General features: G+C 44.9%; 6 protein-coding genes, 3 long non-coding RNA genes and 2 other non-coding genes across 15 annotated transcripts; 3 read left to right on the top strand and 8 right to left on the bottom strand.

The window, feature by feature from the left end:
* Positions 1 to 36643: 36643 nt before the first annotated feature.
* Positions 36644 to 40306, top strand: LOC144510510 (uncharacterized). 2 transcript variants are annotated; one of them, XM_078239993.1, is made up of 2 exons: positions 36644 to 36695; positions 38218 to 40306. In XM_078239993.1, the coding sequence occupies exon 2, from the start codon at positions 38571 to 38573 to the stop codon at positions 39327 to 39329; it is 759 nt and encodes a 252-aa protein (XP_078096119.1). In that variant the 5' UTR covers positions 36644 to 36695; positions 38218 to 38570; the 3' UTR covers positions 39330 to 40306. The 2 variants fall into 2 exon arrangements, with proteins under 2 accessions (XP_078096119.1, XP_078096120.1); XM_078239994.1 differs by lacking the exon at positions 36644 to 36695 and adding an exon at positions 36961 to 37049 and having other exon boundaries at positions 38218 to 40300.
* A 914-nt stretch (positions 40307 to 41220) lies between these two features.
* On the bottom strand, positions 41221 to 55663 carry LOC144510524 (uncharacterized). Its single transcript, XR_013500641.1, has 3 exons — positions 55624 to 55663; positions 53917 to 53941; positions 41221 to 42914 (listed from the first exon to the last, which is right to left on the bottom strand). It is a non-coding gene; the product is annotated as an uncharacterized LOC144510524 (long non-coding RNA).
* Positions 55664 to 58477: 2814 nt separating this feature from the next.
* LOC144510507 (uncharacterized) lies at positions 58478 to 61837 on the bottom strand. 2 transcript variants are annotated; one of them, XM_078239987.1, is made up of 2 exons: positions 61785 to 61837; positions 58478 to 59662 (listed from the first exon to the last, which is right to left on the bottom strand). In XM_078239987.1, the coding sequence occupies exon 2, from the start codon at positions 59553 to 59555 to the stop codon at positions 58701 to 58703; it is 855 nt and encodes a 284-aa protein (XP_078096113.1). In that variant the 5' UTR covers positions 59556 to 59662; positions 61785 to 61837; the 3' UTR covers positions 58478 to 58700. The 2 variants fall into 2 exon arrangements, with proteins under 2 accessions (XP_078096113.1, XP_078096114.1); XM_078239988.1 differs by having other exon boundaries at positions 61739 to 61808.
* Positions 61838 to 63370: 1533 nt separating this feature from the next.
* On the bottom strand, positions 63371 to 92860 carry LOC144510518 (uncharacterized). Its single transcript, XM_078240007.1, is given in 4 exon segments — positions 63371 to 64756; positions 66393 to 67098; positions 92319 to 92399; positions 92770 to 92860. Coding segments are annotated over 2 exon segments (1806 nt in total). The 5' UTR covers positions 67019 to 67098; positions 92319 to 92399; positions 92770 to 92860; the 3' UTR covers positions 63371 to 63576.
* Positions 92861 to 94881: 2021 nt separating this feature from the next.
* LOC144510502 (uncharacterized) lies at positions 94882 to 102546 on the bottom strand. Of its 2 annotated transcripts, none has more exons than XM_078239978.1 (2): positions 102460 to 102546; positions 94882 to 99584 (listed from the first exon to the last, which is right to left on the bottom strand). In XM_078239978.1, exon 2 carries the CDS (start codon positions 99500 to 99502, stop codon positions 98282 to 98284), a length of 1221 nt encoding a protein of 406 aa, XP_078096104.1. In that variant the 5' UTR covers positions 99503 to 99584; positions 102460 to 102546; the 3' UTR covers positions 94882 to 98281. The 2 variants fall into 2 exon arrangements, with proteins under 2 accessions (XP_078096104.1, XP_078096105.1); XM_078239979.1 differs by having other exon boundaries at positions 97780 to 99584; positions 102414 to 102532.
* Positions 102547 to 102682: 136 nt separating this feature from the next.
* Positions 102683 to 122158, top strand: LOC144510522 (uncharacterized). The gene is made up of 3 exons (XR_013500640.1): positions 102683 to 102985; positions 115674 to 115972; positions 121327 to 122158. It is a non-coding gene; the product is annotated as an uncharacterized LOC144510522 (long non-coding RNA).
* On the bottom strand, positions 105634 to 133280 carry LOC144510504 (uncharacterized). 2 transcript variants are annotated; one of them, XM_078239982.1, is made up of 4 exons: positions 133229 to 133280; positions 130284 to 130513; positions 111223 to 111314; positions 105634 to 108337 (listed from the first exon to the last, which is right to left on the bottom strand). In XM_078239982.1, the coding sequence occupies exon 4, from the start codon at positions 108226 to 108228 to the stop codon at positions 107032 to 107034; it is 1197 nt and encodes a 398-aa protein (XP_078096108.1). In that variant the 5' UTR covers positions 108229 to 108337; positions 111223 to 111314; positions 130284 to 130513; positions 133229 to 133280; the 3' UTR covers positions 105634 to 107031. The 2 variants fall into 2 exon arrangements, with proteins under 2 accessions (XP_078096108.1, XP_078096109.1); XM_078239983.1 differs by lacking the exons at positions 130284 to 130513; positions 133229 to 133280 and adding an exon at positions 111401 to 111723.
* A 1254-nt stretch (positions 133281 to 134534) lies between these two features.
* Positions 134535 to 138791, bottom strand: LOC144510503 (uncharacterized). The gene is made up of 3 exons (XM_078239981.1): positions 138708 to 138791; positions 138245 to 138333; positions 134535 to 136030 (listed from the first exon to the last, which is right to left on the bottom strand). The coding sequence occupies exon 3, from the start codon at positions 135921 to 135923 to the stop codon at positions 134712 to 134714; it is 1212 nt and encodes a 403-aa protein (XP_078096107.1). The 5' UTR covers positions 135924 to 136030; positions 138245 to 138333; positions 138708 to 138791; the 3' UTR covers positions 134535 to 134711.
* Positions 138544 to 153013, top strand: LOC144510521 (uncharacterized). The gene is made up of 3 exons (XR_013500639.1): positions 138544 to 139095; positions 139315 to 139406; positions 152709 to 153013. It is a non-coding gene; the product is annotated as an uncharacterized LOC144510521 (long non-coding RNA).
* Positions 153014 to 166042: 13029 nt separating this feature from the next.
* Positions 166043 to 166115, bottom strand: trnat-ugu (transfer RNA threonine (anticodon UGU)). The gene has a single exon. It is a non-coding gene; the product is annotated as a tRNA-Thr (tRNA).
* A 96506-nt stretch (positions 166116 to 262621) lies between these two features.
* Positions 262622 to 262703, bottom strand: trnal-aag (transfer RNA leucine (anticodon AAG)). The gene has a single exon. It is a non-coding gene; the product is annotated as a tRNA-Leu (tRNA).
* Between the last annotated feature and the right edge of the window lie 25655 nt (positions 262704 to 288358).

A 288358-nucleotide genomic window follows, 5' to 3' on the forward strand; every position in this document is an offset into this window, starting at 1 on the left:
GCTCACCCTTGCGTGGAGGACCCGCAATCTGTCGGCGTCGGTCTGGACTGCTGTCGAGGCGTCGATGTAATCCTGGAAACACTTCAACCAATGGTCGAAAGTGTTGGACGCTCCCGCGGCACGCGGATCCAAGGTTAGCCGATCGGGTTTCAGCACCTGCTTCATTTTTTTTTCTCTCCGAACAAAATTTCGGTATTTTGTTGCGAATAAAATTGATGCGCGATTAATTCACTCGGGAGGCTAGGACATACCCGGGAATAAAGGCTTTTATTCGCAACAAGAATAGAGCATACTGCTTAACAATACTATCCCAGACTAAGGGCCACTAGGAAGTAGCAGTGACCTTTATACTCCTATAAGAAGGCGGAGCCAAACGGAGTGTACCACAGAACAATGCTAACAGGTGGAACACCCCAACCCTAACCCCAACAGTAACAAGAGTAACATATGTACAAGTATCCATCGTGATAACCATCTATGGTTCACCACACACTGCAATGAAGTTACTGTTAAATTCCCCTAGTCGCCACAGTCCCGCGCCAGTTAGGGTCAATGTACCTAATCAGCACGTCTTTCAGAATGTGGGAGGAAACTGGAGGACCTGGAGGAAACCCACGTAGACACTGGGAGAACATGCAAACTCGACACATAGTCTCCCAAGCCGGAATTGAACGCAGGTCCCTGGCACTGTGAGGCAGCAGTGCTAACGACTGTGCTGCTGTGCCACCCCACGGGTTCAAATGGTGAGAAACTGGAAGAATTTAGAGAGTTTGTGCCACAGGAAAATATCAGATAAAATTTATCACAGAAAAGAATGAGATGATAAATTTCACCAGTCAAAAGTGTTTATAGACTAAATGATGAAGGCTTATAAGTTACAGAAGAACAGAAGAGGAAAGAGATGGAAGATTCTGGTTTACATCTTTATTAATTAGCAGGTTCAAGACTCCAGTCTTGGCAACTTTAAAATTTTTAAAGAAATATAAACTGAGCAGGGAGGATGGTTACGAGGCACTGTCAGAAGCTGTCAGAAAGCAAGGTCATTCAGCCCAGCTGGTCCTCCCCTTGTCCTTTTAAAAGTGGAGAACTGGGACATGCTGTCTCCAAACACATCTCTCCTTCTTCATATTGAGAATCCCAGGGTGGAGAACTCGGACATCCTGTCTCCAAACACATCCCACTCTGTTCACACTGAGAATCCCAAGGTGGAGAACTGGGGCATCCTGTCTCCAAATGCATCCCACCTTCTTCGCACTGAGAATCCAAGGGTGGAGAACTGGGACATCCTGTCTACTCTGTTTACACTGTTCAAGAATCCCAATGTTTGAGAGGTGACAGCACATTGAAACAGTGTGGAGATGAGTGTGAAGTTGGAGAAGGGGCAATAGATTCCAAAGCTGATGGAGTCTAAGATTTATTTTTGAGGGTGGGCAATGACAGCAGATTTCAGGGAGAGAGGAACTGGAAGCCTTTGTAGATCAAAGAATGCAGGGGTGATAGTTTTGGATGATTTTTTTTGCATGTAGGGGCAGGGTGACTAAGCGAGATTGGCCAAAAATGTATTGGAATAATTGTGTTTAATGTTTAATGTTCCCTCCAACCACATTATCTGAACCTTTTAAGACCTGGCTGGCTGTAGAGATTTGCATTCTAATTAGTATTCTGTAACTTGATTTCTGTGTCTGTGCACTGTTGGAGAACAGAGACCACTCCATCTGACGAAGGAGCAGCGCTCCGAAAGCTTATGGTATTTGCTACCAAATAAACCTGTTGGACTTTAACCTGGTGTTGTGAGGCTTCTTACAATAAAAGATAATATCAGGGTAGTAGTGAGGGATGACATAGGCTCTAAGGAACAAAACGTGGAATCGTTATGGGTAGAGATAAGGAATAGTAGGGGGAGAAAGACACTAGTCGGCGTGGTCTATAGGCCCCCAAATAATAATGTTGAGGTGGGGAGGGCTATAAACAAGCAAATAATGGATGCGTGCAAAAACGGAACGGCAATAATCATGGGGGACTTCAACCTGCATATTGATTGGCTGACTCAAGTTGGAAAGGGTGGGATGGCGGAAGAGTTCTTAGAATGCTGTTGGGATAGTTACCTTGAACAGTATGTTACAGAACCGACGAGGGAACGAGTTATCTTAGATCTGGTAATGTGTAACGAGGTAGGTAGAATTAAGGATGTTCTTGTGAAGGACCCTCTTGGGTCAAGTGATCACAATATGGTCGAATTTCTGGTACAAATGGAAGAGGAGAAAGTAGGGTCCCATACCAGTGTCCTCTGTTTGAACAGAGGGAAGTACAATAGGATGAGGGCTGAATTGGCTAAGGTGGACTGGGAGAGCAGACTGATAGGTAGGACAGCTGAAGAACAGTGGAGTGTTTTTAAGGGGATCCTTTTCAGTACTCAGCAACAATATATTCCGATGATAAAGAAGGACTGTAAGAAAAGGGATAACCAGCCGTGGATAATGAAGGAAATTAAGGAGAGTATTAAATTAAAGACCGATACGTACAGAGTGGCCAAAAATAGTGGAGAATCGGAAGATTGGGAAAACTTTAAGAAACAACAAAGAACGACTAAGAAAGCAATAAAGAAAGGAAAGATAGTTATGAAGCTAGGCTAGCTCTAAATATAAAAAATGATAGTAAAAGCTTTTACAAATATATAAAAAGGAATAGAGTGGCAAGAGTGAATGTTGGACCATTGGAGGACGAGAGGGGGGATTTATAGTGGGAAATGAGGAAATGGCTGAAACTTTAAATAAGTTTTTGGTGTTGGTCTTCACAGTGGAAGACACAAATAGTTTACCGAAGATTAATGATAGAGGGTTGGTAGGAGGAGAGGTACTCAATACAATCAATGTTACCAGGGAGGCAGTGCTTGGTAGACTAACGGGACTGAAGGTGGACAAGTCCCCGGGCCCGGATGGAATGCATCCCAGGGTACTGAAAGAAATGTCAGAGGTAATAGCGGATGCGTTAGTGGTTATTTATCAAAATTCGTTGGATTCTGGGGTAGTGCCGGCGGATTGGAAAACGGCTAATGTTACGCCTCTGTTTAAAAAAGGAAATAGACAAAAGGCGGGTAACTACAGGCCGGTTAGCTTAACGTCTGCAGTTGGGAAAATGCTGGAATCCATAGAAATCATAGAAACCCTACAGTGCAGAAGGAGGCCATTCGGCCCATCGAGTCTGCACCGACCACAATCCCACCCAGGCCCTACCCCCACATATTTTACCCACTAATCCCTCTAACCTACACATCCCAGGACTCTAAGGGGCAATTTTTTTTTTTTTAACCTGGCCAATCAACCTAACCCGCACATCTTTGGACTGTGGGAGGAAACCGGAGCACCCGGAGGAAACCCACGCAGACACGAGGAGAATGTGCAAACTCCACACAGACAGTGACCCAAGCCGGGAATCGAACCCGGGACCCTGGAGCTGTGAAGCAGCAGTGCTAACCACTGTGCTACCGTGCCGCCCATTAAAGAAGAAATAGCAGGCCATCTGAATAAGAATGGTTCGATTAAGCAGACGCAGCATGGATTCACGAGGGGAAAGTCGTGCTTGACGAACTTGTTGGATTTTTATGAAGATGTGACTAGTGCGGTTGACGGAGGGGAACCGGTGGATGCGGTGTTTTTGGATTTCCAAAAGGCGTTTGATAAGGTGCCTCACAAAAGGTTGCTGAAGAAGATTGGGTCACATGGAGTTGGGGGTAGGGTGTTAGCGTGGATTGGGGATTGGCTATCTGACATGAAGCAGAGAGTCGGAATAAATGGGTGCTTTTCTGGTTGGCAGATGGTAACTAGTGGCGTGCTGCAGGGATCGGTACTGGGGCCTCAACTATTTACCATTTATATAGACGATCTGGAGGAGGGGACTGAGTGTAGGGTAACAAAGTTTGCAGACGACACAAAGATAAGTGGAAAAGTGAATCGTGTGGAGGGCGTAGAAGGTCTGCAGAGAGATTTGGACAGGCTGAGTGAGTGGGCGAGGATCTGGCAGATGGAGTATAACATTGACAAATGCGAGGTTATTCACTTTGGAGGAAATAATAGCAAATTGGATTATTATCTAAATGGAAAAAAATTACAACATGCTACTCTGCAAAGGGACCTGGGGGTCCTTGTGCATGAGACACAAAAACCTAGTCTGCAGGTGCAACAGGTGATCAAGAAGGCAATTAGATGTTGACCTATGTCGCAAGGGGGATAGAATATAAAAGCAGAGAGGTCTTGCTGCATCTGTACAGGGCATTGATGAGGCCGCAGCTGGAATACTGTGTGCAGTATTGGTCCCCTTATTTGCGGAATGATATATTGGCCTTGGAGGGAGTGCAGAGAAGGTTCACCAGGTTGATACCAGAGATGAGGGGGTGTTGATTATGAGGAGAGACTGAGCAGATTGGGTTTGTACTCGTTAGAATTTAGAAGGCTGAGGGGGGATCTTATAGAGACCTATAAGATAATGAAGGGGCTGGATAGGGTAGAGGTGGAGAGATTCTTTCCACTTAGAAAGGAAACTAGAACTAGAGGGCACAGCCTCAAAATAAAGGGGGGTCAATTTAGGACAGAGTTGAGGAGGAACTTCTTCTCTCAGAGGGTGGTGAATCTCTGGAATTCTCTGCCCACTGAAGTGGTGGAGGCTACCTCGTTGAATATGTTTAAATCACGGATAGATGGATTCCTGATCGGTAAGGGAATTAGGGGTTATAGGGATCAGGCGGGTAAGTGGAACTGATCCACTTCAGATCAGCCATGATCTTATTGAATGGTGGGGCAGGCTCAAGGGGCTAGATGGCCTACTCCTGCTCCTATTTCTTATGTTCTTATGATGATGAACACTGAGTCAATATGCATTCATTGACTCCATCTACATTTCCTGCTGCCTCAGGCAAGCAGCCAACGTAATCAAGGACCCCAGACACCCCGACATACTCTCTTTCACATTCTTCCGTTGGAAAAAGATACAAAAGCGGAGGATGATTGAAATTTTCATTGAACGACAGTTAAATGGATAATGAATTCACTCCATGTGATGGTGGATTCCAGTTCTATATCTACAATCACAGCATCAATTTTTATCAATTACTGTGAATTTTCTAATCGGTTGCAGTGATCCAAGTGTTTGACCTAATTTCGATTATTCTTAATTATCAATGTCAAATTTTAAATCACAGGCTCCAGCAAGGATTGAACTCAGTATCTTTGCGTTTACAAGGCCAGTATACTAACCACTGAACTAGGGAGCCAATGCTAGGCATTACTCAGATTAACTGTATCCTTATCAGTGGAGTGCAGAACAGGCTGGATCTTAAGGTGGATGATATTTGATGGATGTGGAAATCTCTGAGATAATGAGCAGGAAGTTAAGAGATGAAACTTGAAAGCGACACAATGTTACATGTGTGTTTGTTACTTTAAATGAAGAATGTCTGTTGTGTCTGTGTGTGATTCCTCTTCAGAGCTTATTGTTAATGTTACATTTCTAACTTTTCCAGCTCTGCTACAAGTTCGTCTAGCTGGAAGATTAACCTTGTTATGCCCTTCACAGACTCTGTGAGGCATGTTTTCATTAAATGAAGAGTTAAATATAATGTTATCCACTTCATGGCTGGGAATCAAACTTTGAGCTGCACACCGAATCCTGAACACGAGACCCCCAGGGAAGCTGATGTGAGAGATTTGCAATTTGTTGATCATCATCTCTATCCCCATTGCTTCATTTCAGGTAATTTTCACTACAGACATTGTCACACTGTCAGTCTAACATCTTGTAAACAATTGCAGTAAAATTCGTCTTACCCCCTTGTGTTCAGATTCGTTCACCTTCTGGGACTGAGCTAATGCCATCTTCAAAATGCTCTGTTCAGTTAAGCATTTGTCATTGAGCCTGGACCCTGGCATTGAAAGCATTGACTCTGAACAACTAGACCACCCTGGCTCCACGATTACCAGCTCAATTCTGCCTTGTCCATCATTCCTTGTGTCAGTTAATCCACCCTGCCTTGCTCTCTATCACAGACCTTCCCTTTTGTTCTTTCTGAATCGTGACTTTATAATCAGAAAATGCAGGAAATACACAGCTGGTCAGCTAATGTTTAGTGAATAATTCTGAAAGCTGAATCACTTCAAAACAAAAAATATTGGGAAATGCTTCTGTCTGGTTTTGAAGGGGGACCTTTCGCATGTGAGGCAAACATGATAACCACTACACTACAGAAACACAAAGATTGGCAGAGGGGAAGCAGATCCTGTTTACTGGAGGAACAACTAAACTTGTTCCACAAGCCTGTCAGTTACTTAAGTCAATTTATATTTACATTGTCACTGCTGGCTCCTCCTGTCAAAATAAATAATGATACATCCTACTGCTTTCAATTTTAGTGATCACATGTTCGTCCAAATGTAGTTCCTAACGTTTAAAGTCAAATGGATATTTGACAGAGGCAGAGGATATTTGATCCCACTCCTTTACAGATATCGTTCCACTGAATTCAGTGCTTTAAATTTCTCATCAATGCTCACAGTGCAAATAATTGCTGTCATATCTGGTGTTGCTTGTGAACAGAATCAATGGAGTAGGATTGGGTCACAAGTCCCATTGAGCCTCATCCACCACTTACTTAGAAGTTGGCAGATCCCCAGCCTCAATGGTGTTACCATCACTGAATCCCCCACTGTCAACATCCTTGGGGTTACTATTGACCAGAAACTCAACTGGACTCACCACATAAACACAGTGGCGACAAGAGCAGGTCAGAGGCTAGGAATACTGCGGCGAGTAACTCATCTCCTGACTCCCAAATGTCTATCCGCTATCTACAAGGCACAAGTCAGGAGTGTGATGGAATACTCCCCACTTTCCTGGATGGGTGCCATTCCAACAACACTAAGAAGCTTGACACCATCCAGCACAAAGCAGCCCACTTGATTGGCACCACATCTATAAACATTCAATCCCTCCACTGCCGAAGTCCAGTAATAAGCAGTGTGTACCATTTACAAGATGCACTGCAGCAATACACCAAAGATCCTTAGACAGCACCTTCCAAACCCACAACCACTTCCATCTAGAAGGACAAAAGCAGCAGATACATGGGAACACTACCTGCAAGTTCCCCTCCAAGCCACTCACCATCCTGACTTGGAAATATATCACCATTCCTTTGCAGTCGCTGGGCCAAAATCCTGGAACTCCCTCTCTAACGGCATTGTGGGCCAACCCACAGCACATGGACTGCAGCGATTCAAGAAGGCAGCTCACCACACCTTCGCAAGGGCAACTAAGGATTGGCAATAAATGCTGGCCAGCCAGCAACACCCATTTCCCACCAATGAATAATAAAAACAGCAATTCCCCACCCAATCCCGATAGCCTTTAATTCCAATAGCTTCTAAAACTCTCTCCATCTCAGCCTTCAATATCCTCATCGATTGAACATCCACAGACCTCTGGGCTAAAGAATTTCAAAGATTCTCAAGCCTTTGAGTGAAGAAACGTCTCTATCTCAGACCTACATGGCTGGCACATTATCCGGAAATTTGCAGAATCTGATTCAAAACTTGGGAAGTGTAAATAAGACCATAAGACATAGGAGTGGAAGTAAGGCCATTCGGCCCATCGAGTCCACTCCACCATTCAATCATGGTTGATTTCAACTCCATTTACCCGCTCTCTCCCCATAGCCCTTAATTCCTCGAGAAATCAAGAATTTATCAATTTCTGTCTTGAAGACGCTCAACGTCTCGGCCTCCACAGCCCTCTGTGGCAATGAATTCCACAGACCTACCACTCTCTGGCTGAAGAAATTTCTCCTCATCTCTGTTCTAAAGTGACTCCCTTTTATTCTAAGGCTGTGCCCCCGCGTCCTAGTCTCCCCTGCTAATGGAAACAACTTCCCTACGTCCATCCTATCTAAGCAGTTCATTATCTTGTAAGTTTCTATTAGATCTCCCCTCAACCTCCTAAACTCCAATGAATATAATCCCACGATCCTCAGACGTTCATCGTATGTCAGGCCTACCATTCCTGGGATCATGTAGGAAGGCTGTGATATAATGTAATCCTTCAATATTTCAATATTTAACAACAAACGGGAATGAGACAACTTTTCCTCACACTGAGATGTGAGTAAGTTTTAATAATATCTTACCCCTTTCAAACAGGTGAATGCAATAACCACCACACTTCTGAAACAAACAACACGTGAAAGCGGCAGAATTTGATGTGTGTCAGTTACTTTCAGTGATGAATGTTTGCCGTGTGTTATCTTGTAGGTTTCACAGGAGCCGCAGTGATAAGGTTGGGGGGCTTTGGAAATCGGAAGTTACACATGAGTAGCTTGTGAGACTATTTCACTTCACTGCAAATTTCATGTTCCAGCTAACAACAATCGGTGTTTTCATTGGCTGAACAAGTCATTTATTTGCTACCTAAAAATGTCATGCCACGTCTGATGAGAAATCATAGACGGGACAGTCATTCAGCCTGTGTTCCCGCATGTGCTCTCGATCGGAGCAACTCCACTCCTTGCACACACGCGCCTTTACCCCAACAACTGTTTACATTGGTACTCTCTTTCCTCGTGCCAAAAATGACACCACACACACTCCGGCATTCAACATGAGCTGTGAGACTACAGCTGCAAGGGCCCAAACTAATCCTGGCAGTGGTGGGATACGAACGCACGCCTCGAGCCTTAATCCAGTGCCTTAGACTGCTCGGTCACGCTATCACATATGGTACGCCTCTCATTTACTGCTATTGTTAGTGAAATAAATTAGACGTAATGGATAGCTTTTTTTAGCTTTGACAAAGCGTCAATTGGACTCGAAACGTCAGCTCTTTTCTCTCCTTACAGGTGCTGCCACACCTGCTGAGATTTTCCAGCATTTTCTCTTTTAGAAACCCTAGAAACCCTACAGTGCAGAAGGAGGCCATTCGGCCCATCGAGTCTGCACCGACCACAATCCCACCCAGGCCCTATCCCCACATATTTTGCTCACTAATCCCTCTAACCTATGCATCTCAGGACTCTAAGGGGCAATTTCTAACCTGGCCAATCAACCTAACCCGCACATCTTTGGACTGTGGGAGGAAACCGGAGCACCCGGAGGAAACCCACGCAGACACGAGGAGAATGTGCAAACTCCACACAGACAATGACCCGAGCTGGGAACCGAACCCGGGACCTTGGAGCTGTGAAGCAGCAGTGCTAACCACTGTGCTACCGTGCCGCTTCAGATTCCAGCATCCGCAGTAATTTGCTTTTATTTAGAAGCAATGGAACTGGGAGAGACCATCAGGAACCTGGAGCCTGCTCCTTCACTGAATAAATTAATCCTGAACTGTGCAACAAACAGAAATCAGATCCAGTCACACAAGAAGCTGCAGTGAAGGACCGGCACCATTTAAACTGTCCTTAACCTCGTCTGGTTCTGGAGAATTTGCTCAGGGTCTTCACTTCAGAAAAGTCAGGCCGCAAGGCGAGACTGAGATTTCTGTGTTCTACCAGGAAATAACTGACATTGGTTTTCAAGGTTTGGACAGGAGCAATAAATTTTCAAATCTGCAATCTAAACAGCAGTGGAAGTGTCAAACTCCAACACCAGACCAGCAGCTTACAGCGTGTTTTACAATTGGTTTCTTCACGCTGCTTTTGTAACTTCAATTTTCACACCAGATCACTTTCATCACAAACCCTTGCAAAATGGCACCTTTTGGTTCAACATCAGTGATGTGTTCAGCCAATGAGAGCAGACAACACACACTCCACATATAAAGCTTTGACGAGAGCTCTTTTCTCTCCTTACAGATGCTGCCACACCTGCTGAGATTTTTCCCGCATTTTCTCTTTTGGTAACAAACACTCCACGACAGTTATAACTTCCTCTTCCGACGGTTCAAAACTGGACAGAAAAAAAATGAATTATTTTGATTGCAGAGTGAGAGAAAAGTTTCAAAATTCACTGTCAGTGTAAACGGTAAAATGTGACCAATTACCATCCAGATTTTACCTTGCATCACCATCTCTATTGTCAGCGCTTTAGAGCCCATTCTCTTTCTGTGTTTGTTCTTGAACTGTTACTCATGTGAAATTTCCAGCTCTGATGTAAACTTGCAAACCTCACTCAACTGATTCGAATAGATCTGCTTTCGATCAGAGAGTAAAGCAGATTATTTGTCAGGGGGATGGGAAAAGGAGTTGTAGTCCGGAGGTCAGTGAGTGTAGTGAGGTACTGGGAAGGGTATCATGGTCAAAGGTGGGTACCAACAGACAAGAAGGTGGGTTGAAGTGTGTCTACTTCAATGCAAGGAGCATCCGAAATAAGGTAGGTGAACTTGGGGCGTGGATTGGCACTTGGGACTACGATGTTGTGGCCATTATGGAGACATGGGTAGAACAAGGACAGGAATGGTTGTTGGAAGTTCCAGGGTATAGATGTTTCAGTAAGTGTAGGGTAGCTGGTAAAAGAGGTGGAGGAGTGGTACTGTTAATCAAGGAGAGTGTAACGGCTGCAGAAAGGCATTTCGAAGGGGATCTGCCTACAGAGGTAATATGGGCTGAGGTTAGGAATAGGAAAGGAGCGGTCACATTGTTAGGAGTTTACTATAATAGTAATACCAAATAGTAATAGAGATGTGGAGCAAGAAATTGCTAAGCAGATTATGGATAGGTGTGGGGGTCACAGGGTAGTTGTCATGGGGGACTTTAACTTTCCAAATATTGATTGGAGCCTTTATAGGTCAAATAGTTCGGATGGGGCAGTTTTTGTGCAGTGTGTGCAGGAGGGCCAAGTGTTGGATTTGGTTGTGGGAGAGCACTTTGGAGATAGTGACCACAATTCGGTGTCTTTTGTTATTGCAATGGAGAGGGAGAGGGCCATGCGGCAGGGCATAGTTTACAATTGGGGGAGAGGTAATTATGATGCAATCAGGCGGGAATTAGGAAGCATAGGATGGGAACAAAAATTGTCAGGGAAAGGCACTAATGAAAAGTGGAATTTTTTCAAGGAACAAATACTGCGTGTCCTTGATAGGTATATCCCTTCAGAGATATTACCTTGATAGGTATATCCCTGCCAGGCAGAGAGGAAATGGCCGAGTGAGGGAACCATGGTTCACAAAAGAGGTGGAATGTCTTGTCAAGAAGAAGAAGGAAGCATATGTAAGGTTGAGAAAACAAGGTTCAGTTAGCAAGAAATGAGCTGAAAAAGGGGCTTAGGAGAGCTAGGAGGGGGCATGAGAAGTCCTTGGCGGGTCGGATCAAGGAAAACCCCAAGGCTTTTTACTCTTATGTGAGGAATAAAAGAATGACCAGGGTGAGGTTGGGGCCCGTCAAGGATGGCAGTGGGAATTTGTGCATGGAGTCAGAAGAGATAGGAGAGGTGATGAATGAATACTTTTCTTCGGTGTTCACCAAGGAGAGGGGCCATGTTTTTGAGGAAGAGAGGGTGTCACAGGCTGATAGGTTGGAGGAAGTAGATGTTCGGAGGGAAGATGTACTAGCAATTTTGAATAAACTGAAAGTTGATAAGTCCCCTGGGCCTGATGAAATATATCCTAGGAGTTTTTGGGAGGCAAGGGATGAGATAGCAGAGCCTTTGGCATTGATCTTTGCGTCCTCACTGTCCACGGGGGTGGTGCCAGAGGACTGGAGAGTGGCGAATGTGGTTCCTCTGTTTAAGAAAGGGAATAGAAATGACCCTGGTAATTATAGGCCGGTTAGCCTTACTTCGGTGGTCGGTAAGTTGATGGAAAAGGTCCTCAGGGATAGGATTTACGACCATTTAGAAAGATGCAGCTTAATCCGGGATAGTCAGCACGGATTTGTGAAGGGCAAGTCTTGCCTCACAAATTTGATAGAACTTTTTGAGGAGGTAACTAAGTATGTAGATGAAGGTAGTGCAGTTGATGTCATATACATAGATTTTAGTAAGGCATTTGATAAAGTCCCCCATGGTCGGCTTATGAAGAAAGTAAGGATGTGTGGGATAGAGGGAAGTTTGGCCGATTGGATAGGTAACTGGCTATCTAACAGAAGACAGAGGGTGGTGGTGGATGGGAAATTTTCGGACTGGACACCGGTTACCAGCGGAGTGCCACAGGGATCAGTGCTTGGTCCTCTGCTATTTGTCATTTTTATAAATGACTTGGAGGAGGGGGCTGAAGGGTGGATCAGTAAATTTGCTGATGACACCAAGATTGGTGAAGTAGTGGATGAGGTGGAGGGCTGTTGTAGGCTGCAAAGAGATATAGATAGGATGCAGAGCTGGGCTGAAAAATGGCAAATGGAGTTTAACCCTGACAAATGCGAGGTGATTCATTTTGGTAGGACAAATTTAAATGTGGATTACAGGGTCAAAGGTAGGGGGGTTCTGAAGAATGTGGAGGAACAGAGAGATCTTGGGGTTCATATCCATAGATCTCTGAAGGTTGCCACTCAAGTGGATAGGGCCGTGAAGAAGGCCTATAGTGTGTTGGCGTTCCTTAACAGGGGGTTTGAGTTTAAGAGCCGTGGGGTTATGCTGCAACTGTACAGGACCTTGGTGAGACCACATTTGGAATATTGTGTGCAGTTCTGGTCACCTCACTATAAGAAGGATGTGGAGACACTGGAAAGAGTGCAAAGGAGATTTACCAGGATGCTGCCTGGTTTGGACGGTAGGTCTTATGAGGAAAGGTTGAGGGAACTTGGGCTTTTCTCTTTGGAGCGGAGGAGGTTGAGAGAAGACTTGATAGAGGTTTATAAGATGATGAGGGGGATAGATAGAGTGAACGTTCAAAGACTATTTCCTCGGGTGAATGGAGTGGTAACTAGGGGGCATAACTATAGGGTTCATGGTGGGAGATATAGGAAGGATGTCCGAGGTAGGTTTTTTACTCAGAGAGTGGTTGGGGTGTGGAATGGACTTCCTGCAGTGATAGTGGAGTCAGAAACTTTAGGAACATTTAAGAAGCTATTGGATAGGCACATGGAGTACTTCGGGATGATAGGGAGGAAATAGCTTGATCTGGGTTTCAGACAAAGCTCGGCACAACAACGTGGGCCGAAGGGCCTGTTCTGTGCTGTACTGTTCTATGTTCTATCTATGTTCTATTTTTAATTGTTTGCCGAGAGCAATAAATGTTCTTTTCCTATAAGGCCACAACACCGTAAGACATAGGAGCAGAATTGGGCCACTCTGCCCATCGAGTCTGCTCTGCCATTCAATCATGGCTGATATTTTTCTCGTTGCCATTCTCCTTTCACCTTTTCCCCATAAGCCCTGATCCCCTTATTAATCAAGAACCTACCTATCTCTGTCTTTAAGACACTGAATGAGCTGGCCTCCACAGCCTTCTGCGGCAAAGAGTTCCACAGATTCACCACTCTCCGGCTGAAGAAATTCCTCCTCATCTCTGTTTTAAAAGATTATCCCTTTAGCCTGAGGTTGTGCCCTCTGATTCTAGTTTTTCTGACTAATGGGAACATCCTCTCCACGTCCACTCTATCCAGGCCTCGCAGTATCCTATAAGTTTCAATAAGATCCCTCATCCTTCTAAACTCCAACGAGTACAGACCCAAAGTCCTCAACCGTTCCTCATATGACAAGCTCTTCATTCCAGGGATTATTTTTGTGAACATCCTCCGGACTCTTTCCAAAGCAGCACATCCTTCCTATACAGGACCCAAAACTGCTCACAATACTCCAAATGGAGTCTGACCAGAGCCTTATACAGCCTCAGAAGTACATCCCTGCTCCTGTATTCTAGCCCTCTGGACATAAATACTAACATTGCATTTGCCTTCCTAACTGCCGACTGAACCTGCACGTTAATCATAAGAGAATCCTGAACAAGGACTCCCAAGTCCCTTTGTGTTTCTGATTTCCTAAGCATTTTCCCATTTAGAAAATAGTCTATGCCTCCATTCCTCCTTCCAAATGGCATAACCTCACACTTTTCCACATTGTATTCCATCTGCCACTTCTTTGCCCACACTCCTAACCTGTCCAAGTCCTTCTGCAGCCCCCCTGCTTCCTCAATAGTACCTGTCCCTCTATTCAGCTGAACGGTTAAGGTTACAATGGCTCATTGGCCTCGGGGTATGATTCTCACTTTGGATGTTATAATTCACAAGTTTGCAAGAGATCCCAGATGAGTCCTCCTTTTTCAAGCCTTTTGTTTTGTATTGGACAAGTGTTGGATTTTGTTAGTTTATTTGTCGTGCAGACGCAGGATTGGTTTACATGGGGTTTGATTTGAGTACACACTGCAGGATATCTATCAAAATAACACACTCACAGAAAATCAATACATTTAAAATGCTTGCGGACATTCACATTATCCTTTTCACCAATCCATGCTTGTGGGTTCAGACAGCTGTTGTGTGTACATTGGGTTGTGCATGTCTACCCCACTCTCTGTCTCTCTCTGTCTCTGCTTGTCGCTGTAGACCTGCCTCAGCCTCTTTCACTCTCTCAGTCTCTGTGCATCGATCACTGTTCCCTCTTTTGCTCTTTGCTCCCTCTACTCTCTCGCTGTCTCTGTGTAGCCGAGGTTCACTGGATTGATTCCTGTGATTAGGTGGTTGTTCTGGGAGGAGAGATTCAGTGGGATGTGTCTGTTCTCTCGTAGTTTAGAATGATGAGAGGTGATCAGATTGAAAAGTCTGAAATTGGGAGACAGTTTGACAGTGCACATGCTGAGAGGCTGTTTCACCACCTGGTTGGAGTACTTAGATCAAAAATATTAAGATGGCAGATGTAATAGGAGTTTGCAATGTTTGGAAGGAGGTGCAGCTAAGAAATGGAAGATGTGAATGCAGTTATTGATGATTGAGAGGAATGCATTCTAACCTTGGAAATTCTATAGGTCAATTAATTGTAAACTTTGTAATCAGAGCAAGCGTGGAACCGACAATGCTCTGACCTAAGACACTAGGCCTTTCTCCTAAAACACATGCACACACACACACACATTCACTCACACACTTGCTCAATAATTGCCAGTTGTTGGTAATGGTTGTTGTGTGACACCAACTGCTCGTTTCTTTCAACAGAGGAGTTAGAGTAGCAAAAAGATGAAAAAATTGATGTCGCAGGCATCTGTCACCAGAGGCTCAGCAATGTGTATTGTAATGGCAGTTGAACTGGCTGACAAATGGTCCTCTCGATTTGTACTTTGTGAGAAATTGAAATGAAATGTCCTTCAACAAATCAATCCTCAGCAATGACAAAGAAAAGCGAAGTTCCGTCTAAATTTAAACTTGGTTCGCTGGATTCAGAGCCCAGAGTGCTCACCATTAGAGCAGAGAACCTATAACATAGCAGCCAGCTGCAGATGGTCACTCAAAACATTTGACCCGCTTGCGGTTGCTGCCACATTGAATGAAAATGTCAAATAGTTTGAATGACCATTTGCAGTTGGCTTCTGTGTTCTGTGGTGCAATGGTGAGGAATCTGGGCTCTGAATCCAGCGACCCAAGTTTAGATCTCGGTGGGACATTGCTTTTCTTTGCTAAAGCCAAAGATTGGTTTGCTGAAGGGCATTTTATTTTAAATATACAGAAAGAGCTCAGAGGCAGAATCATAGAAACCCTTACAGTGCAGAAGGAAGTCATTCTACCCATCGGGCCTGCACCGACAACAATCCCACCCAGGCCCTATCCCTGTAACCTCACATATTTACCCTGTTAATCCCCCTAATACTATGGGAAATTAAGACGGGCCAATCAAACGAACCCGCAGATCTTTGAATTGTGCGCTGGGTGCTCGGTTTCCTTCCTCACGTGAAGACACGGGGAGAATGTGTAGACTCCACACAGTAAGAAGTCTCACAACACCAGGTTAAAGTCCAACAGGTTTATTTGGTAGCATAGACTTTCAGAGTGTCGCTCCTTCTTCAGGTGAGTGAAGAGTTGTGTTCACAAACAGACCATATATAGACACAAACTCAATTTACAAGATAATGGTTGGAATGTGTGTCTTTACAGGTAATCAAGTCTCAAAGCTACAGACAATGTGAGTGGAGAGAGGGTTAAGCACAGGTGTAGAACATAGAACATAGAACATTACAACGCAGTACAGGCCCTTCGGCCCTCGATGTTGCGCCGACCAGTGAAACCAATCTAAAGCCCATCTAACCTGCACTATTCCAATATCATCCATATGTTTATCCAATGACCATTTAAATGCCCTTAATGTTGGTGAGTCCACTACTGCTGCAGGCAAGGCATTCCACGCCTTCACTACTCTCTGAGTGAAGAACCTACCTCTGGCATCTGTCCTAAGTCTGTCACCCCTCAATTTAAAGCTATGTCCCCTCATGCTAGCTATCACCATCTGAGGAAAAAGGCTCTCACTATCCACCCTATGTAATCCTCTGATCATCTTGTATGCCTCTATTAAGTCACCTCTTAACCTTCTTCTCTCTAACAAAAACAACCTCAAGTCCCTCAGCCTTTCCTCATAAGACCTTCCCACCATACTGGGCACCATCCTAGTAAATCTCCTCTGCACCCTTTCCAATGCTTCCACATCCTTCCTATAATGCAGCGACCAGAACTGTACGCAATACTCCAAGTGCAGCCGCACCAGAGTTTTGTACAGCTGCAACAAGACCTCCTGGCTCCGAAACTCAATCCCTCTACCAATAAAAGCTAACACTCCGTACGTCTTCTTAACAACCCTATCAACCTGGGTGCCAACTTTCAGGGATCTATGCACATGGACACTGAGATCTCACTACCAAGTATCTTACCATTAGCCCAGTACTCTGTAATCCTGTTACTCCTTCCAAAGTGAATCACCTCACACTTTTCCGCATCGAACTCCATTTGCCACATGGTACATACTCTTGCGACTCAGTCAAAGTTGTCTACCTGATACGCTGCAGGAAAGGATGTCATGAGGCATGGTACATTGGGGAGACCATGCAGATGCTACGACAACGGATGAATGAACACTGCTCAACAGTCACCAGGCAGGAGCAGTCATGGGCATTCAACCTCTGATCTTCGGGTAAGCATTCTCAAAGGCGGCCTTCATGACACATGACAACGCAGAATCGCTGAGCAGAAACTGATAGCCAAGTTCCGCACATGTGAGGACGGCCTCAACCCGGATCTTGGGTTCATGTCACACTATCTGTAACCCCCATGACTTGCTTGGGTTTGCAAAATCTCACTAACTGTCCTGGCTGGAGACAATACACACCTCTTTAACCTGTTCTTAACCCTCTCTCCACTCACATTGTCTGTACCTTTAAGACTTGATTACCTGTAAAGACTCACATTCCAACCACGGTATGGTAGCACAGTGGTTAGCACTGCTGCTTCACAGCTCCAGGGACCTGGGTCCTAATCCCAGCTTGGGTCACTGTCTGTGTGGAGTTTGCACATTCTCTCTGTGACTGCGTGGGTTTCCTCCGGGTGCTCCGGTTTCCTCCCACAGTCCAAAGATGTGCGGGCTAGTTTGATTGGCCATTCTAAAAAAATTGCCCCTGGGTGGGATTGTGGTTGGTGCAGACTCGATGGGCTGAATGGCCTCTTTCTGCACTGTAAGATTCTACGATTCTAGTTTGTAAATTGTGTATCTTGTAAATTGAGTTTGGGTCTATATATGCCCTGTTTGTGAACACAACTCCTCACTCACCTGAAGGAGGAGTGACACTCCGAAAGCTTGTGCTACCAAATAAATCTGTTGGACTTTAACCTGGTGCTGCGAGACTTCTTACTGTGCTTACCCCAGTCCAACGCCGGCATCTCCACACAGACAGTGACCAGAATTGAATCCTGGTCCCTGGCAACGTGAGGCAGTCAGTGCCAAAAAAGGCCGCAGAGGGTCCCCCCACCGGTGTCATTCACTGAGTCATCTTTCTCAAATTTACACAAGAGTCGATGAGGAGAATAGTGGTTCCACTGAGATTCAAACTTAGTTTGCTGGAGTCAAAGCCTTGAATGATAACTATTACACCATGGAAGCAACTGTTGTTGTCGCTGTTTTAAGGCAGTAGGCCTTTCTCCCAGCTCTCTCACACACAAACGTACACACACTTGTTCAATAATAGCCAAACTCCAGTCGAATGGCTGTTTTGTGACACCAATTGCCCCTTTCTTGCAACAGAGTTCAAGAGTAGCAAAAATATGAAAAAGCACTAATGTTGCAGGCTTCTGGTGCCAGAGGCTCAGCAATGTGCATTGTAATAGCAGATGAACTGGCTGACAAGTTTTCCTCTCGAGTCATACTTTGTGACAAATTTAAACGAAAAGTCCTTCAGCAAATCAATCATCAGCATTTGCAAAGAAAAGCAAGGTTCCGCTGAGATTTGAACTCGGATCGCTGAACTCAGAGTCTAGAGTGCTCACCATTACACCACAGAACCCAGCCCATAGCAAGGAGCTACGAATGACCTATGAAACATGACTATTTCTACTGCTATCTCCCGATATGGGTTGGGATGTAATGATTTGCTGTAGATTTGGGGTTGGGGGTTGGGGGTTGGGGGTGGGGGAGAGGGGAGGAGTTTATTCTGAGTTTTTCGCATATCAATGGTAGTGCACAACGACACATTGTTTTCACACTTTCTGTTGCTGCCACATTGAATGAAAGAGGTCAAATGCTTTGAGTGACCATTTGGTTTCTGTGGTGTAATGGCGAGGACTCTGAAAGAAGTTTAACAACACCAGGTTAAAGTCCAACAGGTTTATTTGGTAGCAAAAGCCACACAAGCTTTCGGAGCTCCGAAAGCTTGTGTGGCTTTTGCTACCAAATAAACCTGTTGGACTTTAACCTGGTGTTGTTAAACTTCTTACTGTGTTTACCCCAGTCCAACGCCGGCATCTCCACATGAGGACTCTGAAGCCAGCAATCTGAGTTCAAATCTTGGTGAAACCTTGCTTGTCTTTGCTGAAGCCAATGATTGGTTTGCTGAAGGGCGTTTTATATTAAATATTCAAAAAGTGGAATTGTAAACACTGAGGAAATCTCAGTAAATTCCACCGCAATCACATTGCAGACAGTGCAGAGAGTGACTCTCCCGGCGTCATTGCATCAGCCCCAGAGGACGATTACTCAAGAATGCAAATAACTCAGAGGCAGAGAAGCCGCAGTGGGCAGGCGGTGCACTTACAGGTGTCATTCACACACTCATCTGTCCCAATTTAAACGAAAGGTGAGACGAGAATAGTGGCTCAACCGAGATTCTAATTCAGAATTCTGGATTCAACAGGAACCTGGTCAAATGCATGGGGCCTTTCTCCCAAAACACACACGACACACACAAACTTTCTCAACAATTGCCAGACTCCAGTCGAATGATTGTTGTAGTGTGACACCAACTGCTCCTTTCTTTCAACAGAAGAGTTAAAGAATAGCGAAAAGATGAAAAACACTGATGTTGCAAGCGAAAAGAAATGTCCTTCAGCAAATCAATCATTAGCATTCGCAAAGTAAAGCAAGGTATCGCCGAGATTTGAACTCGGATCACTGGATTCCAGAGTGCTTACCATTACATCACAGAAATTCCAAACTGTCGCTCAATACTTGTGCCAGTTTGAACAGTTGGAAGAAAAATCCGTCCCATTCCACAGTCCCATCAATTACCCACACCAATTCACATTTACATTGCCATGCTGATTCCTTCTGTCAAAGTCAGTAAGCTACCTTCTACTGCATTAGATTTCACTGTAGCTCACCATATTCAAAGAGCAATTTTAGCATCGACCTGTTATGAACATTTTTGTGGTCAATCTGCTGAACAACATCAGCTTATCACAGCTCTGTTTTCATCATTCATTTCTGAGCTGCTTCTCTTTCCAAACATTACAAACTTCTCTTCTTTTTTTCTTTCTGATATTTTATTTTACATTTCATAGAAACATAGAAAAACTACAACGCAAACAGGCCCTTCGGCCCACAAGTTGTGCCGAACACATCCCTACCTTCTAGACCTACCTAATAGAAACATGATTAAACTTTTGAACTGATGTGAATACTTTTATTCCGGTAAAAAGCTGTTCATTCCTAAGGGGGAGCTGAAGCACATTGACACACACAGAGAAACCCACACAAACACACACAACCAAAGTGACAGAGGTCTAAGGAGAGACAAACACCCTGAAAGCAAGCCTGGCTCAGTCTCTGTTCCATTTCCCACTGCAAAATCCGTGACTGGAGAATATGTCTCAAGCGAAAGTGATCTGAAATGAAGCAATGAATAAAGCGATTATGATGAATTGATTGCAAATCTCTCACATCAGCTTCCCTGGAAGTCTCGTGGTCAAGATTCAGTACAATGGCCCTCCACCTCATCCACTACTCCACCAATCTTGGTGTCATCAGCAAATTTACTGATCCACCCTTCAGCCCCCTCCTCTAAGTCATTAATAAAGATCACAAAGAGCAGAGGACCAAGCACTGATCCCTGCGGCACACCGCTAGCAACCTGCCTCCAATCCGAAAATTTTCCATTGACCACCACCCTCTGTCTTCGATCAGACAGCCAGTGTAAGGAATAATCATTAAGACAACATATATTGGAAGGAATAATTATTAGGACAAGTAGGAGATAATAATTAACATAGAAGAGATAATCACTACTTAAGAAGCTCTCATATATCATCACATATCTTATTAAGCATACACTTGTACCCTTTTAAGTGCACAATACCTTACCAGGTCAGTACACATGGATACTCACATAAATGAACATAAAGGCTAAAAGAAGTCAAGCAAACACACAGAAGCTGAAAGTAATTTCTTAAATAAACGTGAGAAAGTAAAAAAGACTTGGATGCCCTACAATGGTTGAACAAACAACAACCTTGGGTGATTAGACAATAAACTTCAGATAAGAAGGCAAGATGTAACCACAATGATATCATAGCACATTCATTAGTGACCAATCAGAAAGAAGGCAGATAACGTAGGTCTAGTAAACCATGGTGGCTAACGAAAAGTGGCCTTGGGATCTGCAACAAAAAAAACCTTGACTGTAAGATAAGAATGATGAAATATGAAGCTAAATGTGGATAAAAAGGACTGTGAGAACACTGGTTTTTTGGATTCATCTGGAAATCCCGGCTTTATTGAAATGTATTAGCTAATAAAGCCTTGCTGCCTGGAAGATCAAGACTCAGACTCTCTATTCTGATTGATGAACTCTTCTTGCCGTCCACGGGAACCACGGCACCAGTTACCTATCCAATCGGTCAACTTTCCCTCTATCCCACACCTCCTCACTTTCATCATAAGCCGACCATGGGGGACCTTATCAAAAGCCTTACTAAAATCCATGTATATGACATCAACTGCCCTACCTTCATCAACACACTTAGTTACCTCCTCAAAAAATTCTATCAAATTTGTGAGGCACGACTTGCCCTTCACGAATCCATGCTGACTATCCCGGATTAATCCGCATCTTTCTAAATGGTCGTAAATCCCATCTCTAAGGACCTTTTCCATCAATTTACCAACCACCGAAGTAAGACTAACCGGTCTATAATTACCAGGGTCATTTCTATTCCCTTTCTTAAACAGAGGAACAACATTCGCCATTCTCCAGTCCTCTGGCACCCTCCCCGTGGACAGCGAGGACCCAAAGATCAAAGCCAAAGGCTCTGCAATCTCATCCCTTGCCTCCCAAAGAATCCTAGGATACATTTCATCAGGCCAGGGGACTTATCGACCTTCAGTTTATTCAAAACTGCCAGGACATCCTCCCTCCGAACATCTATTTCCTCCAGCCTATTAGCCTGTAACACCTTCTCTTCCTCAAAAACATGGACCCTCTCCTTGGTGAACACTGAAGAAAAGTATTCATTCATCGCCTCGCCTATCTCTACTGACTCCATACACAAGTTCCCACTACTGTCCTTGACCGGCCCTAACCTCACCCTGGTCATTCTTTTATTCCTCACATAAGAGTAAAAAGCCTTGGGGTTTTCCTTGATCCGACCCGCCAAGGACTTCTCGTGTCCCCTCCTAGCTCTCCTAAGCCCCTTTTTCAGCTCATTCCTTGCTAACTTGTAACCCTCAATCGAGCCATCTGAACCTTGTTTCCTCATCCCTACATAAGCTTCCCTCTTCCTTTTCACAAGACATTCCACCTCTTTTGTGAACCATGGTTCCCTCACTCGGCCATTTCCTCCCTGCCTGACAGGGACATACCTATCAAGGACATCCAGTATTTGTTCCTTGAAAAAGTTCCACTTTTCATTCGTTCCTTTCTCTGACAGTTTCTGTTCCCAACGTATGCCCCCTAATTCTTGCCTAATCACATCATAATTACCTCTCCCCCAATTGTAAACCTTGCCCTGCCGTACGGCCCTCTCCCTCTCCATTGCAATAACAAAAGACACCGAATTGTGGTCACTATCTCCAAAGTGCTCCCCCACAACCAAATCTAACACTTGGCCCGGTTCATTTCCCAGTACCAAATCCAATGTGGCCTCATCTCTTGTCGGCCTATCCACATATTGTGTCAGGAAACCCTCCTGTTCACACTGAACAAAAACTGCCCCATCCGAACTATTTGACCTACAAAGGTTCCAATCAATATTTGGAAAGTTAAAGTCCCCCATGACCCCTACACATATCCATAATCTGCTTAGCAATTTCTTCCTCCACATCTCTATTACTATTTGGGTGCCTATAGTAAACTCCTAACAACGTGACCGCTCCGTTCCTATTTCTAACCTCAGCCCATATTACCTCAGTGTGCAGATCCCCCTCGAAGTGCCTTTCCGCAGCCGTTAAACTATCCTTGATTAACAATGTTATCATGTTATAAACATGTTATCACTTTATCTCTACTTCATAGAATCCTACAGTGCAGAAGGAGGCCATTTGGCCCATCAAGTCTGCACGGACCACAATCCAACCAGGCCCTATCCCCATAACCCCATACATTTACCCCATGCTAGTCCTCCTGATACTAAGGGGCAATTTAGCATGGCCAATTCATTTAACCCGCACATCTTTGCATTGTGGGAGGAAACCGGTGCACCCAGAGGAAACCCATGCAGACATGAGGAGAATGTGCAAATTCCACACGGACAGTGACCCAAGGCTGGGAATTGAACTGGTGTTCCTGGTGCAGTGAAGCAGCAATGCTAACCACTGTTTCACTATTCCTTGTGTTCAGATCCAATTACCCCCACAAAGGGAGCAAATTCAAAATGCTCTGCTTTGTTATCGATTGTTTATCAACCCCGGGCCCTGGCGGTGAAAAAACTGATTCAGCACTATGAGACCACCCAGGCTCCACTATCACCAGTTCAATCTTGCCCTTGTCCATCATTCCTTGTGTCAGTTAATCCATCTTGCCTTTCTCTCTATCACGGACCTTCCCTTTTGTTCTCTTTACCGAGTGATTTCTGACTTAAATGCTGCTAAACCTCAACAGCTCAATTAATGTTTCATGAGAAATGAGAATAATTCTGACATTGAAAAAATTTTGAAATGAAAGGCATTATGGAAATGTTTCTGCCCAGGTTCGAACGGGAGGCCTTTTGCATGTGAGGCAAGCGTGATAACCAGTATACTACAGAAACACGGTAATGATGATGGGGAAGCAGATCTGGTTTACTGATGGAGCAACTAAATTGGTTCCACAAGCCTGTCAGATACTCACTTTACATTGTCTCTGCTGGTTCCTCTAATCAAAATGAATGATGATACATTCTACTGCATTACATTTTAGTGATCACATGTTTGACCAAAGGTGTTCTTAACATTTAAAGTAAATTACCTGAATGTCTGACAGTGGGAGAATTTGTTCACCCTCCTCCACAAATGTTGCTTTCCTAAATTCAGTACCTTAAACTTCTCATCAATGACACCAGCAGAACTAATTGCTATCAGATCTGGTATTGGCAATGAACAGAATCAATGGAGTAGGATATGGTCACATGTCCCATTGAGTCTCCACCACTTAATAAAATTAAAGCCTCAAAAAGTGTCTCATCTCAGGAATCAATTAAATGAAACTTGGTTCCACTCAGGCAGGGAGAGAATAGAAGGAACAAAAAATAAAAGAGGGGAAATGGATAGAGAGACTGAGAGAGGGAAAGACCCAGGCAAGTCTACAGGAAGAAAGATACAGACAGAGTGGGGTAGATATTGAACAGAACAGATATACTTCACCATTCTATATGATTTCAAGAAACAAAAGTTGACTGCATTGGAAACAGCAAATGCGATGGCCCTGAAAAATATTCTGGCAATGGTGCTGAAGAGTTGAGATTCAGAACTTGCCGCAACCCTAGCTAAGCTGTTCCTAAACTACAACACTGGCATCTAACCACCAATGCTACAATTTTCCCAAGTGTGCCCGGTTTACAAAAATCAGGACAAATCCAACGCCGCCAATTACCACCAGTCACCTCTTGATCATCAGTAATGTGATGGAAGGGGTCACAAACAATAGTATCAAGGGGCTCTCCAATGCAAACTGAAGGAACAGCACCTAATCTTCCGATTGGGAACTTTCTGCCATCTGGAATTAATGTTGAATTCAACTTCAGAGCATTACCCTCCTCCATCTTCAGCCCATTTCCATTTATTTTGTTTTATTTCATTTTATCTTATTTATTTATTTTTATTTTTAAATGTTCATTTCTTGCATTGTTCATTTAAAATTTCGCTTTCCATCTTGTTGCCCCCTCTCCCTCCACCCCACTCGGACCATCTGTTACATCTCCTAGGCTGTCCTTTGTTCTGCCATTTCCACATCCTATCAGCTATCAGCACGCTTCTTAGCCATGATCACCAACATTTACATTCCTTTTCTTTTTTTATTTCATAGATAGAATCATAGAAACCCTACAGTGCAGAAGGAGGCCATTCGGCCCATCGAGTCTGCACCGACCACAATCCCACCCAGGCCCTACCCCCACATATTTTACCCGCTAATCCCTCTAACCTACGCATCCCAGGACTCTAAGGGGCAATTTTTAACCTGGCCAATCAACCTAACCCGCACATCTTTGGCCTGTGGGAGGAAACCGGAGCACCCGGAGGAAACCCACGCAGACACGAGGAGAATGTGCAAACTCCACACAGACAGTGACCCAAGCCGGGAATCGAACCCGGGACCCTGGAGCTGTGAAGCAGCAGTGCTAACCACTGTGCTACCGTGCCGCCCCTTTATGACACTTTTGTCACCCACCTCGCATCCATCTCCCTCACCCTTACAGTATAAAAATCTCGTCCAAATTTCTGTCTTCAGCTCTGATGAAGGGTCATCCAGACTTTGAATGTTAGCTCTATTCTCTCCCCACAGATGCTGTCAGACCTGTTGAGATTTCATGCATTTTCCACTCTTGTTTCAGATTCCAGCATCCGCAGTAAATTTGTTTTTATGATGAGGCAATTGTCAGACAGACTTGTCCCTCGTAAACAAAAAAGAACTGAAATGAAAGCAAAGTGCCAAGTTAGCATGGATAGGTCAGTTAAAGTTCGTGTAGGCAGTATCTCTGGTGGACTAGTGGCTAGGATTCGGCGCTTTCACTGCCGTGGCCCAGGTTCGATTCCTGGTCAGGGGTACCTTCTGTGGTACGCCTATTGAGCAGCATCAACTTATCACAGCTCAGCTTTCATCACACAGTGTGGGAATGTAAATAGTTCAACTTAACGACATGCACAAGACTGGAAAGAGAGTGTGACTGTGGCTAACAGAACATTTGGTCTGAGAAATGTGTTTGCTGTATAAGGGACCAAAAGGAAGGCAGTGAACAAACTAATGATTCTTAGCTAATTGGTAAGATCACTGTCAGCTTCCCTGGTGATCTAGTGGTTAGGATTAAGTGCTTTCACTGGCCTTTGATTGTCAGTCATAGCACAATTCTTTCTTGACGCTCTGTGAACTGTTGCAGTGAAGAGGAATTCCTCATTGAATGAAACAAGGTTCAGAGCATTTGTGGAGTGAGATACAGAGTTAATCTTCCATCAACCAGGAGGGAAACAAGTCCATGGCAACACATGCGAAGAGCTTCAGGGCAAAATTTTCAATTCCTGTTCTTTTTTTTATATTCTAACTCAATGCCAACATCACTCAGAGCAATATTGACACTGAGTTTCTATGCGGTAGTGTGATTCAGTGGATTAAAGCGTTGTTTTTTGTGTCCAATTTTTAGGGACGCTTGGTTCGAATCCCAAGGCTGTTGAAAAAATCTTTCATTTTGGTCAGTTCAATAAACACCCCTTGATGGGTTAAAGGCAGTTAATGTTTGCAGCACTGTATTTTGGTAGGAGGAACAGAGACAAGCAGCAGGACTTTACCCCACACTCTCCAATCACCAGCTGCCAGCAGGAAGTGGCGACTGCAGCTTCAATCAGCGGGTTACTGGCCGCCCTTGGGACACAAGATACTCCAACTCGGGTCAAACCCCCCACTCCCCCCCTACCCAGTACACTGAGCACATGCTCAAGGAAACACAGGTAGATTATATCCTGCTCACTAAACCTCCAAGCAGCATTTACACAATACCCGAGTGAGTGAAACTTTCTTTGAGCTTCTTCCCTTGTGTTGAGCTCCTGTGACTCACAACATTGAATAAATTCAGTGAGGAGTTTTGATGTCACTTAGTCCGAGATTTGGACCCAGATCTGGAGATATTTGTGTCAGTGTAAACAGTAAAATCTGATCCATTACCACCCAAATGTTATCTTGCAGCACCATTTCTATCGCTTTGCAGCCTCTCTGTCTCTATTTTTCTCGACCTATTGCACCATGTGACATTTGCAGCACTGATGTAAAATGACACCTCTCACTCCACTGATTGTGGCAGAGCTGTTTTACTCGGGGAGAAATTCAGCTTCATTTAACAGTTTGGTGGATAGCAAAAACAATTTGCTTTTCCTGACCCAGAATCGAACTTAGGCCAAGGAGGTAAAAGCGCCGAACCCTAACCACTAGACGACCAGGGAAACGGGTTTTAACCTCACTTCTCCAGAGGTCTCTTTCAACAGAGACAGGTTTCTCCTACAAAATGTTATGTTTAGGTGGAACACAAATGGCAAAACACCAATTGCTGTTAACTGGATGGACAGTGAGGTGAAATAATCCCACAAGCTGCTCATATGCAACTTTTGATTTCCAAAACTCACCAACCTGATCACTGCGGCTCCTGTGAAACTTACAATGCCACAGCCAACAGATATTCATCATCAAAAGTAACTGATACACATCAAATTTTAAACACATTGACTATTAATCTTTTTCTTTGAATTAAGTTTTATCAATCATTAACCATTTTCATTTTTAAAATGTTTTTCTGATGTGTAATGATTATTGAGCTTGCTGAGAATGTCCGAAGTTGTGTGGGTTAGGTTGATTGGCCATGCTAAATTGATCCTTAGTGTTAAGGGGATTAGCAAGGTAAATACGTGGGGTTACGGGGATGGGGCCTGGGCAGGATTGTTGTCATTGCAGGCTCAATGGGCCAAATGGCCTCTTTCTGCACTGTAAGAATTTATGATTCTATGTGAAAAGTCCCCTCTTTGAAACCAGACATAAACGTTAAAATATATTTATCTTTCAGTGTGAGGAAGGTTCTTCACTCCGTTTGCTGTTAAATATTGAGGGATTATATTATCTCACAGCCACATGACATTTACACTTCCACAAGTTTGGAGTGACATTGTGCAAAATGCACAGTTATGGAGAAAGGTACAATATCTGAGGCAAATGCCATTTTATGATTCTAATGTTAAATCAATTTCACTGCTGCATGGCTAAGGGTTTCAGCTGAATTGTACTTGCACAAAACAAAGTCCTGAATGAAGGTGTTCTCACATCCCGTTGATATGTGAGCAGCTTCCAGGTTCGAAATGTCTCAATCCTCCACCTTGCATGACCTCCAGGGATGAGGAAATTCATTTTTGTGGTGAGATTGTAGAGTCCAAGAGTCTTCTCCTCAGAAGGTTAAACAGAGATTTCATGGAACTGTTCTGAATTATGGGTGTGGGGGCAGGTGTTTAGATAGAGCTGATCAGGAGAAACTGTTTCCACTGACGAGGGTCAGTAACCAGAGGACTGAGACTGAAGTTAAAAATTGAAAAAACACAGATTTGCATTTATATAGCCTTTCCCAACCACCGGGCATCACAAAATGCTTTCTAACCAAGAAAGGCATTCTTGAAATGTTGTCATCATTACGATGTAGGAAACACAGGAGTCGCGTATTGAGATGGATAGAAAACTAGTTTTCAGAGAGGAAACAAAGAGTAGGAATAAACAATCTTTTTCCAAGTGGCAGGCACCACAGGGATCAGTGCTAGGACCCCAGCTCTTCACAATATATATTAGTAATTAGGATGAGGGAAGTAAATGTAAAATCTCCGAATTTGCATGTAAGGGACTGAGGAAAATTTGTGGGGAAGACAGTTACCAGTGTTCTTTGTCCCTGGTGGGCTTCAGTGTCCTGTTTGCTGGGTGGGTGCTGTGAACAGGATGCTGTTGGTTGAGTGATGTGGGCTGGGCCAATGGGATTGCTCTGGGGGCGGGAGGAAAAACAAAAGGCGCCAGGAAGTGAAGAGAGAGAGCTGGAGAGAGAGAGCTTTTTCTAGGCAGGGAGAATTCAGTTTGGAGTGAGAGGCAGCCAGGCATTCCCCTGCCTGTTCTTTTCATTACTGCCGAGGAGGACAGCATTCAGCGCACTCGACCTACGTTGCTGCACGGATAGCTCGCGGCACCTCTGCCTCCTGCGGCATCATCTTCCACACGTGTGTCTCTCCTGGACTGTGTGTGGGTGTCGTGAGTAACTGGTGGGGACTATACAGTCCAACTGGATCAGTATCTACAAATGTGTTATGGAGGATGAGTTTCCCCATATGTGCACCAACGGTTGAAGATCAGAGCTCACTGTTTTATGTCTGTTAATGATATGTGTTATTAAATTTATTTTTGATATTCCGACTTACAGTACTGACATTTATGGGTAAACAGGGAATTAGCCAAATGAACATCAACCGCTAGGAATTCGGGATCCTGTGGATTGAATATTTAAATAGTAGCCCCATATAGTGGTCAGCAGGAGGTTACATGCAGATGACCCAAAGCTGGGTGGAGGGTGAGCTGTGAGGAGAATGCAGAGATGCTTCAGTGTGATTTGATGAGTGAATGAGTGAGTGAGTGAGTGAGTGAGTGAGTGAGTGGGCATATGCAGGGCAGATGCAATTTAATATGTATAAATGTGAGGCTATCCCCTTTGGTAGCAGAAACAGAATGATAGATTTTTATTTCAATGGCTATAGACTGAGATAGATGATGTGCAAGTATATGTGGTTGTCCTTGTACACCAGTCGCTGAAATTAAGCATACAGGTGCAGCAAGGGAAGGAAGGTGAATGGTATGCTGGCCTTCATAGCGAGAGGATTTGAGTTCAAGAGCAGGAATGTTTTGCTGCAATTATACTGGGCTTTGGTAAGGCCACAGCTGGAATAGAGTGCAGTTTCGGTCTCCTTATATAAGGAAAGACGTTCTTGTGATCAGCTTTGCATGGCAATAAAACTATCTATTGGTTAATAGATGGGTGCAGTGGTGGCTTGTTTTTCGAGGGGTACGATCCTTGCTTAGGGCTGTTATACTCAGTGAGTTTGTGTGAGGTCTCGGTTTTAATCCCAGATGAGTCTTTTGGTGTTGTTTCCTATTGGCCAAGTTGTAGATTTCATTCATTTCTTTACCGTGCTCACAGCAGGATTGGTTCACATGGGGTTTGGCTTGAGAACCTGAGCACACACTGCAGGGAATCTATAAGCACAACACATGCGTAAGTAAATCAAAACATTTTTAAATGGGGAGGGGACTATGAACAAAGAACAAAGGCACAGGAACAGGCCCTTCGGCCCTCCAAGCCTGCACCGACCATGCTGCCTGACTTAACTAAAACCCCCTATGCTTCTGGGGACCATATCCCTCTATTCCCATCTCATTCATGTACTTGTCAAGATGCCCCTTAAAAGTCACTACCATATCCGCTTCCACTATCTCCCCCGGCAACGAGTTCCAGGCACCCACCACTCTCTGTGTAAAAAATCTGCCTCGTATATCTCTTTTAAAACTTGCCCCTCGCATCTTAAACCTATGCCCCTAGTAATTGACTCTTCCACCCTGGGAAAAAGCTTCTGACTATCCATTCTGTCCATGCCTCTCATAATCTTGTAGACTTCTATCAGGTCTCCGTCGCTCCAGTGAGAACAAACCAAGTTTCTCCAACCACTCCTCATAGCTAATGCCCTCCATACCAGGCAACATCCTGGTAAATCTTTTCTGTACCCTCTCCAAAGACTCTACATCCTTCTGGTAGTGTGGTGACCAGAATTGAACACTATATTCCAAGTGCGGCCTCACTAAGGTTCTATAAAGCGTCAACATGACTTGCCAATTTTTAAACTCAATACCCTGGCCGATGAAGGCAAGCATGCCGTATGCCTTCTTGACTACCTTCTCCACCTGCACTGCCACTTTCAGTGACCTGTGTACCTGTACACCCCGATCCCTTTGCCTATCAATACTCCCAAGGGTTCTGCCATTTACTGTATATTTCCTATCTGTATTAGACCTTCCAAAATGCATTACCTCACATTTTTCCGGATTAAACTCCATCTGCCATCTCTCCGCCCAAGTCTCCAACTGATCTATATCCTGCTGTATCCTCTGATGGTCCTCATCGCTATCCGCAAATCCACCAACCTTTGTGTAGTCCGCAAACTTACTAATCAATCCAGTTACATTTTCCTCCATGTCATTTATATATATTACAAACAGCAAAGGTCCCAGCACTGATCCCTGAGGAACACCACTTGTCACAGCCCTCCATTCAGAAATGCACCCTTCCACTGCTACCCTCTGTGTTCTTTGATTGAGCCAGTTTTGTATCCACCTTGCCAGCTCACCTCTGATCCCATGCGACTTCACCTTCTGCACCAGTCTGCCATGAGGGACCTTGTCAAAGGCCTTACTGAAGTCCATGTAGACAACATCCACTGCCCTACCCTCATCAATCAACTTCGTCACTTCCTCGAAAAACTCGATCAAGTTCGTGAGACACGACCTCCCCTTCACAAAACCAAGTTGCCTCTCACTAATACGTCCACTTATTTCCAAGTGGGAATAAATCCTGTCTCGAAGAATCCTCTCCAATTATTTCCCTACTACTGATGTAAGGCTCACCGGCCTGTAATTACCTGGATTATTCTTGCTACCCTTCTTAAACAAAGGACAACATTGGCTATTCTCCAATCCTCTGGGACCTCCCCTGTAGCCAGTGAGGATACAAAGATTTCTCTCAAGGCCCCAGCAATTTCCTCTCTTGCCTCTCTCGGTATTCTGGGGTATATCCCATCAGGCCCTGGAGACTTGTCTACCTTGATGTTTCTCAAGAACCCCAATACCTCCTCCTTTTTGATCTCAACATGACTCAAACTATCTACACATCCTTTCCTAGACTCATCATCCACCAAGTCCTTCTTTTTGGTGAATACTGACGCAAAGTACTCATTTAATACCTCGCCCATTTCTTCTGGCTCCACACATAGATTCTCTCCTTTGTCCTTGAGTGGGCCAACCCTCTCCCTGGCTACCCTCTTGCTCTTTATATATGTGTAAAAAGCCTTGGGATTTTCCTTAATCCTGCTGGCCAATGCTTTTTCATGACCCCTTTTAGCTCTTCTTATTCCTTGCTTAAGTCTCTTTCTACTTTCCTTGTATTCCTTGCATACGCATAAATACTGTATCCCTATTCACTAATTCATAGGACCCCATCTTGTGTTTCAGACAGCTAGTTGTGTATATATCGCTACTCATTCATGGGTTGTGGGTGTCTACCCCACTCTCTGTCTATATCTGCCTTTTCTTGTCTCTGCTTATCTGCCTCAGAGTCTTTCACTCTCTCAGTCTGTCTGTGCCTCTATCTCCTTCCCATCTTTTGATCTTTTCTCCCTCTAGTCTCTCGTTGTCTGTGTGTAACCAAGGTTCACTGGATTGATTCCTGCGATGAAGCTGCTGTCCTAGGAGGGGAGATTGAGTGGATGACCCTATTCCCTCTGGAGTTTAGGATAATGAAAGTTGATTGGATTGAAAAGTCTGAAATTGGGAAACAGTTTGACAGTGTATATGCTGAGAGGCTGAGAAGTGGAAGATGTGAATGAGGTTATTGATTATTGAGAGGAATGCATTTTAACTTTGGGGCCTTTATAGGTGGATTAATTGTAAACTTTGAAATCAGAACAAGCTGAGACACCAGATGGAAACCTACATTTGTCTTCAAGTACTTTATGACATGGAGTACAGAATCCTTTATGTGCCCAGCCAGCTCAGTTGGTAATTGCGGAGTTATAGGTTTGAGCCCCACGTTGGGCACCGTTATTTTAAACTTTGCTGTTTTCCTGGGTGAATTCCAGCTCTCCATCCCTCCGAAAATGTCACTGCTCAAACTGAGTCTTCCTCTATCCTGCTTTATTAATATACCAGTCACTGCACTGTGAGTGAAAACTGTCTTCACTTCACTGGAAGTTGGAGAGCTTACTGTTTAATTTAGCCAGAAGTTTTTCTGTCATTTAGCCCGAGATTTGGAGCCAGATCTGGGAAATATTTGTGTTAGTGGAAACAATGAAATCTGACCCAAGACCATTCAGATGTTACCTTGCATCAAAATTTCTATCATCTGCGGTTTGCAGCCTATCACTGTCCTTTTTTTCTGTTCTGCTGCACATGTGACATTTCTATGCAAAAGAGGAAACCACACTGCTACCGAATCCCAGAGGTTGTTTTATAGTGACAAGCTCCGATTTCCTGACTGGGAATCAAATCTGGGCCGCGGTGCTGAAAGTGCAGTAAAAGCGCAGAATCCTGACCACTAGACCACCAGGGAAGCTTGGTGCAGAGTTTTTAAGAATCTCATTTATCCATGAGACGTTTTGTTTCCATGGCAGGCCATTTTTTCAACAGAAACAAGTTTCTCCTTCAAATTGTCATGTTTAAATGGAACACAAGTCCAAAGATATGTGGGTTAGGTTGATTGGCCATGCTAAATTCTCTTTATATATTAACGATCTAGATGACGGGACTGGGGGCATTCTGGCCAAGTTTGCCGATGATACAAAGATAGGTGGAGGGGCAGGTAGTATTGAGGAGGTGGGGAGGCTGCAGAAAGATTTAGACAGTTTAGGAGAGTGGTCCAAGAAGTGGCTGATGAAATTCAACGTGGGCAAGTGCGAGGTCTTGCACTTTGGAAAAAAGAATAGAGGCATGGACTATTTTCTAAACGGTGACAAAATTCATAATGCTAAAGTGCAAAGGGACTTGGGAGTCCTAGTCCAGGATTCTCTAAAGGTAAACTTGCAGGTTGAGTCCGTAATTAAGAAAGCAAATGTAATGTTGTCATTTATCTCAAGAGGCTTGGAATACAAAAGCAGGGATGTACTTCTGAGGCTTTATAAAGCACTGGTTAGGCCCCATTTGGAGTACTGTGAGCAATTTTGGGCCCCACACCTCAGGAAGGACATACTGGCACTGGAGCGGGTCCAGCGGCGATTCACACGGATGATCCCAGGAATGGTAGGCCTGACATACGATGAACGTCTGAGGATCGTGGGATTATATTCATTGGAGTTTAGGAGGTTGAGGGGAGATCTAATAGAAACTTACAAGATAATGAACGGCTTAGATAGGATGGACGTAGGGAAGTTGTTTCCATTAGCAGGGGAGACTAGGACGCAGGGGCACAGCCTTAGAATAAAAGGGAGTCACTTTAGAACAGAGATGAGGAGAAATTTCTTCAGCCAGAGAGTGGTAGGTCTGTGGAATTCATTGTCACAGAGGGCTGTGGAGGCCGAGACGTTGAGCGTCTTCAAGACAGAAATTGATAAATTCTTGATTTCTCGAGGAATTAAGGGCTATGGGGAGAGAGCGGGTAAATGGAGTTGAAATCAACCATGATTGAATGGTGGAGTGGACTCGATGGGCCGAATGGCCTTACTTCCGCTCCTATGTCTTATGGTCTTATGGTCTTAAATTGACCCGAGGGATAAGCAGGGTAAATGTGTGGGGTTACAGGAATAGGGTCTGGGTGGAATTGTGGTCAGGACAGACTCGACGGCTGAATGGTCTCCTTCTGTACTGTAGGGAATCTATGATTCTATTCTATGACAAGTGACTTCTTCAGCCAGTGACAGTACAGATTGCGATTAGCTGGAACACAAAATGGGCAGTGACGTGAATTAATCCCACAAGCTGCTCATGTGTAACTTTCAAATTCCAAAACTCACCCACCTCACCACTGTGGCTCCTGTGAACCTTACAAGGCAACAACTGACACAAATTAAACTCTGAACACTGTCATTTCACATCTCTTTCTGTTTCTGTCGCTGTCTCTCTCCCAGCTCCCAGGGTCAATTAGCTGCTTGATGCAGACACAGACAATTGGTGAACACGAGCTTTACCTGGAAAGCAGGAACAAAGAATTGAGAAGAGATGTAGTTTACAGGCATCAGAGTCCAGGATCTCATCTTCCCGATTCTCCCAGTTATTGATTACAGGAATGTGTCCAGTGCCAATTATCCACAGTCACACTCTCCTTCCAGTCTGGCGCACCTTTCTAAGTTTGTCGCTTTTGAAAACTTGCTGAAGTTTTTCAGGGTTTTGGTGAGGCCACATTTGGAATACAGTGCGCAGTTTGGGTCTCCACATTTAAGAGACAATATACTTATATTGGATATTGTACAGCAAAAGCTCACTAGTTTCTTCTCTGGGAGGATGGGGTTGTAAGAACATAAGTACATAAGAAATAGGAGCAGGAGTAGGCCATCTAGCCCCTCAAGCCTGCCCCGCCATTCAATAAGATCATGGCTGATCTGAAGTAGATCAGTTCCACTTACCCGCCTGATCCCTATAACCCCTAATTCCCTTACCGATCAGGAATCCATCTATCCGTGATTTAAACATATTCAACGAGGTAGCCTCCACCACTTCAGTGGGCAGAGAATTCCAGAGATTCACCACCCTCTGAGAGAAGAAGTTCCTCCTCAACTCTGTCCTAAATTGACCCCCCTTTATTTTGAGGCTGTGCCCTCTAGTTCTAGTTTCCTTTCTAAGTGGAAAGAATCTCTCCACCTCTACCCTATCCAGCCCCTTCATTGTCTTATAGGTCTCTATAAGATCCCCCCCTCAGCCTTCTAAATTCCAACGAGTACAAACCCAATCTGCTCAGTCTCTCCTCATAATCAACACCCCCTCATCTCTGGTATCAACCTGGTGAACCTTCTCAGCACTCCCTCCAAGGCCAATATATCCTTCCGCAAATAAGGGGACCAATACTGCACACAGTATTCTAGCTGCGGCCTCACCAATGCCTGTACAGATGCAGCAAGACAACTCTGCTTTTATATTCTATCCCCCTTGCGATATAGGCCAACATATTGTCCTATAAAGAAAGGCGGGGTGAATTTTCTGGTGTTTAGCAGAATGAGAGGCGATCTCCGAGAAACCTTCACAACACTGAGTTTGATAGAGTGGATGCTGAGATTGTTTCCACTGGTCGAGATTGGACTTCAGAACCACCTTGTCAAATGCGTTTTGGAAATCGAAATACACTAATCACTTCCTGCCAAAACTCAGCAAAGAAGACAGAGGGTCAGGGGCCAGAGCTGGATTACTACAGGGTATAAAATTGAGTGAGGGGAGACTGAAGTAAGGGAGCTGTCGGGACTGGAGACAGCGGAGATCAAACTCAGGGAGCCTGAGGTTCCATCCAGCAGGCTGACCTTGTGTAAATGACCGAGGATACATGGGACTTGCACATTTACTCTGATGGATTAGAGGACAGAGATCTGATCCGCTTATGTTTCTTAATAAAGTTTTTAAAATGCTAACACTGGAGTCTCGAACCTGCTGATTAATAAGACAAGATGTCAGTTAGAATCTCCGATCTCCTTCCTGTGCACCTTTTAAACTTTTACAATTTAGTGTGTATTTTATTTTTTTAACTTACTGCATATTTCTTCACCACAAATTTCTTCCTATCCCATTAAATCTCTAAGCTCTTCAAGTTTGAGTAAACTTGAAACACAGAGTTTGCAGTGGGGATTGAAGCGGGGACTTTCTCCTGTAAAAAGGTACGGTGATAATAAGTGCTCTAGGGAAATGAGTGTGAATCTTCCAGTCCCAGAGGGAACTGACCATCCATCTCTAGCTCTAATTCCCAAACAGAAAATGCTGCCAATAATCAATAATGATGTGGAGATGCCAACATTGGACTGGGGTAAACACAGTAAGAAGTCTCACAACACCAGGTTAAAGTCCAACAGGTTTATTTGGTAGCACAAGCCACTAGCTTTCGGAGCGCTGCTCCTTCATCAGGTAAGTGGGAATTCTGTTCACAAACAGGGCATATGAAGACACAAACTCAATTTACAAAATAATGGTTGGAATGCGAGTCTTTACAGGTAATCAAGTCTTCAAGGTACAGACAATGTGAGTGGAGAGAGGGTTAAGCATAGGTTAAAGAGATGTGTATTGTCTCCATCCAGCAGGCTCTCCACTCACTTTAAGACTTGATTACCTGTAAAGATTACCGAGCTGGAGCGCTTGGCCCCTCAACCAATCGGAGTGAATTAGGGGGTGGGTCTGGGAGTAGAGCATGCGCAGTGTGAGTAATGGCGATCGGGAGTCAGTGACGTTATGTCCAAATGGTAAGTAGGTGGAACGGCAGTTCCGAGGGAGCGATGGATCGGGCGGGTGGCCGGAGAGGCTTCGTAAACATGTGTAAACCAGAAACCCCGAAAAAGAAGTTCCCGGTTCCCCGTTTGCACCGAGCGGAACCCAGTTTTTATTTCCCGTCTGGTCCGAGTTCACGGTCGCCATGTTCCCTGCGGGCAATGTGCCGTTGTGCACATGCGCTGTCGCCTTCTTTCTGACGGGCAATGCGCATGTCCAGTGCCCATGTCCAGTGCCCATGTTTGTTGGGGGAAATGTGAGAATAGCGCTTGACCGGAAGTCAAGGCATGTCAGGACGCTTGAAGGGCGATAGGGGAACTGGTGTCGCTGTGAGTGAAGATACAGACAGCAGACTTTTGGATGATGTCAGGTTTACAGAAAGTAGAATTTGGGAGTATAGCCAGGGTGTGTTGAAATAGTCGAGTCTGGAGATAACAATGGCAGGAATCAGGGTTTCAGCAACAGATGCACTGAGAGACAGGTGAGGTCTGGCGATATTATAGAGTGGAAACGGGATCTTAGTGATAGAACAGATATGAGGTCAGAAACTCATCGAAAGATCAATTGTGAGCAGACTGGCTTCATGTCAGAGTGTTCTCAGGGAGAGGGATAGAGCTGGTCTCTAGTGAATAGAGGATGGGGCAGGGAGTGGAAAACTGTGTCTTCAGCCTGCTCACTGTTTCACTGGAGTTAATTCGTCATCAGTAAGAGAACCAGGAACCAGAAGGGGCCACGTGACTGATCCCAGGTTTAACTTAGTTAGAGAGGGAAAGAAAGAAGGAAGGAAACGATACGGTAGCACAGTGGTTAGCACTGCTGCTTCACAGCTCCAGGGTCCTGGGTTCGATTCCCGGCTCGGGTCACTGTCTGTGTGGAGTTTGCACATTCTCCTCGTGTTTGCGTGGGTTTCCTCCGGGTGCTCCGGTTTCCTCCCACAGTCCAAAGATGTGCGGGTTAGGTTGATTGGCCAGGTTAAAATTGTCCCTGAGATGCGTAGGTTAGAGGGATTAGCGGGTAAATATGTGGGGGTAGGGCCTGGGTGGGATTGTGGTCGGTGCAGACTCGATGGGCCGAATGGCCTCCTTCTGCACTGTAGGGTTTCTATGAACCAGACCAGAAACCTTGAGAGGTTTGGAGAAACCACCTTCACCATCACTCATTAAAACCCCACACAGTAAGTTTTGGACACAAGGTTAATGTCTGCTACTATGTATGATCAGTCAGGGGGTTTCAGATTAATGTTTTGTCATGAGTAATGACTGAAGTGAATGATCCAACATATTGTTATCTCTAGTTGTACAAGTTTGTTAAGATACAGCAAGAATTGTCCAAAACATTGTTTGGATTTAAGCACAGGGAGGAGGGAGCGTACGTGGGACGGATTTACAGCTTATGGAGAACAAGCGAGGAAAAAAACATTCCATAGCAACTAGAATTATTTGTTCTGAATGTATATCCTGTACTGACAGTGATGACATTTCTAAACTTACTTTACAGAGCAGAAGGGGAAGATTTCCAGATGGGAATCTCAAACCAAACATCACATTGAGATCTGACAGTGTCACTCAATTCATCAGGATGTGAATATCATGAGTTTCTGAATCTGAAGAAGTGTGTGTTCTGTATAGGAGAATATTTCAAACATAAGTGTGACTGGAAAAGCACCGACACACACACACTCCTGAGTGAGAGTGTTCCAGTTATCTGAATATGGAAAGAGCTTTAACCAGTTACATAACCTGAAATAAAATCACACCACTCACAGTGGGGAGAAACTGTACACGCGTTGTGTGTGTTGTCAAGTACTCAACTGATCACCTAATCTGGAGAGACACAAGGACAGTGGCACCATGGCAAAACCATGGAAATGTGGCGACTGTGGGAAGGGATTCAATTTTCCATCAGACCTGGAAACTCATCGGCGAACTCATACTGGAGAGAGGCCCTTCATCTGCTCCCAGTGTGGGAAAGGATTCACTCAGTCATCCTACCTGTTGATACACCAGCGGATTCACACTGGCGAGAGACCTTTCTCCTGCCCTGAATGTGGGAAAGGATTCACTGGATCCTCTGACCTACTGAAACACCAGCGAATTCACACTGGGGAGAGGCCATTCAGCTGTACTTTGTGTGGAAAGGGATTCAGGTCTTCACCCAACCTCACTGCTCACCAGCGAATTCACACTGGAGAGAGGCCGTTCACTTGCTCCCAGTGTGGGAAGGGATTCACTCAGTCATCCAACCTGCTGACACACCAGCGAATTCACACTGGGGAAAGACCATTCATCTGCTCTGTATGTGGGAAGGGATTCTCCCGGTCTTTTCACCTACTGACACACCAGCAAATTCACACTGGAGAGAGGCCATTCACCTGCTCCCAATGTGGGAAGGGATTCACTCAATCATCCAATCTGCTGACACACCAGCGGATTCACACTGGAGAGAAAGCGTTCACCTGCTCCCAGTGTGGGAAGGGATTCACTCAATCATCCAACCTGCTGACACACCAGCGAGTTCACACTGGAGAGAGGCCATTCACCTGCTCAGAGTGTGGGAAGGGATTCACTCAGTCATCCCACCTGCAGACACACCAGCGAGTTCACAAGTGACTGTAGGGATTGGATTCTGCTGTTAATCACATGCTGGACTGAACCATATTCATGCTGACAGTTGGAGATTGTTTCTGCCGATGTTATTAATCCCTGTAACTGGGCTGGAGTTTAATATTCTGGATCTATAGCTGTGTTCTCGGGGCTGCAGTGTCCCTTTAAGAGCCGCTGTCTGTGATCTTTCCTCATAATTCAGGAATTCTCATCAGAAATTAGTTTACAACAAGATTCTGAACTTTAACTTCAATCCTAAGTTGATCTTTGGTAAGAACTCTACAATTCAATGTCCGAGACGTTCCACTGATTAATATCTCCCATTAGAAAGTGCTGATTCATCCTTGTTGACGATTCTTACTGACTTGCACATTACACACAGTGACACCTCCATTATCCACCAGAAAGAAGGGGAATTGGAATTGGTGGAGAATTGAACATTTCCGAATGTTACCCCTCCTGCCTGGTACAGAAATCCCCTCGGCTGGGGACGGAGACAAGTTCAATCCAAGTAACAGATTGTCAGAAATCACTGACTAGTACCCTTATAAAATCTTCAGAGATTTATGGGCTATTATAAAAATAGTTCACTCTCTCTCTCTCTCTGTTATGAAGAAAGCTTCTATAGCAGCTTGCTGGCTGACAAACACTGTTACCTCTGTCAAGGACATGTCTCTAGCACAGACCCTGAAATAAGACATAACTCTGATATGATTGGATCTCATGACCCACACGTAACCCAACTGTATGTGCAAAGGTTAAAACAGGCTCTCGAGAGCAAAGAGATTTTGAAGTGATCCGTACTAGCTTCAGCCCAATGTCCACACTCTGCCTCACACCGACTAACCATTCAGAGGAGATTGTCGCCACCAGCCCAGGAGATCAGCATTACCCTCACTGGTGTTCAAATATATGTTCTATTTGCCTATTTAGTTAATGTACTATTTCTAATCTGTTGCTTCTTAATAAAATGTTTGAAAATCACTGTTGAATTGACACCCTTTTTGGATATTCCGAATCCAGGTAGCAATATTTAGCACTGCTGCCCGATTCCTGGCATGGGTCACTGTCTTCCCGTATCTGTGTGGGTTTCCTTTGTGGGAGGGAACAGGTTGCTCCTGTGTATGTTAGAGGGATTAGCAGGGTAAATATGTGGAGTTTCAAGGATAGGGCCTGGGTGGGATTGTTTTCGGTGCAGACTCCATGGGCTGAATGGCCTCCTTCTGCACTGTAGGAACTGATTGTATGTATGTACTTGTCCATGGAGTAACTGAAGGTGTGAGAAGTGCAATAATGATGAGGTGTTAGTTGTGGCTCAGTGGTTACATTCTCATCTCTGGGTCAGGAGGATGTGGGTTCAAATCCACATCCAGAAACATCCGCATCAAATCCAGGCGGATATTCTGATGCAGCGCTGAGGGAGTCCTGACCCGAGAGAGGCCTGCAGCAAGGGTGTCCCATGCCAAAGGTGTGCCGTGTTGGAGCCCCGCCCTGTCCAAGGTCCCACCTTTGAAATCAGGCCTTTAACTATGGCATCATCTGCCCTCTCAGTTGGGTGTAAAAGTTCCCATGATATTCTGAAGAGCAGGGGAGTTCTTCCTGGTTTTACTGTTTAATATCTATCACTCAACAAACATCATTGAACAGATTATCGGCTCAGAATCACACCTCTATTTGTGGGATCTTGCTGTGTACAATTTGGCTACTCCATTTCCAACAGTGCAATAGCGACTCACTTCCAAAGAACTTCATTGTCTGTAAAACATTTTGGGACATGAAGTGGTGAAAGGTGCTAGATAAATACAAACCTTCCATTAACAAAGCTCTGTCTGGATCATCGCAAACTGCTAAGTGAGTGAATTAAATCTTTCTCCACACATCACCAAGACACCAGACTGCAATTCATGTCATAAACATCATTTATTGGTCACAAATCACAACTTAGTGAAATCTGGGCACAGATTCTTTTTCAACATGTATAAATGTAATCAGTTATTAAGCAGTTCAGCACTGATGGGGAGAGATATTTCACTAAGCAAGGAACACAGATTCCACAGACTATTCAGTATTTCATTGTAAATCAGCACTAATGGATACTGATTATTAATTACAGCACCGACCAGAGTCTGAGGTTAGAAATTGGTGAGTTTACTTTCAGAGGAATTCCTTCAATGTCTGACAAGTTAACAGCTTTGAGCAGCACATCTATCAAATAGCTCAAGTCTATTTGTGATTAAACATTGAGCTCATGCAGCCTCATCCTTGAGATGCAGAGCAGACTTTCTCCTGTCAATATAGAGCTGCAGGATTGGACTGTGATCTGTGTTCAACTTTAGTTCAATACAGTTTCTGGATGTATTTACATTTAAAATGAGACCTGTAGACATGGCGATCAATTCTCACATGATTGAGTGACGGTGTGGGGAAAACACTCAATCCAGTTGTGATATTTGACATCAGAAATAAAACCTAACTGTCAGAATGAACACAGGTCAGTCCTTGGTGTGATTAGCAGCAGCAGCAAAAGCAAAATCCAACCGCTGTAATTGTTGGTGAAATCACTGATGAGTTAATCTCTTCCCACAGCAGGCCTCTCCCCGGTGTGAATTTGTTAGTGCCTCAGTAGAACGTGGCTGCTTTATAAATGCTTTCCGCAGTCAGAATACAAACGGTCTACGTGTTGATGTGAAATGAGGTGGGATAAATGGGTGAATCCCTTCCCACACTCGGCGCAGGTGAACAGCCCCTTCCCAATGTGAACTCGCTGGTGTGTGGGGAGGTGGGCAGATCGCCTGAAGCCAGTCCCACACTCAGCGCACCTGCACTGTGAACACTTCGATGAGACATCAGTTCACTGAAACTTTTAAAGCACTTCCCTCAGTCTGGGCATTTAAAAGGCCTCACCAGTGTGAACTCGCTGGTGTCTCAGCAGCATGGTTGAATTAGAGAATCCCTTACACTCAGTGTAGGTGAACGGTCTCTCCCCAGTGTGACTGCATTGATACTTGAACAGGTTGGAGGATGCCCTGAATCGCTTCTCACACATGGAGCAGCTGAAAAGTTGGAACTGCTGTGAATGTGTCAATGCTTCATCAGCAAATGCTCTTTTCATAGACAAGAGCATTTAAACTCACTCTTGTCACTGTGAACCCACTGGTGTGCCAGCAACAAGGATGACTGAGTGAATCCTTTCCCACACTCAGAGCAGGTGAACAGTCTTTCCCCAGAATGAACTCGCTGGTGTGTCAGCAGCTGGGTTAACTGAGTAAATCCCTTCCCACACTTGGACAGCTGAATGGCCTCTCCCCAGTGTGACTATGCCAATGAATTTCCAGTTCAGATGGATAATTGAATCCCTTTCCACAGTTTCTCCCCGTGACTGCACTTGTGTCTTGACAGCCCAGTTGATTGGTTGAATCCTTGTCCACACACACAACAAATATACATTTCTCCCCACTGTCAATGGTGCTTTTTCCTTCCATATTCAAAATTCAATGATATTCAGCTTATGATAAATTGGGAAACTCTGTCAGGCCTTGACGTGATGTTTGGTTTGAGCTTCCTGTCCGAAAATCCTCCCCATCTAATTCTCTGTGAAAAGAGTTTACAAAAGACATCACGATCAGTACAGGGTGAAAATTCTGAACAGACAATTCAAGTTTCTGTGGGACATTTTTCCTCTTTTGTTCCCTCAAAGGTGGAGATCTCGCTCCACACACTCGCCTTCCTCCTTGTGTTGAAATCCAAACAAAGTGTTGGACAATTCCTTCTATACCTATTTAATAAACTTGTACAACTAGAGATAACAATGTGTTTCATCGTTCACTTCAGTCATTACTTGTGACAAAACATTGATCTGAAGCCCCCTGGCCAACCATAAAGAATAGCAGACTTTAACCTTCTGTCCAAAACTTACTGTGCGGACATTTAATGAGCGATGGTGAAGGTGGTTTCTCCAAACGTCCCAGGGTTTCCTTCCTTCTTTCTCTCCCTCTCTAACTAAATTAAACCTGGGTTCACTCTCCTAGCCCATTCTGATTCCTGGTTCTCTTCCTGATGACTAATTAACTGCATTTAAACAGCAAACTGAAGACACAGTTTCCACTCCCTGCTCCAATCTCCATGCACCAGATACCAGCTCCATCCCTCATGCTCGGAATACTCTGAGATGAAGCCAGTCTGCTCACAATCGCAGTGTCACAACTGATCCGAAAATGAGCTTCTCACCTCATATCTGTCTCTTCTCTCAGATCCCGTTTGTGTTGTCCTGATGAGTCAAAGAGCTTTGACAGCCTCTTTTTTTTCCAATGACATTCAGGTTCTGTAATAACTGAGCGACTATTTCAGACTCTCCTTAAAAATCTTTGCCGAGAGCTTTTTGTCAGTTGCCCAACATCTCCTTATGTGTCTGGATGTCAGACTTTGATAATTTTGACTTTTGATAAGTTCACAAGGATGAGTGCTGTTAATAGTAGTTGTTGTTTCTGACTGTAACCCTGACCTCCTGTTTTTATAATAACAACCCACTGATTTCACACCAAACTCTCTCTGATTTATTGTCCCGCTGTGGGATATTCATCCGGGTTTGCAGCCTTTACAAAGATGGCGGCCATGCATGCTGCTTGGAGTTATTGCCGCTATAAAGATGGCTGCCGCAGATGCACTCTCGAGCTCATTGATCTTCACAAAGATGGCGGCCGTTAATTTGAGTCTGTTTCCTCGTGGCCGGAGACGCGGCTCCGAAGCTCATTCCCCATTTGCTGCTGAAGCTGGATCGGTAATTTGATCATCTGGAGTTACAAATCTCAACGGGATGTTTATGAAGTCTCCCTGGCCACTCTGCTGGCTCTATTCCTCTCGCTGCTCACCGGCTCCTTTACTCAACCGCTCTCAGTACTGCGCATGCTCTGCAGGAGAGTGCATGCACATCTGCCATGTTTATTCGGGGCAATGTTCTTCAGTCTTTTCAATCACAATGGGAACAAGTTGTCAGAAGTGGTGGGGGGGGGGGGGGGGGGGGGGTGGGTGGAGGGCGGTCAAAGAAACTGAAGGTCCGGCTACTCCTGGTGGAGGTATTATGCCATGGAATATTCAACTCGATTTTCAAGCTTGCTGATGACACCATTGCAGTGGGTCGGGTCTCAAACAATGATGAGACAGAGTACAGGAATGAGAGAGAATCTGATGAACTGGTGCGGCAACAATAATCTCTCCCTCAATGTCAACAAAATGAAGGAGATTGTCATCGACTTCAGGAAGTGTAAAGGAGAACATGCCCCTGTCTACATCAACGGGGACGAAGTAGAAAGGGTCGAGAGCTTCAAGTTCTTAGGTGTCCAGATCTCCAACAACCTGTCCTGGTTCCCCCCATGCCGACACTATAGTTAAGAAAGCCCACCAACGCCTCTACTTTCTCAGAAGACTAAGGAAATTTGACATGTCAGCTATGACTCTCACCAACTTTTACAGGTGCACCATAGAAAGCATTCTTTCTGGTATCACAGCTTGATAATGGCTCCTGCTCTGCCCAAGACTGCAAGGAACTACAAAAGGTCGTGAATGTAGCCCAATCCATCACGCAAACCAGCCTCCCATCCATTGACTCTGTCTACACTTCCCGCTGCCTCGGCAAAGCAGCCAGCATAATTAAGGACCCCACCACCCCAGACATTCTTTCTGCCACCTCTTCCTTCGGGAAAAACATACAAAGTCTGAGGTCACGTACCAACCGACTCAAGAACAACTTCTTCCCTGCTGCTGTCAGACTTTTAAATGGACTTACCTTGCATTAAGTTGAACTTTCTCTACATCCTTGCTATGACTGTAACACTACATTCTGCACTCTCTCGTTTCCTTCTCTATAAACGGTATGTTTTGTCTGTATAGCACGCAAGAAATAATACTTTTCACTGTGTGTTAATACACATGACAATAAATCAAATCAAATAAAGTGTGAGGTTATGCACTTTGGAAGGAGGAATGGAGGCATAAAGTATTTCTAAATGGGGAAATGCTTACAAAATCAGAAACTCGAAGAGACTTGGGAGTCCTTGTTCAAGATTCTCTTAAGGTTAACGTGCAGGTTCAGTCAGCAGTTAGGAAGGCAAATGCAATGTTAGCATTTATGTCCAGAGGGCTAGAATACAGGAGCAGGGATGTACTTCTGAGGCTGTATAAGGCCCTGGTTAGACTCCATTTGGAGTATTGTGAGCAGTTATGAGCCCCGTATCTAAGGAAGGATGTGCTGGCCTTGGAAAGGGACCAGAGGATGTTCACAAGAATGATCCCTGGAATGAAGAGCTTGTCGTATGAGGAACGGTTGAGGACTTTGGGTCTGTATTCATTGGTGTTTAGAAGGATGAGGGGGGATCTTATTGAATCTTACAGGATACTGCGAGGCCTGGATAGAGTGGACACGGAGAGGGTTTCCACGAGTAGGAAAAACTAGAACCAGAGGGCACAACTTCAGGCTAAAGGGATGCTCCTTTAAAACAGAAATGAGGAAGAATTTCTTCAGCCAGAGTGGTGAATCTGTGGAACTCATTTCCACAGAAGGCTGTGGAGGCCAGGTCATTGAGGTGACTTTAAGACAGAGATAGATAGGTTCTTGATTAATAAGGGAGTCAGGGGTTATGGGGAAAAAGCAGGAGAATGGGGATGAGAAAAATATCAACCATGATTGAATGGCGGAGCAGATTCAATGGGCCGAGTGGCCTAATTCTGCTCCTATGTCTTATGGTTTACAAGTGGCTAGAATTAGATTCCTGCAGGTATCTCAGAGTGCTGTGTGGCTGGACAGAGATGGAGAGGAACTTGGATTTAAAAAAAGAATCAGAAATTTAAAATCAAGTTGCTCCTTCACCGGGAGTCAAGCCAGATCAGGAAGAGGGGGGAAGATAAGGGAATGTGCTTCACTGGAGTGAAGATACAAACAGCAGACATTAGGATGGTGTCAGGTTTAAAGCGGGGACAATGCTGGAGCAGAGCGAGGAGCGTGTTGGAATAGTCGAGTCCGGATGTAACAATTGCAGGAATGAGGGTTTCAGCAGCAGATGCACCGAGACAGGGGTGAGATCCGATGATATTACAGAATAAAAACGAGGGATCTTAATGATGGCACAGATACAAGGTCAAGAACTCATCCCAAGATCAAATATGACACTGAGATTGTGAGCAGTCTGTCTTCATGTCAGTGTTCCCAGAGAACAGAGGGATGGAGCTGGTATCTAATGAATGGAGATTGGAGCAGGGAGTGCAAACTGTTTAGATTTGTGGATGATACTAAAATAGATGGGAAAACAGGCAGTGAAATGGAGATGAAGATTTTACAGACAGATATGGATAGGCTAGGAGAATGGGCCAAAATTTGGCAGACAGAATTTAACGTGGCTAAGTGTGAGGTTGTCCATTTTGGGCATAAAATAAAAAGGTAAATTGTCTAAATGGAAATCAGATTCAAAATGTGTCTGGGCAGAGGGATCTGGGTGTCTTTGTTCATGAATCATAGGATGTCGGTATGCAGTTCTAATGCTCATTTAGTGACCTGGGAGTGTATGTATAGAAACGTTTGACTGTCACAGGGCAAGTTGCTCAAGCTGTTTAAATATAAAACTAATTTAGTCCTCGTTCTCTCTATTTGTTACCCTCCTTCCCTCTGAGGAAACTATATTGGCACAATGTGTTATAATCCCTGATGAGCCCCCTAATTTTTTAATGTCCAAAAACCAGTCTCAACACCTGCCGCACACACAGTCCAGCAGTCATGTCCTTCAGGATTCAGCCAGTAGCACTGCTATTGAGCCCTTTTATATAATGAACACTGAACTACCCCATCCAGTCTAATTTCTATGCTTCTTCCAATTGCTGTTCAAAGAGGAGGAGCATTGATTCATGAGTTGAGGGAGGGTGTAAATTGATAATTAGAAGTTGGTTTCCCCATACATGTTCTCCCGAATACCAGGCAAGTTCGAGTGATATGGAATCATTGCTGAGGACTCCCAAGGTCTCCCACAACGTCCTAGGATACACGTCATTAGGTCTGAGCAATTTACCTACTTTGATGTGCTTTAAGATACCAAACAGACATTATAACTTAGTGTCATTCCCCTGTCATTTCCACATACCCCTGATTTAAAGCTGCAGATTTCGCTGCAAAGATTAAATTGGCATTGTTGTTCAAAGTTAAACTATTTTACTGCAGAAACAACTTCAGCTGGGAGTCAGCGAATGAAGAGAAAAGATCACAGGACAGCGGTGCTTCAAGGTACACTGCAGGCCTGACAGCTCAATCAGCTCCACGCACAGCTCAGGAGAGCTCAATAACTCCGCATACTGTCCATAATAGGGGAGTTCTCCAGTGCTGGGCAACCAACATTCCTGCTTTAACTAGAACATAGAACAGTACAGCACAGAACAGGCCCTTCGGCCCACGATGTTGTGCCGAGCTTTATCTGAAACCAAGATCAAGCTATCCCACTCCCTATCATCCTGGTGTGCTCCATGTGCCTAACTAACTAACTAACTACCAAAAACAGGATTAATCAGTTGTTCTGACTGATGCTTGTGGATTCTTACTGTGCAGACACTGGCTATCATGGAACGATAACAACTTGTATTTATGGAACATATTTCATGTAATAAAACATCCCAAGGGATTTCACAGAATTGTTACAGCAAAGGAGGCCACTTAGCCCATCTTGTCTGCACCACCTCTCCAAAGAGGCATTATAACTTGGTGTCATTCCACTGTATTTTCCACGTACCCCTGCATATTGTTTCTATTCAAATAATCATCCACAGCCCTCTTGAACACCTCAATTGAACATGCCTCCACCACACTTCTAGTCAGTGCATTCCAGAGCCCAAACCAGCTGTGGTGTAGAAGATTTTTCTCACATCACATTTACTTCATTTGTAAGGCACCTTACATGTGTGCTACCTTGCTCCTGATCCTTTCATGGAACCATTCTCGCAAATCTCTTCTGCACTCTCTCCAATGTGTTTACATCATTGCTATAGTGTGGCACCTAGAACTGGACATACAGAAGTTTCATAAATAACACCTAGTCTCATGGGGTGGTATTTGGGTAAATAGACAAAACCTTGATTGGAGAGGCAGACTTTAAGATCTTTAATCAGGAGAGAGAGGTGGAGATGTTTAGGGACAGAATTTCAAATCCTCACACCTAGGCAGAGCCACCAATCATGGAGTAATTAAAATCATGGATATTCAAGTGACCAGACAGAGGACTGCAGCTATCTCAGAGGATTGTGTGACTGGAGATTACAGAGAAAGGGAGGAATGAAATCGTGCTGGGATTTGAAAACAAGTATGTGAATTTTAAAACTGAGGCATTGTTTGACAAGGAGCTGATAAATGTTAGAGAGCACAGGGGTGATGAGTGAATGGGACTTGGTGTGAAAAAGCACATGGATAGCAGAGTTTTGGATGATCTCACGTTTCTGAGTGGGTGTAGGGTGAATGAGAGAGGCTGGCCAGGAATATATTGGAATCGTCGAGTCTAAAGTTAACGGGGGCATAGATGAGGGTTTGAGCAGCAGATGAGCTGGGGGGGGGGGGGGGGGGTTAGGGGGAGGGTTAGGGGGAGACAGGCAACATTATGGAGATATTAGTGTTATTAGTGATGGTGTGAATTGTTTCAGCATGTTAGCAGACTGAGTGAATCCCTTCCCACACTCAGAGCAGATGAATGGTCTCTCCCCAGTGTGGACTCGCTGGTGTGTCTGCAGGTGGGATGACTGAGTGAATCTCTTCCCACAGGTGGTGCAGGTGAACTGCCTTTCCCGTGTGCATGCTTGTGTGTCTGTAAGTGGGAAGACTGAATGAATCCTTTCCCATACTTGAAACAGGTGAACAGTCTCTCTCCCGTGTGAATTCGCTGGTGTGAAGTGAGTTGAGATGATCCCCTGAACCCAGTCCCGAAGTGAGAGCACCTGAAGGATCTCTCATTAGTGTGAACACATTGATGGGAGATCAGCTCCCCTGAACTTTTATAGCATTTCCCACAGTCTGAGCATTTAAAAGGTTTCTCATTCATGTGAATCCATTGGTGTGTCTGACGGTGGGATGACTGAAGGAATCCCTTCCTACACTCGGACCAGATGAACAACTTCTCCCCAGTGTGAATGTGTTGGTGTCTCACAAGGTTGTTTAAATGGGTGAATCTTTCCCACAATCTGTGCAGGTGAATGGCCTCTCCCCTGTGTGAGTGCGTTGGTGCCTCAGCAGGCTGGATAATTGAATGAATCCCACATTCGGAGCAGGTAAACAGTGTCTCGCTGGTGTGAATTCGCTGGTGTCTCAGTAGGCTAGATGTATCAGTGAATCCTTTCCCACACTCTGTACAGGTGAACAGCCCCTCCCCACTGTGAGTGTGCCAGTGAATGGAGAATTCAGAGAAACACCTGAACCCAGTCCCACAGAGAGAGCACCTGAACAGCTTCTCATCAGTGTGAACTCACTGGTGTGCCAGCAGGTTGGATGAATCAGTGAATCCCCTTCCACACACAGAGCAGGTGAATGGTTGGTCCCCAGTGTGAACTCGCTGATGTATCATCAGGCTGGATGACTGACTGAATGAATCCCACCCCACACACAGAGCAGGTGAATGGTCGCTCCCCTGTGTGAATTCTCTGGTGCGTCAGAAGGTTGGATGAATTAATGAATCCCTTCCCACGCACTGCACAAGTGAACGGCCTCTCCCCAGTGTGAATTTGTTGGTGTGTGAGCAGGTTGGGGGAATTAATGAATCCCTTCTCACACTCAGGGCAGGTGAACGGCCTCTCCCCAGTGTGAGCACCCCGATGTGTTTCCAGCTGAATTGGAGTAAGGAATCCCTTTCCTGCAGTCCACATATTTACACAGCTTCTCCCCAGTGTGACTGAATTTGTGCCTCGACAGGCCAGACGTTTGGCTGAAGCCTTGTCCGGACACAAAACACGCGTAGTGTTTCTCCCCACTGTGAATGGTGCTTTTTCCTTCTATGTTCACAACCCAATGATATTCACATTACAATAAGTTGGGCAACTGTCAGATCCTGATATGATGTTTGGTTTCAGTTTCCCAACTGCAAATCCTCCCCTTCTAATACCCGGTGAAATTGATTTAAAACAGAAAAAAGGGAGTGAGACAGAACCCACAAAAACAGGTTGTGAAATTGAGCTGAATGTACCTGGTAATTTATGGGACCGGCACTCAGAAAGAGTGACCATGAAAGATGCTGGATTGTTGTAAAGCCAGACTGGTTCAATAATGTCCTTCAGGGAAGCGAACCTGCCATTCAGTCTAAGCCTATACAAGACTCTGTTGCCTGTAAGAAATGGGGGACTGAAAGAGTTGACAGCAGAATGGATGAAGGCAGGTAGTGGATCCCAAGAAAAGGAATTTGTGGAATGTCTCGGAGATGGTATTTTGGAGCAGCTTGTGACAGAGCCTATAAGGAACAATTCTGGATTTGTTGATGTGTAATGAGGCAGACTTGATTAGAGAACTTAAGGTGAAGGAACCCTTAGGGAGCAGTGACCACAATATGATAGAATTTACCCTGCAGTTTGAGAGGGAGAAGCTGGAATCAGATGTAACATTATTAGAATTAAATAACTACAAAGACATGAGGGAGGAACTGGCCAGAGTTGATTGGAAAGGGAGCCTAGTAACAAAGACAGTGGAACAGCAATGGCAGGAGTTTTTGGGGGTTATTCGGGAGGCACAGAAATTCATCCCAAGGAGGAGAAACATGCTAAGGGGCGGACGAGGCATCCATGGCTGACGAGGGAAGTCAAGGACAGCATAAAAGCAAAAGAGAAAGCATACAAAGTAGCGAGGATTAGTGGGAAGCCAGAGGATTGGGAAGCCTTTAAAAGCGAGCAGAGGACAACTAAAAAAGTAATAAGGGGGGAGAAGATGAAATAGGAATGTAAGCTAGCTAGTAATATAAAAGAAGATAGGAAGAGTTTTTTAAATATATAAAATGTAAGAGAGAGGCAAAAATAGACATTGGCCCACTGGAAAATGAGGCTGGAGAAGTAATAATAGGAAACAAAGAAATGGCAGAGGAACTGAATAATTACTTTGCATCAGTCTTCATGGTGGAAGATGCCAGTGGGATGCCAGAGCTCCAGGAGAATCAGGGGACATATGTGAATGTAGTGGCCATCACTAAGAAGGTTCTGGGGAAACTGAAAGGTCTGAAAGTGGATAAATCACCAGGACTGGATGGATTACACCCCAGGGTTCTAAAAGAGATAGCTGAGGAAATTGTGGAGGCATTGCTGGTGATCTTTCAGGAATCAATGGAGGATGGAGGATCCCAGAGAACTGGAAAGTAGCTAATGTAACACCGCTGTTTAAGAAGGGAGAGAGGCAGCAGATGGGAAATTGTAGGCTGGTTAGCCTGACTTTGGTCATTGGCAAGATTTTCAGTCCATTATTAAAGATGAGATTGTGGAGTACTTGGAAGTGCATGATAAAATAGCATTGAGTCAGCACAGCTTTGTCAAGGGGTGGGTCATGTCTGACAAATCTATTAGAGTTCTTTGGGGAAATAACAAGGAAGTTAGATAAAGCAGAACCAGTGGACATGATTTATTTAGATTTCCAGAAGGCCTTTGATAAGGTACCGCATAGGAGACTTCAAAAAGTTAAGATCCCATGGTGTTAAGAATAAGATCCTGGTATGGATAGAGGATTGGCTGAGTGGCAGAAGGCAGAGAGTGGGGATAAAGGGGTCTTTTTCAGGATGGTAACCGGGGACTAGAGGTGCCTCAGGGGTCAGTGCTGGGACCACAACTTTTCACAATATACATTAACGATTTGAAGGAAGGAACTAAATTTGCTTTTGTTGCTAAATTTGCAAATGATACAAAGATATGTAGAGGGACAGGTAGTATTGAGGAAGCAGAGGGCTGATGAAGGACTTGGACAGGTTAGGAGAGTGGGCAAAGATGTCGCAGATGGAATAATGTGGAATGTGGAAAAGTGTGAGTTATGCACTTTGGAAGGAGGAATGGCGGCATAGACTATTTTCTAAATGGGGAAATGCTCAGGAAGTCAGAGCACAAAGGGACTTGGGAGTCATTGTTCAAGATTCTCTTAAGGTTAACGTGCAGGTTCAGTTGGCAGTTAGAAAGGCAAATGCAATATTAGCATTTATGTCGAGAGGGCTAGAATACAAGAGCAGGAATGTACTTCTGAGGATGCATAAGGCTCTGGTCAGACCCCATTTAGAGTATTGTGAGCAGTTTTGGGCCCCATATCTAAGGAAGGATGTGCTGGCCTTGGAAAGGGTCCAGAGGCGGTTCACAAGAATGATCCCTGGAATGAAGAGCTTGTCATATGAGGAACGGTTGAGGACTCTGAGTTTGTACTCGGAGTTTAGAAGGATCAGGGGGGATCTTATTGAAACTTACAGGATACAGCGAGGCCTGGATAGAGTGGACGTGGAGAGGATGTTTCCACTAGTAGGAAAAACTAGAACCAGAGGGCACAACCTCAGACTAAAGGGACGATCCTTTAAAACAGATGAGAGGAGGAATTTCTTCAGCCAGAGAGTGGTGAATCTGTGGAATGCTTTGCTGCAGAAAGCTGTGGAGGCCAGGTCATTGAGTGTCTTTAAGACAGAGATAGATAGGTTCTTGATTAATAAGGGGAAAGGGGTTATGGGGAAAAGGTAGGAGAATGGCGATGAGAAAAATATCAGCTATGATTGAATGGCAGAACGGACGTGATGGGCCGAATGGCCTAATTCTGCTCCTATGTCTTCTGGTCTTATGGAAGGTGATGCATTGTATTTAGCCAAAACTCATCCAGAACTTGGAAAGAATTTCCCAAACTGTCAAGTTCCATCACCTCGAAAGACATGGGTAGCAGGTATATGCAAACACCATCACCGGAAAGTTCCTCTGCAAGTCACACACCATCCTGATTTGTCTGACACCCAGTATTGGACGAACAGAAATTTCTCTATTTACATATTAGGAAGACTGAAGCCATTATTTTCAGTCCCTGCTACATATTCCACTCCCTCGCCACTGATTCCACCCCTCTCCCTGACAGCTCTCTAAGACTGAACTAGATTGTTCAGGGGTGAAATATTTCACCACCAGCTGAGATTTTGAGTACATATCCGTGCCGTCTCTAAGAACAGCTTTCCATCTCAGTCACATTGTTTAACTTGGTCTGATCTCAGATTTATTAAACTCTGATCCATTCCTTTATTACCTCTAGACTTGATTGACTGGCCACATTCAACCAGTGATAAACTTGAGTTTATTTAAATTCTGATCCCCTGCACTGTATTCCATTCACTCACCCATCAGCCTGTCCTCACTGACCTACACAGGCTCCTGCTTAAAAATCAATTCAATTTCAAATCCCTCCATGACATTGATCCCCCCCTATTTCTGGAGGAAACCTACACAGTCACCCAAGGACAGAATCATACCCGAATCCTTGGTGCTGTGAGGCAGCAGTGCTAACCACTGTGCCACCACTTTTCACAGACTTGCATTCAGGTTCCAATGAATCGGGTGATTCTGTCAGGATTTGCTCTGATGCTTTGTTTGAGTATTTTACCTTCAAATCCTGATCTTCAAATAGCCTGTAAGAAAATCATCACTGTCAGTCTTGGAATACAAATTAAGAAGAGATAAATATTTATGTTTTGTGTGTCTAGATCCTCCCCTTCTTACCTGTGGACTTAACTAACCTAATGCACTCCTGATCTGCCTCCCACATTCAACCTTCCTGTAATTTTGAGGTCATGCAAAACTCTACTGCCCATGTGCTAACTCTCACTGGGTCCTGTTCACCCATCACCTCTGTGCTCACTGACATATAAAGGTTTTCTTCTGAGAAGCAGCAAAATTATTCGCAAGAGCCTCCATGGCCCCTCCCTATCTCTGTAATCTCCAGCCTTACAAGACTCCAGATATTTGTTACTCAAATTTCAGCTAGTTTCGCATTTCTGATTTTTATCATGCTGTCATTGTCATCAAATCAGTCAAATTCAACTTCCAGCTGAGTTTCTGACTACGTATCTATTTAAAGTTCATTTACTGATGTCACAAGTCGGCTTGCATTAACACGGCAATGAAGTTATTGTGAAAATCCCCTAGTCGCCACACTCCAGCACCTGTTCAGGTACACTAGGGAGAATTTAGCATGGCCAATGCACCTAACCAGCATATCTTTCGGACTGTGGGAGGAAACCAGAGCACCCGGAGGAAACCTATGCAGACACAGGGAGAACGTACAGAGTCTGCACAGACAGTGATCCAAATGAGGAATTGAACCCGGGTCGCTGGCACTGTGATGCAGCAGTGCTAAACACTGTGCCACTGTGTGTCATCTCTAAGAGGGGTTTCTATCTCATTCACATCACTCAATGTGGCCCTATCTCATGTTTCTGAAACGTTCATTCATTCCATCATTTCCTCCAGGCTTGACTGGCCAATCTCCACATTCAACCCATGATAAACGTGAGTTCATTTAAATCTTTAGCTGAACACTGAGTTCCATTTCACTCACCTATCACCCTGTCCTCACTGATCTACACTCCATCTGACGAAGGAGCAGCGCTCCGAAAGCTTATGGTATTTGCTACCAAATAAACCTGTTGGACTTTAACCTGGTGTTGTGAGACTTCTTACTGTGTTCACCCCAGTCCAACGCCGGCATCTCCACATCCTCACTGATCTATACAGTTAAAGACCCAGCTAAAGGCCAATTTCAATTTAAAATTTTCATTCCTCTTTCATAATCCCTCCACATTTCTCTTCCCTATTTCCAGTCACACGGATGTTTGACTTTTTTCCCCACCTTCAAATTCTGCTCTTCTAATATCCTGTAAAAAAAAATCCATTTTTTTCAGTCCAAAATAGAAATTAAGAAACAAACACTTCCGTTGGTTTGAGTTTTGTGTGTAAATGCTCCCCTTCTAATCCCCTGTAAAAGGAGTTTCCAAAACCCATCAGTGAGAGTCCAGGACAGATATTCAAAACTTTCTCTTCTCTTGCTGCCTGGAACAAGATGAACGCGCAGGCGCCCAGCTGCTCATTGCCCCTATAAAGATGGCGGCCATTACCCCGGGTCTAGCGAAGGAGAAATCAGAAGGGAGAAATGTCCCGCCCGTTTTCTGCACATATAAGACCGAGACCTAATTCTTTGGGGTGCGCGGCCTGCACTGCGTCTTTCTGAAGCCTCCGTGCCCATTCCGTTGGCTCCATTCCTCCTCGCCCACCCACTAACTCTGTTGGTTTTCTCCACTTGTCTTTCACTCACCCGCTCTGAGCAGCTTCAGTCACGGAGCAATACTGCGCATGCTCATGGCCAAGACCACAATGCGCATGTTCAGGCGGTGCTGTTGTGAGGATAGGGCACATTCTCACCCGCGCTGAATGCTGGGTGACGGCTCCTGTATGGAAGGCAATATTATAGTTTTGAAACCTATGTCCTGTAAATAATAATACAATGGATGCCATAGAAACAATGTATAAAATTATTTAATAAATTAATACAGCAACCAAATAGGCGGCTAAATATAGCACTTGGGGCAAACGGGATCAAAGGTTATGGGGAGTAAGGAGTATTAGGCTATTGAGTTGTACGATCAGCCATGATCCTGATGAATGGTGGAGCAGGCTCGAAGGGCCGAATGGCCTTCTCCTGCTCCTATCTTCGATGTTAAATTGCTCCTGCCTCCAATATTATTCTCTCCTGGACATAATGCAGAGCAGAACAAACCACTATAGTTGGATTAAATATGTTCAGTAGGAAGTCTCACAACACCAGGTTAAAGTCCAACAGGTTTATTTGGTAGCAAAAGCCACTAGCTTTCAGAGCGCTGCTCCTTCGTCAGGTAAGTGGGAGTTCTGTTCACAAACAGGGCATATAAAGACACAAACTCAATTTACAAAATAATGGTTGGAATGCGAGTCTTTACAGGTAATCAAATCTTAAGTTACAGACAATATGAGTGGAGAGAGGGTTAAGCACAGGTTAAAGAGATGTGTATTGTCTCCAGCCGGGACAGAAGGAGCAGCGCTCCGAAAGCTAGTGGCTTTTGCAACCAAATAAATCTGTTGGACTTTAACGTGGTGTTGTGAGACTTCTTACTGTGTTTACCCCAGTCCAACGCTGGCATCTCCACATCATTAAATATATTCCCCATACGCTTAGATCTGCACTCAGTGGAGTTTCAGCAGATGCAGTAAACTAGAGATATTCTTCATTTTTGGGAGATTTAAACTGCGTTTTTCCTATACCAATGCTTTGATTGTGGATCAAATCCTTTGAAGTTGATGAACATATGAGGAACCCTTTGTCCCAGTGTGTGTGTATTGCATTTGAGAAAATGGGATGATAGAGTCAAACAGCCTCCCAGCACAGTAAGACATCCTTCATCCCATTGTGCCTCCACCAGCCGTAAAGAACACATCTAGCTTAAAGAGTGAGTCCCTTTCCGACCGCAGCTGGTTGACAATCTGTTTACAGTGTGAGTTTAAGTCTACATTTTTAGTTTAGACACAGATCTCAAACTCTTCTGGTAATAGCTACTGGATTCCAAGCACTTTACTGCTATATTCCAGTGCTCCATTCCTCTGGCAGTTTCACCGCTGAGTCTTTCTTTTGTTAATATCAGATTCAGAAACTACGAGGAGAGCACTGCCCTGCATGAGGTCAGAAACTGATCCCCCTCCTGTGTTCCAGCAGACACTAGCTGAAGTCAGCCTCAGAACCAGAATGAGAGTCACAGGAGCTGGTGAACTCAACCCAGCCAGTGTAGAGGGAGAAAACTGGGAATAGATGAAAAGAATGGGCGGCACGGTAGCACAGTGGTTAGCACTGCTGCTTCACAGCTCTAGGGTCCCGGGTTCAATTCCCGGCTCAGGTCACTGTCTGTGTGGAGTTTGCACATTCTCCTCGTGTCTGCGTGGGTTTCCTCCGGGTGCTCCGGTTTCCTCCCACAGTCCAAAGATGTGCGGGATAGGTTGATTGGCCAGGTTAAAAAATTGCCCCTTAGAGTCCTGGGATGTGTAGGTTAGAGGGATTAGCGGGTAAAATATGTGGGGGTAGGGCCTGGGTGGGATTGTGGTCGGTGCAGACTCGATGGGCTGAATGGCCTCCTTCTGCACTGTAGGGTTTCTATGATTCTATGAGAATGGCATGCTGGATTTGGATTTTACCCAGGTAGGAGGGACAGTGTGAGAATTGTACAGTTACAACTTTGGAGGAACAAGAGAAAAAATAACATTCCACAGAAATTTGAATGATCAATCCTGAAGTCCTGTTCTATACTGACAGTGATGATTTTTGTAAATTATGTTAATACAAGTTTAGAGGGAGAGCATTTCCAAATGGGAGACTTAACCCAAAAATCCTGGCCTCATTTTACACCAGCTGTTCTCAAAGAGAAGGTTGTAATTCCCAATGAGTTTCAGGGCTGAGGAGTTGGGATGGTGAGCTTCAAGACAGCAATGGATTTCAAGCAGAGTCTCAGCTGGGACAGTCCTGCCATTGGGTTAGAGACTCCAAAACATGCATTTTTAAAAACTTATTTTTGCAATAACCTTGGTTGCCTTACTTGCGACTAATAAATAAACGTATTGATGATTTGGGAGTCGAGAAAATTAGATTTGAGACCTCGTCACTGACTCCATTGAATAAGCTAATGAGGAATTACCCCACCTCCCCCATTCTGGCTGTCACAATTCTTCCCCTCCCACTCTCACCCCTTTCACAACATTTCGTTCCTCAAAACTCTTACACTCTCAGCCTTCCCAGAACTTATCTGGTCTCACTCTGGGGTCTGTGTTGTGTGCAGAAGAGGCTTCAATTTATCATCTACTCTGGGGAAACCAAAGGAAACTCACCCAAGGGAAGACAGCAGAGTAACTGGAAATAGATGCGAGTTCTGGCCAAAGACAGGAGAGCATTAGAGAGTTTTTTCCGGTGGGCTTGTGGAAAGCAGGGAAGCAGCAGAGACAGCTGATCAGATTGTCTCAATGTTAGTGACAACGAAGTTCCTCACCTCCAACTTGTTGTTGGAGGTGAGGATGGAGGAGACAGGGGAGAGGGAGAACCTTCAAAAGGAACTAACTTCTCTAAGGATATGAAGTATATTCAGCACAATATGTTTAACACAAACATGATTTATTTGTCTTTCTCCAGAATAGCGTATTCTATATTGGGGCTGGAGTTTATGAACATCGACAGTGACAGACCACAATGAACACAGTTCAATGCAGGATGCAATTAAGAGCAATATACAATCATTGTAGTTACTTGTGAACTGGCTGGTGCGTCAGCAGTGCATTCTCACACTTTGAGCAGGTGAACAGTCTCTCCCCAGTGTGAATTTACTCATGCACAGTGAGATTAGATGATTGGCTGAACCCAGTCCCACAGTGAGAGCACCCGAATGGTCTCTCATCACTGTGAACACATTGATGCAATATTAATTCCCCAGAACTTTTAAAACACTTCCCACAGTCTGTGCAATTATAAGGTCTCTCATTAGTGTGAACCAGTTGATGTCTCAGCAGGTGGGATGACTGAATGAATCCCTTCCCGCAAATGGTGCAGATGAATGGCCTCTCCCCACTGTGAACTTGCCGGTGTTTCAGCAGGTTGGATGACCGAGTAAATCCCTTCCCACACTCAGAGCAGATGAATGGTCTCTCATCAGTGTGAAATTGCTGATGTTGTAGCAGCCCTGACGATCGTGTGAATCTTTGCCCACACACAGAGCAGATGAACGGCATCTCTCCAGTGTGAACGCGCTGGTGTTGTAGCAGCCCTGATAATCGAGTAAATGCCTGCCCACACTCAGAGCAGAAGAACGGCATCTCTCCAGTGTGAACTCGCTGGTGCCTCAGCAAGTGAGATGAATGATTGAACCCCTTCCCACACTCAGAGCATATAAATGGCCTCTCCCCAGTGTGACTACGCTGGTGTCTGAGCAGGTTAGATGAATGAATAAATCCCTTCCCACATTCAGGGCAGCTGATTGGTCTCTCCCCAGTGTGAACTCGCTGATGCATCAGCAGGTTGGATGAACGAGCAAACCCTTTCCCACATACAGAGCAGGTGAACGGCTTCTCTCCAGTGTGACTGCGCCGATGAATTTCCAGTTCAGATGGGGTTCCGAATCCCTTCCCACAGTCCCCACATTGCCATGGTTTCTCCCCTCTGGGAACGGTGTCTCCATCCATGTTCAGAATTTGATGGTATTCAGGTTACAGTAAATTGGGCAACTGTCAGATCCTGATGTGATGTTTGGTTTCAGTTTCCCGACTGCAAATCCTCCACTACTGATACCCTGTGAAATTTATTTAAAACAGAAAAAAAGGGGAGTGAGAGAGAACACACAACACAAAGGCAGGTTGTGAGATTGAGCTGAATGAATCTGGTCATTTGTATGACCCGCACTAGGAAAAAGAACCATGAAAGCTGCTGGATTGTTGTAAAGAAATCCAACAGGTTCACTGATGTTGTTCAGGGATGGTGACCTGTACTGTCTCACAGGACAGAGAGAGTAAAAGATAGAGAGATACAATGATGGAAAGGGGTTGGAGAGACAGGGGCCATATGACAGGGGCCATATATTCTCAATGTTTCACAGAATTGCCAAAACCCTCAACCTTCATCACCAAGAAGGACCAGGGTATCAAGTGAATGTGAACACAATCACCTCCAGGTTCTCCTGCAAGTCACACACTTGTCTAAAATCAAGTACTGGAGAAAAATAAGTTTCCCCCCCATTGGATATTGGGAAGACTGAAGGTAGACACTGTGGTTGACTCTCAACTGCCCTTGGGCAACTGGGATGGGCAATAAATGCTGACCAGCCAGCAACACTCATGTCCCACGAATGAATAAAAAAAAACTATATCCACTACAGTAACATCGCCCACTTCCACCCCAGTCTCAATTAATCTGCTGCTGAAACTCTCATCCATTCCTTTGTTACCTCTAGACTTAACTATCATAGAATAGAATCATAGAATTCTACATTGCAGAAGGAGGTCATTCAGCCCATCGAGTCTGCACTGACCACAATCCCATCCAGGCCCTATCCCCATAACTCCACGCATTTATCCTGGTTATTCCCCCTGACACTAAGGGGCAATTTAGCATCGCCAATTCACCTAACCCACACATCTTTGTCCTAACACACCTCTCTGTAATACTGAAGTCATGCAAAAGTCTGCTGCCCATGTGCTTACTCGCACCAATTTAGGGTGACATGGTGGCACAGTAGTTAGCACTGCTGCCTCACAGTGCCAGGGACCTGGGTTCAATTCCCAACTTGGGTCACTGTCTGAGTGGAGTTTGAACGTTCTCCCCGTGTCTTCGTGGGTTTCCTCTGGGTGCTCCGGTTTCCTTCCACAGTCCAAAAGACATGCAGTTAAGGTGGATTTGCCATGCTAAATTGCCCCTTAGTGTCAGGGGGACTAGTTAGCGTAAAGGCATGGGGTTATAGGGATAGGGCTTGTGTGGGATCATGGTCGGTGCAGACTCGATGGGTCAAATGGTCTTCTGCACTGTAGGATTCTATGATTTTGTAAGACTTGTTCACCCATCACGCTTACTCACTGATGTACAAATACTTCTGTTTCAGAAGCACCAACATTTTTAAATTCTCATCTTTGTTTCCTCCTTGATGATGACCATCCCAACATCTGTAATCTCCTCCAGCCACCTACCCCTCTGAGCTCGACACATCTAATTCCAAGGTCTTGAACACTCCTGATTTTAATCTCTCCACTATTGGTGACTGCTCTTTCATTTGCCGAGGATATAAGCTGTGGAATTTCCTCCTTAAACCTCTCCACCTCACTTTCTTGCTTTAAGATTCTCCTTAAAACCTCCCTCTTTGACCAAGCTTTTGGTCATCTGCCCTAATATCTCCTTATGTGGCTCAGTGTCAAATATTAGTTTCTCACATTTGTGTGAAATGACTTTGAAATTCTAATTGTGTTAAAGGCACAGTATAAGTACAAATTATTGAGTGACTTGCACATATATCGTTGTTCTGTCTCATCAGTAAGGCATTGTAACTCCGAGTGTGAAGCAGTTTGATTGACAAGTTGTTCCCATTTTGTCATTGAAAAGATTGAAGAACATTGCCCCAACATGTCCACCGCACATGCGTAATACTGTGCATTGCCCCGACAAAGATGGCGGCCGCACATGCGCCCAACTGCACATTGCCCGCGGGAAACATGGTGGCCGTGAAATCAGGTCTACAACCAGAAAAATTCCGCGTCTCCGCTAAGTTCAAATGGGGGACCGAAAAATTATTTTGCGGTTTACATAACATATATAGGGAGCCAAAAGCCGGCATCCGCAGTAATTTGCTTTCATCTAATGTTTAGGAATCCTCTCCACCCACCCATCGGAACCACGGTCTCCTCCCTGCTGTCGTTCCTCCCACTTACCGATTGGATACATATCGTCTTCCCATCGCCATTACTCACACTGCGCATGCTCCACTACCAGCCCCGCCCCTCATTCACTCGGATTGGTTGGAAGACCAGTCCCTCCCCCTCCCCCGGACTGCCGTCAATCAGCCGGGCATTGTGACGGTTTCAAATGGTGGGAGGGGCCACAGACTCAGGCTGACTTGCTGATTACTGGCAGCATTTTCTGTTTGGGAATTAGAGATGGATGGTCAGTTCCCCTCTATCCGGGGCTGGGGGATTCATACTCATTATCACCGCAACTTTACAGGAGAAAGCCCCGCTTCAATCCCGCCTACAAATTTTGTGTTTAAAAATGATCCAAACTGGAAAATTGTCAAAATTTAATGGGAGACAACAGATAAAATTCAATGTGGCAAAAATATGAGATGATGCATTTCATCAGTTAAAAGCTAAAATATGCACTAAATGCTGAAGGGTTTTAAGTTACAAAAGAACAGAAAACGATGGACAATTCTAGTTAACATATTGTCTTATTAATAAGTAGATTCAAGACTACAATCTCAGCAATTTTATAACATTAATATAAACTGAGCACGGAGAGTGATACGAGGCACTGCAGTGCTGTCAGAAAGCAGAGTTATTCAGCCCAGCTGATTTCTTCCTGTCCCTTTAAAGGTGGAGAACAGGGACATCCTGTCTTCAGACACATCTCACCCTGCTCACTCAGAATCCCAGGGTAGAGAACTGGGACATCTTGTCTTCAAATACATCCAACCTGTTCACACTGAGAATGATGTGGAGATGCCGGTGTTGGACTGGGGTAAACACAGTAAGCAGTCTCACAACACCACGTTAAAGTCCAACAGGTTTATTTGGTAGCAAAAGCCACTAGCTTTCGGAACAGGCTGGGGCTCGGAAGGGACAGCCTGTTCCGAAAGCTGGTGGCTTTTGCTACCAAATAAACCTGTTGGACTTTAACCTGGTGTTGTTAGACTTCTTACCACATTGAGAATCCCAGGGTGGAGAACTTAAGACATCTTGTCTTAAAACACATCCATCCTGTTCACACTGGAGCAGGAGGTGGGTCACTTAAACAAGATGAGCACCGAGAGGGCATGAGTGGAGACAGGAGACAAACTGAGAAAGATGTGGTTTCAGGGCTCAGACAATGGGGAACTTCAGAGACAGTTTGTCCTGCTGGGTTAGTGGAAGTGAGGGAAGCAGCAGATGCAGCTGATCAGATTGTCTCAGTTGGGGAGGCAGTGGTGTGGTGGTATTGTCACTGGAGTAGTAATCCAGGCTTTAGGCTTTGGGGGCCAGGTTCAAATCCTACCACAGCAGATGGTGAAATTTGAATTCAATAAAAATCTGGAATTAAACATCTAATAATGACCATGAATCATGTCGATTTTCATTTTAAAAAGCATCTGGTTCACTAATGTCCATTTAGGAAGGGAATCTGTCATCCTCACCTGGTTTAGCCTGTATGTGACTACAGATCCACAACACACACATCACATGAACAAATAAAAAATCAATCTCAGTGATAAAGAAGCTCCATCAGATTCCTAGGTTTCTTTTTGGAGGTGAGGATGGAGGAGACAGGGGAGGGACCTTCAAAAAAAGATAACTTGTGTTAGAGATATTAAAAGTACTCACATTGTGTTTAACATTGTGAATTATTTAACTTCATCCAGTACATTAACATCTATAACTGAGCTTTTGTTTATTAACATCAACAGAAACTGACCCCAGTGAGCATGTTGCAGTCCTGGATGAGATTAAAGAAATGTACAAGTACTTGTAGTTACTTGTGAACTCGCTGGTGTCTCCGCAGGTGAGATGAGGTAATGAATCTCTTCCCACAGTTTGAGCAGGTGAATGGTCTCTCCCCAGTGTGACTGCGCTGGTGTACAGTGAGGTTAGACCATTGTTTGAAACCAGTCCCACAGTATGAGCACTTGAAGAGTTTCTCGTCAGTGTGAACACGTTGATGGGACATCAGTTCCCCAGAACTTTTAAAGCACTTCCCACAGTCTGGGCAGTGAAACGGTCTCTCCCCGGTGTGTATCCGCTGGTGTCTCAGGAGGTGGGATGACTGACTGAATCCCTTCCCACACTTGGAGCAGGTGAATGGCCTCTCCCCAGTGTGACTGCGCTCATGAACAGTGAGATTAAACCTAAGCCTAAACCCAGTCCCACAGTAGGAGCACCTGAACGGTCTCTCGTCAGTGTGAATACGTTGATGAGACATCAGCTCTCCAGAACTTTTAAACCATTTACCACAATCTGAGCATTTAAAAGGTCTCTCATCAGTGTGAGCTCGCTGGTGTCTCAGCAGAGTGGATGACTGAGTGAATCCCTTTCCACACACAGAGCAGCTGAATGGTCTCTCCCCACTGTGAACTCGCTGGTGTAGAGTGAGGTCAGATAATGTCTTGAACCCAGTTCCACAAAGCAAGCAACTGAATGGTTTCTCCTCGGTGTGAACTCGCTGGTGTCTCAGCAAGTGGGTTGACTGGGTGAATCCCTTCCCACACTCGGAGCAGGTGAAAGGTCTCTCCCCAGTGTGAATGCGTTGGTGTCGAGTCAGTTGAGATGATCGCCTGAATGCTGTCCTGCAGTAAGAGCAGCTGAATGGTCTCTCATCAGTGTGAACACGTTGATGGGACATCAGTTCCCCAGAACTTTTAAAGAACTTCCCACAGTCTGGACATTTAAAAGGTCTCTCGTCAGTGTGAACTCGTTGGTGTGTCAGAAGGTGGGATGACTGAATGAATCCCTTCCCACACTCGGAGCAGATGAACGGTCTCTCCCCAGTGTGAATGCGTCGGTGAGCTTCTACCTCACTTTGGTAATGGAATCCCTTCCCACAGTCCCCACATTTCCACAACTTCTCCCCAGGCTGAGTGCAATTATGTTTTGACAGGTCAGATGATTGGCTGAATCCTTGTCCACACACACAACATGTGTACGGTTTCTCCCCACTGTGAATGGTGCTTTTTCCTTCCATGTTCAAAATCCGATGGATATTCAGTTTATGATAAATTAGGCGACTCTGTGAGATGCTGATGTGATGTTTGGTTTCAGTTTCCCGACTGCAAATCCTCCCCTTTTAATACCCTGTGAAATTAATTATAACAGAAAAAAGGGAGTGAGAGAGAACCCACAAAAACACAAAGGCAGGTTGTGAAACTGAGCTGAATGAATCTGGTAATCTGTGGGGCCTACACTAGGAAAAAGTGACCATTAAAGTAGCTGGATTGTCATCAAAACCCAACTATGTTCTTCAGGGAAAGGTGTGAAGGAACAATAGCAAAACAATATGGAAGTAATATTGGAAGATTAGATTAAAAGTAGCGCCACATAAACTCATAGTAAATCATTTTTTAATCAGGGGCAAAACTGCTTGCAAAGGGAGCAAGGCTAACTCCCTTCACAACCGAATGTGAATTTACTGATAAGAAATACACACAACTAAAAAATGGTTTGTACTATAACATTAGCATGTAAGCTAAAATACCAGCTCTGATTAGTAAAACTCCAAAACAGATAAACAGAATACTCAGCCCTGAATTTTATTATTTTACAGGACTCCAATACCATAACTCAACAACTCTGATTACAAGACTGTTGTGGGAAATTCAGTTTTTAGAATAAATCAAAACAATATTTCCTAGAAATTGAATATTATTCATTTGGTTGTTTCACCAAACATGGAAAAGCAATTAGTGGTGGTCTATTATTGATCCAATTAACATCTTCCATGCTACCATTATCTAAACAACCCAAAACCTAATTATAAACATTTTAATCCAAACTCCAATCTTTAGCTTTGTTAGGGGATTCATTCAATTCTCGTAGATTAAATTAACTGTTCTGAATGGAGAATTTTTCACATACCCTGGAATTGATATTTACTGTATTATTTGATAGACATGCTTACTTACTCTTAAAATTCTTATATTTGCAAATGTTTAAATTTTGGATTTTCCTTCAGAAATAAGAAATCGTTATATTTTCATCATAGAATCCCTCGTGTCGAAGGAGGTCATTTGGCCCACCGGGTCTGCAAAAAACTCTGCAACAGAGCATCCCACTCAGACACTATCCCTGTAACCCTACGTTTTTACCCCTCCAATCTCCAGAACCGACACATCTCAAGACACAAAGAGGCAATATAATATGGCCAATCCACGTTAACTGCACACCTTTGGACTGTGGGAGGAAACCGGAACACTCAAAGGAAACCCACACAGACACAGGGAGAATGTGCAAATTCCACAGACAGAAACCCAAAGCTGGGATGGAACCTGCGTCCCTGGAGCTATGAGGCAGCAGTGCTAACCACTCTGCCACAGAAAGCAGACTTTCTCCTGTCAATATGGAGCTGCACGATTCGACTGAAATCTGTGTTCATCCTCTGTTCAATACGGATTCGTGTGGATTTGTATTTATAAAGGACACTTTCTGACAGTCATTTATTCACATCTCAATGAGAGATGTTCTGCAATGCACACAGATCAAGAATGGCAACTGACATCAGGAATAAACTCAGTCCATCAGAATGAACATATGAAGTCCTGGATGTGATTAACAGAAGAATTAACAGCAGAATCCAACCTCTTTTGTCATTGATGAACTCGCTGGTGTCTCTTCAGGTGGGATGAAGAAGCAAATCCCTTTCCACACATGGAGCAGATGAATGGCCTCTCGCCAGTGTGAATTCGCTGATGTACGGTGAAATCAGATGAACGCCTGAACCCAGTCCCACAGTGAGAGCACTTGAATGGTCTCTCATTAGTGTGAACACGTTGATGGTACATCAACTCCCTGGAACTTTTATAGCACTTCCCGCAGTCTGGACATTTAAAAGGTCTCTTATCGGTATGAACCAGCTGATGTTTCAGCAGGTCAGAGGACCCAGTGAATCCCTTACCACACTCAGAACAGATGAATGGCCTTTCCCCAGAGTGAACTCGCTGGTGTGTCAGTAGGTTGAATGACCGATTGAATCCCTTCCCGCACTCAAAGCAGGTGAACAACATCTCCCCAGAGTGAATTTGTTGGTGTGACAGCAGATTGGCCGACCGAGTGAAGCCCTTCCCACATTTGGGGCACGTGAATGGCCTCTCCCCAGTGTGACTGCGCTGATGGATTTTCAGTTGAGATGGGTAATTGAATCCCTTCCCACAGTGCCCACATTTCCGCTGTTTCTCCCGAGGTTGAACGCTGCTTTTTTCTTCCATATTCAAAGCCTGATGATTGTCAGATCCTTTTGCAATAGTTATTTTGAGTTTCCCGACTGCAATTCTTCCTGTTCGAGTACCTTGTGAAATTGGTTCGAACAGAAAAAAGGAAGTGAGAGAGAACTCACAAAAGTACAAAGACAGGAACATTTTGTTCATAGAAAGAAATCATAGAAACCCTACAGTACAGAAAGAGGCCATTCGGCCTATCGAGTCTGCACCGACCACAATCCTACCCAGGCCCTACCCCCATATCCCTACATATTTTACCCACTAATCCCTCTAACCTACGCATCTCAGGACACTAAGGGGCAATTTTAGCATGGCCAATCAACCTAACCTTTATCTGCCTTCATCTGCCTTTAAAGCTCCTTACAAGACTCAGTGTCAAATGTTCCTTCTGTGAAATATGTTGGAAGATCTTATTAAACAAAAGGTGTTATTAAATAGAAATTACTGTTGTTGATTTGGACATATATCACTGCTCCTTCATCATCGCTGGTGAATAACCTGTAACTCCTTCCCTCACAACATTGTGGGAACACCTTCATCACACGGACTGCAGAAATTCAAGACGGTCAAACACCATCTTCTCCACAGATAAATGGGGATTGACAAAATATGCTGGTAAATGATCAGAATAGCATTAATCTGTATTGTCATGATTCAATGATTCTATGACTCAATAATAAAGGACCTACACTGGAAACCAGGGACCAATTTCTGTAACCAACCCCACCCCGATAAAAAAACTGCTCTTAATTGGTTCATCTGAGTTTCTAGATTGGGTTTGTGAGCGATCCCCACAACAAAATAGCAAAATGCTGCAGCTGCTTGAAATCTGGAAATGCTGGAAATACTCAAGGAGGTCAGGCAGTATCTTTGGAGGGTACGCAGAATGAATTAGAGGCTTTAAAAATATTTTAGAATTTGATGGGGCGGCACGGTAACACAGGGGTTGGCACTGCTGTTTCAGTGCCAGGCTCCCAGGTTCAATTCTGGCCTCAGGTCACTGTGTGGAGTTTGCACATTCTCCCCGTGTCTGTGTGGGTTTCCTCCGGGTGCTCCGGTTTCCTCCCACAGTTCAAAGATGTGCAGGTTAGTTTGATTGACCATGCTAAATTGCCCCTTAGTGTAAGGGGGACTAGCTGGGTAAATATGTGGGGTTACGGGGATAGGGTGGGATTGTTGTCAGTGCAGGCTTGTTGGACCGAATGGCCTCCTTCTGCACTGTAGGGATTCTATGATGATGATGAAATTCAGAAGCAGAACTGAATTGGGCCAGAGTACAAGAAACACAATTCCTGATTATTATTCTGTGGGATTTTCCTCCTGTTGTCTAGACCAGGATTTCCACAAATGCACCCTGCCCTTTGTCAGAGCCATCAGTCCCTCGATTTGAGGATAACGTATCCTCAGAGGTCTTCATGTGACTGGAAAAATCCACAAATAGAGTCGTAGAGGTTTACAGTATGGATACAGGCCCTTTGGTCCAACCTGTCCATGCTGCCCAGTTTTTACCATTAAGCTAGTCCCAATCTTACCCATGTAACTACCTAAATGCTTTTTTAAAAGACAAAATTGTACCCGCCCCCACTACTACCTTTGGCAGCTTGTTCCAGATGCCAGCTTCGTGTGAAAAAATTGACTCTCTGGACCCTTTTGTATCTCTCCCCTCTCACCTTAAACCTATGCCCTCTAGTTTTAGACTCCCCTACGTTTGGGAAAAGATGTTGACTATCTCCGTCATCTATGTCCTTCATTCTTTTATAGACCTCTATAAGATGACCCCTAAGTCTTCTATGCTCCAGGGATAAAAGTCCCAGTCTATCCAGTTTCTCCTTATAACTGAAACCATCAAGTCCTGGTAGCATCCTAGTAAAATTCTAGATCTTTGGACAATTGGGAGAGAAGGTTCCGCAAGGCAGTGGGATTTGGCCTCTTTTAAGGTCAAACCAAATAAACAAACTCAAATTAAATCAGGACAAAGTTAAAGGGGCAGCTCCCCAAAAGGAGGGGGAACAGCCCGAACAAAAATCAAAGTACAAAGGAAACTTAAAGACATCAAATCATAATGTGATTATTAGGGTCGATAACGCACCCCAACCCCTGTGGTGCCCAACGGGCGCAGAAGACGTCGACCGTGCCCGTGGACACCGCATGCTCCCCCTCCAGGGACACCTGGCCGCGAACGTAGCCGCGGTAGAGGGACAGACAGTCAGGATGGACGGCCCCCTTGATCACCCGCTGCCTGGACCTGTAAATGGCATGTTTCACCAGGCCCAGGAGCAGGTTCACGAGGAGGTCGCCATCCCGACCCGCCCCTCTCCACACCAGGTGTCCATAGATCAGGAGCGTGGGACTGAAGTGCAAACAGAACATCAATAAAAGGTTTTTGAGGAAAACAAAAAGGGAATGCAACCTAAGACACAAAACATAGACATGGTCCACGGACTCCACAAGGCCACAGAAAGGGCAGTCTTCGGAGCCCGTGAACTAGTGAATCCTACGATTGTGCGGAACTGCTGCATGCATCACCCTCCACCCCAGGTCCCCGATGTAATTGGGGGAGATCCCTCCATAGAGGGCCCTCCACTGGGGACCTCCGCCGCCCGACGGCAACAAGGCCCGCCAAGATGTATCCGGGCAACAGGCGAGGAGGCGGTAGTGGAAGGTGTGCAGCAGCAGCCGTACAGGAAACGCCTCCGCGCGGTAGAAAAAGGCATGGAGGACATTTCCGCGAGGCAGCTTATGCTGTGGGGCACCTGAGCAGTGGGATTTGGGAGCAGGATTTGTTTTCTTTTCTTTCCCTCTCTGCTCCCCCTCGGCCTCATCAATAAGACACTGGGACACAAAGGGTAAACCAGCTTGATGGACAAGTTGTCTCCATTCTGAACAATGGGGAACAAGTTCCTGCCAATTCCCCCGACAAAGATGGCGGCTGCGGATGAGCTATGCTGCTCATTGCCCCAATAAAGATGGCGGCCGTTAACCAGGGCTTTGTCAAGGAAATGGGGACACGTTCCGTGCAAACAGAAGGCCGGGATGTTCTTTTTCCGGATTTATAGTTTTGCACAACATGTTTACGAATCCTCTCGCTGGATCCATCACTACTTCTGAGCCACCATTCCACTGACTTACCGATTGGCCATCAGATCATTGTCTCCCCATCGCCATTACTCATAGTGCGCATGCTCCGCTCCCAGCCCCGCCCCCCTCATTCATTCCTATTGGTTGGAGGACTGACCGCTCCCACACTGTCCTCCAGGCCCGCCCCTTGTCTTCCTATTGGCCCAGAGCCGGGCATTGTGACAGTTTCAAATGATGGGCGGGCCCACAGACTCAGGCTGACTGGCTGATTATTGGCAGCATTTTCTGTTTGGGAATTAGAGTTAGAAATGGATGGTCAGTTCCCCTCTATCCGGGGCTGCGGGTTTCACACTCATTTCCCGAGAGCACTCATTATCACCGCAACTTCACAGGAGAAAGTCCCCGTTTCAATCCCGCCCGAACTGGAAAATTGCCCAAATTTAATGAGAAACACCAGATAAAATTCAATGTGGCAAAAATATGAGATGATGCATTTCATCAGTTAAAAGCTAAAATATACACTAAATGCTGAAGGTTTATAAGTTGCAAAAGAACAGAAAACGATGGAGAATTCTAGTTAACATATTGTCTTATTAATTAAGATTTTTATGAATTATTGTCTTATTAATTGGGTGGCACGGTAGCACAGTGGTTAGCACTGCTGCTTCACAGCTCCAGGGACCTGGGTTCGATTCCCGGCTTGGGTCTTCGTGTCTGCGTGGGTTCCCTCCGGGTGCTCCGGTTTCCCCCCCACAGTCCAAAGATGTGTGGGTTAGGTTGATAGGCCATGTTAAAATTGCCCTTAGTGTCCTGGGATGTGTAGGTTAGAGGGATTAGTGGGTAAATATGTAGGGATATGGGGGTAGGGCCTGGGTGGGATTGTGGTCGGTGCAGACTCGATGGGCCGGATGGCCTCTCTCTGTGCTGTAGGGTTTCTAAGATTCTAAGAATTAGCAGGTTCAATACTGCAGTATCAGCAACTTTAAAACTTTATTACTATAAACTGAGCAGTGAGGATGGTTACTGGACACTGCAGTGGTGTCAGTAAGCAGCGTCATTCAGCCCAGCTGGTCCTCTCCCTGTCCCTTTTCAGATGGAGAACTGGCACATCCTATCTCCAAACACATCCCAATCTGTTCACACTGAGAATACAGTAAGGAGTCTAACAAACCAGGTTAAAATCCAATAGGTTTATTTGGTAGCAAACACCACTAGCTTTCGAAACTGTGTTTACCCCAGTCCAACGCCGACATCTCCACATCACACTGAGAATCCCAGGGTGGGAAACTGGGACATCTGTCTCCAAACACATCCCACTCTGTTCACACTGCGTATTCCAGGATGGGGAACTGGGACATCTGAGTCTAAACACAACCCACCCTGTTTTCAGTGGAGCAGGAGGTGGGTCACATAGACAAGATGAGTACTGAGAGTGCATGAGGGGGGATAGGAGAGAAACTGGAGAAAGATGTGGGTTCAGAGCTCAGACAATGGGGAACTTTAGAGACAGTTTGTCCTGCTGGGTTAGTGGAAGTGAGGGAAGCAGCAGAGACAGCTGATCGGATTGTCTCAATTGGGGAGGTGGTGGTTTGGTAGTATTGTCACGGGACTAGTAATCCAGAGACCCAGGCTTTGGGGACCCAGATTTAAATCCCTCCACAGCAAATTATGAAGTTTGAATTCAATAAAAATCTGGAATTAACCATCTAATAATGACCATGAAACCATGATTGATTTTTGTAAAAAGAAATCTGGTGCACTAATGCCCATTAGGGAAGGACATCTGTCATCCTAACCTGGTTAGCCCACATGTGACTACAGATTCATAGCAATGTGGTTGATTCTTAAATGCCCCCAGGGATGGACAATGAATACTGGCCTAGCGACGCACACATCATGTGAACAAATAAAAAATCAATCTCAGTGATAAAGAAGCTCCATGAGCTCCCCAGATTCTTGTTGGAGGTGGGGATGGATGAGATGGGGAGAGAGAGAGTCCTTCAAAAAGCTGTTACAGATTGTGAATTATTTCACTAAATCTAATCTATAACTGAGCTTTTGTTTATTAACATCAACAGAAACTGACCCCAGTGAGCATGTTGCAGTCCTGGTTGTGATTAAAGAAATGTACAAGTACTTGTGAACTCGCTAGTGCCTCCGCAGGTGAGATGAGGTAATCAATGTCTTCCCACAGTTTGAGCAGGTGAATGGTCTCTTCCCAGTGTGACTGCACTGGTGTACAATGAGTTAGGCCATTGTCTGAAACCAGGCCCACAGTATGAGCACTTGAAGAGTTTCTAGTCAGTGTGAACACGTTGATGGGACATCAGTTCCGCAGAACTTTTAATGCACTTCCCACAGTCTGGACAATTAAAAAGTCTCTCGTCTGTGTGAATTCGTTGGTGTGTCAAAAGATGGGATGACTGAATGAATCTCTTCCCACACTCAGAGCAGATGAACAGTCTCTCCCCAGTGTGACTGGGTCGGTGAGCTTCTACCTCACTTTGGTAATGGAATCCCTTCCCACAGTCCCAACATTTCCACAACTTCTCCCCAGTCTGAGTACATTTATGTTCTGACAGGTCAGATGATTGGATGAAGCCTCATCCACACACACAACACGTGTACGGTTTCTCCCCACTGTGAACGATGCTTTTTCCTTTCACGTTCACAATCTAATGATATTCAGTTTATGATAAATTGGGTGACTCTGTCAGATGCTGATGTGATGTTTGGTTTCAGTTTCCTGACTGCAAATCCTCCCCTTTTAATACCCTGTGAAATTAATCATAACAGAAAAAAGGGAGTGAGAGAACACCCACAATAACACAAAGTCAAGTTGTGAAATTGAGCTGAATGCATGCATCTGGTAATTTGTGGGGCCAGCACTTGGAAAAAGTGACCATGAAAGTTGCTGGCTTGTCATCAAAACCCAACTATGTTCTTCACAGTGGCACAGTGGTTAGCACTGCTACCTTACAGCGCCAGGGGCCCAGGTTCGATTCCCAGCTAGGGTCACTGTCTATGTGGAGTTTGCACATTCGCCCCGTGCCTGCGTACGTTTCCTCCTGGTGCTCTGGTTTCCTCCCACAGTCCGGAAGACATGCTGGTTAGGTGCATTGGCCATGCTAAATTCTCCCTCAGTGTACCTGAACAGCCACTGGCATATGGCTACTCGGAGATTTTCACAGTAACTTCATTGCAATGTTAATGTAAACCTACTTGTGACACTAATAAACTCCAACTTTAAACTTTTCAGCGAAAGGCATGTAGGAACAAAGGCCAAACAATATGGAAATAATATTGGAAGATTAAACTAAAAATAACTACCTAAACTCACAGTAAATCATTTTTTATCAGGGCAAAACTGCTTGCAAAGGGAGCAAGGCTAACTCCCTTCACAACCGATGCGAGTTTACTAATACAAAATACACACAACTAAAAAATGGTTTGTGCTATAACATTAGCATGTAAGCTAAAATATCAGCTTTGATTAGTAAAACCCCAAAACCGATAAACAGAATACTCAGCCCCAAGTTTTATTATTTTACTGGACTCCAATACCTTAACTCAGCAACACTGTTCACAAGACTGTTGTGGGAAATTCAGTTTTTAGAATAAATCAAAATAGCATTTCCTAGAAATTGAACATTATTCATTTGGTTGTTTCACCAAACACGGAAAAGCAATTCGTGGTGGACTATTATTGATCCAATTAACATCTTCCATGCTACCATTATCTAAACAACCCAAAACTTCATTATAAATATCTTAATCCAAACTCCAATCTTTAGCTTTGTTAGGGGATTCATTCAGTTCTCGCAGATTAACTGAACTGTTCTGAATGAAGTATTTTTCACATACTCCGGGATTAATATTTACTTTAATATTTGATGGATATGCTTACTACTCTTATAATTCTTATATTTGCAAAGGTTTAAATTTTGGATTCACCTTTAGAAATAAGAAATAGTTGTTTTTCATCATAGAATCACTCGTGTAGAAGGAGGCCATTCAGCCCATCGAGTCTGTAACAGAGCATCCCACTCAGACGCTATCCCTGTAACCCTACGTAATAACCCCACTAATCTCCCTAACCTACACATCTCGAGACACGAAGAGACAATTTAGTATGGCCAATCCACCTAAACTGCACACTATTGGATTGTGGGAGGAAACTGGAGCACCTGGAGGAAACCCATACAGACACGGGGAGAGGGTGCAAACTCCACACAGTCATCCCACGTCTGAATTTATTGATCGTAGCAAATTATACTCTTTGCATAACCACCAGATCTCAAGATTTCTTATAAATTATTTTAAAAATATATTCTTAAAACTTAAATTGTCTCACCTGATCGGTATCAAATACTCAACTGAAACAAAACCCTCTTCTCCTGATGGTGGGGAATATTTCCTGAGGCATTTAACCCAGACATTTCCAATATTCAGGAAACTTACAATGGAGCGAAAACGATACTGAAATTCGTCAGGAGGAGGGTGAAACTCTTGACTGGTTTTCTTCCTTTTGCTGGTGGCTAGTTGGATTCACTGGACCCAATTACAGTACAGACAAAGTGAGATGGACAATGAGGGAGAGTGCAGACAGAGTGAGAGTGCAGCAGAGGGAGTACAGTGTGTTAGTGTGAACACATTGATGGACAATCAGGTCCCTGGAGCTTTTACAGTCCTTCCCACAAGCTGGGTATTTTAATGGTCTGCCCACAGTATGAACTCGCTGGTGGGCAGTGAGATTTGATGATGTCTTGTACCCAGTCCCACAATGACAGCATCTGAACGGTCTTTCATCAGTGTGAACATATTGATGGGACATCAGTTCACTTGAACTTTTATAGCACTTCCCACATTCTGGACAGTTAAAAGGTCTCTTCCTCGTGTGAACTCGCTGGTGTGTCAACAAGTTGATGACTGAGTGAATCCCTTTCCACAGTCAGAGCAAATGAAGGGCCTCTCCCTCGTGTGAATTCGCTGGTGTACCGTGAGCTCAGATGTTGTCTTGAACCCAGGCCCACAATGAGAGCAGTTGAATGGTCTCTTACCAGTGTGAACACGTTGATGGCATATCAGTTCCCCAGGACTTTTATAACATTTCCCACAATCTGGGCATTTAAAAGGTTTCTCGTCAGTGTAAACCCGCTGGTGTGACAGTAGGTGGGATGACTGATTGAATCCTTTTCCACACTGGAAGCAGGTGAATGGCCTCTCTTCAGTGTGAACTCGTTGGTGTGTCATCCAGGAGAATGACTGAGTGAATCTCTTCCCACATGTTGGGCAGGTGAAAGGTCTCTCCCCAGTGTGACTGCGTTGATGCTTTTTCAGGTCACATGGGTATTTACATCCCTTCCCACAGTCTCCACATTTGCACCTCTTCTCCCCAATATGACTGCATTTGTATTTTGAAGATTGGCTGAATCCTCGTCCACACACAGAACATGTGTAAGGTTTCTGTGAATTGTGCTTTCTCCTTCCATGTTCAATATTCAATGTTATTCTGGCTACGATAAATTGGGTGACTCTGCCAACTCCTGATGTGATGTTTTGTTTCAGTTTCCTGACTGAAAATTCTCCTCTTCTAACACCGTGTGAAATTGATTTAAAATAGAAAAAACTGGAGTGAGAGAGAACCCACAAAAACACAAAGGCAGCTTTGAGGATATGAGGCATGAGTTGACTTTGATAGATTGGGGAGAGTTACTTAAAGGGATGACAGTGGATTGACAATGGCAAACATTCAAGGAACGCATGGGGGAACTGAAGCAACTGTTTATTCCTGTCTGGCACAAAAGCAAAATGGGCAAGAGGGCCAATCCATGGCTTACAAAGGAAATTAGAGATAGTATCCAATCCAAGGAAGAAGCATACAGGTTGCCCAAGAAAACTAATAGGTCTGAGGATTGGGAGCAGTTCAGAATTCAGCAAAGTAGGACCAAGGGATTGATTAAGAAGGGGAAAATACAGTACGAATGTAAGCTTGCAGAGAACATAAAGACTGACACTAAGAGCTTCTATCAATGCGTGAAGAGAAAGAGGTTGGTGAAGATAAATGTAGGTCCCCTGCAGACAGAAATGGGGGAATGTATAATGAGGGACAAAGAAATGGCTAAGCAACTGAATACATACTTTGGTTCTGTCTTCACAAAAGAGGACACAAATCAGATGCCAGAAATGTTGGAGAATGCAAGATTTAGCGAAAGGGAAGAACTGAGGGAGATCAAAATTAGCAGAAAAATCGTGCTCGGAAAATTGATGGGATTGAAGCCGGATAAATTCCCAGGGCCTGATAATCTACATCCCAGAATACTCAAGGAAGTGGCTCTGGAAACAGTGGATGCATTGGTGGTCATCTTCCAGAACTCCATACACTCAGGAACAGTCCCTGCAGATTGGAGGGTAGCTAATGTCACTCCAATATTTAAAAAGGGAGGTAGAGGGAAAACAGGGAATTATAGACCAGTAAGCTTAACATCAGTAGTGGGAAAAATTCTCGAATTTATAGCGGAGCCTTGAGAAAGCAATGGCAGGATCAGACAGAGTCAGCATGGATTTATGAAGGGGAAATCATGTTTGACAAATCTGTTGGAGTTCTTTGAAGATGTAACTAGTAGAGTTGACAAGGGGGAGTCAGTCGATGTAGTATATTTGGACTTTCAGAAAGCGTTTGACAACATCCCGCATAAGACATTATCGTGCAAGGTTAAAGCGCATGAGATTGGGGGAAGTATACTGAGGTGGATTGGCAGAGAGGAAACAAAGGGTAGGAATTAAGGGTGCTTTTCAAATTGGCAGGCAGTAACTAGTGGGGTGCCACAGGGATCGGTGCTGGGACCCCAGCTATTCACAATATATATTAATGATTTGGATGAGGGAACAAAATGTAACATCTCAAAGTTTGCAGATGTTGGGTGGGAGGGTGAACTGTGACGAGGATGCAGAGATCGTTCAGAATGATCTGGACAGGTTGGGTGAGTGGGCAAATCAATGGCAGATGTAGTATAATTTAGATAAATGTGAGGTTATTCACTTTTGAAGCAAAAACAAGAAGGCAGATTACTACCTGAATGGCTGTAAATTGGGAGAAGGGAGTGTGCAACGGGACCTGGGTGTCCTTGTGCACCAGTCATTGGAGATAAGCATGCAGATGCAGCAGGCAGTAAAGAAGGCAAATGGTATGTTGGCCTTCATTGTGAGAGGTTTTGAGTACAGGAGCAGAGATGTGTTGTTGCAATTATATAGGGCCTTGGTGAGGCCACACCTAGAGTATTGTGTGCCGTTTTGGTCTCCTTTTCTGAGGAAGGATGTTCTTGCTTTCGAGGGAATGCAGCGAAGGTTTACCAGGCTGATTCCGGGGGAGGCTTATATTAACACTGCAATGAAGTTACTGTGATGACGAGACTGATGTATGAAGAGAGATTGACTAGGTTCGGATGATTTTCACTGGAGTTCAGAAGAATGAGATCTCATAGAGACTGATAAAATTCTAACAGGACTAGACAAGGTAGATGCAGGCAGGATGTTCCCGATGGTGGGGGTGTCCAGAACCAGGGGTCACAACTGAAGATTCAGGGTAGACAATTTAAGATGGAGATTAGCAGACATTTCTTCACCCAAGGAGTGGTGAACCTGCAGAATTCATTACCACAGGAATTAGTTGATGCCAAAACATTGAATGTATTCAAGAGACGGCTAGATATAGCACTTGGGGCGAATGGGATCAAAGGTTATGGGGAAAAAGCAGGATGAGGCTATTGAGTTGGACGATCAGCCATGATCATAATGAATGGTGGAGCAGGCTCAAAAGGCCAAATAAGACCATAAGACATAGGAGCAGGATTAGGCCACTCGGCCCATCGCGTCTGCTCCACCATTTAATCATGGCTGATTTTTATCTTATCCCCATTCTCCTGCCTTTTCCCCATAACCTGATCCCCTTATTAATCAAGAACTTATCTATCTCTGTCTTAAAGACACTCAGTGACCTGGCCTCCACAGCCTTCTGTGGCAAGGAGTTCCACAGATTCACCACTCTGGCTGAAGAAATTCCTCCTTATCACTGTTTTAAAGGATCGTCCCTTTAGCCTGAGGTTGTGCCCTCTGGTTCTAGTTTTTCCTACTAGTGGAAACATCCTCTCCACGTCCACTCTATCCAGGCCTCGCAGTATCCTGTAAGTTTCAATAAGATTCCCCCTCATCCTTCTAATTTCCAACGAATACAGACTCAGAGTACTCAACCGTTCCTCATACAATAAGCTCTTCATTCCAGGGATCATTCTTGTGAACCTCCTCTGGACCCTTTCCAAGGCCACCACATCCTTCCTTAGATATGGGGCCCAAAACTGCTCACAATACTCCAAATGGCGTCTGAACAGAGCTTTATACAGCCTCAGAAGTACATCCCTGCCCTTGTATTCTAGCCCTCTCGACATGAATGCTAACATTGCATTTGCCTTCCGAACTGCCGACTAAACCTGCACATAAACAAAGAACAAAGAACAGTACAGCACAGGAAACAGGCCCTTCGGCCCTCCAAGCCTGTGCCGCTCCTTGGTCCAACTAGACCAATCGTTTGTATCCCTCCATTCCCAGACTGCTCATGTGACTATCCAGGTAAATCTTAAACGATGTCAGCGTGCCTGCCTCCACCACCCTACTTGGCAGCGCATTCCAGGCCCCCACCACCCTCTGTGTAAAAAACGTCCCTCTGATATCTGAGTTATACTTCGCCCCTCTCACCTTGAGCCCGTGACCTCTCGTGATCGTCACCTCCGACCTGGGAAAAAGCTTCCCACTGTTCACCCTATCTATACCCTTCATAATCTTGTACACCTCTATTAGATCTCCCCTCATTCTCCGTCTTTCCAAGGAGAACAACCCCAGTCTACCCAATCTCTACCCAATCTCTCCTCATAGCTAAGAACAGGCAACATCCTGGTAAAGCTTCTCTGCACTCTCTCTAACGCCTCCATGTCCTTCTGGTAGTGCGGTGACCAGAACTGGATGCAGTACTCCAAATGTGGCCTAACCAGCGTTCTATACAGCTGCATCATCAGACTCCAGCTTTTATACTCTATACCCCGTCCTATAAAGGCAAGCATACCATATGCCTTCTTCACCACCTTCTCCACCTGTGTTGCCACCTTCAAGGATTTGTGGACTTGCACACCTAGGTCCCTCTGTGTTTCTATACTCCTGATGACTCTGCCATTTATTGTATAACTCCTCCCTACATTATTTCTTCCAAAATGCATCACTTCGCATTTATCCGGATTAAACTCCATCTGCCACCTCTCCGCCTAATTTTCCAGCCTATCTATATCCTGCTGTATTGCCCGACAATGCTCTTCGCTATCCGCAAGTCCAGCCATCTTCGTGTCATCCACAAACTTGCTGATTACACCAGTTACACCTTCTTCCAAATCATTTATATATATCACAAATAGCAGAGGTCCCAGTACAGAGCCCTGCGGAACACCACTGGTCACAGACCTCCAGCCGGAAAAAGACCCTTCGACCACTACCCTCTGTCTCCTATGGACCTTAAGAGAATCTTGAACAATGACTCCCAAGTACCTTTGTGTTTCTGATTTCCTAAGCATTTTCCCATTTAGAAAATAGTCTATGCCTCCATTCTTTGATTTGATTTGATTTATTATTGTCACATGTATTAACATACAGTGAAAAATATTGTTTCCTGCGGGCTATACTGGCAAAACATACCGTTCATAGAGAAGGAAATGAGAGAGTGCAGAATGTAGTATTACAGTCATAGCTAGGTTGCAGAGAAAGATCAACTTAATGTAAGGTAAGTCCATTCAAATGTCTGACAGCAGCAGGGAAGAAGCTGTTCTCTGACCTCAGACTTTTGTATCTTTTTCCCGAAGGAAGAAGGTGGAAGAGAGAATGTCCGGGGTGCTGGCTGCTTTGCCGAGGCAGCGGGAAGTGTGGACAGAGTCAATGGATGGGTAGCTGGTTCACGTGATGGATTGGGCTACATTCACGACCTTTTGTAGTTCCTTGCAGTCTTGGGCAGAGCAGGAGCCATACCAAGCTGTGATACAACCAGAAAGAATACTTTCTATGGTGCATCTGTAAACATTGGTGAGAGTCGTAGCTGACATGCCAAATTTCGTTAGTCTTCTGAGAAAGTAGAGGCGTTGGTGGGCTTTCTTAACTATAGTGAGGGCATGGGGGGACCAGGACAGGTTGGTGGTGATCTGGACACCAAAACCGTGAAGCTCTCGACCCTTTCTACTTCGTCCCCGTTGATGTAGACAGCGGCATGTTCGTCTTTACGTTTCCTGAAGTCGATGACAATCTCCTTTGTTTTGTTGACATTGAGGGAGAGATTATTGTTGCCGCTCCAGTTCACCAGATTCTCTATCTCATTCCTGTACTCTGTCTCGTCACTGTTTGAGATCTGACCCACTGCGGTGGTGTTATCAGCAAACTTGAAAATTGAATTGGAGGGGAATCTGGCCACACAGTCATAGGTGTATAAGGAGTATAATAGGGGGCTGAGAACACAGCCTTGTGGGGCACCGGTGTTGAGGATGATCGTGGAGGTGGTGTTGTTGTCTATCCTTACTGATTGTGGTCTGTGAGTTACGAAGTTCAGGATCCAGTCTAAGAGGGAAGTGCCGAGGCCCAGCCCACGGAGTTTGGAGATGAGTTTCGTGGGAATAATAGTGTTGAAGGCTGAGCTGTAGTCAATAAATAGGAGTCTGACATAGTGTCCTTGTTATCTAGGTGTTCCGGGGTTGTGTGCAGGGCCAGGGAAATGGCGTCTGTGGTGGACCTGTTGCAGTGGTAGGCAAACTGTAGTGGATCCAGGTAGTCCGGGAGGCTGGAATTGATTCGTGCCATGACTAACCTTTTGAAGCACTTCATAATGATGGATGTCAGAGCCACCGGCCGATAGTCATTAAGGCATGCTGCTTGGTTTTTCTTAGGTACCAGGATGATGGTTGTCTTCTTGAAGCAGATAAGGACCTCAGATTGTTGTAAAGAGAGGTTGAAGATGTCTGTGAATACCCCCGCCAGCTGGTCTGCGCAGCATCTGATTTCATTTCCCGGTACCCCATCCGGGCCAGTTGCTTTCCATGGGTTGACCTTCAAGAAAGCTGCTCTGACATCCGCAATGGTGACCCCACAGGTTCATCCAGGGCTTCCAGGGTGGAGGGCATGCTCTCGCTGACCTCTTGCTCAAAACGGGCATGGAATGCATTGAGCTCATCAGGGAGGGGTGTGTTGGAGCCGGCAATTTTACATGCCTTCACCTGTTAGGTCTTGCAGACCTTGCCATAGTCGTTGGGGGTCGGCGTGGTTAGCCTGGGACTCTAGCTTGGTCCGGTACTGTCTTTTGGCATCTTTGATGGATCTCCTTAGATTGTATCTGGCTTTCTTGTATAGGTCAGTGTCACCTGACTTGAACGCCTCATACCTGGACTTCAGCAAGCAATGGATATCCCTGTTCATCCATGGTTTCCAGTTGGGGAACACATGGATTTGCTTCTTTGGCACACAGTCTTCTACACACTTACTAATGAAGTCAGTTACTGTAGTGGCATACTCGTTCAGGCTGGTCGCAGAGTTTTTAAAACTGACCAGTCCACTGACTCCAAGCAGCCCCGTAGGAGGTCATCCGATTCCACAGACCAACATTGCACGACTTTCTTTGATGGATTCTCCCGCTTCAGTTTTTGCTTGTAAGCCGGAGCAGGACCACAGCCTTGTAGTCTGATTTGCCAAAGTGTGGGCAGACGATAGAATGGTAGGCATGTTTGATATTTGTGTAGCAGTGGTCTAGGATGTTTGGGCCTCTGGTGGAGCAGGAGACGTGTTGGTGGTAACTTGGTAGTACGCTCTTGAGCTTGGCCTGATTGAAGTTCCCGGTCACGATGAACAAGGCCTCGGGATGTTTCATCTCAAGGCTATTCTTATTGGTGTATATTTCATCCAGCACGATCTTCATGTCCGCAGGGGATGTAAACTGCCATCAGGATAACGGAGGTGAACTCCCGTGGAAGGTAGTAGGGGCGGCATTTTAGCATCAGGTATTCCAGGTCTGGGGAGCCGAAAGTTCAGTAAGAAGTCTCCAACACCAGCTTAAAGTCCAACAGGATTATTTGGTAGCACAAGCCACGAGCTTTCGGTGCGCTGCTCCTTCATCAGGTAAGTGGGAGTTGAGGGCAGAAAGTTGCCAGTGTTGCTATGTCTAGGCACCAGGTTGATTAGGAAGCAGACCCCACCTCCCCTAGTCTTGCCTGAGGCCGCAGTATGGTCCATTCGATGAATTGAGAAGCCCTTTGTTTGTAGGGCACTGTCCGATGAAGCAGGAGTAAGCCACGTCTCCGTGAAACAGAGTACACATTCCTCCTTCCAAAGTATATAATCTCACATTTTTCTACTTTGTATTCCATCTGCCACTTCTTTGCCCACTCTCCTAACCTGTCCAAGTCCGTCTGCAGCCCCCCTGCTTCCTCAATACTATCTGTCCCTCTACATATCTTTGTATCACGTGCAAACTTAGCAAAAGTGCTTTCAGTTCCTTCCTCCAAATTATTAATGTATATTGTGAAAAGTTGAGGTCCCAGAGATTGGGAAGCTTTTAAAAGCGAGCAAAGGACAACTAAAAAAGCAATAAGGGGGGAGAAGATGAAATATGAGTGTAAGCTAGCTAGTAATATAAAAGACCCCTGAGGCACACCACTAGTCACTGGCTGCCATCCTGAGAAAGACTCCTTTATCCCCACTCTCTGCCTTCTGCCAGTCAACCAATCCTCTATTCATGCCAGGAACTTACCCTTAAGCCCATGGGCATTTAACTTATTTAACAGTCTCCTATGCGGCAACTTGTCAAAGGCCTTCTGGAAATCTAAATAAATCATGTCCACTGGTTCTCCTTCATCTAACTTCCTTGTTAGCTCCTCAAAGAACTCTAACAGATTTGTCAGACAGATTTGGCTTCCCAATCCTCCCCTTGATAAAGCCGTGCTGACTCAGTCCTACTTTATCATGCACTTGCAAGTACTCTGCGATCTCATCTTTAATAATCGACTCGAATATCTGGCCAATGACCGAAGTCAGGCTATAATTTCCAATCTGCTACCTCTTTCCTTTCTTAAACAATGGTGTCACATTCGCTACTTTCCAGTCCTCTGGTACCCTCTCTGCCATGATGTGGAGATGCCGGCGTTGGACTGGGGTGAACACAGTAAGAGTTTTAACAACACCAGGTTAAAGTCCAAAAGGTTTATTTGGTAGCAAATACCATTAGCTTTCGGAGCGCTGCTCCTTCGTCAGATGGAGTGGAAATGTGCTCTCAAACAGGGCACAGATGCAAAATCAAGTTACAGAGTACTGATTAGAATGGTTGCTTTTTTAGTTGTCCTTTGCTCGCTTTTAAAGGCTTCCCAATTTCTGGGACCTCAACTTTTCACAATATACATTAACAATTTGGAGGAAGGAACTGAAAGCACTTTTGCTAAGTTTGCACGTGATACAAAGATATGTAGAGGGACAAGTAGTATTGAGGAAGCAGGGGGGCTGCAGAACATAGAACATAGACATAGAACAGTACAGCACAGAACAGGCCCTTCGGCCCACGATGTTGTGCCGACCTTCATCTGAAACCAAGATCAAGCTATCCCACTCCCTACCATCCTGGTGTGCTCCATGTGCCTATCCAATAACCGCTTAAATGTTCCTAAAGTGTCTGACTCCACTATCACTGCAGGCAGTCCATTCCACACCCCAACCACTCTCTGCGTGAAGAACCTACCTCTGATATCCTTCCTATATCTCCCACCATGAACCAGTTATGCCCCCTTGTAATAGCTCCATCCACCCGAGGAAATAGTCTTTGAACGTTCACTCGATCTATCCCCTTCATTATTTTATAAACCTCTATTAAGTCTCCCCTCAATCTCCTCCGCTCCAGAGAGAACAGCCCCAGCTCCCTCAACCTTTCCTCATAAGACCGACACTCCAAACCAGGCAGCATCCTGGTAAATCTCCTCTGCACTCTCTCCAGCGCTTCCACATCCTTCTTATAGTGAGGTGACCAGAACTGCACGCAATATTCCTTTGGCGTCAGATGTAACAGTATTACAATTAAATAAAGAAGCTACAAAGACAGGAGGGAGGAGCTGGCCAGAGTTGATTGGAAAGGGAGGGAAGGACTTGGACAGGTTAGGAGAGTGGGCAAAGAAGTGGCAGATGGAATACAAAGTAGAAAAATGTGAGATTGTTCCTGTGGGGGAGCACTTCAGCGGTCACGGGCATTCAGCCTCTGAGCTTCAGGTAAGCGTTCTCCAAGGCGGCCTTCACGACACACGACAGCGCAGAGTCGCTGAGCAGAAACTGATAGCCAAGTTCCGCACACATGAGGACGGCCTAAACCGGGATGTAGGATTTATGTCACATTATCAGTAACCCCCACATCTTGCCTCCTGGACTTGCAGGCTGTCCTGTCTGGAGACAATACACATCTCTTTAACCTGTGCTTAATTCTCCCTCCACCCACATTGTCTGTATCTTTAAATCTGGTTGGCTGTAGGGATTCGCATTCGAATCAGTATTCTGTAACTTACTTTGTGTCTGTGCCCTTTTTGAGAGCACATTTCCACTCTATCTGACGAAGGAGCAGCGCTCCGAAAGCTAATGGTATTTGCTACCAAATAAACCTGTTGGACTTTAACCTGGTGTTGTTAAAACTCTTACTGTGTTCACCCTCTCTGCCTCCAGTGATTCATGAAAGATCATCAATGCCTCCACAATTTCCTCAGCTATCTCTTCTCCCCCCCTCCCTTATTGCTTTTTTAGTTGTCCTCTGCTTGCTTTTAAAGGCTTCCCAATCCTCTGGCTTCCCACTAATTCTCGCCACTTTGTATGCTTTTTCTTTTGCTTTTACGCTGTCCTTGACTTCCCTTGTCAGCCATGGATGCCTGGTCCTCCCCTTAGCATGTTTCCTCCTCCTTGGGATAAGTTTCCGTTGTGCTTCCCGAATAACTCTCAAAAACTCCTGCCATTGCTGTTCCACTGTCTTCCCTGCTAGGCTCCCTTTCCAATCAACTCTGGCCAGCTCCTCCCTCCTGTCTTTGTAGCTTCTTTATTTAATTGTAATACCGTTACATCTGACGCCAGCTTCTCCTCTCAAACTGCAGGGTAAATTCTATCATATTGTGGTCACTGCTCTCTAAGGGTTCCTTCACCTGAAGTTGCCTAATCAAGTCTGCCTCATTACACATCACCAAATCCAGAATTGCCTGTTCCCTAGTAGGCTCTGTCACAAGCTGCTCCAAAAAAACATCTTAGACATTCCACAAATTTATTTTCTTGGGATCTACTACCTACCTGATTTTCCCAGTCCACCTGCATATTAAAGTCCCCCATGATTATTGTAATAATGCCTTTTTTATATGTCTTTTCTATCTCCTTATTTATTTTCTGCCCCACATCCTGATAACTGCTAGAGGCCTGTACATAACTCCCATCAGGGTCTTTTTACCTTTGCGATTCCTCAACTCTAGCACAGAGATTCTATGCCTTCTGATGCTATATCACTTCTTGCTATCGATTTAACTTCATTCCTTACTAACAATGCAACTCCACCCTCTGCCCTCTGCCTGTCCTTCCGATAGGACACATATCCTTGGATATTTAGATTCCAGCCCTGATCCCCTTGCAGTCATGTCTCTATGATGCCCACATCGTAGCGGCCAATTTCAATGTGCGCAACGAGCTCATTTACTTTGTTCCGTATACTGCGCACATATAGGTACAACACCCTCAGTCCTGCATTGACCAACTCCCTTCTCATACTTGTCATCTTTTTTGCTCTGCCTGAGGTTAGATTCCTGCCACCTTCTATACTCTCTGTTCTATTACGTGGTCTGGAAACTTTACGAACCTCTCCTGAGCCCTCAGCTCCATTAACCTGCACTTCTACCCTCTCCGTTAACTTTGATTTTCTAATTCCCAATACAACTGAACCCTCCCCCCCACAATTTAGTTTAAAGCCCTAATTATACGATTCGCCAGGACTCTGGTTCCAGCATGATTCAGATGAAGACCTTCCCATCGCAACAGGTCCCCTCTTCCCCAATACTTCTGCCAATGTCCCATGAATGGCATCCTCCTGTTCCTATCTTCTATGTTTCAATTTCTGATCTGAACTCTGACGAAAAGCGCTGTTAATTCCAAAATCCATCAGTGTGATTCCAAGATAGAAATTCACAGCATCCTCTCCTCCTGCTGCCTGGAGCAGGGTGAGCGCGCATGCACCCTGCTGCCCATTGCCCCTATAAAGATAGCTGCCATTAACCCGGATCTGGCGAGGGGAGAAATCCAGACATTTCCCGCCCGCTCCCTGCAAACACAAGACGGAGACCTTGTTCTTTGGGGTGTGCGGCCTGCGAACAAGTCTCGGCGCCCACTCTGCTGGCTCCATTCCTCCTCAGTAAGTAATCTCACAACACCAGGTTAAAGTCTAACAGGTTTATTTGGTAGCACGAGCTTTCAGAGCATTGCTCCTTCATCAGGTGAGTGCAGGATTTGTCTCACAAACGGGGCATATATAGACACAAACTCAATTACAAGATAATGGTTGGAATGTGAGTCTTAACAGGTAATCAAGTCTTCTGTAGTTTGTACAACATTTTTGTGTAGTTTGTGTCTATATATGCCCTGTTCGGGCCAAATCTCCCAATACACTGAGCACAGGCTCAGGAAAATGCAGGTAGATTATATCCCGCTAACTAAACCTCGGAGCAGCATTTGCACAATACCTAAGTGAGTGAAACTTTCTTTGAATGTCAAATGAGAAACCTTGGCTCACACAACTTGTGGGAACTTGCTCTTTATTAACATTTCTTCTTGTGTGAAAGGTACTAAAATCCTTTTAATTTTGGTAATGGCTGCAGCAGATTCTTCATGTCCTTAGAACATGTATAAACAAACTTTTAAACACTCCGCAAAATGAGAAGTGTGAAAAGTTCATGACACAGAGCAAATAGTGATGAAAGTGTTGACTGTCACTGGGCAGACGTATAAACATTTCTTACAAACTGTAATAAAATTGAATGTGTATATTGAAGCAGATTAACATTATTCACTGTGTGACATAACCATGGTTCAGACGTGAATGTCTTCAGTAACAAACTCCAACTCCTGCAGTTACTAGTGAATTTGATGGTGTCTCAGCAGGTGGCATGACCGAGTGAATCCCTTCCCACACTCGGAGCAGGTGAATGATCTCTCCCCAGTGTGAACACGCTGGTGTTTCCTTAGGGTGAAAGAATCAGCAAAGCCCTTCCTACACTCAGAACAGGTGAACGGCCTCTCCCCTGTGTGAACTCACTGGTGTATCTGCAGTTGGTGTAACTGAGTGAATCCCTTCCCACACTTTGAGCAGATGAACGGTCTTTTCCCAGTATGAATTTGCTGGTGTCTCAGCAGGTTACATAAATGAGTGAATCCCTTCCCACACTCAGAGCAAATGAACGGCCTTTCGCCAGTGTGAATTCGCTGGTGTGCGAGTAGGTGAGATGATCGAGTGAATCCCTTCCCACACTCAGAGCAAATGAATGGCCTTTCGCCAGTGTGAATTCGCTGGTGTGCGAGTAGGTGAGATGATCAAGTGAATCCCTTCCCACACTCAGAGCAAATGAATGGTGCCTCTCCGGTGTGAATGTGTTGGTGCTTCCGTAGTGTGGAAGAATTAGAAAATCCCTCTTTACACACCGAACATGTGAACGGCCTCTCCCCAGTGTGAATGCATCGATGTGTTTCCAGTTCAGGTGGATAATTGAATCCCTTCCCACAGTCCCCACATTTCCACGGTTTCTCCTCAGTGTGACTGCATTTGCGTTTCAAGGGCTCAGGTGATGGGCTCAAGCCTCGTTCACGCTCAGAGGATATGGAAGGTTTCTGTTCATTGTGAACAATGCTTTTAACTTCCATGTTCAAAATCTAATGATAGTCAGTTTACAATAAATTGGGCAACTCTGTCAGATTCTGGCAAAATGCTGGGTTTGAGTTTCTCAACCTGGAAAAATTGTTTAAAACAGACAAAGGTGAATGCGAGAGAACCAAGAAAAACACAAAGGCAGTTTGTGAAATTGAACTGAATGAATCTGGTAACTTGTGAGGCTGGCACGAGGAAAAAGTGACCACGAAAGCTGCTGGATTCTTGTAAAAATCCAACTGGTTCATTAATTCCACCAGTCTGCGCCTACACAAGAATCAGAAGGAGAGAGAAAGAAGAGAGAGAGTGGAAGCAGAGGGAGGAAGGTGCGGGATGCAGGGAGGAATGTAAGGAATTTTATATATCTACAACAGGAGGAGATCTCTGATAGAATTTTCCAAACTCACAACCTCCAGCAGCTAGAAGGACCAGGGCAGCAGGTTTATGTCAACACCATCACCTCCCTCCAAGTCACAAACCATCCTGACTTATCTGATATCCAGTACTGGATGAAAAGACATTTCCAGTATTTGAATATTGGGAAGACCCCATCTTCCTCCCTGGCAAAAGCCTGAGGCAGAACCAGACTGTTCAAAAATTTGGGATTATAAGACCATAAGACATAGGAGCAGAATTGGGCCACTCAGCCTATCGAGTCTGCTCCGCCATTCAATCATGGCTGATATTTTTCTCATCCCCATTCTCCTGCCTTTTCCCCATAATCCCTGGTCCCCTTATTAATCAAGAACCTATCTATCTCTGTCTTAAAGACACTCAATGACCTGGCCTCCACAGCCTTCTGTGGCAAAGAATTCCACAGATTCACTACTCTCTGGCTGAAGAAATTCCTCCTCATCTCTGTTTTAAAGGATTGCCCCTTTATTCTGAGGTTGTGCCCTCTGGTTCTAGTTTTTCCTACTAGTGGAAACATCCTCTCCACGTCCACTCTATCCAGGCCTCACTGTATCCTGTATGTTTCAATAAGATCCCCCCTCATCCTTCTAAACGAGTACAGACCCAGAGTCCTCAACCGTTCCTCATACAACAAGCTCTTCATTCCAGGGATCATTCTTGTGAACCTCCTCTAGACCCTTTCCAAGGCCAGCACATCCTTCCTTAGATACGGGGCCCAAAAGTGCTCACAATACTCTAAATGGGGTCTGACCAGAGCCTTATACATCCTCAGGAGTACAACCCTGCCCTTGTATTCTAGCCCTCTCAACACAAATGCTAACATTGCATTTGCCTTCCTAACTGCCGACTGAACTTGTACATTGATCTTCAGAGAATCTTGAACAAGGACTCCCAAGTCCCTTTGTGCTTCTGAGTTCCTAAGCATTTCCCCATTTAGAAAATAGTCTATGCCTCCATTCCTCCTTCCAAAGTGCATAACCTCACACGTTTCTACATTGTATTCCATCTGCCACTTCTTTGCCCACTCTCCAAGCCTGTCCAAGTGCTTCCTCAACACTACCTGTCCCTCTACGTATCTTTGTATCATTTGCAAACTTAGCAACAGTGCCTTGTTTCTTCTTCCAAATCGTGAATGTATATGGTGAAAAGTTGTGGTCTCAGCACTGACCTCTGAGGCACCCTCTAGTCACCGGCTGCCATCCTGAAAAAGACCCCTTTATACCCACTCTCTGCCTTCTGCAAGTCAGCCAATCCTCTATCCAAGCCAGGATCTTATTCTTAACACCATGGGCTCTTAATGTTTTGAACAGTCTCCCTATGCGGCACCTTGTCAAATCTAAATAAATCATGTCCACTGGTTCTACTTTACCTAACTCCCTTGTTACTTCCCCAAAGAACTCCAACAGATTTGTCAGACATGACCTCCCCTTGACAAAACTGTGCTGACTCAGTACTATTTTATCATGCACTTCCAAGTACTCCACGATCTCATCTTTAATAATGGACTCTAAAATCTTGCCAATGACCAAAGTCAGGCTAATTGGCCTACAATTTCCCGTCTGCTGCCTCCGTCCCTTATTAAACAGCGGAGTTACATTAGCTACTTTCCAGTCCTCTGGGACCCTCCCTGCCTCCAGTGATTCCTGAAAGATCACCACCAATGCCTGCACAATTCCCTCAGCTATCTCTTTTAGAACTCTGGCGTGTAGTCCATCCGGTCCAAGTGATTTATCCATCTTCAGCCCTTTCAGTCTCCCCAGAACCTTCTTCTTAGTGATGGCCACTACACTCACCTGTGCCCCCTGATACTCCTGGAGCTCTGACATCCCACTGGTGTCTTCCACCGTGAAGACTGATGCAAAGTAACTATTCAGTTCTTCTGCCTTTTTTTGTTTCCTATTATTACTTCTCCAGCCTCATTTTCCAGTGGGCCAATGGCTATTTTTGCTTCTCTCTTACCTTTTATATATTTTAAAAAACTCTCCCTATCTTCTTTTATTTTACTAGCTAGCTTACACTCATATTTCATCTTCTCCCCCGTTATTGCTTTTTTAATTGTCCTGTGCTCACTTTTAAAGGCTTCCCAATCCTCCGGCTTCACACTAATCCTCGCCACTTTATATGCTTTTTCTTTTGCTGTCCTTAACTTCCCTCATCAGCCACAGATGCCTTGTCCTCTCCCTAGCATGTTTCTTTCTATTGTGCCTTCCAAATAACCCCCAAAAACTCCTGCCATTGCTGTTTCACTCTCTTCCCTCTTGGGCTCCCTTTCCAATCAACTCTAGCCAGCTCCTTCCTCATGTCTTTGTAGTTACCTTTATTTAATTGTAATACCGTTACATCTGATTCCAGCTTCTCCCTCTCAAACTGCAGGGTAAATTCTATCATATTGTGGTTACTGCTTCCTAAGGGTTCCTTCACCTTAAGTTCCCCAATCAAGTCTGCCTCATTACCTACCACCAAATCCAGAACTGCCTGTTCCCTAGTCGGCTCTGCCACAAGCTGTCCCAAAAAAACCATCTCTTAGACATTCCACAAATTCCTTTATATTTTCTTTATATAAAATTTATATTTTAGAGTTATATTTTACCTCAGCTACCAGGCAGGTTTCTACATCATTAAGTGGTTCACAAGCAGTGAGAGAGACCTCATCCTGAGTGAGACACAGTTGCAGTGAATATATTTGGGAATTTGAATCAAAGTGGGGATTCAATACATAGGAGAAAGAGGTGCTCTTTTGATTTCCATAATTTTTTCTCCCTTCAGAAAGTGGTGTTGCCCTGCAGCAGGGGAAGAGACTGGTTATTTGGTGAGTTTTTCAGCTGCGCTGAGGCTGCAGTGGGCAAAAGAAAATAATTAGGACATCACAGGAAACTAGTAAGTTGAGAGACTGGCAAGTGCTCAGTGTAAGGAATAGTGTGTGAAAAATTAGCATCTGGAATAAGGGAAAGTTGAGGCCTACATAGTAAGATAATATAATTAATTGAAAATAGAATAGTTGAGACAAGACAAGTAAAGTTAAGGCATGGCAGAGCAACTCAGTCTAGTGGGACATGTGTCCCATAAGATGTGCAAAGTCAGACATTATCCATGTCCCAGATGATCATGCGTGCATCAAGTGCTGCCAGCTGCTGAAACATGAGTTTCAGATTTCAAAGATTGAGTGGCGGCTGGAATCCCGGTGACGCATTCACGGGACTGTGGGAAAAGTGGATAGCTCATTCAGAAAGGTGGTCACACTATAGCCTAACGGCCCTATGTCCAGTCACCTAACCCCAATCCAACATCTCTCCATATTATTGTCATCTCTGCTGCCAATATCCTCTTCACTGAGTCCCATTCACTCACCCATCACCCTGTCCTACAGTGGAGCAGTAACTCAAATTTGCCATCTTTCTTTCCAAATCCCTCCATGATATTGATCTTCCTGATTTCCAGTCACACAAATGTTTGAATTTTTATCCGCAGACACACTTAGAATCATAGAATCCAAACATTGCAACAGGAGGCTATTCGGCCCATCAAGTCTGCACCAACAAAGCATTTTACTCAGGCCCTATTCCCACATATTTACCCTGCTAATCCCCCTAAAACTACACACTTTGGACTAAGGGACGATTTTGTCTGGCCAATCAACCTAACCCACGCATCTTTGGACTATGGAAGGAATCTGGAGCACCCGGAGGAAACCCACGCAGACACAGGGAGAATGTGTAAACTCCACACAATCACTCAAGGCCAGAATCGAACCAGGGTTTCTGGTACTATGAAGCAGCAGTGCTAACCACTGTGCCACCATGCTGCTCTACTTACATTCAGGTTCTGATGGATCGAGAGATTGTGTGGCTTTGATCCGATGATTGAGATTTCTACCTTTAAATCTTGATCTTCTTTCTGTAAGAAAATCATCTCTGTCAGTCCAGAGTATAAACTAAGAGAGAAAGAGATTTCTGTTGGTTTGAGTTTTATGTATGTAAATGGTTCTCTTCTAATCCCCTGTAAAAGGAGCTTCCAAAAGCGATCAGTGAAAGTCTAAGACAGAAATTCATAATTTTCTCTCCGGCTGCCTGGAGCACGCTGAGCGCGCATGCGTCCTGCTGCCGATTGCCACTATAAACATAGCAGACGGTAACGGGGGTCTGGCGGCGCAAAGGCGGCCCCGCGATTACTGCCGGGGTTTGATGTAATCCCGGGACTGGGATGTTCTTAGAATCTCCAGTGAATGTTTATGAAGCCTCCCTACCCACTCCGCCGCCTCCATTACCTCCAAAAATCCACAATTTCTCTCCAATTCCGGAGCCTAGTCACGTTCTCCTAACAACAACAGCACCCACATTGCGCATCCTCCAATAAGAGACCGCAATGTGCATGTCCAACTCACAATTCGCCATTGCGCCTGCGCCAGCAGTTTCTCTGCTGAGGATGGAGGACATTCTGCACTGTAACCAATGCTGGGCTGTTTCCTGATTCCATTGTGATTGAAACATCAAAAAACAATATATAACACTGTTAAATGAATTGATATCACAACCAAAGAATACGGGGTCCTCCACCCATATCTCTATCCTGGCTGTATTAACAACAGAAAAGTCCATAAAGTTATGGACTTTATGAGGGACTTTGTTTGACAAAGTCCCTCATGGTAGGCTAGTGAAAAAGGTTGGATCTCATGGGATAAAGGGGGAGGTGGCTAGATGGGTGGAGAACTGGCTTGGTCATAGAAGACAGAGGGTGGTAGTGGAAGGGTCTTTTTCCGGCTGGAGGCCTGTGACTAGTGGTGTTCCGCAGGGCTCTGTATTGGGACCTCTGCTGTTTGTGATTTATATAAATGATCTGGAAGAAGGAGTAACTGGGGTGATCAGTAAGTTTGCGGACGACACAAAACTGGCAGGACTTGCAGATAGTGAGGAACATTGTCAGAGGCTACAGAAGGATATAGATAGGCTGGAAATTTGGGCAAAGAAATGGCAGATGGAGTTCAATCCTGATCAATGCGAAGTGATGCATTTTGGTGGGAATAATGTAGGGAGGAGCTACACGATAAATGGAAGAACCATAAAGGGTGTAGAGACGCAGAGGGACCTGGGTGTGCAAGTCCACAGATCTTTAAAGGTGACATCACAGGTGGAGAAGGTGGTGAAGAAGGCATATGGCATGCTTGCCTTTATAGGACGGGGCATAGAGTATAAAAGTTGGGGTCTGATGTTGCAGATGTATAGAACGTTGGTTCGGCCGCATTTGGAATACTGCGTCCAGTTCTGGTCGCCACACTACCAGAAGGACGTGGAGGCTTTGGAGAGAGTACAGAGGAGGTTTACCAGGATGTTGCCTGGTATGGAGGGGCTTGGTTATGAGGAGAGATTGGGGAAACTGGGGTTGTTCTCCTTGGAAAGACGGACGATGAGGGGAGACTTAATAGAGGTGTATAAAATTATGAAAGGCATAGATAGGGTGAACGGTGGGAAGCTTTTCCCCGGGTCGGCGGTGACGTTCACGAGGGGTCATAGGTTCAAGGTGAAGGGGGGGAGGTTTAACACAGATATCAGAAGGACATATTTTACACAGAGGGTCGTGGGGGCCTGGAATGTGTTGCCGGGCAAGGTGGTGGAGGCGGACACACTGGGAACGTTTAAGACTTATCTAGACAGCTATATGAACGGAGTGGGAATGGAGGGATACAAAAGAGTAGTCTAGTTTGGACCAGGGAGCGGCGCGGGCTAATTGTTCTTTGTTTCTCGTTTCAAGGCTTCATTCTATGATCATCTTGCTGGTGCCAGTTCAGAGCGAGACTGCGGATAGTTGGGAACCTGTCTCAGGGGCAGGGAATTCAGATGGTGTTCGTAAAGCAGAAGTGGAAATGAATAGGGTTGGGAAGCATTTTCTGATCAGGGCCAGTGAGATCTCTTGGACTCGTTTCGATTGCCACAGGGGGTCGGAGAGGAATTTCCCAGATTTTTTTTTCCCCATATTGGCCCTGGGGTTTTCACTCTGGGTTTTCGCCTCTCCCTGGAGATCACATGGTCTGGAATGGGGGGGTGGGGGTGAGTTAATAGGTTGTGATGAACAAAGCATCGTAGCTGTGAGGGACAGCTCGGTGGATAGGATATTAGGATGTAGATAGGCTGGAAAATTGGGCGGGGATCCTGGATTCAGGATTCAATCCTGGACCGGGGAGCGGCGCGGGCTTGGAGGGCCGAAGGGCCTGTTCCTGTGCTGTATTGTTCTTTGTTAGATATGAACTCACTGGATTTGATTTGATTTATTATTGTCACATGTATTAGTGTACAGTGAAAAGTATTGTTTCTTGCACGCTATACAGATAAAGCATATCGTTCATGGGGAAGGAAAGGAGAAGGTGCAGAATGTAGTGTAACTGTCATAGCTATGGTATAGAGAAAGATCAACTTAATGCGAAGTAAGTTCATTCAAAAGTCTGATGGCTGCAGGGAAGAAGCTGTTCTTGAGTTGATTGGTGCATGTTCTCAAACTTTTCTCTTTTATCCGACAGAAGAAGGTGAAAGAGAGTATGTCCAGAGTGCGTGGGCTCCTTGATTATGCTGGCTGCTTTTCCGAGGCAGGGGGATGTGTAGCTGGAGTCAGTGGATGGGGGGCTGCTTTGCGTGATGGACTGGGCTACATTCACAACCCTTTGTAGTTTGCAGTCTTGATCGGAGCCGGAACCATACCAAGCTGTGATACATCCGGAAAGGAAGCTTCCTATGGTGCATCTGTAAAGGCTGGTGAGAGTCATGGCTGGTGAGAGTCATAGCTGACATGTCGAATTTCCTTAGCCTCCTGAGAAATTAGAGGTGTTGGTGGATTTTCTTAACTATAATGTTGGCATGGAGGGACCAAGACAGGTTTTTGTTGATCTGGACCCTGGAAACCTGAAGCTCTCAAACATTTCCACTTCATCCCTATTGATGTAGACAGGGGCATGTCCGTCACTATGCTTCCTGAAGTCGCTGACTATCTCCTTTGTTTTACTGACATTGAGGGAGAGATTATTGTGGTCGCACCAATTCACCAGATTCTCTCTTTCCTGTACTCCATCTCATCATTGTTTGAGATCCGGCCCACTACCGTGATGCCATCAGCAAACTTGAAAATCAAGTTTGTAGGGAATTTGGCCACACAGTCAGAGGTGTATAAGGAGTATAGTAAGGGGCTGAAGGCACAATCATGCTGGGCACTTGTATTTATCCTGTTCCAAGGAAAATGTTATTTTATCCAATTCTTTAATCATCATTTTATCTTCACTTCTTGCCAACATTATTGATGGTAAATCAGTTCCTTGGAACTCACAAAACCACTTTGCACACTCTGGACAGTTAAGATGTCTCTTGTCATTGTGAACACTTTGGTGTGTTTTCAAGTCCAATAACTGAGTGAATCTCTTGCCAGACTCAGAGCAGGTGAGCGGTCTCTAGCTAGTGTGAATTCGCTGATGTTGAATGAGAGTGGATGATTGACTGAAACTTGTCCCACAGCGAGAGCATGGTCTCTCATCAGTGTGAACACATTGGTGGATCATCAGGTTCCTGGAACTCTTAAAGCACTTCCCACAGTCTGAACATATAAAAGATCTCTCGTCAATGTGAACACGTTGATGGGACATCAGCTCACTGGAATGTTTAAAACAATTCTCACGGTCTGGGCATTTAAATGGTTTCTCAGCTGAGTGAACACTTTGATGGGATATCAGATCCCCAGAGGTTTTAAAGCACTTTCCAAAGTTGAGACATTTAAAAGTTCTCATCAGTGTGCACAAGTTGATGGAAAATGTGTTCCCTTGAACTTTTAAAGAACTTCTCACAGTCTGGGCAGTTGAAAGATTTCTCATCTGGGTGAATCAGTTCCCCAGAACTCCTGAAACATTTTCCACAGACTGGGCATTTAAAAGGTCTCTCCTCAATATGAGCATGTTGGTGGGGTATCTGGTTCCTGGAACCTTAAATCACTTCCCACAGTCTGGGCATTTAAAAGGCCTCTCCTCAGTGTGAACTCACATGTGTGTCAGTAAGTTTCATGATTGAGTGAATCCCTTCCCACATTTAGAGCAGGTGAATGGTCTCTCCCTAGTGGGAACTTGCTGATGTTTTGTGAAGTAGTTTGAATGTTTGAAACCAGCATCATAGTGAGAGCACCTGAACGGTCTCTCATCACTGTGAACAATTTGATAGGATATCAGATTGCCAGAATATGTAAAGCACTTCCCACATTTTAGGCATTTAAAAGGTCTCTCCTTTCGCTGATTTTTAGTCAGGTCTGATGATTTCTTGAACCTAGCCCCACTTGAGAGCTCCTGACTGGTTCTCATCAGTGTCGTTGGAGGGATCAAACAAGTGGAGTATTTGATACCGTGTGGAGTTTCAAGAAGGAGTTTATTCAAGCTTGTACTATATATACAGGAAAGCACTCAGAGAACCAACTCAGGGCTATTCTTCTGAGTGACAGTGCTCAGGTGGATTCGAACAGCATTCTTATACTATTTCATGTTACAATCTGCACATTCAATCTTCTGACTGGGCCAATATCTGATAATTCAGCTTTTGTCATTACATAACTATATGTGTGATTGATGATGATGGGATCATAGAATCATAGAAACCCTACAGTGCAGAAGGAGGTTATTCAGTCCATCGAGTCTGCACCAAAAACAATCCCACCTAGGCCTTATCCCCATAACCCCACATATTTACCCTGCTGATCCCTCTAACCTACGCAACCTGGGATACTAAGGGGCAATTTAGCATGGCCAAAGCACCTGACCCGCACATCTTTGGACTGTGGGAGGAAACTGGAGCATCCGAGGAAACCCATGCAGACACGGGGAGAACGTGCAAACTCCGCCCAAGCCAGGAATTGAACCAAGGTCAATGGAGCTGTGAGGCAGTAGTGCTAACCACTGTGTCACCGTGCGACTCTGTGACAGGATCTGTGATCCTGTTTTCCTGATTAGGCAATCTTGCACAATGCTGCTGTTTCAGTTGCCTGGTGATGTTATTTTGTACTGTTTCCCCCCTTTGATTGATTGGTTCTACTTCTGTGTGATATGAAATCATTATAAGCATCTTCAGACATGTAAATTTATTAATTACTGCAACCTCTTCCACCATGTCTTTGGATTTTCTAGGTGGACAAAGACTTTATGCATTCTTCCAAAACATGGTGGAGTCATGATAAACAGTGCCATGGATCTCCATTGTTGTCACTACCTCTGTTACCCACCACCTGGTATCTAGCTGTCTGGTTCTATCTGGAGGGGTGGGGGTGCGGGGGGGGGGGGGGGGGGGGGGGTGCGGTCACGGCAAGGCGGTGGGGGGTGTTATTCACAATTTGTCTTCCTGCAGTAAGCTTTAATATTTTAGCCTGGCTGTGGCTTTAATCCTTTTTGCTAGTTTTGCTGGAGCCTATGTTCTTATAAATCTAATCCTTCCACAATTATTCCCCCCTGTTGGCCCTTAGTAATACCCAAGGTCGCCACTAAATTCCATTCACTTGTGTTTTGTAATCACCTCTCTCTTTTAAATCACTCTTCATCCCAGTTACCAGCTTCGAAACTGCCAAATTGTATAGAAATATCTCATATTACATGCTACATAGAATTCATTCATGACTAGCGTTAAATTTTACATTAAAATATTTTGCGACTTTGCTACATTTTACAAAGAAATCTCAGTTACTCTCTTTGTGCTCCTGCAGTAAGCTTGAATATTTCAGCCTGGCTGCGGCTTTAACCTTTTCTGCTAGTTTTGCTGCAGCCTATGTTCTCATCAATCTAATCCTTCCACAGTGTGAACACATTGGTGGGACTTCAGCTCTTGCCAATATTTATAGCACCTCCCACAGTCTGAGCAAATGAAAGGTCTCTCGTCAGTATGAGCACATTGATGGGCCATCAGGGCACTGGAAGATTTAAAACACTTTTCACAATCTGGGCATTTAAAAGGTCTCTCATCAGTGTGAACTCGCTGGTGTGTCAGTAATTTGGTTGACTGAGTGAAGCTCTTCCCACATCTGATGTGGGTGAACGGTTTCTCTCCGGTGTGACTGCGCTGATGCTTAGTAGGATTGGTTGCATGCTTGAACCCAGTCGCACAATGAGAGCACCTGAAAGGTCTCTTGTCAGTGCGAACACGTTGATGGGATATGAGCTCACTGGGACTTTTACAGCACTTCCCACAGTCTGAGCATTTCAAAGGTCTGTTGTCAGTGTGAAGTTGTTGATGGGACCTCAGTTCACTGGAACGTTTGAAACACCTCCCACAATCTGGGCATTTGAAAGGTCTTTCGTTCGAGTGAACATTTTGATGGGACATCAGATCCCCAGAGGTTTTAAAGCACTTTCCACAGTTGGGACATTTAAAAGGTCTCTCATCAGTGTGGACACGTTGATGGAACTTCAGTTCCCTTGAACTTTTAAAGCACTTCTCACAGTGCGGGCAGTTGAAAGGTCGCTCATCTCTGTGAATTAGTTGATGGGTCATCAGTTTCCCAGAACTCTTAAAACCCTTCCCACAGTGTGGGCAGCAGAAAGGTCTCTCCTCAGTGTGAATCAGTTGATGGGAAATCAGGTTCCCAGGACGTTTAAAACACTTTTCACAATCTGGGCATTTAAAAGGTTTCTCATCAGTGTGAATTCGCTGGTGTGACCGTAAGTTGGACGACTGAGTGAATCCTTTCCCACATGTGGAACAGGTGAATGGTCTCTCTCCAGTGTGAATGTAGCTATGCTTCAACAGGTTAGGCAACCGACCAAATTCCTTCCCGCACTCGGAGCAGGTGAACCGTCTCTCGCCACTCTGACTGTACAGATTAGTTTCAAGCTCAGATGGAGAGTTGGATCCCTTCCCACAATCCCCAGGCTCCAACAGCTTCTTCCCATTGTGACTGCATTTATGTTCTGACAAGTCTGATGATTGGCTGAATCTTCGTCCACACACAGAACACGTGTACGGTTTCTCCCCACTGCGAACGGTGCTTTTTTCTTCCATATTCAAAATCCAATGATATTCAGGTTACCATGAACTGGGCAGTTCTGTTGGATCCTGGTGATTTTTGGCTTCAGTTTCCAGACTGCAATCCAGAAAAAAAAATGAGAGAAAACACAAAGGCAAGTTGGGAAATTGAACTGAATGAATCTGCTAATTTGTCAGGCCAGCATGAGGAAAATATGAGAATGCAACTGCTGGATTGTCATAAACACTGAACTGGTTCATGAATGTCCCTCAGAGAAGTGACCCAGCCTGAACCTACCCAAAAATTTGGCATCTATGAGAGCAGAGAGAATGTGAGAGACAGAGAGAGAGAGAGAGAGCTCGTGGCAGATATGAAGGAGACAGATTGCATATATCTACAACGCAACCAGAAATTTAACAGAACCTCCTGAACCCTCAATCTTCACCACCTAGAAGGTTTATGTGAACATCATCACCTCCAAGGCACACACCATCTCGACTTGTCTGACATTCAAAGAACAAAGAACAATGAAAATACAGCACAGGAACAGGCCCTTCAGCCCTCCAAGCCTGCACCGACCATGCTGCCCGACTGAACTAAAACCCTTCCGGGGACCATATCCTTCTATTCCCATCCTATTCATGTATTTGTCCAGATGACCCTTAAAACTCACTATTATATCTGCTTCCACTACCTCCCCCGGCAGCGCGTTCCAGGCACCCACCACCCTCTGTGCAAAACACTTGCCTCGTACATCTCCTTTAAACCTTGCCCCTCACACCTTAAAACTATGCCCCCTAGTAATTGACTCTTCCACTCTGGGAAAAAGCTTCTGACTATCCACTCTGTCCATGCCCCTCATAATCTTGTAGACCTCTATCAGGTCGCCCCCTCAACATCCGTCTACCAGTGAGAACAAACCAAGTTTCTCGAACCTCTCCTCATAGCTAATGCCCTCCATGTCGGGCAACGTCCTGGTAAATCTTTTCTGTACCCTCTCCAAAGCCTCCACATCCTTCTGGTAGTGTGGCAACCAGAATTGAACACTATATTCCAAGTGTGGCCTAACTAAGCTGCAACATGACTTGCCAATTTTTAAACTCAATGCCCTGGCTGATGAAGGCAAGCATGCCGTATGCCTTCTTGACTACCTTCTCCACCTGCATTGCCACTTTCAGTGACCTGTGTACCTGTACACCAGATCCCTCGGCCTATCAATACTCTTAAGGGTTCTGCCATTTACTGTATATTTCCTATCTGTATTAAACCTTCCAAAATGCATTACCTCACATTTGTCCGGATTAAACTCCATTTGCCATCTGTCCGCCCAAGCCTCCAACTGATCTATATTCTGCTTTATCCTCTGATGGTCCTCATCGCTTTCCGCAAATCCACCAACCTTTGTTCATCCGCAAACTTACTAATCAAACGTTACATTTTCTTCCAAATCATTTATATATATTACGAACAGCAAAGATCCCAGCACTGATCCCTGAGGAACGCCACTTGTCACAGCCCTCCATTCAGAAACGCACCCTTCCACTGCTACCCTCAGTCTTCTATGACCTGTCTTCTATTCAGTAGGGCGTCAGCAGAAAATTCCTCTATTTAAATACTGGGCAGACTGAAGCCTTTGTCACAGCTACAAACTGCACTCCCAAGACAGTGACGCAATCCCTCTAACACTGAACCAGACTGTTTAAAACTTATCATATTTGATTCCAAGATGTGCTTCTATCCACATATCAACATCATCACCAAGACTGCCGATTTCCACCTCGTAACATTGCTCAACTCCACCCCAGTCTCCGCTCATTTGCTGCTGAAACTCTACCCAGTCTTTCGTTACCTTCACGTAATTGGAATGTGGGGTAGCACGGTGACACAGTGGTTAGCACTGCTGCCTCACAGCGCCAGGGACGTGGGTTCAATTCCAGCCTCGGGTCACTATCTGTGTGGAGTTTGCACAGTCTCCCCGTCTCTACGTGGGTTTCCTCCAAGTGCTCTGGTTTCCTCTCACAGTCCAAAGATGTGTGGGTTAGGTTGATTGGCTATGCTAAATTAACCCTAGCATCAGGGGGAGAAGCAAGGATAAATATGAGGGGTTACAGGAATAGGGTCTGGGTGGGATTGTGTTCGGTGCAGACTTGATTGGCTGAATGGCCTCCTTCTGCACTGTAGGGATTCTATGATTCCTTGAACCTCTCCAGCTCATTGTCCTCTTTTACGATTTTCCTTAAAACCTCACTCCTTGGCCTAGGTTTTGATTTCCTTATGAGGCTCAGTGTCAAATGTTACTTTCTCACATTTGTATGAAATGATTTGTGAAGTGTTATGATGTCAATGGCACAATAGAAATGCAGATATAGTTACTAACATGGACATTCAGGGTTGTTCTGCCTCATCAATCAGACATTGTGACTCACGAGCGTGAAGCAGTTTGATGGACCAGCTGTTCCCATTCTGTCATTGAAAAGATTGAAAACATTGGTCCCAATAAACATTCCTGATTTTGATCCCTCCACCGTTGGTAACCGTTCTTTCATTTGCCTGGGTCACAAGCTCCGGAATTTCCTCTTCAAACCTCTCCACCTTTAAGATTTTCCTTAAAACCTGCCTGTTTCATCAAGATTTTGGTCACCTGCCCTGATGTCTCCTTTTGAAATTCAGTGTCAAAAGTTACTTCGTTGTATTCGTGTGAAATACTTAGAAAGTTTTGTTATGGCAAAGGGTCAAAAATGAGACATTGAAAACATTGCCCCAACAAATATAACGCCTGCACACGCTTACCACGCGTACCATGCCCCTCACAAAGATGGCCACTGCGCATGCCTCCTGCTGCTTATTGGCCGCTGGTGACATGGCAGCCGTTAAAAGGAGGCTCTGAAACTGGGAGAAATCCGCGCCCGCGCGCGGTGAAACCGGGAGACCGGAAAGGTTTATTACGTCGCTGGCAGTTTACTCAATACGTTCACGAAGCCTCTCCACCCACCCGCCGGATCATCGGTCCCTCCGATTCGGCTTTTTTCCATTTACACTTTCCATATCCCAGAAAGAAACTTTTCTCGTCGTTGTGGCACGGAATGCGCATGCTCTATTCTGAACCCCGCCTCTCATTCACGCCGATTGGTTGGAGTACTAGCCACTCATGCTCGGCCCTTCATTCCCGCCCCCTCTCCGCCCATTGGTCTGGACGGGCCATCAATCAGCCGGACATTGTGAGGTGTCCACTCTAACCATCCGCCGTTACCGGCTTTTCTCCGGCGACGACCTCAAAGAGCGCAGGAAACCTCGAGCATACGCTGTCCACCCGCCCAACCCGCGGTGGATAGAGCGCTTTCTGAGGGGACACGGCATTGTGCGCATTCCGGCCGTCATCATACCCCCAATCTCAGTTACAGTTTCTCTGAATCTGGAGAAGGGTGATTTAGGGCACAGAACCTCAGCATAGACAATGAAAAGAAAAAAAACCTCCTACCCTTCGCACCAGGTGACAGTCGTTTTTGGCCAAGATGAAGGTAAGAATCATAGAATCCCTACAGTGCAGAAAGAGGCCATTTGGCCCATCGAGTCTGCACCGACCACAATCCCACCCAGGCCCTACCCCCATATCCCTACATATTTACCCACTAATCCACGCATCTCAGGACACTAAGGGACAATTTTAGCATGGCCAATCAACCTAACCCGCACATCTTTGGACTGTGGGAGGAAACCGGAGTACCCAGAGGAAACCCATGCAGACACGAGGAGAATGTGCAAACTCCACACAGACAGTGACCTAAGCGGGGAATCGAACCCAGGTCCCTGGAGCTGTGAAGTAGCAGTGCTAACCACTGTGCTACCGTGCTGCCTATAAGCATGCAGGTTCAGCAGGCAATAAAAAAGGCAAATTGTATTGAATCACTTGATGGGCCAAATAGCCTCCTTCTGCAGACTCTACAACAGAGCATCTTACCCAGGCTCACCACCTACCTTATCATAAAAACATAGAAAACGACAGCACAAAACAGGCCCTTCGGCCCCACAAGTTGTGTCGAACATACCCCTACCTTTTAGGCCTACCTATAACCCTCCATCCTATTAAGTCCCATGTACTCATCCAGGAGTCTCTTAAAAGACCCTATTGAGTTTGCCTCCACCACCACTGATGGCAGCCGATTCCACTCGCCCACCACCCTCTGTGTGAAAAACGTCCCCCTAACATCTCCCCTGTACCTACCCCCCAGCACCTTAAACCTGTGTCCTCTCGTAGCAGCCATTTCCACCCTGGGAAAAAGCCTCTGAGAGTCCACCCCTCATAACCCAACGCATTTAAACATAGAAACATATAAAACTACAGCACAAAACAGGCCCTTCGGCCCCACAAGTTGTGCCAAACATATCCCTACCATTTAGGCCTACCTATGACCCTCCATTTACCCCACTAATCCCCCTAACGTTCACATCTTGGGACACAAAGATCAATTTAGCATGGCCAATCCACCTAATGTGCAAATCTTTGGACTGTGGGAGGAAACCGGAGCCCCTGTTGGTCTTCAGAGTGAGAGGAGTTGAGTGCAGAAGCAGGGATACCTTGATACAATTCTACCGGACCTTGGTGAGGCTATGTCTGGAATATTGTGTGCAGTTTTTTTTATAGAAACCCTACAGTACAGAAAGAGGCCATTCGGCCCATCGAGTCTGCACCGACCACAATCCCACCCAGGCCCTACTCCCATATCCCTACATATTTTACCCGCTAATTCCTCTAATCTACGCATCCCAGGACACTAAGGGGCAATTTTAGCATGGCCAATCAACCTAACCCGCACATCTTTGGACTGTGGGAGGAAACCGGAGCACCCGGAGGAAACCCACGCAGACACGAGGAGAATGTGCAAACTCCACACAGACAGTGACCCGAGCCGGGATTCGAACCCAGGTCCCTGGAGCTGTGAAGCAGCAGTGCTAACCAATGTGCTACCATGCCGCCCCGTCTGGTCCGTTTTGGTCTCGTTATCTGAGCAAGGATGTTCTTGCACAATGATACAGTGGTTAGCACTGCTGCCTCACAGCACCAGGGACCCAGGCTCAATTCTGGCCTTGGGTGCCTGTCAGTGTGAAGTTTGCATGTTCTCCCCATGTCTCTTGGGTTTCCCCTGGGTGCGCCAGTTTCCTTCCACAGTCAAATATGTGCAGGTTAGGTGGATTGGCCGTGATCAATACGCAGAGGTATAGGGATAGGGCAGGGGAGTTAGCCGAGGTAAAGTGCTCTTTCTGAGGGTCAGTGCAGACTTGATTCGCCAAATGGCCTCCTTCTGAACTGTAGCGATTCTATGGTACTGACACCCGGAGAAAGAGAACTGCTGACAGGGCAAACTTCTGTGACGAGCATTTTAGCAGCAATATCGTCAATGGCTGGTTGTTGCAGCACAGATTGAGATTCAGACCTCCATGAATAGCATTTGATGGATAAGATGAGCATTGAGAGTGCATGTTGACTCTGTGGGTTTGATGGCTGAGTGAATTCATCCTCAAATTCAGAGAGGGTGAATTGACTTTCCTCAGTGTGTCCTTCCTGATGTGTCTGCGAGTTTGATGTCTCATTGAACCCCTTCCCAGACTGGCAGTTACTGGACATACTTTCCTCAGTGTGAACTGGCTGCTGATTCTGTCAGCTGGAAGAATGAGTCAATCTCTTCCCACACTTGGAACAGGGGAATGGCTTTTCCCCAGTGTAAACTTACTGGTGATTCAATAAATTGCATAACTGAGTGAATCCCTTCCCACACACACAGCACAGGAATGGTCTCTGCCCAGTGTGATTTTGATTTGATTTGATTTATTATTGTCACATATGGGCGGCACTGTAGCACAATGGTTAACCCTGCTGCTTCACAGTGCCAGGGACCCCGGTTTGATTCCCAACTTGGGTCACTGTCTGTGTGGAGTTTGCACGTTCTCCCCGTGGGTTTCCTCCGGGTGCTCTGGTTTCCTCCCACATTCTGAAAGACATGCTGGTTAGGTGCATTGACCCAAACAGGCACCGGACTGTGGCGACTAGGGGAATTTCACAGTAACTTCATTGCAGTGTTAATGTAAGCCTTACTTGTGACTAATAAATAAACTTTTACTTTACTTTATGTATTAGTATACAGTGAAAAGTATTGTTTCTTGCGCGCTATACAAAGCATACTGTTTATAGAGAAGGAAACGAGAGAGTGCAGAATGTAATGTTACAATCATAGATAGGGTGCAGAGAAAGATCAACTTAATGCAAGGCAGGTCCATTCAAAAGTCTGATGGCAGCAGAGAAGAAACTGTTCTTGAGTTGTTTGGTATGTGACCTCAGACTTTTGTATCTTTTTCCCAATGGAAGAAGGTGGAAGAGAGAATGTCTGGGGTGCGTGGGGTCCTTAATTATGCTGGCTGCTTTGCCGAGGCAGCGGGAAGTGTAGACAGAGTCAATTGATGGGAGATTGCTTTGCGTGATGGATTGGGCTACATTCACGGCCTTTTGTAGTTTCCTGCGGTCTTGGGCAGAGCAGGAGCCATACTAAGCTGTGATACAGCCAGAAAGGATGCTTTCTATGGTGCATCTGTAAAAGTTGGTGAGAGTCGTAGCTGAAATGCCAAATTTCCTTAGTCTTCTGAGAAAGTAGAGGCGTTGGTGGGCTTTCTTAACTATAGTGTCAGCATGGGGTGACCAGGACAGGTTGTTGGTGATCTGGGCACCCAAAAACGTGAAGCTTTCAACCACTTCTACTTCGTCCTCGTTGATATAGACAGGGGCATGTTCTCCTTTACGCTTCCTGAAGTCGATGACAATCTCCTTCGTTCTGTTGACATTGAGGGAGAGATTATTGTTGTCGCACCAGTTCACCAGATTCTCTATCTCATTCCTGTAGTCTGTCTCGTCATTGTTTGAGATCACTAGAGAAGATGATTGCCTGAAGACTGGTGCACATACAGAACATGTGTATGGTTTCTCCCCACTGTGAATGGTGCTTTCTTCTTCCATGTTCAAAATCCAACAATATTCAGGTTACAATAATTTGGATGATTATATATCACTTACAACACTTGGAGTAGCATGCATAGAAATCATAGAAATCATAGAAACCCTACAGTGCAGAAGGAGGCCATTCGGCCCATCGAGTCTGCACCGACCACAATCCCACCCAGGCCCTACCCCCACATATTTACCCACTAATCCCTCTAACCTACGCATCTCAGGACTCTAAGGGGCAATTTTTAACCTGGCCAATCAACCTAACCCGCACATCTTTGGACTGTGGGAGGAAACCGGAGCACCCGGAGGAAACCCACGCAGACACGAGGAGAATGTGCAAACTCCACACAGACAGTGACCCGAGCCGGGAATCGAACCTGGGACCCTGGAGCTGTGAAGCAGCAGTGCTAACCACTGTGCTACCGTGCCGCCTTGGTGTACAGGGAGTTGAAATGATCACCTGAACCTAGTTCCACACTGAAAGCACCCGAAAGGTCACTTGTCAGTGTGAACATGTTGGTGGGACATCAGTTCCTGCAACTGATACAGCACTTCCCACAGTCTGGACAGTTAAAAAGGTCTCTTGTCAAAATGCACATGTTGATGGTACATCAGGTTCCAAGAACTTTTATAACACTTCCCACAGTTTGGGCATTTAAAAGGTCTTTCATCAGTGTGAACTCGCTGGTGTCTCAGCAGCTGGCATAGCTGAGTGAATCCCTTCCCACAACTGGAACAAGTGAATGGCTTCTCCCCGGTGTGACTGCGGCGATGCCTTTCCAGCTCTGATGGGTAATTGAAACCCTTCCCACAGTCCCCACATTTCCACGGTTTCTCTCTAGTTTGACTGCATTTCTGAGTTAGCAAATCCCTTCCCACAATTGGAATACGTCGCTCCCTAGTGTGAATTTGCTGGTGTGCAGTGAGTTCAGATGATCTTTTGAAGCCAGTCCCACAGTGAGAACACCTGAACGGTCTCTCGTCAGTGTGAACACGTTGATGGGACATCAGTTCCCCAGACCGTTTATAACATTTCCCACAATCTGCGCATTTAAATGGTCTCTCGTCAGTGTGAACTCGCTGGTGTGTCAGCAGGGTGGATGAATCAATGAATCCTTTTCCACACTGGGAGCAAGTGAATGGCCTCTCACCAGTGTGAACTGGCTGGTGTCTCAGCAGGCTGAATAATCGATTGAATCCTTTCCCACATTTCGAGCAGGTGAATGGTCGTTCTCCAGTGTGAATCCGCTCGTGTCTCAACAGGTTGGCCAACTGAGTGAATGCCATCTTGCACTTGGAGCAGGTGTATGGCCTCTCGCCAGTGTGAACCCGCTGGTGTGTCATCAGACTGGATGAAGTAGTGAATTCCTTCCCACATTCTGAGCAGGAGAACGGCCTCTCCAGAGTGTGAACTCGCTGGTGTGTCACCAGGTTGGATTCTTCACTGAATCCCTTCCCACATTTGGAGCAGGTGAAAGGTTTCTCTCCAGTGTGAGCTCCCTGGTGTGTCAATAAGTTGGATAATTGAGTAAATGCCATTTCGCACTCGGAGCAGGTGAATGGTCGATCTCCAGTGTGACTTCGTTGATGAATTTCCAGCTCTGACAGGGAATTGAAATCCTTCTCACAATCGCCACACTTCCATGACTTCTTTGCTTTCTGACTGCATTTATGTTCTGACAGGTCAAATAATCGCCTGAATCCTCGTTCACACACAGAACACATGTACTGTTTCTCCCCACTGTGAGCGGTGCTGTTTCTTTCCATGTTCAAAATCCAATGATAGTCAGGTTATGATAAATTGGGAGACTTTGTCAGATCCTGATGTGATGCTTGGTTTTAGTTTCTTGACTGCAAATCTGCCCTTTTTAATACCCTGTGAAATTGATTTAAAACAGGAAAAAGGGAGTGAGAAAACCCACAAAACGTGACCATGAACATTTCTGGATTGTTATAAAAGCACAATTGGTTCATTTATGTCCTGAGAGGAAGGGAGAAGGAGGTTGGAGGAGGGAGGTGCCGGAGGCAGGAGGATAAAGTGTGGAATATTATACATCTACAACTTGAGCAGATCTCTTACAAACCCTCCACCACCAAGAAGGAGCAGGGTAGCAGGGGATTTGTGAACATCATCATCTCCAAGTCACACACCATCCTGAGTAGTCTGACATTTAGTACTGGATGAACAGAAATTTCCTCAATTTAAATATTGGGAAGACTGAAGCTATTGTCTTCTGTCCCCGCTACAAGCTCCACTCCCTGGGCTCTGACTCGATCCCTCTCCCTTGCAACTGTCTGAGGTTGTTCACAAATTTGGTGTCATATTTTACCCCAAGCTGAGTTTCCAGGCATGTGTCTGCATTAGTAAATGGCACACGAGCAGAAGGAGTGACCTCATCCTGAGTGAGACGCAGGCAGAGTGAATATATTCTGGAATTGATTAAAGTGGGGTTCAGTACATAGGCAAAGAGGTGCTCTTTTGCTTTCTATAACCTTTTTATAACCTATAACCTATAACCTTAGAAAGTGGTCTTGCCCTGCTGCAGGGGAAGAGGCTGGTTATTTGATAAGTATTTCAGCTGTTGTGAGGCAGCAGTGAGCAAAAAAGGCAACAGTGTGATCACACTAAACTGGCTACTTGATTGGCCGGTAAGTGCTCAGTGTAAGGAGCAGTGTGGAACAAGGAAAACTTAAGGCCTACTTATAAAGATAATACACATAATCTAAAATAGTTAAAGCAATAGAAGTTGAGACATGGCAGGGCAGCTCAGTTGAATAGAATATGTGCAAAGTCATAGACATTACTGGTGTCCTCTTACCACATGTGCAGAAAGTGCTGTCAGTTGCAGAAACATAAGTTCTGGGTTTCAGAGTTTAATTGGTGCCAGAGTCACTGTGGGTCATGCATGAGGCTGAGAGCTACGTGGATAGCACGTTCAGAGAGGTTGTCTCACCACAGCTTAAGGGCTGTATGCCCAGTCACGGAACCACAGTTCCAACATTGCTCCATATTATTGGCATCTCTGCTGCCAATATTCTCTGCACCGAGTCCCAGTCACTTACCCATCACCCTGTCCTCACTGACCGAGTAAGAAGTTTAACAACACCAGGTTAAAGTCCAACAGGTTTATTTGGTAGCAAAAGCCACAAGCTTTCGGAGCCTTAAGCTCCTTCTTCAGGTGAGTGGGAATTCTGTTCACAAACAGGGCATATAAAGACACAAACTCAATTTACAGAATAATGGTTGGAATGCGAATACTTACAGCTAATCAAGTCTTAAAGGTACAAACAATGTGAGTGGAGAGAGCATTAAGACAGGTTAAAGAGATGTGTATTGTCTCCAGACAGGATAGCCAGTGAGACTCTGCAAGTCCAGACAAGCTGTGGGGATTACAGATAGTGTGACATGAACCCAATATCCTGGTTGAGGCCGTCCTCATGTGTGCGGAACTTGGCTATCAGTTTCTGCTCAGCGACTCTTCGCCATTGTGTGTCGTGAAGGCCGCCTTGGAGAACGCTTACCCGAATATCAGAGGCCGAATGCCCGTGACCGCTGAAGTGCTCCCCAACAGGAAGAGAACAGTCTTGCCTGGTGATTGTCGAGCGGTGTTCATTCATCCGTTGTTGCAGCGTCTGCATGGTTTCCCAAATGTATCGCTGCGACAAGGTTATATAAGGCATTGGTGAGGCCGAATTTGGAGTATTGTGTACAGTTTTGGTCACCTAGTTACAGGAAGGATGTAAATAAGATTGAAAGAGTGCAGAGAAGGTTCACAAGGATGTTGTCGGGACTTGAGAAGCTGAGTTACAGAGAGAGATTGAATAGGTTGGGACTTTATTCCCTGGAGCGTAGAAGATTGAGGGGAGATTTGATAGAGGTGTATAAGATTTTGATGGGTATAGATAGAGTGAATGCAAGCAGGCTTTTTCCGCTGAGGCTAGGGGAGAAAAAAACCAGAGGGCATGGGTTAAGGGTGAAAGGAGAAAAGTTTAAAGGGAATATTAGGGGGGCTTCTTCACGCAGAGAGTGGTGGGAGTGTGGAATGAGCTGCCGGATAAAGTGGTAAATGCAGGGTCACTTTTAACATTTAAGAAAAACTTGGATGGGTTCATGGATGAGAGGGGTGTGGAGGGATATGGTCCAAGTGCAGGTCAGTGGGACTAGGCATAAAATGGTTCGGCACAGACAAGAAGGGCCAAAAGGCCTGTTTCTGAGCTGTTATTTTCTATGGTTCTATGAGGACGACCTCAACCGGGATATTGGGTTCATGTCACACTATCTGTAATCCCCACAGCTTGCCTGGACTTGCAGAGTCTCACTGGCTGTCCTGTCTGGAGACAATACACATCTTTTTAACCTGTCTTAATGCTCTCTCCACTCACATTGTTTGTACCTTTAAGACTTGATTAGCTGTAAGTATTCGCATTCCAACCATTATTCTGTAAATTGAGTTTGTGTCTTTATATGCCGTTTGTGAACAGAATTCCCACTCATCTGAAGAACGAGCTCAAGGCTTCGAAAGCTTGTGGCTTTTGCAACCAAATAAACCTGTTGGACTTTAACCTGGTGTTGTTAAACTTCTTACTGTGTTTACCCCAGTCCAACACCGGCATCTCCACATCCTCACTGACCTATACAGGCTCCTGGTTAAACAACAGCTCAATTTAAAATTCACATCCTTCTTTTCAAATCCCTCCATGACATGGCTCTCCCAATATCCAGTCACAGATGTTTGAATCTTTTTCCACAGATACACTTACATTCAGTTTCTGATGAATGGAGTGATTCTGTCGGGTTTGGATCTGATGTTTGGTTTCAGTTTCCCACTTTCAAATTCTGATCTTCAAATATCCTGTAAGAAGATCATCAGTCAGTCTAGAATAGAATTTAAGATGCAAACATTTATTTTGGTTTGAGTTTCCGTGTGTAAATGGTCACCTTCTCATCCCCTGTAAAAGGAGTTTCCAAAAGCCATCAATGCGGGTCCATGATAGTTGGAGTAGGATGAGCGCGCATGCGCCCTAAAGCCCATTGTCCCTGTAAAAATGCCGGCCGGTGTCTGGAGTCTGGCAGCGGAAAAGCTGCCCCGCAATTATTGCCCGGATTTGATCTAATCCAGGGGCCGGGATGCTCTTATTCTGCGTTCCACTCAGTTCTTATGAAGCCTTCCCACCCACTCCGCCGCCTCCATTACCCTCCAAAAATACACGATTTCTAGTCCGGAGCCGAACGAAACGCCTCCCAAGAGCAGCACCCGCACTGAGCATGTTCCAGTAAGAGATAGTAATGCGCATGTCCAATTCATAATTCATCACTGCGCCTGCGGCAGCCGTTTCTCTGCTGATGATCGAGGACATTCTGCACTGTAACCAATGCTGGGCTGTTTCCTGATTCCATTGTGATTTACATCACAATATAACGCTGTTAAATCAATTGATATCGCAACCAAAGAACACGGGACTCTCCACCCAAAGCTTTATCCTGGGTGTAATTTACAACAGAAAAATCCATAAAGTTAGATATGAACTCACTAGAGTCTCAGAAGGTGGAAGGAACAAGTGACTCCTGCCCAGACACATTTAAACCGTCTTGTCAGTAAGTGTGCGCAGCTTGTGGCTGAAATCCCTGGAACCTGTATAGCTGGGATGTTAACAGGTGGGAAAAATTGAGGAATCCCTTCACAACCATGATGTATCTGAGTGGTTTCTCTCTGGTGTGATTCTGCTATAGTATCAGTAAATGAGATGACCAAGTGAATCCGTTTCCACTTTCAGCTGGTGCTTAGGAGTGAAAGTAATAGGGCAATTGTTATGGGGGATTTTAACTTGACTAATATTGACTGGAATTGTTATAGCTCTAGCTCGTTAGAGGGGTCAGTTTTTGTTCAAAGCGTGCAGGAAGGTTTTTTGACTCAGTATGTAGACAGGCCAACTAGAGGTGAGGCTATATTGGATCTGGTGCTGGGAAATGAGCCAGACCAGGTGCTAGACTTGGAAGTTGGTGTGCATTTTGGTGATAGTGACCACAATTCGGTTACGTTCACCTTAGTGATGGAAAGGGATAGGCATGAACCTCGGGCCAGTGGTTTTAGCTGGGGGAAGGGTAATTATGAGGCTATTAGGAGAGAATTAGGAAACATAGGTTGGACTAGGAGTTTACAGGGACTGGGAACGTCCGACATGTGGAGTTTTTTCAAGGAGCAGCTACTGCGAGTCTGTGATAGGTATGTCCCTGTCAGGCAAGGAGGAATTGGTAGGGCTAGGGAACCGTGGTGCACCAAAAAAGTTTCTTTGTTGGTTAAAAAGAAAAAGGAGGCTTATGTTCGGATGAGACGTGAGCACTCGGGTAGTGCACTAGAAAGCTTTAGATTGGCTAAGAGGGAGTTGAAGAGCGAGCTTAGAAGGGCTAAAAGGGGACATGAGAAGACTTTGGCGGATAGGGTTAAAGAGAATCCTAAGGCGTTCTATAGGTATGTCAAGAACAGAAGGTTGGTTAGGGCAAGTTTAGGGCCAGTTATAGATGGCAGAGGGAAGTTATGTGTGGAACCGGAGGAGATTGGTGAAGCATTGAACCAATATTTCTCTTCGGTGTTCACGCAAGGGGACATGAATATAGCTGAGGAGGACACTGGGTTGCAAGGGAGTAGAATAGACAGTATTACAGTTGATAAGGAGGATGTGCAGGATATTCTGGAGGGTCTGAAAATAGATAAATCCCCTGGTCCGGATGGGATTTATCCAAGGATTCTCTGGGAGGCAAGAGAAGTGATTGCAGAGCCTCTGGCTCTGATCTTCAGGTCGTCGTTGGCCTCTGGTATAGTACCAGAAGATTGGAGGTTAGCGAATGTTGTCCCATTGTTTAAGAAGGGGAACAGAGACTTCCCCGGGAATTATAGACCGGTGAGTCTCACTTCTGTTGTCGGCAAGATGTTGGAAAAAATTATAAGGGATAGGATTTATAGTTATTTGGAGAGTAATGAATTGATAGGTGATAGTCAGCATGGTTTTGTGGCAGGTAGGTCGTGCCTTACTAACCTTATTGAGTTTTTTGAGAAAGTGACCAAGGAGGTGGATGGGGGCAAGGCAGTGGACGTGGTATATATGGATTTTAGTAAGGCGTTTGATAAGGTTCACCATGGTAGGCTTCTGCAGAAAATGCAGATGTATGGGATTGGGGGTGATCTAGGAAATTGGATCAGGAATTGGCTAGCGGATAGGAAACAGAGGGTGGTGGTTGATAGTAAATATTCATCATGGAGTGCGGTTACAAGTGGTGTACCTCAGGGATCTGTTTTGGGGCCACTGCTGTTTGTAATATTTATTAATGATCTGGATGAGGGTATAGTTGGGTGGATTAGCAAATTTGCTGATGACACCAAAGTCGGTGGTGTGGTAGACAGTGAGGAAGGGTGTCGTAGTTTGCAGGAAGACTTAGACAGGTTGCAAAGTTGGGCCGAGAGGTGGCGGATGGAGTTTAATGCGGAGAAGTGTGAGGTAATTCACTTTGGTAGGAATAACAGATGTGTTGAGTATAGGGCTAACGGGAGGACTTTGAATAGTGTGGAGGAGCAGAGGGATCTAGGTGTATGTGTGCATAGATCCCTGAAAGTTGGGAATCAAGTAGATAAGGTTGTTAAGAAGGCATATGGTGTCTTGGCGTTTATTGGTAGGGGGATTGAATTTAGGAGTCGTAGCGTTATGTTGCAACTGTACACAACTCTGGTGCGGCCGCACTTGGAGTACTGTGTGCAGTTCTGGTCCCCACATTACAGGAAGGATGTGGAGGCTTTGGAGAGGGTGCAGAGGAGGTTTACCAGGATGTTGCCTGGTATGGAGGGGAGATCCTATGAGGAGAGGCTGAGGGATTTGGGATTGTTTTCGCTGGAAAGGCGGCGGCTAAGAGGGGATCTTATTGAAACATATAAGATGATTAGAGGTTTAGATAGGGTGGATAGTGATAGCCTTTTTCCTCTGATGGAGAAATCCAGCACGAGGGGGCATGGCTTTAAATTGAGGGGGGGTAGTTATAGAACCGATGTCAGGGGTAGGTTCTTTACCCAGAGGGTGGTGAGGGATTGGAATGCCCTGCCAGCATCAGTTGTAAATGCGCCTAGTTTGGGGGCGTTTAAGAGATCCGTAGATAGGTTCATGGACGAAAAGAAATTGGTTTAGGTTGGAGGGTCACAGTTTTTTTTTTAACTGGTCGGTGCAACATCGTGGGCCGAAGGGCCTGTTCTGCGCTGTAATGTTCTATGTTCTATGGTGATCCTTATTCACATCGTGATTTTCCCATTAGTTTTCGGCTCAAAGTGGATCTCAGAGCTTTCTTGGCATGTCAGCTATGACTTTCACCAACGTTTACAGATGCACCATAGAAAGCATTCTTTCTAGTTGTATCACAGCTTGATATGGCTCCTGTGCTGCCCAAGACCGCAGGAAACTACAAAAGGTCGTGAATGTAGCCCAATCCATCACTCAAACCAGCCTCTCATCCATTGACTCTGTCTACACTTCCCGCTGCCTCAGCAAAGCAGCCAACATAATTAAGGACCCCAGGCATCCTGGACATTCTCTCTTCCACCTTCTTCTGTCGGGATAAAGATACAAAAGTCTGAGGTCACGTACCAACCGCCTCAAGAACAGTTTCTTCCCTGGTGCCATCAGACTTTTGAATGGACCTACCTTGCATTAAGTTGACCTTTCTCTGCACCTCGCTATGACTGTAACACTACATTCTGCATTCTCTCATTTCCTTCTCTATGAACGGTATGCTTGTTCTGTATAGCGCGCAAGAAACAATACTTTTCATTGTATGTTAATACATGTGACAATAATAAATCAAATCAAAACAAACTACTTCCGTATTCTCAGCGCTCCCAACTGAATGAAAACAAGATACTGCAGATGCTTGATATCTGAGATTCAAACAGAAAATGCAACAGATCTAATGATATCTACGAAGACTGTAATATTTTTGCATTTCCAGTCTGTTTGACCTTTGATCGGAACTGCATTGTCTGTGAACTGCACAATTCAAATAGTTTAATTTTCAGGTGGGATTAGCAGCATCTTGTTTTTGGGTCACAGTTGATCAGTTTTCACTGACTTATCATTCCCTTTATAAAAGGTGAAGATGGAGCTTTTAAAGAATGAGACAATAACTGTCACCCCTGTTTGACATGAAACTAAACTCACTGTTAATTCCTCCTCAGGAACAATTTGAAACAAAGTTTGCAGTGGGGATTAAAGCGGTGACTTTCTCCTGGAAAGTTGCGGTGATAATGAGTGCCCTACGGAAATGAGTGTAAATCCCCCAGCCCCGGACAGAGGGGAACTGACCATCCATCTCTACTCTAATTCCCAAACAGAAAATGTTGCCAATAATCAGCAGTGATGTGGAGATGCTGGTGTTGGACTGGGGTAAACACAGTAAGAAGTCTCACAACACCAGGTTAAAGTCCAACAGGTTTATTTGGGAGCACAAGCTTCCGGAGCATTGGCCCTTCATCAGGTGAGTCATAGAGGTTCACAGCATGGAAACAGGCCCTTCGGCCCAACTTGCCTATGCCACCCTTTTTTTTAAACCCCTAAGCTAGTCCCAATTGCCCGCATTTGGCCCATATCCCTCTATACCCATCTTACCCATGTAACTAACTAGACTCTTTTTAAAAGACAAAATTGTACCCACCTCTACTACCACCTCTGGCAGCTTGTTCCAGACACTCATCACTCTGTGAAAAAATTGCCCCTCTGGACCCTTTTGTATCTCTCCCTTTCACCTTAAACCTATGCCCTCTAGTTTTAGACTCCCCTACCTTTGGGAAAATATGTTGATTATCCAGCTTATCTTTGCCCCTCATTATTTTGTAGACCTCTATAAGATCACCACTAAGCCTCCTACGCTCCAGGGAAAAAAGTCCCAGTCTATCCAGGCTCTCCTTATAACTCAAACCGTGAAGTACCGGTAGCATCCGAGTAAATCTTTTCTGCACGCTTTCTAGTTTAATAATATCCTTTCTGTAATAGGGGTGCCACCATGCTGCCCACAGTGGCCTCCTTCTGCACTGTAGGGATTCTCTGTGGGAGTTGTGTTCACAAACGGCATATATAGACACAAACTCAGTTTACAAGATAATGGTTGGAATGCGAGTCTTTACAAGTAATCAAGTCTTAAAGGGACAGACAATGTGAGTGGAGAGAGGGTTAAGCACAGGTTAAAGAGATGTATATTGTCTCCAGCCAGGACAGTTAGTGAGATTTTGCAAGCCCAGACAAGTCGTGGGGGTTACAGATAGTGTGACTTGAACCCAAGACCCCGGTTCCGAGGCATGGTGAACAATCATTGAAACAACTATATGATGACATCAACAAGTTCCATCCCACCATCAGACTCACCATGGACTACTCTCTGGAATCGGTTGCATTCTTAAACACACGCATCTCCATCAAGGATGGTCACCTCAGAACTTTACTGCACTGCAAGCCCATGGATAACCTCACGATGCTCCACCTCTCCAGCTTCCACCCTAAACACATTAAAGAAGCCATCTCCTATGGACAAGCCCTCCGTATACACAGGATCTGCTCAGATGAGGAGGATCGCAACAGACACCTACAGACGCTGAAAGATACCCTCATAATAGAACATAGAACAGTACAGCACAGAACAGGCCCTTCGGCCCACGATGTTGTGCCGAGCTTTATCTGAAACCAAGATCAAGCTATCCCACTCCCTATCATCCTGGTGTGCTCCATGTGCATATCCAATAACCACTTAAATGTTCCTAAAGTGTCTGACTCCACTATCACTGCAGGCAGTCCATTCCACACCCCAACCACTCTCTGTGTAAAGAACCTACCTCTGATATCCTTCCTGTATCTCCCACCACGAACCCTATAGTTATGCCCCCTTGTAATAGCTCCACCCACCCGAGGAAATAGTCTTTGAACGTTCACTCTATCTATCCCTTTCATTATTTTATAAACCTCTATTAAGTCTCCCCTCAGCCTCCTCCGCTCCAGAGAGAACAGCCCTTGCTCCCTCAACCTTTCCTCATAAGACCTACCCTCCAAACCAGGCAGCATTCTGGCAAATCTCCTCTGCATTCTTTCCAGCGCTTCCACATCCTTCTTATAGTGAGGTGACCAGAACTGCACACAATATTCCAAATGTGGTCTCACCAAGGTCCTGTACAGTTGCAGCATAACCCCACGGCTCTTAAACTCCAACCCCCTGTTAATAGAAGCTAACACACTATCGGCCTTCTTCACAGCTCTATCCACTTGAGTGGCAATCTTTAGAGATCTGTGGATATGAACCCCAAGATCTCTCTGTTCCTCCACAGTCTTCAGAACCCTACCTTTGACCCTGTAATCCACATTTAAATTAGTCCTACTAAAATGAATCACCTCACATTTATCAGGGTTAAACTCCATTTGCCATTTTTCAGCCCAGCTTTGCATCCTATCTATGTCTCTTTGCAGCCTACAACAGCCCTCCACCTCATCCACTACTCCACCAATCTTGGTGTCATCAGCAAATTTACTGATCCACCCTTCAGCCCCCTCCTCTAAGTCATTAATAAAAATCACAAAGAGCAGAGGACCAAGCACTGATCCCTGCGGCACTCTGCTAGCAACCTGCCTCCAATCCGAAAATTTTCCATCCACCACCACCCTCTGTCTTCGATCAGACAGCCAGTTACCTATCCAATCGGCCAACTTTCCCTCTATCCCACACCTCCTCACTTTCATCATAAGCCGACCATGGGGGAACTTATCAAACGCCTTACTAAAATCCATGTATATGACATCAACTGCCCTACCTTCATCAACACCCTTAGTTACCTCCTCAAAAAATTCTATCAAATTTGTGAGGCACGACTTGCCCTTCCACGAATCCGTGCTGACTATCCCGGATTAATCCGCATCTTTCTAAATGGTCGTAAATCCCATCTCTAAGGACCTTTTCCATCAATTTACCAACCACCGAAGTAAGACTAACCGGTCTATAATTACCAGGGTCATTTCTATTCCCTTTCTTAAACAGAGGAACAACATTCACCTTTCTCCAGTCCTCTGGCACCATCCCCGTGGACAGCCGAGGACCCAAAGATCAAAGCCAAAGGCTCTGCAATCTCATCCCTTGCCTCCCAAAGAATCCTAGGATACATTTCATCAGGCCCAGGGGACTTATCGACCTTCAGTTTATTCAAAACTGCCAGGACATCCTCCCTCCGAACATCTATTTCCTCCAGCCTATTAGCCTGTAACACCTTCTCTTCCTCAAAAACATGGCCCCTCTCCTTGGTGAACACTGAAGAAAAGTATTCATTCATCACCTCGCCTATCTCTACTGACTCCATACACAAGTTCCCACTACTGTCCTTGACCGGCCCTAACCTCACCCTGGTCATTCTTTTATTCCTCACATAAGAGTAAAAAGCCTTGGGGTTTTCCTTGATCCGACCTGCCAAGGACTTCTCGTGTCGCCTCCTAGCTCTCCTAAGCCCCTTTTTCAGCTCATTCCTTGCTAACTTGTAACCCTCAATCGAGCCATCTGAACCTTGTTTCCTCATCCCTACATAAGCTTCCCTCTTCCTTTTCACAAGACATTCCACCTCTTTCGTGAACCATGGTTCCCTCACTCGGCCATTTCCTCCCTGCCTGACAGGGACATACCTATCAAGGACATCCAGTATTTGTTCCTTGAAAAAGTTCCACTTTTCATTAGTTCCTTTCTCTGACAGTTTCTGTTCCCAACTTATGCCCCCTAATTCTTGCCTAATCGCATCATAATTACCTCTCCCCCCAATTGTAAACCTTGCCCTGCCGTACGGCCCTATCCCTCTCCATTGCAATAACAAAAGACACCAAATTGTGGTCACTATCTCCAAAGTGCTCTCCCACAACCAAATCTAACACTTGGCCCGGTTCATTTCCCAGTACCAAATCCAATGTGGCCTCACCTCTTGTCGGCCTATCCACATATTGTGTCAGGAAACCCTCCTGCACACAGTGCACAAAAACTGCCCCATCCGAACTATTTGACCTACAAAGGTTCCAATCAATATTTGGAAAGTTAAAGTCCCCCATGACAACTACCCTGTGACCCCCATAATCTGCTTAGCAATTACTTCCTCCACATCTTTATTACTATTTGGGGGCCTATAGTAAACTCCTAACAATGTGACCGCTCCTTTCCTATTTCTAACCTCAGCCCATATTACCTCAGTGTGCAGATCCCCCTCGAAGTGCCTTTCCGCAGCCGTTAAACTATCCTTGATTAACAATGCCACTCCTCCACCTCTTTTACCAGCTTCCCTACACTTAGTGAAACATCTATACCCCGGAACGTCCAACAACTGTTCCTGTCCTTGTTCTACCCACGTCTCCGTAATGGCCACAACATCGTAGTCCCAAGTACCAATCCACGCCCCAAGTTCATCTACCTTGTTCCGGATGCTCCTTGCATTGAAGTAGACACACTTCAACCCACCTTCCTGTCTACCGGTACCCACCCTTGACCCTGATACCTTCCCCAATACCTCACCACCCTCACTGACTTCTGGACTACAACTCCTTTTCCCACTCCCCTGACAAATTAGTTTAAACCCCCCTGAAGAGCCGTAACAAATTTCCCTCCTAGGATATTGGTGCCCCTCTGGTTCAGGTGCACCCCGTCCTGTTTGTACAGGTCCCACCTTCCCCAGAATGTGTTCCAATTATCCACGTATCTGAAACCCTCCCTCCTACACCATCCCTGCAACCACATGTTTAACTGCACTCTCTCCCTGTTCCTCAACTCGCTATCACGTGGCACCGGCAACGTACCAGAGATGACCACATGTTTTGTCTTGGCTCTCAGCTTCCAGCCCAGCTCCAGAAATTCCTGCTTTAAATCCCCGTCCCTTCTCTTACCTATGTCATTGGTACCAATGTGTACCACGACTTGTGACTGTTTCCCCATCCCCTTCAGAGTCCGGAAAACACGGTCTGAAACGTCACGGACCTTGGCATCCGGTAGGCAACATACCATCCGAGAGTCTCTTTTCCTGCACAGAACCTCCTATCTATCCCTCTAACTAACGAGTCCCCAATAACTATTGCCCTCCCGCTCTGCCCCTTACCCTCCCGAGCCACAGAGACGGACACAGTGCTGGAGATCCTCTCACTGCGGCTCACCACTGGTATGTCATCCCCCTCAACCGTATCCAAAGCAGAATACTTGTTGCTAAGGGGAACGACCACCGGGGATCCCTGCACGGACTGCTTCCTCCCAGCCCCTCTCACTGTCACCCATCTGTTTTCATTCCTCAGAGTAACTGTATTCCTAAAGCTTCTGTCTCTGGCCACCTCTGCGTCCCTAATGATCCTAAGTTCATCCAACTCCAGCTCCAGTTCCCTAACATGGTTTTGGAGGAGCTGCAGATGGGTGCACTTCCCACAGGTGTAATCAGCAGGGACACTGTCGTCATCCCTCACCTCAAACATAGTGCAAGAGGAACATAGCACTGCCTGCACACCCATCCCCTCTAGATACCTTGCCAGTACCAGGTAGAAACAGCAAAAATGAATTAAACTCACCTAAGCTCGCCCTTTCTGCCTAAGCCCTGTGAGCCAAAGCCTTATAGCTCACACTCTGCTTCCCACTCACTACGCTGCCCGGTCCCGACGCTGCCCGCTGTATACTGCAGCCTACCTTTTATACTTCACGCGCTTAAAAAACCCTTCCCAGACTCCTTAGCAGCCCACTTCCAGTTTTCACTTTAAACTTAAAATCCTACTGCAAAAGTAAAGGCCAAAATAAAACACACACTAGCTGACTAATTAAATAAATAAACAATTCAATTAATCTCTCACCAGCACTGCTGCCTCCAATCACTCCCTCTCAGCTTGCTCCAGTGGAACAATGAACAGAATATGGCGCTCGACTCATCGATCGACAGTTCCAACGTGCCACAGCGAAAAACCGCACCGACCTCCTCAGAAGACAAACATGGGACATGGCAGACAGAGTACCCTTCGTTGTCTAGTACTTCCCCGGAATGGATCATCGACACGGATGCCATCATCTCACGTGAGAACGCGATCCACCAGGTACACAGTACATACTCTTGTGACTCGGCCAACATTGTCTACCTGAAAAAACTGCAGGAAGGGATGTCCTGAGGCATGGTACATTGGGGAGACGATGCAGACGCTATGACAATGAATGAATGAACACCGCTCGACAATCACCAGGCAGGAGTGTTCTCTTCCAGTCGGGAAACACTTCAGCAGTCACAGGCATTCAGCCTCTGATCTTCGGGTAAGTGTTCTCCAAGGCGGCCTTCACGACACATGACAACGCAGAATCGCTGAGCAGAAACTGACAGCCAAGTTCCGCATCAACTGGGATCTTGGGTTCATGTCACACTATCTGTAACCCCCACGACTTGCCTGGGCTTGCAAAATCTCACTAACGGTCCTGTCTGGAGACAATACATATCTCTTTTAACTTGTGCTTGGCCCTCTCTCCACTCACATTGTCTGTACCTTTAAGATTTGATTACCTGTAAAGACTCGCATTCCAACCATTATTTTGTAAATTGAGTTTGTGTCTGTATATGCCCTGTTTGTGAACAGAACTCCTACTCACCTGATGAAGGGGCAGTGCTCTGAAAGCTTGTGCTGCCAAATAAACCTGTCGGACTTTAACCTGGTGTTGAGACTTCTTACAATAATCAGCAAGTCAGCCCGAGTCTGTGGCCCCTCCCACCATTTGAAACCGTCACAATGCCCAGCTGATTGATGGCAACTGAGAAGAAATAGGGAGAGGGGGCGGGACTGGACTGAGCGGCTGGTCTTTCAACCAATCGGAGTGAGTGAGGGGCGGACTGGGAGCATGCGCAGTGTGAGTAATGGCGATGATTTGATATCCAATCGGTAAGTGGATGGAATGGCGGCTCGGAGGGAGCGATGGACCTGGGGTGTGGACGAAGAGGCTGTGGAATACTGTACACACCCAAAATAATTTATTGGCTTTCCGTTTACACCGAGCGGAGCCACGGATTTTCCCCGTTTCTGGTCCCAGTTCACGGCCACCAAGTTTAGAATCAGAATCCCACAGTGCACAAGGAGGCCATTTGATCATAGAGTTTGCACCGACCACAATCCCTTCGAGGCCTTACCCCCTATACTGTGTTAGCTTTTATTAACAGGGGGTTGGAGTTTAAGAGCCGTGGGGTTATGCTGCAACTGTACAGGACCTTGGTGAGACCACATTTGGAATATTGTGTGCAGTTCTGGTCACCTCACTATAAGAAGGATGTGGAAGCGCTGGAAAGTGTGCAGAGGAGATTTACCAGGATGCTGCCTGGTTTGGAGGGTAGGTCTTATGAGGAAAGGTTGAGGGAGCTAGGGCTGTTCTCTCTGGAGCGGAGGAGGCTGAAGGGAGACTTAATAGAGGTTTATAAAATGATGAAGGGGATAGATAGAGTGAACGTTCAAAGACTATTTCCTCAGGTGGATGGAGCTATTACAAGGGGGCATAACTAGGGTTCATGGTGGGAGATACAGGAAGGATATCAGAGGTAGATTCTTTATGCAGAGAGTGGTTGGGGTGTGGAATGGACTGCCTGCAGTGATAGTGGAGTCAGACACTTTAGGAACATTTAAGCAGTTATTGGATAGGCACATGGAGCTCACCAGGATGATAGGGAGTGGGATAGCTTGATCTTGGTTTCAGATAAAGCTCGGCACAACATCGTGGGCCGAAGGGCCTGTTCTGTGCTGTACTGTTCTATGTTTGATTTACCCTAGATAGTCCCCCTGACACTAAAGGGCAATTTAGCATAGCCGCACATCTTTGGACTGTGGGAGGAAACCGGAGCACCCGGAGGAAACCCAGGCAATGTGCAAACTCCACATAGACAGTGACCCAAGCGGAGCATCGAACCCGAGTCCCTGCTGCTGTGAGGCAGCAGTGCTAACCACTGTGCCACTGTGCCGCCCTAAAATTACACTTGATGTGTCATCTTGCCCACTCATCAAAGCTGTCTGTATCTCCTTCCAGTCTCTCTGCATCTTCCCTACAGCTCCCATCAACTAAATGTTACCAGAGGTTCCAGCGAGAATTGAACTCACGACCCCTGGTTTACAAGATCTGTACTCTAACCACTCAGGTATCAAGCCCGCAATATGCAGTTATGCGCCTGCGCCATCACGATCTTTGTTCATGGCAATGCACAGTATCACACATGTTTATTGTGGGCAATGTTCTTCATTCTTTTCAATGACGGAATGGGAACAATTTGTCCACCAAACTGTTTCACTCTCTAAGCAAACTCCACAGGAACGTTATAAACCGAATTTTGTCAGCCAGACACATAGGAGATATTTGCTTGCGAAAATCAGTAAGATTTATGGAAAATTCTTATGGATGAAATTTAGATGGAGAGGTCCACTGAGGGAATTTCAGAATTCGTGTCAAAATAATTGAAGTCATGACTACCAGTGGCGGAGCAATTATAAGAGGAAATGTTATTTCTAACTGTACATATTTGTTTAAAAAAGAGCTGCCCAAAACTTTTTTTCTGATTTCAGCTCATGAAAGAGGGAGAGTGTTTGGGGCTTTTCAGGTTTTGAGAACAGGAGAGGAAGATATGTTCCATACAATTATCTGTTTTAAATTTCTATCCTGTACTGACTGTGATTTTTGTAAACTCTTTTTTACAGAGAATGAAAGGAAGATTTACAGATGAGAAACTTGAACCAATCTTCAAATCAAGATTTGACACAGTCCCTCAATTCAGCAGGACCTGAATATCATCAGCCATCAATGTGGAAAGAGATATATTTGTTTTTTTATGCCTGTAGGAAAACACCTTAAACATTATTGTGACTGGAAAAGTAGCAAGACACACACAAACACACACCAGAGTGATAGTGTTCCAGTGAACTGACTTTGGAAAGATGTTTAACCAGTTACACTGTTCCACCTATTCCTTTACTGCCTTACCAGAAAGAATAATTTCTACTTACCCTCGGTTCCCCTTAATGTGCTTGAAACTGCTATTATTGTCACTGTTAATCACATGTAGAACATGCTGACAATCAGAGTTTATTTCTACTGATGATAATAATCCCCGTAACTGTGCTGCAGTTTAATATCTTGATGTCCATACCCCAGGGTTCCAAAAGAGATAGCTGAGGAAATCGTGGAGGCGTTTGTGGTGATCTTTCAGGAATCACTGGAGGCAGGGAGGGTCCCAGAGGACTGGAAAATAGCGAATGTAACACCACTGTTTAAGAAGGGAGGGAGGCAGCAGATGGGAAATTATAGGCCGGTTAGCCTGACTTTGGTCATTGGCAAGATTTTAAAGTCCATTATTAAAGATGAGATCGCGGATTACTTGGAAGTGCATGACAAAATAGGACTGAGTCAGCACAGCTTCGTCAAGGGAGGTCATGTATGACAAATCTGTTAAGAGTTCTTTGAGGAGCTAACAAGGAAGTTAGATAAAGGAGAACCAGTGGACATGATTTATTTAGATTTCCAGAAGCCCTTTGACAAGGTGCCACATAGGAGACTGTTAAATAAGTTAAGATCCCATGGTATTAAGGGTAAGATCCTGGCATGGATAGAGGATTGGCTGACTGGCAGAAGGCTGAGAGTGGGGATAAAGGGTCTTTTTCAGGATGGCAATTGGTGACTCGTGGTGTGCCTCAGGGGTCGGTACTGGGACCTCAAATTTTCACAATATCCATTAACGATTTGGAAGAAGGAACTGAAGGCACTGTTGCCAAGTTTGCAGATGATACAAAGATATGTAGAGGGACAGGTAGAATTGAGGAAGCAGGGGGGCTGCAAAAGAACTTGGACAGGCTAGGCGAGTGGGCAAAGAAGTGGCAGATAAAGTTAAAGTTTATTTATTAGTCACAAGTAAGGCTTACATTAACACTGCAATGAAGTTACTGTGAAATTCCCCTAGTCGTCACAGTCTGGTGCCTGTTTGGGTCAATGCACCCAACCAGCACATCTTTCAGAATGTGGGAGGAATGTGGGAGGAAATCCACGCAGAACATGCAAACTCCACACTGACAGTGACCCAAGCCGGAAATCGAACCCCGATCCCAGGCGCTATGAAGCAACACTGCTAACCACTGTGCTACCGTGCAAATGTGGAAAAGTGTGAGGTTATTCACTTTGGAAGGAGGAATGGAGGCATAGACTATTTTCTAAATGGGTAAATGTTAAGGAAATCAGAAGCACAAAGTGACTTGGGAGTCCTTGTTCAAGATTCTGTTAAGGTTAACGTGCAGGTTCATTCGGCAGTTAGGAAGGCAAATGCAATGTTAGCATTCATGTCGAGAGGGCTAGAATACAAGAGCAGGGATGTACTTCTGAGGATGTATAAGGCTCTGGTCAGACCCCATTTGGAGTATTGTGAGCACTTTTGGGCCCCATATCTAAGGAAGGATGTGCTGGCCTTGGAAAGGGTCCGGAGGAGGTTCACAAGAATGATCCTTGGAATGAAGAGCTTGTTGTATGAGTAACGATTGAGGACTCTGGGTCTGTACTCGTTGGCGTTTAGAAGGATGAGGTGGGGATCTTATTGAAACTTACAGGATACTGCCAGGTCTGGATAGAGTGGAAGTGGAGAGGATGTATCCACTAGCAGGAAAAACTAGAACCAGAGGGCACAACCTCAGACTAAAGGGATGATCCTTTAAAACAGAGATGAGGAGGAATTTCTTCAGCCAGAGAGTAGTGAATCTGTGGAACTCTTTGCCACAGAAAGCTGTGGAGGCCAAGTCATTGAGTGTCTTTGAGACACAGATAGACAGGTTCTTGATTAATAAGGGAATCAGAGGTTATGGGGAAAAGGCAGGAGAATGGGGATGAGAAAAATATCAGCCATGATTGAATGGTGGAGCAGACTCGATGGGCTGAGTGGCTTAATTCTGCTCCTATATCTTATGATCTTAGGTCTGCTCAATCGATGAGCTTTGTTTCACCACACACAGTCTGTTGCGACTTTGATTTCTCCAGATTAATAGAGACTATTTGATGCCTTGTTACTGACTGCTCCATGTCTGGATTTTATTTCCCTTTTTACCTCCAGATTAATTCAGCTCTCCTAATTTTGGTTCCTCTCATGGTCATGTCCCAGCTTCCCACACCTCCCAGAGAGCCTCTCTTCATCTTGCGATCCAGCTGGAGTCTATTTGGAGCAGCTACACCGACAGGATGTTTAGCGAGGGAGCTCCAGGAGTTCGACTCTAATCAGACTCAAGTTGGAAGGGGTGGGATGGCAGAAGAGTTCTTAGAATGCTGTCGGGATAGTTACCTTGAACAGTATGTTACAGAACCGACGAGGGAACGAGTTATCTTAGATCTGGTAATGTGTAACGAGGTAGGTAGAATTAAGGATGTTCTTGTGAAGGACCCTGTTGGGTCAAGTGATCACAATATGGTCGAATTTCTGATACAAATGGAGGAGGAGCAAGTAGGGTCCCATACCAGTGTCCTCTGTTTGAACAAATCTGTTTTAGTACGATAGGATGAGGGCTGAATTGGCTAAGGTGGACTGGGAGAGCAGACTGGTAGGTAGGACAGCTGAGGAACAGTGGAGGATTTTTAAGGAGATCCTTTTCAGTACTCAGCAACAATATATTCCGGTGATAACGAAGGACTGTAAGAAAAGGGATAACCAGCCGTGGATAACAAAGGAAATTAAGGGGAGTATTAAATTAAAGACCGATGCGTACAGAGTGGCCAAAAATAGTGGAGAATTGAACGATTGGGAAAATTTTAAGAAACAACAAAGAACGACTAAGAAAGCGATAAAGAAAGGAAAGATAGGTTATGAAGTTAGGCTAGCTCTAAATATAAAAAATGATAGTAAAAGCTTTTACAAATATATAAAAAGGAATAGAGTGGCAAGAGTGAATGTTGGACCCTTGGAGGACGAGAGGGGGGATTTAAGAGTGGGAAATGAGGAAATGGCTGAAACTTTAAATAAATTTTTTGTGTCGGTCTTCACGGTGGAAGACACAAATAGTTTACCGAATATTAACGATCGAGTGTTGGTAGGAGGAGACGTACTCAATACAATTAATGTTACCAGGGAGGCAGTGCTTGGTAGACTAACGGGACTGAAGGTGGACAGGTCCCCGGGCCCGGATGGAATGCATCCCAGGGTACTGAAAGAAATGTCAGAGGTAATAGCGGATGCGTTAGTGGTTATTTATCAAAATTTGTTGGATTCTGAGGTAGTGCCGGCGGATTGGAAAACGGCTAATGTTACGCCGCTGTTTAAAAAAGGAAATAGACAAAAGGCGGGTAACTACAGGCCGGTTAGCTTAACGTCTGTAGTTGGGAAAATTCTGGAATCCATCATTAAAGAAGAAATAGCAGGCCATCTGGATAAGAATGGTTCCATTAAGCAGACGCAGCATGGATTCATGAGGGGAAAGTCGTGCTTGACGAACTTGTTGGATTTTTATGAAGATGTGACTAGTGCGGTTGACGGAGGGGAACCGGTGGATGCAGTGTTTTTGGATTTCCAAAAGGCGTTTGATAAGGTGCCTCATAATAGGTTGCTGAAGAAGATTGGGTCACACGGAGTTCGGGGTAGGGTGTTAGCGTGGATTGGGGATTGGCTATCAGGAAGCAGAGAGTTGGAATAAATGGGTGCTTTTCTGGTTGGCGGATGGTAACTAGTGGCATGCCGCAGTGATCGGTACTGGGGCCTCAACTATTTACCATTTATATAGACGATCTGGAGGAGGGGACTGAGTGTAGGGTAACAAAGTTTGCAGACGACACAAAGATAAGTGGAAAAATGAATTGTGTGGAGGGTGTAGAAGGTCTGCAGAGAGATTTGGACAGACTGAGTGAGTGGGCGAGGATCTGGCAGATGGAGTATAACGTTGACAAATGCGAGGTTATTCACGTTGGAGGAAATAATAGCAAATTGGATTATTTAAATGGAAAAAAATTACAACATGATACTGTGCAAAGGGACCTGGGGGTCCTTGTGCATGAGACGCAAAAACCCAGTCTGCAGGTGCAACAGGTGATCAAGAAAGCAAATGGGATGTTGGCCTATATCGCAAGGGGGATAGAATATAAAAGCAGAGATGTCTTGCTGCATCTGTACAGGGCATTGGTGAGGCCGCAGCTAGAATACTGTGTGCAGTATTGGTCCCCTTATTTGCGGAAGGATATATTGGCCTTGGAGGGAGTGCAGAGAAGGTTCACCAGGTTGATACCAGAGATGAGGGGTGTTGATTATGAGGAGAGACTGAGCAGATTGGGTTTGTACTCGTTGGAATTTAGAAGGCTGAGGGGGGGATCTTATAGAGACCTATAAGATAATGAAGGGGCTGGATAGGGTAGAGGTGGAGAGATTCTTTCCACTTAGAAAGGAAACTAGAACTAGAGGGCACAGCCTCAAAATAAAGGGGGGTCAATTTAGGACAGAGTTGAGGAGGAACTTCTTCTCTCAGAGGGTGGTGAATCTCTGGAATTCTCTGCCCACTGAAGTGGTGGAGGCTACCTCGTTGAATATGTTTAAATCACGGATAGATGGATTCCTGATCGGTAAGGGAATTAGGGGTTATAGGGATCAGGCGGGTAAGTGGAACTGATCCACTTCAGATCAGCCATGATCTTATTGAATGGCGGGGCAGGCTCGAGGGGCTAGATGGCCTACTCCTGCTCCTATTTCTTATGTCCTTAGTAGCCAATGTGGTTCAGTGAGCACAGGTTTGGGGAAGAAATGGGGTTTGGTTTGAGTTCTGGGCTACCTGACGTTTACAGAGGGTGGAGTGTGGAAGACCAGCCTGGAGTGAGTTAGAATATTCAAGCGTTGAAGTCGCAAAGTGCGTGGGTTTGAGCAACAGATGAGTTGAGGCTGGGCACAGTCCAATGACATTATAGAGGTGGATATGGGCAGTCTTCGTGGCTTGGACGTGAGGTTGGAATCTCATCTTGGAACTAAACATGACATCGAGTGGGTAAAAAGCCTGGTTTCCTTTCAGACAGTTGCCAGGGAGAGGAATGGAGTTAGCAGATTGGGAATGAAAACAACAGCTTTAGTCTTCAGATTTGGGCGGTGACAATACGTTCAAGGAGTTTGGAGAGGAAAGTGAGGTTCGAAATGGGGCTGGAGTTTGTAAAGATGATGGAGTCAAGGATTTGTTTATTGAGGGAAGGGTGATGATTTGAGGGAGAGACAGACAGTACCTGAAGAGAGAGCAGCATTGACAATGTTGGTGAAGATGGAGAAATTGGGTGACAGTAGTTTTAGTGAAAATAGGGTTGATAGAGCAGGAGCTGGATCTTATGGACAAGAGCACTGAGAGGGCATGAGGGGACATCAGGTCCCCTGAACATTTGAACAGTCTGGATATTTAAAAAGTCTTTGATCAGTGTGAACTCACTGGTGCCTCAGCAGATTGGATGCATTAGTGAATCTCTTCCCACACTCGGAACAGATGAATGGTTTCTCCCCAGTGTGAATGTGCTGTGTACAGTGAGGTGAGATGATCGCCTGAACCCAGTCCCACATTCAGAGCACCTGAACGGTCTCTTGTCAGTGTGAACACGTTGATGGCACTTCAATTCTCTGGAACTTTTATAACACTTTCCAGTCTTCACATTGAAGAGGTCTCTCCCCAGTGTGAACTCGCTGGTGTCGCAGCAGGGTACATGACTGAGTGAATCTCTTCCCACACATGGAGCAGGCAAATGGCATTCATCGACATAGTGTGACTGTGTCGATGAATTTCCAGGCAGAATGGGACACTGAATAACTTCCCACAATTCTCACATTCCCACGGTTTCTCCTTGTTTTGATGGCATTTATGTTGAGACAGGCCGGAAAATTGGCTGAAGCCTCGTCCACACACGTACGATTTCTCCCCATTGTGAATTGTGCTTTTTCCTTCCATGTTCAAATTCTGATGATATTCAGGTTCCGATAGATTGAGCAACCCCATCAGAGCCTGATGTAATGTTTGGTTTCACTTTCCTGACTGCAAATCCTCCGCTTCTAATACTCTGTAAAATTGATTTAAAACAGGAGAAAGGGAATGAGAGAGAATGCACAAAAACACAAGGTAGGGTGGGAAATTGAGCTGAATAAATCTGGTAATTCGTGGGGCTGGCACTCAGAAAAAGTGACCATGAAAAGTGCAGGATTGTTGTAAAACCCAACTGGTTCACTAATGTCCTTCAGGGAAGGGAACCTGTCACCCTGCCTGAGCCTATACAAGACTCTGGTTTTTGTCACATGACAGAGCAGGAATGAAGGAGAGAGAAAGATAGGGAGACAGACACCAATAATGAGAGGTGGGCATGAAAGAGAAATATTTCATCTATCTACAAAGTAATCAAATCTTTGACGCAATCTCCCAAACCCCCCGATATCCACTTCATAGAAGGACCAGGGTAGCAGGTGTATGTGAACACCATTAACTCTAAGTCACACACCGTCCTGACTTGTCTGACATCCGGTACTGGATGAAAATAAATTTCCTCCATTTAAATATTGGGAAGACTGAAATCATTGTCTTCAGTCCTCACTACGAACTCCCCGACCCTGGAACCGACTCCATCCCTCTTCCTAGGAAATGTTTGATACACAACCAGGCTGGTCACAATTTTGGTTACGCAACTGAACCCAAATGAGCTTCCAACCACACATCCACATCATCACCAATACCATATATTTCCACTTGGACTGGGGTGGGCACAGTAAGAAGTCTCACAACACCAGGTTAAAATCCAACAGGTTTATTTGGTAGCACGAGCTTTTGGAGCGCTGCTCCTTCATCAGGTGAGTCCTAAGGTGGAAATCTATTTCCACCTCAGCTACATCGGCTGACTCCACCCCATCCTCAGCTCATCTGCTGCTCAAACTCTCATCCGTTCCTTTGTTACCTCAAGACTTCACTATCCTAACGCACTCCTGGCTGGCCTCCCACATTCAACCTCCCTGTAATCTTGACATTATCCAAAACACTGCTGCCCATGAGTTTACTTGCACAAAGTCTTGTTTAGCCATCTGTGCTCACTGACCTACAGAGATTCCTGGTGAAGATGGATGAAAATATTAAAATTCTCCTCCCATTTTCTTCAATGATTGTGACCAGCCCTAACTCTGAAATCTTCTCCAGCCATACGCCCTTTGAGATCTTTAATCTCATCTAATTCCAGCCTCTTGAACATCCCTGATTTTAATCGCTCCACCATTGGTGACCATTCTTTCATTTACTTGGACCATAAGCTCTGCAATTTCCTCCTTAAATCTATCCACCTCACTTTCCTCATTTAAGATTCTCCGTAACACCTCCCTCTTTGACCAAGCTTTTAGCCACTGTCGCTAAGATTCCTTATGTGGCTGAGTGACAAATGTTACTTTGTCACATTACTTACGTGAAATGACTTATTTAATTATATTAAAAGCATAATATGAATACGAATTATTTGTCAGTCACTGAATGTACATTGTTTTTCTACCTCATAAATAAGGACAGCATGGCGGCACAGTGGTTAGTAATGCTGCCTCACAGTTCCAGGGACCAGGGTTAAAGTTAAATTATTAGTCACAAGGAAGGCTGTGAAATTCCACTCGTCACCACATTTTGGCACCTGTTCGAGTCAATGCACTTAACTAGCGCGTCTTTCAGACTGTAGAGGGAAACCGGAGCACCCGGAGGAAACCCGCACAGACACGGGGAGAACGTGCAAACTCCACACAGACAGTGACCCAAGCCGGGAGTCGAATCCAGGTCCCTGGCACTGTAGGCCATGATGTGGAGATGCCAGTGTTGGACTAGGGTAAACACAGTAAGAAGTCTCACAACACCAGGTTAAAGTCCAACAGGTTTATTTGGTAGCACAAGTCACTAGCTTTCAGAGCGCTGCTCCTTCATCAGGTAAGCGGGAGTTTTGTTCACAAACAGGGCACATAAAGACAAACTCAATTTACAAAATATTATTTATTATATTATTTTGTAAATTGAGTTTGTGTCTTTATATGCCCGGTTTGTGAACAAAACTCCCACTTACCTGATGAAGGAGCAGCGCTCCAAAAGCTAGTGGCTTGTGCTACCAAATAAACTGTTGGACTTTAACCTGGTGTTGTGAGACTTCTTACTGTGAGGCAGCAGTGCTAATCACTGTGCCACCATGCCGTCCCGGTTCAATTTCGGCCTTGGGTCAGAGTATGTGGAGTTTGCACGTTCTCCCCATGTTTGTGTGCATTTCCTCTGGATGCTCTGGTTTCCTCCACAGTCCAGAGATGTGGTTAGGTTGATTGGCTATGCTAAATTGGCTCTCGTGTCAGGGGGGGATTAGCAGGATAAATAAGTGGGGTTACGGGAATAGGATTGTGATCTGTGCAGACTCCATGGGGGGAATCTATGATTCTAAGATATTGTAATTCGGAGTATGAAGAAGTTTGATGGACAAGTTGTTCCCATTCTGTTATTAAAAAGATTTAACATTGCCCCAATAAACATGGGAATTCTGCAAGCGCTGTGCTGAGCAATTGCCCCTCTTAAAATGGTGACCGCGCAAGCGCCCAACTGCACTTTGCCAGCTGGAAACATGGCGGCCGTGAACCCCGGTCTGTAACGGGGATAATTAAGTGTCTCCTCTCGTTGCAAACGGGGAACCGTAAAGTTTCCGGGGTTTGAGGTTAACACAACATGCTTGCGAAGCCACTACCGGATCCATCGCTCCCTCCGTGCCGCCATCCTACTAACTTACCGATTGCATACCAGATAACTATCTCCCCATTGCCATTGATCACATTGCGCATGCTCTATTCCCAGCCCCGCCCCTCCTTTAATTCGATTGGTTAGAGGAGCAACCACTCCTCGTTCGGTCTTCCAGTCCCACCCTCTTTCTTCCTATTGGTCCGGAACTACCAATCAGCCGGGCATTGTGTAGGTTTCAAATGGATCCATGCTTCAATTATCGTGTTCGTGCATCAACCCCTTTATTTATGTTGGGACCCAAAGTAAAATCAGAGCCGAGTCACTGTGTGCTGTAAAATATCCACTAGGCCTATTCAATACAATATTTAAATATTGAAAAAATGAGAATCTAAGCTGAAATGTGCATTGCATTTACACTTGTCTTCTACATATTTTACAATCCCCTTCTGGCCCATTAAACACACAGCCCAGTTTCCAAGTTGCCGTTAGTTTTATATCAGTTTTTTGTGTGTCCTAATTCAAGGAAATACAATGAAAGCTGCATCCTGATTAATTCTGCCTGGTAAATTGCTCTAAGCTAATTTCCCGTGTGTGGTTCATGGCTACTGCAGCCTGGTTGTTTTAGAAGGAGAAACAAAAGATAAGCTTCTCACCTAAATGGAGAGATTGTAGACTTTTGAAGTGCAGAGGGATCTGGGTGTTCTAGTGCATGAATCACATAAGTCTAGCATGCAGGTACAGCAAATAATTAGGAAAGCTAATAGGGTGATCGATTATTGTGAGGAGAATACGAACAGGAGAGGTTTTGCTTCAGTTATATGAGGTGTGAGTGAGACCACATTGGGAAACCATGTTCTGTTTCCTCATTTAAGGAAGGATGTGAATGTGATGGAAGCAGTTCAGAGAAGGTTTACCAAATTAATTCCTGGAATGGGTGGGTTGTTCTATGAGGAATGGCCGGGCAGGTTTGCTTTGTATCCAGTAGAATTTAGGAAAGTAAGAGACAACTTGATTGAAACAAATGAATGCCAGGGTTCACGGCTTAAAATAATGGATCGTTCTTCAAAGACAGAGATGAAAAGGTTTTTTTTTCTCTCAGAAAATGGTGAGTCTTTGGAACTTTCTTCCTCAAAAGACTATGGAAGCAGAGTCTTTAAATATTTTAAGTCAGAGGTGAATAAATTCTTGATAAATAAGATTTTGAAAGATTATTGAGGTTAGATGGGGAAGTGGAATTGGGATTACAATGAGATTAGCCAGGATCTTATTGAATGGCACAACAGGCTTGATGGTCTAATCCTGCTCCTAATTTGTATGTAATTTGTGTTGTAGATATCAAATAGGCTCAGAACACTGTGCTTAAAACAAAGCTCATTTATTTCACTTTAATCCACAATATGAAACCCTTTTACTGGGCTGAAATCTACTAACATCAGATGAACCAGATCCCAATGAAAATAGTTTATAGTCACTGGTGTGCAGACAGCTGAGATGATCACCTGGAGCCAGACACCAGAGAGAGGACTGAACAGTCACGAGTCAGTGTGAACACGTTGATGGGACATCAGGTCCTGTGACTTCTTATAGCACTTGCCACATTCGAGACAGTTGAAGGGTCTCTCATCAGTGTGAACTCTTTGGTGTGTCTTCAAGTTGGATGAGCGATTGAATCCCTTCCCACACAGAGAACAGGTGAATGGTCTCTCGCCAGTGTGAATTCGCTGGTGTGCAGTGAGTTCAGATGATCGCTTGAACCCAGTCCCACAGTCAGAGCACCTGAATGGTCTCTCATCAGTATGAACACGGTGATGGGATGTCAGTTCCTGGTAACTTTTATAGCACTTGCCACAGTCTTGGCATTTAAAGGGTCTCTCCCCAGTGTGAATTCGCTGGTGTATAGTGAGATGAAATGAGTGCCTGAACCCAGTCCCGCAGAGAGAGCAACGGAATGGTCTCTCATCAGTGTGAACACGTTGATGAGACATCAGTTCCCTGGAACATTTGTAGCACTTCCCACAGTCTGGGCATTTAAAAGGTCTCTCATTAGTGTGAACTCGTTGATGGGACATAAGTTCCCTGGAACATTTGTAGGACTTCTCACAGTCTGGGCATTTAAAAGGTCTCTCATCTGTGTGAACACGTTGATGGGATATCAGGTCTTGGGAACTCTTAAAACAATTCCCACATTCATGACATTTAAAAGGTCTCTGATCAGTGTGAACTCGCTGGTGTTTCAGCAGCGTGGATGATCGAGTGAATCCCTTCCCACACTTGGAGCAGGTGAATGGTCTTTCTCCAGTGTGAACGCGCTGGTGTACAGCGAGGTCAGATGAACGTTTGAAACCAGTGCCACAGTGAAAGCACTTGAATGGTCTTTCCCCAGTGTGAACATCTTGGTGTCTCACCAGGGCAGATGAATTAATGAATCCTTTCCCACAATCAGAGCAGGTGAATGGTCTTTCCCCAGTGTGACCTCGCTGGTGTGTCACCAGGTGGGATGACCGAATAAATCCCTTCCCGCAAGTGGAACAGCTGAATGGTCTCTCCCCAGTGTGATTGCGTTGATGAATTTTCAGCTCAGCTGGAGATGTGAACCCTTTCCCACAGTCCCTACATTTCCATGGATTCTTACTGTTGTAACTGCATTTATGCTCTGACAGGTCAGATGATTGGCTGAAGCCTCGTCCACACACAGAACACATGTACGGTTTCTCCTCACTGTGAACGATGCTTTTTCCTTCCATGTTCAAAATCTGATGATATTCAAGCTTCGATTAATTGGCTGACTGTCAGATCCTGATGTAATGTTTGGCTTCAATTTCCCAATTGCAAATCCTCCCCTTCTAATACCCTGTGAAATTGATTTAAAATGGAAAAAAGGAGTGAGAACACAAAGGCAGGTTGTGAAACTGAGCTGAATGAATCTGGTAATTTGTGGGACTGGCACGAGGAAAAAGTAACCATGAAAACTACTGGATTCTTGTAAAGACAAAACTGGTTCACTAATGTCCTTCAGGGACATATGGGAGTACCTGGCGTGGAGGTGAGGGATTAATTACCAGATTTATAATCCTACCAGATCTCTGACAGAATCTCCCAAATGTTCAAACTTCACTACCTAGAGTGACCAGGGTGTATGTGAATACCATCACATCCAATTCCCCTCCAAGATACACATTGTCCTAATTGGTCTGACATGCAGTACTGGATGAACAGAAACTTCCTCCATTTAAATTTTGGGAAGACAGAAGCCATTGTCTTCAGTCTGCGCTACCAACTCCACTCCCTAACCACAGACAAAATCCCTCTCCCTGACAGCTGCCTGAGGCTCAATCAGACTGCTCACAACAATGGTGAAATATTTCACCATCACCTGAGCTTCTAACCAAATAGCTGTGCCAGCTCCAAGAACAGATATATCACTAAACTTGACCTTGAAACTGTTAGCCATACCTTTATTATACCTAGACCCAACGATTCAAACACTCCTGACCAACCTTGGTGTAAAAGTCTCTGTCCCCTTCACTGTGTCCCATTCATTCACCCATCATCCTGTTCTCAATGACCTATGATGTGGAGATGCCGGCGTTGGACTGGGGTGAACACAGTAAGAAGTCTCACAACACCAGCAAATAAACCTGTTGGACTTTAACCTGGTGTTGTGAGACTTCTTACTCAATGACCTATACAGGTTCAACAGGAATTCAATTTTAAATTCTCATCCTTCTTTTCAAATTACTCTATGACATTAAGATAAAGGCAAAGTACTCTGGATGCTGGAATCTGAAACAAAAACAGAAAATGTTGGAAAAACTCAGCAGATTATAAACAGCATCTGTGGAGAGAGAATAGAGCCAATGTTTTGAGTCAGTCCACTCTGACTAAGGGTAATCCTGACTCAAAACGTTGGCTCTATTCTTTTCCTCATAAGAACAGGATATGGTGGTCGATTCTTTGATCGACAGTTCCGATGCGCCACAGCGAAAAACCGCACCGACCTCCTCAGAAGACAAACATGGGACACAACGGACAGAGTACCCTTCGTCGTCCAGTACTTCCCCGGAGCGGAGAAGCTACGACATCTTCTCCGGAGCCTTCAACATGTCATTAATGAAGACGAACATCTTGCCAAGGCCATCCCCACACCCCCACTTCTTGCCTTCAAACAACCACACAACCTCAAACAGACCATTGTCCGCAGCAAACTACCCAGCCTACAGCAGAACAGTGACCACGACACCACACAACCCTGCCACAGCAACCTCTGCAAGACGTGCCGGATCATCGACACGGATGCCATCATCTCACGTGAGAACACCATCCACCAGGTACACGGTACATACACTTGCAACTCGGCCAATGTTGCCTACCTGATACGCTGCAGGAAAGGATATCCCGAGGCATGGTACATTGGGGAGACCATGCAAACGCTGTGACAACGGATAAATGAACACCACTCGACAATCACCAGGCAAGAGTGTTCTCTTCCTGTTGGGGAACACTTCAGCGGTCACGGGCATTCGACCTCTGATCTTCGGGTAAGCATTCTCCAAGGCTGCCTTCATGACACACGACAGCGCACATGAGGACGGCCTCAACCGGGATCTTGGGTTCATGTCACACTATCTGTAACCCCCACGACTTGCCTGGGCTTGCAAAATCTCACTACCTGTCCTGGCTAGGGACAATACACATCTCTTTAACCTGTGTTTAACCCTCTCTCCACTCACATTCTCTGTACCCTTAAGACTTGATTACCTGTAAAGACTCGCATTTCAACCATTATTTTGTAAATTTAGTTTGTGTTTTTTTATGCCCTGTTTGTGAATAGAACTCCCACTCACCTGATGAAGGGGCAGCGCTCCGAAAGCTAGTGGCTTGTGCTACCAAATAAACCTGTTGGACTTTAACCTGGTGTTGTCTTACTGTCTATTCTTTTTCCAAAGATGCTGTCAGACTTCCTGATTTTTCCAGCATTTTCTGTTTTTGTTTTCCCTCCAATACATTGCTCTTCCCTATTTCCAGTCACATAAATGTTTGAATCTTTTTCTATAGACAGACTTACATGAATCGAGTGACTCTGCCAGGTTTTGATCTGATGTTTCAATGGTTTGGTCTGAAATTTCTGCCTTTAAAATCTGATCTTCTAATATCCTGTAATGAAAAGTAATTGTCAGTCAGAAATCGATAAAGAGACAAACATTTCTCTTGATTTGAGTTTGTGTATGTAAATGGTCCCCTTCTAATCCCCTGTAAAAGGAGTTTCCAAAAGCCATCAGTGTGAGTCCAGGATAGAAATTCACAATATTCATTCCTCCTGCTGCCGGGAGCCAGGATGACCGCGCATGCTCCCTGCTGTCTGTTGCCTCGATAAAGATGGCGACCGGTATTCGGGGCCTCCAACTTAGGCAGCTGCTGCCGCGGCTCCGATCAGTGCGAACGCGGCAGTGTGTGGCTCTTGTTCGGGTTTTGCGGCCACCATTGGGTGTTTCTGAAGCCCCCCCCACCCACTCCGCCGCCTCTATTACCCTTCCATAATCGCCTGTTTAACTCCAGTTTTGGAACCGAAACACCACTTCCTGCAGCAAATGCAGCCACACCGCGCATGCGCCACTCGGGAGCACATTTAGCGCATTCCCCGCTTCAGAGCCCCCAGTGCGCATGCGCTGAATCTCAGTGTGCGAACAGGGATCATTCTGATTCACCTGGAATGCTGGGGAAGATATCTATCATTGAAGGATGCTGTTGTCCAATATAAAAATGTGATTTACAGTCTTTGGATCAAAGTATAAAATTATCTAATGCATCAGCCTAAGTACACAGGCACCTTAGTTTTATTCTGGTATAATTAACAGTAGAACAAACCTTTGCAGTGTAATATAAACTCACTGGAGTCTCAGCTGCTGTCATGCACAGGTGATTAATTTTTCTCCTGAGAGGGTAAATTTAAACCCTGTCTTCACAATAAGAATGCACTGACTGTAGATCAATCATTTGAACTTTTAATATTGGAGTGTTGATTGGTGGGGAAGCTGAATAATGCACATGCAAAGGATGACAATGGTCTCTATCTAGTGTGACAGCCCTGTTGTGTCAGTAAATGTGATGACTCAGTGAATCTCTTTCCTCTTTCAGCTGGAGAGCATTGTTGTCACGGTGGGAATTTGTCGCTATTCATGGATCTCAATCCCTCTCATGATGGGCTCCACATTCATAACATTTTCCAGGTAAGTAAAAGTGAAATACTGCAGATCCTAGACATTTGAAATAACAGGAGGAAATACTGTAAATGCTCAGCAGATTGATAGTGTGTGTGGAGATAGAGAAACACAATTTCTTATATTTTTCTCCTCCAGTCACAAGTGGAAATACCTTTCACTTGTTGATCATATCACCCATCTGAAAGACCGCAAACAGATCAGGATTGCCCTCGTTCCCCAGAGAAAACATGTTCAGCCTGTTCAATCGTTCCTTGACGGCCACCCTTATGAGAACAGGTTTTGACAATATTTCTGCCAAGAGTTGGACTGAGGCCTTTCCCTGTATGGGATGACTTTGGTCCTCACTTTGCTACAGACACTGTGCTGCAAAGCGAGCAACTAATTTTCAAGAACAAAAGGGAAAGTTTGAGATAGAAAGCAAGCAGGATTAACTGACACAAGGAATAGCAGACAAGGCAACATTGAGCTGGTGATGGTGGAGCTCGGGTGGTCCAGTAGTGTAGAGTCAATGCTTTCACGACCATGGGCTTGATAGCAGGTGGAATTAAACAGAGACTATTTTATGAGAAATCTGTCTGTTGTGTGATGGACCAGAAGGAAGGCAATGGCTAAAATGATGATGGTCAGTTGATTGGCCAAGTCACTGTCAGCTTCCCTGCTGGAGTAGTGGTTAGGATTCGACGCTTTCATCACTGTGGCTTGGATTCAATCCCTGGCCAGAGAGTAACGCTTTCTTACTGCTGCATGAGCTGACGCAATAAAAATGAATTCCTCATTGAATTAAATCTGATCAGGCAGCGTTTGTGGAATGAGAAATAGAGTGAATCTTCCAGTTGGATGTTGGTTCATCAGCGCTGAATCCTGATCATTTTACCCCAGGGAAGCTGATGTGAGAGATTTGCAAGGAGTTGATCACCTTCTCTGTACCCATTGCTTCATTTCAAATAACTTTCACTAAAGACATAATCACATTGAGAAATGATGGGAAGCGTACATGACTGGATTTGAGCTTCAGTTAGAAAATTCCAGTCCATCACCTTAAACCCTGGGCCGGAAATACGGTCTCAATGTTTGCAATCGTGTTGCTTATATTGGCAGACATTCATTCAGCCTGTGTTCCCGTGTGTGCTCTCAATAGAAGCAACTCCACTCCTTCCACACGCCCCACTCCTTCCACACTCCCCACTTTACCCTAACAACTGTTTCCTCATTGTTCCTGCCAAAAACGACACCGCACACCGTTCTGTATTCAATCTGAGCTGTTAGACTTCAGGTGAAAGGACCAAAACTTAAATCTAGTCTGGCAGCGGTGCAATTCAAACCCATACTTCCGCAGAGGCTGGAACATTAATGCTGCACCTTAGGCCCCTCAACCATGCTACCACTCTGAAAAGTGTGGTAATAATGCAATGTGCTGATTTTGTTACTGAATTACATTTGAAGCAATGGAGTTGGGAAAGGCCAATAGGAGCCTGTTCCTCACTGAATCAATCCTGAACTGTGCAACAAACAGAAATCATCTCCAGTTAGAAACACAATGGGGTGTGTGACCAAATATGTAAGGAGATTACAGATAGCTCCAAGAAAAATAGGGTGGTAATAGTAGGGGATTTTAATTTTCCCAACATTGACTGGGACAGTCATAGTATTAGAAGGTTAGATGGAGAGAAATTTGTTGAGTGTCTTCAGGAGGAATTTCTCATTCAGTATGTGGATGGCCCGACTGGAGAGGGGGCAAAACGTCTTGGGAAATAAGGAAGGGCAGGTGACAGAAGTGTTAGTGAGGGATCACTTTGTGACCAGTAACCACAATTCCATTAGTTTTAAGATAGCTATGGAGAATGATAGCTTGCCCCAATTTAGAAAGTTAAAATTCTAAATTGGGGCAAGGCCAATTTTGATGGTATCAGGCAGGAACTTTCAAAAGTTAATTGGGGGAGTCTGTGGGAAGGCAAAGGGACATCTGGTAAGTGGGAGGCTTTCAAAAGTGTGTGATCCAGGGTTCAGGGTAAGCACATTCCTCTGAGAGTGAAAGGCAAGGCTGGCAGAAGTAAGGAACCCTGGATGACTCGAGATATTGAGAGTATAGAGGGTGTAGAGTTAAGAGAGAAATCAGGAGGGCAAAAAGGGGACACAAGATTGTGTTGGCAGATAAGGCAAAGAAAAATCCGAAGAGCTTCTACAAATACATAAAGGGCAAAAGAGTAACAAGGGAGAGAGCAGGGCCTCTTAAGGATCAACAAGATCATCTATGTGCGGATCCACAAGAGATCCTAAATGAATATTTCTCATCAGTATTTACTGTTGAGAAGAGCATGATGTTAGGGAACCTGGGGAAATAAATAGTGATGCTTGAGGAGTGTACATATTACAGAGAAGGAGGTGCTGGAAGTCTTACAGCGCATCAAGGTAGATAAATCCCCGGGACCTGATGAAGTGTATCCCAGGACATTGTGCGAGGCTGGGGAGGAAATTGCGGGTCCCCTAGCAGAGATATTTGAATCATCGATAGTCATGGGTGAGGTGCCTGAAGATTGGAGGGTGGCAAATGTTGTGCCTTTGTTTAAAAAGGGCTGCAGGGAAAAGCCTGGGAACTACATGCCAGTGAGCCTCACATCTGTGGTAGGTAAGTCATTGGAAAGTATTTTGAGAGACAGGATCTCCAGGCATTTAGAGATGCAAGGACTGATTAGGGACAGTCAGCATGGCTTTGTGAGTGGAAAACCATGTCTCACAAATTTGATTGAGTTTTTTGAAGGGGTAACCAAGAAGGTAGATGAGGGCAGTGCAGTTGATGTTGTCTACATGGACTTTAGCAAGGCCTTTGACAAGGTACCACATGGTAGGTGCTGCATAAGATTAAATCTCACGGGGTCCAGGGTGAGGTATCTAAATGAATACAAAATTGGCTTCTTGACAGAAGTGGTTGTAGAGGGTTGTTTTTCAAACTGGAGGCCTGTGACCAGCGGTGTGCCTCAGGGATCAGTGCTGAGTCCACTGTTATTTGTCATTTATGTTAATGATTTGGATGAGAATATAGGAGGCATGATTAGTAAGTTTGCAGATGACACCAAGATTGGTGACGTAGTGGACAGTGAAGAAAGTTATCTCCGATTGCACCGGAATCTTGATCAATTGGGCCAGTGGGCTGACGAATGGCAGATGGAGTTTAATTTAGATAAATGCAAGGTGATGCATTTTGGTAGATTGAACCAGGGCAGGACTTACTCAGTTAATGCTAGGGCGTTGGGGAGAGTTACAGAACAAAGAGATCTAGGGGTACATGTTCATAGCACCTTGAAAGTGGAGTCACATGTGGACAGAGTGGTGAAGAAGGCATTCAGCATGCTTGGTTTCATCAGTCAGAACATTGAATACAGGAGTTGGGACGTCTTGTTGAAGTTGTACAAGACATTGGTAAGGCCAGACTTGGAGTACTGTGTACAGTTCTGGTCACCCTATTATAGAAAGTATATTATTAAACTAGAAAGAGTACAGAAAAGATTTACTAGGATGCTACCAGGACTTGATGGTTTGAGTTATAAGGAGAGGCTGGATAGATTGGGACTTTTTTCTCTGGAGCGTAGAAGGCTGAGGAGTGATCTTATAGAGGTCTATAAAATAATGAGGGGCATAGATTAGCTAGATAGTCAATATCTTTTCCCAAAGGTAGGGGAGTCAAAAACTAGAGGGCATAGGTTTAAGGTGAGAGGGGAGAGATACAAAAGTGTCCAGAGGGCAATTCTTTCATGCAGAGGGTGGTGAGTGTCTGGAGAAGCTGCCAGAGGTAGTAGTAGAGGCGGGTACAATTTTGTCTTTTAAAAAGCGTTTAGACAGTTACGTGAGTAAGATGGGTATAGAGGGATATGGGCCAAATGCGGGCAATTGGGATTAGCTTAGGAACAATTCCAAATGCTTTTCAATGCAGAGTGAGGGAAAAGTTTCATAATTCACAGTCAGTGTAAACAGCAAAATCTGACCAATTACCATCCAGATTTTACCTTGCATCACCATCCTTAGTGTCAGCGCTTTGCATCACTGCTCTTCTCTTTCTGTTTTTCTTCTTGAATGTTGCACATGTGACATTTCCAGTTCTGATGTAAAATTGCAAACCTCACTCTGCTGATTCTAGTAGATCCGCTTTCGACCAGAGTAAATCAGATTATTTTTATTAGTTTGCCGAGAGCAATGAATCTTCTTTTTCCTGAGCGGAAATTGAAACCAAACATCAGTACAGGAGCAGGGATGTTTTGTTGCAATTATACAGGGCCTTGTTGAGGCCATAACTAGAACATTGTGTGCAGTTTTGGTCTCCTTTTCTGAGCAAGAATGCTTTCGAACGAGGGTAGCAGCGGAAGGGTGCGTTTCTGAATGGAGGGCTGTGACAAGTGGTGTTCCTCAGGGATCAGTGCTGGGTCCTTTGCTGTTTGTAATATATATAAATGATTTGGAGGAAAATGTAACTGGATTGATTAGTAAGTTTGCGGACGACACAAAGGTTGGTGGCTTTTCAGATCGCGATGAGGGCCATCAGAGGATACAGCAGGATATAGATCATTTGGAGACTTGGGCGGAGAGATGGCAGATGGAGTTTAATCTGGACAAATGTGTGGTAATGGATTTTGGAAGGTCTAATACAGATAGGAAATTTACAGTAAATGGCAGAACCCTTAAGAGTATTGATAGGCAAAGGGACCTGGGTGTACAGGTACACAGGTCACTGAAAGTGGCAATGCAGGTGGAGAAGGTAGTCAAGAAGGCATATGGCATGCTTGCTTTCATCGGCCGGGGGTATTGAGTTTAAAAATTGGCAAGTCATGTTGCAGCTTTATAGAACCTTAGTTAGGCCGCACTTAGAATATAGTGTTCAATTCTGGTCACCACACTACCAGAAGGATGTGGAGGCTTTGGAGAGGGTACAGAAAAGATTTACCAGGATGTTGCCTGGTATGGAGAGCATTAGCTATGAGGAGAGGTTGGAGAAACTTGGTTTGTTCTCACTGGAGCAACGGACGTTGAGGGGAGACCTGATAGAAGTCTACAAGATTATGAGAGGCATGGACAGAGTGGATAGTCAGAAACTTTTTCCCAGGGTGGAAGAATCAATTACTAGGGTGCATAGGTTTAAGGTGCGAGGGGTAAGGTTTAAAGGAGATGTACAAGGCAGATTTTTTACACAGAGAGTAGTGGGTGCCTGGAACGCGATGCCGGGGGAGGTAGTGGACACGGATACGTAATGACTTTTAAGGAGGGTCTTGGCAAGTACATGAATAGGGAATAGAGGGATATGGTCCCCGGAAGGGTAGGGGGTTTTAGTTAAGTGGGGCAGCATGGTCAGTGCAGGCTTGGAGGGCCGAAGGACCTCTTCCTGTGCTGTAATTTTCTTTCTTCTTTGTTCTTTGAATGCAGCAATGGTATACCAGGCTGATTCTTGGGATGGTGGGATGTATGAAGAGAGATTGACTAGGTTAGGATTGTTTTCACTGGAATTCAGATGAATAAGGATAGGGGGGGAGGTTTCTTAGAGGCTTATAAAATTCTAACAGGACTAGACAGGGTAGATGCAGGAAGCGTGTTTCTGATGGTGGTGCTGTCCAGAACAAGGGGTCACATTCTGAGAACACAGGGTAGACCATTTAGGACGGAGAAGAGAAGAAATTTCTTCACCCAAAGAGTGTGAGCATGTAGAAATCATTACCATAGGAAGTAGTATGTATTCAAGCGGCAGCTAGATATAGTACTTGGGGTGAACAGGATCAAAGGTTATGGGGAGAAAGCAAGATTAGACTGTTGAGTTGGACAATCAACCATGATCGTGATGAATGGTGGAGCAGGTCGGAGGGCCAAATGGCCGCCTCCTGCTCCTATCTTCTATGTTTCTGTGTTTCTATGTATCACTGGAGGAGTACTGAATACAAATCACTGGACTACCAAGGTCACTAGTGAACTGTGTTTTTCAAACTGACTTACCCTATAACCCTTTGCTTATTATTTTCAGTGCTGATCGTTTTCAGCAGAGACAAGTTTCTCTTTCAAAATATCCTGTTTGGATGGAACATAAGAGCCTCTTTCAGCTAATGACAACTCTGATTGAGTTCCCTGGGTCATGAAATGTAAGCTTAAATAATCCCACAAGATGCTGAAATGATCGAGGTATATATAATTCTAAAAGGGATTGATCGAGTGAACTTAGACCAAATGTTTCTTCTTATTGGGCAATCCAGAACAAGTGGTCACACATATATAAAATAGAATGCTGCAGATGCTGGAATCTGAAAGAAAAACAGAAATCTGGGAAAATCTCAGCAGGACTGACAGCATCTGTGGGGAGAGAATAGAGCCAACAAATGAACTGACCATTCATCGGAGCTATGATCACATGTATAGGCGGTAGGCTTAAAACTGAGATGAGGAGGAACTACTTCTCGCAGAGGGCCATGGACAGGGATAGCGCGGTGGAGTCTGAATTATTAAATGGTTACAAGAAGGAGACAGATGTATTTCTAATTAAAAATGAATAAAGGGATAATGGAACATGTAGGGACTTGGATTTGAGACCAGGAAGAGATCAGCCATGAAATGATTGAATGCTGGAGCAGGTTCGAAGCGCTGCATTTGCCTACTTCTACTCCTAATTTTATGTCACTAAATGTAGCTTTTAATTTTCAAACCCCACCAACAACATCAATGTGCAGATGTGTGATCTATGTCCAGTACATCCAGTGGTCCCTTTTTATTCACAGCACATGCGAATCCTGTAAAGAACTTCGGACTGGCCTCATTCTGTGGTGTAATCACATTGTTATTCTTTGTTTCTCCCATTTATTCTCTCCTGACTTCCACCTCATCAGATGTTGTTATGTTTCCTCCCTCTTGGATATCACTTGTTTAAAACTTCCTATGTTTCTAACCATTTTCATTTAAATGAAACATCATAGAGGTAAAAGATGAACTTTCTTTCTTTCCATGTGCACACTGGTGGCACTTTCACCTTTCACTGCAGATCTATGGTCAGCTTTGGATGGCAATGAAAATGTAATTACTTGAACAGCTTTCCTGATGGTGGCTCAGTCGCTTGGAGTATGATTCTTACTTTGGATATGGAAGTCCAGAAGCTTGCGTGAAGGTGTCAGGTTCAAATCCTGGAAAAGCCCTCACTTAGCTGCTGTTTCCGATCGGCCAAGCTGTTGAGTTTCTTAGTTTATTTCCCGTACACACAGCGGGATTGGTTCACATGGGATTTTGTTTGAAAACCTGAGCACACACTGCAGGGATTGTATCAACACACTCACAAGTAAATCAAGACATTTTCAAACGATGACTACCCTTGCGAATATTCAGTTTATCCCTATTCACCAACTCTGAGGACCCCATGCTTGTGGGTTCAGATAGCTGCTGTGTGTATAGACATGACGTGGAGATGCCGGCGTTGGACTGGGATGGGCACAGTAAGAAGTCTCACAACACCAGGTTAAAGTCAAACATATTTATTTGGAATCACGAGCTTTCAGAGTGCTGCTCCTTCATCAGGTGAGTGGTGTGTATTGGGGTGGCATGGTGGCACAGTGGTTAGCACTGATGCCTCACAGCGCCAGGGACCTGGTTTGGTTCACTGTCTGTGTTAAGTTTGCATGTTCTCCCTGTCCCTGCGTGGGTTATGTCCGGGTGCTTCAGTTTCCTCCCACTGTCCAAAGGGCAGCATGGTGGCACAGTGGTTAGCACTGCTGCCTCACAGTGCCAGGGATCTGGGTTCAATTCTGGCCTTCGGTTACTGTCTGTGTGGAGTTTGCACACTCTCCCCGTGTCTATGTGCATTTCATCTGGGTCCTCCAGTTTTGTTCCTTGGTCCAAAGATGTCCAAAGGGAGGACAATTCAGAGGGGTCGTGTAATGAGTCACTCTGGGTGGAGCTTAGAAACAGGAAGGGCGCAGTCACTATGTTGGGGGTATACTACAGGCCCCCCAACAGCCCAAGGGAAGTGGAAGAACGGATGTGTCAGGAGATACTGGATAGGTGCAGGAAAAATAGGGTTGTTGTAGTGGGAGACTTCAATTTCCCTGGTAGAGACTGGAAATCGCTGAGAGCTGGAACTCTGAATGGGGGGGAATTTGTAAAATGCGTACAGGAGGGTTCTTTGGAACAATATGTAGATAGCCCGACGAGAGAGGGGGCTATACTGGACCTAGTACTGGGGAATGAGCCTGGTCAGGTCTTCAAAGTTTCGGTAGGGGAACATGTGGCAAATAGTGACCACAATTCTGTTAGCTTTAGGATAGTGATGGAAAAGGATGAGTGGTGTCCCAAGGGTAAGGTGTTGGATTGGGGGAAGGCTAACTTTAGTGGGATTAGGCAGAAATTGGCAGCTCTTGATTGGGAGAGGCTGTTTGAGGGTAAATCCACATCTGGCATGTAGGAGTCTTTTAAGGAACTGTTGTTAGGGCTACAGGACAGGCATGTGCCTGTAAAACAGAAGGATAGGAAGGGTAGGATTCGAGAACCGTGGATAACCAGGGAAATTGAGGGACTGGTCAAAAAGAAAAGAGAGGCGTATGTTAGGTCCAGGCAGCTAAAAACTGAGGGAGCTCTGGAGGGGTACAAAGAAAGTAGGAAAGAACTCAAATGGGGAATTAGAAGGGCAAAAAGGGGTCACGAAATGTCCTTGGCAGACAGGATTAAGGAGAATCCCAAGGCATTTTATTCATATGTTAGGAACAAAAGGGTTGTCAGGGAAAAAATCGGACCTCTCAGGGACAAAAGTGGGGAATTATGCTTGGAGCCCAAAGAAGTAGGGGAGATCCTAAATGAATACTTTGCGTCGGTATTCACAAAGGAGAGGGATGTGTTGACTGGGAGTGTCTTGGAGGGGAGTGTTGAACCGTTGGAGAAAATCTCTATTACAAGGGAGGAAGTGTTAGGTTTGTTAGAGAATATAAAGACTGACAAATCCCCAGGGCCTGATGGAATCTATCCAAGGCTGCTCAGGGAGACGAGAGATGAAATCGCTGGGCCTCTGACGCAAATCTTTGTCTCGTCACTGGACGCAGGTGAGGTCCCAGAGGATTGGAGGATAGCTAATGTGGTCCCGTTATTTAAGAAGGGTAGGAAGGATAACCCGGGTAATTATAGGCCGGTGAGCTTGACGTCTGTGGTGGGGAAGTTGTTGGAGAAGATTCTTAGAGATAGGATGTATGCGCATTTAGAAAGGAATAAACTCATTAACGCTAGTCAGCATGGTTTTGTGAGAGGGAGGTCATGCCTCACTAACCTGGTGGAGTTTTTAGAAGAAGTGACCAGAATGGTTGACGAGGGAAGGACCGTGGATGTGGTCTATATGGACTTTAGTAAAGCGTTTGACAAAGTCCCTCATGGTAGGCTGGTGAAAAAGGTTGGATCTCATGGGATAAAGGGGGAGGTGGCTAGATGGGTGGAGAACTGGCTTGGTCACAGAAGACAGAGGGTGGTAGTGGAAGGGTCTTTTTCCGGCTGGAGGCCTGTGACTAGTGGTGTTCCGCAGGGCTCTGTATTGGGACCTCTGCTGTTTGTGATTTATATAAATGATCTGGAAGAAGGTGTAGCTGGGGTGATCAGTGAGTTTGCGGACGACACAAAATTGGCAGGACTTGCAGATAGTGAGGAGCATTGTCAGAGGCTACAGAAGGATATAGATAGGCTGGAAATTTGGGCAAAGAAATGGCAGATGGAGTTCAATCCTGATCAATGCGAAGTGATGCATTTTGGTAGAAATAATGTAGGGAGGAGCTATACGATAAATGGCAGAACCATAAAGGGTGTAGATACGCAGAGGGACCTGGGTGTGCAAGTCCACAGATCCTTGAAAGTGATGTCACAGGTGGAGAAGGTGGTGAAGAAGGCATATGGCATGCTTGCCTTTATAGGACGGGGCATAGAGTATAAAAGTTGGGGTCTGATGTTGCAGATGTATAGAAAGTTGGTTCGGCCGCATTTGGAATACTGCGTCCAGTTCTGGTTGCCACACTACCAGAAGGATCTGGAGGCTTTGGAGAGAGTACAGAGGAGGTTTACCAGGATGTTGCCTGGTATGGAGGGGCTTAGTTATGAGGAGAGATTGGGTAAACTGGGGTTGTTCTCCCTGGAAAGACGGAGGATGAGCGGAGACTTAATAGATGTGTATAAAATTATGAAAGGCATAGATAGGGTGAACGGTGGGAAGCTTTTCCCCAGGTCGGTGGTGACGTTCACGAGGGGTCATAGGTTCAAGGTGAAGGGGGGGAGGTTTAACACAGATATCAGAAGGACATATTTTACACAGAGGGTGGTGGGGGCCTGGAATGCGCTGCCAGGCAAGGTGGTGGAGGCGGACACACTGGGAACGTTTAAGACTTATCTAGACAGCCATATGAACGGAGTGGGAATGGAGGGATACAAAAGAATGGTCTAGTTTGGACCAGGGAGCGGCACGGGCTTGGAGGGCTGAAGGGCCTGTTCCTGTGCTGTATTGTTTTTTGTTCTTTGTGTGGGTTAGGTGGATTGACAATGCTAAATTGCCCCTTAGTATTCGGGGGAACTAGCTAGGGTAAATGCATGCAGTTATGGGAATAGGACCTGGGTGGGATTGTGGTCGGTGCAGACTCGATGGGCCGAATGGCCCCCTTTTGCTCTGCAGGATTCTATGGATCCTATGAAAGATGTACGGGTTAGGTGGGTTGACCATGTTAAATTGCCTATTAGTATCAAGTGGACTAGCTAGGGTAAATACATGGGTTTATGGGGATAGGGCCAGAGTGGGGTTGTGGTCGGTGCACACTTGATGGGCTTGCACTGTCTAGATTCTATGATTCTATAGTGTTACCCATGCATTGTTACGTGTCTGCCCCACACTTTGCTGCTGTATACCTCAGACTCTTTCAGTTTCTGTTTGTGCATCAATCACTGTTTGATTTTTGCTTCCTCTATTCTCTCGCTGTCCGTATGTAACGAAGGTTCACTTGATTGATTTCTGTGATCCTGGGAGGAGAGATTCAGTTGGATGAGTCTGTTCTTTCTATGGTTTAGATGCGATCCTATTTAAATGGCTGAAATTGGGAGAAAGTATGACCGCGTACATGCTGAGAGGCTTCACCCCCGCCCTGGCTGGAGTATTTAGAACAAAAATATTAAGGTGAAAAATGTAAGAGGAGTTTGCAATGTTTGGAAGGAGATAAAGGTAAGAAGTGGAAGATGTGAATGAAGTTAGTGATGATTGAGAATGCATTCTAACCTTGGGGATTCTGTAGGTCAATTCATTTTAAACTTTGTAATCAAAACAAGCTGAGGCACCAGAGAGAAAAAACATATTTGTCTCCATGCATTTTACAATACGGAATGCCACTTACTCCATGTGCCTTGCTAGCTCAGTCGGTAGAGAATGGAACTCTTAATCTGAGGGTCTTGTGTTTGAGCCCCATGCTGGGTGGGTGTTATTTTTAAACTTTGCTGCTTTCCTGGGTGAACTCCATCTCTCCATTCCTATGGCAGTCGCACTGCTCAAACTGATTCTTTCTCTACATCGCTTTGTTAATCTCACATAACATTGGTGTGGATCTGGACTCTCATGTAGACCAGATTCACTAAGGATGGCAGATTTCCTTCTGTAAGGGACCAGATAAGTTTTCATGATGATAAAAAAAAGCTACATTAGTGAGACTAGGTTTCACTTCAGTTTCAACTCGAGGTTGTGGTGGGATCTGGACCTGTGTTCCTAGGCCGCGGGATTCATGCATCACCGGTGACAAGTGGTGTCCCGCAGGGTTCAGTGTTGGGGCCACAGCTGTTCTCTTTATATATTAACGATCTAGATGACGGGACTGGGGGCATTCTGGCCAAGTTTGCCGATGATACAAAGATAGGTGGAGGGGCAGGTAGTATTGAGGAGGTGGGGAGGCTGCAGAAAGATTTAGACAGTTTAGGAGAGTGGTCCAAGAAGTGGCTGATGAAATTCAACGTGGGCAAGTGCGAGGTTGTACACTTTGGAAAAAAGAATAGAGGCATGGACTATTTTCTAAACGGTGACAAAATTCATAATGCTAAAGTGCAAAGGGACTTGGGAGTCCTAGTCCAGGATTCTCTAAAGGTAAACTTGCAGGTTGAGTCCGTAATTAAGAAAGCAAATGTAATGTTGTCATTTATCTCAAGAGGCTTGGAATACAAAAGCAGGGATGTACTTCTGAGGCTTTATAAAGCACTGGTTAGGCCCCATTTGGAGTACTGTGAGCAATTTTGGGCCCCACACCTCAGGAAGGACATACTGGCACTGGAGCGGGTCCAGCGGAGATTCACACGGATGATCCCAGGAATGGTAGGCCTGACATACGATGAACGTCTGAGGATCGTGGGATTATATTCATTGGAGTTTAGGAGGTTGAGGGGAGATCTGATAGAAACTTACAAGATAATGAACGGCTTAGATAGGATGGACGTAGGGAAGTTGTTTCCATTAACAGGGGAGACTAGGACGCGGGGGCACAGCCTTAGAATAAAAGGGAGTCACTTTAGAACAGAGATGAGGAGAAATTTCTTCAGCCAGAGAGTGGTGGGTCTGTGGAATTCATTGCCACAGAGGGCTGTGGAGGCCGAGACGTTGAGCGTCTTCAAGACAGAAATTGATAAATTCTTGATTTCTCGAGGAATTAAGGGCTATGGGGAGAGAGCGGGTAAATGGAGTTGAAATCAACCATGATTGAATGGTGGAGTGGACTCGATGGGCCGAATGGCCTTACTTCCGCTCCTATGTCTTATGGTCTTATGGTCTTATATTACCACTATCTTCCAGGTAGAATATAAGTGTAAATCCTCCACGTGGAATCAAACCGGAAAATTTCAAATTGAAACAAACATTCTGACTAGTGCACTGTGAAAATCAGTGTCAGACATCCTTGATAGAGGGAAATTGACTGGACATCTCTTGCTCTCATTCAAATACAGAAAGGATATGGTGAATGCTCAGCGGGTGAGACCCAATCTGTGGCGGGAGAAACAGTGAATGATTCAAGTCACTGAAATTTCATCATAATTGGGAAGAAGTTAGAGATGTTACAGATTTCAATAAGGTTCACAGACATGGAAAGGAGGAGTGGTACGAAAGGGAAAAAAGGTTTCTGATCATGTGGAATCTTTTCTGCACTGTCGGGGTTCTATGGAAGGCAGGACTGATTTAATAATAATAGGGATGAGGATGGAAGGGGAAATTGATGGGAATTGGAGAAATTAAGAAACTAAAGGTGAGTCAATCCTATCTGCTACCTGTTTCTGCTCTGATTGGAAATGTGTTGTTCTGTTGACTCATTTCAGTTCTATCCTACACCAAAAACAGAAATGTTGGAAATCTGTTGAAAACATCAGCTTATCACAACTCTGCTTTAGTCACACTGGAAGCTAGCCTCTCATCCCAGGAGAATTCTCTCATCCCAGGGACCAATCGAGTGGACCTTTACTGTGCCATCGCCAATGCAAGGATATCCTTTTTTAAATAAATGTCGATGTCAAAACTGCACAGAATATTCCACACGTGATCCCAACCCTGTACAAATGTAGAAGGCGTTTTATTCTTGTACTCCAATCTGCTGGCAATAAAGACCAAAATGCCATTTGCCTTCATATTGTTTTCTGCACTTCTCTGCTAATATCCTGTGTTCCTTGTACAAACACACCCAAAATCTTTTTCAACATCAATGCTTACAACTAGGGAAGGCGATGGCCTCGCAGCATTATTGCAAGACTATTAATCCAGAAACTCACCCATACACTGAGGCCCTGGTTTTGAATCCTGCCACGGCAGGTGGTGGAATTTGTATTCAATAAAAAATATCTGTAATGAGGAACATACTGATGACCATGAAACGATTGTCTGTTGTCAGAAAAAAATCCTATTGGGTTCAATAATGTCCTTCAGGGAAGGGAATCTGCCCTCTTTCCCTGGATAAAAGAAAATTACTGCAGAAGCTGGATTCTGCAACCAAAAGAGAAAATGCTGAAAAATCTCAGCAGGTTTGGCAGCATCTGTGAGGAGAGAAAAGAGCTGACGTTTCGAGTCCAAATGACCCTTTGTCAAAGCTCTTTTCTCTCCTTACAAGTGCCCTCCTTACCTGGTCTGGCATAGATGTGACTCCAGAACTACAGCAAAGTGACTCTCAACTGCCCTTGGGCAACCATGGATGGGCAATAAATGCTAGCCAGTCAGCAATGCCCATGTCCAATGAATTAAAAGAGCAGTGTTATGAAGCAAAGGTGGATCCCCCCTCTGAGAACTAACACCTAACCACTCAAAGGGGTTTAACTCACCTGATAACCTGTAAAAGAGAGTGTGATATGTTACATAAGAACATAAGAAATAGGAGCAGGAGTAGGCCATCTAGCCCCTCGAGCCTGCCCCGCCATTCAATAAGATCATGGCTGATCTGACGTGGATCAGTACCACTTACCCGCCTGATCCCCATAACCCTTAATTCCCTTACCGATCAGGAATCCATCCATCCGCGCTTTAAACATATTCAGCGAGGTAGCCTCCACCACCTCAGTGGGCAGAGAATTCCAGAGATTCACCACCCCCTGGGAGAAGAAGTTCCTCCTCAACTCTGTCTTAAACCGACCCCCCTTTATTTTGAGGCTGTGTCCTCTAGTTTTAACTTCCTTACTAAGTGGAAAGAATCTCTCCGCCTCCACCCTATCCAGCCCCCGCATTATCTTATAAGTCTCCATAAGATCCCCCCTCATCCTTCTAAACTCCAACGAGTACAAACCCAATCTCCTCAGCCTCTCCTCATAATCCAAACCCCTCATCTCCGGTATCAACCTGGTGAACCTTCTCTGCACTCCCTCCAATGCCAATATATCCTTCCTCATATAAGGGGACCAATACTGCACACAGTATTCCAGCTGCGGCCTCACCAATGCCCTGTACAGGTGCATCAAGACATCCCTTCTTTTATATTCTATCCCCCTCGCGATATAGGCCAACATCCCATTTGCCTTCTTGATCACCTGTTGTACCTGCAGACTGGGCTTTTGCGTCTCATGCACAAGGACCCCCAGGTCCCTTTGCACGGTAGCATGTTTTAATTTTAATTTGTTTCCACTTCAGCAACATTTAGTGGTTAAATCAAAAAACAATCTGACACTCTGTCTAAAGTCAACAAGTAACAATTTGTTTAACTAATAGCAAAAAAGTTAACTAACTTATTAAGAAACCAAATAAAACACAATCCTAATGGAATGCTGTTCAAATAAATACAATTCCCACGCATTAACAAAAAAATAGAATTTTAGTTACTGTCTAAATTACATCAAGCTTTGTCATGTTCCAGACTATTCTGGGCTTTCTCTGTTGACTCTTCTGTCTGGAACTTCTGTCTTCTTTGGTACCTTTGCTGTTGAGATCAGGCTTGGTCTTAAGACATGGATAAGGCTGTTACTCTGGCAAATGGCAATTGCTTTCTCTGCTTATTGAATGACTGTCTCCTCCCTTTTATACCTGTGATGACATACCAACATCCCCTACAATTTGATTGGTCCAAGTTTCCAAAACCATCAAATTTAAATCTAATAGGTTGCTGGTATCCAAGTGCCTGATTTAAACTGATTGGCTGAACTTAAAAAAAAATCAAAAACCTGTCTGCTGTCTTGGCAACACTGCTGCTTGGCCTTTAGATACAAATGTTTCATTTTGGGCACTATATGTACTTACATTTTTTAAACTTTCTAAGCACAGAAAAAAAAGACCAAATTTTTAACAGAACCATACAATTTTACAAACACCAACTTCTCAAAAACTGCTCAACTTTTCAAACATTTTCTACCCTTTCTGCATTCATGAACAAGAGAATGTCTTCTCGGGCAACCCGATGGCACTGCTGCTTCACAGCGTGAGGGACCCGGGTTTGATTCGTGGCTTGGGTCATTGTCTGTATGGAGTCTACATGTTTTCCTGTGTCTACATGGGTTTCCTTCAATAGTCGGAAAGATGTGCTGGTTAGGTGCGCTGTTCATGCTAAATTCTCTCTCAGTGTACCTGAACAGGTGTCAGAGTGTGGCGACTAGGGGATTTTCACAGTAAATTCATTGCAGTGTCAATGTAAGCCTAATTGTGGCACTAATAAATAAACTTTAAACTGTCCAACACTATGTCCGATCTGCTCTAACCACTGAGCAATGGAGTCATATGCTGTGTCCAGCGCGGAGTTAGTGTATCATTATCAGTGGAGCTAGGAACAACCTGAATTTTCAGGTGGGTGATATTTGACGGATGTGGAAACATCTGAGATAGAGAACAAGGAGTTAATCGATGCGACGAGAAAGGGACAGAATTTGTGTCAGTTCCTTTTGTGATAAATGTCTGCTGTGTGTTTGCGGTGTGATTCTTCTTCAGAGCTTATTGTTATTGTTACATCTCTGGTTTTCCAGTTCTGATACAAGTTCATCCAGCTGAAGATTAATTTTGTTACTCCCCCCCACAGACACTGTGAGCCGTGTTTTCATTTAACGAATAATTAAATAATACGTTATTCACTCCTTGGCTGGGACTGCAATGCAGGCCACGGCACCGAATCCTAACCACGAGTCTCCAAGGGAAGCTAATATCAGAGACTTGTAATTCGTTGAGCACCATCTTTGTCTCCACTGCTTCATTTCAGGTCACTTTCGCTACAGAGTCACGCAGTCATTCTATCATTGTATAACCAACTGCAGCAACTTACGTCTTCTTCCTTTCAGATACATTCACCTCCAGAAACTGAGTACGTGCTGAGTAAAATGCTCTATTTAGGTAACAGTTTATCATTAATATCGGGCCCTGGAAAGGAAAACATTGACTCAGAACCATTCGACCACCCGAGCTCCACCATCATTACCTCAATGTTGCCTGTCCATCATTCCTTGTGTCAGTTAATCCATCCTGCCGTGCTCTCTTTCAAAAGACCTTCCTTTTGTTATTTCTACTGAGTGATTCCTGACTTTACAAACAAAAAATGCTGGGAATACTCAGCAAGTTAGTTAATGTTCAGCGGTAAATGCGCAAATATTGCTAAAGCAGAATCGCTCTGAAATTAATAACATTTGGAAATGTTTCTGTAAAGGCCAAATGCTGCGAATGCTGGAATCTGAAATAGAGAAGTGCTGGACATCTCAGCAGGTCTGGCAGCATCTGTGGAGAGAGAATATAGCTAATATTTCGAATCAGGAGCTTTGATGTCGGGTCATCCAGATTGAAACGTTGGCTCTATTCTCGCTCCACACATGCGGTTGAGATTTTTCAGCATTTTCTGTTTTTGTTGTTGTATCGAACCAGGGACCTTTTGAGTGTCAGGCGAATGTGGTAACCACTACACTACAGAAGCACCGCGATGCAATGATGCAAGGAAACTGATTCCACAAATCCGTCAATTGCCCACAGCAATTTATATTTACGTTGTCTCTGCTGGTACCTCCTGTTAAAATGTTTAACGATATATTCTACTGCATGGAATTCGGGTAATAACATACTCGACTAAAGGCACTCCATAAATTAGTTAATTGAACATTTAGTAGTGATGGGCTTCATCACACACCTCAACTAATGCTTCTACCCTGAATTTTGTGCCTGGGACAAGTCATCAATGGTGCCCGATCTGGTGTTGCCAGTGAACAGAATCAATGGAGTCAGTGATGAATATCTGCTGTGTGTCACCTTGTAAGTTTCACAAGATCAGCAGTGATGAGATTGGTGGGTTTTGGAAATTTAAAGATACACATGAACAGCTGGCGGGACTTTGAAACCTCACTGTCAACTTTATGTTCCAGATAACAGCAATTAGAATTTCGTTGGCTGAAGGATTCACTCGTGTTCGATCTAAACATGATTTTTGTCCGACAAACAGTTCTCGGGTATTTAAAAAATGCTGAAGTGGATAGGTCAGGTTAAACTTTATGTGGGCATCTTCGCTGATGGCCCACTGGTCAGTATTTGATGCTCTCGCGGTCGCGGCCCGGGTTCTATTCTCAGTCAGGGAATGAACATTTATTGCTCTCGCGCAGCACATGAATTAAGGGGAGCTGTAATTACTTCCTGATTGAAAACAGGCGTGATAGTTGTGCCAGTCTGAACAGCAGGGACAAAAGTTCGGTCATTTCCACAATGCCGTCAATTGTCCCCAGCAATTTATATTCACGTTGCCTCTGCTGGTTGCTCCTGTCAAAATGAATACCATACATTCTGCTGCATTAAATCTGAAATAAAAAATGTTCGACCAAAGATACTTCGTGCAGGTTAAACTGAATCAAAGCATGTAATAAACGTTCCCACGTCTATACAGTAGCTGCCAACCTGAAGTTATTGCTTTGTATCACTGGACAACGGTACTTACAAATTCGAATAAAATCGAATAAAACTCTATTTCTTGTCACCCAAATCTCTTTGGCATCAACACTTAGAAGTTGTTCACATTTGAAACCTCATTAGAGTATCTATATAGAGACAAGGCATCCAGAGCCTCATGTGATAGAGAACTCCACAGGTTCATCACCATCTAACTAAAGATATTTCACTGTATCGCAGCCCTAAATGGTGACCCGTATCCCGCAACTAGGAACCTCTGTTCCAGAACACTCTCCGCAGTCCCCCGCGAGCCAGAGCAAATCACATCCCTGTATGGAGTCCCTCAAGCCCTGTCAAAGCTGCATACGTTTCAATGAGATCCCCTCACATTCCTCTATTCTCCATATTTTCTAGCAGGAGATTTGGAATGAGTCTAGATCCCTCATTGATCACATTTCAGGCTGGGACAGACAGATTACTGAATTATCCGGGACTGAAGGGGTGGGAAGATTAAATTGAAATTTAAGATTAGCCAGGAGTTAAAGTTTCGCGTTTAGTTATTAATTTTAATAGTATTTGAAACATATAAATTATTGCAAATATGTTTGAGATAACTATTTAATTAATTAATAATGTCGGTAGTATCGGTTAACAGCAGAGCTAGAAACACATGAGAAATATTTTCATTGTTGCCCATGGACTAAATGACAAAGAAAAACTGTGTGACAATGAATGCTGATGGGGGAAAAAGGGAGCAAAAGCTTCGCCCCCGGATGGTCTCGAACCATTAGCCTTCGATTAACTCCAGAACGTGCTGACAAATTGAGACACAGAGACTAACAGCTGAAGCCCACATGGCATCCCAAATCAGATGTCAGCGTTTCCTCTGAAAATTCGATTCCAATTCTATTGCACCAAGCCTGATCCAGAAAGACCACATGATGATGTAGCTTACAAATCGAATCTAGTCCCTTAGACTATTTTACCCCTCCGTTTTTTCTGAACTAATGGTTAAACCCTTCTGCTAAAATGGAAAAATGGAAAAAGGGCCGTATGATAGAAAAGATAGGGACAAACTGTTTCCACTAACTGAGGTCAGTAACCAGAGGACTGGGAATGAAGATCGTTAAAGACAGACAGACTTGCGTTCATATAGCACCTCTTCACAAATAACTTTCCAGCCAATGAAGGACAGTTATATATTTTTTTAAATCCAATTAAACACCAAACGTTACACCCCAATTTAATCGAATCCCTACAGTGCAGAAGGAGGCTATTCGGCCCATCGAGTCTGCACTGGTCACAATCCCACCCAGGCTCAATACTTGTAACCCCATGTAATCCCCCGACACTGAAGAGAAATTCCACCAAGACCTGTTCCCCGTAACCCCAAGTATTTACCCCGAATATCACCCTAACCCATCTTGGGACACAAAGGGGCAATTTAGCATGGCTTTATCTGACCTGCACACTGCGCTACCATGCCACCCATAATTTGAACCAGGGAACCTCTAGATTTGCAGTCAAATGCTCACTGATCCTCCTTACGGTCAACCTTCATCATTGCCATTCCTCAAGAGTCTGTCACGCTCAGTGTCTATGTTTGTGTTTACTCCTCTGTTGTGCCTCACTGTGGTTATGTATCATGAGGGTTTGAACACATTTTTATCATCACAAACTCTATTCACTTACTTTATTAATCTTCATGGTGAATGCTACAAAAAAGAAAAAAAGGTTTGAAGTTGCAAGAGGAAATTGACACTTTCTGGGATTTTGTGAATGGACATTGCTTAGTGACTCAGTTTCTGTATGTTCCATAGCGGAAAATAATTAAAATTTCACTGATCAACATTTAAACAAAAAGTTGATTCACTCGGTGTCATGGTGCGTTCCAGTTCCATATCTACAATCACAGCATCAATTTCTATCAGTTACTGTGAACCCAATAGTTCTGATAGGTTTGATAGTATGTACAGGAGTGGTACAATTTTTCGAATTTTATTTGAAATCGACATTGCTAAAATTATTCCTATCATAGTGTCCCTGCAGTGCAGAATTAAGCCATGCGGCCCATAAATTCTGAACCAACTCCCTGAAATAGCATCTTACCCAGTTCTAAATCATCAGCCCCACATCCTGAGACTGTGTCCCCTCCCTTAGATTCCACGTCCAATGGAAACAATCCTTCAGCGCCCAAATGGACAACCCCCTTAGACTTTTGTAGGTTTCGATGAGATCGCCTCTCTTCCGTCTGATTCCAGAGAATTAACGTCCAATTTACTCAGCCTCTCATCATAGGACAACTCCTTCACCTCAGGGTCCAACCTATTGAGCCTTCCCTCTACAACCTCCAACGTAAGGCTATCAATTCCCTAAAATGGAGATCCAAATTGCACATAGTGTTCCAGATGTGGTCTCACTGAAACCAGGTTACGATTGTGGCAAACTTCTTTATTCTTACACTTCAATCTCATGGTAACAAAGACCGAAATGCCCATTCACCACTTTGAACATCAACATTTATAACTTTCTCACCTTTTTCAAATTGGTCCTGTTCTTTCTAATTTTACGAACAAGGGCTTTCTCTCTTTCCGTAACGAAATTTTCTTGCCCATTAATCGAATCTGTCTGCCTCCTCCCCACAGTTTACTTTACCATCTAATTTGTTGCCATCAGCGACATTTTAACCTCAGGATCCAGCAAAAATTGAACTCGCGAACACTGATTTAAAAGATCAGTACTATAACCACTGAGCTATGAAGTCAACGGGTTACTTGAGTTCATAGTACGCTTACCGTAATCCGCGGAGCGAGGAATTGCCTTAATTTTTAGTGGATAATATTTGACGGGAGTGGAAATGTCTGAGATGGAGAACAGAGTGTTAAAAGATGTGACTTGAAAGCGGAAGAATTGGAGATGTATCAGATCTTGAGTGATAAATGTTTGCGCTCTGATACAAGATAGCCAGATGGAAGATGAGCCTTGTTTTGCCCTTTACAGACACTGATTTAAAGCAGAAAATGCTGGGAATACTCAACAGTTCAGCTGATGTTGAGTGACGAATGTGAGTCATTCTGAAATCGGAATCATTCTGAAATTAAAAACACTTGGAAATGCTCCTGCCCGATTTCCAACCGGGGACTTTTCGCGTATGAGGCAAATGTGATAACCACTACACTGCAGAAACACGATGATGGTCTTTGAGCAAGCAGATTTGCTTTTCCGGAGGAGGAACTGAACTGGTTCCACAAGACTGTCAATTGCCCACAGAAATTTCTATTTGCATTACCTCTGCTGGTTCCTCCTATGAAAACGTACGATCTAGTGCATATAAATTTCGTGATAACATGTTCGAGCCAAGGTATTACTGACCTTTAAAGTAAACTAACTGAACACCTGACAGTATCGGGATTCGGTGCCATTCCTCCACAAATGCTGTTATCTAGAATTGAGTGCCTCAGAATACTCATCAACGTTTTCAACAGAAGCAATTGATATCAGAGCCGGTATTGCCAGTGAAGCGAACTAATGGAGTAGGATTGGGTCACATGTCCCATGGAGCCTCTTCCAAAACCTAAGGAGATCATGGCGAATCACCAGACTCAACATAAATTTTCAACCCTATTCTGAAGACCCTTCATTTCCTTAGACACCAAAACAAAATTCCTCTCAGTCTTCAATATCCTAACCAACTGAGGATCCACAGACCTCTGGGCTACGGAATTGAAAAGATTCACAAGCCTCTGGATGAAGAAATTTCTTCTCACCTCAGTCCTAAATGGCTGACACACTATGCAGAGAATGTGAGTATAATTCCAAACACTCCATCCGGGAGAAGCAATCTGTCAGCCTGTAAGCTGTCAAACTGTCTCCCAATTTCAGACTTTTCAATGAGATCACCTCTCATTATAGTAAACGCCAGAGAGAACAGACTCACCCCACCGAATTTCTCCTCCGAGAACAATCATCGAAGGAATCAATTCAGTAAAAGTTGGTTCCACCCAGACAACGAGAGAAGAGAGGGAACAAATCCAAAAGAGGGGAAAAGAATAGAGACGGAGAGAGGGAAGGACTGAGGCAGATCTACAAACAGAAGAGAGGCAGATGGAGAGAGAATGGGGTAGACATTGGCAGGAACAGATATATTTCACCATTCCATATTATTTCAAGAAAAAACGTTGAAGACATTGGAAACTGCAAAGGCTATGGCCCTAAAAGTATTCTGGCAATGGTGCTGTAGAATTGAGCTGGAGAACCTGCTGCACCTCTAGCTAAGCAGTTCTTAAGCTGCAAAACTGGCCTCTAACTGCCAATGTGACAATTTGAGCAAGTATGCCCGGTTTACAAAAATCAGGACAAATCCACTCAGCCAAACCACCAGTCTACTCTTGATCATCAGTGATGTGACGGAAGGGGTCATAAACAATGGTTTCAAGAGGCACTCCAATGCATATTGGAGGACTATCACCCGATCTTCCGATTAGGCACTTCCTGCCTTCCGGACTTAACATGGAGTTCAACAACTTCAGAGCATCAACTCACACCTCCATCTTCACCCCATTTCCATTTATTGTGTTTTATGTCATTTTATCTTAATTACTTTCATTGCTTTATATATTCTGATATCACTGAATCACAGAGTCACAGAATACTACAGAGCAGAAGAGGCCCTTCGGCCATTGAGTCTGCACCGACGCATAAAAGGCCCTGACCTGCACCTAATCCCACTTGCCAGCACTTGGCCCATCGCCTTGAATGTTATGGCATGCCAAGTACTCATACAGGTACTATTTAAAGGATGTGAGGCATCCCGCCTCCACCACCCTGCCAGACAGTGCATTCCAGACTGTCGCCATCCTCTGGGTAAAAAGGATTTTCTACAAATCCCCGCTAAACCTCCCAACCCTCATTTTAACTTGTGTCCCCTCGTAAATGACCCTTCAACTAAGGGGAACAGCTGCTCCCTATCCACCCTGTCCATGCCCCTCATAATCTTGAACACCTCAATCAGGTCGCCACTCAGTCTTCTCTGCTCCAGAGGGAACAACCCAAGCCTATCCAAATCCTCTTTTTAAATTAAATGTTCCATTCCAAGCAACATCCTGGTGAATCTCCTCTGCAATCCTTCCATTGTGTTCTCACCCTCCCTATAATATGGCGAACAGAACTGCAGCTGTGGCCTCACCAAAGTTCTATACAACTCCATCATGACCTCTCTGCTTTTGTAATCTATGCCCCGAATGATAAAGGCAAGTGTGCCATATGCCTTTTTCACCACCCTATTAACCTGCCTTTCCGCCTTCAGAGATCTATGGACAAAGACGCCAAGGTCGCTTTGCTCTTCGGAACTTCCGAGTGTCAGACCTTTCATACTATACATCCTTGTCAAATTACTCCTTCCAAACTGTATCATCTCACACTTTTCCGGGTTAAATTGCATCTGCTGCTTACCCGCCCATTTGACCATCTCGCCTATATCTTCCTGTTTACCCAAGGCACTCAACCTCACTGTTAACCACCCGGCCAATCTTTGTGTCATCGGCAAACGTACTGATCCTACCCCCACACTGTCATTTACGTCATGTATATAAATGACGAACAATAGGGGGCCGGCACGGATCCCTGTGGTACTCCAATGGTCACTGGCCTCCAGTCACTAAAGCAGCCGTCTGCCATCACCCTCTGAAACAGAAAATGCTGGCAAATCTCAACAGGTCTGTGGAGAGAAAATAGAATAGAATAGAAAATAGAGCCACCGTTTGAAGTCTGGATGACTCTTCGTCACAGCTCCCCGTTCGAAACGTTGGTTCTATTCTGTTTTCGATCAGGAAGTAATTCCAGCACCTCTTAATTCAGTTTGTTTTTGTTTTTATTCCAATTCAATCAGATCAAGTCCAATTCAGAGTCTCAACAAGTTGAGACATTCCCGATCCAAGCTGACAAGACAAAACACTCACCTCCTGTCTTGGGCTTGATCTACATGATCCAAGCTGACTGGAGTAGGCATAGCTCCTCCTCCAAGGCTTAATCTCATTTGCATCTTAGCCAAAAGGCCGAGATGCCGCTTTTAAAAATTGCTTCAAACGAAGCTAAAATGTAACCTAATGACTTCAACCAAGTACAGCATGTCGATACTACACTTGATCTTAGCCAAAAGGCTGTGTGAACTGACACCATGAAAAGGAATTCCTCATTGAATGAAACCAGCTCTGGCCGCGTCCGTGGAGTGAGAAACCGAGTTAATCTTCCAGCTGGATGATCCTTCATCAGAGATGGAAAAGTCAGAGATGTAACAGACGGAAAACAAGTGCTTAGCTATGATTCCAAAATATTGTGAGAGGCTCGAATGACTAAATGTTCTATTCCAAATCCCAATTATATTCTAACTCGGTGCCGATACCACTGCAAGAAACAATTATCACAAAGCTTCTGGTGGTTATGAGGCCGAGTTGTCTGAGGCGCTGGATTTAGGCTGCAGTCTCTGAGGAGGAGTGGCTTCCCCTGCCACCAGATGCAGTTGCTTTGTCTGTTCAGTGAGTGGCATTTTGTTAAGAAGAAAATCGAGAGGGATGAAAGGTGCAGGGTGACCTCCGAGGACCGAATGTTCCCTTCTGTTGCTGTAGCTATTCAATGATCTTATATGAGTAACACTTACACATTAACACCGGCTGTCGTGCTGTCCAAGTGGTTAAGGCGGTGAATTTGAAATTCATTGCTGTTTTCTCACGAAGGCTTGAACCTCACTCACTGCGCTGCTCAGCATTCATCCCTTTAGGTGACGCCAGAATTAAATATTCGTCAATTGAATCAAAACCTTCCAAATATTGCTCTCTGTTTTTCTTGCTTCACTTCTGCTTTCCTTTATTTCTGTTCATCAGCGAGAATTCACAAAAACTCCAGCCAGAAATGGAACAAAACTGAACCCAGTTGGTGACATCCTTGATTTATGGGTGCTTGTGTCTCTTCTTCAGGCCTCTGTCACTCTCGGTGTCTGTACGTGTTCCTCTATGTGCGTCAATGTGATTGAGTTCCCCGAGAGAGTGAACACATTTTACCATCACAAACTGCATTCACTTATTCATATACCTTAATTGTAAATGGTACAGAAAACAACATGTTTGAAAGTTGCGAGACAGATTGACACTTTCTGACTTCTTTTGAGTGGATATTGCTTATTGACTAATTCCGCTATGTTACACAGCAGAAGATGATTGAAATTTTCTCTGAGCAACATTTAAACAGACAGTGGCTTCACTCAGTGAGATGGTAGGATTCCGGTTCTATATCTGCAATCACAGCATCAATTCCTATCAGTTACTGAGAATCCAATATTTCTAATAAGTTGGAAATGTACAGCAGCATGACCTATTTCGTTTAATTTGAAATTAATATTCATGTATGATAACTCACTGAATAACAAGAGTGGCAAATTTTGGACAATATGTTGCAGAAGGGCAAAAAATACATCTATGTCGTGAATATAAGTAGAAGCAGGAATAGAGGGAGTCTATGTGGTTCAGGGTGCTCTCAAACCTCCACCCTTTCAGTTGGCAGCTAACTTTCCTGAACAAGTTTACAACAAAAATACGACAGCAGTTTAAATTCAGGGCTTTCGCTGCCTGGATTCAATTCAATTCCCTGTCTCGATGTTGTGTAAATTGTTATAACTCGCAAGCAGTTACTGGTTTGAAAATAATCTTAACGGACTCGAAACCTTAACTCTGTTTTTCTCTTCACATTTGCTGCCAGACCGCTGAGAATTTCCAGCACTTTCTGTTTTTATTACACCATGAATTACTGGCTTTATCATACATATGAACACAATAAATAGGAGCAGGAGTAGACCACTCGGTCCATCGAGCCTGTTCCGCCATTAAATACCGTCATGGCTGCTCTTGGGCTACAGTTCTTCCAGTCAGTTTTCCCACCAGGTTTACATAATCCCTGAATTCCTCGAGAGACTAGAAACCTGTCTATCCCAATCTTAAATGTGTTCGATGATGGAGCAACCATAACTGTCAGGTACGGAGAATTCCAAAGATTCACAAGCCTTTCGGTGAGGTAATTTTTCTTTATCTCAGTCCTAAATGATCAGCCTCTTATCCTGAGACTGCCGCCGTGGGTTAGATTCCACGACTAGCAGAAAAAAATCTCTCAGCCTGCACCCTATCAAACCCAACCAGAATTGTGTAGGTTTAATGAGATTTGAAGAGAATATCTATTTACTTTCCAAAATTGCACCCGCTCGGTCACCTTGTCAACTCATCAGACCTGTCTGAATTGCCTCCAAGTCTCTCTGCGCTTTCCTAACAGCTCCCATCAACTAAACCTTACCCACAGGCTCCAGCGAGAATTGAACTCACAGCTCCTGGTTTACAAGGCCAGTGCTCTAACCACTGAGCTACGAAGCCAAACGCTGTGCGTGTCCTGGGGTAGGTGTAACATTATCAGTGGAGTGAGGAACAGGTTGAGTTTTCAGATAGATGTTTGATGGATGTGGAAATGTCTGAGATGCAGAGCAGGAATTTAAAAGATGCAACTTGAGTGTGTCATAATTTGACATGTGTGGCGTGTGTATTTGTCATGTGATTCTTCTTCAGAGTCTATCGTTAATATTACATCTCTGACTTTTCCAGTTCTGATACAGTTCATCCAGCTGGATGATTAACCTTCATCGACGCTGCGAGGCTTGTTTTCATTAAATGAAGAATTAAACGAAACGTTATTCACTGCCTGACTGAGAATCGAACTCTGAGCTGAATCCTGATCATGATACCCTCAAGGAAGTTGATGTGAGAGATTTGGAATGAGTTGGTCATCTTTGTATACATTGCTTCATTTAAAATAACTTTCACTCAAGACAGAGTCACATTGACGAATGTTGAGAAGCGTACACGATGGGATTTGAACTGCAGTTAGGAAATTCCAGTTCATCACCTTAACCACTGGGCCGGGAATACAGACTGAATGCTTGTAATCCTGTTGTTTATATCCATGATATGGAGATGCCGGCTTTGGACTGGGGTGGGTATAGTACGAAGGCTCGCAACACCAGGTTAAAATCAAACAGGTTTATTTGGAATCACGAGCTTTCGAAGCGCTGCTCCTTCATCAGGTGACAGTCACCGATGACAGTCACCGATAATAGTCACCAAATAAACCTGCTGGATTTTAACCTGCTGTCGTTTATATTGGCAGACAGTCATTCAGCCTGTGTTCCCGTGTATGCGTTCTATCGGAACAATTCCACTCCTTCCACACATGCTCCTTTGCCCAACAGCTGTTTACATTGGTACTGTTTCCCCTTGTTGTTCCTGCCAAAAAACGACACCGCACACACTCCTGCATTCAATCTGAGGTGCGAGATTTCAGCTGCAAGGACCAAAACTCAAATCTACTCGAGCAGCGTTGGGATGCGAACCCACGCATATCGCAAAGACTAAAGGCTTAATCCAGCGCCTCAGACAGTTCGGCCACACAACCACGATTAGCTCGGTCGTAGCCATGTCATTTGCTGGTATTGCTACTGAAATGCATTCGTGTCACCGGAGCTGTGAAAGGCCATCAGGAGGCTTGGGCTTGCTCGTTCACTGAATCAGGTAATCCTGAACTGTGTAACAAACAGAAGTCATTTCCAGTCAGAAACACAATGCTCTACATGAAGGGCCGGCACCATTTATACTGTCCTTAACCGCCTGGTTCCCAAAGTCCTGCCAGAAACGACAAGAACAGCTCCTGTTGAATTTGCTCAGGATCTTCACTTCAGGACACGAGGCGACGTTGTGTTTTAGATGTTCTACCAGACAATCACTGACATTCCTTCCCATTGTTTGGACGACAGCAATAAATCTTCATTTTTTGACCTGAAATCTAAACAGCAGTGGAAGTGCCAAACTCTAAATGTCAAACCAGACCAACAGGTTACAGCGTGTTTTAGAATTTATTTTATCTATCAACTCTGTTAAATTAATTTTCACGCCAGACCACTTTCAACACTTCCTCCCTTGTAATTGAGATTTTTTCTAACGGGTCAACACATCTCTCTGAGACACTACCAGTGAACATGTTCCTCTCCTTTGTGAATGCTGATGCAAAGTATTCGTTTAGGATCTCACCTACTTCCTTTGGTTCTAAGCATAATTCCTCTCCTTTGTCCCGGAGAGGTCCGATTCTTTCCCTAACAACCCTCTTGTTCCTAACGTATGTATAAAATGCCTTAGGATTCTCCTTAATCCTGTCTGCCAAGGACATTTCGTGACCCCTTTTTGCCCTTCTAACTCCCTGTTTGAGTTCTTTTCTACTTTCTCTGTATTCCTCCAGTGCTCCATCTGTTTTTAGCTGCCTGGACCTCATGTATGCCTCTTTTTTCTTTTTGATTAGACCCACAATTTCACTGGTTATCCACGGCTCTCGAATCCCACCTTTCCTACCCTTCCTCTTTACAGGCACATGCCTGTCCTGCAGTCCTATCAACTGCCCCTTAAAAGACTCCCACATGCCAGATGTGGATTTACCCTCGAACAGCCTCTCCCAATCAACAGCCACCAAATCCTGCCTAATCCAGCTGTAGTTAGCTTTCCCCCAATTCAGTACCTTACCCATAGGACAACACTCATCTTTTTCCATTACTATCCTAAAGTTTACAGAATTGTGGTCACTATTTGCCACATGTTCCCCTACTGCAACTTTGATGACCTGACCGGGCTCATTCCCCAGTACTAGGTCCAGTATAGCCCCCTCTCTAGTTGGACGGTCAACATATTGTTCCAAAGAACCTTCCTGTACGCATTTTATAAATTCTTCCCCACCCAAGCCCCCAGCCCAAAGCGATTTCCAGTCTATACAAGGGAAATTAAAATCTCCCACTACAACAACCCTATTTTTTCTGCACCTGTCCAGAATCTCCTTACATATCCGTTCCTCAACTTCCCGTGGGCTGTTGGGAGGCCTGTAGTATACCCCCAGCATAGTGACTGCGCCCTTCCTGTTTCTGACCTCCACCCACAGTGACTCGTTACCTGACCCTTCCATATTGTCCACCCTCTGTACCGCTGTAATATGCTGCTCCTGCTGAAAACACGACATATTGATAAGGAAGCCAAAATTCTTAGTATGTGAATATTTCGCTGAATACAACGACAATCCCACTTAACTTGCGCCAACTTTGGAATTAGCCACTTGAGAAAATATCTCTCATGAACTCAACACAATGATCCTTGAATCAGGACTGTGACAGGCTTGCCATTCAGGCGAATCATCAGAAGAGATTAAATCTGTGGTTTTCAGGTCTTCAACATGACCCAGGATCTATTTCAATTTAATGTAACCCAGAAGCAAAGTTATTTTACTTTTTAAAGTAAAGGAGAAGGCCAATACATTTCATTCAACTGAATTTGCAAACACATACACACACAGACGCACACACACACCCACACCCACACGCCCACACCCACACACATACACACACACACACACACACACTTCGATGAATTGGAAAAACTAAATCAAGGTTAGTCCCTATTTGATGAAAGCAGATTTTTATTGGAATTTGATACATTTGTAAGGGACTGAGGAAAATTTGTGGGGAAGACAGTTACCACTGTTCTTTGTCCCTGGTGGGCTTCAGTGTCCTGTTTGCCGGGTGGGTGCTATGAACAGGATGCTGTTGGTTGCGTGACGTGGGCTGGGCCAATGGGATTGCTCTGGGGGCGGGAGGAAAAAAAAGGCGCCAGGAAGTGAAGCAGTGCAGAGAGAGAGGCAGAGCTGGAGAGGGAGAGAGCTGAAGGTGCAGAGCTGAAGGTGCAGAGCTGAAGAGAGAGAGGCAGAGCTGGAGAGGCAGAGAGCTGAAGGTGCAGAGCTGAAGGTGCAGAGCTGAAGGTGCAGAGAGCGAGAGAGAGAGAGCTTTTTCCAGGCAGGGAGAATTCGGTTTGGAGTGAGAGGCAGCCAGGCATTCCCCTGCCTGTTCTTTTCATTACTGCCGAGGAGGACAGCATTCAGCGCACTCGACCTACGTTGGTGCACGGATAGCTCACGACACCTCTGCCTCCTGCGGCATCATCTTCCACACGTGTGTCTCTCCTGGACTGTGTGTGTGTGTCATGAGTAACTGGTGGGGACCATACAGTCCAAGAGGAACAGTATCTACAAATGTGTTACTGAGGATGAGTTTCCCCATATGTGCACCAACGGAGGGACCCCAACGGTTATAGATCAGAGCTCACTGTTTTATGTCTGTTAATGATATGTGTTATTAAATTTATTTTTGATATTCCGACTTACAGTACTGACATTTATGGGTAAACAGGGAATTAGCCAAATCAACATCAACCGCTAGGAATTCGGGATCCTGTTGATTGAATATTTAAATAGTAGCCCCATATAGTGGTCAGCAGGGGGTTACATTTTTGGAGGCACTGTTGAGATCATTCCTGTTTACCCATACAGGTCAAATAAATTTTTTTCCCCCGTCAGTCAGTAACAGTTAACCCAGTAATTACAACAGGAAAAGTTTTACAGTGTTAGTAGCTCATTTAAGACAATGGATTTTTCTCAGGCTGCTGACTGGAGCCGCCAAAAGAATATCAGTCTTTCTTGTGGCATATTACTGAGCAATGTGCCAATAGATACTCGTGAGGAGACCATTGCTAGGGTCTTAAACACAGTGAAAGTCTTTGGTCGCACCAAGATTTGTGGTCGCCGTGGGGATTCTACTGGCACACAGTTGTTCATACTAGTGGAGATTAGCATTGATTTAACCCCTGGCACTGTACCTCAGATGTAGGTATTGAAGGAGAAGCTGGGCCATGGGCTGTGCATACGCTAGAAAGCTTGGACACACAGGATGCTGTTCCTGAAGAGGATGCTTTCCATCCAAAGCTGTTGTTACTACTACAACAGGAAGGCAAGTCAATGGAGGATTTTCAGGCCATAGTATCAGAAAATCAAGCTCCCAAAGTGGATGTGAACATGGATTTAGTGACTGCTATTGGCAAACTGGTGGACAAGTGTAACCAAGTGTCTACCGATGGGCCTAGCTACAGAAAGCTGAGACTGTCTTCAGGACTGAAACCTGTACCCCCAGGTGAAGAAGAATACGATGCCTGGATGGAGCAGGCTACCCAGATGATCAATGAGTGGCAATGCACTGATGCTGCCAAGAGACAGCGTATAGTGGAGAGTTTAAAAGGGCCTGCTGCTGACATCGTTCGATGTTTGAAAGTTAGCACTCCCACTGCTACGGTCACCAATTATTTATCTGCTCTGGACACAGCTTATGGCACCACAGAGAGTGGAGCCGACATCTTGGCCAAGTTCAGACACACATACCAGGATGAAGGAGAAAAACTCTCTGCTTTTCTATATCGCCTTGACAAACTTCTCCATCGTGCTCTTCTTAAGGGAGGAATTACAGCTGCAGACATGAATCGAGCTCGGATGGAACAGCTAGTCAAGGGTGCACTCACTCGAGACATGGTTGCTCTGCGTGTAAGGATGAGCCACACCCTGGACAAACCCCCTTCCTTCTTCCAGCTGATGCGGGAGGTAAGAGAGGAAGAAAATTGGATTAGCACCAGAGAAGGGGTAAAAGCTACTGCTACCACAGCCACCGCAACTGTACCGCAGTCCTCAGTTACGTCTGAGTTGAACAGCCTATGAAATGAGGTAAAAGAACTGACTTCTCAGGTGGCCAGACTGTTGAGCGCCGTTCCAGTTACCCCCACATCTGAAAGTACGACAGCAAGGACTGGGTCCGTACAGCAGGCGCCAGAAGCTGCTGTTCGGGACGCGTCGCCCCAAGTGAAAATGTCCAAACCACTGCCAGCAGGAATCTTTTGCTACAGGTGTGGGCAAGATGGGCATACAAGGAGAGAGTGCAAAGAACTCGAGGATCTGAGGAGAGTGAATCAGAAGCTGATCAAAGCAAGCAGACAGCAGGGAAACTTCTCAGGAGCCATGTGAAGGAACGGTGCTTGGTTCCATGTGAAATACGTTCCACCCACTGTCCACCCCCAGCGAAGCAAGGCTCAAAACAGTTACCTGCAGGATTAGTGGGGCCCATCTCTGGTGTGCCTGTGCAAATAGAAGGAGTTTATGCAAGAGCTTTGCTTGACAGTGGCTCCCAAGTAACCATTTTGTATCGCAACTTCTACGACACCTACCTGAAACACTTACCTCTCCAGCCACTTGAAGACCTGGAAATATGGGGTTTAAGCTCTCACCAATACCCATATGATGGCTACCTGTCCATACCTGCCGCTGTAACCGGAGTGCCGCAGACAGTTGACACTTTGGCCTTAGTATGTCCTGACCCTGTGAAAGATAACAACATTGCCGTGCTGGTGGGGACAAATACCCGGCTGGTGAGAGAGTTGGTGGAGTCCTGTAACGAACAGGCGGGAGAACGCTTCTTGGGTACTTTGACCATACACCCCGTCCTCCAAGAAGCTTATGAGACACTCACCCAGTCTGAAACAACAGAAGGGGTAGACAAGCATGGTACTGTGTGGTTTACCCAGCACAAGCCAATCACCTTGCAACCAGGACAAGTGTTTAAAGTCACTGGCCTCCCAAAGTTTCCTGGTGATTTCACAGACCAGCGTGCACTGGTAGATCAGCCTATTGACACTTTTTCCCCTGAAGAGTTGTGGGTGAGGCCTGAGGTTCATCTTGCATCAGTTGTTTCCAGCAGATGCAGTACTGTGACTGTGAAGAACCTGTCATCCAGAGAAATCTCCTTGAAACGTGGGACTCCAGTAGCCCATATTTTTCCAGTAGCCCCTGTTCCTCTGCCGAGGGCACAGTGTGCGGATAAAGCGGCAAGCGAACTGACCCCTTCCTCTTTTGATTTTGGAGCCTCTCCTATGCCAGAGGAGGCAAGGAGGCGTCTCTGTGAGAGAATGATGGAGAGGAAAGAGGTTTTGTCTCAGCACGAGTGGGATGTAGGTTGTTCTAAAAGCACCAGACATGAAATAAGACTGAAGGATGCAAGGCCCTTCCAAGAGAGGTCACGTTGCTTGTCGCCTGCTGACTTTGAGGATGTGCACCAGCACCTACAGGAACTGCAAAGCCATGGCATCATCTCTGAATCGCATGGTCCCTACGCATCGCCAAAAGTAGTCGTACGCAAGAAGTCAGGGAAGGTACGAATGTGCGTGGACTACCGAACCCTTAACCTTCAAACAATACTGGACCAGTACACTGTCCCAAGGATAGAAGCCGCTCTTCATTGCTTGTCTGGGCGTAAATGGTTCACAGTCCTCGACCTGAGGAGCGGGTACTATCAAATACCCATGAGTGAGGCTGACAAGGAGAAGACCGCTTTTATCTGCCCGTTGGGTTTTTATCAGTTCGAACGCATGCCTCAGGGAATTTCCGGAGCACCGGTCACTTTTCAGAGAGTCATGGAACGTACTGTCGGCGACATGAACTCTCTGGAGGTGTTGGTGTACCTGGATGATATCATTGTGTTTGGACGAAACCTCGAAGAACACGAGGACCGGTTGCTCAAAGTGCTTGACCGGCTCCAAGAAGAAGGTCTGAAGCTGTCGCTTGACAAGTGCTAGTTTGGCAGGACTTCTGTCACCTACGTTGGACCTGTAGTGTCGCAGGACGGAATAGCGATGGACCCATCCAAGGTAGAGGCGGTTGTCTCCTGGCCAAGACCCCAAACGGTGACAGACCTCAGATCCTTCCTTGGATTTTGTGGCTACTATCGCCGCTTTGTCAAGGACTTCTCCAAACTCTGCCGTCCCCTCAACGGACTCCTTCAAGGATATCCTCCCCGTCCCCGCTCCAAGGGGAGTCAGACTGCAAACTCACCTGACAAGACTTACTTCAAGCCTGCTGAACCCTTTGGCTCTCGGTGGGGTGAGCAATGTGAACATGCTTTCCAAGGACTCAAGACCCGGCTCACCAAAGCCCCTGTATTGGCATTCGCAGATCCACAGAAGCCTTACATTCTGCACGTGGATGCTAGCCTGGACGGACTAGGTGGTGTCTTATACCAAGAGCATGATGATGGTCTATGCCCAGTTGCATTCATCAGCAGAAGTCTCTCACCATCTGAGAAAAACTATCCAGCACACAAACTGGAGTTTTTAGCTCTCAAGTGTTCTATTGTGGATAAGCTACATGACTATCTTTACGGAGCTACTGTACAAGTCAGAATGGACAACAATCCCCTGACCTACGTCACAACGTCAGCTAAACTGGATGCCACTGGTCATCGTTGGCTCTCAGCACTGTCCACCTACAACTTTAGCCTTAAGTATAGACCAGGCCGGCATAACCTTGACGCAGACTCGTTGTCTCGACGTCCACATGACAGCATGACACCAGATGATGAATGGCAAGAAATCCCAGTTCCAGGAGTGCGGGCTCTTTGTCAGACTGTGTCGAGTAGCACACGAGCAGGACACTCCTATCCATGTGTGATCGAACAAATAGGGGCTCATGAGTCTGCAGTTCCCAAGGCTTTCTGTCATACCATTGCAGTAGTAGCTGATCAGCTGCCCACTTTCAGTCCAGCAGAGCTTCAAGCTGCTCAGAAAAGCGACCCGTGTATAGGAGAAATATGGCGAGCTGTCAATCAGAAGGCACCGGCAAGTCAAATGCAGACAAACCACCCTGATCTTACACTTCTGAAACGAGAGTGGGGGAAGTGGTCAATCGAGCAGGGTCTGCTTTACAGGACAGTCAAACAGTCTGACCTACGCTTACGGCGATAGCTTGTGCTCCCCAAGCAGTTCCACCGTATGATTCTGAAGTCACTGCATGGCAACAATGGACAACTGGGATTTGACAAGACCTATGCACTCGTCTGTGACAGATTCTTCTGGCCCCGCATGAAGCTAGACGTAGAGACATACTGCAAGACATGTGAACGCTGCATTAAGAGAAAGCCTCTGCCACAGAGAGCAGCACCACTTTCCCACATCCAAAGTTCAGGCCCTATGGATCTTGTATGCATTGACTTTCTCTCCATAGAACCTGATTCCCGCAATGTGTGCAATGTGTTGGTAGTCACTGACCACTTCACTCGGTATGCACAAGCATTCCCAACCAAGGATCAGAGAGCCATAACGGTTGCCAGAACCCTATGGGAGAAATACTTCATTCACTACGGCCTACCAACTCGCATACATTCAGACCAGGGTCGGGATTTTGAAAGCCAGTTGGTGAGAGAGATGTTGACCATGTTGGGTGTGAGGAAATCAAGAACTTCACCATACCACCCACAAGGTGACCCTCAACCAGAGAGGTTCAATAGAACCCTGTTGAACATGCTAGGAACTCTTGAGCCCAGTCAAAAGTCCAAATGGAGTCAGCACATTGCACATCTGGTCCACGCGTACAACTGTACCCCAAATGAAGCTACCGGGTATTCACCCTACTTTTTAATGTTCGGGAGGGAAGCCAGACTTCCTGTGGACATTTGCTTTGGCGTGTCAGCGGATGGGACCTCAACAACTTCCCACTTGCAGTATATGTCTAAGATGAAGAAAGAGCTGCAAGCAGCCTATCAGTTGGCCCAAGCCACTTCCGCTAAAATGAACCAAAGTAACAAGGAGAGGTATGACCAGAGAGTGCGCTACCATTGCTTGAAGCCTGGGGATAGAGTCCTCATTCGAAACCTTGGCCTGAAAGGGAAACAGAAGCTTGCTGATCGGTGGAGTGCAAACCCTTATGTGGTTGAGAGTCAAATGTCTGATCTTCCTGTTTATCGTCTAAAGCCTGCAGATGGTTCGGGACCCATTAAGGTCATGCACCGAAATCATATTTTGCCCCTGGGACAAGAGGTCCAATTGAGCACTGAGGTTGACTCAAAGCCTACTCCCTCTCCAAGAGCCCTCAGGCGCAGAAAAGCAAAAGAAAGGAATCAAACTCCTGAGGTTCACAAAGATGACTCCGCAGCTGATGTGCCCCTGGGAGATCAAAACTCTTCAGACTCAGAGTCAGAGTATGGACATTACCCAGAGGACTTGATCATTGACAATCTGGAGGGAATCTGTGAACAACCAGAACAGGATGTCATGCCTACAGAGTCCAATCCCCCCACAAATGCTACAGAAGTGACAGAAGTCACAGCGAGCTCAGAATCTTCAGAAGGGCTAACTGTTGTGATAGAAGAGGTAGTAACTGAGCAAAGGGAAGTAGAATCAGACAGTTCTGTTGAGGGCACTTACACTACAGACACATCTAACATAGCCAATCCAGAACCAGAGATAAGGAGATTACAGAGAGAGAGAAAGCCAGCAGACCGTTTCCATTATACAAAGCTGGGAGAGCCGTGTGCAAAGTCTGTAGTAGTAGGACATACAAGTGTTCACTCAGCTACGCCACCCACTATGCATTTTCCTGAACACTGAAATAGTTGTCATACATGGTGGTGTAACTCCTTTGCTCAGTGCTCGTCATGTATAAATAAGGTACCACTCTTTTCACCCACTATTATACCAGTCAGCACACTATAAGGTACATGGTGTAATTGGTTAACTGGGTCCTATGTCATGTACTTCAGCATGGGGGCATGCTGTATTTTTGGTGGGGGGAGAATGTAAGGGACTGAGGAACATTTGTCGGGAAGACAGTTACCAGTGTTCTTTGTCCCTGGTGGGCTTCAGTGCCCTGTTTGCCGGGTGGGTGCTGTGAACAGGATGCTGTTGGTTGAGTGATGTGGGCTGGGCCAATGGGATTGCTCTGGGGGCGGGAGGAACAAAAAAGGCGCCAGGAAGTGAAGCAGTGCAGAGAGAGAGGCAGAGCTGGAGAGGCAGAGTGCTGAAGGTGCAGAGCTGAAGAGAGAGAGGCAGAGCTGGAGAGGCAGAGAGCTGAAGGTGCAGAGCTGAAGGTGCAGAGCTGAAGGTGCAGAGAGCTAGAGAGAGAGAGCTTTTTCCAGGCAGGGAGAATTCGGTTTGGAGTGAGAGGCAGCCAGGCGTTCCCCTGCCTGTTCTTTTCATTACTGCCGAGGAGGACAGCATTCAGCGCACTCGACCTACGTTGGTGCACGGATAGCTCGCAGCACCTCTGCCTCCTGCGGCATCATCTTCCACACGTGTGTCTCTCCTGGACTGTGTGTGTGTGTTATGAGTAACTGGTGGGGGCCATACAGTCCAAGAGGAACAGTATCTACAAATGTGTTACTGAGGATGAGTTTCCCCATATGTGCACCAACGGAGGGACCCCAACGGTTATAGATCAGAGCTCACTGTTTTATGTCTGTTAATGATATGTGTTATTAAATTTATTTTTGATATTCCGACTTACAGTACTGACATTTATGGGTAAACAGGGAATTAGCCAAATCAACATCAACCACTAGGAATTCGGGATCCTGTTGTTTGAATATTTAAATAGTAGCCCCATATAGTGGTCAGCAGGGGGTTACACATTGCATTGGCTTGATGTTGTTATGGTGTTGGAGCAGAGGTGATGGGTTCCACTGTCAAGTTACCAGACGTTGCCTTAACTGTTGAGATTAGGATGTGAAATCAGGGTCAAAGAGAGAAGAGAAAGTGTCTTACTGCCGTTCTGCAGGTGTGGTACTTTTAGCTACCAAGTTACTTTACAGCAGCCCAGTAGTTATTTGTTCGATCCCTTTCTTTCTGTTTCTCCTTCTGTTGTAATTTATTCAAGATAGTTATCTTTATTTAGGCAGCGTCCTGCCTTCTTGAATCGTAGTTTCTGCAGGCAGGCCGCGATGGCGGCTTTTACTATGTGACCTGCAAAACTGTATTTTAAAATTAATTATTGTGATCTGGACATTCTGGAATTGACAGTATTTATTGCCACTCCTAATTGCCCTTTAGAACGTGGTGCTTAGCTGTATTCTTGAACCGCTGCTCTCCCCGTTTTGTAGGTAAACTAACTTTATTTTTAGGGTGTGTGTGGGATTTGGGGTGAGTTCCAGAATTTTTACCCAGTGACAGTGAATATTTTTCTGTTATATTTCCAAGTCAGACTTGTCAGTTGTTTGGAGAGGAATTTTCACGTGACAGTGGTCCCATATATCCGCTCAACTTGCTTTTCTGGATGATAGTGGTCGTGGGTTTGGAAGGTGTTGCATGAGGAGTCTGTGCATCCTGTTGATGACACATTCTGCTGTCACTGTTTGCCAGTGGTAGAAGGAATGAATATTTGTGAATGGGGTAGCAATCAGACGGGATCCTTTGTCGTGCATGAAATAAAGATTTTTCGGTATTGTTGAAGCTGTACTCATTCAGACAAATGGAGACTCTTCTCTCAGTTTCTAACCTGTGTCTGATTGTGGACAGGGTTTCAATTGTCAGCTCGTGAGGTACTGGGCGCAGAGTTTTAGCATCTGACTGCTCCTGTTGCCACTGCTTTGATATGGCTATTTCAGTTGAACATTTGGTGAATGGCAACCCCCATATGTTGATAGTGGGGAATTCTGTGACGGAAATTTCATGTACTGTCAGATAGCTAGATTTCCACTTTGTGGGGACGGTCTCAACCTGGTATTTCTGTGGCACACATATCAAATGTGAATGTATCGCCTAAATCATTGATTTATAGTTTACAACACGGGAAGAAGTTCTGCGGCCCATCGTGTCCCCGCCGGCTATTAAGCACCTAGCTATTGTAATACCATTTCCAATATCTGTCCTGTAGCCATTTCAATTGCCATGAGACTGTGACATGTCAAGCAGCGTTTCTCCAGCTTTGATTCTTAGCGTTTGTTCTGCCCAAGTCTTCCGACAATAAAGCACCGAAAAATAAAGTTATGTCTTGTGCGAAACTACAATCACCCGTCAGTGAAGTAAAGCATATCCTTTGTTGTGTCAAAGAGACTCCGATTGAAGTCCCCAATCCTTTGGGCAGCTTGGAAACATCTTGGAAACTCAGTCAAAGTTTTTATTTAATATGACAATTAAAACGGTTTTCTGAAACAAACTTTAATGTAATGCTGCACATTAACAATCATGAACTGTATCCTTAATAACACAATCTCTGGCCAAAATGCTCCTATCTGCATCCAGATCTACCAACATATCAAATTGGTTCGTCATAATCGTTGGTCAGGGCTTACCCAAGAATGCCACTGCTGGAGTTAAGACTGATGTTAAGATTCTGGCTGTATGAATATGTCGGGCTGATGCTGAATGAGCTTTTGAGTCAGCTCTTCCAACGGTGGCGACATATTATCGAAGATTAATTTGCACGTTCAGTAGATCTCAGCATGTTTTTCTTTCGCTCTTAATCCTATTCTACGAGCCAGCTCCAACCGTCAACCAGATTTAATTGTTTTCTTTATTTCTAATGGCTTGATGCAATGGATAGGTCTGTATGTTCAATTCGACGAGTCAAGAGCCAATCGTCTTCGTGCTGGATTGAACTCACAAAATATGTTCTATTCTTTAAAGTACACAACTCAGTCGTCAAATAAGAGAGACATGATATGTATATATTCAATTGTACCAAAACAGACAAAGCAAAGATTGCATTACACGTTTATTCAGCGACTGAAACTAATCTAAATGGTGATGTCACCAAACATGTTTGTTCAGTGAGTGTAATTTATGAAACAGGTGGTATTGCCTAATTTAAACTCTTGGGATTGCACATCAGATATAATAGTGGATCATTTCAATTTCGAACGGAGCGTGTGTGAGATCTGGATCACTTGGTGCTGCTTGTCATTGATAATGCACGCCCCTCCAAGAGGCCTGGTATACGCCATTTACTACACCGCTCTTGCAGCGGTTGCTGTTCCAGGTAAAGTATTACAGTAAGGTAATCATTTTCTGATTGAATGCTATCATTTTCCACGTGACTAAGTTTCTTCTAAGACTGAAATTGGCTCCGAGTACAGCAACTCAGAACCGTCAGTAGCGCGGCTTGAATTTACATCCTGATAGAGTTACTTACTATGGATTTCCCTGTCACGACACTCTATAGTGATGTCCTGGCGCAAAGCCTAGTTTATAATCCTTGGATTTGTTGGAAGAAAGATATGTGACTAACAAAGAATGTGTTAGTGTAGGTTACACATTATTTTACTGATGTGGGTAAGAACGGAAGTTGATGCCTTCACCGTCAAATTGGAACTCAGCCAGCAAGGGATAATTTCAGCAAACACTTCCCCAGAAGAAGGATCAGCTTTATCTGGGTCGTTTCTACACACCATACATATTCAGGATTGAAGTCAATTGAAAATTCTAATGCATACGTCATTAGAGCTTTTTTATGGGAGCATAGGAAATAAGACAATTATTCAGACACTTGGCCCCTCCATCATTCAACTCGATCTTTGTGTGAAGCAATGAAGAAGTGGAGAGGTCAATTGAGGTAAAATGCGCTTAAGAATTTTGGTAAGAGAACAGTTCAACTGGCTGGTGGTATTGAATTTTCCTTTTCATGAGCGATAAAGAAAGGAAAGATAGATTATGAAACTAAACTAGCTCTAAACATCAAAAATAATAGTAAAAGTTTTTACAAATATATAAAAAGGAGTAGAGTGGCTAGAGTGAATGTTGGACTCTTGGAGGACGAGAGGGGGGATTTAATAGTGGAAAACGAGGAAATGGCTGAGACATTAAATAGTTTTTTTGTGTCGGTCTTCACGGTGGAAGACACAAATAGTTTACCGAATATTAATGATCGAGTGTTGGTAGGAGGAGAGGTACTCAATACAATTATTGTTACTAGAGAGGCAGTGCTTGGTAGACTAATGGCACTGAAGGTGGACAAGTCCCCGGGCCCAGATGGAATGCATCCCAGGGTACTGAAAGAAATGTCAGAGGTAATAACGGATGCGTTAGTGGTTATTTATCAAAATTCACTGGACTCTGGGGCAGTGCCAGCTGATTGGAAAATGGCTACTGTTACGCCGCTGTTTAAAAAAGGAAGTAGACAAAAGGCGGGTAACTACAGGCCGGTTAGCTTAACGTCTGTAGTTGGGAAAATGCTGGAATCCATCATTGAAGAAGAAATAGCAGGCCATCTGGATAAGAATGGTTTGATCAAGCAGACACAGCATGGATTCATGAGAGGAAAGTTGTGTTTGATGAACTTACTGGATTTTTATGAAGATGTGACTAGTGCGGTTGACGGAGGGGAACCGGTAGATGTGGTGTTTTTGAATTTCCAAAAGGCATTCGATAAGGTGCCTCACAAAAGGTTGCTGCAGAAGATTGGGGCACACGGAGTTGGGGGTAGGGTGTTAGCGTGGATTGGGGATTGGCTATCCAACAGGAAGCAGAGAGTTGGAATAAATGGGTGCTTTTCTGGTTGGCAGATGGTGACTAGTGGCGTGCTGCAGGGATCGGTACTGGGGCCTCAACTGTTTACTATTTACATAGATGATCTGGAGGAGGGGACTGAGTGTAGGGTAACAAAGTTTGCTGATGACACGAAGATAAGTGGGAAAGTGAATTGCGTGGAGGAAGTGGAAGGTCTGCAGAGAGATTTGAATAGGCTGTGAGTGGGCGAGGATCTGGCAGGTGGAGTATAACGTTGGCAAATGCGAGGTTATTCACTTTGGAAGAAATAATAGCAAATTGGATTATTATTTAAATGGAAAAAAATTACAACATACTACTGTGCAAAGGGACCTGGGGGTCCTTGTGCATGAGTCGCAAAAACTCAGTCTGCAAGTACAACAGGTGATCAAGAAGGCAAATGGGATGTTGGCATTTATCGTGAGGGGGATAGAATATAAAAGCAGAGAAGTCTTGCTGCATCTGTACAAGGCATTGGTGAGGCCGCAGCTGGAATACTGTGTGCAGTTTTGGTCCCCCTACTTGCGAAAGGATATATTGGCCTTGGAGGGAGTGCAGAGAAGGTTCACCAGGTTGATACCGGAGATGAGGGGTGTAGATTATGAGGAGAGATTGAGCAGATTAGGTTTGTACTCGTTGGAGTTTAGAAGGCTGAGGGGTGATCTTATAGAGGCATATAAGATAATGAAGGGGCTGGATAGGGTAGAAGTGGAAATATTCTTTCCACTTAGAAAGGAAACCAGAACTAGAGGGCACAGCCTCAAAATAAAGGGGGTTCAGTTTAGGACAGAGTTGAGGAGGAACTTCGTCTCTCAGAGGGTGGTGAATCTCTGGAATTCTCTGCCCACTGAAGTGGTGGAGGCTACCTCGTTGAATATGTTTAAGTCACGGGTAGATGGATTTCTGATTGGAAGGGGAATTTAGGGTTATGGGGAGCAGGCGGGTAAGTGCGGTTGACGGAGGGGAACCGGTAGATGTGGTGTTTTTGAATTTCCAAAAGGCATTCGATAAGGTGCCTCACAAAAGGTTGCTGCAGAAGATTGGGCACACGGAGTTGGGGGTAGGGTGTTAGCGTGGATTGGGGATTGGCTATCCAACAGGAAGCAGAGAGTTGGAATAAATGGGTGCTTTTCTGGTTGGCAGATGGTGACTAGCGGCGTGCTGATTCACTTCAGATCAGCCATGATCTTATTGAATGGCGGGGCAGGCTCGAGGGGCTAGATGGCCCACTCCTACTCCTATTTCTTATGTTCTTATGTTCTTATGAGAGATGTGCGCTTAGAATGTTCAGTGTCTGTGAAATGCAAATCCCATGATTTCAGCAGCTGAAGTGTGACACATGGTAACACCACTGAGCATTTCAAATGCAATCGCAACTTTAAAGTGCGATGGTCCGAAATACTGTGAGTGATCGTGTTGCAGAACATGACTACCTGTCTAACTCAGAACCCAACAGACCATAAGAAAGCAGGAGGGGCATTAACTGATGGCATCACGTCATGAATTGCATGGAAATAAAGCGATTAACAAATGATACATGTTGCTGTCAAAATGAAATGGAATTGATATTGTTCATATCCGAACCTATGTGCTGGATTCAGTAGGCAACTAACTTAGAGTCTTGGTTCTCAAATATGTCTTTTTAGGTGAATTAATCAAGCACGTCATTACCAGCTGTTTAACTAAACACACAATAACTAAATTATGATTAATAAACTAACGCGTTATTATTTGATTTGAAGGGATTCAGTTATTGAAGGTAAGTTCCAGTTAATTGTGTTTTGCTCAATCTAAGCAATGAAGGCATTAACAGCAAACAGTAAACATGCATTTCCAGGAATACTCACCCTAGTCTCCTGAATCGCTTTTAGTCTCCTCGGTGAAAGTTATCTGCTGTTCGGATTTCAGCTCAAAGTATATTCATTCTGGACAGTCTTTCTGGTACTTACGCCGTCCTTGAATTTTCCCATTTTAATTATTTCATTCAACCTCCCTCAGAGGCATCAAACAATTTTTGTAGACTGGATTCCTGCTTTTAATTCAAGGATTATTCATTTTCAATATTTCAGCCACTTCATCCAATCTTCCATTCGGAAGCACAAATCCGAAAGATGTGTTGCGGTTTCCTTCTCACTCCCCATTGTATCCCCACTGTAGCTGAGCTAATCAGCATTGATATTCTTAGAAAAGTTCCCATATTCAAAATCCTGCATTTATTTTAATCTATCTGTAACTTCAGTTCCTTGTACACTTAGTTCTTTCATTTTTTGTTTAAAATCCTACTTAAAGACATGAATATATATATATATATGTATATATATGTGCTGATATTAAGAATTATTGAGAGAGCTCTGTGTTGCGGGATAACATCTCACGCGAGATAGTATCAGGACATTTACAGGTTGGGAAGTTCAGCTGGAAGTGAAGAATTGAAGAATGGTCAGGAGCTCTCATTGAGATTTGTACGTTAATTTGATCCACCAATGTTATTGGTTGCAAATTCACAGTTAAGTACTGACCATGCAGTTTATGAAGGCACACCCATAATTATGATGGTCTATTGCCACCACAATGGAAACAGTTTTGGTCTCTTCGCATAATTTTCTGGGATCATATCTGTGGAATAATCCGTCATGCTAGTTTCATTAATTATTACATTTTTACAACGTTATTTTGAATTTTATTCCAGTTGGCATTCTGTTGATTCTATACATTTATCCAGATATCTTAGATATTAATGTAATTTTTTTAATCAATTTTTCTTCATCAGTACACAGTCGCCTGTGTTGACATATTGATATGTAAACATATGTAATGAATTTTTGCTAATTCCTTTAAGTTGCTTTGTTTTTCCTGCAAAGGTCTCTGGATCCTCGTTTCAAGCATCATGACTATTGCATATCTATAATCTAGGTCAATGTATGACTTTTACTGGGAATGTTTTCTTAAATTCTCTCTCCACTCTCTCTCCCCCTCCCCCCCCCCCCCCCCCCACCCCTCCTAATTCCTACAGTTAATTTGGTGGCTATTGTGATCCTGAACCAAGGAAGGTGCGGTCTCACTAGATGTATCACTCGGTACCTGGTCTTCATGGCAGTGACTGACCTGCTCGTTATTGTCACCGCAGTGATAATAAACCGGATTCCTGGTATTTATTTCCCAGGCAGTTTTTTGTCCATCACTCCCGTGTGCAGTCTCAGCATCACCTTAATTCATGCAGCAAGAGACAGTTCTGTGTGGTTAACCGTCGCTTTTACCTTTGATCGATTTGTGGCCATTTGTTATGAGAAGCTGAAAACAAAATATTGCACTGAGAAAATGGCGACTGTGGTTATCGGAATGGTTTGTGTTTTAAGTTGCCTTAAAAGTATTCCATGGTACTTTATACATGAACCCATTTACATATTTAACCATGTCCCCTGGTATTGCCGACTAAAGGACATCCGTTACACTTCAACTGTGTGGACGGCGTTTGATTGGTCTGACCGTATTTTAACTCCATGCCTCTCCTTCTTCCTGATACTTTTACTCAATGTGTTGACCGTCAGACATATTCTTGTGGCCAATAGAGCCCGCAGGAGACTCACAGCCCAAAGAAATAATGAGAATAAGAGTGATAAAGAGATGGAGAACAGGAGAAAGTCCATTGTCTTACTGTTTGCCATTTCAGGTAGCTTCATCCTGTTGTGGTTGACGTATGTTGTACAGTTCTTTTATGACAGATTTACAAAGGATTTTAAAATCAATGGCTACAGTGACCCCAAATTCATTCTCCGAGAAAGTGCAAACATGCTTCAGTTGCTGAGTTGCTGCACAAACACATTCATTTATGCAGTGACCCAGAGGAAATTCAGGGCGCAGATAAAAAATCTGTTGGTGCATCCACTTAACTGAATGGAAAAATGAGTTCAATAAAGTTGTCAAAACTCTTCCTGCAATATTTTTGTATAATGACAAATTCGTCTGTTCGATTGCAAATTTTAAAAAAAAATTGCTGTCGTATTTTGAAAGGAACAGTGAGTGAACATCCAATTTTACTGGCAGGCCACTTACTACGAGCAATAACGAAAACGTTGCAATTTAGGGACAGACCATACTCCTATATCAATAAAAAGAATTTGCAAATTGCTGGCAGGCCACATTCTTGTAGCAGTGCCACAAACATCTGAAATTACAAACAGGCCACCCTCCTGTCTCAGATACACCAACACCCCAATTTACTGATAGATCTGTAGCATGTGACATAAATATCCCAATGTAGAGACAGGCCACCTTCCTGTGGCAGAGATACAGACATCCCAATTTACTGACAGGCCACTTTCCTGTAGTGTTGATACAAATATCCGATTTTATTGACAGTACACATTCCTATGGCACTGATACAAACATCCCAATTTACTGACAGGCCTATTTCCTATCGCATTGGTACAAACATCCCAATTTACTGACAGGCCACTTTCCTGTAGCATTGATACAAATATCCTAATTTACTGAAATCTAACCTGACTCTAACAGTGACATGAACATTTTAATTTGAAGTTATATTTCCTTCTATTGTCAGTGATAGAAACATTGAAATTTAATGATAAATATTCATCATTTTCTCAGTCAATTTACAATAAATTGATGCACGTTGCATTTTGCAGTGGTAAATGAGGATCGCCATGAGAGCATATAATGCTAAAGTCTGTTGGAGACTCACACATGTTTAGCGAGAAATAAATGAAATAACTCATGGTTTCTGCCCCGGTTTGATTCCCCGCCACAGGGTGAATAACTTTTTATTTCATTCTTCATTGAATGAAAACACGCCTCACAAAGTCTGTGATGGGAGAAACAAGGTTAATATTCGAGCTGGATGAACTTGTATCAGATCTGGAAAAGTCACAGATGTGACATCAACAACAAACTTTGAGGAAGGATCACAAGGCAGGCATTGATTACAAAAGGAACTGACACGCATGTCAAATTCTCCCCCTTCCAAGTACATCGACTGTCCCAGTTGCGGCACAGAAACTGATACAGCTTGCGATCACAGTATAGCAAAATGTCAGCGAGTGCTGGATATATCCAACCTCAATTCTCTTTTCATAAAACCTAATCCAGAAATACCGCATAACCACACCGTTTACAAGTCTAAACATTATTTTTATTTTAGACCCACAACGTTGCTGTGGTCAGTAGTTGCGCACTTCTCCTAACATGGGAAAAGGACGGTTTGATACAGCAGATAGGGACAAATTGTTTCCACTGACTGGTGCCCGTAGCCAGAGGACTGGGATTGAAGATAAAGAAAAACTTGCATTTATATAGCGTCTTTCGGGATTATTGGGTGTCACGACCCGCTTTCCAGCCAATGAAAGGCAGTTATAATTGAAAAAAAAGCCAATCGAACAGTGAAGGGGTACTGGGATTTGAACTGAGGTCCTCTTTACTTGCACTCAAATGCTCTGCCATTCAGCGACACTCGCTCTATTATCACACGTTGCTCGGGATCTGCCATGACCTTATCAAGTGGTAAAGGAGGGTCTGTCTCCATGCCGCTTTCTCTCACTGTTACTGATTTCTGGGTGAAGTCGGAGTGTTTAGTGTTTAATTTAGCAATAGGTTTTCTAGTCATTTGGCTGAGATTTGGATCCGGATCTAGGGGGTATTTGTGTCAGTGAAGACGCCAAAACCTATCCCACTGCTTCCCAGATTTAATCTTGCGTCACAATCTTTACCATCAGCGATATTGCAGCCTGTCTTTTTCCTTCTCTTTCTGTACTTGTTCTTCTGTTGCCCATGTGACATTTCCAACTCGGACGCGAAACCACAAATATCACTCCCTTGATTCTGACAGAACTATTTTCAATCAGGGAGTAATTCAACTTTGTAAAATGGATAATCAAAAACAATACAGTTTCATACATTGAAGCCGGGCTGTGGTGGTAAAAGCGTCAAATCCTAACCACTAGGTTAGAACAAAAGGGTTGTCAGGGAAAAAATCGGACCTCTCAGGGACAAAAGTGGGGAATTATGCTTGGAGCCCAAAGAAGTAGGGGAGATCCTAAATGAATACTTTGCGTCGGTATTCACAAAGGAGAGGGATGTGTTGACTGGGAGTGTCTCGGAGGGGAGTGTTAAACCGTTGGAGAAAATCTCCATTACAAAGGAGGAAGTGTTAGGTTTGTTAGAGAATTTAAAGACTGACAAATCCCCAGGGCCTGATGGAATCTATCCAAGGCTGCTCAGGGAGACGAGAGATGAAATCGCTGGGCCTCTGACGCAAATCTTTGTCTCGTCACTGGACGCAGGTGAGGTCCCAGAGGATTGGAGGATAGCTAATGTGGTCCCGTTATTTAAGAAGGGTAGGAAGGATAACCCAGGTAATTATAAGCCGGTGAGCTTGACGTCCGTGGTGGGGAAGTTGTTGGAGAAGATTCTTAGAGATAGGATGTATGCGCATTTAGAAAGGAATAAACTCATTAACGATAGTCAGCATGGTTTTGTGAGAGGGAGGTCATGCCTCACTAACCTGGTGGAGCTTTTTGAAGAAGTGACCAAAATGGTTGACGAGGGAAGGGCCGTGGATGTCGTCTATATGGACTTTAATAAAGCGTTTGACAAAGTCCCTCATGGTAGGTTGGTTCAAAAGGTTGGATCTCATGGGATAAAGGGGGAGGTGGCTAGATGGGTGGAGAACTGGCTTGGTCACAGCAGACAGAGGGTGGTAGTGGAAGGGTCTTTTTCCGGCTGGAGGCCTGTGACTAGTGGTGTTCCGCAGGGCTCTGTATTGGGACCTCTGCTGTTTGTGATTTATATAAACGATCTGGAAGAAGGTGTAACTGGGGTGATCAGTGAGTTTGCAGACGACACAAAATTGGCAGGACTTGCAGATAGTGAGGAGCATTGTCAGAAGCTACAGAAGGATATAGATAGGCTGGAAATTTGGGCAAAGAAATGGCAGATGGAGTTCAATCCTGATCAATGCGAAGTGATGCATTTTGGTAGAAATAATGTCGGGAGGAGCTATACGATAAATGGCAGAACCATAAAGGGTGTAGATACGCAGAGGGACCTGGGTGTGCAAGTCCACAGATCCTTGAAGGTGACGTCACAGGTGGAGAAGGTGGTGAAGAAGGCATATGGCATGCTTGCCTTTATAGGATGGGGCATAGAGTATAAAAGTTGGGATCTGATGTTGCAGATGTATAGAACGTTGGTTCGGCCGCATTTGGAATACTGCATCCAGTTCTGGTCACCACACTACCAGAAGGACGTGGAGGCTTTGGAGAGAGTACAGAGGAGGTTTACCAGGATGTTGCCTGGTATGGAGAGGCTTAGTTATGAGGAGAGATTGGATAAACTGGGGTTGTTCTCCCTGGAAAGACGGAGGATGAGGGGAGACTTGATAGAGGTGTATGAAATTATGAAAGGCATAGATAGGGTGAATGGTGGGAAGTTTTTCCCCAGGTCGGTGGTGACGTTCACGAGGGGTCATAGGTTCAAGGTGAAGGGGGGGGAGGTTTAACACAGATATCAGAAGGACATATTTTACACAGAGGGTAGTGGGGGCCTGGAATGCGCTGCCAGGCAAGGTGGTGGAGGCGGACACTTTGGGAACGTTTAAGACTTATCTAGACAGCCATATGAACCGAGTGGGAATGGAGGGATACAAAAGAATGGTCTAGTTTGGACCAGGGAGCGGCACGGGCTTGGAGGGCCGAAGGGCCTGTTCCTGTGCTGTATTGTTCTTTGTTCTTTGTTCACTAGACCACCAGGATCTCGTCTTCCTGATTCTCCCAGACACTGATTGCAGGAATGTGCAAATTGCCCATTATCCACAGTCACTCTCTCCTTTCACTCTCGTACAAGTTAAAACTTAAAATTGTTCACATTTTCACTCTGGCTTCAAGTGGACGAAAGCAGAGTTGTGATAAACTAATGTTCAGCAGATTTACCACAAGAAGGTTTACAACAGGTTGATGCGCACATTGCTCTTTGAATATGGAGAGCTACAGGAAATCTAGTGGAGTAGCATGTATTGCTAATCATTTTGACAGGAGGATCCAGTAAGGGCAATGTAAATATAAATTGCCGGGGGCAATTGACAGGATTGCGCAAATGGACTGATTTTTTCCCACTTGTTTAAACTGGCACAAGTATTCCTCCTGCTTTCGATCCGGAAGCAATTACCTCCCCTCTTAATTCACGTGCTAGACGGGGAGCAATAAACCTTCATTCTCGGGCCAGGAATCGAAATCGGGCCGCGGCTCTGAGAGCACCGAATCCTAACCAGTAGATCGCCAGGGAAGACACCTGCGCATGCTTTAACCTCACCTATCCATGCAAACGTGACGCTGGTCATAGTGTTATAGAGGTTTGCAGCATGGAAACAGGCCCTTCGGCGCAACTTGTGCATGCCGCCTATTTTCTTTACCACTAAGCTAGTCCCAATTGCCCGCATTTGGCCCTTATCCCTCTATACCCATCTTACCCTTGTAACTCTCTAAATGCATCTTAAAAGACAAAATTGTACCCGCCTCTACTCCTGCATCCGGCATCTCATTCCAGACTCTCACCACCCTCTGACTGAAAGAAAATGCCCCTCTGGACCCTTTGTATCTTCCCCTCTCACCATCAACCTATGCCCTGTAGTTTCAGACTCCCATACATTTGGGAAAATATGTTGACTATCTAACTGATCTATGCCCCTCATTATTATATAGACCTCTATAAGATCACCCCTAAGTCTCCTACGCTCCAGGGAAAAAAAGTCCCAATCTATCCAACCGCTCCTTAAAACTCAAACAATCAAGTCCGGGTAGCATCCTAGTCAAGCTTTTCTGCATTCTTTCTAGTTTAATAATATCCTTTCCATAATAGGGTGACAGGGACTGTTAACAGTGTTCCAAAACTGGCTTTACCAATGTCTTGTACAAATTCAACAAGACGTTCCAACTCCTGCTTGGTATTCATTTCAATTTTTTAAAACACCCTGGACATTTCTGTCCGACAATTGCCACCTGATAAAATCAAATTACTGCGGGTACTGGAATTTAAGGAAAAAAAAACAGAAAATGCTGGAAAATCTCAACCGGCATGACGGCATCAGTGGAGAGAATATAGAGCCATCATTTCAAATCTGTATGTCCCTTCGTCAGAGCTGAAGACAGAAAAAAGATGACGAGATTTATACTGTTAGCTTGGGGAGTGCCGGGGTTGGGGGTATGGGTAAGAATTGACAAATTTGTCATAGAACAAATGAAAGGGAATAAAATGGTGGTGATAAAAGCAAAATACTGTGGATGCTGGAATCTGAAACAAAAGCAGAAAATGCTAGAAAATCCAAGCAGATCTGACAGCATCTGTGGAGAAAGAATAGAGCCAATGTTTCGAGTCTGGATGACACTTCGCCAGAGATCTGTGGATCTTCAGTTGATGAGGATATTGAAGGTTAAGAGGGAGTGATTTTTCGAATTAACGGAATGAAGGGCCATCTGGATAAGGTTGGAAGTTGCTGTTGACTCTGGCCACGACCTCTTCAGGTTGTGGAGGAGGCTCAATGCAACATGTTATCTTTTTTAATTTATTAGTGTCACGTGTAGGCTTACATTATCACTGCAATGAAGTTACTTTGAAAATGCCCTTGTCGCCACTCTCCGGCGCCTGTTCAGATGGAGAATTTAGCATGGCCAACGTACCTACCAATATGACCCAATCCTACTCCATTCACTGTTGATACGAGTTCTGCTAGCGATCGTTTCTAGTGAAAGCGTCGATGGGTGTTTTGAGGCATTGAATTCTAGGAGGCAGCATTTGTTGGGGGGAAGTGATCGAATCCCACCACTGTAATGTGTTCAGTTGAGCTGCTTTTATCGTCATGACTTCCTTTTCTCGAACATGTTATCACGAAAATTTATTACAGTAGGATGTATCATTATTCATTTTGACAGGAGGGCCCAGTAGAGAAAATGCAAATATAAATTGCTGTGGGCGACAGATGGGCTTCTCGAGCCAGTCTAGTTGCTCCTCTAGTAAACCGGATTTGCTTGCCCTGAGACTATCACCGTGTGCGATGGTTATCACGTACGCCTCAGACGCGAAAGGTCCCGTATCCAAATGCTTTAAATTTCAGAATGATTCCGATTTCAGAATTATTGTCACTAAACATTAACTGAGCTGCTAAGTATTCTCAGTATTTTCTGATTATGGTGCCGACTCGATTGGGAAAATGGCCTCCTTCTGCACTGTAGGGATTCTATGATTTACGTCAGTGTCTTGTGAAGGGAGAAAAACAGCTGGATGAATTTATGTCAGTGCTGGAAAAGTCAGAACTGTAACAATAAGCTCTGAAGAAAAATCATATGAAGCAAACATCGATCATTCCAGGATTTGATAAATATCGAATGCTGCCGTTTTCAAGTCACTTATTAAAATCCCTGTTCTTCATCTGAGACATTTCCACACGTTTGGAGTTTTGTGTCCACTGCTCATGCCCAAATCTGAGTTGTCTGGTTCGTTCCTCCTGCATTTTCTGTCGTGAAACTGACAATATTTTCCAAACTTTCCTCTCAATCTTTTGTCTTGCATCATTTCCAAGGAAGAGGAATTTCAGTTTTGTGAACATAATATAGAGACCGGGATTATTTTCTTTAGAGCTAAGAGGTTTCATCAGAAGTGTAATTGTACGATTTGAGATTATGGGGTTTCGGTTAGTGGGGACCGGTGGTTTGATAGAGCAGATAACGAGGAAGTCTTTCGACTGACGAGGGTCATTAACCATAGGGCTGGGATCGACGTTGGTTACAGAAAGACAGACCTGATATAGCACCCAGAGATGTAGAGGAAAGGATTACAAAGATGATTCTGGATAGGAGCGAAAGTAGTAGGGTAGTTGGTATGGGGGACTTTAATTTTACAAATATTGACTGGAAACACTATAGTTCGAGTACTTTAGAGGGGTCAGCTTTTGTCCAATGTGTGCAGGAGGGTTTCCTGACACAGTATGTAGGTGGGCCAACAAGAGGCGAGGCCACATTAGATTTGGTACTGTGTAATAAACCAGGCCAGGTGTTAGATTTGGAGGTACAAAGAAGAAAGAACAAAGAACAATACAGCACAGGAACAGGCCCTCCAAGCCTGCGCCGCTCATGTGCCCAACTAGACCATTCGTTTGTACCCCTCTATTCCCAGTCTGTTCATGTGGCTATCTAGATAAGTCTTAAATGATCCCAGCATGTCCGCCTCAATCACCTTGCCTGGCAGTGCATTCCAGGCCCCCACCACCCTCTGTGTAAAATACGTCCCCCTGACATCTGTGTTGAACTTTGCCCCCCTCACTTTGAACCCCTGACCCCTTGTGTTCGTCACCTCCGACCTGGGAAAAAGCTTCCCACTGTTCACCCTATCTATGCCTTTCATAATTTTATACACCTCTATTAGGTCGCCCCTCATCCTCCGTCTTTCCAGGGAGAACAACCCCAGTTTACCCAATTTTTCCTCATAGCTAAGACCCTCCATACCGGGCAACATCCTGGTAAACATTTTCTGTACTCTCTCCAAAGCCTCCACATCCTTCTGGTAGTGTGGCGACCAGAACTGGACGCAGTATTCCAAATGTGGCCTAACTAACGTTCTATACAGCCGCAACATCATATGCCAACTTTTATATTCTATGCCCGTCCAATAAAGGCAAGCATGCCATATACCTTCTTGGCCACCCTCTCCACCTGTGCTGCCACCTTTAAGGATTTGTGGACTTGTACACCCAGGTCCCTCTGTGTGTCTATACTCCTGATGGTTCTGCCATTTATTGTATAGCTCCCCCTTACAGTAGATCTACCGAAATGAATCACTTCGCATTTATCTGGATTAAATTCCATCTGTCATTTCTCCGCCCAATGTTCCAGCCTATCTATATCCTGCTGTATTCTCTGACAATGTTCATCACTATCCGCAACTCCAGCAATCTTTGTGTCGTCCACAAATTTACTGATCACAGCAGCTACATTTTCCTCCAAATCATTTATATAAATATTACAAACAGGAGAGGTCCCAGTAGAGAGCCCTGCGGAACACCACTAGTCACAGACCTCCAACCGGAAAAAGACCCCTCCACTGTTACCCTCTGTCTTCTATGGCTAAGCCAGTTCTCCACCCATCTAGCTAGTGCACCTTTTATCCCGTGCAATTTAACCTTTTGCACCAGCCTGCCATGAGGGACCTTGTCAAACGCTTTGCTAAAATCCATATAGACGACATCCATGGCCCTTTCCTCGTCAATCATTTTTGTCGCCTCCTCAAAAAACTCAACCAAATTTGTGAGGCATAACCTCCCTCGTACAAAACCATGTTGTCTATCGCTTATGAGATTATTCAGTTCTAAATGCGCATATATCCTATCTCTAAGAATCTTCTCCAACAATTTCCCTACCACGGACGTCAAGCTCACCGGCTTATAATTACCTGGGTTATCCTTGCTACCCTTCTTAAATAACAGGACCACATTTGCTATCCTTCAATCCTCTGGGACCTCACCCGTGCCCAGTGAAGAGACAAAGATTTCTGTCAGAGGCCCAGCAATTTCATCTCTTGCCTCCCTGAGGAGTCTAGGATAGATGCCATCTGGCCCTGGGGATTTGTCTGTCTTAATGTTTCCTAAAAAACCTAACACTTCCTCCCTTGTAATTGAGATTTTTTCTAACGGGTCAACACATCTCTCTGAGCCACTACCAGTCAACATGTTCCTCTCCTTTGTGAAACATGCAAAGTATTCGTTCAGGATCTCTCCTACTTCCTTTGGATCTAAGCATAATTCCCCTCCTTTGTCCCTGAGAGGTCTGATTCTTTCCCGAACAACCCTCTTGTTCCTAACGTATGTATAAAATGCCTTAGGATTCTCCTTAATCCTGTCTGCCAAGGACATTTCGTGACCCCTTTTTGCCCTTCTAACTCCCTGTTTGAGTTCTTTTCTACTTTCTCTGTATTCCCCCAGTGCTCCATCTGTTTTTAGCTGCCTGGACCTCATGTATGCCTCTTTTTTCTTTTTGATTAGACCCACAATTTCACTGGTTATCCACGGCTCCCGAATCCTACCTTTCCTATCCTTCCTCTTTACAGGCACATGCCTGTCCTGCAGTGCTATCAACTGCTCCTTAAAAGACTCCCACATGCCAGATGTGGATTTACGCTCGAACAGCCTCTCCCAATCAACAGCCACCAAATCCTGCCTAATCTGGCTGTAGTTAGCCTTCCCCCAATTCAGCACCTTACCCATAGGACAACACTCATCTTTTTCCATTACTATCCTAAAGCTATTTGCCACATATTCCCCTACGGCAACTTTGATGACCTGACCGGGCTCATTCCCCAGTACTAGGTCCAGTATAGCCCCCTCTCTAGTTGGACTGTCAGCGTATTGTTCCAAAGAACCTTCCTGTATGCATTTTACAAATTCTTCCCCGTCCAGGCCCCCAGCCTGAAGCGATTTCCAGTCTATACAAGGGAAATTAAAATCTCCCACTACAACAACCCTATTTTTTCTGCACCTGTCCTGAATCTCCTTACATATCCGTTCCTCAACTTCCCGTGGGCTGTTGGGAGGCCTGTAGTATACCCCCAGCATAGTCATAGAAATCATAGAAATCATAGAAACCCTACAGTGCAGAAAGAGGCCATTCGGCCCATCGAGTCTGCACCGACCACAATCCCACCCAGGCCATATCCCTACATATTTTACCCACTAATCCCTCTAACCTACGCATCTCACGACACTAAGGGGCAATTTTAGCATGGCCAATCAACCTAACCCGCACATCTTTGGACTGTGGGAGGAAACCGGAGCACCCGGAGGAAACCCACGCAGACACGAGGAGAATGTGCAAACTCCACACAGACAGTGACCCGAGCTGGGAATCGAACCCGGGACCCTGGAGCTGTGAAGCAGCAGTGCTAACCACTGCACTACCGTGCCGCCCTAGTGCCGCATAGTGACTGCGCCCTTCCTGGTTCTGAGCTCCACCCACAGTGACTCGTTAACTGACCCTTCCAAATTGTCCATCCTCTGTACAGCTGTAATATGCTCCCTAACCAGCATTGCTACTCCCCCACCTCTCCTCGCCCCTTCCCTGTCTCACCTAAAACACTTATACCCCGGAATATTCAGCTGCCGGTCCTGTCCCTCTTTTATCCAAGTCTCCATCACAGCAACCACATCCAAGTTCCGTGCAAGCATTAAGGCTCTAAGCTCGTCTGTCTTGCCCTTGACGCTCCTTGCATTGAAGCAGATGCACTCCAGACCTCCAGGCCCACTGAGGTCATCCTCCCCCAGAATGCTCTTCCTCTTAGATAGTCTTGTCTTGCCCCCAACCTCGTCCCCAGCCTATATGCTTATTGACCTATTGTTCTGATCCCCACCCCCCTGCCACATTAGTTTAAACCCACCGGAACCACACTAGCAAAACTCCCAGCTAGGATATTCGTGTCCCTCCAGTTTAGGTGTAACCTGTCCTTCTTGTACAGGTGCCATCCTCTCTTGAAGACTTCCCAGTGATCCACGAATTTGAAACCCTCCCTCCTGCACCTGTCCTTTAGCCACCCGTTCAGCTGTACAATCTCCCTGTTCCTAGCTTCACTAGTACGTGGCACTGGGAGTACTCCAGAGATTGCTACCCTAGAGGGCCTGCTTTTTAGCCTACTACCCAACTCCCTGAATTGCTCTCGCAGGACCTCCCTGCTCTTTCTGCCTACGTTATTTGCACCAATGTCGACAATGGCATTTGTCTGGTTACCCGCCCCTTTTAGGATGCTTCCTACCCGCTCAGAGACATCCAGGACCCCGGCACCAGGGAGGCAGACTACCATCCTGGAGTCTCGTTCGTGCCCACAAAACTGCCTGTCTGTGCCTCTAACTATTGCATCCCCCACTACTATTGCTGTCCTAGTCCCCCTCTTTCCCTTCTGAGCCACAGAGGGCGATTCTGTGCCAGTGACGTGGTCACCATGGCTTACCCCGGGAGGGTCATCCCCCACCCCCACCCCCCTCCCCACAGTATCCAAAACGGTATACTTATTTTGGAGGGAGACAACCACAGGGGATCCCATCACTGACTGCTCTCTCCCCTCCTCTCTCCTGTTTGTCACCCATCCCTTACTGTTAAGGAGGACAACCACCAGGGTACTCTCTGGTACATGGCCTTTACCCTTCCTAATCGTGACCCACGTGTCTTCCTCTCGTGGCCCTGGTGTGATGACCTGCCTGTAACTTATCTCGATTAACTTCTCATTTTCCCTGACTAGGCTCAGGTCATCCAGCCGCAGCTACAGTTCCCTAACGTGGTCTCTCAGGAGCTGCAGTTCGACGCACCTGGTGCAGATATGGACTTCCGGGAGGCTAGGCGACTCCATGAACTCCCCCATCAGACACCGACAGCAACAAACTGGCCTCCCACTCATAATTACCCCTTTCTTTAAATTACTGGAAGAATGAAGAACAGAACCTACCATGCCTCTGCCTGTTTATGCCGAAGCTTGTTGAGCCAAAGCCCTTCAGCTCCCACTCTGCTCCCTGCTCAGTCCGTGGCCCGCTACAACACTGCCCGCTGAATAGTGCGGCCTGCTTTTAAACCTCCTGCGCTAAAATAAAACTCCAAAAAATCCTTCCCATAACACGCCGCGGCCTGCTTCTGGTTTACAGTTTGAAACTTTAAAACATAAATAAATAAATAAAGCCAGCGAAAATGTACTTTTAAGGTGAATTTCTGACCCTAGCTCGCCTGAAACAAGTCACTCCTCCTTGCCTCGCTGCAGAAGAACAATGTAGGTGAGCACTTTGGTGATAGTGAGCACAATTCTGTTACATTTACTTTAGCGATGGAAAGTGATAGGTATATACCGCAGGGCAACAGTTATAGCTGGGGGAAAGGAAATTATGATGCGATTAGGCGAGATTTAGGGTGCTTAGGATGGAGAAGGAAACTGCAGGGGATGGGCACAATTGAAATGTGGAGCTTGTTCAAGGAACAGCTACTGTGGGTCCTTGGTAAGTATGTACCTGTCAGGCAGGGAGGAAGTGGTCAAGTGAGGGAACCGTGGTTTGCTAAAGAAGTTGAATCTCTTGTGAAGAGGAAGAAGGAGACTTGTGTAAAGATGAGACATGAAGGCTTAGTTGGGGCACTTGAGAATTACAAATTAGCCAGGAAGGACCTAAAGAGAGAGCTAAAAAGAGCCAAGAGGGGACATGAGAAGTCTTTGGCAGGTGGGATCTAGGAAAACCAGAAAGCTTTCTATAGGTATGTCAGGAATAAAAGAATGACCAGGGTAAGATTAGGGCCAGTCAAGGACAGTAGTGAGAACTTGTGCGCGGAGTCCGAAGAGATAGGAGAGGTGCTAAATGAATATTTTTCGTCAGTATTCACACAGGAAAAAGGCAATGTTGTCGAGGAGAATACAAGCTATTGGACTAGACGGGATTGAGGTTCATAAGGAGGAGATGTTAGCAATTCTGGAAAGTGTGAAAATAGATAAGTCCCCTGGGCTGGATGGGATTTATCCTAGGATTCTCTGGGAGGCCAGGGAGGAGATTGCATAGCCTTTGGCTTTGATCTTTATGTCGTCATTGTCTACAGGAATAGTGCCAGAAGATTGGAGGATAGCAAATGTTGTCCCCTTATTCAAGAAGGGAAGTTCAAGTAGGGGAATAGAGTCAACCCTGGTAATTATAGACCAGTGAGCCTTACTTCTGTTGTGGGCAAAGTTTTGGAAAGGATTATAAGAGATAGGATTTATAATCATCTCGAAAGGAATTAGGGATAGTCAACATGGTTTTGTGAAGGGTAGGTCGTGCCTCACAAACCTTATTGAGTTCTTTGAGAAGGTGACCAAAGAGATGGATGAGGGTAAAGCAGTTGATCTGGTGTATATGGATTACAGTAAAGCATTTGATAAGGTTCCCCACAGTAAGCTATTGCAGAAAATACAGACGCATGGGATTGACGGTGTGTTAGCTTTTTTTGGTAGAGGGATTGAGTTTCGGAGCCATGAGGTCATGTTGCAGCTGTACGAAACTCTGGTGCAGATGCACGTGGAGTATTGCGTACAGTTCTGGTCGCCGCATTATAGGAAGGATGTGGAAGCATTGGAAAGGGTGCAGAGGCGGTTTAGCGGTTTGGATCAGAAATTGGCTAGCTGTAAGGAGACAGAGGGTGGTGGTTGATGGGAAATGTTCATCCTGGAGTTCAGTTACTAGTGGTGTGCCACAAGGATCTGTTTTGGGGTCACTGCTGTTTGTCATTTTTATAAATGACCTGGATGAGGGTGTCGAAGGATGGGTTAGTAAATTTGCGGATGACACTAAAGTCGGTGGAGTTGTGGACAGTGCGGAAGGATGTTGCAGGTTACAGAGGGACATAGATAAGCTGCAGAGCTGGGCTGAGAGGTGGCAAATGGAGTTTAATGCGGAAAAGTGTGAGGTGATTCACTTTGGAAGGAGTAACAGGAATACAGAATACTGGGCTAATCATAGAAACCCTACAGTACAGAAAGAGGCCATTCGGCCCATCGAGTCTGCACCGACCACAATCCCACCCAAGCCCTACCCCCATATCCCTACATATTTTACCCGCTAATCTACGCATCCCAGGACACTAAGGGGAAATTTTAGCATGGCCAATTAACCTAACCCGCACATCTTTGGACTGTGGGAGGAAACCGGAGCACCCAGAGGAAACCCACGCAGACACGAGGAGAATGTGCAAACTCCACACAGACAGTGACCCAAGCCGGGAATCGAACCCAGGTCCCTGGAACTGTGAAGCAGCAGTGCTAACCACTGTGCTACCATGCCGCCCTAATGGTAAGATACTTGGTAGTGTGGATGAGCAGAGAGATCTCGGTGTCCATGTGCATAGGTCCCTGAAAGTTGGCACCCAGGTTGATAGGGTTGTTAAGAAGGCGTACAGTGTGTTAGCTTTTATTTGTAGAGGGATTGAGTTTCAGAGCCATGAGGTCATGTTGCAGCTGTACAAAACTCTGATGCAGCCACACGTGGAGTATTACGTACAGTTCTGGTCGCCACATTATAGGAAGGATGTGGAAGCTTTGGAAAGGGTGCAGAGGAGGTTTACCAGGATGTTGCCTGGTATGGTGGGAAGGTCTTATGAGGAAAGGCTGAGGGACTTGCGGCTGTTTTCGTTAGAGAGAAGGTTAAGAGGTGACTTAATAGAGGCATACAAGATGATCAGAGGATTAGATAGGGTGGACAGTGTGGGCCTTTTTCCTCGGATGGTGATGGCTAACACAAGGGGGCATAGCTTTAAATTGAGGGGTGATAGATATAGGACAGATGTCAGAGGTAGGTTCTTTACTCAGAGAGTAGTAAGGGCGTGGAATGCCCTGCCTGCAGCAGTAGGGGACTCGCCAACATTAAGGGCATTTAAATGGTCATTGGATAAACATATGGATGATATTGGAATAGTGTAGGTTAGATGGGCTTTAGATTGGTTTCACAGGCCGGCGCAACATCAAAATATCCGTCGAAACATGAGTTGCAAAATCATTTTCATGAATATGTTTAAGTCGTACTTATTAATGCCAACAACGGCAAATTTCTATTTCCATCAAACACTAAATGTTTTCTTATCAGCAAAGATACTTATTGACTGTTCAAATATCACCGGGTCTTCTATTTTTCACATATCAACAGTGTCCGAGGAAAATATCAAAAATTGCTGATGTTGACTTTAGTGCAAGTCACCACAGCGACGTATTGGGAAACGATTTCAATTAGCAATAATCGCGCCACGGTTTTTTTTTTATTTCAAAAATATACTTTATTCACACAAAAAAAACTCTCCAATAAAACATTGCCAAATTACAGATCCAAAAGTCATAAACAGTGTAAAAAAGAATCATTTTTACAGTACAATACCGTGCTCATTTACAAAAACATTACATTCCGTTACATTTCATTTCTTAAAACTATATACATGTGTCAGAGTTTTCTGTGTGCCGTTATTTTTCAGGTTGGCACACAGTTACGCAGGCCGAGGGTATTCTGCAGTTACCCGGCCCTCGGTCTGCCTCGGTTGAGACGCTTTACACGGTGGCCTTTCCCTACTGTGCCTTGGCGGCGGCTGCCCCAAGCTTGAGCGCGTCCCTGAGCACGTAGTCCTGGACCTTGGAATGTGCCAGTCTGCAACACTCGGTCGAGGACAATTCTTTCAGCTGGAAGATCAGAAAGTTTCGGGCGGACCAAAGCGCGTCCTTCACCGAGTTGATGACCCTCCAGCAGCAGTTGATATTTGTCTCGGTGTGCGTTCCCGGAAACAGCCCGTAGAGCACAGAGTCCTGCGTCACCGAGCTGCCCGAGACAAACCGCGACAAATACCACTGCATCTCGTTCCAGACCTTCTTTGCAAAGGCACATTCCACAAGGAGGTGTGCCACCGTCTCATCAGCCCCACAGCCGCTTCGAGGGCAGCGTGCGGTGAGGTTGAGACCCCGGGCGTGCATAAAGCATCTGACGGGGAGTACCCTTCTCACCACCAGCCAAGCCAGGTCTTGGTGCTTGTTTGTGAGTTCTGGTGATGAGGCATTCTGCCAAATGACATTGACAGTCTGCTCAGGGAACCATCCGACAGGATCTGCCGTCTCCTTTTCTCTCAGGGACTCAAGGACATTACGTGCTGACCACTGCTTGATTGCCATAATCGCGCCACGGTTGAACCTCATTGACTATAATACTACCACTGCACAAATTTAATGTTGGTTCCCCTTACAAGTGCTGGTCTATCAAACCTAAACTCTTCACACTGTTGGTGAGTCAAATGATTTTTTTGTGTGTACCTTGCACATTATTATCTAAGATTAATTTTTTCAATGTTAAATCATTTGCTGAGTTTCCATCGGGAAATAGAAACTTTATTTATCAGCCGCAATGTTGAAATGATTATTGTATGGGAATATGCTAATCTTACCCGTGAAGCTTTGGGAAATGAAGTGACGTTTTGTCTGCCGTGAGCATGTGTCGCAGCTCTCCAGACAATTGTTTAAACGGTTGCGTTAACCTAATCCAACAAAACTAATATTATTCCTTCATCTCTCTCTCTCCATTTCCGGCGTAGTAAGAAGTCGTACAACACCAGGTTAAAGTCCAACAGGTTTATTTGGGAGCAAAAGCCACTAGGTTTCGGAACAGGCTGTCCTTTCGTCAGGTGTGTGGGAGTTCTGATCACAAACAGGGCACAAAGACACAAACTCAATTTGCATGAATAATGATTGGAATGTGAGTCTTTACAGCTAATCAAGTCTTAAAGGTACAGACAATGTGAGTGGAGGGAGCATTCAGCACAGGTTAAAGAGATGTGTAATGTCTCCAGACAGGACAAATAGCGAGATTTTGCACATCCAGGCAGGTTGTGGGGGTTGCAGATAGTGTGACATGAACCCAATATCCCGGTTGAGGCCGTCCTCATGTGTGCGAAACCTGGCTATCAGTCTCTGCTCAGCGACTTTGCGTTGTGTGTCATGAAGGCCGCCTTGGAGAACGCTTACCTGGAGATCAGAGGCTGAATGCCCGTGACTGCTGAAGTGCTCCCCAACAGGAAGAGAACAGTCTTGCCTGGTGATTGTCGAGCGGTGTTCATTCATCCATTGTTGTAACGTCTGCATGGTTTCCCCAATGTACCATGCCTCGGGACATCCTTTCCTGCAGTGTAACAGGTAGACAACATTGGCCGGGTTGCAAGAGTATGTACCGTGTACCTGGTGGATGGTGGTCTCACGTGAGATGATGGTATCCATGTCGATGATCTGGCATGTCTTGCAGAGGTTGCTGTGGCAGGGTTGTGTGGTGCCGTGGTCACTCTTCTCCTGAAGGCTGGGTAGTTTGCTGCGGACAATGGTCTGTTGGAGGTTGTGCGGTTGTTTGAAGGCAAGAAGTGGGGGCGTGGGGATGGCCTTGGCAAGTTGTTATCGAAATCGAAACCCTACAGTGCTGAAGGAGGCCATTCGGCCCATCGAGTCTGCACAGACCACAATCCCACCCATGTTCATCTTCATCAATGACGTGTTGAAGGCTCCGGAGGAGATGTCGTAGCTTCTCCGCTCTGGGAAAGTACTGGATGACGAAGGGTACTCTGTCCACCGTGTCCATTTCCGGCGACAGGCTAACCACCAGTATTGTATACAAACCCACTGGCTCCCACAGCTATTTCAATGACAGCTTCTCAAATTCCGATTCTTGTAAATTCTCCATCCCATTCTCCAACTTTCTCCGTCACATCTGTGCTGATGATGCCATCTTCGAAAACAGTGCTTTGGAAAAGTTTTGTATTTTTCCCAGCCGAGATTTACCCAAAGTTGTGCGCCCCATCTCCCGCACCTCTGCTTTAATCTCATAGAGTCATGGAGTTTTACAGCATGGAAAGAGGCCCTTCAGCCCATCGTGTCCATGTCGAGCACCAAGCAAATATCTATCCTAATCCCATTTCCAGCACCTGGCCCGCCGCCTAGTATATTATGGCATTTCAAGCATTCATCTAAATGCTTCTCAAATGTTGTGGGGTTCCCGGCTCTATTCCCTTTCCATGGAGTGAGTTTCAGATTCCCACCACATTTTGGGTGAAAAAGATTTTTCCGAACATCTCATCTAAATTGTTGTTCGTAGTATATATAAATGATTTGGAGGAAATGTAGCTGGTCTGATTAGTAAATTCGCAGACGACACAAACATGGTGGAGTTGTGGATAGTGAAGAGGATTGACAGAGGATGCAGCAAGATATAGAACGGTTGGAGACTTAGGCGAAGAAATTGCAGATCGAGTTTAATCCGCCAAATGTGAGGAAATGCATTTTGGAAGATCCAATGCATGTAGGAAATATATAGTAAATGGGAGAACCCTTCGGAATATTGACAGGCAGAGAGATCTGGGCGTACATGTCCACCGATCACAGAAAGTGGCAACGCAAGTGGATGAGGTAGTGAAGAAGGCATATGGCATGCTTGCCTCCATCGGTCGGGGCATTGAGTATAAATATTCGCAGGTCATGCTGCAGCTGTACAGAACCTTATTTAGCCCTCATTTGGAATATTATGTATCGTTCTGGTCGCCATACTACCAGAAGGATGTGAATGCTTTGGAGAGGTTATCAAAGAGTTTATCAGGATGTTGCCTGGTGTCGAGGTTATTGGCTATGAGGCGAGGTTAGATAAACACGGTTTGTTCTCACTGCAACAACGAAGGTTAAGGGATGACCTGCTGGAGGTTTACAAGATTGTGAGTGGCATGGACAGAGTGGATAGTCAGATGCTCTTTCCTAAGGTAGAAAAGTCAAGTACTAGGGCACACAGGTATAAGGTGCGTGGGGAAAAGTTTAGAGAGGTGCGCGAGGCAAATTTTTTACACAAGCGGTGGTGAATGTCTGGAATACACTGTCCAGGGAGGTGGCGGGAGCAGGTATGATAGCGGCATTTAAGGGGCATCTAGACGATTGCATGAATAGGATGGGGATGGAAGGATCCAAACTCCATAAGTGCATCGTTTTAGTGTAGGCAGGCATCATGATCGGCGCAGGCGTGTAGGGCCCAAGGGCCTGTTCCTGAACTGTACTGTTCTTTGTTCTAAATATCCTGCCCCTTAACTTCAATCTAGCCCCCTTGGTTATTGGTGCACCGGCTAAGGGGAAAAGTTATTCCTCTCCACAGTATTTATGCCTCTCATAATTTTATACATCTCAATCAGGTCCACCCAAAGCCTCCTCTGCTCTAGAGAAAACAACTTCAATACATCCAGTCTCTCATAATAGCTGAAACTCTCCAGCCCAGTCAACAACCTGGTGAATCTCCTCTGCAATTTCTCTAGTGCAATGAATTTTTCCCGGAGCGTGGCGAACAGAACTGCAGATTGTCTCCATCTGTGCCCTAACCAGCGTTTTATACAGCTCCATCATAACCTCCCTGCTCTTATATTCAATCTCCTTCTCTCCCTCCCACAATGATATTAGGCTCCCTCTTGTCCTTACTTTTCACCCCAACAGCCTCTGCAATCAGTGGATCATCAGCCACCAATTTCACCAACTCCAACATGATGCATCCACAGAAAGAATAGGTTTGGATGAATGACGGGAGATCTAATTGAGGAATATAAAATGCTAAAGGAGATTGACAGGGTCGACGAAGGGAGGATGTTTCCTCCTGTGGACCAATCCAGAAGTAGATGCCATAGTTTTAGGATAAGGGGCAGCAGATTTAAAACAGAGAATAGAAGAAAGTACTTCTCTCACTGGATCGTGAAACTGTGGAATTCACTATCCAGCGTGCGGTAGATGTCGAGACATTGAATACATTTAAGGAGGAGATAATCAATATTTCGTTGGATACCATATTCAGTTCATATTCAACAATAACCTTCCATTAGGGAAATTCAGAACAGTGAGTTTTGATAACGTTTCTGTCCCGTTTTGAATGGGGGAACCTGCTGAAGTCTAAACTGAATAAGATAACTCCTTCACTCCAGAAACTCTGCTCATGATCAAAGTGACAGGCCTGGAATAGCAAACCACGCGGTCTGATTGAACTTCAGAACCTGCTTTGTGGGAGGACAATGCAGCTGAAAAACCACGTGGCAGAAAAATTGATGTAACATTAGAATCATAAAATGACACTCGTCCCATTTTTGTCCATTTCTCATAACTTTGCATTTTGCAGAATCTCATTCAAACTTGGGCAAGTGTAAACGTCACATGGCTGTGAGATAATGTAATCCCGAAATATTTAACAACAAATGGGAATGAGGGAAATTTTCTCCGCACTGAGAGGTGAGTAACTTTGAATAATGTTGTTTCCCGTTTTGAAACAGGGGACCTTTAACTTGGCAGGCGAATAAATTAAACACTACATTTCAGAAACAGATAAAACATGCTTCTGAAATGCAATCCCGAACAGTGGAAGCAATCAATCAGTATCCACTCCATTCAGACCCTTTCAGAATTGTGTAGGTTTCAATGAGATCAACTCTCGTACTGCTAAACACCAGGGAATTGCAGCCCATTTTTCCAGCCTCTCATTATAGGACAATCCCCTCAGTGCACAGAACAAACTGGTGAAGCTCCGTTGTACTGTATCCAATGCAAGTATAACCTCAATGTGGGGACCCAAACTGCATCCTGTAGTCCAGATGTGGTCTCACCAAAACACTGACATTCTGCAGCAAGACTTGAAAGACTACAAAGCTTAACAACGTTCACGAGACTGGAAGGAGAGTGTGACTTCGGATAATTGACACTGTGCACATTCCTGCAATCAGTATCTGGAAGAATCCGGAAGATGAATTCCTGTTATCTCTTCACCCTGGCATCCGCAAACACCATCTCTTCTTAATATCTTGTGTCCTACGTTCCCTGTTGTTGATTTTCAGGCAAAGCTCGAATTCCCCAACTGCCTGTGTCTGCATCGAGCAGATAATTGACCCTGGGAGCTGGACGGTCAGAGGGAGCTGGAGGAGAGGCAGCAACTGAAGATGCAACATGATAACATATAGTGAACGACGTGAGTCAATTGCTTTTAGTGAGGAATAAGTTTCACAGGAACCGCACTGAAGAAGTTGGTGCGTTTTGGAAATTGAAAGATACACAAGAGCAGCTTATGGGACTATTTCACCTCACTGTCGATGTCATGTTCCAGCGAACAGCATTTGGTGTTGTCATTGGCTGAAGAAGTTACTGATGTTCCATCTACACATGGCAATTTGAAGGAGAAACTTGTTTTTGGTGAAAAAGGGTCTGAAATGAAAATAAAAGGCCAAGGGATTACTGAAGAATTGAGTTATTAAAAAAGCCTTGTAGTAGCTTCACTGGTGGTCTAGTAGTTAGGGTTCGGCGCTTTCACCCATCCCGGCCCGTTTCGATTCCTTGTCAGGGAATAGCGGTTTGACGAACCTGAATCTCAGTCAACAGTAGGTCTGTGTGAATCAGTCGGAGTGAGATTTGGTGTCTGAGTTGAAAATGTCATATGTGCAATAGGTCAAGAATAGAAAGAAAAAGGACAGTGCGAGGCTGCAAAATGCTGAGAATAGAGATGAGGATGCAAGGTAACATCTGGCTTGAAATGGGGTAAATCCCACTGTTTACTCTGACACAAAAAAACTCATCGCTATTCCCTGACAAGGAATCGAAACTGGGCCGGGATGGATGAAAGCGCCGAACCCTAACCACTGGACCACCAGCGAAGCTGCTGCAGCGGGTTTTTAAATAACATAATTGTTCAGTAATCCCTTGGCCTTTTATTTTCATTTCAGACCCTTGGGTCCAAATATCGGGCTCAATGACAAGAAAAATTCTCACTACATTAAATCCTGAACTGTCCAACTTCCAGTGAAGTGAAGGCAGTTTTCACTCACAAACCAGTAACTGTGACATTACAGCAAAGTGTAGTTGAGAAAGACTCAGTTTGAGCGGCGATACTGCCGGAGAGCTGGAGTTCACCCGGGAAAGCAGCAATGTTTGAAAACAACGGCGCCTAACGTGGGGCTCGAACCCACGACACTGAAACTAAGCGTCTCTAACTCCACCGACTGAGCTAGCCGGACCTAACACAACTATAGCGCTTACTCCGTTTCTTAACATAGCATACCTAAAGCGAAATGTTCTTTTCCTCAGGTTGTCCGCATTTCAAAGTTTACAATTAACCGTCCTACAAAAGCCCCAAGGTAACAATGCATAACATCAGTCACATTTCCCACTTCTTAGTTGCACCTCCTTCCAAACATTACAAACTCCTGTTGCATATTTCACTCTGATCTTTTCTCTCCATCATTTCATGACTACGCTTTTGAACTAAGGTGAACATTCGGAATTCTGTAGCCCAGAGGTGATTACGCGCACACACACGCACATAGATACACGCACACACACACACACACGGACATAAACACACACGCACACACACACTTGTTCAATAATTGCCAGACTCCAGTCGAATGGTTGTTGTTGTGTGACACAAACTACTCCTTTCTTTCAACAGAGAAGTTAAAGAGTAGCGAAAAGATGCAACAACACTGATGCTGCTAGCATCTAGGGTCAGAGGTCCAGAAATGTGTATTGTAATAGTAGTTGAACTGGCTGACAAATTGTCCTCTGAATTCGCACTTTGTGAGAAATATAAGCGAAATGTCCTTCAGCAAATCAATCATCAGGATTGACAAAGAAAAGCAAGATTCCGCCGAGGTTTGAACTCGGATCGGGAGTGTTCACCATAGAACCCAGAACACAACAAGGAGCTGCATATGGCCACTCAAAGCATTTTACCTCTTTCATGCAATGTGGCAGCAACAACAAATGCGAAAACAATGTGTTGTTTTGCGCCACCATTGATGGGATCCAAGGAAATTTGGCAAATTGGATCCAAAATTGTCTGAGTGGCAGGGAGCAGATGGTGATGGTCGAGGGCTGTTTTTCAGACTGGAAGCCTATGTCCAGTGGGGTGCCTAAGGGATCAGTGTTGGGGCCCTTGCATCAGTGGTTTATATAAATGATTTAGATTTTAATGTAGAACGCTTGATCGGCAAGTTTGCAGATGATATAAGCATTGGTGAAGTGGTAGAGAAGGAGGGGGTGGACTTGGGTCACAGGAGGATTGTCAGATGGGCTGATCAGTGACCAATGGAATTCATTCCGGATCAATGTGAGGTGATGCGCTCGGGCAGGGCAAACAAAGCAAGGGAATACGTAATAACCGGCAGGACCCCAGGAAGCTCCGAGGAACCTTGATGTGCATACAGGCGTTCCTTAATGTAACAGGACAGGTGGATGAAGCGGTTAATAAGTCATATGGTATAATTGCCGTTTCTAGCCGAAGCATCGAGTTTAAGGCACCAGGGAGGTGATGCTGGAACTATATAAAACGGCGGTGCAGTTCTGGAATCCACATGATAGGAGGGTTGTGATAGCACTGGAAATGGTGCACAGGAGAATTACCAGGATGTTTCCTTGGCTGGAGAGTTTTAGTTATGAAGTGTGATTGGATAGAGTTGGTTATTTTCCTTGGAGCAGAGGAGACTCGGGGTGGGGGGAGCATGATTAAGATGTATGAAACTATAAGGGCCATAGCGGGAGTATACAGGAATAAACTTTCCCCCTTGGTGGATGGATCAATGACGAGGGGTTAAAGATTTAAGTAGCGATAGGAGATTTGGAGGGGATGTGAGGAAAAACATGTTCTCCGAGAGGTGGTGGGAGTCTGGAACTCACTGCCTGAACTGGTGTGGAGGCAGAAACCTTCTTTACAGTGAAGATGTATTTAGATGAGTACTTGCGATGTCAAGGCACACAAGGATATGGACCAATGCTGGAAATTGGGATTAAAATAGAGAGATAGTTGTTTGACCGGTGCAGACGGGGTGGGTCGAAAGGCCGTTTCTGTGCTGTACCGCTTTGTGACTTTATGAATGGGCACTTGCCCCTGTGAAACATGATTATTTCTGCTGATATCTCCCTATATCGCTTGGGATCAAATGATTTGCTGTAGATATGGGGGGATGTGTCATGTGAGTTTTTCGCATATCAATGGTGGTGCATAACGACACATTGTTGTCACACTTGCGCTTGCTGCCACATTGAATTAAAAAGGTCAAGTGCTTTGAGTGACCATTTGCAGCAGGCTGCCGTGATCTGGGTTCTGTGGTGTAATGGTGAGCACCCTGGATTCTGAGCCCGGTGAACCGAATATTATTCTCTGTAGAACCTAGCTTTTCTTTGCTAAGGCCGGTGATTGGTTTGCTGAAGTGCAGTGTATTTTAAATTCTCAGAAAGTGGAATTCTAAACACTGAAGAAATTTCAGCAAATTTCACGGCAATCACATTGCAGACGGTGCAGCGAATGACTCTCCTGGCATCATTGCGTCAGTCTCAGTGGAAGATTGCTCGATAATAAAAAGTACTCAGAGGCAGAGAAGCCACCGAGTGAATGGGGTCCACCTAGAGATGGCATTCACTCGCTCACCTGTTCCAATTTAAACAACAGGTGGGGCGACGCGAATAATGGTTCCAGCAAGATTCGAATTGCAGGATTCAAAGTCCAGAGTACTAAACGTTACACCATGGAAGCGACAGCGCCCTGGCCTAAGGCACGAGGCCTTTCTCCCAAAACCCATACACGCACACACATACACTTACTCGATCAATGCTGGATTCCAGTCGAATGGTTGTTGTTGTGTGACGCCAACTGCCCCTTTCTTTCAACAGAGGAGTTAAAGAGCAGCGAAAGGATGAAAAATCTCTGATGTTTCAGGCGTCTGGCGCCAGAGGCTCAGCAATGTGCATTGTAATAACTGTTGAACTGGATGACAAATTGTCCTCCCGATTCACAACTTGTGAGAAATTTAAACAAAATGCCCTTCAGCAAATCAATCATCAGCGTTGGCAAAGAAAAAACAAGGTTCCGACGAGATTTGAACTCGGATCTCTGGATTCGGAGTGCTTACCATTACATCACGAAACCCACAACAGATCAAATGCTCACTCAAAACCTTCGACCTGTTTTGTTCAATGTGGCAGCAACAGTAAGTGTGATAACAACGTGTCGTTATGCGTCACCATTGATGGCGAAGTGGATCTAGAATTGTCTGAGTGGCAGAGAGCAGAGGATGATGGTCGAGAGCTGTTTTTCAAACTTGGAGTCTATGCCCATTGGAGTCCGGAAGATTTCAGTGTTGGGGCCCTTGTTATATATAAGCGATTTAGATTTGAATGTAGGAGGCTACATTGAGGCACGGTGGCAGGACCGTTGCCTCGGAGCGCCACTGACCTGTGTTTGATTCCTGGCTTGGGTGACTGTATGCAGTTTGTACATTCACCCCGTGTCTGCGTAGTTTTGCTATGGTTTCCTACCACAGTCCAAAGATTTATGGGTAAGGTTAATTGGACATATTAAATTGCCCCCGAGTGCCAGGAGGATTAGCACGGTAAATATGTTGGGTTAAGGCGATAGGGCGTTGGTGGGATTGTCGTCGGTGCCAGATCGTTGGGCCGAATGGCCTCCTTAGAACATAGAACATAGAACATGGAACATTACAGCGCAGTACAGGCCCTTCGGCCCTCGATGTTGCGCCGACCAGTGGAACCAATCTAAAGCCCCTCTAATCTACACTATTCCAATATCATCCATATGTTTATCCAATAACCATTTGAATGCTCTTAATGTTGACGAGTCCACTACTGCTGCAGGCAGGGCATTCCACGCCCTTACTACTCTCTGAGTAAAGAACCAACCTCTAACATCTGTCCTATATCTCTCACTCCTCAATTTAAAGCTATGTCCCCTCGTGCTAGCCATCACCATCCGAGGAAAAAGGCTCTCACTATCCACCCCATCTAATCCTCTGATCATCTTGTATGCCTCTATTAAGTCACCTCTTAACCTTCTTCTCTCTAACGAAAACAACCTCAAGCCCCTCAGCCTTTCCTCATACGATTTTCCCACCATACCAGGCAACATCCTGGTAAATCTCCTCTGCACCCTTTCCAACACTTCCACATCTTTCCTATAATACGGCGACCAGAACTGTACGCAATACTCCAAATGCAGCCGCACCAGAGTTTTGTACAGTTGCAGCATGACCTCCTGGCTCCGAAACTCAATCCCTCTATCAATAAAAGCTAACACACCGTACGCCTTCTTAACAACCCTATCAACCTGGGTGCCAACTTTCAGGGATCTATGCACATGGACACCCAGATCCCTCTGTTCATCCACACTACCAAGTATCTTGCCATTAGCCCAGTACTGTATTCCTGTTACTCCTTCCAAAGTGAAGCACCTCACACTTTTCCGCATTAAACTCCATTTGCCACCTCTCAGCCCAGCTCTGCAGCTTATCTATGTCCCTCTGTAACCTGCCACTTCCCTCCGCACTGTCTACAACTCCACCTTCTTCTATGATTGATTCTATGATTGTTCACTAAGTTCACGGCTAATATAAGCTTTGGCGAGGTGGTAGATAGTGAGGTCTAGTTCACAGGGGGATATAGACGGACTGGTCAGATGGGCTGATCTGTGGCAAGTGGAATTCGATCAGTGTGAGATGATGCGATCGAGCAGGACAAACAAGATAAGGTAATACATGATGAACCTCAGGACCTTGGAAAACTCTGAGGATCAAAGGGACCTTGATGTGCATTAACAGGGATCCAGGATGTCGCTAGTCGCGTCCCGGAAATCCTGAGGTGGGAGGGAGAGGAGCCTGAGGTAGCGGTACATATTGGTACCGCTGATGTGGGTAGGAAGGGAGAAGGGGTCATGAAAAGGGAGTACAGGGAATTAGGGAGACAGCTGAGAAAGAGGAAAGCAAAGGTAGTAATCTCAGGATTACTACCTGTGCCACGGGAAGGTGAGGGCAGGAATGGAGTGAGGTGGAAGATGAATGTGTGGCTGAGGGACTGGTGCAGGGGGCAGGGATTCAGGTTCCTGGACCATTGGGACCTCTTTAGGGGCAGGGGTGATCTGTATACAAAAAACGGGTGGAACTTGAATCACACGGGGACCAATATCCTGGCCGGTAGGTTGGCTAAGGTTACTGGGGAGAATTTAAACTAGATAGGTTGGGGGGAGGGGAGCTAGAAGAGTTGACTAGGATCAAGGAACTAATTGATGGGGTGGAGGATGCAGGGGTAAGGGGAATTACAAAATTAATGGTAGAGGAGAGGGTGCAAGTGAATGAAGGCGGTAATTTCGATAAGGGAGTAGAGGGAGAGGGTGTTCGCGACTCATCAAAGCGGGTCCAGATAAAAGCTGGAATAAGGACACTTTGCCTGAATGCACGAAGCATTCGGAACAAGGTAAATGAGTTGATGGTGCAAATCAGCACGAGTGGGTACGATCTAGTGGCCATTACAGAAACGTGGCTGAAAGGTGACCAGGACTGGGAGATGAATATCCAGGGGTATCAGGCGTTTAGGAAGAATAGACAGGAAGGAAAAGGTGGTGGGGTCGCGCTATTAATAAGAGATAATATCAGGGTAGTACTGAGGGATGACATAGGCTCTGAGGAACAAAACGTGGAATCGTTATGGGTAGAGATGAGGAATAGTAGAGGGAGAAAGACACTAGTAGGTGTGGTATATAGGCCCCCAAATAATAATGTTGAGGTAGGGAGGGCTATAAACAAGCAGATAAGGGATGCGTGTAAAAACGGAACGGCAATAATCATGGGGGACTTCAACATGCACATTGACTGGCAGACTCAAGTCGGTAAGGGTGGAATGGAGGAAGAGTTCTTAGAATGCTGTCGGGATAGTTTCCTTGAACAGCATGTTACGGAACCGACGAGGGAACGAGCTATTTTGGATCTGGTATTGTGTAACGAGGTAGGTAGAATTAAGGATCTTATTGTGAAGGACCCTCTTGGGTCTAGTGACCACAATATGGTCGAATTTCTGATTCAGATGGAAGAGGAGAAAGTTTGGTCCCAAACCAGTGTCCTCTGTTTGAACAGAGGGAAATATGATAGGATGAGGGATGAATTGGCTAAGGTAGACTGGGAGAGCAGGCTGGCAGGTAGGATAGCTGAGGAACAGTGGAGGATTTTTAAGGAGATCCTTTTCAGTTCTCAGCAAAAATATATTCCAGCAAAAAACAAGGATTGTAAGAAAAGGGAGAACCAGCCATGGATAACGAAGGAAATAAAGGAGAGTATTAAAATAAAAACAGCTGCGTACAGAGTGGCCAAAAATAGTGGAGAAACAAGTGATTGGGAAAAATTTAAGAAACAACAAAGAGAGACTAAGAAAGCGATAAAGAAAGGAAGGATAGACTATGAAGCTAGGCTAGCAATTAATATAAAAAATGATAGTAAAAGTTTTTATAAATATATAAAAAGGAATAGAGTGGCTAGAGTGAATGTTGGACCCTTGGAGGACGAGAGGGGGGAGTTAATAATGGGAAATGAGGATATGGCTGAGTCTTTAAATAAGTTTTTTGTGTCGGTCTTCACGGTGGAGGACACAAATAGTTTGCCAAATATTAACGATAGAGGGTTGGCAGCAGGAGAAATACTTAATACAATTAATGTTACCAGAGAGGCAGTGCTGGGTAGACTAATGGGACTGAAGGTGGATAAGTCCCCGGGTCCGGATGGAATGCATCCCAGGGTATTGAAAGAAATGTCAGAGGTAATAGTGGATGCGTTAGTGATTATTTATCAAAACTCGTTGCATTCTGGGGTAGTGCCGGTTGATTGGAAAACGGCTAATGTTACGCCGCTGTTTAAAAAAGGAAGGAGACAAAAGGCGGGTAACTATAGGCCGGTCAGCTTAACGTCTGTAGTAGGGAAAATGCTGGAATCCATTATTAAAGAGGAGATAGCAGGGCATCTGGATAGAAATGGTTCGATCAATCAGACGCAGCATGGATTCATGAGGGGAAAGTCGTGCTTGACGAACATGTTGGATTTTTATGAAGATGTGACTAGGGCGGTTGATGGAGGAGAACCGGTGGATGCGGTGTTTTTGGATTTCCAAAAGGCATTTGATAAGGTGCCCCATAAAAGGCTACTGAAGAAGATTAGGGCACACGGAGTTGGGGGTAGTGTGTTAAAGTGGATTGGGGACTGGCTATCCGACAGGAAGCAAAGAGTCGGAATAAATGGGTGTTTTTCCGGTTGGAGGAAGGTAACTAGTGGCGTGCCGCAGGGATCGGTACTCGGGCCGCAACTATTTACCATTTATATAGATGATCTGGAGGAGGGGACGGAGTGTAGGGTAACGAAGTTTGCAGACGACACAAAGATAAGTGGAAAAGTGAATCGTGTGGAGGACGGAGAAGATCTGCAGAGAGATTTGGACAGGCTGAGTGAGTGGGCGAGGATATGGCAAATGGAGTATAACATTGAGAAATGCGAGGTTATACACTTTGGAGGAAATAATAACAAATGGGATTACTATCTCAATGGAAACAAATTAAAACATGCTACCGTGCAAAGGGACCTGGGGGTCCTTGTGCATGAGACGCAAAAGCCCAGTCTGCAGGTACAACAGGTGATCAAGAAGGCAAATGGGATGTTGGCCTATATTGCGAAGGGGATAGAATATAAAAGCAGGGATGTCTTGATGCACCTGTACAGGGCATTGGTGAGGCCGCAGCTGGAATACTGTGTGCAGTATTGGTCCCCTTATATGAGGAAGGATATATTGGCATTGGAGGGAGTGCAGAGAAGGTTCACCAGGTTGATACCTGAGATGAGGGGTTTGGATTATGAGGAGAGGCTGAGGAAATTGGGTTTGTACTCGTTGGAGTTTAGAAGGATGAGGGGGGATCTTATGGAGACTTATAAGATAATGCGGGGGCTGGATAGGGTGGAGGCGGAGAGATTCTTTCCACTTAGTAAGGAAGTTAAAACTAGAGGACACAGCCTCAAAATAAAGGGGGGTCGGTTTAAGACAGAGTTGAGGAGGAACTTCTTCTCCCAGAGGGTGGTGAATCTCTGGAATTCTCTGCCCACTGAGGTGGTGGAGGCTACCTCGCTGAATATGTTTAAAGCGCGGATGGATGGATTCCTGATCGGTAAGGGAATTAAGGGTTATGGGGATCAGGCGGGTAAGTGGTACTGATCCACGTCAGATCAGCCATGATCTTGTTGGGTGGCGGGGCAGGCTCGAGGGGCTAGATGGCCTACTCCTGCTCCTATTTCTTATGTTCTAACAGCGGTGCATTAATATAGCAGAACAGCTGGATAAGTTGGTTAATACGGCATATGCACGGGCAGCACGGTAGCACAGTGGTTTGCACTGCTGCTTCACAGCTCCAGGGGCCTGCATTCGATTCCCGGCTTGGGTCACTGTCTGTGTGGAGTTTGCACATTCTCCTCGTGTCTGCATGGGTTTCCTCTCACAGTCCAAAGATGTGCGGGTTAGGCTGAATGGCCATGCTAAAATTGCCCCTTTGTGTCCTGAGATGCGTAGGTTAGAGGGATTAGTGGGTGGGATATGGGGGTAGGGCCTGGGTGGGATTGTGGTCGGTACAGACTCGATGGGCCGAATGGCCTCTTTCTGTACTGTTGGGCTTCTGTGTTTTACTTGACTTTTTTAGCCTAGGTATAGAGTTTAAGAGAAGAATGATCTGATGCTATATAAAACGTTGGTTAGGCCACAGTATTGTATGCAGTTCGGCAATCCATACTATAGGAGTAATGCAATAGCACTGGAAGTGGTGCAGAAGAGATTTACCAGGATGGTCCCAGGGCTGGAGAGTTTTAGTTATGAAATGAGATTGGATTGATAGGACTTACTGTCCTTGGAATAGAGGAGACCGAGGGGTGTGGGAGCGGAACGTGATTGAGGTGTATATCGAGAGTAGACAGGAAGAAACCATTCTACTTGGTGGAGGGACCAATGACTCGGGGTTAAAGATTTATGGTAAGCGGCAGGAAGTTTAGAAGGGATGTGCAGAAAAACATATTCAGCCAGAGTGTGGTGGGAGTCTGGAACTCACTGCTTATCTGTGTGGATACATTCTCCCCGTGTCTGCGTGGGTTTCCTCCCACACTGCAAGAATGTGCAGGTTAGATGGATTGGCCATGCTAAATTGGCCCTGAATTCTGGGAGAACAGCAGAGTAAATACGTGGAGTTATGGGGATAGGGCCTGAGTGGAACTGTGGTCATTGCAGGCTCGTTGGGGCGAATGGGGTCCTTCTGCACTCTAGAGATTCTATGATTCCATGATTCTATGGAAGGGCAGTGGTGGCAGAAACCCTCTTAACATTGGAGAAGTAGTTGGATGTGTACCTGCGACGTAAAAGCACACAAGGCTCTGGGAAAATGGGCATAAAATAGAGAGGTGGTTGTTTGACAAGTGCCTGTGCGATGGGCCGAGGTACCGTTTCTGTTAGACGCTATATCTGGGTAGTTGCCCCTGTGAAACATGATTATTTCTGCTACTATCACGTGGGGAAGGGATGGCCTAGTGGTATTGTTGCTGCAATGTTGCTCCATGAAACTCAACTAATTCTTTGAGAACCCCGTTACGAATCCCGCCATAGCAGCTGGTAGAATTCGAATTTAGCAAAAAAAATGTCTAAATTGATTTTCGGGAAAAAAACCATCCGGTTCACTGTGTCCTTTAGGGAAGATAATCTGCCGTCCTTACCTGGTCTGTTATGCAAGTGTCCTCAGACCCACAGCAACGTGGGTGATTCTCAACTGCCCTCCAAGGGCAATTAAAGATTGGCAATAAATGATGATCAGCCAGCAACGCTCAAAAATGAATTTTTAAAAATCTCCTGCTACGGCATGGGCTGAAATGATTGGCTGTAGATTTGTGGCGCAGTGATATGTGATTTTGTTTTCCGCATATCAATGGTGGCGCATAACGACACATTGCTGTCGCACTTGCTGTTGCTGCCACTTGAATGAGAAGGGTCAAATTTTTTGAGTGACAATTTGCAGCTAGCTGCTGTGTTTTGGGTTCTGTGGTGCAATGAGAAGCACTCTGACTTCTGAATCCAGCCACCCAAGTTCAAATCTCGCGCACAACCTGCTGTTTTTTACTAAAACCGATTATTCGTCCGCTGACAGCCATTTTATTTGAAATCCTCAAAAAGTGGAATTTTAAACACTGAGGAAATTTTAGCAAAGTCCACCGTATCGGACCTACCTCGCATGAAGTTGATCTTTCTCTACGCCCTAACTATGATGTAACAATACATTCTGCATTCTCTCCTGTCCTTCTCTATGTACGGTATGCTTTGTCGCATAGTGCGCAAGAAACAACAGTTTTCAATGTATTTATACATGTAACAATAATAAATAAATAAAAGAATAAGCAATGACATTGCAGATGATGCAGTGAACGACTCTCCTGGTGTCATTGCATCAGCCCCAGAGGATGATTGCTCAAGAATACAAAGCGCTCAAAGGAAGAGATGCCGCAGAGCGCAGGGGATCCATCTACAGGTGTCATTCACTCACTCATCTGTCCCAATTTAAGCTGTCACTTGCTCCCGGTGACTCTAAACGTCAAGGAAAACTTGGTGCTGGTACATTAGATATCAGCTGGCTGGAAATGATTCACAAATCCCCAGGTTCCAGGGTGACAGAGTCTGTTCCTTTATACAGAGTTGATAAACCCATGAAAGCAGCTAGCAGCTAATTCATAAAACACACATGGAATAGCATTAAGCTGACCCTGAGGACCCTGTGTGTGTTCTCAGCACTTTGCTGTGAAACATGGACTATTCACAGGCCTCAGAAAAGAAGCTCAATTATTTCCATCTTGGCTGTGTGCGCGGCGCATTCTGGGTACCTACAGGCGGGACAAATTCAGGAATGAGCCTGTCCTCTCAAAGACATAACTTCCAAATGTGTTAGACTCGCCAAGTAGATGCAGTTTCAGTGCATCTGCCCTGTCCACAGGATGGAAGATTGTCACATATACAGGGACGTTTTTTACGGCGAGGCAGTTGGAGTCAAGCAACCAGCGGAACGCTCAAAGGTCCTTCTCTAGGATGCTTGTGAGCGTGACACATAGGGCCACAATATGGATTTTCATACCGGAATGTCATTTACTGAGCTCAGAGAGAATGGCAGCACTTCCTGTGGCCTGCCGTGCATCACTTGGGTGACCAGTGGTTACAGCGGTTTGGCAAGAGACGCGAACGAAAAAGTATCAGCTTACAACCACACCTGGTAGCTTTATTCCAGCTCTTGTGTCAGAATCGGCCTCTCAGAATTGGCTTCTTTACCCATCAGCAAAGCTGTGCTGCTTGGAGACTTGCAATGGTGACACGGTGGCACAATGGTGCTTCACAGCGCCAGGCACCGGGTTCCATTCCTGCCTTAGGTGACTGTCTATGTGGAGTTCTCACGTTCTCCCTGTATCTGCGTCGGCTTCCTCCGGGTGCTCCGGTTTCCTCCCACTCCAAAGATGTGCTGGTTAGGTGGATTGGCCATGCTAAATTGCCCCTTAGTGTCAGGGGGTACATATGCATGTTTACGGGGATAGAACAAAGAACAAAGAACAATACAGCACAGGAACAGGCCCTTCGGCCCTCCAAGCCCGCGCCGCTCCCCGGTCCAGGATTGAATCCTGAATCCAGGATCCCCGCCCAATTTTCCAGCCTATCTACATACCAATATCCTATCCACCGAGCTGTCCCTCACAGCTACGATGCTTTGTTCATTACAACCTATTAACTCACCCCCACCCCCCTATTCCAGACCATGTGATCCCCAGGGAGAGGCGAAAACCCAGAGTGAAAAACCCCAGGGCCAATATGGGGAAAAAAAAAATCTGGGAAATTCCTCTCCGACCCCCTGAGGCGATCGAAACGAGTCCAGGAGATCACAATGGCCCTGATCGGAAAATGCTTCCCAACCCTAGTCATTTCCACTTCCATGAACACCATATGAATTCCCTGCCCCCGAGACAGGTTCCCAACTATCCGCAGTCTCGCTCTGTACTGGCACCAGCAAGATGATCATAGAATGAAGCCTTGAAACGAGAAACAAGGAACAATTAGCCCGCGCCGCTCCCTGGTCCAAACTAGACCACTCTTTTGTATCCCTCCATTCCCACTCCGGTCATATAGCTGTCTAGATAAGTCTTAAACGTTCCCAGTGTGTCCGCCTCCACCACCTTGCCCGGCAACACATTCTAGGCCCCGACGACCCTCTGTGTGAAATATGTCCTTCTGATATCTGTGTTAAACCTCCCCCCTTTCAAAGAACAAAGAACAAAGAACAGTACAGCACAGGAAACAGGCCTTCGGCCCTCCAAGCCTGTGCCGCTCCTTGGTCCAACTAGACCAATCGTTTGTATCCCTCCATTCCCAGGCTGCTCATGTGACTATCCAGGTAAGTCTTAAACGATGTCAGCGTGCCTGCCTCCACCACCCTACTTGGCAGCGCATTCCAGGCCCCCACCACCCTCTGTGTAAAAAACGTCCCTCTGATGTCTGAGTTATACTTCGCCCCTCTCAGCTTGAGCCCGTGACCCCTCGTGATCGTCACCTCCGACCTGGGAAAAAGCTTCCCACTGTTCACCCTATCTATACCCTTCATAATCTTGTATACCTCTATTAGATCTCCCCTCATTCTCCGTCTTTCCAAGGAGAACAACCCCAGTCTACCCAATCTCTCCTCATAGCTAAGACCCGCCATACCAGGCAACATCCTGGTAAACCTTCTCTGCACTCTCTCCAATGCCTCCACGTCCTTCTGGTAGTGCGGCGACCAGAACTGGACGCAGTACTCCAAATGCGGCCTAACCAGCGTTCTATACAGCTGCATCATCAGACTCCAGCTTTTATACTCTATACCCCGTCCTATAAAGGCAAGCATACCATATGCCTTCTTCACCACCTTCTCCACCTGTGTTGCCACCTTCAAGGATTTGTGGACTTGCACACCTAGGTCCCTCTGTGTTTCTATACTCCTGATGACTCTGCCATTTATTGCATAACTCCTCCCTACATTATTTCTTCCAAAATGCATCACTTCGCATTTATCCGGATTAAATTCCATCTGCCACCTCTCCGCCCAATTTTCCAGCCTATCTATATCCTGCTGTATTGCCCGACAATGCTCTTCGCTATCTGCAATTCCAGCCATCTTTGTGTCATCCGCAAACTTGCTGATTACACCAGTTACACCTTCTTCCAAATCATTTATATATATCACAAATAGCAGAGGTCCCAGTACAGAGCCCTGCGGAACACCACTGGTCACAGACCTCCAGCCGGAAAAAGACCCTTCGACCACTACCCTCTGTCTCCTATGGCCAAGCCAGTTCTCCACCCATCGAGCCACTTCTCCTTGTATCCCATGAGCCTTAACCTTCTTAACCAACCTGCCATGTGGGACTTTGTCAAATGCCTTACTGAAATCCATATAGACGACATCCACGGCCCTTCCTTCATCAACCGTTTTTGTCACTTCCTCAAAAAAAAATATAGGGTCTGAGTGGCGTTGTTATCGGCGCAGGCTCAATGGACCGAATGTCCTTTTATTCTGTACGGATTCTATGACCAATGAACATTGATTTATTTGTCGAGAATTTCTCATATTCTAAAGGGAAAGACGTCGATGTGTTGGATATTGAAGTGAATCTCATTTCAAAATGAGGTCACAAGGCAGGAAACTATTCAATGCAGGAAGAAATCCAGAGGAAAATGTTGGGGTGGAGTTGTAGCTACGAAGGGAAGATTGTGAATGTTGTTTTTGATGATTGTGAAGAAAGCACTGGAGCCTGAGGCTTCTGGTGATCAATTTATTGGTAAGTTTAGGGGAGGGGTATTCGGGAGGTCCTCCTGAACGTATTCACATCAAAATCAACTGTGAGAAAACATTGAGACGCGGCTGCCGAGCTTCTGCTCAAAACTTCAATCCCTAACGATGCATTTCAATATTCACATTTCAGCTGCAGCTTCCCAGGTGCAGCCATCGACCCACTAAACTTCTCTGAAACGCACAAGGACCAGCGTCTGCATTAGCTACGAGCCGCCAGCAGGAGGTAGCATTGTATCAATTTAATCAAAAGAGAGAGTAACAGGTTTGAGGAGATTTTTTATGGTAAATTTAATTCATTTCATCGCCAGACAGGAAACAGCGATGCAAACATTACCATTGATATGTCTGTCAGTGATAGAAACATAGAATAGAAACATAGAAAAACTACAGCACAAAACATGCCCTTTGGCCCCACAAGTTGTGCCGAACATATCCCTACCTTCTAGGCCTACCTATAACCCTCCATCCTATTAAGTCCCATGTACTCATCCAGGAGTCTCATAAAAGACCCTATTGAGTTTGCCTCCACCACCACTGACGGCAGCCGATTCCACTCGCCCACCACCCTCTGTCCCCCTAACATCTCCCCTGTACCTACCCCCCAGCACATTAAACCTGTGTCCTCTCGTAGCAGCCATTTATAAGGGATAGGATTTATAGTTATTTGGAGAGTAATGAATTGATAGGTGATAGTCAGCATGGTTTTGTGGCAGGTAGGTCGTGCCTTACTAACCTTATTGAGTTTTTTGAGAAAGTGACCAAGGAGGTGGATGGGGGCAAGGCAGTGGACGTGGTATATATGGATTTTAGTAAGGCGTTTGATAAGGTTCACCATGGTAGGCTTCTGCAGAAAATGCAGATGTATGGGATTGGGGGTGATCTAGGAAATTGGATCAGGAATTGGCTAGCGGATAGGAAACAGAGGGTGGTGGTTGATAGTAAATATTCATCATGGAGTGCGGTTACAAGTGGTGTACCTCAGGGATCTGTTTTGGGGCCACTGCTGTTTGTAATATTTATTAATGATCTGGATGAGGGTATAGTTGGGTGGATTAGCAAATTTGCTGATGACACCAAAGTCGGTGGTGTGGTAGACAGTGAGGAAGGGTGTCGTAGTTTGCAGGAAGACTTAGACAGGTTGCAAAGTTGGGCCGAGAGGTGGCGGATGGAGTTTAATGCGGAGAAGTGTGAGGTAATTCACTTTGGTAGGAATAACAGATGTGTTGAGTATAGGGCTAACGGGAGGACTTTGAATAGTGTGGAGGAGCAGAGGGATCTAGGTGTATGTGTGCATAGATCCCTGAAAGTTGGGAATCAAGTAGATAAGGTTGTTAAGAAGGCATATGGTGTCTTGGCGTTTATTGGTAGGGGGATTGAATTTAGGAGTCGTAGCGTTATGTTGCAACTGTACACAACTCTGGTGCGGCCGCACTTGGAGTACTGTGTGCAGTTCTGGTCCCCACATTACAGGAAGGATGTGGAGGCTTTGGAGAGGGTGCAGAGGAGGTTTACCAGGATGTTGCCTGGTATGGAGGGGAGATCCTATGAGGAGAGGCTGAGGGATTTGGGATTGTTTTCGCTGGAAAGGCGGCGGCTAAGAGGGGATCTTATTGAAACATATAAGATGATTAGAGGTTTAGATAGGGTGGATAGTGATAGCCTTTTTCCTCTGATGGAGAAATCCAGCACGAGGGGGCATGGCTTTAAATTGAGGGGGGGTAGTTATAGAACCGATGTCAGGGGTAGGTTCTTTACCCAGAGGGTGGTGAGGGATTGGAATGCCCTGCCAGCATCAGTAGTAAATGCGCCTAGTTTGGGGGCGTTTAAGAGATCCGTAGATAGGTTCATGGACGAAAAGAAATTGGTTTAGGTTGGAGGGTCACAGTTTTTTTTTTAACTGGTCGGTGCAACATCGTGGGCCGAAGGGCCTGTTCTGCGCTGTAATGTTCTATGTTCTATGTTCTATTTCCACCCTGGGAAAAAGCCTCTGAGAGTCCACCCGATCTATGCCTCTCAACATCTTATATACCTCTATTAGGTCTCCCCTCATCCTACGTCTCTCCAAGGAGAAAAGACCGAGCTCCCTCAGCCTATCCTCACAAGGCATGCCACTCAATCCAGGCAACATCCTTGTAAATCTCTTCTGCACCCTTTCAATCTTTTCCACATCCTTCCTGTAGTGAGGCGACCAGAACTGAGCACAGTACTCCAAGTGGGGTCTGACGAGGGTCTTATATAGCTGCATCATTATCCCCGGACTCCTTAACTCAATCCCTCGATTGATAAAGGCCAGCACACCATACGCCTTCTTAACCACCTCCTCCACCTGCGGGGCCGATTTTAGAGTCCTATGGACCCGGACCCCAAGGTCCTTCTGATCCTCCACAGTACTAAGAGTCTTTCCCTTTATATTGTACTCCTTCATCCCATTTGACCTGCCAAAATGGACCACTACGCATTTATCTGGGTTGAAGTCCATCTGCCACTTCTCTGCCCAGCCTTGCATCCTATCTATGCCCCCTTGTAACTTCTGACATCCCTCCAGGCTATCCACAACCCCACCAACCTTCGTGTCGTCGGCAAACTTACCAACCCATCCCTCCACTTCCTCATCGAGGTCATTTATGAAAATGACAAACAGCAAGGACAAACAGCAATTCATCTCTATCCCCATACATGAAGTACCACAAAGTGTTCTTTACACTGAACAGCACATTACTGTCCCGAGTACCACAGCTGCCGTTTTCTCGGTGCAGTATTTTATTTTCAGCTTCTGACAAGGAAAGGCCACGAATCGATCAAAAGTGAAAGTGACAGTGACCCAGACTGAACAATCAGTGGCTGCGTAAAGCATGGGTAATACAGACTTTAATGTGAGCCATGATCAGAAATTGATATTTAAAACTGATAGGAATTTGCCTCGATAGGAGATCGATAATAACGACCAATAGATCCGCCGCTGACATAGAAAGTAGGTAACGTGAGACACATTTGGAGAGCCCACACCTTCCTCGAGATAGGATAAGAATCGTCAATAAGTTCACTGTAAGGAAGAAAGACACAATTAACTCACATTTCAGCCTGAGAACAGGAGCAGCGGTCTGTCAGAATTCTGGGGAACAGCTGCAGCATTTTTACTGAATGCAGACTCAGGATAGAATGACTTCATCTATTCTGCTTCAGACAGGGTTTACAGTAGGAGAGCACTGCACTGATATGGCAAGAAATTCAGCAATGGATCCGATCTCTAATTTTCTGCCATCCCTAGATTTGTATTTGGGACACACGATGGTGTCAATAGGTTTGGACCATGTTTACTGGTCCGGATCACTCTCCAGCGACTGTGCTGCAGACGACGCATTTGTAAATGTAAGATATGTTGGTTTGGAATACGCTGTGAATCACAGAACTGGAAATTATTTTATATTTTACCTAGGGACCACCCTGTAGTTATTAACGGAGGAATAGTCAAAGTAGCTTCAGGACTTGAGGGAGGGAAACAGCTGCCAGGTTGGGGGAAGAGGTTCTGGCTACTGTTGAGAGGGGCTGGTTGGTATGCAATGCGACCGGCTGCTGTTGTAGGGAGTAGATGTGTTCTGCGAGGGAGGAAGTTTGTATGTGTGGGGAGAGGTGGTGGTGGGGGGGTGGGGCGCGGGAGGAATGTGGGGCCGAGATATCGAGAGAGAGGTTGCGTTTGTATGTGTTTTTGTGAATGTGTTTGTGTGTGTGAATGTGAGGGGGGAGAGATTGTGTATGTGTGCCTGCGCGTGTCTGCGTTTGTGTGTGTCTGTGTGTGTTTGTGTGTCTGGGAGGGGGAGAGAGATATTGTGTGTGGGGGAAGGGGGAGATATGTTATGTGTGGGGAAGAGGCGAGAGAGATTGTGTGTGTTTGTGTGTCTATGTGTGTTTGTATGTGTGAGAGCTTGAGATGGGAGAGAGGTTTCGTTTGTGTCTGCGTGAGCGAGAGTGTCCTCACTCAGTTTGTGGGTTCGCACTAACCCTCACTACTGCATCTATTAATATAATGTTTCAGTGTGAGTGAACGAAAATGCTGAGACTGATCTGGAGGCGAAATAATACAATTTGACAATTTCAGATTCCAATGGTCTTTTTTTATATTTCCTGAGAATTTTACATTTTCGATTTATTGATTTGGTATAGCTTCATTCCTGCTTTACAATATGTGTCTTTTGTTATGCCTCACGTTTTCTTGCTAGTCTTTTTAAATTGCCTTATCTTTTTGATATTTGATTTCATGGCCATGGTGTATAATGCATATAGTAAGGGATTGAGGACACAGTTTTGTGGAGCACCGGTGTTGAGGACAACGGCGGAGGAGGTGTCATTGCCTATTCTTACTGATTGCAGTCTGTGTATTCGGAAGTCGAGGAAGCAGTAACAGGGAAAAGAACCGAGCCCTAAGCCACGGAGTTTGGAGATGAGTTTTTATTTAGGAATAATGGTGTTGAAAGCTGAGCTGCAGTCAATAAATAGAATTCCTTGGGCAAGTATAGACCATGTCATAGCCCATTGAACATGCTCCACCATCTATTAGCAATATGGCAGAATAGCTGCTAGAACTCTACTTTTACATCGAATTTACTTATTCATTGACAAACTGAGTGATCAACGTCCATTGGTTGAAAACATAGGTACACGAACGATTTGTGAATCGGCAGCCCACGGGGGTAGGTAATCTCATAGATTCAAAACATACTGAGTGCAGGAAATTCTCTGAAGTTCATTACTAAATAGTGGATATATTATAAAATTGGATGCTCCGGTTTTAGGATATCCAACAAGGGAAAGCCACCTGTCAGATCGTCATTAATCAAGTCATCCAACGTTACAATTCAAGCCGTAAATCTTTGAATTTTAGCAATATAAAAAATATCTCCTCATAGAAAGAAAATACATATTCTAAAACAAACAAATCAATTTCTTCTTAATGGCAAGTCTGCTTGCTGTGTTCCCGGCCTGTTTTCACAGGTTTTCACAATGCAAACGTTCATTAGCTTTCAGAAGCCTCAAGGCCAACCCTGGCGTTCATATATGTGAACCAGACAACATACAAAGGGACTCGAAAAGTCATAATTAACAAATGGGACTATATCACACACTAAAAGATGATGTCCTATTTCATCTGATCTTATCCATCACTGACACTGCATAACATGAATTGACGAACTGTTTAGGTGAGAGTTTTAAACAGTTCTGAGCAAGCTTCTCACAAACACGCTGAAAGATTCCTTCAACAATGTGAACACCAGACAGGACCTGCATATCTATTAGAATTCCGGTTCCATCTGCTTGAACAACATTGCCAACCAGTTCACCAATGTACCGCTCAACGGAGCAATAGACATTTGTCCGACATCATTATGCCATTGTGATCTATATACACAACGATTATCTGAATCTGCATTAATTGAACTTATGAATTTGGACATTCGCTTTGGTAAGTTCACTTTTAGCAACACAATTTAGCCACGAATAGATGTTGTTGCCATGGGATCACTCCAAACTCAAATCTGGTAAAGCTCTCTTTCGGTTTATGCCTCCACCTAGCCGGGTCTATTGGCAACCAATTAGCTCTCTCGTGTCATACAACCTGAATTATTGTCCCCTTTGAGTTGCCCACCAATGCACCTCCTTTCTCAGGAGGCTAAGGAAATTTGGCATGTCCGCTGCGACTCTCACCAATTTTTACAGGTGCACCATGGAAAACATCCTTTCCCGATGTATCGCAGCTTGGTATGGCTCCTGCTCTGATCCAGACTGCAAGAAACTAGAAAGGCTTGTGTGAACATAGCCCAGTTCATTACGCAAACCAGATTCTGATCCATTAGCTCCTTCTACACTTCCCGCTGCCTCGGAATAGCAGCCAGCCTAAACAAGGGCCCCACGCACCCCAGTCATACACTCTTCCACCTTCTTCCATCGGAAAAATATACAGAAGTTTGGGATAACGTACCAACGGACCCAAGAACAGCTTCTTCCCTGCTGCCATCAGACTTTTGAATAGACCTACCTCATATTACGTTGGACTTTCTCTATACCCAATTATGACCGTAACGGTGCATTCTGCACTCTTTTACTTCTTTATGAACTGTACGTTTTGTCTGTATCGCACGCAAGAAACAATACTTTTAACTTTATCCAAATAAACGTGAAAATAATGAATCAACTCAATTTTTTTTCCTCGTCCTCCTGATAAGGGTAAGTCGAGAAGCTTTGATAGAATGTTGTTCTTCTGCAAAATACTCAGCAACAGAAACATGCGCCGGAATTCTACCGTCCCGCCTACCACGGAGTAGGGCCGGGCGAGGGGCGGACAATGGAAATGTCCGTTAAACTGGGATGGGAATTTCCGGTCTTGCTCGAGCGAGGCCATAAAATACCGCCCATTTTACTGTAAAATGTATTTGATTATTGGTTTCTTCCTGATATCTAGATTCCATAATCGTGAGGCAGAGGAGGAAAAGTTGAAGTGTATTGGAGATTGTTCAGTGTATCAGAGTGTGCTTGTGATCTATCTGTCAGCTCTCGTTTTCACTGTTCAGCGCCATTAAATATATCCAGAAATGTTGAAAAGTTTCTGACCATACATATTCCTGATCCATACTGTGATTGAATGCAGAAAGCAATCTACAATTTTCCATTAAAGTGAACTGAAGGTCAAATATAGTTTCAATTGCTGATCTCCGAATATAATCAAATCTAAAACAAACTAACAATGGCTGCACGTTACGGCTGCTGTGAACTTTTCATGGAACTAGGGCTAGTAGGTTTGCAAATGATCAAATATTACATGAATGTTCTCAGTGCATTAGCAGATACAGACCAATCGGATTGCACAGAATTTATTCATAACAGGGTCTCATGGGCAAGGACTATAAACACAGTGAAATATGACTCAGCAGTGGCACTACCTCAGCGAAGAGCGGTGATTAAATCCTTTGGATATCGTTTAGTACACAAGAAATACGAAGGGCAAGTGGAACATTCAAGGACATGCTTGGACTTGCCCTGACGTTGACTGATCGCTCTTTGCACTGGAGATCACTCTCAGTGAAACATCGCTACACACATTGAAAATAATCCCGATCTCTGGAGCGAGGATAGTCCTCAGTGAAACAATTAAATTTTGTGCTGACTGACATAAATCACAATCACTGAACAAGCAAGATTACTGAAGCTTTTATTTGCAATCTTGATAAACAGTTTGACCAAAAGACAACCATATTTGTTCAAAAGATTTTGTGAATAATATAAATGTTGTACCGCACAGTGTTTCTGTAACTCATGTGATTTAAACACGTGACGAATATACATGTCAAATACTATTAGTCTACAATTCCATAATTCAAATCCGTTTGTAAGAGTGAAGTTTTGGAGATTCAGAGAACAATGTAGATCCTTCTCTTGAAACAGGAGGTATGTCAGAAGCAGGATAATTGTACATATTAAACTGTTGCTATTCAGTGAAGCACAGTAAACCCGATAAGACAGGACAGTTAACCTTACATTGGTTACAGATATCCCTTCCGAAGGAATAGTCTGATACAGAACTAAGCCACCTGTCCAAGCCACTTTACTAACACAAACATATTTTTCTGAAAAATTGGTGATAAGTGAGGATGAGGGCGGTGCAGTAGCACAGTGGTTAGCACTGTTGCCTCAGAGCGAAAAGGATCCACGTACGATTCTACCTTTGGGTGACAGTGTGGAGCTTCTTTCGGGTCTTCTGGTTTTCTCCCACAGTCCAATGAGACGCAGGTTAGGGGGATGGGCTATGTGGTTAAGGGAACAGGGGAGGCAATAGGCTATTGGCTTTATCTCTAGACTACTAACGCAGAAACTCAGCTAATATTCTGGGGACCCGGGTTAGAATCCCGGCAGATGGTAGAATTTGAATTCAGCAATAAACAAAATCTGGAATTAAGAATCTACTGACGGCCATGAAACCATTGTTGATTTTTCGAAATCCATCTGGTTCACTAATGTCGTTTAGGGAAGGAAATCTGCCATCCTAACTGGTCTGTCCTACATGTGACTCCAGAGCCACAGTAATGCGGTTGACTCTCAACTGCCCTGGGCGCCTAGAGATGGGCAGTAAATTCTGGCCCACCAGAGATGCCCATGTACCATGAAAGAACAAAATAGATAATTGCCCATCTAGAGTTGCCATGTTGCTGGTGTGTCTTCTTGCTGCCTTGACGCATCGATTCTCTGACTGTGCTCTAGTTGTGCGTTCGGGAATTCCAGAACTCTGAGTTAATCTGCCCAAGTCAGATTGGTGGGTTAGAAATGGTGGATCTCGCCGTTATTCCGTTCTTCTGCTTGTTGCTGTAAAGCTCATAGTGCGGGGATGCCATCGAATTGACCCCGGTGTTTCGGTGTAATTCATTTTACCGACGGATCTCTTCCATCCACAGATGAGGATGCGCGGGGAAATATTCAGTCTAATGATAAATCGCCAATGATCAGAAATCTATTCTATCCAGGAACTTAGCTCTGTTTTTTGTTTATTTTTGTACACATATAACATGCAGATACTTAGCGAACATGTTAATATGATTTGATTTGGTTTAATTTATTATTGCCACATGTATTGCCGTACAGTGAAAAGTGTTGTTTGTTGCGCGCTATGTAGAGAAAGCATACCGTTCATAGAGTACACAGGGGAGAAGAAAAGTAGAGGTTGTAGAATATAGTTATACAGTCATAGAAAGATCAATTTAATATAATGTACGTCTGTTCAAAAGACTAATGGCAGTCGATAAGAAGCTGTTCTTGAGTCAGTTGTTTCATGAGCTCAGACGTCTGTATATTTTGCCTGATGGAAGAGGGGGGGAAGAGAGAATGCGTGGGTCCTTGATTACGCTAGCTGTTTTTCCGAGGCTACCTGAAGTGTAGACAGTCAATGGATGGGGGACTGGTTTGTGTGATGGACTCGGCTACGTTCACAACCCTTTGTAGATTCTTGTGGTCTTGGACAGGGTCGGAGCCAAACCAAGCTGCGATACATCCGGAAAGGATGCTTTCTATTTTGCATCTGTAAACATTTGTGAGATTCGCATCGGACATGCCGAATGTCCTCGTCCCCTGAGAAAGTAGAAGCGTTGGTGGACTTTCCTAACAATAGCGCCGGCGTGGAGGGACCAGCACAGGTTGTTGATGATCTGGACACCTGGAAACCTGAAGAGCTCGACACTCTCCACTCCATGCCCATTGAGGAGGATAGGGGCATTTCCTCCACTGCGCTTCCTGAAGTCGGTAACTACCTTTTTTGTTTAACTGATATTGAGGGAGAGATAATGTTGTCACACCATTTGGCAAGATTGTCTATCTCATCATTGTTTGATATTTTACCCATTACTGTTTACCATCAGCAAATTTGAAAATGGAGTTGGAGGGGAATTGGGCCACACAGTCATAGGTACACAAAAGGTAGAGTAAGGGGCTGAGGACACTGCAGTGTGGGGAACCAGAGAACCACAGAATGGTTAGACCACGAATGAGACCATTCTGAAGTTCTTTGAAGGAGTCACGTGCTATTGATAAAGGGGAACGGGCATTTCGAATACGCATAGATCTCCAGAAGGCATTTGATAAGCTGTCACGTCAAAGGTTATTGCAGAAATTAAAATCTCATTGTACTTTATTGACCTGGATAGGAGATTGGAGAGCTAACAGGAAAGAGAGCTGGCTTCAATGGGTCATTATTTGGTCGGCAGGATGTGATTAGTCGTGCGCCACAGGGATTGGTGCAGTGGCCTCAACTGTTTATAATTGATGTAAAAGACTGAAATTTGGTTGCTAAGTTTGCTGACGACGCAAAAATGGGTATGAAAGCCCATTGTGAAGAGGGCGTAAGGAGGCTACAAATATGGCGCAAATAGGTTTAGTGAGAGGGCAAATATGTATGTGTGTGTGCGTGTGCGTTTGCCTGTGTGTATGTGTGTGTGTGTGTGTGTTTGCCTGTGTGTGGAAACCAACAACTTCATGTTGCAAGTGTGTCTTAGAACAAAGAACAAAGAACAAAGAAAATTACAGCAGAGGAACAGGGCTTTCAGCCCTCCAAGCCTGCACCGACCATGCTGCCCGACTTAACTAAAACACTCATACGCTTCCGGGGACCATATCCCTCTATTCCCATCTCATTTATGTACTTGTCAAGACGCCCCTTAAAAGTCACTATCGTATCCGCTTCCACTACCTCCCCCGGCAACGAGTTCCAGGCACCTACCACTCTCTGTGTAAAAAATCCGCCCCTGGCACCTTAAAACTATGCCCCTTAGTAATTGACTCCTCCACCCTGGGAAAAAGCTTCTGACTATCCACTCTGCCCATGCCTCTCATAATCTTGTAGACTTCTAATAGGTCTCCCCTCAACCTCCGTTGCTCCAGTGAGAACAAACAAAGTTTCTCCAACCTCTCCTCATAGCTGATGCCCTCCATACCAGGCAACATCCTGGTAAATCTTTTCTGTACCCTCTCCAAAGCCTCCACATCCTCCTGGTAGTGTGGTGACCAGAATTGAACACTATATTCCAAGTGTGACCTAGCTAAGGTTCTATAAAGCGGCACGATGACTTGCCAATTTTTAAACTCAATACCCCGGCCGATGAAGGCAAGCATGCCGTATGTCTTCTTGACTACCTTCTCCACCTGCATTGCCACTTTCAGTGACCTCTGTACCTGTACACCCAGATCCCTTTGCCTATCAATACTCCTAAAGGTTCTGCCATTTACTGTATATTTCCTATCTGTATTCGACCTTCCAAAATGAATTACCTCACATTTGTCTGGATTAAACTCCATCTGCCATCTCTCCGCCCAAGTCTCCAACTGATCTATATCTTGCTGTATCCTCTGATGGTCCTCATCGCAATCCACAAATCCACCAACCTTTGAGTCGTCCGCAAACTTACTAATCAATCCAGTTACATTTTCCTCCATGTCATTTATATATATTACAAACAGCAAAGGTCCCAGCACTGATCCCTGAGAACACCACTTGTCACGGCCCTCCATTCAGAAAGACACCCTTCCACTGCTACCCTCTGTCTTCTTTGACTGAGCCAGTTTTGTATCCACCTTGCCAGCTCACCTCTGATCCCATGCGACTTCACCTTCTGCACCAGCCTACCATGAGGGACCTTGTCAAAGGCCTTACTGAAGTCCATGTAGACAACATCCACTGCCCTACCCTCATCCATCATCTTCGTCACTTCCTCGAAAAACTCGATCCAGTTCATGAGACACGACCTCCCCTTCACTTGCCTATAAGTGGTCAACTCCATGAATTCCAGAACTTATGATGCTTAATTACATAACGCAAACCTTTGATTTATTGTTTATTCTTAAAAAGGTCACCCATGCTGAAAGCGATTATTTTACATTTTTAGTTTTTGTTCAGTAATAGTATAAGATACTGACAGAGCCAATGGAAAAAAGTTAAATGATAACTTATGCACATGTGACTACAGTATGGGGATTAAACATATAACTATGGTTTTAAAACACATAAACTGATATTTTAGACGTATTTTAAGTAGTTTACTGTGATTGTTCACTTTGGCCAAAGCAAGTTACTGAAAGGCATGATGGGAACGTTAAATAGTTGAGAACCAAAGGACTGGGAACTCATTAGTTAGCAAAACTAATATCAGGAGGATTCCAACGTGAGAACGTATTTTGTAACAATAATGAATAGGTTCAGTCATTGCCCAGACACAGACTAGATATGGCCCTGGACGCAGGAACACATGTCTATTCGCTTGGTAGTGAGCCCGTGGAATATCCACTTTGATCATTACAGTAGCGTCTACCGTGACCTGGCAACGGGGAAGTACATTTAGCCAAAGAGGGAGTTAGCATCCGATTATAATGGACGAATTAAATACCATCATGTTGGAAGGTACAATGCAGTTATTTGAAGTACTTGACAGAGATTTGTGTTGCTATGTTCACACTAAATGAAATCAATTTTTAACTAATAAGGGGCGAGGAATCTGATAAAGAAAATGTATAACCGTTCTGTTTTTACTGATAACTTCAGAACTTGTCCGAGATTTCCGGGTATTCTGTATCTGTGACCACCGAGATAATTGCTCCCATTGATCACTGGTCTTTATTTTTTTAACTTTGTGCTGTGGCATTGGTTTCCTGAGTCTAATTGCCACCTTGTCGAAAACACTGCTAACACGGGCTAATGCCTATAACCGTTAGGCATGCGGCTTTTATTTTCTGCAGTCTTGGATTTTGCAGTTCACTTCTGCTCTGCTTTGATTTTTAACATTCAAAGTAACTGTACATTTTGTCGCTTGACATATTTTGTAGTAAACTAGCTGTGATTGTGTATTGATAACTTCAATAATAATCAGTTGTGTTTCGTTTTCCTAGACCTATTTGTTCTTACACACTGGCCAACAGTTCTGAAATTTAGACTTTTTCCTAGTTTTGTTCAAATTTCTGTCTTACAACATTCGGTGACTGTTGGATTGAGAACATATGTTTAGTCTTTTGACGAATCAGAAGGTGAAGTTAATTGATGAACATAATTCCCGATTAATGACAGACATGAGGACACTATCAAGAGCTACATAATTAACTTCATTGTTGCTTTACCTTGTGTTCTCGCTGAGCATAACAGGCAAGAGCTGAGATTCGCTTTGGGAAAGAAAGTTTTTGTCAGAAACGTGTCAATTTCCTTACCTCGCCACTTTAAAGTTACCTTTTCTGTTTCCCCCAATTCTTTTGTTCTAGTCGCGTATGTAAAATATGTGTTAGTCACAGAAAGGCTAATTCACATCTCACAGGTTTTCCACACACCTGTCTCGAATCAACTCCCTGCTTTTACTTTGTTGTTCTTTAGTCTTAATTTTCCACAATTCTTCACACTCTTCCTGAATGCACTCTGTCATCTGTAAAAGAGTCATGATGTGGAGATGCCGGCGTTGGACTGGGGTAAGCACCGTAAGAAGTCTCACAACACCAGGTTAAAGTCCAACAGGTTTATTTGGTAGCAAACCATCTGGTGTTGTGAGACTTCTTAATCTGTAAAAGAGCCTTTTTTGTTTGTTTTATTCTCCGCAACCAATTAGGAATTTAAGTAACTGGGAAAAAATTCTTGACTAGTTTACATTGCTGATCGCCCGGGGGCTATTGATTTCTCGTGGTGAGGCAACTCATAGCACGAACAGACATATTCAAACCCATTCATTTTCTTACAGATAGCTTTAATGCTGATTTCTTTTTTTTTCTTTACTGTTTGATTCTACTTAGCTAAACTTATGATCACACATTCTTTGAAGGAATATCTATCGGTAACACTCCCATCATTTTGTCGTGAGTGTTCCGAGTAAAATGGTGTGGATTTGGCAGCGAGTGACAGAGAAATTGTCACATAATTTCTAAAATGTGTGCAACACTGGAAACAACACAGCCTTAAACACACATCAACAGGCTCACACACACAAAGGTGCAGGCACCGACAACACTTATACGTATAACTAGGCGAATGTACATGCTTATAGACACCCACTTTCATATTCCATCCATGCTGTTGGCTCTGCCAATTTGATAATTTTCAAATCAGGGAGAATAAATTGAATTGAAGTAAAAATGTGTGGCTAATTTCGATTTTTTTCGGCAAAGCGGCAGATACTAGCCCGAGGAAGCCGACTATATTGAAGGGAAGTGTGGAGTAGGGAGCTGACCATAACTTTCATCACATGAAATGGTAGCACTGCTGATTGTCTCCAGGCTGATCCGTCGGCATCACAGGAGATGTTAACAAACATGCAGCGCCCTTCAGTGACCAACGCACCAAAGCAGTCACGTGGGCCAAAAGACAGAGCCTCGTGTTGTTAAAAAAACCACTTACATGTAAGGGTTAACTCCCCGGAACACGCGACGTGTCATTGTGATTAACAAAATCCTATCCCAATGACTCGATTTATTACCCTTAGTAAATGGACTGCACGATGCTGTAACTACATGTGGATTCCCAGTGAGTTTCCTGCAGTGACTGGCTAGCGGCTTTGAACGCGCGGCCACAGCAGAGAAGCATAAATATTGAGCAAGAGGTGGCAAGAATAATCTCAAATTAAGCAGTGTATACGGGTAGTTTAAAAACTAGTGCTTAACTTTGAGAAGTGAAGATAAGATTCACTACCATATGCATAGGGTTGTAGAAGTTAATTCATATTTAAATTTAAGCTTGACCAGAACTGATGCCTTTCAGAAATCCAAAGACTATGCTGCCACTTCCTGTCCCTATGTCACTGTGTGTGACCCTATGGGTACGCCTGTTTTTCTCTCCTCTCTCAGAAATACTATAAACCTTCACATTTACTAGGCACAACTCACTCTCTCTCGCTCAGACATTCCACACAGTTTTTCCGAACAGACTGATGATTATCTTTGCGGAATGTGGAGTCAGGGGAAATCGGCAGCTTTCAGACACAAAACAGATAGTGGGAATAGGGGGGATGGCATTCAGAGTGACTAAGGTTTTTGTGATTACTGCTGTTCACTACTGATGCTGAGCAATTTGCAATTTGAAATTAAATGCACAATTTCCAAATGTGTGCCTGGCAGCAAACTGGGGAGGGAGGAAAAGCGAACACTGAGGATGAATGCTTGGATCATCCTCCATTTTTAAGAAAGGGATACAATCCACAGCCCGCTATCGTATACGTCTCTGTGTGTGTCCCTGTATCTTTGTATGTGCATGGGGGGAGGCGATGGCCTGGTGGCATTGTCGCTAGACTATTAATTCGGAAACTGTTCTGGTGGACCCGGGTTCGAATCCGCCACAGCAGATGGTAAAATTTGAATTGAACAAAAAATATCTAGGAATTAAGAATCTACTGATGACCATGAAACCATCGTTGGAAAATCCCATCTGGTTCACTAATGTCCTTTAGGGAAGGAAATCTGATGTCCTTACCTGGTCTGGCCTACATGTGGCTCCAAAGCCACAGCAATGCGGTTGACTCTCAACTGCCCTCCAAGAGCAACTAGGGATGGGCAATAAATGCTGGCCAGCCAGCGATGCCCACTTCCCACAAATGCATTTAAAAAGTGTCACTGCATCTGTGTTTTTGTGTCCATGTATCAGTCAGTATGTGTGCGAGTGTGTGTCACTGTATCTATGTGTGTCATTTCATTCATGTGTGTGTGTCACTTTAATTGTATGTGTCACTGTATCTGTGTGCATGTGTGTGTCACTGTATTTGTGTGTTATTGCATCTGCCTGTGTGTGCCACTGTATCTACCTGTTTGTGTCCCACTGTATCGCTGTGTTTGTTTGTACCTGTATCTGTGTGAATGTGTTGTCTATGTGGCTGTGTATGTGTGTCCCTGTATCTGTGCGTGATCCTGAATTCGTGTGTGTCCCTGCATCTATGTGTCCTTGGATCTGTGAGTGCTCCTGTATATCCGTGTGCCCTGCATCTGTGTGTGTGCCCTTGTATCTGTGTGCGTGTGTCCCTCTCTATGTGTGCCCGTCTATCTGTGTATGTGTATTTGTCCCTGTATCTGTGTATGTGTGTGTCCCTATATCGTTTTATGTGCGAGTTACTGTATCTGTTTGTGTGTGTGCCCTGTATCTGTGCGTGTGTGTCTCATGATGGCATGATGGCCAGAGAATCCTCTCAGGCATTCCCAGTCAAACAGGGCTGTGTGCTCGCACCCACACTGTTCAGCATGATGTTTACTGTCATGCTGAATGATGCCTTCCAGGACAGTGTTGCTGGAATCAGCCTTAAGTACAGAGTGGATGGGAAGCTTTTGAACCTGAGGAGACTTCAAGCTATTACCAAAGTGAAGGAGACTGTTCTGAGAGACTTCCCTCTTTGCCGATGACTGCGCCCTGTATACTGGCTCACAGCCAGAGATGCAAGTCGGTATGGACAAATTTTCCACGGCTTGTGACAACTTTGGACTCACCATCAACATTAAAAAGACCGAAGTCATGCACCAGCCTGCTCCTCATGAACCGTACACAGAACCCATAATCACAATCAAAGGGCAGAAACTCCAGGCAGTGGACCAGTTCACTTATCTTGGCAGTATCCTCTCCCGAGCAGTGACTACTGATACAGAAGTTAACTGCAGAATAGCAAAGGCAAGTTCTGCTTTTGGTAGACTGCGTTCCACTGTATGGGAACATCGAGGCATCAGCCCAGCAACAAAACTGAAGGTCAACAGCGCCGTGGTGCTCACTACCCTCCTGTATGCCTGTGAAACTAGTATTAATATGAAATTAATATGCTATTAATAAGAGATAATATCAGGGTAGTACTGAGGGATGACATAGGCTCTGAGGAACAAAACGTGGAATCATTATGGGTAGAGATGAGGAATAGTAGAGGGAGAAAGACACTAGTAGGTGTGGTATATAGGCCCCCAAATAATAATGTTGAGGTAGGGAGGGCTATAAACAAGCAGATAAGGGATGCGTGTAAAAACGGAACGGCAATAATCATGGGGGACTTCAACATGCACATTGACTGGCAGACTCAAGTCGGTAAGGGTGGAATGGAGGAAGAGTTCTTAGAATGCTGTCGGGATAGTTTCCTTGAACAGCATGTTACGGAACCGACGAGGGAACGAGCTATTTTGGATCTGGTATTGTGTAACGAGGTAGGTAGAATTAAGGATCTATTGTGAAGGACCCTCTTGGGTCTAGTGACCACAATATGGTCGAATTTCTGATTCAGATGGAAGAGGAGAAAGTTTGGTCCCAAACCAGTGTCCTCTGTTTGAACAGAGGGAAATATGATAGGATGAGGGATGAATTGGCTAAGGTAGACTGGGAGAGCAGGCTGGCAGGTAGGATAGCTGAGGAACAGTGGAGGATTTTTAAGGAGATCCTTTTCAGTTCTCAGCAAAAATATATTCCAGCAAAAAACAAGGATTGTAAGAAAAGGGAGAACCAGCCATGGATAACGAAGGAAATAAAGGAGAGTATTAAAATAAAAACAGCTGCGTACAGAGTGGCCAAAAATAGTGGAGAAACAAGTGATTGGGAAAAATTTAAGAAACAACAAAGAGAGACTAAGAAAGCGATAAAGAAAGGAAGGATAGACTATGAAGCTAGGCTAGCAATTAATATAAAAAATGATAGTAAAAGTTTTTATAAATATATAAAAAGGAATAGAGTGGCTAGAGTGAATGTTGGACCCTTGGAGGACGAGAGGGGGGAGTTAATAATGGGAAATGAGGATATGGCTGAGTCTTTAAATAAGTTTTTTGTGTCGGTCTTCACGGTGGAGGACACAAATAGTTTGCCAAATATTAACGATAGAGGGTTGGCAGCAGGAGAAATACTTAATACAATTAATGTTACCAGAGAGGCAGTGCTGGGTAGACTAATGGGACTGAAGGTGGATAAGTCCCCGGGTCCGGATGGAATGCATCCCAGGGTATTGAAAGAAATGTCAGAGGTAATAGTGGATGCGTTAGTGATTATTTATCAAAACTCGTTGCATTCTGGGGTAGTGCCGGTTGATTGGAAAACGGCTAATGTTACGCCGCTGTTTAAAAAAGGAAGGAGACAAAAGGCGGGTAACTATAGGCCGGTCAGCTTAACGTCTGTAGTAGGGAAAATGCTGGAATCCATTATTAAAGAGGAGATAGCAGGGCATCTGGATAGAAATGGTTCGATCAATCAGACGCAGCATGGATTCATGAGGGGAAAGTCGTGCTTGACGAACATGTTGGATTTTTATGAAGATGTGACTAGGGCGGTTGATGGAGGAGAACCGGTGGATGCGGTGTTTTTGGATTTCCAAAAGGCGTTTGATAAGGTGCCCCATAAAAGGCTACTGAAGAAGATTAGGGCACACGGAGTTGGGGGTAGTGTGTTAAAGTGGATTGGGGACTGGCTATCCGACAGGAAGCAAAGAGTCGGAATAAATGGGTGTTTTTCCGGTTGGAGGAAGGTAACTAGTGGCGTGCCGCAGGGATCGGTACTCGGGCCGCAACTATTTACCATTTATATAGATGATCTGGAGGAGGGGACGGAGTGTAGGGTAACGAAGTTTGCAGATGACACAAAGATAAGTGGAAAAGTGAATCGTGTGGAGGACGGAGAAGATCTGCAGAGAGATTTGGACAGGCTGAGTGAGTGGGCGAGGATATGGCAAATGGAGTATAACGTTGAGAAATGCGAGGTTATACACTTTGGAGGAAATAATAACAAATGGGATTACTATCTCAATGGAAACAAATTAAAACATGCTACCGTGCAAAGGGACCTGGGGGTCCTTGTGCATGAGACGCAAAAGCCCAGTCTGCAGGTACAACAGGTGATCAAGAAGGCAAATGGGATGTTGGCCTATATTGCGAAGGGGATAGAATATAAAAGCAGGGATGTCTTGATGCACCTGTACAGGGCATTGGTGAGGCCGCAGCTGGAATACTGTGTGCAGTATTGGTCCCCTTATATGAGGAAGGATATATTGGCATTGGAGGGAGTGCAGAGAAGGTTCACCAGGTTGATACCGGAGATGAGGGGTTTGGATTATGAGGAGAGGCTGAGGAGATTGGGTTTGTACTCGTTGGAGTTTAGAAGGATGAGGGGGGATCTTATGGAGACTTATAAGATAATGCGGGGGCTGGATAGGGTGGAGGCGGAGAGATTCTTTCCACTTAGTAAGGAAGTTAAAACTAGAGGACACAGCCTCAAAATAAAGGGGGGTCGGTTTAAGACAGAGTTGAGGAGGAACTTCTTCTCCCAGAGGGTGGTGAATCTCTGGAATTCTCTGCCCACTGAGGTGGTGGAGGCTACCTCGCTGAATATGTTTAAAGCGCGGATGGATGGATTCCTGATCGGTAAGGGAATTAAGGGTTATGGGGATCAGGCGGGTAAGTGGTACTGATCCACGTCAGATCAGCCATGATCTTATTGAATGGCGGGGCAGGCTCGAGGGGCTAGATGGCCTACTCCTGCTCCTATTTCTTATGTTCTTATGTCCTTATGTTCTTATGAAACATGGACTGTGTATCGAATACATGCAAGACAGCTCAATCATTTCCACATGACTTGTCTTCGCAGAATATTACGCATCAGATGGCAAGACAAAGTACCAGACTCTGAAGTTCTCTCTAGACCAAGTCTACCATCAGTCCACACACTGCTGATGAGAGCACAGACCCGGTGGGCAGGTCATGTCATCCGTATGCCGGACGAGCGCATACCCAAGCAGCTCCTTTTTGGGGTACTCTCTGCTGGAAGACGCTCGCATGGAGGGCAGAAGAAACGTTACAAAGACACACTCAAGGCCTCCCTGAAGTCGCTTGACATAGACACGACCACCTGGGAAACGCTGGCACAAAACCGCCCTACCTGGCGCTGCCTCATCCACAAGGGCTGTCAAGCTTATGAAGCAAGGTGCAATGCTGAAGCACAACTTAAGCGCGAGCTGCGCAAGTCCAGAGCCACCAGTGCAACAACTACAGCACCTACACGTTTGCCCAATATGTGCCAGGACATTGTCCTAATCAGTCATCTTCGAACACACCGCATCCAGCCTCATAATGACTAATGCTGTCGAGGTCCTCATCGACGACGATGAACGAACCATGTGTGCCCTTCTACCTGTGTCTGTGTGTTTGTCCCTGTATCTGTGTATATGTGTGTCCCTATATCGTTTTATGTGCGAGTCACTGTATCTGTTTGTGTGTGTGCCCTGTGTCTGTGCGTGTGTGTCTCCCACCATCTAAAGATGTACAGTTTAGGTGCATTGACGATGCAAAATTGACTCTGAGTGTCGCAAGAGGTGTATTTGTCCCGTGTCTGTATATGTATGTGTCCCTGTATTTTTATGCGTGTGTCCCTCTTTATGTGTGCTCTTCTATCCATGTATGTGTATTTGTCCCTGCATCTGTTTATGTGTGTCCCTGCATCTGTCTCTGTGTATGCCCTGTGTCTGTGTGTTTGTGTCCCTCTCTATCTGTGCTCTTCTATCTGTGTATGTGTATTTGTTCCTGTATCTGTGTATATGTGCGTCCCTGCATTATTGTATGTGTGAGTCACTGCCTCCGTCTGTGAGTGTGCCCTGTATCTGTGTGTGTGTCTCCCACCGTCAAAAGATGTACATGTTAAGTGGATTGGCCATGCTAAATTGCCTGTATTTTAGGAGGATGAACCATTATAATTGCATAGAGAGGGAGGTTGTAGGCGGGCATGGGTAAGACGCTATGCTGGGGACTGAATGGTCTCCTTCTGTACTATTGCTATTTCATGATTTTGTGCTGTAAGGTGGGAAGCCAAGAGAAAGAGACAATACACGAATAGCGAGACAGAGAGATAATTGTATCTGGAAGATAAATCTTCATGTGTTTCAACGTGAAGGTAATGAGTGAGGGGTCAAAACACCAGATTCAAAATCCCACACTGTGAATTTCTGAAATCTGATTTGCTTTCACCTATGCAAAATCTCAAGTAACACCGGGTTTGAGCAGAATTTTAATCTGTAAATAAATCAACTCTGTCTCTGAGTTTGGAGTGTTTGATCAGCAGCAGAGATGAAACATTATACTGAATCCTTGGAGTTAGGTAAAGGGATGACTTGGTTCAATCGATTCAGTACAATAATGAATCCAAAGATGTGCGGGTTAGGTTGATTGGCCAGGTTAAAAATTGCCCCTTAGAGTCCTGGGATGTGTAAGTTAGAGGGATTAGCGGGTAAATATGTGGGGGTAGGGCCTGGGTGGGATTGTGGTCGGTGCAGACTCGATGGGCCGAATGGCCTCCTTCTGCACTGTAGGGTTTCTATGATTTCTATGATTTCTATGATGATAATGTAATCGAAATGGAGAGGGTTGATGTAGAGCAAGTATTTCCTCTTGCTGGGGAGTTTAGGACCTGGTTCACATTTCAGGATTTTAAACAACTCGATCAAGCCTCCTGATTTATTGCATTTTGAGGGAAAAACTCCCCAGTTTCACCAGTCCCTCCGAGAGACGGCCATCATCCACTAAGTTTGTTTACTGAACAAAGTATTCATATCCTTTGCAAATTGTGGTCTCTAGAAATTGACATAATACTCCGTCTGGTGCCAAAAAATTATTTTATAAAGTTTCAGGATTATTTCCTGATATTTGTACTCTTTCCCTGTGTGTGTGTGTGTGTGTTTGAGTGTGCATGTGTATATGTTTATGTGTGTGTGTGTGTGTGTCTGTGTATGTGGGTGCGTGTTTGAGTATGTGTACAAAGAACAAAGAACAATACAGCACAGGAACAGGCCCTTCGGCCCTCCAAGCCCGCGCCGCTCCCTGGTCCAAAGTAGACCATTCTTTTGTTTAATTTAATTTGCTTAATTTAAAAAGGAGGTTTTTTTTTTTCAAAACAGGAAGTAGGCCCAGAAGCAGCCTGGGGAAGGTTTAAAAAGGGCTTACCTTGGAGGTTTCAGCCTTATTGTTCCACAGGAGCAGGCTGAGTGTAAGAAAGATTGTGTCTGCATTTTATTTATTTATTTATTTTTCAGTTAAATTTGGCTTAAAAATCGGAGGGTTTTTTCAAAACAGGGAGTAGGCCCAGGAGCAGACTGGGGAAGGTTTAAAAAGGGCTTACCTTGGAGGTTTCAGCCTCATTGTTCCACAGGAGCAGGCTGAGTGTAAGAAAGATTGTGTCTGCATTTTATTTATTTATTTTTCAGTTCAATTTGGCTTAAAAATCGGAGATTTTTTTCAAAACAGGGAGTAGGCCCAGGAGCAGCCAGGGGAAGGTTTTTTGGAGGGTTTAAAAGCAGGCCGCACTTTTGAGCGGGCAGTGTCTGGAGCGGGCTGAGGAGTGAGCAGGGAGCAGAGTGTGAGCTGTAAGGGCTTTGGCTCACAGGGCTTCAGCGAAGGCGAGGAAGGTTGTTTGTTTTTCTTCTGTTACACCCCCTTTTTTTGTTTTATCTCCCAAAAACTAAAAAGGACATGGCTGGTATGAGTGGGAGGCCAGTATACTGCATTCGGTGTGGGATGTGGGAGTTCCTGGAGACAACTTGCCTCCCGGAAGTCCATATCTGTGCCAGATGTGTGGAACTGCAACTCCTGAAGGATCGTGTAAGGGAGCTGGAGTTGAGGCTCGATGAACTCAGTTTAGTTAGGGAAAATGAGAGATTAATAGATAGAAGTTATAGTCAGGTAGTGACACCAGGGTCTCGGAAGGAAGACACGTGGGTCACAGTTAGGAGGGGTAATAGTCAGAAGGGTGATGTGCCAGAAAGTACCCCAGTGGCAGTCTCCCATAAAAGAAAGGGATGGGCAACAGATGGGAGAAGGGAAGAGAGTGAGCAGTCTGTGGAGGGATCCCCTGTGGTTGTCCCCCTCCAAAATAGGTATATTGTTTTGGATTCTGTGGAGGGGGATGACCCTCCAGGGGTAAGCCACGAGGACCAGATCGCCTCCATGGAGACAGGCTCAGGGGTCCGGAAGGGAATGAAGGGGTTTAGGAGAGCGATAGTTGTGGGGGATGCAATGGTTAGAGGCACGGACAGGCGGTTCTGTGGGAGTGAACGAGAATCCAGGATGGTAGTCTGCCTCCCTGGTGCCGGGGTACTGGATGTCTCCGAGAGGGTAGGAAGCATATTTAAAAAGGAAGGCAGTCAAACGGATGTGATTATACACATTGGTGAAAATGATGTAGGTAGGATGAGTAGGGGGGTCATACGAGAGAAATTCAGAGAGTTGGGTGCTAGGCTAAAAAGTAAAGCCTCCAGGGTAGCAATCTCTGGACTGCTCCCGGTGTCTAGTGCAAGTGAGGCTCGGAACAGGGAGATTCTACAGTTGAACGTGTGGCTAAAGGACTGGTGCAAGAGGGAGGGTTTTAAATTGATAGATAACTGGGAAATCTTCAAGTCAGGATGGCAACTGTACAGAAAGGATGGGTTACACCTTAACTGGAAGGGAGCAAATATCCTGGCTGGGAGTTTTGCTAGAGTGTTTCGGCAGGATTTAAAATAGTGTGGCAGGAGGGTGGGGAACAAAACAGTAGGTCAGTAAATACTGAGGCTGGCGTTGAGCTGGGGGCCAGGGCAAGGCTAGCTAAGAAGAGGAGCACTCTGGAGGAGGATGACCTGAGAGGGCCTGGAGGTCTGGAGTGCATCTGCTTCAAGGAGCGTAACGGGTAAAACAGACGAACTTAGGGCCTTAATGCTTATGCGGAATTTGGATGTGGTTGCGGTGACGGAAACTTGGTTAAAAGAAGGACAGGACTGGCAGCTGAATATTCCGGGGTATAAGTGTTTTAGGCGAGACAGTGGAGGGGCTAAAAAAGGTGGGGGAGTAGCGATATTAGTTAAGGAGCATATTACCGTGGTGCAGAGGGTAGACAACTTAGAGGGGTCGTGTACTGAGTCGCTGTGGGTGGAACTCAGAAACAGGAAGGGTGCAGTCACTATGCTGGGGGTGTACTACAGACCACCCAACAGCCCACGGGAAGTGGAGGAAAGGATATGTCAGGAGATTCTGGATAGATGTAGAAAAAATAGGGTTGTTGTAGTGGGGGACTTTAATTTCCCTGGCACAGACTGGAAAGTGCTTAGAGCTGGGCGTCCGGACGGGGAGGAATTTGTAAAATGCGTACTGGAAGGTTCTTTGGAACAGTATGTAGATAGCCCGACTAGAGAGGGGGCTATACTGGACCTAGTTCTGGGAAATGAGCCCGGTCAGGTCGTCAAAGTTTCGGTAGGGGAACATGTGGCAAATAGTGACCACAACTCTGTTAACTTTAGGATAGTAATGGACAAGGATGAGTGCTGTCCTACGGGCAGGGTGCTAAATTGGGGGAAGGCTAACTATAGCCGGATTAGGCAGGAATTGGTGGATGTTGATTGGGAGAGGATGTTCGAGGGTAAGTCCGCGTCTGGCATGTGGGAGTCTTTTAAGGAACTATTGATAAGGGTGCAGGATAGGCATGTGCCTGTAAAAAGGAAAGATAGGAAAGGTAGGATTCGAGAGCCGTGGATAACCAGGGAAATTGAGGATCTGATTAAAATGAAAAGGGAGGCGTACGTTAAGTCCAGGCAACTGAAAACAGATGGAGCTCTGGAGGAATACAGAGAGAGTAGGAAAGAACTCAAACGGGGAGTTAGAAGGGCAAAAAGAGGTCACGAGATGTTCTTGGCAGGCAGGATTAAGGAGAATCCTAAGGCATTCTATTCATACGTTAGGAACAAAAGAGTTGTCAGGGAGAAAATCGGACCTCTCAGGGACAAAGGAGGGGAATTATGCTTAGAACCCAAGGGAATAGGGGAGATCCTAAATGAATACTTTGCATCAGTATTCACAAAGGAGAGGGGCATGTTAACCGGGAGTGTCTCGGGGGGAGGTGTTGACCCGTTAGAGAAAATCTCCATTACAAGAGAGGAAGTGTTAGGTTTTTTAGGGAACATTAAAACTAACAAAGCCCCAGGGCCTGATGGCATCTATCCTCGACTGTTCAGGGAGACGAGAGATGAAATTGCGGGGCCTCTGACGGAAATCTTTGTCGCTTCTTTGGACACGGGTGAGGTCCCTGAGGATTGGAGGATAGCGAATGTGGTCCCGTTGTTTAAGAAGGGTAGCAGGGATAACCCAGGAAATTATAGGCCAGTGAGCTTGACGTCCGTGGGAGGGAAGTTGTTGGAGAGGATTCTTAGAGACAGGATGTATGTGCATTTAGAACGGAACAATCTCATTAGTGACAGACAGCATGGTTTTGTAAGAGGGAGGTCGTGCCTTACAAATTTGGTGGAGTTTTTTGAGGAAGTGACAAAAACGGTTGATGAAGGAAGGGCCATGGATGTCGTCTATATGGATTTCAGTAAGGCATTTGACAAAGTCCCACATGGCAGGTTGGTTAAGAAGGTTAAGGCTCATGGGATACAAGGAGAAGTGGCGAGATGGGTGGAGAACTGGCTTGGCCATAGGAGGCAGAGGGTAGTGGTCGAAGGGTCTTTTTCCGGCTGGAGGTCTGTGACCAGCGGTGTTCCGCAGGGCTCTGTACCGGGGCCTCTGCTATTTGTGATATATATAAATGATTTGGAAGAAGGTGTAACTGGTGTAATCAGCAAGTTTGCGGATGACACGAAGATGGCTGGACTTGCGGATAGCGAAGAGCATTGTCGGGCAATACAGCAGTATCTCGATAGGCTGGAAAATTGGGCGGAGAGGCGGCAGATCGAGTTTAATCCGGATAAATGCGAAGTGATGCATTTTGGAAGAAATAATGTAGGGAGGAGTTATACAATAAATGGCAGAGTCATCAGGAGTATAGAAACACAGAGGGACCTAGGTGTGCAAGTCCACAAATCCTTGAAGGTGGCAACACAGGTGGAGAAGGTGGTGAAGAAGGCATATGTTATGCTTGCCTTTATAGGACGGGGTATAGAGTATAAAAGCTGGAGTCTGATGATGCAGCTGTATAGAACGCTGGTTAGGCCACATTTGGAGTACTGCATCCAGTTCTGGTCGCCGCACTACCAGAAGGACGTGGAGGCGTTAGAGAGAGTGCAGAGAAGGTTTACCAGGATGTTGCCTGGTATGGAGGGTCTTAGCTATGAGGAAAGATTGGGTAGACTGGGGTTGTTCTCCCTGGAAAGACGGAGAATGAGGGGAGATCTAATAGAGGTGTACAAGATTATCAAGGGGATAGATAGGGTGAAGAGTGGGAAGCTTTTTCCCAGGTCGGAGGTGACGATCACGAGGGGTCACGGGCTCAAGGTGAGAGGGGCGAAGTATAACTCAGAAATCAGGGGGATGTTTTTTACACAGAGGGTGGTGGGGGCCTGGAATGCGCTGCCAAGGAGGGTGGTGGAGGCAGGCACGCTGAGATCGTTTAAGACTTACCTGGATAGTCACATGAGCAGCCTGGGAATGGAGGGATACAAACGATTGATCTAGTTGGACCAAGTTTCTGGGAGTAATTGAGGACACAGTGCAGAGGTTCATCCCAAACAAAAGAAAGGTTATCAGAGGGGGGATTAGGCAGCCATGGCTGACAAAGGAAGTCAGGGAATGCATCAAGGCAAAAGAGAGAGCCTATAATGTGGCAAAGAGTAGTGGGAAGTCAGAAGATTGGGAAGGCTATAAAAACAAACAGAGGATAACAAAGAGAGAAATAAGGAAGGAGAGGATCAAATATGAAGGTAGGCTAGCCAGGAACATTAGGAATGATAGTAAAAGTTTCTTTAAATACATTAAAAACAAACGGGAGGCAAAAGTAGACATTGGGCCGCTCCAAAATGACGCTGGTAATCTAGTGATGGGAGACAAGGAAATAGCTGAGGAACTTAATAAGTACTTTGCGTCAGTCTTCACAGTAGAAGACATGAGTAATATCCCAACAATTCAGGAAAGTCAGGGGGCAGAGTTGAATATGGTTGCCATCACAAAGGAGAAAGTGCTAGAGAAACTAAAAGGTCTGAAAATTGATAAATCTCCGGGCCCAGATGGGCTACATCCTAGAGTTCTAAAGGAGATAGCTGAAGAAATAGTGGAGGCGTTAGTTATGATCTTTCAAAAGTCACTGGAGTCAGGGAAAGTCCCAGAGGATTGGAAAATCGCTGTTGTAACCCCACTGTTCAAGAAGGGAACAAGAAAAAAGATGGAAAATTATAGGCCAATTAGCCTAACCTCAGTTGTTGGCAAAATTCTAGAATCCATCGTTAAGGATGAGATTTCTGAATTCTTGGAAGTGCAGGGTCGGATTAGGACAAGTCAGCATGGATTTAGTAAGGGGAGGTCGTGCCTGACAAACCTGTTAGAGTTCTTTGAAGAGATAACAAATAGGTTAGACCAAGGAGAGCCAATGGATGTTATCTATCTTGACTTCCAAAAGGCCTTTGACAAGGTGCCTCACGGGAGACTGCTGAGTAAAATAAGGGCCCATGATATTCGAGGCAAGGTACTAACATGGATTGACGATTGGCTGTCAGACAGAAGGCAGAGAGTTGGGATAAAAGGTTCTTTCTCAGAATGGCAACCGGTGACAAGTGGTGTCCCGCAGGGTTCAGTGTTGGGGCCACAGCTGTTCTCTTTATATATTAACGATCTAGATGACGGGACTGGGAGCATTCTGGCCAAGTTTGCCGATGATACAAAGATAGGTGGAGGGGCAGGTAGTATTGAGGAGGTGGGGAGGCTGCAGAAAGATTTAGACAGTTTAGGAGAGTGGTCCAAGAAGTGGCTGATGAAATTCAACGTGGGCAAGTGCGAGGTCGTACACTTTGGAAAAAAGAATAGAGGCATGGACTATTTTCTAAACGGTGACAAAATTCATAATGCTAAAGTGCAAAGGGACTTGGGAGTCCTAGTCCAGGATTCTCTAAAGGTAAACTTGCAGGTTGAGTCCGTAATTAAGAAAGCAAATGTAATGTTGTCATTTATCTCAAGAGGCTTGGAATACAAAAGCAGGGATGTCCTTCTGAGGCTTTTCAAGCACTGGTTAGGCCCCATTTGGAGTACTGTGAGCAATTTTGGGCCCCACACCTCAGGAAGGACATACTGGCACTGGAGCGGGTCCAGCGGAGATTCACACGGATGATCCCAGGAATGGTAGGCCTGACATACGATGAACGTCTGAGGATCATGGGATTATATTCATTGGAGTTTAGGAGGTTGAGGGGAGATCTGATAGAAACTTACAAGATAATGAACGGCTTAGATAGGATGGACGTAGGGAAGTTGTTTCCATTAGCAGGGGAGACTAGGACGCGGGGGCACAGCCTTAGAATAAAAGGGAGTCACTTTAGAACAGAGATGAGGAGAAATTTCTTCAGCCAGAGAGTGGTGGGTCTGTGGAATTCATTGCCACAGAGGGCTGTGGAGGCCGAGACGTTGAGCGTCTTCAAGACAGAAATTGATAAATTCTTGATTTCTCGAGGAATTAAGGGCTATGGGGAGAGAGCGGGTAAATGGAGTTGAAATCAACCATGATTGAATGGTGGAGTGGACTCGATGGGCCGAATGGCCTTACTTCCGCTCCTATGTCTTATGGTCTTATGGTCTTATGGACCAAGGAGCGGCACAGGCTTGGAGGGCCGAAGGGCCTGTTTCCTGTGCTGTACTATTCTTTGTTCTTTGTTCTTTGTATCCCTCCATTCCCACTCCGTTTATGTGGCTATCGAGATAAGTCTTAACGTTCCCAGTGTGTCCGCCTCCACCACCTTGCCCGGCAGCGCATTCCAGGCGCCCACCACCCTCTGTGTAAAATACGTCCTTCTGATATCCGTGTTAAACCTCCCCCCCCCCCCTCACCTTGAACCTATGACCCCTCGTGAACGTCACCACCGACCTGGGGAAAAGCTTCCCACCGTTCACCCTATCTATGCCTTTCATAATTTTATACACCTCTATTAGGTCACCCCTCATCCTCCGTCTTTCCAGTGAGAACAACCCCAGTTTACCCAATCTCTCCTCATAACTAAGCCCTTCCATACCAGGCAACATCCTGGTAAACCTCCTCTGCACTCTCTCTAAAGCCTCCATGTCCTTCTGGTAGAACTGGGCGCAGTATTCCAAATGCGGCCGAACCAACATTCCAAACAACTGCAACATCAGACCCCAACTTTTATACTCTATGCCCCGTCCTATAAAGGCAAGCATGAAATATGCCTTATTCACTACCTTCTCCACCTGTGACGTCACCTTCAAGGATCTGTGGACTTGCACACCCAGGTCCCTCTGCGTATCTACACCCTTTATGGGTCTGCCATTTATCGTATAGCTCCCCCTACGTTAGTTCTACCAAAATGCATCACTTCGCATTTATCTGGATTGAACTCCATCTGCCATTTCTTTGCCCAAATTTCCAGCCTATCTATACCCTTCTGTAGCCTCTGACAATGTTCCTCACTATCTGCAAGTCCAGCCATTTTCGTGTCATCCGCAAACTTACTGATCACCCCAGTTACACCTTCTCCCAGATCGTTTATATAAATCACAAACAGCAGAGGTCCCAATACAGTGCCCTGCGGAACACCACTAGTCATAGGCATCCAGCCAGAAAAAGACCCTTCCACTACCACCCTCTGTCTTCTGTGACCAAGCCAGTTCTCCACCCATCTAGCCACCTCCCCCTTTATCCCATGAGATCCAACCTTTTGAACCAACCTACCATGAGGGACTTTGTCAAACGCTTTACTAAAGTCCATATAGACGACATCCACGGCCCTTCCCTCGTCAACCATTCTAGTCACTTCTTCAAAAAACTCCACCAGGTTAGTGAGGCATGACCTCCCTCTCACAAAACGATGCTGACTATCATTAATGAGTTTATTCCTTTCTAAATGCGCATACATCCTATCTCTAAGAATCCTCTCCAACAACTTCCCTACCACAGACGTCAAGCTCACCGGCCTATAATTACCCGGGTTATCCTTCCTGCCCTTCTTAAATAACAGGACCACATTAGCTATCCTCCAATCCTCTGGGACCTCACCTGTGTCCCATGACGAGACAAAGATTTGCGTCAGAGGCCCAGCGATTTCATCTCTCGTCTCCCTGAGCAGCCTTGGATAGATTCCATCAGGCCCTGGGGATGTACGTGCATGTGTGTCTATGTACGTGCATGTGTGAGTGTATGTACGTGCATGTGTGAGTGTGTGTTATGTTAATCTTTCTGTGAGTGTGTGCATATTTGTGATTGATAGTCTGTTTCTCTCTGTGTCTGTTTCTTTGTGTGCAAGTGTGTGTTTGTGGGTGTGTGTTTGTGTGTATGTATTTGTGTGTGTGTGTGTGTGCGCGCGCATGTGTGTGTATGAGAGGGAGTGTATGTCAGAATGTGTCTGGATGTGAGATTGTGCGTGCATGAGTATGTGATTTTGTTTGAGTGAGTATCAGTGTTTGTGTGAGATTGAATTTGTAAAGTAGAAACACATTTCACCTTTGGAACAGAATCACTTTAACCAACCTGCCCATTCTCGATGTTAACAGATCCAGAAATAATTGAAGCATCCTTCAGCCTCCGTGTTTCTTGTGTGTTAGGGAAACATCCACCTTTCTCCACAGAGTTAATAACGAAACCTTCCCTGATAAATAAGTGTGAAATTTTGTTGAAGTTTATAACTGGCAGGGTAAATGGTGGCAAGAGGGGAGGTCGAGAATTTTGATTCCAATTCAGCTGCTTTCTCAGTATCTCCGGAACCTGTCGAATTGTGGACTAATATCTGGAAAATGGGAACTTTATTCAGCACTCTTGTAAAGATGTATAAAAAATTGTGCCTTAAAATGTTTGTGTTTTAAACTTTAAGGAATCAATTATATTGGAAATATTAAATATCCTCAGAATGATCCACTGTGTAAGATTAAACATTGACAATGTCTAGCAGAGGAACTACAAGGGGCAGCAAAGATTCCTACTCCCATTGTGAACGTGATTAACATCTGATAACTGCACCAAATGTAAACATGACAGTCTGAAATAATCCCAACTCCAGCTGATATCTTCCAATGGGTAATGAGGAACAGAGTTCATGTCCGGTGTCATGTTACAAAAGGGCCAATACATCAGCCGAACTCCTGCTGTAAATTTAAATCCCGTACAATATTTACAATGTATTCCCAGGCGCAGCCATCAAGACACTGAGCTTCTTTGACACTCACAAAGAGCAGTGTCAGCAGTAACTAGCAGATGGTCGAATTGCATCACTTTTGTCACAAGATAATGAAACTGGTTTAAGATGACTTTTAGGATAAAATTAATTCCTTGTTTCCCCAGACAGGAAACAATGAATAAAACAGCGGCGTCAATATCTCTGTCCACATTATTCACAGGGAAAGGATTGTGAATTCAATTCTTGCATTGATATGTGTCTTCCTGCTCATAAATGTGACATTTTTTTTCGTTCTTTTCAAAAGTGGTCAATCTTTTAGCCAAAATTTAATTGAATATTTATTAATTACAATTGCACATGTAAGTATTCTTTCTTTGAATTGTCCATTCTTCAGCTATCATTCGTTTCACAGTCCCTCCGCAAATCCAGCGCAACCCTGCCTATATTTTTTTCGCTGTCTATTTAAAGTGTATTTGCATATTTGAAATTTCCACTCGAGCACAATTAGGACCCCAACTCGGTCTCAACAATAACACACACTATACATTCCATGGCCGTTTCGCATTCATTTAATATTCACTTCATTGAATTCTTAGCAAATTGCCCTGAATGCATTGTTAAGTGATGACACTGGATTTTATTAAAAGTCATTGCAACCATTCCAATATCCCGTCCCAAGGCGCAAACTGACTCTGACTGTAACTCTATGGGAGAGGAGGGGGATGGGGCTAAGTCAGACCTATGCTGGAAGAGAGAGTTTCGGTACAGTAAGAGTTCAGGGGAAGGTGAGACTGATGGCTGTTTGCGTTGGGAGGCTATGTTGGGGCTGATGTCACGAACCTCACTCCAAAGTTAAAAAGAGAATGCTTTACAGTGGAACTCAATTTGTCCAGTAGATGCTGAAACAAAGGATTTATCTGATTCAAAACCAGAATCCATCGGAACTGAATTAGTTTACTTTTTCTATATCTAAACTTACTGTTCATGGCTTTATCAGGATTAATAAAGTAAAACCAACCTCACTGCGTGTGTTTGACTGAGATGAGGTTTTGTGCAGAACATAAGAAACATGCTGTGATTATGGAATATCTGTTCACTGTTTAATGAATTTCATAATTCCAGTAAATAGAAATACCACCACATTCTTCAGATCCTCTCTGAATTGTGTCTGGGTCGCTGCATAAATATATGTGTTTGTGCAGCAACTCAGGAGTTGGAGCATAAACCCCAGTTCCTTTACAAATGCTGGTGGATGGAAATAAATTAAAGAGAAATCATACAATCGTTCACTAAAAGAACACAGCAGGACAAAATTTCCCGAAAGGGCAAACAGTAAAATGATGGATTTCTTCCGCTTCTCTATCTCTGGGTCACTTGGACTCTCCACACTCTTGTGGGGCATAAGTCTCTTGTGGACATTGTTTGAGACCAGAATATGTTTACCAGTTAAAACATTGAGCAGCAGAATCAAAAAGAAAGGAACAAACGGGGTTAAAATATAGTGTAGATTTTCAACTGCTGCCCACCCTGGTGAGTAGATGACATCAAAATCTACATCACCGAAATAGGGATTATTGGAAAGCATATATCTATCCTCACACATGAAGTACCAAAAAGTGTTCTTAACAGTGAACAGCACACTCAGTATTCCGAGAACAACAGTTGCCATTTTCTCAGAGCAGTATTTTATTTTCAGCTTTTGACAATTAATGGCCATGAGTTGATCAAAGGTGAAAGCGACAGTAAACCAGACAGAACAATCAGTGACTGCGTAAAGCAGGACGGCATGGATATTACACACTTTAATGTGGTACATGAACAGTAATTGATAAATAAAACTGTTCGGAATTTGCCTCAGGATGAGATCAATAATAACAAGCAGTAAGTCCACCGCTGACATGGAAATGAGGTAATGTGTGACACATTTGGAAAGTCCGCACCTTCCTCGAGGCAGCAAAGCAATGGTCAATAAATTCACTGTAAGGAGGAGAGACATAATTAAGTCATAGTTCAGACAGAGAACAGGATCAGCGGGCTGTCAGGATTCTGGGGAGCCATTGCAGCATTTTTAGTGAATTCACACTTGGAGTAGAATGACATTGACTTTTCTGGTTAAGAAAGGGAGCACCACACCAGTGGAACAAGAATTCAAATTAACAAAATGCTCCAGTTCATTAGGAGAAACAGACCAGGAGTTTTTTACAAAATGTTGTCAATAATTGGGTCTCATGGACAAGGCAATAAACACGTTTAATTATGACTCACTACTCACACCGACTGCAGTGAGGATCGGGTAGTAAATCTTTTTGATATCCTGAACTAACCAAAAAATATGAACCTCAAGTGGAACAATCCAGAACATGGTGGATTGACTATGAGATTCAATGATTGCTGTCTGTACTAATGTCCAATGTCAGTTAAACACTGCCACACACACTGAAAACATTCCCTATTTATGGAGTGAGGAATGTCCCCGTGAAACAATTAAACAATGTGCTGACAGATACTAATCACAATCACTGAGAAAACAAGATGAATTCAGCTTTTATTGTAGCAAACATATTTATTGAAATTCTTTTGCACTCATGGTAAAGGATCTGATTGAAGGCAAACTCATTGGTCTAAGCATTTTGGTGAAAAAAGGAAATATTGATTAACACCGTATTACTGAACTGAGGTGAATGGAAACATTGAAGAATATTTTGATCACATAATGTCAGCCTACAATTTCAGAATTTCAAGTGAATTGTAATGGTGACTTTTGTGGAGATTCGGGCAGTAATGTTAATCTTTCTGTTGATGCAAGAGAGGTGTTAGAAGTAGGATGATTGGAAATATTACACTGCTGCTATTCATCAAAAACCAAACAATCTAAACATTGTTACCCTCAGATTGCTATAGAGCAATACATCATGGAAACAGGCCCTTTGGCCCAAATAGTCCATGCCCACTGTAGTACCCTCCCAGCTAGTCCCAATGGCCCACGTTTGGCCTATTACCCTCTAACCCTTTGCTATCCATGTACTTATCCAAATGCTTTTTATATGTTATTCGATCTGCCTCAACCACTTTCTCTGGCAGCTCATTCCACTTACACATAAGGATATCATTAAACTAGAAAGAGTGCAGAAAAGATTTACTGGGTGCTACCGGGACTTGATGGTTTGAGTTATAAGAAAAGGCTGGATGGACTGTGACCTTTTTCCCTGGACCGTAGGAGGCTTAGGGATGACCTTATAGATATCTATAAAATAATGAGGGGCATAGATAAGGTAGATAATCAAGATCTTTCCCAAAGATAGGGGATTCTAAAATTAGACAGCATAGGTTTAACGAAAAGAGGTTTAAGGTGAGAGGGGAGAGATACAAAAGGGTCCAGAGGGACATTTCTTTCCACTCAGAGGGTGGGGAGTGTCTGGAATGTGCTTCCAGAGGCACCAGTAGAGGCGGGTACAATGTTGTATTTTAAAAAGCATTCAGGTAGTTACATGGGTAGGATTCGTATAGAGGGATATGGGCCAAATGTGAGCAATTGGGACTAACTTAGTGCTAAAAATTGGGCAGCATGGACAAGTTGGGCCAAAGGGCCTGTTTCCATGCTGTAAACCTCTACAACGCTATGACGCACCACCCTCTGCGTGAAGAATTTGCCCCTCTGGTCCCTTTTTAATCTTTCCTCTCTCACCTTAAACCTTTAGCTTTCAATTCTGTTTCACTGGGAAAAAGACTATGTGCGGTCATCATGATTTTATACCCTTCAATTAAGTCACCCGTCATTCTTTTACATACCAAGGAATAAGTCCTAGCTTGGCCAACCTCTCCCTATAACCCTGTCCTACTAGACCAGGCAACATCCTCGTAAATCTTCTTTGCACTCTTTTAACCCTTCCACTGACTTTAGTTACTTCATATGATATGGTCACTACTGTCTTCCATAATTATTAGTATGGGTATCATTCCCTCTCAAAGAACTTGTCTGCTTGTTTGGGTTACGTTTAGATTTACACAACTGCGGAATTTAGCTTAAAATTCCTCTTCACTGCAGCAAATTTGTAAATGTCTGTCTCGTTCATGAGTACAGCTTATTTTATTTAAAGTCATAACCCAAAGTGCCGTTATTATTCCCAATGAAAGAAGTTTCACATTTTAGTCCGCACAAGCCTCGAAAATAAAACAGTGAATCTAATGTCTCCAACAGGTCAGATTTACCTCTGTGAAGAGAGAAATAGATTGATAAAGCATATGGTATACTTGCCTTTTTGAGGGATAGAGTTTAAGATGGGGGGAATTGATGCTGGAACTATATAAAACGTTAATTAGGCCAGAGCTTGCGAATTGTGTGCAGTTCTGGCATTCGTGTTATAGGAGGGATTTGATATCACTGGACAGGATGCAGAGGAGATTTACCAATATGTTGTCTTGGCTGGAGAATTTCGGTTATGAAGTGAGAATGGAAAGATTGGGGCTGTTTTCCTTGGAGCAGAAGAGAGCGAGGGTCGGGGAGGGGTCCGTGATTGAGATACATAGAACAATGAGGGCCTTAGCGAGAGGAGGCATGAAGAAACTTTTCCCCTTGGCGGAAGGATCAATTTCTAGCGGTTATAAATTTAAGGTAAGCGGCAGGAGGTTGAGAGCGGATGTGCAGAAAAACCTTTTCACACAGCGGCTGAAGGGAGTTTAGAACTAACTGCCTGAAAGGATAGTGGGGGCAGAGGCCTTCTTGACACTGAGAAAGTATTTAGATGGATACTTGCGATGTCAGGGCACACAAGGCTATGGACCAATTCTGGCCGAAGAGCTGTTTCTTTCTAACTCTGTGTCTGGGAACTTGCCTCTGTGAAACATGACTATTTAGAGTCATAGAGATTTACAGAATGGAAACAGGTCCTTCGGCCCAACTTGTCCATGCCGCCCTTTTTTAACCACAAAGCTAGTCCTAGTTGCCCACTTTTGGCCCATATCCCTCGATACCCATCTTAACCATGTAACTGTCCAATTGCTTTTTAAAAGCCAAAAGTGTACCTGCCTGTACTACTACCTCTGGCAGCTTGTTCCAGACTCTCGCCACCCTCTGTGTGAAAAAAATGCCCCTCTGGACCACTTTGTTATCTCTTCCCTCTCACCTTAAACCTATGTCTTCTTGTTTTAGACTCCTCTACCGTTTGGAAAGTATGTTAACTATCTAACTGATCTATGGGCTTCATTATTTTGTTGACCTCTTTTAGATCACCCCTAAGTCTCCTACGCTCCAAGGATAAAAGTCCAGTCTATCCAGCCTCTCCTTATAACTCAAACCATCAAGTCCCGGCAGCATCCTAGCAAATCTTTTCTGCACTCTTTCTAGTTTAATAATATCCTTTCTATAATAGGGTGACCAGAACTGTATACACTATTCGAAGTGTGGCCTGACGTTTTGCTGATATCTCCCAATACGGTTTGGGATGAAATGATTAGCTGTAGATTTGTAGTGTAGTGCCATGTGAGTTTTCGTTTATCAATGGTGGTGCTTAACGACACATTGTTGTCGCACTTGCTGTTGCTGCCACATTGAATGAAAGGGGTCAAATGCTTTGAGTGACCATTTGCAGCTCGCTGCTGACTTCTGGGTTCTGTGATGTAATGGTGAGCACTCTCGTCTCTGAACCTAGTGGATCCGAGTTCACATAGCGGTGGTGCTTTTCTTTTCGAAAGCTGATGATTGGTTTGCTGAGCGGCATTTTATTTAAAATTCTCAGGAAGTGGAATTTTAAACTGAGGAAATTTCAGCAAATTTCGCCGCAATCACATTGCAGACGATGCTGCGAATGGCTCTCTTGGTGTCATTGCATCAGCCCCAGAGGACGATTGCTCAAAATCCGAAGTGATGAGAGGTAGAGGACCCACCTCCGGGTGTCACTGACTTACTCATCTAACCCAATTTAGACAAGAGGTAGGAAGACGAGAATAGTGGTTCTATCGAGATTCGAACCCGGATTGCTGGATTCAAAGTCCAGAGCGCGAACCGTTACACCATGGAACAGATAGCAGCATGGATTTAAGGCACGGGGCCTTTCTCCCCAAAAAAACACTCACTCACACACGCGCATACGCGCGCCCGCACACGCACACTCACACACTTGCTCACATATTTGTCGGACTCCAGTCGAATGGTTGTTGTTCTGTGACACACACCTGCTTCTTTCTTTCAGCAGAGGAGTCAAAGTGAAGCGAAAAGCTGGCTCTGAAACTAAAACTCTTCCCCCTCTGACCTCTCAAACAAGGGGAACAGTTGTTCCCTGCCGACCCTGACGATCGAATTTGTCTGAGATATGAATGCTGAAATAAGAACAACGCTTCAAGTTACCATAGATAGAACAGGTTAGAGTGTGAGCAGGCGTCTTCCCTGGTGGTCTCGTGGTTAGGGTTCGGCGTATTCACAGTCGCGGGTTCGATTCCGGTTTAGGGGATGGTGATTCTTGTGCGGCACGTGAATTAAGAGAGGCCGAAGTTACTTCCAGGTCGAAAGGAGGAGTGGTACTTGTGCCAGTTTGAAGAGAAGGGGGCATTATCCGTCCCATTCCATAAACCAGTCAATTGCCCACAGCAATTTATATTTACATTGCTCCGACTGTTTCCTCATGTCAAAATGAATACTGAAACATTCTATTGCATTAATTATGATTGCGTTTCACTGCATTCAAACAGCAGTCATCGTCAACCTGTTATCAACCTTCTTGTGGTGCATCAGCTGAAGACCATCAGCTTAGCGCAGCTCTGCTTTCTTCAGACTGGAAGCCAGTGTAAAAACGTGAACAATTTTAATTCGTAACAACGTGCTCAAGGCTGCAAGGAAAGAGTAACTGTGGATAATTTACACTGTGCACATTCCTGTAATCAGTGTCTGGGAGAATCAGAAAGATGAGATCCTGGTGGTCCAGTGCTTAGGATTCTACACTTTCACCGCCGCAGCCCGGTTTCAATATATTCGATATATGAAGATTTATTGTTCCTGATAATTCGGTTAACAATTTTGAATTGCTTCCTGATTGAAAACAGCCCTGTCAGAATCAGCGAAGCGAGATTTGCAGTTTCCTGTCTGAGTTGGAAATGGCACATGGGCAACAGGTCAAGAACATGTACAGAAAGAGAAGGGCAGTGTTAAGCTGCAAAGCGCTGATAGTAAAGATGGCGATACAAGGTAAAATCTGAGCGGTAACGGGGTAGATTTTATCGTTTACACGAACACAAATACTTCCTTGATCTGGATCCAAATCTCAGCCAAATGACAGAAAAACTTCTCGCTGAATCAAACACTAAACACTCCGACTTCACTCAGAAACCAATAACTGAGAGAGAAAGCTGGATTCAGTCTGTCCCCTCGATCCGCCTCCACCATTGAATAAAATCATGGTGGATCCTGGGCCTGTACTGTTAACTGAGGGGGTTATCTGGTGTTACCAACATTATTTATTTAAGAAATATTTATTTTATATATTTTAAATGTAATAATATATTTATTTCAAATCCGCTATTAAAGTTAAGAATTAGAGTCAAAGAAGAGTCTTGGCTATAGTTTTCTATGTGTCACATATCCGAGGGGTCTGCAGCCTGACACTGGGCTCCCGTGTTTTAGATTTCACGACCAGTGGAAACAATCTTCTGTAGTTTTCAATGAGATCTCTTCTCATTCTTGTAAACTGCAAGGAATTTCAGTCCAATTTACACAGCCTCTCATCCCAGGAAAACTCTGTCATCACAGTATCTAATCTAGTGAGCCTTGATTGTACCGTTTTCAATGCAAGGATATCCTTTGGTAAATGTGGATATCAAATATTGATAGAATATTGCACATGTGGCCCTACGAAACCCTGTACAACTTTAGCAAGATTTTCTTTTATTCGTGTACGGTAAACTGCTTGCAATAAAGACCGAAATGCCATTTGCCTTCCTAATTGTTTACTGCACCTACATGCTAACTTTCTGTATAAACACAGCCAAGACACTTCGCACAGCAACGCTTATGTGTAGCTCAACTTATCAAACAGGTTCTCTTCTTTCTACGTTCATGAACAAGAGAATATCTCCTCACTTTACAACATTACACCTGAGCTGCTCTAACAACTGAGCTATGGACCCAATTGCTGGGCTCAGTTACTATATCATCATCAGTGGAGCGAGGAACAGACTGGATTTTGACGGATGCCGGAATGTCGGAGATGAAGAACAAGGACTTAGTCGCTGCGACTTGAAAGGAACAGAATTTGACATGCGTGTCATTCCTTTTGTGATAAATGTCTGCCGTGTGTCTGCCGTGTGATTCTTCTTCAGAGCTTATTTTTAAAGTTACATCTCTGACTTTTCTCGCTCTGTAACAAGTGAATCACACTGCAAGATTAATTTTGTTTCTACTCTACTGTTTGTAATTTGTAATGAGTCAAGCTACCTCATTGAAAACACTTCAGGCGGGGACAGACAGATTTCTGATCGATTCGGGAATGAAGGGAAGTGGACGGGAAACTAGAATTGAAACACAACATCAGCAATGGCTTAAAGGTTCGAGTCCTGTTATTAAGTTAAATAGTATTTGAAATGTATAAATTATTACACAGATGGACTTCAACCCGGATAAGTGTGTGGTGATCCATTTTGGCAGATCCAATGGGATGAAGCAGCAATATAATATGAAGGGTACCATTCTTAGCAGTGTAGAGGATCAGAAGGACCTTGGGATCCGGGTCCATAGGACTCTTAAATCGGCCTCGCAGGTGGAGGATGCGGTCAAGAAGGCGTACGGCGTACTGGCCTTCATTAATCGAGGGATTGAGTTTAGGAGTCGGGAGATAATGCTGCAGCTTTATAGGACCCTGGTTAGACCCCACTTGGAGTACTGCGCGCAGTTCTGGTCACCTCATTACAGGAAAGATGTTGAAGCCATTGAAAGGGTGCAGAGGAGATTTACAAGGATGTTGCCTGGATTGGGGGGCATGCCTTATGAGGATAGGTTGAGGGAGCTTGGTCTCTTCTCCCTGGAGAGACGAAGGATGAGAGGTGACCTGATAGAGGTTTACAAGATGTTGAGAGGTCTGGATAGGGTAGACTCTCAGAGGCTATTTCCAAGGGCTGAAATGGTTGCTACGAGAGGACACAGGTTTAAGGTGCTGGGGGGTAGGTACAGAGGAGATGTCAGGGGTAAGTTTTTCACTCAGAGGGTGGTGGGTGAGTGGAATCGGCTGACGTCGGTGGTGGTGGAGGCAAACTCGTTGGGGTCTTTTAAGAGACTTCTGGATGAGTACATGGGATTTAATGGGATTGAGGGCTATAGATAGGCCTAGAGGTGGGGATGTGATCGGCGCAACCTGTGGGCCGAAGGGCCTGTTTGTGCTGTGGCTTTCTATGTTCTATGTTCTATATAATATGTTTGAGATAAATATTCAATAAGTTAATAATGTCTGTAACACCGGTTAACAATGGAGCTGGAAACACATGCTGCCCCAAGACGAAATGGCAAAGAAAAACTATGTGATAATGAATGCTGATGGCGAAAAACACAGCAAAAGTTGTCACTGGGTGGTTTACGAACCACCAACCTTAGAAGTAATGACCGAATGCGCTTACCAATTGCGCCACATAGGCTAAATGCACCAGTGTGTGTCCCTATATCTGTGCGTGCCCCTGAATCTGGCTCTGTTTATCTCTCTCTGTTCCCCTGTGTGTGTATTTGTGAGTATGTGTTTATAAGTGTGTGTGTATATATGTCTGTGTTTATGGTCTGTGTGCATCCGTGTGAGAGAGAGTGTGTATGACAGCATGTTTATGCGACAGAGTGTGTCTGAATGTGAGAGTGTGCGTATGCGAGTACATGTTTTTGTGGGAGTGAATGTCATTGTCTGTGTGACAATGAATTTGTAAAACAGAAACACATTTCACCTTTGAAACAGAACCACATTCACAAACCTCTCCATTCTGGATGTCAACAGTTCCTGAAACAATTGAAGTATCACTTAGCCTCTGTGTTTTTCGTGCGTTAGGGAACGGTCCACCTGTTTCACAAGAGTCAACACCGAATCCTTTCCTGATGAATATGTGCGAAACTTGTTGAGGTTTATAACTGGCAGGTTAAATGGGGGCAAAACTAGAGGTTGAAAATTTTGATTCCAACTCATCTGCTATTTTCTGTACAACAGTAACCAGTAGAATTGTAGATCAAGAGCTGCAAAATGGGAATAGTTTGTTTATCTCTTTTCTGATCGAGCGGACGCAATGTGAATAAATACTGTAAAGAAGTAAAAATAACATGTCTGCGTTTTCAATCTTCAATGAATCGTTGTGTGAATTCAACTGATTTATATTGGAAACATTAAAATACCTTTAGTAGAATCTGTGTGTGTGTGTGTTCTGGGCAACCGGTCCCCAGATGCAGCCATCGAGATACTGAACTTCTCTGAGACTCACAGAGACCAGAGCCTGCAGTAGGTGTGAACCATGATGTGGAGATGCCGGCATTGGACTGGGGTAAACACAGCTGTGAACCGTCAGCGGATGACGGCATTGCATCACTTCAATCACAAGATAATGAAACAGGTTTCAGGAGAATTTGAAAACAAAGTTGATTCATTGTTTCCCAGACAGGAAACAATGAATAAAACAACTGCATTAATATTTCTGTCAGTAATATTCACAGGAAATCTGGCCCAAGGATTGTGTACATTGTACTTGCATTGATATTCACCTTCCTGAGAATAAATGTGTCAGTTGCCAGCCACTTATTTTACTGCATCATCTTTTATTGATTTAAATAGTTGACTATTCTTTCATCCGGAATTTCTTAAATATTATGTCATGGCTGGGCAAGCGTTTCTTTTTGTCTGAATATTCCATTATTCAGCGCTTATCTTTTTCCTTAGTCCCTTCACAAATCCAGCACAACACTGCCTTTATTCCGCGTCGTGTATATTTAAATATATATTTTTCTATTTTAATTTTGCACGCCAGCACATTTTGGGCCCTAACGCGCCCTGATGTACAACAGGTAATGCAAATTCCATGGCGCCTTTGAATTATTTACTGTGCACTTCTTTCAGCTTTCAACGAATTCAACCAATCACATTGTCAAATACTGACACGGGGTTTTATGAAAAGTGATTTTCCACAGGGTGGATTTTCAGGTGGGTGACATTTGATGCGTGTGGAAATGCCTGAGATGGGGAACAGGGAGTTAAAAGATGCAACTTGAAAGCGACAGAATCTTACATGTGTGTCTGTTACATTAACAGAATAATGTCTGCCTTGTGATTCTTCTTCAGAGCTTATTGTTGTTGTTACATCTCTTACTTTTCCAGCACTGAGACAAGTTCATCCAGCTGGAAGATTAGGCTAAATTCTCCCTTCACACACGCCGCGAGGCGTGTTCTGGTTTAATGCACAAAAGTTATTCGCTCTGTGGCTGGGCATCAGACAGGGGCCACGGCATCAAATCCTGATCATTTTACCCCCAGTGAAGCTGATGTGAGAGATTTGTAATAAGTGGATAATCTCTGTACCCACTGCTTCATTTCAAATAATTCTCACTGAAGACATAGTCGCTATGAGGAATGACGGGAAGTGTTAATTACAGGATTTGAAGTCAAGTTAGAAATTCGCAGTCCATCAACTTAACCCCTCGGCCGGAATTCAGTCTTAATGTTCGCAATCCTGTTGTTTATATTGGCAGACGGTCATTCAGCCTGTGTTCCCGTGTGTTCCCTCTTTCGAAGCAACCCCACGCCTTCCACACACGCTCCTTTGTTTACATTGGTAATGTCTCTCCTCGCTGTTGCGGCCAAAAACGACACCGCACACACTCCTGCATTCAATCTGAGCTGTTAGATTTCAGCTGCAAGGAGCAAAACGGAAATCACTCCTGGCAGCGGTGGGATTCGAACCCACGCCTCCGCAGAGACTGGAGCCTTAATCCAGCGCCTTAGACCGCTCGGCCACGCTACCACGCTTAACAGCATGCTAAATATGTCTGTTACTGATATTGTTACGGAAATATATTAGAAGCAATCAAGCTGGGAAAGGCCATCAGATACCTCGAGTCTGCTCCTGCATTGAGACACTTAATCCTGAACTGTGTAACAAACGGAAATCATCTCCAGTCAGAAACACAGTGAGTTGCAGTGAAGGTCCGGCACCATTTAAAGTGGCATTAACCTCGTCTGGTTCTGGAGAATTTCAGTAAGAAGTCCCACAACACCAGGTTAAAGTCCAACAGGTTTATTTGGCAGCACAAGCTTTCGGAGCACTGCTCCTTCATCAGGTAAGTCACCTGATGAAGGGAATAAACCTGTTGGACTTTAACCTGGTTTTGTGAGACTTCTTACTGTGCCCACCCCAATCCAACGCCGGCATCCCCACATCTGGAGAATTTGCTCATGGTCTTCACGTCAGAAAGGACAGATCAGAAGGCGAGATTATGAATTCTACCAGGAAATAACTGGCATCTATTTGGACGCGAGAAACAAATCTCCATTTTCCGATCTGCAATCAAAGTAGCAGCGAAGGTCTCAAACTCTAACCACCAGACAAGTAGGTTACAGCGTGTTTTATAATTTACTTTATCCACGCTCCTTCTGTTATTTTAATTTTCACTCCAGGCCACTTTCACCACAAACACGTTTCTCCTGCAACATGGCACCTTCTGCTTCAACACCAGTGATGTGTTCAGCCATTTGCAACACACAAAGCAAACACTCACTATGTGACAGTACGAAACCGGAAAAGAACACAGTGGCACAGGGAACCGGGTTCAATTCCATCCTTGAGTCGCTGTCGATGTGGAGTTTTCACACTCTGCCCGTGTCTGCGTGGGTTTCCTTCGGGTGCTCCGGTTCTCTCCCATAGTGCAAAGACATCCGGGTTAGGTGGATTGGCGATGCTAAATTGCCCCGAGTGTCAGGGCTACCAGTAGAGTAAATGCGTGGGGTTAAGGGATAGAGCCTGGGTGGGATTGCTGTCAGTGGGGCCCTGATGGGCCGATTGGCCTCTTCATAGAATCATAGAAATAGAATCATAGAAGCCCTACAGTACAGAAAGAGGCCATTCGGCCCAGCGAGTCTGCACCGACCACAATCCCATCCAGGCCCTACCCCCATATCCCTACAGATTTACCCACTAATCCCTCTAACCTACGCATCTCGGGCCACTAAGGGCAATTCTTTTTAGCATGGCCAATCAACCTAACCCGCACATCTTTGGACTGTGGGAGGAAACCGGAGCACCCGGAGGAAACCCACGCAGACACGAGGAGAATGTGCAAACGCCACACAGACAGTGACCCAAGCCGGGAAACGAACTCAGGTCCCTGGAGCTGTGAAACAGCACTGCTAATCGCCGTGCTACCGTGCCGCCCTTCTGCACTGTAGGGATTCTCTGAAACGCTCTTCATTGCAGAATTGAGGGAACAGTTTCATAATTCACTCCCGGTGTAAACGGCAAAATCTGACCCATCACCATCCAGATTTTGCGTTGGTTCACATCTCTATCGTCAACACTTTGCAGCCTATCACTGTCCTTTCCTTTCTGTGTTTGTTATTGAATTGTTGCACATGTGACATTTCCAGCTCTGATGTAAACTAGCAAACCTCACTCGGCTGATTCTAGTAGATCCACTTCCGAGAGTAAATCAGAGTATTTTAATAGTTTGCCAAGATCAATGAATCTTCTTTTCCTGAGCAGGAATTGAAAAAAAAGACCACTGGTATCTCCCAGGGTAAGACCATAGAACATTACAGCACAGAACAGGCCCTTCGGCCCACGATGTTGTGCCGACCTTCATCTGAAACCAAGATCAAGCTATCCCACTCCCTACCATCCTGGTGTGCTCCATGTGCCTATCCAATAACCGCTTAAATGTTCCTAAAGTGTCTGACTCCACTATCACTGCAGGCAGTCCATTCCACACCCCAACCACTCTCTGCGTGAAGAACCTACCTCTGATATCCTTCCTATATCTCCCACCATGAACCCTATAGTTATGCCCCCTTGTAATAGCTCCATCCACCCGAGGAAATAGTCTTTGAACGTTCACTCGATCTATCCCCTTCATCATTTTATAAACCTCTATTAAGTCTCCCCTCAATCTCCTCCGCTCCAGAGAGAACAGCCCCAGCTCCCTCAACCTTTCCTCATAAGACCGACACTCCAAACCAGGCAGCATCCTGGTAAATCTCCTCTGCACTCTTTCCAGCGCTTCCACATCCTTCTTATAGTGAGGTGACCAGAACTGCACGCAATATTCCAAATGCGGTCTCACCAAGGTCCTGTACAGTTGCAGCATAACCCCACGGCTCTTAAACTCCAACCCCCTGTTAATAGAAGCTAACACACTATATGCCTTCTTCACAGCTCTATCCACTTGAGTGGCAACCTTTAGAGATTTGTGGATATGGACCCCAAGATCTCTCTGTTCCTCCACAGTCTTCAGAACCCTACCTTTGACCCTGTAATCCACATTTAAATTTGTCCTACCAAAATGAATCACCTCACATTTATCAGGGTTAAACTCCATTTGCCATTTTTCAGCCCAGCTTTGCATCCTATCTATGTCTCTTTGCAGCCTACAACAGCCCTCCACCTCATCCACTACTCCACCAATCTTGGTGTCATCAGCAAATTTACTGATCCACCCTTCAGCCCCCTCCTCTAAGTCATTAATAAAAATCACAAAGAGCAGAGGACCAAGCACCGATCCCTGCGGCACTCCGCTAGCAACCTGCCTCCAGTCCGAAAATTTTCCATCCACCACCACCCTCTGTCTTCGATCAGATAGCCAGTTACCTATCCAATCGGCCAACTTTCCCTCTATCCCACACCTCCTTACTTTCATCATAAGCCGACCATGGGGGACCTTATCAAACGCCTTACTAAAATCCATGTATATGACATTAACCGCCCTACCTTCATCAACACACCTAGTTACCTCCTCAAAAAATTCTATCAAATTTGTGAGGCACGATTTGCCCTTCACAAATCCGTGCTGACTATCCCGGATTAATCCGCATCTTTCTAAATGGTCGTAAATCCCATCCCTAAGGACCTTTTCCATCAATTTACCAACCACCGAAGTCAGACTAACCGGTCTATAATTACCAGGGTCATTTCTATTCCCTTTCTTAAACAGAGGAACAACATTTGCCACTCTCCAGTCCTCTGGCACCATCCCCGTGGACAGCGAGGACCCAAAGATCAAAGCCAAAGGCTCTGCAATCTCATCCCTCGCCTCCCAAAGAATCCTAGGATACATTTCATCAGGCCCAGGGGACTTATCGACCTTCAGTTTATTCAAAACTGCCAATACATCCTCCCTCCGAACATCTATTTCCTCCAGCCTATTAGCCTGTAACACCTTCTCTTCCTGAAAAACATGGCCCCTCTCCTTGGTGAACACTGAAGAAAAGTATTCATTCATCACCTCGCCTATCTCTACTGATTCCATACACAAGTTCCCACCACTGTCCTTGACCGGCCCTAACCTCACCCTGGTCATTCTTTTATTCCTCACATAAGAGTAAAAAGCCTTGGGGTTTTCCTTGATCCGACCCGCCAAGGACTTCTCATGTCCCCTCCTAGCTCTCCTCAGCCCCTTTTTCAGCTCATTCCTTGCTAACTTGTAACCCTCAATCGAGCCATCTGAACCTTGTTTCCTCATCCCTACATAAGCTTCCCTCTTCGTTTTCACAAGACATTCCACCTCTTTTGTGAACCACGGTTCCCTCACTCGGCCATTTCCTCCCTGCCTGACAGGGACATACCTATCAAGGACACCCAGTATTTGTTCCTTGAAAAAGTTCCACTTTTCATCAGTGCCTTTCCCTGACAGTTTCTGTTCCCATCTTATGCCCCCTAATTCTTGCCTAATCGCATCATAATTACCTCTCCCCCAATTGTAAGCCTTGCCCTGCCGTCCGGCCCTATCCCTCTCCATTGCAATAACAAAAGACACCGAATTGTGGTCACTATCTCCAAAGTGCTCTCCCACAACCAAATCTAACACTTGGCCCGGTTCATTTCCCAGTACCAAATCCAATGTGGCCTCACCCCTTGTCGGCCTATCCACATATTGTGTCAGGAAACCCTCCTGCACACACTGCACAAAAAGTGCCCCATCCAAACTATTTGACCTACAAAGGTTCCAATCAATATTTGGAAAGTTAAAGTCCCCCATGACAACTACCCTGTGACCCCCACACGTATCCATAATCTGCTTTGCAATTTCTTCCTCCACATCTCTATTACTATTTGGGGGCCTATAGTAAACTCCTAGCAACGTGACCGCTCCTTTCCTGTTTCTAACTGCAGCCCATATTACCTCAGTGTGCATATCCCCCTCAAAGTGCTTTTCCGCAGCCGTTAAACTATCCTTGATTAACAATGCTACTCCTCCACCTCTTTTACCAGCTTCCCTACACTTACTGAAACATCTATACCCCGGAACGTCCAACAACCATTCCTGTCCTTGTTCTACCCATGTCTCCGTAATGGCCACAACATCGTAGTCCCAAGTAGCAATCCACGCCCCAAGTTCATCCACCTTGTTCCGGATGCTCCTTGCATTGAAGTAGACACACGTCAACCCATCTTCCTGTCTACCGGTACCCACCCTTGACCTTGATACCTTCCCCAATATCTCACCACCCTCAACACTGACTTCCGGACTACAACTCAGTGGTGAACTGTGTTTTTCAAACCGACTTACCCGATATTCCTTTCTTCGCATTCTAACCTTGGGGATTCTGTAGGCTGATTAATTGTAAACTTTGGAAGCAGAAGACACCAGATGGACAAACTATATTGGTCTCCACTATTTTCGGATTTGGAATGGTGGTTGGTCCCCCTCCCCTGCTTAGTCGGTAGAGCGTGAGACTCTTAATTTCAGGGTCGTGGGTTCGAGCCCCACGTTGGGAGATGCCATTTTGAAAGTTTACCCCATTCCTGGTTAAATTCCAGCTCTCTATGCATCCAGCAGTGTCACCGCTCAAACTGAGTCATTCTCCATCCCGCTCCGGTAATGTCACAGTTATTGATTTATGAATGAAAACTGCCTCCACTTCAAAGGAAGGTAGGGACTTTAATGCCTGATTTAGCGCGCGATTTGAACCCTCATCTGGGAGGTTGTGTCAGTGGAAACAATAATCATCCCCATTGTCCTTTAATCACTCCAGCCTTAAATCCTATCACAAGACGGTTTGTTCTTTCTTCATCGCCCCCTCTATTTCTCTTGTCCCTGTATTTGTTTTGCAAACAATTAAATCTCTCAATTCTTCCAGTTTAGATAAAAGGTCAGCGACCTGAAACATTCACTCTGTTCCCTCTCCACAGAAGCTGTTTGACATGCTGAGTGTTCCCAACATCATCTGATTTGAGTTGGGATTTGCAGCAACTGCGGTATCTTGTTTTTGGGTCAGTGAGGATTCATTTTCGCTGACTGAACCTTACCTGTTTAAATGGATAAAGGGCTGAGGTTTAAATAATAAGACACCAGAATATGTCACTCTGTTTGACATGAAATGAAATAAAATGAGAATTAACCATTTTATAAAATATTACTAGTGCAAAACATATTTCGTTGTCAATTCCAGCATTTGTTGGCCATCCTTATTTCCCCTTTAACTGAGTACTTTGCTGGGCCATTTCGTAGCACTCTTAAAAGTCAATAAGATTGTTGTGGATCTGGATTCTCGTGTAGGCCAGACTCGGTAAGGGTGGCAGAACTCCTTCTGTAAAGGACCAGATGAGTTTTCATGACAATCAGAAAAAAAGCTTCATTACTGAGACTAGCTTTCACGTCAAGTTCAGCTCTCGGCTGTGGTGGGATCTGGACCTGTGTTCCCGGGCTCGGGGATTCATACTCCACTGATTTTACCACAATGTCACAATGTTCCCGGAAGAATGTAATTGTAAATCCCTCACGTGAAATCAAACATGATCATTATACCCCCAATGAAGCTGATGTGAGAGATCTGCAATGAGTGGATCATCTCTGCACACGTTGCTTCATTTCAAATAATTCTCACTAAAAATATAGTCACAATGAGGAATGACGGCAAGTGTAGATTACAGGATTTGAAGTTCAGTTACAAATTCGCAGTCCATCACCTTAACCCCTCGGCCGGGAATTCAGTCTCAATGTTTGCAGTCCTGTTGTTTATATCGGCAGACAATTATTCAGCCTGTGTCCCCGTGTGTTCTCTCTATAGGTGCAGCTCCATTCCTTCCACACACGCTCCTTTACCTCAAGAACTGTTTACATTGGTAATGTCCCTCTTCGTTGTTGCTGCCAAAAACGACACCGCACACACTCCTCCATTCAATCGAAGCTGTTGGACGACAGCTGCAAGGAGCAAAACTCAAATAATTTCGGGGCGTGATGGGATTCGTACCGAGGCTATGCAAAGATGGCAGTCTTAATCCAGCGCCTTCGACCACTCGGCCACACTACCACACTTACCACTGCTCTAAACATGTCAGTTACTGTTATTGTTACTGAAATATATTAGAAGCAATTGAGCTCGGAAAGGCCATCAGACACCTCGAGTCTGCTCCTTCACTGAGACGGGTAATCCTGGACTGTGTAACAAACGGAAATCAGTTCCAGTCAGAAACACAGTGAGCTGCAGTGAAGGGCCGGCGCCATTTAATTCTGGAGAATTTGCTCAGGGTCTTCACTTCAGAAAGGACAGGTCAGAAGGCCAGATTATGAATTCTACCAGGAAATAATTGCCATCTGTTTGGACGCGAGAAATAAATCTTAATTTTCTGAGCTGCAATCAAAGTTGCAGCGAAAGTCTCAAACTCTAACCACCAGACAAATAGGTTACAGCGTGTTATAAAATTTACTTTATCCACGCTCCTTTTGTTATTTTAATTTTCACGCCAGACCGCTTTCACCACAAACAAGTTCCTCCTGCAAAATGGCACCTTCTGCTTCAACACCAGTGATGTGTTCAGCCATTGACAACACACAACAAACACGCTACTTTGTTATCACTTTCGCTTCTGACGGTTCGAAACCGGACAGCACCACATTGGCACAGGGAACCGGGTTCAATTCCATCCTCGGGCCACTGTCTGTGTGGAGTTTTCACATTCTCCCATGTCCGCGTGGGTTTCCTCCGGTTTCCTCCCGCAGCGCAAAGACGTGCAGGTTAGGTAGCTTGGCCATGCTAAATTGCCCCGAGTGTCAGAGGTACCAGCCGGATAAATACGTGGGGTTAAGGGCATAGGGCCTGGGTGGGATTGTTGTCATTGCAGGTCTGGTGGGCTGAATGGCCTTCTTCTGCACTGTCGGGATTCTCTGAAATGCTGTTCATTATAGAGTGAGGGAAACGTTTCATAATTCACTCCCTGTGTAAACGGCAAAATCTGACCCATCACCATCCAGATTTTATCTTACTTCACATCTCTATCGTCAACACTTTGCAGCCGATCATTGTCCTTTCCTTTATGTGTTTGTTCTTGAACGGTTACCGATATGACATTTCCAATTTGATGTAAACTTGCAAACCTCACTCGGCTGATTCTTGTAGGTCCGCTTTGGAGAGTAAATCAGATTATTTTTATCAGTTTGTCAAGAGCAATGAATCTTCTTTTCCTGAGCGGGAATTGAAAAGGAACCTCACTGGGGTGGTACTAAACACAGACTACTGGGCTCCCAGGCTAACTGGTGAACTATGTTTTTCAAACCGACTTACCCTATATTCATTTGCTTATTATTCTAAACTTGATTCTGTAAGTTGACGAATAGTAAACTTTGTAATCAGAAAAACCTGAGACACCAGATGGACAAACTATACTTATCTCCACACATTTTCGGATTTGGAATTCAGGTTGCTCCACGTGCCAGGTAGCTCAGTCGGTGGAGTCTGAGGCTCTTAATCTCATGGTCATTGGTTGACGCCCCATGTTGCATCTTGCTATTTTTAAACGTTGCCTCTTTCTTGGGTGAACTCCAACTCTCCATTCCTCCAGCAGTGTCACCGCTCACACTGAACTTTCTCCATACCGCTTTGTTAATTTCACAGTTACTGATTTGTGACTGAAAACTGCCTCCAATTCACTGGAAGGCGAGGAGTTTAGTGCTTTATTCAGCGAGAAATTTCTCATTTAGCGCGACATTTGAACCCAGATCTGGGAGGTTGCGTCAGTGGAAACAACAATCAACCTCATTATCATTTCATCACTCCAGTCTTACCTATCAAAAGTCGGTTTGTTCTTCCCTCGCCACCCCCTCTATTTTCCTTGACGCTGTAATGTTTGCAAACCATTACATCTCTAAATTCTTCCAGGTTGGATTAAAGGTCAGTGACCTGAAACATTCACTCTGTTCCCTCTCCACAGAAGCTGTTTGGCCTGCTGAGTGTTTCCAATTTTTTTCAGATTTGAGTTGGGATTTGCAGCAACTGGTGACAGATTTTCCTGTTTTAAGGTCAGTGTGTATCAGTCTGAACGTTACCTGTTTAAATGGTTAAAGGGCTGAGGTTTAAATAATAAGACATCACAACATGTCACTCTGACATGAAATGAAACAAAATTAGTATTAATCATTTAGTAAAATATTACAAATGCAATACTTATTTCGTTGTCAATGCCAACATTTGTTGGCCATTCTTTTTTTCCCCTTGAGCTGAGTACTTTGCTGGGCCATTTCATAGTACAGTTCAGATTCAATAACATTGTTATGGATCTGGACTCTCCTGTAGGCCAGACTCAGTAAGGATGGCAGATTTCCTTCTGTAAGAGACCAGATGAGTTTTCATGACAATCAGAAAAATGCTTAATTACTGAGGCTAGCTTTCACTTCAGTTTCAACTCTCGGCTGTGGTGGCATCTGGATCTGTGTTCTTGGACCTGGGGATTCATACTCCCCTGATTTTACCACTATGTCACAATTACACTCGTCACCCCACTTATTGATACAACAACAGTCACACTGGAGAGAGACCATTCAGACACATCATGCTGGTGAAGGGATTCACACCCTGGCCGGGTGTGAACCTGGATTTCCTCAGTTTTCCCACCCGTTAACACTCCAGCTATAAAGGGTCCAAGGATTTCAGCCACAATTTGTGCATTCGTACCCACCAGACGCTGTTTAATAGTTTTCGCGGAGGGAGTCACATGTTCCCTCCACCTACTGAGACTCCAGTGAGTTCATATCTAAATTTATGGATTTTTCTGTTGTTAATGTGGATGTGGATGTGGTCTATATGGACTTCAGCAAAGCGTTCGATAAGGTCCCCCATGCAAGACTTCTTGAGAAAGTGAGAGGGCATGGGATCCAAGGGGCTGTTGCCTTGTGGATCCAGAACTGGCTTGCCTGCAGAAGGCAGAGAGTGGCTGTGGAGGGGTCTTTCTCTGCATGGAGGTCAGTGACCAGTGGAGTGCCCCAGGGATCTGTTCTGGGACCCTTGCTGTTTGTCATTTTCATAAATGACCTGGATGAGGAAGTGGAGGGATGGGTTGATAAGTTTGCTGACGACACCAAGGTAGGTGGTGTTGTGGATAGTTTGGAGGGATGTCAGAAGTTGCAGCGAGACATAGATAGAATGCAAGACTGGGCGGAGAAGTGGCAGATGGACTTCAACCCGGATAAGTGTGTAGTGATCCATTTTGGCAGATCCAATGGGATGGAGCAGCAGTATAAAATGAAGGGTACCATTCTTAGCAGTGTAGAGGATCAGAAGGACCTTGGGGTCCGGGTCCATAGGACTCTTAAATCGGCCTCGCAGGTGGAGGATGCGGTCAAGAAGGCGTATGGCGTACTAGCCTTCATTAATCGAGGGATTGAGTTTAGGAGTCGGGAGATAATGCTGCAGCTTTATAGGACCCTGGTTAGACCCCACTTGGAGTACTGCGCGCAGTTCTGGTCACCTCATTACAGGAAAGATGTTGAAGCCATTGAAAGGGTGCAGAGGAGATTTACAAGGATGTTGCCTGGATTGGGGGGCATGCCTTATGAGGATAGGTTGAGGGAGCTTGGTCTCTTCTCCCTGGAGAGACGAAGGATGAGAGGTGACCTGATAGAGGTTTACAAGATGTTGAGGGGTCTGGATAGGGTGGACTCTCAGAGGCTATTTCCAAGGGCTGAAATGGTTGCTACGAGAGGACACAGGTTTAAGGTGCTGGGGGGTAGGTACAGGGGGGATGTCAGGGGTAGGTTTTTCACTCAGAGGGTGGTGGGTGAGTGGAATCGGCTGACGTCGGTGGTGGTGGAGGCAAACTCGTTGGGGTCTTTTAAGAGACTTCTGGATGAGTACATGGGATTTAATGGGATTGAGGGCTATAGATAGGCCTAGAGGTGGGGATGTGATCGGCGCAACTTGTGGGCCGAAGGGCCTGTTTGTGCTGTGGCTTTCTATGTTCTATGTTCTATGTTAATTACAGCCAGGATAGAGGTATGGGTGGAGGCCCCGTGCTCTTCGGTTGCAATATCAATTGATCAAACAATGTTATATTTTTTGGGTTGTTTCAATCACAATGGAACCAGGAAACCGACCAGCATTGTTTACAGTATAGAATGTGCTCTATCCTGAGAGGAGAAGCTGCTAGCGCAGACGCAGTGGCGAATTGTGAATTCGACATGTGCAGTGCGGTCTCTCACTGGAGCATGCGCAGTACGATCTTCTGCTCTTCCCGGGACTTGGTTAATTCTGATCTGGAATAGGAGACAAATAGTGGGTTTTTGGCGCTAAATGGAGGCGGCGGAATGGGTGGGAGGCCATAAGCACCCAGTGGAGTTGGTAAACCCAGAATAAGAGCGTCCTTGTTACTTGCCTATGTCTCTATCGCTCTCCTCTGTTTTGCTCTTCGTTCCCTGTATTCTCTCACTCTCTGTGCGTAGCCAAGGTTCACTGGATTGATTACTGAGCTGAGCCGGTTGTGCTGGGAGGAGCGATTCAATGGGATGAATCTGTGCTCTCTGGTGATCTCATATAGGACTGAGGTGAGGAGACATTAATTCACTCAAGCGCTTGAGAATCTTTGGAATTCTCTCGTAAAGAAGCCTGTGGATCCTCGGTGGATGGGGTGCTTGAAGGCTGAAATGGAGATATTGTGGATGAAAGGCAATTGGAATCGCACGGGGAATTGGTATTGAGGCAAGAGATCCGCCATGATCCTAATAAGAAACTTAATTTGACAAATGACCTTGTCCTACGGCAGTGACTTTGTTCACCGGCAATACCAGTTCGGCTCAGATTCTGATAGTCTCTCATGTTGGCAGGGTTGATGAGTAATCTCAGGCACTGAGTTTCGTGCAGCGATGTTTGTGGAGATGTGGGATCAAAACGCACCCCCATCAGCTGTTCAGTTGATTTACTTCAAACATCATGAAATACTTTTTATCGAAAATGTTATCATTCAAATATGATGCAGCAGAATGTATCGTCATTCATTTTGACAGCAGGAAGCCGCTGCGGCAATGTAATTATAAATTACTGTGGGTAATTGACGAGCTTGTGGAACTGGATTTGTAAAATAAGTGATTGTAAAAAAAATGTTCACACCTTCGGGCAACTTAACCGCAGTGACGTACAAAGAACAAAACACAAACACCGAGAGTGACAGCGGCCTGAGGAGAGATAAAGATTAAAAAGCAAGTTTCTGAGGGGGTATAGCTCTCAATAGTGGAGCATTTGACTGCAGGTTAAGAGATTCCCCGTTAAAATACAGGTGCCCCGTTTGGTGAGTAGTTCAAGTCTTTTACTAGGATGCTACCGGGAATTGATGGTTTGCGTTATAAGGAGGGGCTGGATTGACTGGCACTTTTTTCTCTGGAGGGTCGGAGGCTGAGGTGTGATCTTATAGAGGTCTTTAAAATAATGAGGGGCATAGAACAATTAGATAGTCAATATCTTTTCCTAAAGGTCGGGGAGTCTAAAACTAGAGGGCATAGGTTTAAGTTGAGAGGGGAGAGATACAAAAGGGTCCAGAGGGGCAGTTTTTTCGCACAGAGGGTGGTGAGTGTCTGGAACAAGCTGCCAGAGATAGTGGTAGAGGCGGGTACAATTTTGTCTTTTAAAAAGCGTTGAGACAGTTACATGGGTAAGATGGGTATACAGGGATATGGACCAAATGCGGGCAATTGGGACAGCTTAGGGGTTTCAAAAAAAGGGCGGCATGGATACGTTGGGCCGAAGGGCCTGTTTTCATGCTGTGAACATCTATGCCTCTATGACTCTATGCTTTTCTTTTCTGTTCAATTTTATCTGGCCTTCATTGGCTGGAAGGAGGGTTGCGCCTTCCGTTGGTCGAGAAATGTGTTATATGAATGCAAGTCTGTCTTTCTTTAATTGTCTTCAATCCTGGTCCTCTCGTTACTGAACCCCGTTCGTGGAAACATTATCTTCCTATCTGCTCTCCTGAACGGCTCCTTTCCCATGTTAGGAGAAGGGAGTAACCATTACATCGTAACAACACTGTGGAGGCAAAATAGCCAAATGGACTTTTGTTAGACTTGCAAACGATGTGATCATAGATCAGATTTTGTAGAAAGAGAATTGGGATCGAATTTGCCGACACCCTGATTTAGGATATCGTGTGGAATCCAGGTGTCTTAGAAGCTGTGGTACAATCTGTCAGCACATTCGACTGTTAACTGAAAAGTTGATGTTTTGAGACGGAGAGGACTTTGCCCTCATTCATTGTCACACAGTTCCGGTTCGCTTCTCGGCCTTTTGGCTAAGATCAAGTGTACGGACGGCAGCCCATGGTCGGCCGCGCTTGGTCGAGGTCATTAGGTTACGCTGAGGCTTCATATGTTTCATATGAAGCAATTTTTAAAAGCGGCATCTCGGCCTTTTGGCTAAGATGCAAATTAGCTCAAGTCTTGGAGGAGGAACCTCCCCCTTCTCCAATCAGCTTGGTTCATGTAGATCAGGCCCAGGACAGGGTGGTTTGGTCGCTCGCCCTGTCTTGTCAGCCTGGATCTGAAATGTCTCAACTCGTTGAGACTCTGAATTGGATTTGATTTGATTGAATTGGAAAAGTATTAAAAAAAACAACGAAAACATTTCTGAAGTGCTACCGGCTCTACTCTCATCTGGTGTTACATGGGGAAGATGGGTATACAGGGATATGGACCAAATGCGGGCAATTGGGACAGCTTAGGGGTTTCAATGTTAGTTTAATTAATTTCTCTCGAATGTTATGTAATAATATATATGGTCCAAATATACTATTCAACTTTACAAACAGACTCGACACCTTAACTCTTGGCTAATCTTGCATTTGGAATGTATTTTCCGCCCGCACCCCTTCATTCTCAGACAGATCAGAACTAGGTCTATCCCAGACTGAAATGTGTTCAATGATGGAGCGTTCATAACCCTCTGGGATGTAGAATTCTAAAGATTTCCAGCCTTTGAGTGAAACAATTTCTCATAATCTCAGTCCTAAATGATCAGCCTATTACCCCGAGTTTGTGTGCCGGTGTTTTAGCTTCCCCGGCCAGCCGAAACAATCTCTCAGCGTCCACCCTATCAAACCCACTCACAATTGTATTAGTTTTACGGAGATCAGCTCTCATTCTTCTGAACTCCAATGAATTTCACCCGAATTTACACAGTCCCTCATCACAGGAGAAACCCCTCATCCCAGGGACCAATTTAATGAACCATGACAGTACCGTCACCAATATCATCATATCTATTCCTAAATGTGCAGATTCAAATTGAACCCAGTATTCCAGATGAGATCTCATCAGCACCCTACACAGCTGAAGCAAGTTTTCTTTATTCTTGTATCCAATCGCCTTACTTCGAAGGGTAAACATGTCACTTTCCACATTGATTGCTGCACCTGCATGCTGACTTCCTGCGCTCCAGTACACCTACATCTCTTTAAACTTCTCACCAGAGGACGATTGGTCAAGAACACAAAACGCTCAGAGGCAGAAAAGCCACAGAGGGCAGTGTTTCCACTTTCATGCGTCATTCGTTCACTCATCTGTCCCCATTTAAATAAGAGGTGGGACGAGAATAGTGGCTCCACCAAGATTCGAACGCGTATCGTTGGATTTAAAGTCCAGAAAGCTAATCGTTACACCATAGAACCAACAGGACCCTAGCCTAAGGCACGAGGCCTTTCACACAAAGCACACACGCGCATGCAAACACACACACACACACATACTTGTTCAATAATTGCCAGACTCAGGTCGAATGGTTGTTGTTGTGCGACATCAACTGCTCCTTGCTTTCAACAGAGGAATTAAAGCGTAGCAAACAAATGAAAAAAACATTGATATTTCAGGCATCTGGTGCCAGGGGCTCAGCAATGTGCAATGTAATAGCAGCTGAACTGGCTGACAAATTGTCCTCTCCATTAATACTTTGTGAGAAATTTAAATCAAATGTTCTTCAGCAAATCGATCATTCGCATTTTGCAAACAAAAGTAAGATTCCACCGAGATTTGAAATCGGATCGTTGGATTCAGAGTACACAGTGCCCAGAATTACATCACAGAACCCAGAACACAGGAGCAAGCTGCAAATGGTCACTCAAAGGTTTTACCTCTTTCATTCAATGCGGCAGCAATAGCAAGTGTGACAACAATGTGTCCTTATGGGCCTCCATCGATGAGATCCAAGGAAATTTGGCATATTAGATCTAGAATTGTCTGATTTTCAGGGAGCAGAGGGTGATGGTCGAGGGATTCTTCTGACCCATGGGGTCCTGAAGGGATCAGTGTTGAGGCATTTGCATCTGAGGTTTATGTAAATAGTTTGGGTTTGAACATAGGAGGCTTGATCAGTAAGTTCGCGGATGGTACAACTAAAAAAGTAGCATTTTATTTATTAGTCCAAGTCAGGCTTACATTAATACTGCAATGAAGTTACTGTGAAATTCCCCTTAGTCTCCACACTCCGGCGTCTATTCGGGTCAATGCACCTAACCAGCATGTCTTTCAGACTATGGGAGGAAACCAAACCCACGCAGACACAGGGAGAAAGTGTAAGCTCCACACAGACAGTGGCCCAAGCCGGGAATCGAACCTGGGTGCCTGGCGCTGTGAGGCAGCAGTGCCAAGGTGCTGCTGGTTGTTTGACCAGTGCAGGCGCGATGGGACGAACAACCGTTTCTGTGTGACTCTATGAATGTGCACTTGCCCTGTGAAGCATGACTATTTCCGCTGATCGCTCCCTATAGGCTTGCGGTGAAACGATTTACTGTAGATTTGGAGCGTAGTGTCCTGTGAGTTTTCGCATTTCAGTGGTGATGCATAACGACACATTATTGTCGCACTTGCTGTTGCTGTGACATTCAATGCGAGGTCAAATGCTGTCAGTGGCCAGTTGCAGATGGCTGCTGTGTTCTGTGGTGTAATGGTGAGCACTCTGAATCCAGCGATCCGCGTTCCAATGCCAGCGAAACGTTGCTTTTCTTTGCTAAAACCGAGGGACTGAAGGGCATTCTCATTAAAATTCTCAGAAAGTGACTTTTAAACACCAAGGGAAATCCAGCAAATTCCACGCAATCACATTGCAGACGATGCAAGGAATGACTCTCCTGGCTTATTGCATCAGCCCCAGAGGACGATTGCTCAATAATACAAACAGCTCAGAGATAGAGAAGACACAGAGGGCTGGGGGTCCACCTACTGGTGTCATTCGCTCACTCATCTGTCCCAATTTTAACAAGAAGTGGGACGACGAGAATAGTGGTTCCACCGAGATTCAAACTCGGATTGCTGGAATCAAAAGTACGGAGTGCTAACCGTTACACCATGGAACCGACAGGGGACTAGACGACCTTTCTCCCAGCACACGCACACAGAGACAAACACGCACACATGTATTCCCTTTGCCTTGTTTGTCCTGCCCGAGCACTTCAGCTCACACTGACCCGGATCGAATTCTATTTGCCACTAATCACCCCATCTGACTAGCCCGTCTATATCCTTCTGTAAAATGAGGCGATCCTCTTCCCTATTTCCGCCTCGCCAATGTTTGTATCATCCCTAAGGTTATTGAGCAAGACTCCTCGAAGAACAAAGGACAAAGAAAATTACAGCACAGGAAGAGGCCCTCCGGCCCTCCAAGCCTGCACCGATCATGCTGCCCGACTTAACTAAAACCCCCTACTCTTCCGGGGACCATATCCCTCTATTCCCATCCTCTTCATGTATTTCTCAAGACGCCGCTTAAAAGTCACTACCGTATCCCCTTCCGCGGCCTCTCCCTACATTCAAGTCTAAATCATTTATCTCAACCGCAGATGCGAGGGCCAAAACACTGATCCCCATCGGAACCCATTGGGCTCACGCTTCCCGTCTGAAAATACAGCCCTCGACCATGACCTTTTGCTTCCTGCCACTCAGGCAATTCTGGATCCAATTTTCCAAATTTGCTTGGATCCCATCAATGGTGGCTAACAATGACGTGGAGATGCCGGCGTTGGACTCCAATAAACACAGTAAGAAGTTTAACAACACCAGGTTAAAGTCCAACAGGTTTATTTGGTAGCAAAACCCACAAGCTTTCGGAGCCTTGAGCCCCTTCTTCAGGTGAGTGGGAATCCTGTTCACAAACAGGGCATATAAAGACACCAACTCAATTTGCAGAATAATGGTTGGAATGTGAATACTTACAGCTAATCAAGTCTTTAAGATACAAACAATGTGAGTGGAGAGACATTGAGACAAGTTAAAGAGATGTGTATTGCCTCCAGACAGGACAGCCAGTGAGACTCTGCAGGTCCAGGCAAGCTGTGGGGATTACAGATAGTGTGACATGAACCCAATATCCCGGTTGAGGCCGTCCTCATGTGTGCGGAACTTGGCTATCAGTTTCTGTTCAGCAACTCTGTGCCATCGTGTGTCGTGAAGGCCGCCTTGGAGAACGCTTACCCGAATATCAGAGGCCGAATGCCCGTGAGCGCTGAAGTGCTCCCCAACAGGAAGAGAACAGTCTTGCCTGATGATTGTCGAGCTGTGTTCATTCATCCGTTGTCGCAGCGTCTGCATGGTTTCCCAATGTACCATGCCTCGGGACATCCTTTCCTGCAGCCTATCAGGTAGACAACATTGGCCGAGTTGCAAGAGTATGTACCGTGTACCTGGTGGATTGTGTTCTCACGTGAGATGATGGCATCTGTGTCGATGATCCGGCACGTCTTGCAGAGGTTGCTGTGGCAGGGTTGTGTGGTGTCGTGGTCACTGTTCTCTTGAAGGCTGGGTAGTTTGCTGCGGACAATGGTCTGTTTGAGGTTGTGCAGTTGTATGAAGGCAAGAAGTGGGGGTGTGGGGATGGCCTTGGCGAGATGTTCGTCTTCATCAATGACATGTTGAAGGCTCCGCAGGAGATGCCGTAGCTTCTCTGCTCCGGGGAAGTACTGGACGACGAAGGGTACTCTGTCAACCCTAACCCCAACAGCAACAAGTAGAACAACTCATCCCTAACCCCAACAGCAACATATGTACATACTTGTAGTACTGGCCGGACTCTGGCTCAGTACTATCTAGTGGGAACCAACGATGGTTCACCACATAGAGTCAAAGAGGTTTACAGCACGGAAACAGATCCTCCGGCCCAACTTGTTCACGTCGCCCTTTTTTGAACCCAATTGCCCCCGTTTGGCCAATATCCCTCGATACCAATCCTACCCATGTAACTGTCAAACTGCTTTTAAAACACAAAATTGTACCCGCCTCTACTACTACCTCTGGCAACTGGTTCCAGACACCCACCACCCTCTGTGTTAAATCATTGCCCCGCTGGACCCTTTGGTATCTCTCCGCTTTCACTTTCAAACTATGCCATCAGTTTTAGACGCCCCTACCTTTGAGAAAAGGTATTGCTATCTAACTGATCTGTGCCCCTCATTATTTTATAGACCTCTATAGGAACACCCCTCAGCCTCCTACACTCCAGGAAAAAAGTGCCAGTCTATCCAGCCTCTCATAATTCAAATCATCAATTTCTGGTAGCATCCTAGTAAATCTTTTCTGCACTCTTTCTAGTTTAATAATATACTTACTATAATAAGGTGACCAGAAGTGCACAGAGTATTCCAAGTGTGGCCTGACTTTTCTGCTGATATCTCCCAATACGGCTTGGGATTAAATGATTTGCAGTAGATTTGTAGTGCAGAGCCATGTGAGTTTTCGTTTATCAATGGTGCTGCATGACGGCACATTGTTATGACACTTGCTGTTGCCACATTGAATAAGAGGCCAAATGATTTGAATGACTATTTGCAGCTGGCTGATGTGTTTTGTGTTCTGTGGTGTCATGCTGAGCACTGTCGGCTCTGGATCGAGTCAACTCAAATCGCGGTGGCGCTTGGTTTGCTGAAGGCCATTTTATTTTAAATTCTCAGAAAGTGGAATTTTTAACACTGAGGAAATTTCAGCAAATTCCACTGCATTGTAGACGATGCAGCGAATGATTCTCCTGGCGTCATTGCATCAGCCCCAGGGGACGATTGCTCAAAACTACCAAGCGATCAGAGGCAGAGAAGCCACTCAAGGGGCTCACTTCCAGGTGTCATTGATTCACTCGTCAAACCCAATTTAAACAAGAGGTTGGACGACGAGAATAGTGGTTCCACCGAGATTGAAACTCGGATTGCTGGATTCAAAGTCCAGCGTGCTTACCGTCATACCATGGAACCGACTGCAACATGACAAGGTACGGGGCCTTTCTCCCAAAACGCGCGTGCGCGCGCACACACACTAGCTCAATAATTGCCTGGCTCCAGTCGAATGGCTGTTGTTGTGTGACACGCACCTGCTCATTTCTTTCAGCAGAGGAATTAAAGTGAAGCAAAAAGCTGCCCCTTAAACTAAAGCACTCCACTCTCGTGTTTGACCCCTCAACCAAGGGGAACAGTTGTTCCCTGCCGACCTTGACGATCAAATTTGTCTGAGATATCAGAGAATGCTGAAATGAAAACAACTCTTCAAGTTGCCATGGATAGAGCAGGTTAGCGTGTGAGCAGGCGTCTTCCCCGGTGGTCTAGTGCTTAGGATGAGGTCAGGGAATGAAGATTTACTACTCCTATGCGGCACATGAATTAAGACAGACTGGAGTTATTCCCAAGTCGAAAGGAGGAATGGTACTTGTGCCAGTTTGAAGAGAAGGGGGGAAATATGCGTCCCATTCCTTAAGCCAGTCAATTACTCACAGCAATTCATGTGTATATTTACATTGCCTCTGCTGTTTCCTCCTGTCAAAATTAATGCATTCTGCTGCGTTAAATACGACTGTGTTTCACTGCATTCAAACAGCAGTGTTATCATCAACCTGTTATTAACCTTCTTGTGGTGCATCTGCTGAAAACCATCAGTTTAAAACAGCTCTGCTTTCGTCACACGGACGTTCGTGTGAAACGATTAACAATTTTAAATCTTAACAACGTGCATAAGACTGGAAGGAGAGTGTGACTGAATAATTGGCACTGTGCACATTCCTGTAATCAGTGTCTGGGAGAATCAGGAAGATGAGTTCCTGGTGGTCCAGTGCTTAGGTTTGGACACATTTACCGCCGCAGCCCGGCTTCAATATAGTCGATATATGAAGATTTATTGTTCCTGATCATTCATTTGACAATCCCGAATTGTTTCCTGATTGAAAATAGCTCTGTCAGAATCAGCGGAGCGAGATTTGTAGTTTCGTGTCTTCGCTGGAAATGTTACATGGGCGGGGATGGACAAATTTCTGATCTATCCGGGAATGAAGGGAACTGGGCGGGAAAATGGAATTGAAACACAAGATCAGCAATGAGTTAAAGGTTCGAATGCTGTTTCTAAGTTTAATAATATTTAAATATATAAATTATTGCATATAATATGTTTGAGATAAATATTATATAATTTAATAATGTCAGTCACACCGGTGAACAGCAGAGCTGAAAACGCTTGTTGCCCAAGAGCGAAATGACAAAGAAAAACTAAGTAACAATGAATGCTGATGGCGAAAGTTTCTTCCCTGGATAGTTGCGAACCACCAACCTTCCGATTAACAGCCGAACGCGTTGATCAATTGTGCCAGAACGTAACACAGCTGAACAACGCATAGCAGCCTAAATCAGCGTTTCCTCTGCGAATTCGATTCCAATTCTATTTGCACCAAATCTGATACAGAAAGATTGCATGATGATATCGTTTACAAATCGAAACAAGTCACTTTGTCTATTTTACCCCCTCAGTGTTGCTGTGGTGTAATGGTTAAATCCTTCTCCTAACATGGTAAAAGTGCCGTTTGAAAGAGCGGATAGGAACAAACTGCTTCCACTGACTGGGGTCAGTAATCACTGGACTGGGATTGAAGATCATTAAAGGCTTGTATTCGTAGCAGCGTGGCACAATAGTTCGCACTGCTGCCTCACAGTGCCAGAGACCCGGGTTCGATTCCCAGCTTCGGTGGCTGCCTGTGTGGAGTTTGCAAGCTCTCCCCGTGTCTGCTTGGGTTTTCTCCGGGTGCTTCGGTTTCCTCCCCACTGTCCGAAGGATGTGCGGTTAGGTGCATTGGCCATGCCAAACTCTCACTCACTGAACCCGAACAAGCGCCGGAGAATGGCGACTGAGGATTTTCACAGTCACTTCATTGCGGTGTTAATGTAAGCCTGCTTATGACACTAATAAATGAAGTTAAAAACTTAAATTCCCAACCAGCGAACGTCACGCAGTGCTTTCCAGCCAATGAAGGGCAGCTATGTTGGAGAAAAAATCCAGGTAATCACTGAAGGAGCACTTTGATTTGAACCTAGGTCCATTTCATTTGCAGTCAAATGCTATACCCCCTTAATGTAATGCCTCCGTCTTTGTCTCTGTCACGCTCGGTGTCTGTGCTCCCTGTGTGTCACTGTGGTTATGTACCCCAAAGGTTTGAACAGTTTTATCATCACAAACTCTATTCACTTACTTGATAAATCTTCATGGTAAATGGTACAACAAAAGTTTAAAGTTTCAAGAGAAACTTGACTGTTTCTGTTACTTTTGAGGGCGACTGATGTTGATAAAATTCCCGGATGTTCCCCGGTGGAAGGTGATTAAAATTTTAATGAGAAACATTTAAATGGACAGTGGATTCATTCGGTGTGATGGTGAGTTCCAGTTCTATACCTGCTGTCACAGCATCAATTTCTATCAGTTACTGTGAACCCAATATTTCCAATGGGTTAAATGTTTTATTTAATTTACTTCATTTTATATATTTTGTATTCATATCAGATCTTCCTCACCAGATAAAAGTATCTCCTTCAATATGCCCTGTTCATATAGAACACAAGTAACTCATAGAATCACCATAGAATCCCTGCTGTGCAAAAGGAATATTGGTATGTTGGAGAAGTTACCATTTACCATGAGACCGGGTAATTGGGTTCATGTCACACTATCTGTAACCCCCACAGAGTTTCACTGGCTGTCTTGTCTGGAGACAATACACATCTTTTTAGCCTGTCTTGATGCTCTCTCCACTCACATTGTTTTGTTTCTTAAAGACTTGATTAGTTGTAAGTATTTGCATTCCAACCATTATTCATGTAAATTGAGTCTGTGTCTTTATATGCCCTGTTTGTGAACAGAATTCCCACTCACCTGAAGAAGGGGCTTGCAGCTCCGAAAGCTTGTGTGGCTTTTGCTACCAAATAAGCCTGTTGGACTTTAACCTGGTTTTGTTAAACTTCTTACTGTGCAGAAGGAAGCCATTCGGCCCATCGAGTTTGCACCGATCACAACCCCACTCAGGCCCTATTCCCATAACCTGGCACATTTAACCTGCTAATCCCCCTTGACACTCGGGTCAATTTACCATGACGAATCAACCTAACCCGCACATCTTTGGACTGTGAGAGAAAAGAGCACCCGGAGGAAACCCGGTACGGGTACCAGGTACGGGGAGAACGTGCAAACTCCACACAGACAGTGACCGTAGGCCAGAATTGAACCCGGGGCCCTGGCGCTGTGGGGCATCAGTGCTAACCACTGTGCCACCCACTCCTTTAATCAATGACAGCAACGATAACGGTTCACTGCAGCATGAAATCAGCGGTGAGGTGAAATAGTCCCACAATTTCCAAAACCCACCAACCCCATCACTGCGGCTCCAGTGTAATCTGTGCACAGTACATCCACCGGCTTCGCTTTATCCACAGCACACGTGACTGCTCCAAATAACATTGAAACGGCCTTATTCTGTGGTGTAATCATTCTCTGATTCTCTCCTTCCCTCACGCTGAGGCCATGGATCACAAAGACTTTTCCCATTCAATCTCTCCTGATTTCCAGCCCATCAAAGTCTTTTCCTGTTGTTCTGTTTCGTCCTTCCTGGATTTTACTCGTTTATAAATTTTCTACATTTCTAACCATTCCCAGTGTTAATGGAAGGTCATGGTGGATGAAGCATGAGCTTTGTTTCCCCGTGCACACACGCTGCCTGACTTCCTGAGTTTTTGCAGCATTTTCACCTTTCACTGCAGATGTCTGATCAGCTTTGGCTGGTGATAGAATTATAAGTTCCGATTGCTGCGGCGGCTCATTGGCCTAGGGGTATAATTCTGGCTTTGAATGTTGAAATTCGCGAGTCTGTGAGCGGTCCAGAACTCAAATCTCGTACAAGCCCTTTGTTGTTGTTTCCGATGGCCAAGCCTTGTTCATTTCTTTGGAACACGAGTGACAGCACTCAGCCACTGACAGCACTAATTGAGTTCACTGGGACACGAAATCCCATTGACACGAAGTGAGGTGAAATAATCCCACAAACTGATCATGGGTATCTTTCAATTTCCAAAATCTACCCACCTCATCACTGAGGCTCCAGTGAAACATTGAGGACAACACACAATAGAGACACAAAGGAATTGACACACATTTAGTTTAAACTCCCTACTTGCCATCTCAGAATTTTGCAGTTCTAAAAATGTCATTCTGGCGAATGTTTAACGTTGCACTCATTCCACTGATCATTGCCGACTTGTTGTGTCTTTTATGTTATGACAAAACCTGTATTTATGATAACAACTGCAGGTGGTATAAATTTTCAGTAGGTTTGGCAGCATCTATGGTAACATCACTGTTCTCCTTTATCTCTATATTCCCCAGTTTCTTTGTGCGTGTGCCCTGTGTCTGTGTGTGTACCTGAATCTGTGCGTGCCTCTGTATCTGGAGTACACTTGTATCAGTGTGTGTGTGAGACCCTGTGTCTGTATGTGTGTTCCTGTATCTATGTGTGTGCCCCTTTATCTGTGTGTGCTCCTGTATCTGATTGTGTACCCAGTATCTGTGTGTGTGTGTCTGTACCTGTGTGCGTGTGCCCCTGTATCTGTGTGTGTCCTTGCATCTGAGCGTGTCTCTGTATCTGTGAGGTTTTCTATTGTTCTCTAACTGATCCGCTGTGTGTGTGCGTGTGTGTGTGTGTGTGTGTGTGAGGGTACGTATTTGTGAGTATGTGTTTATAAGTGTGTGTGTATACATGTTTGTGTTTATAGTATGTGTGGATGTGTGTGAGATAGAGAGTATGACAACATGTTTATATGAGAGTGTGCCTGAATGTGAGAGCGTGCGTGTGTGAGCATCTGTTTGTGTGTGAGTGAGTGTCATTGTCTGTGTGACAATGAATTTATAAAACAGAAACACATTGCACCTTTGAAACAGAACCACAATCATCAACTTCTCCATTCTGGATGTTAACAGTTCCTGAAACAATTGAAGTATCATTTAGCCTCTATGTTTATTGTGTGTCCACGTATTAAACGGACCACCTGTTTCACAAGAATTAACACCGAATCCTTCCCTGAGGAATATGTGTAAAACTTTGCTGAGGTTTATGACTGGCAGGGTACATCGGGGCAAGGAGAGAGGTTGAAAATTTTGATTCCAATTCATCTGTTATTTTCGGTATCACAGTAACCAGTAGAATTGTAGATCAAGAGCTGCAAAATGGAAACAGTTTGTTTATCTCTTTTCTGATCGAGCGGACGCAATGTGAATAAATGCTGTAAAGATGTAAAAACAATGTGCTTTAAAATGTTTGCGTTTTCAATCTTCAATGAATTGTTGTGCGATTTTAAGACAATTATATTGGAAACATTAAAATAGCTTTAGTAGGATCTGTGTGTGTGCACGCGCCCGTGTGTGTCCCTGTATTTCTGTATATGTGTGTGCCTCTCGGTATCTGTTTGTGTGTGTCCCTGTAAGATTAAATTTGGACAGTGAGTGGCAGAGGAACTACAGAGGGCAGCAAAGTTTACCCACTCCCATTTTGAATGTGATGGACATCTGATAACTGCATCAAACGTACACATTGGAGTCTGGAATAATCCCAACTTCAATGTCCAGGCAATATCTCTCAATGGGCAACGAGGAACTGAGTTCATGTACAGTGTGTGGCTATAAAAGGGCATCAGGCGAAATCCTGCTGACAACTTCAATCCCGGGCAATATTGTTCAATGTTCACACTCCATCAACCGGGTCCCCATATGCCGCCATCGAGAGATACTGAACTTCTCTGAGACTCACAGAGACCAACACCCGCAGTAGCTGTGAACCGCCAGTAGATGACGGCATTGTACCACTTTAATCACAAGATAATGAAACCGGTTTCAGGAGAATTTGAGAACAAAATTGATTCCTTGTTTCCCCAGACAGGAAACAATGAGTAAAACAACTGCATTCATATTTCTGTCAGTAATATTCACAGGAAATCTGGCTCACGGATTGTGTACATTGCACTTGCATTGATATTCATCTTCCTGCGAATCAATGTGTGAATTCTCAGCTACTTATTTTACTGCATCCTCTTTTATTTATTTAAATAACTGACTATTCTTTCATCCAGACGTTCTTAAAAATTATGTCAAAATTGGGCAAACGATTGTTTTTGTCTACATATTCCATTCTTCAGCGCTTTTTTTCCCTTAGTCACTTCACAAATCCAGCATAACCCTGTCTTTATTCTGTGTCTTTTTAAACATATATTTGTCTATTTTAATTTTGCACTCCAGCACATTTTGGACTCTAACTCGCTCGGATGTACAACGCCTAATGCAAATTCCATGGCGCCTTTGAATTATTTCCTGTGCACTTCTTTCAGTTTTCAGCGATTTGTACCAGTCGCATTGTCGAATGAGGACACGGGGTTTTATGAAAAGTGATTTTACAGGTTGGATTTTCAGGTGGGTGATATTTGATGCGTGTGGAAATGCCTGAGATGGGGAACAGGGGTTAAAAGATGCAACTTGAAAGCGGCAGAATCTGACATGTGTGTCTGTTACATTAACAGAATAATGTCTGGCTTGTGATAAATATTTCTGCTTTTTTCCTCCTGAGTCTTTATCATGCGAACATCTCGCCAAGGCCATCCCCACACCCCCACTTCTTGCCTTCAAACAACCGCACAACCTCAAACAGACCATTGTCCGCAGCAAACTACCCAGCCTTCAGGAGAACAGTGACCAAGACACCACACAACCCTGCCACAGCAACCTCTGCAAGACGTGCCGGATCATCGACACAGATGCCATCATCTCACGTGAGAACACCATCCACCAGGTACACGGTACATACTCTTGCAACTCGGCCAACGTTGTCTACCTGATACGCTGCAAGAAAGGATGTCCCGAGGCATGGTACATTGGGGAAACTATGCAGACGCTG

The sequence above is a fragment of the Mustelus asterias genome, chromosome 23 (genome assembly GCF_964213995.1).
Source record: "Mustelus asterias chromosome 23, sMusAst1.hap1.1, whole genome shotgun sequence".
Taxonomy (NCBI): domain Eukaryota; kingdom Metazoa; phylum Chordata; class Chondrichthyes; order Carcharhiniformes; family Triakidae; genus Mustelus; species Mustelus asterias.

Coding starts and splice junctions, on each gene's coding strand:
- LOC144510507 (XM_078239987.1), bottom strand. CDS start 59,555: ATGGATGGAGACACCGTTCCCAGAGGGGAGAAACCATGGCAATGTGGG.
- LOC144510504 (XM_078239982.1), bottom strand. CDS start 108,228: ATGGAAAGAAACAGCACCGCTCACAGTGGGGAGAAACAGTACATGTGT.
- LOC144510510 (XM_078239993.1), top strand. CDS start 38,571: ATGGCAAAACCATGGAAATGTGGCGACTGTGGGAAGGGATTCAATTTT.
- LOC144510502 (XM_078239978.1), bottom strand. CDS start 99,502: ATGGAAGAAAAAAGCACCGTTCGCAGTGGGGAGAAACCGTACACGTGT.
- LOC144510503 (XM_078239981.1), bottom strand. CDS start 135,923: ATGGAAGGAAAAAGCATCGTTCACAGTGAGGAGAAACCGTACATGTGT.